Raw genomic sequence first — 262,819 nt, forward strand, 5'->3', positions numbered from 1 at the left:
CAACAATAGGATTTTGGAGCCTGGATGCAAGATTGTAATTCCTATTCTGCCACAAGAGCATCAGTGAGGTCTGCCACTGATGTTGGACGATAAGGTCCAGCTCGCAGTCAACATTCCAGTTTATCCAAAAGGTGTTGGATAGGGTTGAGGCCAGGGCTCTGTGCAGGCCAGTCAAGTTCTTCCACAGCAAACTGGGAAAATAGTTTCTTTAAAAGGATAATGTCACAATTTAACAAGTCTGTCTTAAAATAACAGTCAGTCATATGAACGCTGAAAGAGGTTTTCCTCACTGTAATCATTCCTCCTGCTCATACTGGCTATTAAAAGATCCCCTTCAAATGCGGTTTTGTGTAAGTGATGGAGGCAAAAACTCCAATGTGCCCACACAGTCACATTGTGCAAAAATGCATTTAAAAGTTTATCTGAAGCTTATATGAGGCTTCAGCAGTCTGAGATAGTCAAATCAGGTAGATATCTGCCACATTTAAAGTCTTTTTAGCATCAAATTCCCTCAAGATATCTCATTGATTTGACTTATTTGGACAGCTGGAGCTTCACATTAGCTAAATACATTTTTGCACAGAAGAAAGTTTGTGGATTTTGCCCCCCATCACTGGCACTTGTAAGTGCATTATGAACTGATCTTCTAATGGCCAGTATGAACAGTAGGAATGGTTATGGCTCAATGGCTCTCAATGTTCATATGGGCACCTGACTATTGTTTTAATGAAGATTTGATAAATTGTGAACCCTTCCTTTAAGGCCCATATCTCAGTTTAGTAGTAGTTTTGCACTTTGACGTCATAATCCTCTTACACAGCCTGAAAAATGGATGAGATTGATGCAGCTGCACAGGTTGTTGTAAAGCGTGTTTTTACAACTGAGGAGAAACGTCAACTGCCTAAAGCAACTGCTATTGCAGCATTTTTGTTGACTGGAAATCACACTGTTGGGACATCACTAACATAACATAACAACATAACAACTCCTTGCAACACTTGAACACAACTTCAAACTAAATAATGACGTAAAAGAAAATGCCAGTTCCATGTAAAGATCAGGTTACTGGCTTTGTGCTTGGGGACATTGTCATGTTGAAACAGGAAAGGGCCTTCCCCAAACTGTCCCCACAAAGCCGGAAGCACGCTATTGTCTACAATGTCATATTACGGTGAAGCATTAAAATTTTTCTTCATTGGAACTAAAGGGGGAAAACCATAACTTACATAACATAACAAGAACTGCCTCAGGTGGTGAAGTGGTGTTTTCCTTATTTCCTTAACTTAAGAATTTAATGCTGTGATTGGTCAAGCAGATGCGTCATCACATCGAAACTACAACAGACACAACAACATAGCAGTAACCTCAATTTTACCTCTGTGTGTACATTGGCAAAGATCAAAGAAAACTTTTTTATAATAAAGAAACTTTTTAATGTCACCTTTTTAATGACATACATTTGATGACATTGACATTTTGAACCTTCCTGGTTTGTAAAATACAGTGGAAAAACAAGGCACAAGTCTCCACAAGCAGTGTCTACAAACTCCTACAAGTTCTCAAAGGTCCAGGTTATGGGAAGCTTGAAGTCATGGTATGGTAATGGAAAAACACCACAAGAGTACACAAAAGTGCGTCAGCAGAGGTGTCTACATACTTTTGGCCATATACTGTGTTTTGTAGCTGTCAAGTGGGACCTTTTTGAATGGCAGTTGTTGACTTGTCTTCATATTCATGTGACAGCTCGGTCAAATCTAAACCTTTGTGTGTTTTTCTTCCTTTCCATCCCTCTCTCATTCTTGCCATCTCATTCTCTCTTCGCTCCAAATCTCTGTCTTGTGTCTTCATCGCTCGACCTCTTCACTGTATCGCCTGTCCAAACGTCTCTCATCAATTTCTCTCTAATTTTCTCTTCTCTCATTTCTGCTCCAAGTCCTTGGCTTCCCTTTTCTCTTTTTGATTTTTGAAGTCTCTCACTCGTCTTTTAAATAAAAAAATTCTACTCCTATAGAGCGGGACTGCCAGTTCGAGGTGTTGAAGACATCCTGGAACTTGTTGGAGGCCAACAAACATGAACCCAAATCATGGCTTGAATGTGTGTTTCTCAGTGCACATTTTACTTCTTGCATAATTCTATGCTTGTGTGTGTATGTGTGTGTGTGTGTGTGTGTGTGTGTGTATGTGTGTTTTGCGGCACGCCGTTCAGCATTTGAGCCAGAGGTTTAAGAGAGACAAGGAGGGCGGGAATTATGGGAAATGAAACCAAGTCGAACATGAAAAAACGTGCACACGCACGCACACATAAATAAAAAGAAGACAGAAGTTTCAAAAGTCAAACGTGCCTGAGAAGTTCACAAGGGACAAACTGCTTATGTGATTTCATTATTTTCATTTTTTGATATGTAATTATCCTCTCTTTCCTCTCTCTCTCTCCCTCTACTCCTGTCTTTGTCTATGTCTCTCTATCCCACAGTCTGCTGAATTATATTAATTGGCAGGAAGCAGAATTGAGTGTATATGGCCAACGTTTCTGTAAAGAGCCAGTTATTGCTTTAATTATCCGTCAATGGATTCAGCATCTGTCTGCACTAAAGACATGGCTCACTGCGCTGGAACACTAAACTCAAATGCGCGCACATATACACACACACACACACACACACACACAGGTTTCCTACAAGTTCATCGTCCCTTAATGCTCAAGCTTGCCAGTATTTTAGATTTTTGACCTGCAAATATGTGCACACACACATACACATACTCTTAGCGTATAACCCTCCAATAACATATTTCATTCATGTATATAGATGATGGTGAACACACACACACTTAGATCCAGACTCAGTATTTCAGTCATAAACACATCATAAAGGCCTGTCTTTACTAATGACTCGGCTAAAGAGAGAAACAGATCTTCTGTACAGTGTGACTGAGTGGGTCTTTACAGCCTGGCTTCTTCTTCCTCCATATTTTTTGGATGAAGAGCTGCAAAGGGTTCCCGATGGCACTCAGAGTTTGGCGGGTTTTCATCGCAGAGTTCTGTTTATTAGAGCGAATTAAAGATTTTCAACTTGCAGGTTCACTATGTACAGACATAAGGAGTCATTGCAGGAGCTTCCAAACTGCATCTGTTATGAAGTGTGAGCGAAAAAAAAAGGACCAAGAGATGGATAGGGTGCCAAACAGAATACCCTGTTTGAAAGAGATGGTTACAGAATACAGAAGACACTGTTTGAAAGAGTTGTTTTGGGTTAAGCATTCACTCTGTTGTACCTGAGCAAGACACCATACCTGCTAATTTCAGGGAACGAAACTGCAATATGTCCCCAACAACCTTTAAAGGATTTTTAAAACATCAATCAATCCTAGTTTTGCACACTGTTTTTTGGTATATAGTTACCCGATTGAGTAACAGCTGGGTAATAACTTAAAGTTATTATCCTTAGGATTTTCACAAGATCAAACCCAATTTTTGATACTATTTATGGTCTACGTTTGTTATGCAATAACTATTCAATTTGCATTCAGTATTCATTTCTCTTTATAGTAGTTTTTATTAGTAATGAGTCCACGTTGGATTCAGATTGCCTATAATAACAAGAGATTCACAGGAAAATTATGTATGCATGTAATCCATCACAATTTTATTTAATTTACAACAGCCACAGTTTTTACTGTTTTGCTCTCTTTATACCGTGTCAGAGCTGTATTCATTTACTGGTAATGAAAACAGAGCATCCTACTGCTGCTTCCTCACATTAAAAGCATTCAACTGGTGAATCCCAGTGTCAGTTTTAGCGAGGGAGTAATGGAACAAGAAGAAAGAGCAGCCACATTGAACTGTTAGATGAAGAGCAGCAGACCATAGCCCGCACACCTCCAACTCTTCAGCAATGTGCCCTGCTGGTGTGTGGAAAACTACTCCCGCTGTGCCCAGGATGAAATCAGATTGCAGTTTCATTTATTACTGACTGACTTCTTTATTAAAACAGCTTGAGATTGTTTGGCTGCACTGTAAACAGATATGTTGTGTTTCTGATAAAGTAGCTGCTGACGGGGTGTTTGCTGTCTCCAGAACCCAAGGATCTATAATATGAAACTGCACTTGCGGTTACCACAGTAAATACAGTTTTCACTACATCGACCAAAACTGAAATCTTAAGGATTCTTAAGGATCTTAAGGAAGTTTGAACACGTATAAATACAGGGGGGAAAAACAGAAACCTTGGCAGTAAGGAAAGTGAATCTAAGTGAAGAAAGAATTCCAACTGGAGAAAAAGTTACGATGAGTTTAACTGAAGTATATTAACAAAATAACTTTCCTGGTACTGTAAAACATTTAAAAATATAGAACACTCAATTTTAATCACAATTTCTCTTCGTTTATGGCTAAACTTTGCATGTTTTGAGTATCAAAAACACTATTTTCGCCAGAGGCGGTAGGACAAGAAGTCTTCTTGGATGGGTGAGCCTTGAAAAACTAATTACTCCTCTTCTTCTACTGATTTATTCCACAAAGTGGCCAACTCCAAGGCAGATTTAAAGTAATAATCATGACTACTAAATTATAGAGATAAATTTAAGAAAAAATTACAGTAATTACACATCACATTAAAATTATTACAGTCTGTAGTGCTTTAGCCCGCTTTGGTTTGGCAGACATTACAGCTATTTTTTATGTCATTAGTGCAGTGCCCGTTCAAAACATGCCTGTTCAGAATAGGCAGATTTCTCAACACCAAGAGAGAACAGTGCCTGGGCTATCTATTGGTAGACGTTACAATTTACCCATGGTCCCTTAAACGCCTCACATGCAGACTATTGGTAGATGCTACAAATTATAGATGCTCCCTAAATGCCTCACATGCAAGCTATGGGTAGACGCTATGATATACCGATGCTCCCTAAACGCCTCACATGCAGAATATCTGGAGACCACGATGTTGAGCTGAGTTGAAGTTGATCAGATGAACTGTATTGCCCGTTCAAAATGTGCCTCAGACGTCCTGTACTATGTCTTGAACAGACACACCAAGTTCCTGTGTGTGAGGAACGGAAATATTAGAGTTCATTCTTTATGGTAGTTCTTATCACTGCGGGTGTAATCCCCCCTTTGACCACAATGTGGGTTGCAATGGCAGAGTGGCGCTGTCTGTATTTCCGCTTGGCTCCACAGGCAGAAGAAAAAGAGGCAACATTGTTTTTGAGGATTTTTTTTATATATATTTCTCAAAAACCCCTCATCCAAACGACTTCACACTCAACACTGCACTTCCTTGTGTCTTCAGGAAAACATCTGCCAAGTGTGAAGTCGATCGGATGAACGGTTGTCGAGATACATAAAGGACACACATACAGAGATCCCTTCCTTTACAGTTAGATGGCATGGTGAGGGAGTCACATGATAAACATGTGTCTTTTTAAGCCTTAGACAAATAATAAAGATCACCAAGTATAAGCAGACATTGTTTCTCGGTTCTGGATTTTGATAGTGAAGAGAAAATACAAGATTGTTTTGACAGCATTACATAACCACTCAATCTCAGAGCCAAATGCATTTTACAAGTTTGTTGATTTCATTCAGCATCACGTCGTATAAGAGAGAAGTATTAAGTGGACAAAGAGTCAAAAAAAGGCCTCGCTTGTCATCACTTCCCGGCAATTCTCACTTTCTACCCATCCTTCTAGCTATTTCTGCCTCCATCATTTGCTTTTTGTCTCTTTTATTCCACTCTGTTTATTAGGGAGCAAATTCTCCCCTCCATGCCAGGCTGAGAGCTACCGCTGCCAACCAAAATAATATTGTAGGACAGGACAGACACACACACACACACACACACACTGGGAGACAGAAGAGCATATAAATACTTCCACATTACTGGAATAGTTAAGGAGAGAGAAATGGATGGCTGAAGACAAAGGACAGACGGGTCGAGGTGTTCCAGAGGGCAAAGTGTAGATGGATGACAGGAAAATAAAAGAGAAAAATAGACTCCTGGAGAACTTCTTCTTTTCATCATATCACAATAAAACTTTATACGTGATTAAAACGATCAGGACCTTTAAAAATGTATTGACATGTTCAAACAGGCAAATACCAAAATACCAGAATAATTCTGCACACCACCAGTATGTTATTTTGAAAAAACGTCCATTAAACCTTGTATATTAAGTGATATAATTTGTGGAAATATTTGCAGCTGCTCCTGATGATAATTTGAGGTACTTTATAAAACAAATGTTATACTGTATAAGCAAAATACCGCATTGGCCCGAATAAGACTATATTTTATTCTACAAATTACATTTGAAAAAGCGGGGGACGTCTTATATTTGAGGATGAAACAATTACACATTCACAAAATCAGAGATCCGTCATTCATTGGTTTCTGAAGAGCAGTTCTGAAGTGGTTTTGGCAGTGCCTGACTCCGCCTAACTCCTGGCTGATCCAAAATGGGCAAAGAGATAGAGCTGAATGAAGCCTTGTTGCTGAAACAAGCCACCTAGCGGCTAGCAACCTGTCACTCAAAGTGGCCATGTCCTTAATTATGCATAATTCATGGCTTGATAAAATTTAAATGGGTGACTTATAAAAAAAATCCACCCCCATACAGTTGTCATGAAAGGGGAAATTAGCTATAGAGACAAGTACCAGGCTGTAAACATGTTTATTTGTGCTGTAAAGTTGGGCATTTTAACATGAGTGTCTATGGGGATTGACTCGCTGTTGGAGCCTAGTGGCCATTGGAGGAACTGCAATTTTTGGCACTTCTGCATTGGCTTCATTTTCCAGCCCCGGAGGTTGCCGCTTGTTTAACACCGGCTCCTACAGAGAGTGTTGCATTATAGGTTGATTTAAGGAACACGGCACTCAACAGCATGGCTCATTGACGTGTTGTGTATAGTTTTTGGACAACAATGGAGGTCTACAGCACAGAGGAACAAGATACATCAGACTTTGGATACACACACAATACTTTGAAGTAGATCAATTTATTGTTGGTTTGGCTCTGCACATGAGATTTGGTAACAATAAGAAAAATATAGAAAAGTGATACCCTTTAAGATGCTTGATTCAACAAACTGGCAGTCCTGCTAACTGCACAACCCGTTAGCATTAAATATGTTCATGCCTGTTAGATGTTCAAACTTGACTCTGCTTAAAATACCTACTTAGAAAACAGAGTTCATAAACGTGTCGTTTCTAAATTATGCTTAAGAGCCCCCCATTGGCCTCCACAGTGTGATTATGATTCAACACCTTGGCCCCTCCAGTAAATTAGTTTGGGCATATTTCTAATGGTGAGTGAAGATATGTGAGTAAAAATAAAAATAAATGTATGATGTATGTAGAATCAAAGTTGCATGCCCAAAGATATATCAATAAAACAAGTTTATATGCCACCTTGTTGCCAATTTTTAACTTGCATTGAAGTAAGTGTGTGTGTGTGTGAGTGTATGCACAGAGGAGGTCAAACAGTAGGGGAGCATTTTATATCAAAGTCTAAGAGCCCAGGCTGGCTCTGCTAGGCACAATCACTCCCGTATGACCCTGTATGTATGTGTGTGTGTGTAAAAGTGCTTAAATCGTTCCAGTATGATCATAACAATGTCATCAGAAACTTGGGAGAGCTGCAGTACAGGCGAACACAATGTTCCATAAGTGTGTGCGTCCAACTGTCTGTCCATCTGCAGGCGTACGTGCCTGTACGCCTATGTTTGTAATTGGGTGTGTTTGATGGATGTCTGAATGTATGTTTGTGTAAATGCATGTGTTAGCATCTTTCCATGTATCCATGTGTGTAGGTGTATGTGTGCCTGAGAGAAAGAAAATGTGTGTGTATGTGTGAGAGCGTGCATCCAAAATGAACAACCCCGCTGTTTCCGAGGTCAGAGCGCAAAACAGCTAAAGTCAGAAAATATGGAAATTTCAGAAGCCGGAATTCCTCGGTTTGCTTCCAAAGATCATTCACTCTTAGCGAGGTCAAGTCCATAAAACACACACACACATAAACACACGCACACACAGACAAAAGGGTAGTCAGTGTAACGTTGGTGAACCGTGTCAGTATAAATCTGATAGTCCCAACATAATACAACGATGGCCACAAAAATGTCAACAGTCTACTTAACCCCCTGGAACGGATGTGAGGGGGAACAGCAGAGAGAGAGAAAAGAAAATGGAGCGATGGATAAACAGAGAGAAAGAAAGAATGATGGCAAGGTGGCCAGAGCTAACGGAGAGCTGCAGTGAAGCAGAATGGAGGAGAAAAAATAACAATCTCAGATAGCTGAATGGACCAGGATATCCACTGACACATGTTCACCCTCAGGATTTGGTATTGGCTCGTTGCCACCTCATTTGAAGCTAATGCATATCCTGAACAGTGCTAATTAAGAAAAAAACAGTTTTTGCTAGACCTCAATTGCACCCAAGTAGTTCATTTGACAGTAGTTAATATTCTGATGAAGATTTATCAGTTTTATGGGACAGCATAATGTCAGTGTGAATACTTCTTTCCACCATTATAATACTGTTACTGTTTTCACATTAGCTACTTGAAATTATATAATATAATAACCATAAATAATTTTTGAAAAATGAACCATGTGGTTTTAATGGAGGATGTTCTGCAGTTAGCATGGCCGATTTAACCTTCTATGGGGCCCTAGGGCAAAAGTTTGTTGCTGGGCCCCATTTGACTCCTATTATACATGATAGTAATCTAGAGCTGAAATGATTAAATGATTCATTGATTTGCAATTGGTTGGCAACAAGTTTTCATGACTGGTTATTCGTTTAAGCAATTTTTCTAATACAAAAACGTTCAGATTTACTGGCTCAGAATCAGCTTCTAAAATGTGGAAATTTGCTAGTTTTCCCAGTTTTCTATGATATTTAACTCATCATCCTTAGGTTTTTGACTGTTGGTCAGACAAAACAAGTAATTTGAATGTTAGTTTGGCTTCAGGGAATAGTGATCTGCATTGTTCCACTATTTTCTGACATTTTCTACACTGATAAATCAATAATTAAAATAATTTTTGGCTGTGGCCTTACAGTACTCCTATGATGGAATAAAACTACCGTCCTCAGCTTTGTGCGTGCCTTTTGATGAAACACATTCATACTCTATGTATAAAATATACTCTACATATATATATATATATATATATATATATATATATATATATATGTAAACTAAAATAATTAAGGTCTTAAAACTAGATTTTGACTATTTTTGTAGCTCTTCAAGACCAGAACCATAAGTTGGAGGATGGAGGACCTGTCATAGCTGATACTGTACTTAAAGGGGACCTGTTATGCTTTTCCTTATTTTCAGTCATATATATATATATATATATATATATAATGTTACAATGTCGGATGTTCATATTAAACATGGCCAAAGTGTCAAATAATGAGACGTATGTATAAGTTATCCCTGTGAGCAAAAAGCACCAGCTTCAGACTGCTGTGAGCGCTTGGCTTCAAACTGTTTTTTCTACTTTCAGCTTGAGCAGACATCAACTGATGATGGATTTCTTTATATGGACATCGGCTCCACACACAGTGCACTACTGTTTCACTGCCCTAACATTATGGCATTTTTCCATTGTTTCAGCAGTAGTCACATTGAGCCATGACTCGAGTGAAGCTGGTACACTGTGAGTGTTTTTCCATTTAACAGCAGTACTAGTAAAATAAGTAGTTTACCTGTTGGAGGAATGCTTGTCATCTGCAGCTCTTCATCAAACATCATCATAACTGTGGCTGTTTCTGCTTGTACTTTTCCTCCCTGCATTATTTCTAACTGATGCGCTGAAATATCTCCATATCTTGCTGTGTTCTGTAAATTTTTCACAATAAAAGTTCCAATATTTAGTCATTTAAAAGCTTTTAATATGAAGCAGTAAAGCAGGAAATGTTGGGTTTGCATCAGCGGTAACTTAACACGACTCTGATACAGCTGCCCCTAAGCAGGTTTCCGGAAAGCTGGCCAATCAGAACAGAGTTAGCTCACTGAGATAGGGGTGTTAAAGAGACAGGAGCAAAGACTGCCTGTTAAGATACAGAGGCGGAACTAGGAGGCTACATAAGCTAAACGAGGAGTTTTCTGAACTGTGAATCATGCAAAGCTACTCCAGTGGAGTCCCAGAGTGAAAATATAGAGCTGGAAATGAGCACAATAGGTCACCTTTAAGTGGTGCAAATTTCTAAAAACTGCCCAGTTGATAATCCAGCCTTGGCAGGCAGTTACTGTTTTGACTGAACTTTGATTAGCTTAAACACCGCTGAAGAGGGTTTGTTTGTTGGGTAGTTTTTACCAACTTAAAAATTATGAAAAATATGTTGCGTAGTCATGTTTCTTTTTGACTGTTAGAACTAAACCATGTTGTTGATTCTCCAAAGCAGCTAATTTATTTTCCATTAAACAGAAAACGGATTTAATTCACTTACATTAACTGCAGCTTTGCTAGCTAGCAAGGCTAAACCAGGACGTCTGAAAAAACAGCTTTCCACCACTGACTGCTGAAACAAATATGCTAACATTTTGAAAAACTTTACATAAAATGAATTGAAAATGTCAGAGTTTGTGTTATTTAGTTTAGTTAGTATTTAGTTTTAGGAAAACTATATCTCTAAGCTTCTATTAGCCAACAATTTTATGTAAAGTTAGAAAAGTTTCATAGCAGTCTCAGGGTGAACTATGGTTTAAGGTCACTCGCAGTAACAGTCTAGCGAAAAAATAAAACAAAACCAAGGTGTTTCCATCCCATCCATACCCCCAACCTGCTTGGCTTTCTTCTCACCAACTAACCTTTCTTCTCTGCTTCCACCTACACCTTTTGACCCGAAACTCGACTCTTTAGCTCTGCTCCTCCAATAACTTCTCACTCTGCTCCCCAATCTCACGCCCTTCCCTCAGTCCCGCTCCGTCCTATCCCGTGAACCAAACTTTACCTCCTCCTCCTGCCCTCCTAACATTGAACTCACCTCATTCCCTCTCTCCAACCCCAAATTTCTCACCCTACCTCCCCCCCACCCCCCTCTCCCGCCAGCTGTAACCCTAAACTTACCTTTAAACATTGTTAGGCCCCCTCTTTCTCCACGCACACACACCTCAGCTCACCCTGAGCCAGCTCAGTGGCCTGACCTTGCCTCCTCTCCATTTTAACTCTCCCATAACTTCACACAGGGCTGAACTTGTGACCTGAACGCCTTTCTCACACACACACACACACAGATGTGCACACTTGTACATGCACATACCCATAAAGCATGACACATAAATGCTTCCGTTCTTGTCTTCTTGCTCTAAATCTGTGCTTTTCCACATTTGCGTGTGTGAGTAAATCGATCTGTCATCATAAAAACATCTTGAGAACGGGCTGTTACACAACATCTTACCTAAGAATAAAGACAAAGGCTGTGTCTGAAATCAATCACCCATTCCCTGTGTAGGTAAATCAGTGGAAAACAGTGAGTCAGTTGGAAAAATCACAAACCAACATGACACCCTATCCAGGTTATCCCTCTACACTGTAAAGTCATGCATGAACTGTTTGCATAACAGAAACCTTTCATACTTAGTTTAATTTCAAGAGGGATTATATAACAAAATGCAACCTTGAAGCTGCAGTGATTTGTTTCCCTTATGAAAGGCACAGAGAAAAAATAGTAGAGGACAGTGAGAATTTCAAGAGCCGATACTGGAGCTGCAGCACATATCAGAAAGAAACATAACAAGGACTGTTTTATTCTTTTTATTATGAATTCTTGAAACGTTAGGTTATAACAACTTGATCACCTTAAAGGATCAGCCATTAATCTTCTCATATTTTTCTTTTTTTTGAGTGATTTCCGTACCCTATTTATAGGCCCATGCCCACTGGTTTCTACTGAAGATGTAAACCTGTAAAGAGCTGACAAATGCATAGTTTCAGTTTTTTATAGGCTCAGTAATTTTCTAAAACTGCAGGACACTGCAGTTTTTAGATACAAAATCCCTCCTTAAGATATTTTTTATATGCTCATGTCTCTTCTACAACTAAAGTTCATTCATAAAAGTTGATCTCTTTTAAGCATTTTGCAAAAAATGTCTGTAAAATTCTTCTTTTCTTCCACTTTTTCTCTACATTTCCATCCTCTATACCTAACAATATTCTCAGAAACAAGCCATATTTAAAAAGGATGCATATTTTGGCTCATAGCTCACATCAGCTCACTTTCATTGTGACTTTTTTTTTTTCTTTCTTCTTTTCATGGTCACTGGAAGGTCATACACCCATGAAACATCCGTCGGGTTTCTCCCAATTCACAACCGTCCGCTGTCCAATATATTCTCACATTCTCCGCAGTTATCACATTCTCAGATGTTAGTCAAGAGGGCAAAAGGTCTTATGGATTCGGAGAATGCCGAAATGTAATGCACACGCACACAGCCAGCCTTTGGCCAACCCTTGTTCTTTGGTTGACCCTTGCCTCTCTCTTCCGTACTCTCGCTCCGTAACTTAATGCTTATTTTCATATTGCACGCAAAAAGCATACACGCAAGTAGATAAACACAAATTCTCTCTTAGCTAACACACAAAAATAGATATCCAGGCAGTCTGTCTTAACCTTAACAGGTTCTCTCTCTCTCTCTTTTATCCACACACACTAATGAACACCCACACACACACACACACACACACACACACACACACACACACAGCCCCAGTGTGTGCTGACCTAGGAGTAACTCAGTGAAGTCAGCCAATAAAACACAGAGGAATCGTCGGCACGTAACTTGACATTCTAGTGGTTTGTTTGGATAACCTCTCGCTGCGCCGGACCAACACACACACATACGCGCACACACACACACTCGTGCTACAGCACAGTATTTTACATTTACGACTCTCTAGATCCTGCGAGACCCCACCGCCCTGCTCGCCCCCCAGCGCTGCCCTCTCGTCCACCCCGCCACACACACACACATTCAGTCTACCAACCCTCTGTTTTCCCAGCAATTATCTCCAAACTAAACAATTACCCAAACTCTGTAACTACAGACCAGAGTTATTGTGAAAGACAGACTTTTTTTTTTTTTTTTTTTTTTTTTTAGACATGTTAGTGGCGTCGCTCTAGGGATAGCGACGTCGGTCAGGTTATGAAATATCTCAACAACTACTGGATGGATTGCCATGAAATTTGGTACAGACATTCATAGTCCCCAGAGGATGAATTGTATTGACTTTCATCTAGTGCCACTAGCAGGTCAAATTTTCCACTTGTCCAATACTTCAGTTCATGGCAGGACACTAGGGATGTAAAGATTAACCAATATGTGTCAGAAAAAATGATCTGAGAGTCATAGATTCAGCTACATCAATAAAAAAAAACACAGATCTGACCCTTGATTCTGCACAAAATTCATAAAAAATTGATATGGCTGTCAAAAACCCTCTCTGTCTCTCACACACCTGCTTCAAACCATCCACAACATTCCCACACTGAAAGAAATGTTGATGCTCCATGCTCACTGTCGCCTGACGTTTACGCACAGCAGTATCATAGAACATGCTGGGGGAACGACACATCGAGACACTAATTATGAAGGTGACAGAAAAGTTACCGAACAGAGCTTCACTAGTGCTACCTGCTGATGCCACTTCGATGGCCAAAAAGCAAAACCTCCTATCTGAAAAATGCACTTTTTTGAGAAAACTTGTTTAAAAAAAACTTGTTTTCTTGCAGAATGCTATTTGTTAAGGATACCCAATACATAACACACTGTTTTTGGACTATATTACTATATTATGTGGTGTTGTTTACGGTTTGTATGGTTACACTGCACTGTTACTTTTATTCTCTTGTTTTATCTATCTTATTCCCTTTTTAGCTTCTTTTTATTTCCAAATTTAACACTTTTTAATTGTTTTTATATGTGTTTTTACTTGTGTTGCTTTTATATTCTGTTTTAATGCCTTTTATGCTCTATGTAAAACACTTTGAATTGCCTTGTTGTTGAAATGTGCTATACAAATAAACTTGCCTTATTACAGTATTGTTAACACATAATATAGTAATATAGTCCAAAAACAGTGTATTATATATTGGGTATTTGTAACAAATTGCATCCTGCAAGAAAACAACAAGTTTTTCTTTAGATTTCTCAAAAAAGTGCATTTTTCAGACAGGGGGTTTTGCTCTTTGGCCATCAACTTACAAGTGACCCCTAGGTAGCTCCTCCCGGTTTAAGGCAGAACTGTTAATGAAGCCGTGAGCTGTTTTATTTATAGGGACATGACTCCATACAGTGTTATTGAAAATACCAAATTCAGAGGGATGACTCTGACCCAGAGACTGAGGTAAACAATACATAGTCGGCAGCATTTTTGTGACTATGAAGTTATCCAGTGTATCACTGCCTGTGTTTACTGCTGCTTGTGTGGCAGAAGATGTACTTTTCTGGAGTGTTTATGATTTAGTATTTGAAATAGGATATGAAGAAATAATGTAGTGTTTATTTTGCTCACACCTATTAAAAAAGTTGAATCTTATGGTATGGAATTGGCTCTGTATCACAGTGTATCATGTCTTTACAAATGTATCTGTATCATTTTTGTATCACATCATGGACGATTTGTCTAGAAACGCATCGAATCATCAGAGAGGGAGAGATACACGACACCCAACCTGTCACCTGACATGGGGGACCGAAATCCCTGTTAGCATCAGCTGTAACTTTAAAATGAATGCTAATGTGAGCATGCTTAAATGCTAACCCAGAGGTTCCCAATCTCGGGGTCGGGGTCCGCAAGATAAATGATGGTAAATCACATAAACCTGAGGTCGTCACAAATTGACAAGATAGAAAATATGAACAAATAAGAATATTTTGAAGTTGCTGCTATTTTTTGAATGAATTACTGGATAGTAGAGCTGAAACAATTAGTCGATTAGTTGACTAGCAGAACGTTAATTAACTATTTTGATAATAGATTAATAGTAAGCAAGCAAAAAAGGCAAACATTCTCTGACTTCAGCTTCTAAAATGTGTGGATTTGCTGTCTTTCTCTGTCATATGTGGTAGTAAATTGAATATATTTGGGATTTGGACTGTTGGTCAGATAAAAACACCACCTCTGAAAAGTATATAATAGAAATTTTTCACTATTTTCATACATTTTCTAAACAAAAACAAATCAAATCAGGAGCGTACTTGGCAGATTATTTGATAATGAAGATGATGGCTAATTTCAGCCCGACTGCATAGTTTTATCTCTTTAGGTCTTGAAAACTATTCTGGTAAAACAATCTGAGAAGGAGACATCATCATCATCATCACAACTGCTCACAATCAGAACATCTGCATCCTGTGACAAGGTGGGCGAGAAGCTTTAAAGCATCACAAGCCGCAAAAGGTCAAGAATCACTGAAATAACCAGTTTAGGGTTGAATTTCTCATTGATTTATATTAAAAACTACCCTGAAAAATCATTATAATTTTTCTAAAGGTCTGGTGGGTCTCCAGATTTGGCTTCAGACCTGTTTCTGGTGTCTCTGCGTGTTGATACAAATATGTTTCTATAATTTAACGCTCGGCTGAATTTCTCACAAAATCTTGCATTTCAAAGTGTCGTGTTCGACTTCTACTTCACAAGTTTGATGTGGTTTCATTTTGAGATTTACAGTTGGGTTGTTGGTATGTGTGTGTGTACGTGTGTTGGCATGTGTGTATATGGGTGTGTGTGTGCGTGTGTGTGTGTGTGTGTGTGTGTGTGAACTCCTGTTCCCCCTGCTGTGTGTTCCAGGTCTGTATTTATGAGTCTCTGGGCTCCCACTGAAAACCAAATCTTCTTTAACTTTTACCTCAACATGACCCTCGACTCAGTGTGTGTGTGAACATTGTGCCGACAGTGTCATCATTACCTCACCCCGACCTCTGTGTGTGTGTGTGTGAGAACAGCGTAAAGCAGAATCGTTTTCACCTCTTTACCTCACAGACTCTCTGCAGAACTCACTTTCAGTTTATGTGTGTGTGTGTGTGTTTATGTAAGGACAGCATATCAGGATTACCTTTACCTCTCACCTAATCCTGACCTTGACCTCTCGACAAAAACTCTCTTTCACAATATAAAACATTGTAATGGTGGCGTTTTTCACTCTGTGCTTCAAAGGAACACACTGAGGGTTTGGGTGGGGGGGGAGGAAACCGGCACATTAGTCATCTTACCTGTTAAGTTATGAGAACGCAGACACCAAAAGCATCCATGTGCACCTCATAGATCACCCACCGAACTGCAACATACACCGGGATTACTCTAAATTTTTTGGGCCATGACTGTCATTTTTAGGTACCGAAAGTTTCATGACCCCGGATTGGATGTGAAAATTGTGTGAATCTGATACCTTTGGGTCCGTTTTCAAGAGCGTGGAGGGCGGCTCCAAATTTATTAGGAAAAACGATGATATATTTCAATCATATGCTGATTCTCTTTGTAAACCCGATGAAAAGATTTGGATCTATCTTTCAGATTTATTGGATTTATTTATAGATTTGCATATGTTAAATGATATTATGTGACTTAAAGGTTGGAGAATATACAACCGCCCCCAGAATTTTATGGTTTTGTGTATTTTTTAATACTTTGTGTCTGTTTTTTTGTTGTTGTTTTTTTTGGTTTTCCTGCATCTGTCACAATATGCTATGACAAACAAAAGCTACAGGACATTAGAGAGATGTTTCATTTAAACAGAACTACAATAACAGACTTTCCATCGTGCAGTTTGACTGGATTAACATCCGGCCACTTCTCCCAAGTCAAGTCAAGTCAAGTTTATTTATAAAGCGCATTTCATACGCCAGGTGTAGACTCATTGTGCTTCAAGATAAAAAAGCAAAAAAACAGGCAATACATGACAAAAACAAAGATAAGAACATATAAGATAAGAAGGTATTACTCATAAAAACATATGAGATAAGATAAGAACATATTACGGTAAAAAGGAATAATAATAATAATAATATCAAAATAAGTTTTAGCTGTTAAACACATACTTTAAATCTAACTGAAAGCTTGCAAAAAATAGATTTCCAGCTTGCAGGATCATAATGACTAAAGGCACCATAAGGGATCTGTCTGGTGTGTATTCAGTGAGCATGACAACAACATGGGACGGTGCCATTCAGAGATTTAAAAACAATAAGAAAGTGTTTTCAAATCAATTCTTTGTTTTACTGGGAGCTAGTGAAGAGAAGATAAAATAGAAGGATTGTGTTCAAACCTTTTGGTTTTAGTTAACACTCTGGCTGCTGCGCCGTCTCCCGAGTCCTCTTCTAGCTCATGTTCAGTCACTGGATAATAAGCTGGATGAACTCTGGGGCAAACTGGCATTACAGCGTGAAAGCAAGAACTGTAACATGATGGTTTTCACAGAGACCTGGCAGGACCCGGTGACCCCTTGACTACGCTGTTACACCTGTGGGACGTCGTTCCATCTACCCGCAGGATTGGATGCTCTATGGTAGGTGGAGGATCAGAGGTTTGTGCTTAACTTATGGTGCACGGATGTGGAAGTTGTTTCTTCGGGCTGCTCTTCTAATCTGGAGCACCTAATTATTATGTCCCTTCTACCTTCCGATTGGCTCACGGCTGTATACATCTCGCCGTAAGCCGACACCGTCACAGGCACTTGACCAGCTGCATGTGGTCATCAGCGGGCAGGAGACCCAGCACCCAGATGGAGACTTTAACGGTGCCAATGTGAGGAAAATCCTGCCGCACTATCACTAACACATCAGCTGTGTGACATGTGGTGCAGCCATGCTTGACCGTGTTTACACTCCGTACCAGGAAGCATACAAAGTCCTCCCCCGTACCGCCATCCAGCAAATCGGACCATGTGTCAATCCTGCTTCTCCCTGCCTACAGGCAGAGACTGAAACAGGAGAGAGCAATCACCAAAAATATACAAAGATGGACAGATGAAGCAGTTTCCTCCATGTGTGACTGCTTCAGTGCAACACACCGGGATATTTTCAAGGAGGTGGCACGTGATGATTAACCTGACGCGCCAGATGGTTTGATACACAGAAACAGCTGAGAAGTCGTCCTTGGAAACTGTTTGGAAAAGGGCAGGTGCTTTCAAAATAAAAAAAAAAATACTTGGCAGGTGATTGAATAAACCATCTATCTATCACCATCTTACCTTGTGAGGCAGCTGGATTTGGATATCACATGAGAATCCTTCAAGGACGCCGATTGGTCTGAACCACTGGTGGTTCGTGATCTTGCAAATCCAGCTGCCTCGCAAGGTAACACGATGATATGTCGCCAAACACACGGAGGCGGTCACAGGATACATCAATAAGTGCATTGATGATGTGGTGCCTTGGATTACTGTGCACAAGTTCCCACATAAAAACCTCGGATGGACGCACAACTGCTCACAAAGGTGGTGATTTGGTGAAATACAAGAGTACAATTGCTATATTTATGCAGATAAAGCTACTAACCAACATTTATTTGACTTTTTAAAACTTTTTTTGGTCTGTGCTGTCTTCTTATTACGCTCCTGAATAGCTGATGTATCTCTCATGTGGATAAAATCATCATACAGTCATATCAACATGGCTGCTATCACAAAATAAAGCTATTGGAATAAAAAAAAAAGGAAGGGAAAAAAAAAGCCATAACATGATAATTCAAACTTTAAATATCTAAAAAACACTAACATCTGTGAGGAGAGAATCATCTATAATTTTAAAAATTCATGGTAATGCACGCCAGGCGACGTTTACTAAAATACCCTTTTGGGGTAATAATAAAGAAATATACCTTTTCTCACAGTGTAAAATATCCTGCTCAACCTTGACTGAGGCTCCTTTGGTGCCGTGGTTAATGTTACTGTCTCCACCCTGGTCCTGTGCTGGCTTCAGTTGTAGTTTAATAACGGACAGTCTGACCACAGAGATTGCACAGATATCCGAACGTTGTCAACTGCTACCTTCACAGTCGTACGTGTGAGTGTGATTGTGTGTGTTTTGGACTTCATTCACTTTTTTTTGTCTATATAGGTACTTGAATGACTGCATAGATACCAGTTTTCCTGCTTGTTTTTGAAAAATGCAGCATATGCTAATGTGGTTGAGTGACTCTTGTGCATCTATGTGCCAGTGTGAGTGTGTAAAATCTCTGTAACATCTATAATACAGTCTGACCATGGATGCTCCACAGATCAGCCCGCGGTGTCATCTTCTTTCTCCGGTGGTAAAAAGCAGACAATCCTTCGCACACGATGAGCACATATTAAACCCTAAAACTCATCTCATTTTGGCAGCGCTTTTATTTCAGGAATGTGGAGCACTTAGATGAACTTTCATAACTGTCTGGTGAAGACCGTATTTTATCAGAGTCAAAGAGCAGCCAGGAGAGTGTTTATTGTCCTGTTCAAGGATACAATGATAGGTAGGGTGGGTGGTTTCGGGGGTCAGACAGCATCTCATCTCAAATATGAACCGTCGCTCATTAAAAATACAACATTTCCTGTGTAATTTACCACCTTGTTCTCCTTGAAGATTCATTTTAATGCTTAAAAAGTGTTAAAAAAAAGTCTTTTGACAATAATGACGGCAAAGATCTTTCAGTATTTCAGGCAAGGTGACGCTACTCTGCTATAAAGCAGTGCAGGAAGCTCTGTGAACATATATTTAATGGTATTTTTGCCTTTATTTGACAGTTGAAAGGGTAGAGGGAGGTGGAAAACATAATAGAGAGATGGGTATGACATACAACAAAGGTTCGTTGCATGAAACGGTCCGCCGAGGCTGCTGCACCTAAAGAAGTTCTACATTTATCCTGTGCAGAGTTGCAGGGAGCTGAGGTCTATCCGAGCATAGTGCTCTGAATGAGGCACTGCACATATAATACGACGAAAGGCCTAATATGAGGCAAATTTAGTTGGAAACAGTTTAGGTTTTGAGGAATTTTTTTCCTGGCTTTTCTGCATGCAACAATGGTCCAAAGCCAGATGTAAATTGAGAAAGTGGTTCTTGGTCGACGCCTTAACCCCTAGACAACCAGGGTGTTCTGGAAAGCATTTTTTTTTATTCTTCTAATCAACATTTTTCCTTGTAGCTTCAGATAGATTCAAATAGTTGAACTTCCACTTATAAACTATCTATTTGTTGTTCTACCCACTGCTAAAGTTCTGTTTGTAGCAATGAGAGGAACAATTATTACATCCTTTTCTTAAAAGGAGCAAAAAAGTACAGCATTCTAGCCAGAATATTACAATACGACATTATAGTAAAATTTGGAGGTTGGACACACTCATATGTTTTTTTTCCAGTCATGATGATGTCTAATGAGCATTAAGCAGTCAGTGAGAGGAGCAATTATTGCATCTTTTCCTTAAAATGAGCAAAAAAAGTACAGCATTCTAGCCACAATATGACAATATGAAGTTATAGTAAAGGTTGGAGGTTGAACACACTCATATCTCAACGCACCTGACTTCCTGGATGTCCAGTCAGGCCAGTTTACTTCCACTGAGCAGCTACACAACTTTTTCTTCCAGTCATGATGATGTCTAATGAGGATTTAGTCCTCAAATATATCTTCTCAGCTATTTAAACTCACATCTCATCTCATGTGGAACAAATTATTAGTTGTAATTTACGGTCTGATATGTCGCTCCCCGCAAGGGTCTTAGTAGAGCAGAGATTGGGGTGTGACAACATTAACTTCCTGCTGGGGGAAGTTGGACTACATTATGTGGAGAATATATAAATAGCATGCTTGAATTGTCTGCTTGAACTAGTCTCACTTTATTTATTTGCGAAACTTTACAAGGAACTCAATTTCAAAAAAGTTTGAGCGATTTAACCAATGTGAAACAATATTTAAAAAGTAAATTATATATGAGCCTCAACTTATTCAACAGTGCTGCTGAACATCAGCAGTATGATTTTGAAGGGAGGGAGAACTCACACCTCTCACCTACCATCCGTCTCCGCTCTGTTAAACCCAATTGGTCAATGTGGCGTCCAGCTGAAATTAAAAAGCCCTGCACTGACCGTTCTCTTACCTCGCAATAACGACTGTTATTGTTCCTCAACTGGCAAAACTCACCGCTTACATATTCGGAGAAGGCATTTGAGAAATTTCACCCACCTGTGTTTCCTTAAGAAGTGATGTCTTGGCGAGGCGAGGCGTCTTTTGAAACCGTGACATGAAAGCTCTCCACTGAACACGGTGCAGATACACAGGCTGGCAGCTGTGCTTATGGGTACGTGTGTGTGTGTATATATATATATGTGTGTGTGTGTGGGTGCACAATCTGTTAATATGTAGGCTCATGTTATCAACAGCAATGTTTTACAAGCACATGGACATGATCACCGATAGGTAAATAAAAAAAAAAAAAAAAGGAATTGCACTATAAACACTGGCAGGAGTGTGTATGCGTTCATGTGTTTTGTGTGTGCGCAACAACGCTATAAAGCGATAGAGGAATGTGCTTTCACTCTTTAATGAGGTTCATCAAAACAGTGAGGCGTCAAGAAACGAGCCTCTTCACACGCAAGGCGAGGAAACGAGAACGGGGGGCCGAGGAGGGTCTGGATTTTATATACAGAAAGCAATTCTATAGACAGATGGATAGCTTTTTTATCTTTCTTTAGCTGAAAATTGGTGGGAAAGTGCTGCATTAACTGATTTTCTGTCCATTTTGGGGCAGCGGAAACAAGTTGTGAACGCGACACTGACGTATCATTACCTTTTAAGTTGATATGTTAGCAAACAGTTGCTAATTTTCACATCCAGCAGTTATGGAGCAACATTTTATTCATTTGGAGTCAAGTTTCTGTCCACCTGGTGAATGTAAGTCCAATATTCACTCTCTTTTAGCTCTTTTTACTCTCTACCAACTCCTGAGGGAAATATCTGTCTCTTTAGCTGCTAAATGCTCCACTATGTTCACCAGCTAGTTGCTAACTTTGTTGGTCCACCGTTTGGTGCTGAGCAGGTGTACAGTGGCTTTATTAGAGATTTTTCATTGAAAATATCTGCCTGCTGTGTCTGGAAATGATGAGAACACTATGAGAGACCCCCTTTGACATCATGTATACATAATGACCCACTGTTACTATAAAAGCATTGAGTAGTGCAGCTTTAAAGAAGAAACCACTTACCTGTAGCCTATTAGCATGAGGACGTCTGCACTTGCAAACCTGAAATGAGAGCATGAAAGGAAATGCAATGTAACTTAGTTTGGATTAATGGTGCAAATCTAAGACATGCATTTTCTCCTCTTTATACAGTAGTTGCATCTGAAAACACTTCATGCTTTTTGATGTACAGTATCAAAATGCTTTGTCATGCTAGTTTTTTCTGGTGTTCAGCTGCAGATTAACTGCAGTTTAAAGCAAAAATTTGACATCTTGGGAAATGTTTCATCTTTAATCTTCATTTGCTTTCTGGTGGAGAGTTAGATGAGAAGATTGATAACACACATACTGTAAGTCTACATTTGGCAGCTGGTTAGCTAGTTTAGCTCAAAGACTGTCTCTGTTCAAGGGTGACACAATCTGCCTAAAGCTCATTAATGAACATGTTATATCTTGTTTGTTTAATCCATACAAAAACCAAAATGTAAGAACAACCATTTGCTGTTTTACTGGTGTAATTTAAGAGTACCCCAGTAAGAGAGCTAGCTGTTTACCCCGTTCCCAGCGCTAAGAACAAAGGACTGAGATAGTAATGTTTATAAGGCAACAAAGAGCAAAAGAACAGACACAATTCTTATTAAGATTTACGTTTTGTGAATTTAAATTCATTAAAATAATCCTTAAACAATGTAATAAGGGCAGCATGGGGTGGAGTAGCATACTCAGACATTCTGCAAGATGGTTTTTCATACCAGACAAGTAAACTGGAAAGACAAGAAAAGGTTTATAGAGAACAGACAGGCAGTAGAGGCCAGAAAAAGAAATAACACCGATATCAAGTTGATGGTAAGTTCATGGTAGCTAACACGATGAAAGGAAAGAAAAACAGTACGATTTACAGGAATACAGGGCACGGAGAAAGAGAAAAAAAATGAGATTAAGGAGAAAGGAGACAGTTTAGATTTAGTGATGGAGGTAAAAACTGAGGTTTTCTTTCCAAATCTGAAAAGTTTCTTCTTCTTGATTCCCCGTGATGATGGTAAATCTTATATTCTACATTATACTGCCTGGAGAGTGTGTTTGTCCGTGTGCATGCGTGTAGTCTATATAAATCTACAGCATGTTTTCTTTTGCTTTGCTCGAGTGGAATATTTTTCTAATGAGTGTTTTATTTCGGACTACGACCCGTCAGATGAACGAACGTGCGCATACACACACACGCACACCGTCAGAGACAAGCATATGGAAATGAAATTAAGAGGGAGAAAGAGGCTTTGCAGAGGCCAAGGACATGCATATACACAGACATACACAAACACTCATATACAAAGTTCACTTGTAGTGAAATGTGAAACTTGTAGTTCAGTTTTAACACATGCACTACCTAAATTCATGCACGATGAGCACACATAAACACATGAAATGCAATACAGCACGGTCTTTTTTTCTCTTTTTGGCTTGATGCCGCCCACCTTGCAAAACCAAAAAACAACCAAAAAACACACATTCCCCCCGTCAGACCGTAGCGTGGAGGACGTCAAAACAAAATCGCCAAAACTGCACAAACATCTGCGTGTCACACTTCTCCCCTTGGGTTCATGCATGTTTACATAATCGACGTGTGTGCTACAGTTCAGAAGTATAGAAAAACATGCATGTTTCGGCTTGTATGTGAGGAGTGTGTGTGTGTGCATGTGTGTGTTGAGGGGGGTTGTGGGTGTTCTTCTGAGCATCAGCACCCAGAAACGCCACAACCAAAACATCCAAGTTTCGTAACAGTTCCAGGAAGACATCAAAGGTTGTGACCTCCATCACCTTCTTCTATCTCTGGCCTGTATGTATGTGTGTGTGTGTTGTGTGTGTGTGTGTGTTGTGCGTGTGTTGTGTATAGTTACCAGATATTATCTCTGGCTTTTTATCGCTCTGGTTTTATTGTCAACGGCTGCACATTCACCTGCCAGACAACATGCTCATTCAGTCTCCGCAACCTTTTGGCCTTTACATCACTCAGACAATTCCAGAGTCTCAGCCAAGAGAAGATAAAGTGTGAATGCCATGCTTTTCAAAAGCACGCTATCTTTAGCTCAGACAAAGAACTAGTCCTGCATCTTTGACATTTTTGGCAAACTTGGTGGATTTCTTTTTTTTTTTTTTTACCTAAAACATAAACAAACTTATAAAACTATCAGGGCAGACATGTTTAGCACAGCAAGAGTGAGACAGCTCTCGACTACAGAGATCTTGAGGTAAAAAAACATCCCAGAAAACAAACTTTTAAAAGCAAAAACTGATAAAAATCAAACAATATGCTGTCTGATCTTTCTGGGCACCTCACCGACAACGTGCCACTGTTCCATTTATTCAAAATAGCAACAAAAAAAACTGCTGAAAATTCAATTTTAACATCACAATTTTAGCAACACATTTTTAGCCACATTGCTAGCATGGCTCTGGTGCATAAAAACTCAGTAGACTGAATAATAATTTAGTACGGACCGGAATAAAATTTTACCGCAACCTGACCTGGATGCTGTTGAGTGACACATCACCATCATCTTAGCTTTCATCATTCTGCCGCCCACTAGTCGCCAGTTTGTAAGATTGTTGTGGAATGTTGGCGCTCTAGTTGATAAAGTAAAATGGCTTGTTCAAAAATAGCCAATACAAAAAAGAGAAAGGTTGACTGTGGGAAATATGGATTTAATGATGACTGAGGTGAGAAATATGTGTTCATTTTTCAGTACCAAAACAGTGGACATAATGAAAAGTCAGAACGCAAAACGCCACTACGACACCAAAAATGCCTGTTTTGGACAAAATTATCCAAAAAACATGGAAGAACCACAAAACTGAACTAGTTGAAGTCATCACAGACTCCAGCAGAATAAGCGTAAAATCAAACATTTTCAACAGTGAAGAACTCACTAATGAACACTTGAACCAGTGTCTCCGTCTGGCCCATCGCACCTTTTTACGCCAAAGTTTAAGGACTTGGTTACACAACGAAGGCGTCACATCTCCCATTAATACAGAAATGCTGTTAATGTAGAGAGCTCTGGAGATTTTGTACTGAAATATCATGTAATGGACCTTTGATGCAGTGGAAATGTATTGGTGGACATCTAAGACTTGTATTTGCGTATACGATCTAGTGGGTGGTATTATTGATCTATCAGTTGATCCACTACTTTGGTAATGGCTGATATATCTCAACAAACATTGGACGGATTGCCTAGAAATTATGTACAGACATTTATGATCTCTAAACAATGAATCCCAATGAGTTTTGTGATCCCCTGACCTTTACCTCTAGCGCCACCATGACGTTGATATTTGTTGTTTTGAGTGAGATGTCTCAACATCTATTGGATGGATTGCCATAACATTTGCTACCAACATTCATGGTGATCACTTTTCATCTTGTGCCATCATTTGGTCAATGACCACATTCCCAAGAGGCTAAATGACATTCCCATCAGTCTCAGCTCTTTGTGTTTAGTGCTACGTATAAGATGTTAGAAGAACATGGTAAACATTATACCTGCTAAACATCAGCATTGTAGCATTGTTATTGTGAATACGTTAGCATTCAGTTAAAGTACAGCCTTACAGAGATGCTAATGTGGTAGTTAACAATTTAAAAATAATTTGATTTTTCAGAAAACATATTTTATTACTTTCAGAGTTATGTAGTTATATTCCTTATGTTCCATTTTAATAACACATAATTTCATAGTTATTTCAGCTGTGTTGCTAAAGTTATTACTGTGGAGAATGTGCAGCCAGAATGTAGATAGTACAAATAGGTAATGTAGGTTCTTTTTCTGGGTTAATTGTGTGTCGATCTATTGGTAATGCCTCCGGGCTCCAGTAGGGGGAATCATGCTCCTCTCCCTCACTCAATACAGACAAGTGAAGAAGAGAGCAGTGTGCTAGTTTCTTCATCCCTTTCCCTTCACTATTTTCCCTGTTTTAAGGTAATTACTGTACACAAAGTACTATAAACTTAGCGACACATGGTTGATAATTTTTATTTTGTCATTGTTGTTCATTGTGAGAGAAAGATGCAAATTTTGTACTTTTATGTTGTTAAAGAGTTTCTGGCTAACTCACCGTGTAAGCTAGCTATTGCTATTGTCTCGCTCTAGCGTCCAACTGTTGTTCCGCCATTTTTTTGCATTTAAGCTCATCACAGTGATACTTTCTGTAGGGTGCTTAAAAACATTATTTTATTACTGTAAGAATTTAGTTCATGTGTCAGTTAAAACACATAAATTAAAAATGTATTTCATGTAAGTTACAGTCTGTGTTATACACTGGTTAAAAATATAATTTACATTATTTAGAAAAAGAAGAGGAGGAGGATAATTTTGTTGTGGAAACTGTGGTCCTGAGACTGAGTGTATTCATATGGGAAAAATGTGTGAATTTGGTTGAACTGTATATAATTAAGACTCAATACAGACGAGTGAAGACGAGAGCAATGTGCTGGTTTCTTCATCCCTCTCCCCTCTCTGTTTTCCCTGCTTTAAAGGAACAACACTAGCATGGCTGTGAACTCTCGTCTTGTCAATTTAATTGTTTTCTTTAATGACTGGAAACAACAAATGAAAGAGGAGCACATTAGATTTTATGTCTCAGACTCGTGCTCCAGCTTTGGTTCAGGCTCTCACCCATAATCAAATGATGCGTAACGACGATGTTGTCTCTCATGAGGTCATTTTCAGGTCACGAAGGCACAAAAACATATTCACATGTTGCATCTTTTGTGGGCTCGGTCACGAGTTGTTATGCACAAGGGTACCAGTCATAAATGCCAGTTAGGATTTCAACACTGCTTTGTGTTCTTCACTGATTTTATCTGCCTGTTGCTGCAGATTTCACTGACTGATACAAGTAGGCACAAACTGTTTTATATACAATAAAGATTATTTTTATTTAGTCTACCAGCTTGTTGTTGTTTTGTTAATGTGAGGTTTCAGTTAGAAGTCATCACCAGTGCTGGAAGTTTATTTTAGGGTTGTACTTCTGTCTGTTTTCTAATCTGAATCAGATCACTACGGCATTCTTAGTACGTGTGTATTAACTCGTGTGCGTGTGTGCGCGCATGTATTGTCTTCATCACATCAACAACAAGAAGAAAAAGGTGGATTAATAAGTTGCAAGAACTGGCAAAGTGACAAAGAAGTTGCGGCTAAGAAACTTGATCACTTTGAGAAAATGCCACATGCTGGTTCAAACTCTTTTGCAACTTGATGAAAGCTTAATTGTAGCTGAGGGAGCAACAGAGGCAGCGATTCCTGTGTTCAGCTACAACTGCAGTACTGACTACAACTTTTCTCTGGGATTTTTGCCATTTTTGGATAACTTACAGTAGATTTAAGGCAGGTTAAAAAAAGGATATGTTTTATTTTTTACTTTGGTCTCATATTGATAGTTTCAGCTACCATTCCCATCAGTTCTGGTAACATAAGATCTAGGGACGTGCGGACATTGCTACAAAGTCCATCAGAGACGTGAGGTGTGACTTCCAGGTCAGCAAGACTCATCTTGGGGAAGGTCACGTTATATTGCCATAGGTCTCTGTGTGTCGACTGTATATGTTTATTGATTCTGAATGAATCACATTCTGTCTGAATACAGAGTTTGAAGTTGCAGCGTCCTGAGATCACAGCAGTTTGGGGCATTTTCAAACCTATAGTGTGTTGGCTCTGGTTTGAATCAATGGATGAGTTGGTAAATTTGTGTTTTCTCCTTGGTTCTGTTTCTTTTCACACAGAGAGAACCACAATGCATCACTAAAAGCCAGGTAAGACTGTTCATTCATTGGTCAAATGTGAACATAAACACAGGAAGAGGGTCCTGAAGAAGCTCTTATCTGCCCTGATATCAAAAGTGCAACGTACTTTGTTGTGCTAGTCCAGGACGGATCTCGATTAACTCTCCAGTTAGCTGCTAACTACTGTTAGTTATTGTCATTCATTTGTGTCCTAGCATTCAAATACTGCTCATACTGCTCAAACTCACAGTATGTGTAGTAGTTAGGTCAGTTCGAGGTTGGATCATGTTCCCACCACAACGAAACCACTCCAGAGTTTATTTGGGACCAGACTGAGACCACCTCACCAAAGGGTCTCTGTACTGTTGTTTTGGTCTGCACACCAGTATGGTTGCTGTGTTCAGATCTGCCCAAACGAATCGCACCAAAAGGGCAAACCAAACCAGTTTGATTCAACCACACTAAACAATGCAAGTTTGACCAGAACTACACCAAAAGATTGTTTAAAAAAATCCCTTTAAAAACAGAAATATGTTGTTTTGACAATGGAGCATATTGTCTAGGAACATCTTCCCATTCTTCCCTGAAACCTCACCTCAGATAGCAGCCGAAAGTACGGCAGCAGCTCAGATAAGATGGCCGACGTTGTTAAGCACAATCTTAATGATCTGACCTTCAGTGGCAGGAGTTCATGAACCGGTGCGTCTTATCAGTGCAGCTTCCTGTTCCAGCTCCTTCAGATAACTTAGAGTCACTTTGTTACCCAGATAACAGTTTCAGCCACTTCAGGTCAATTTGAATGTTTCACCCCTTCCTTTAGTTTTCTCTCCTTTCTTTATTAATCCCATATATTTCCATCGTTTCATATATTCTGCACATATATCATTCACATGTGTCTCCAGTGTGTTTGTGTGCAACCTTACAGTCCTGTTTGTTTGCAGGAGGAGTGTGGGAATGTGTGTGTGTGTGTGTGTGTGTGTGTGCGAGTAAGAGAGAGAGTCAGGTGTCAAGTTTACCCCCGGATCGACCCAACCTGGGAATGATCTAGTCTCAGCGGGGGAAGCCAAAACTGCTCCTCTACGTGTGTGTGTGTATATGTGTGTGAAGGTGTGTTATGTGTGTGTGTGTGTGTGTGTGTGTGTGTGTGCGTCTAACCCGCGGATGACTCACAAACCCATCTGGAGGCCAGATGCAGGTTAGAAAAGTACTCTCTCTCTCCTCTCACACTCTCTCTCTCTCTCCCTTCCTCCAGTTGCTGTAAGTTCCCTTAGTTAACCCATGAACTTTGACCTTTCTGCTCTGGCATGGGTACATGTGTGCATACGTGTGGGTGTGTGTGTGTGTGTGTGTGTGTGTGTGTTTCGATAACACCAGTCTGTGTGAGTTCGGGGTTCGTGTGTGTGTGTGTCTTCCTGGTTGAGTAAACGGCGAGGTTGTGACCTTTCTCAGAGATCATGAACTCTCCCTCGGTGACCTCCGGAGTTCAAGTTCACTAATTGGCCTTGTTCCCACTCAAACAGCCTCCATCTCTCCATCTTTTTTTTCCTTCTCTTTCTTTTTCAGCTCCACCTTCCTGCCACCTTGTATACGGTGATTAACTCTGGGAAACTAGACCCTGAAATGTGTCACAGGCTTGTTTTTTGGGAGGGGGGACTTCACAAGAGTAACAAAAAACAAAGATTAAATTTTACATAAGTGACTAAAAAGTTTCTGATTTTCATCTTATTCTCCATGTTTTCTACAATTTCTTCCAACATTATTTTTTTTTTTTGAGCTTCAAAAAGAGAAAGCACCACAGAAGACACAACAGGAGAATAAATCTATCTTTCAGGACAGGATTAGGGTAAAAAAAAGTTAGAAATTCTAAGCTTTGATGTCTTTTTCCTCTAAGTTCCCCCTCTTGTTAGCTCTATGACTGCCATGTAATATCTGCAGAAATGCAGCAGACAGAAATCTTAATTGTATATAGTGTTTGTAGATATAATAAACTATTGTGCATTAACCTTTTTGCAATTACAGGAAATTCAAAACATGGGCCAATAAAAGACAGCTACTGCTAATATAACTTATCAAGGAGAAAGCTGAATGTTTTTCCTAAAATATGTAACTTGTAGTAGTAGATGAACCAATGTTGTCTCATAGAAATTATATTAATATATGACTAATTTGGAACAGGAAATACATTTTAAAAGAAACAAAATGTCATGCATATTACGTTTAAGATCAACATAATGAAGAATGAACATATCCGCAAAATACTAAAAAAAGAAAAATCTGTTAAGCATTCACTGACATGTATTTCATCGGTTTTCCCAAGAGTATCCACTTTTGGCTACTATTTTGATGACTAGTGCTTTTATGGTTATGTTTAGGCAACTCGAAACACATGGATATGGTTAAGGATAACCATAACCATGTCTTGGTTAAATATTGGAAAAGTCTCACAAAGTGACACTTGACAAGATGTGTTTGCTTATTCTATGAAAAGCATAATACTCACTGATGGTGGAAAATGCAGTGTCAGCGAACAAGATCCAAGCAGCAGTTATACGTTTTCTTCAACTCATACTGGGAAAAAGCGTTTAGTAGTATACACTGTAAACATAATGGTTGCAAGACACCAATGTCTTCGCCACTGATTAAGCCATCAAATGATTAAAGCTTCAGCCCACAGAATCTCTGAGCAGTTGATGGGAAACATCAGTAAAAGCTGTTTTAGGAGACAGAGGTGGCAGCAATGGTGAAATACTCAGACAAGAAAAGCCATATTATTTGCATTTGCGTGTACTGATGAAAGCAGGGGCATGATAAAAACTCAGCCCAGTATTCCCACGATTCTGCACCTCACGATTTACATCCAATGCCGACATCCGGGCCAACACAGGAAGTAGTTTTCCATTTACATAGCGACGTGTAAAGTAAGAATTTGGAGGACACGGCGTTGGATGGACTTGTAGCATGTCTGATTTTAATGGAGGAGCCTGGAGTTTAGATCTGCAATCAACGTTCTTCATTTTAAATCAACCATAACTGGGATATTTCCCTTACCAACACCATACTAATGCTGAAACAATTCATCAAAAGGGGATCAACAGAGAATTATTTCACAATTTTGATAACCGATTAATCATGTAGGTCACTTCCAAGCTAAATTTGCCAAAATTCATAATTACAGATTCTGGAAAGTGAGGATTTGCTGCTATTCTGAGTTTTATATGATTGCAAACAGAATATCTTTGGATTTTAGACATTTGAAGACATCAACTTGGATTCTTTTTCTCTATTTCATAAAAACTGATCAAAGGACAAAAAAGATTCTTGATCGTTCACTCACATCACTTCACTCTTAACATGTATTTAAAGTGCCATCCTCATGACAATAAAATCTTCTGATGAAGCCCAGAAAGAAACTCGCAGGGCCTGGAGCCCATCCCAGCTTACTTTGGGTGAGTAAAAAAAAAAAAAAAAAAAAAAAAAAAGAGAATAAGATAATTATAAGATAATTGTATCTATCTGACTGCCTTTGGTAGACACATTGTGGAAACTTAATGAGGATAATGTCCTAAGTGCAGCCACAATGTTTCCGCAACATCAGAACAAAGAGGATCTTTCACAGTGGTAACACACAGGCTGCTGCAGGCCATTCTTTGTAGATGAAACAAGTGTTTATTTGCTGTCAAATATTTCTCCAACACCAACCCAAAGCCTTACCAGTAAATCATCAAAATAATTGTGTGTTTGTGTATATGTGTGTTGTAGCCCTACCAGTAAACCAGTAAAACATCATTGTAACAAGACAACAGAGCTGGAATTCTGTCTATTGTTCAGCCAAATGTTCTGATTTCACCCCCGGAGAGGCTTAGTGTGTGCATGGGCTTGAAAGCGTATGAACACATAGATTCGAACATCATTTTTGGACGGTTGTTGTGTGTGATGCTTTTTTTGTGTATGTGTATATGTGTGTTCTTACTAGTAATGAGGTTTGACAGGAGGCGACTGGATCTCGGTTCCTTACTGGAACTGCAGGTTGCTCAGCATTGACAGAGAGATTATTAAGAGGTAATTAGGGTACAGTTGACTGGCCAATAAAGCCAATCAGTGCTGCTCAGCAGGAGCCAATGATTCATTTGTTAAAGAAAGAATAAATACTGTCTGTTTCCTTTCTAACAAGCGGCAAATACCATGGCTTGAGGCTGACGCCAATGTTGAAGTACCTTTAAGTGCAATGCCACCAACGGCCGCTAGATGCTGACTCCAATTGACTCCCATTCGAAAAGCATCAACTTCTCTTTAGAAATACTCAGTCAATCATTTTTTTCAATTATTCAAGAGTCATTATTGGCTCAATTACTAAATTCAGGCCCTCTAATAAGGGTGCTGGTGGTCATTTTGGAAATTATTGCTCCATTAATAAAATTTGAAGACTTATAGTAGGTTTGTTGTCTGCTATGTGGGTGTTGATTGACAGCTGTGACTATTATCTCAATATTTCAGATTTAATGTTACTTGATTACGATATGGGCGCCACAGTGGTGTAGTGGTTGGCACTGTTGCCACACAGCAAGAGGGTTCTGGTTTTGAACCTTATTCCTCCCAAAAAACTTGAAGGTTAGGTTAATTGGTTGCCCATTGGTCACCCGTAGGTGTGAATATGGGTGTAAATGGTTGTATGTCTCTATACTTTGTGTTAGCCCTGTGATTGACTGGCGAACTGTCCAGGGTGTAAACACCCTCTCGCCCAATATCAGCTGAGATTGGCTCCACAGCTCCCCCACAAAGAATAAGCAGTAAAGAAAATAGATGGATGGATGGATGATCACGGTACCTGCCCTGTTAGCACAATTTAGCTGAAGTAGCTAAGTGTGGTGTTCCCAGAAAGTTAGCTTTGGTCTGATATAGCAGGGCGTGTTTCCAGAGCATGAAAGGCACACCCCGTACTTCTTATTTAGAAGGTCCTGGCTCCAAACAGAAAAGACGGCGCTAACCATAAGCTGCAACTCTGGGCTTCAGACCAGCTCCAATGCACACCAATGGGTGACGTCACACCTCGCTACGTCCATCTTTATATACGGTCTATGCTTCCCCAATTGTCACGTCAAGTCAATTTTATTTGTATAGCTCAATATCAAAAATCACAAATTTGCCTGAGGGCTTTACCGTCTGTACAGCAACACAACATCCTCTGTCTCTAGACTCTTGATTTGAATAAGGAAAAACTCCCTGAAAAAACCCTTTAGCAGGGAAAAAAAGGAAGAAACCTCAGCCAGAGCAACAGAGGAGGGATCCCTCTCCCAGGACGGACAGATGTGCAATAGATGTGTGTACAGAATATAACAAAAATTACAGACTACAGCATTGAACAAGATAACACAGTTATATCTATATGAAGAATGTGATGAAGTGGACACCAAGGACTTTCAAGGTGCTGCCAGAACAGAATAGGACCTGAGCCATGCGACCTCCATTACCATGGAGACCTGGCAGGACAGACTACACATGCACACAGGGGAGACTCTCATCATACCATTCAGATACATAGCAGAAGAGACAAGAAAAGACATTATTCACAGAGAGAGAAGGATGACGAAATCATTCAGAGAGAGAGAGTGAGAGAGACATGAGGTGAGCCTGAAATCTTGCAGGAAGGGGAACCAGATCTAAAACCTCTGGAAATGGTACCGACAGCAAGGGAAGCAGAGCGGTTCCAGGTTGGGTGCTGGTCCAGCAAGAGATGCCTGAGAGACAAAAGAGGACAGGAAGAGAAAATAGGGAGAGAGAGGGAGAGAGGAAAGGTGGGGTACACAGCTCAGACGCTCATGTGCTTGTGGAACAAACAAACAGAAGGTTAGAGAGATGCAACGGTAATCAGAACAGAATAATCAATCATCTCGTTGGCAGGACAGCGCCTAGCAGATTCATTTAGACAGAAACCGACCCACCATGCGGTACAAAGTCATGAAGTACTCAATTAAAGGCAATTAATTGTAGGTTAAGGCAAAAAGATGAGTTTTAAATTTTAGATTTGAAGAACTCAACTGACATCAGCAGGGAGGTTATTCCATAAGAATAGGGGCCCGATATGAAAAGGCCCTGCCGCCTGCTGACTTCTTTTTAACTTTGGGTACACACAGGAGACCTGAATTTTGAGAAAAGAGAGCTTGAGATGGTATATAAGGTTTAAGGAGATCAGACAGGTATGGTGGGGCCCATTTAGGATTATAAATCAGCAGAGACACCTTAAAGTCTGATCCAACATGGATAGAAAGCCAATGACGGGAGGCTAGAATTGGTGTAATATGGTCAAATTTTCTTGTTTTGGTTAAGATTCTAGCTGCATCATTTTGAACCATCTGAAGACGTTTAGCACTGGCACTTTAACAAGACAGGCCAGCGATGCTTCAAATTTAATGAGAAAATGATCTGAAACAGTGGATTTGGCTGACAAGACAGTCAGATCAGAAACAGCTATCCCTTTAAATGAAACCAAATCAAAGGTGTTACCATTGCAATGAGTTGACTCATGAACAAACTGAGTGAACCCAAAGCCTCTTTCACACATAGTTCCCGGTAAATTACTGGAATAACCTTTCAGGTGTCGCTAGTGAATTACACTATTCACACATGCAGCTACATTCAGGAACATTTCCGTCTTGAATGTGCAAAACGGGCTTAAAAGTATCAACGTGCACCAGAAAGGCTTTACTTAAGCCCTTTTCACACATGCAGTCTATCCCTGAAATGTTCAGAAACATTTCCTGCAATGAGGTCATGTGTGAATGTGAGCAGGGATCAATATTCAGGGAAATCTGTACCAATTTCTCAACATTTTAGGGAAAATACCGGTACAGCTTTGTTGTGAATGAAAGCAGTAACATTGCAGGGACAAGCACGTAAAGGTTTACGTCCATCTGATGAAAGACGCTTTTACATGGAGCGAGCAAACCAATCAGAAGACTCTGCTGATGACGTATCTGAATCTGTGACTTGTTTACAGTTGCCTTACCAATGCTTTCATGGGTGATTTGATAACTAACAAGCAATACAAGTTCTTTTGTTTGCAAAGAAGCTCCTTTTTCCAAGAATGGTTGGAAACCAGACAGATTCCAAAATAAGGGAGCTCCTCAGTCCGCATTGAACTGGACTGTCCCTTGCCCCATCTACTTTGGCATTACAATGGCATGTGTGAAAAGGCGCAAGATGGAAATGTTCCTGAATGTAGCTGCATGTGTGAACAGTGAAAATCACTAGTGGTGCTTGAAAGGTTACCCCAGTAATGGGAACTGGGAACTATGTGTGAAAGAGGCTTTAGAGGATCACCTTATTCACATGAACACTGAAATCACCAGGAATTAGAATCTCATCAGAATAAGTAACAAGATCTGAGATAAATTCTTCTAAAAATTGTGAATAAAGGCCAGGTGGTCGATAGAATATCACAATGTGGAATGAACAGAGTCTTTGTCTCTGGGGGAGATGGACTCAGAATAAGAACCTGAAATGAGTTGAATTTAGTGTCAAGTTTGGAAGTTAACTGAAAATAGACACATATTAAGGTGACACCCTCACCTTGTTTATGTGTCAGAGCTACAGGAGCATAAGTATAGTCAGGTGAAAAAGCTTCATTTAAGGGAAGGAAACCATTTGGTTTAAGCCATCTTTATTTTAACACAATCATATCAAAACTATGTCCAAGAATCAGATCATTTATTAGTAAGGCTTCGGTAGAAAGTGATCTGATATTTATAAAACTGTAAACAAATTTAAGCCTCTTTTTGCAGAACTGTCACAAGAAGAAAGACAAATAAGGACAATTTTCCTAAATTATCCACTTAATGCTCTGATGCTCTTCATTTCTTTCTTTACTTTCACTCTTCAGTAAACACTTTGGATTCTGTTGTCATCGCCATCCCGAGGTGCTCCACAGGGTGCTTTTATTCTGAAGGAGCTTCAGAGGGGGGGAAACAGCAGCAGATGGATTGCATTCATCAATATGCATGAAGTTTTCTTCTCGCTATGTGCACATATACAAACAAAAACTGAGCTGAAACAAATCACAGTGTGGCCACAAACTACAGCCAGACTCTAGTTTAGTGGGTTACAGTTACCTGCTGCTTTGGAGGATTTTTGTCTCTCTGGACAGTGTTCCTGTTTAGGTCTAGTGGTTTAATGTATGGGAAGAGTTTACTTTTTAAATGACAGGTAAGAATAGAGAGACACACAGACTATGATTCAAACCAGGGGATTCATATTATATGTATATTATATTTATTATAGTTTATTATATTACTAAAGCACTTTGAACTGCATTAACCTGTATGACAAGGTGGTATACACATCAAATTTGACCAGTTGACTGATGAGCAATACAACTGCAATACAACATGAACAAGTCCTCCAAATTAAACTAGAAAATATCAAGTGCCTTCCAGAACATGTAAGCACACAAAGAAGAAGCATTTTCTGATCTGATGCCCCTCTGCCTTCCAAAACCATTACAACTCACTGCTGAAAAATAAATACGTTTTATGATCTAACACTTGGGACTATTATCAATTACGTATAATAGCAATGTATGAAAGTATAATGTGTAATATGAGAGGCGTGGCTCATAGTGATGAAGCTACAGAGAATTATTAGCAACACTGCAGCTCCCCTCAGCTTTATGGAGCTTTATAGCGAGTTCCAGCTCATTGTTTAGCTGTCCGACTGCAACTTTATTGTTTTGGTTCACTCTCAGTGCTCTCATAGCGTGGTTTCCAGCCGCAGCAGGCAGTGGTTTTCAGAGAAAAAAGCTCTAAAAACCCCACTGTACACTAGCTGCTCAACACCAAATGGCAAACAGACACAGTTAGCTGTAGACTAGCTGGTGAACATAGTGGAGCATTTAGCGGCTAAAGAGCCAGATATTTCCCTCAGGAGTCGGTAGAGAGCAAAAACAGAGCTAAAAGAGAGAGTCAATATTGGACTTACATTCACCAGTTGGACAGAAACACATCTGAATGGAACCGGTTCGACTCTGCGGCTTTGCCCGAACCCAGTTCAGCCGAGCGTGAACCGAGCTTCCCATGCAAGACACGAGGAATGCTGTTGTTTTTCGTTTTTGTTTGTTTCTCACTCCGGACTGAACTGAGTGCAGACAAAGCCGCAAACAAACAAAAAAACAATAGAGGTAAAATCAGTCCATATGTAGAGATAAAACAGCTGAGACAGAACAGCTGACGCAGAAATGTAGAAAAGCTTAAACAGCTGATATAGTAACGTAAAGACAGAACAGTAGTTGTTCAGGGGCCGGGGGTCTTGAAAGGGCCCCCCACCATAGTGCGCAGCTTGGCTTCAAAAATACCTGCAAAGTGTGTGAGACACCAAAATTACTAACTGTTAACTACACCTGCATTAGAAGTAATGCAAACTCATGTATATATATACCAAATAGAGCGAAAGTGCAGCTTCCCAGCAGCAAAACTGCAGCTAAATCACCATCACAGCTGAAACCAAACAGAAAAAGTTACGTTTAGCTGGAGGCCAGATAGAAGCAGCCTAAAGTTAGAAAAATAAAATTAAGCCAGCAGACTTTAGCACATAAATGATGCTGCGTTGGGTGTTAAGACGAGCAGACAACACTGCAAAGCAAAAGAGCAGAGGCAGATATATGGCACACGCAATGAATATGCAGTACAGGGAAATGGTAGAAATACACAACTGTCAATTGCTAGCCAGACAAGCCAGTAATGCCAAACTCCAGCCACATGGAAACCAGAGTCCAAAAGAGGCAGAAATGTCCATCTGAGGAGCGGTCACCTATGTAGATATAGCGCTGAATGGCACCGCCCCGTCACCAGTCAATGCAAAGCTGATTCACTAAATTTAGTGGACTGGAAGATAGAAAAAAAAACTAATCTGCCACAGTGTTATGGATTTGTGGCTCCATAAAAACATTATCCGAGTTCCTCCTCCACTCCTGACTGATAGGAGTTATAATTCTCTCAGCAGCTAGAGGGTTTTGTCACATGAATGTAAACAAATGTCGTTTTGGGGGTGTTTGCTGAGTTGACTGATGCCATTGTTTTTCTAGCGAGGACAAGTTTCATTATGAACTACTAGTAGTATTAACATAATTCAATATGAATGCACCAACTGTGCACATTTGATCACCATCAACATATTCCTCACAGTAACAAGAACAAAACTGATGTTTCTACTTTACAGCAGCGTCGGAATCATGACGTTAGCTTACAGCTAAACGATCACCGCTGTGTGTTTGACACTCTTTACGGTAATTTTATGTGTAAATCAGTGAAACAGTCATCAGTAGTTCTGTTGCTTAACGCTGGGATCTCTCTCTCTCCCTCTCTGACATTTCCATGAACCAGCTCTTGATGTTCTTCAGATGAACAGAGGAGAGGACGAGGGGAAGGATGAAAGACAAATTCGTAAAAGAAACAACAGAAATCTGCCAGGCAGATGTCTCTCTCTCTCTCTCTCTCTCTCTCTCTCTCTTTCTTTCCCCTCTTTCCCAATCCGCATGTTGAAACTGAGGGAAATCTCTCCAGTGTGTGTGTAGTATTTTCCCACAAAGAGACAAGGATGCTCCAATAAGTCCAAGCTAGTCGTAACCTCATATCCGTTAAACACGCTTTGTGGTGTTAATATTTGGTTGTGACATTCTGGGCGAGTTTCTTTTCATTCACACACACACATCTCTTTTGCGGTGTGATGTCATTGACGGTAAAGTCGTGTTGACAGCGATGACTTATGAGTGTGTGTCTGTTTTATGAGGAATACCAGTGCAACTGGCCGCTACCGTCCGCTGTGCGTGAGTGTACTGACGGTGGAAAATTTACTCATTGGTTGCAACACTACAAGCCTATTTTGGTCAAAATGAAGGTGGATGTTTCAGAGAAAACAGGATGTACTGAAGGCGAGAGGAGAAGAAATTAAAGTGGTATTGTAAGTGACGTGGGTGTGTGTGAGGCAATAAATCAGCCTGACACATTCTGGGTTTTCCTCATAACTTTTTTTATCGAGGTCCGAAACACAGTTCAGCATGCCGCCATTACACTTCTCTTGATTCCCCGTCAACTCCCCTCTTTCTCTCTCTCCTCCTCTCTCTATACTCAATTCCCAACTCCCCCCCCAAAATACCACCCGCTGTCTGAACAGCGCCACCAAGCGACTGATACTACAATATCACCCAAATACTGCAATCACCAAACATATGCAGACAAGATGACAGGGCAACGTTCAATAAGAACACAGTAAAACCATGTTTAAACTTTAAACATTTACACAACTTTTACTCATAAAACACAACTTCACTCTTCACACAACTTTACATCTTACAAAAGTAGCGTCCTCGTGCTTCAAAATAGCTGTAATGTAAGTGTAACACCAATATAATCAGAAGACGTTGGTAAAACAACATAATTAACAGTATTTTTTGTCTGTAACAGTCCATTCCACACATTTCTTGGGTTTCTTACCAATTTTACTGGTACTTACTCCAAACTTTTGGCGGGTTATTCCCTGATTTTCAAGTGTTATCCTTAAAATATTTTACTTTTTAACTAATATTCCATATTTTCGGGGGGAATATTCCATTTTGGGCAGCTATGACGGTGGCTCAGCAGGTAGAGCTCGTCATCTTTTGCGTCTATTACATCTCTTCTTAAAACATTTTATAGGAAAACGTTTATAAATATTTAATATGTTGCTGTGTTTAATCATTCCCACTCTTGCCATTTTATATTTGTATGTAACTTCATTTTAATCTCTTGTGTTTTATGAGCACTTTGTAACTTTATTGAGAAAAGTGCTATATAAATAAAGTTTATTATTATTATTATTATTCAAAAATCACAGTCCTTGAGCAAGACTCTGAACCATTGCTCCAGTCCATTTATTCTTAATGCCAATATCCATTTTTTAGGGATTATTCTGGATAATTCCTTTTACAGGTGTTGCAGAAATTATGGTTATATCTGACTTGGCTTTTACAAATTTTCCATAATTTTCAGGCCTATTAACTTTTAAAGGTACTTTTAGTTGAAATACCTGAGTTGAAGACCTGTTTTTCTGACTGTTTTCTGAGTGTTTTCCACCATTCAAGAGGAGAGAGAGCAGAATAAGGTGATATGGCGAGACATTAGGGTTGTATGGCGGAGAGAAGGCAGATGAGACGGTGCAACATCAGTAATTTCCGGAAGAAAGGAAACTGGAGCCACACAGAAGAAAAACCTCAGCATGACTCAGGAAAAACACACACACAAACTCACACACCCCCCATCGGGAGAAAGATGTGTGACGGTAACTGTCCTAATGTTCTGAACTCCGGCTAATTGGGACAATTTGTAGTTCCTGCTTAGATCCTAGAAACACACACACACACACACACACAAACACACACATTCAAAGGAAGGCTTCTAGATGGAAATTAGTGGTGTCAGCCTCTCTTCCTGCCTGCTGTTACCTCCTATCTGAAAAGTAGAGAGCCAGGAAATAGACTGTAATTATACTGTTCCCTGAATGAAACACACACAGCTGATGATGTGACTGAGTGCAAGAGAGATACAGAGACAGTGGGAGACAGACAGACAGACAGAGAGAGAGTGCAACTGGTCATTATGAGTTCACACAGACATCAAGTTGACCAGACAATCACTGACGATTCACTCGTTTCCTACACAGATGAGTTACCACTTGACGTTTTCAGTCATGCTTGCCGCGTGGCTTCATGGATGTCAGTGTCGGTCTAATTGGTCGGTTGGTCCACCGCTCTGGTCCAGACTGAAATATCTTAACAAAAACAAAGACGTATTGCCATGGAAATTTGTTAAAAAAAATCAGGGGATGAATCCTACTGACTGTTGATTCCCTGAACTTTCCTTTAGTGCCACTAGAAGGTTGACGTTTATGGTTTTCAGTGACATGTCTCGACAATTATTGGATCGACTACTATGAAATTTGGTACATATATATATATAGGTGCACAGGTTATTTATTCCAATGACTTTGGTGATCTCCTGACTTCTCCTCTAGCACCACCATGAGGTTCATTTGTGGTTTGCAGCATAATGTCTGGACAACTATTGGATGGATTGCCATGAAATTTGGTGCAAACATTCATGTCCCCCTCAGGATGAATTGTAATAACTTTGATTATCCCTTCTCTTTCCATATAGCGCCAATCATTGGGTCAAAATTTCATTTTGTCCAATGCTTTGGTTTGTGACCAAATACCATAGACCATGTAAAAAATATCTATGTAGCCACCAGGACGTCACCCGTTGGTTTCTGAAGAGTGGTTTTGAAGCTCAGACTTGGTAGCGCCTGACTTTTCCTCACTCCCAGTTAATCCAAAATGGACAAAGAGTTGGAGCTGAGGTGGGCTGAATGAAGCCTGGTTGTTGAAACATGCCACCTGGTGGCTAGCGACCTGTCACTCAAAGCGGCCACGTCCTTGATTATGCATAACTTTGTGGCTTGATAAAATTAAAACGGGTGAGTTATAAAAAAAATTCACCCTGTACAGTTGTCCTGAGAGGGGAAATTAGCTATAGAGACCAAAACCATTTTTTGTACCAGGCTGTAAACATGTTTATTTCTACTGTAAAGTTGGTCATTTTAACATGGGGGTCTATGAGGATTGACTCGCGTTCGGAGCCAAGTAGCCGTTCGAGGAACTGCAGTTTTTGGCACTTTCGCATTGGCTTCATTTTTCAGTCTCGGAGGTTGACGCTTGCCAACTACAAACTAATGACATTTGCTTTGGCCTCAGCTGTACTTTGTGTTTAGCGCTAATTAGCAAATGTTAGCATCCTAACACGCTAAACTACACAGTAAATTTTAGACCTGCTAAACATCATTATTGTGAGCATGTTAGCATGCTTACATTAGTATAAAATAGCTTCATTCACTTCTTTGAGCACAATTTTTCAGTCCAATACAACAAAGCAAGATATTACATCAGTTCACATCCAGCTGCATAACAACAGTTGCACTAAACTAAGATGATAAACAGCATGGCTTTAGACTTTTATTCTTCTTTTAACAAGTGACTGACTCATTGCCATTTAATACTCATACAAAAGGTGGCCTTTTTTTAAATTTCACATCTCATCAGCAGCAACCATATTGTTGTGCATGTCGATATACTCCTAATTTTGTTCAGCTGTGCAATTTCTCTTTGAAAAAAATAAATAAAACTAGTCAAATTAGTTTCGAGTTTTACGAGTTCAGACGAGCTGATGACCGAGCTGAGCTGTTTAATGAAAGATTAATGACACACACACACACTACATTTAAAGACAGGGATATAAAGTGCTCATGGTGATATTTTATCCCCTTAAAATGATTGAAATTAGTATGCAAAGAAATGTCTGAATTGAAACAGCCTGTTGTGATGGAAATTGGTCCATTTTCCACATACAAATATAGAGGGAACACATCACAAAGAGAATATTCTCCAATACTTATTGCTTGTTAAATGATGCATATTTATATTTTCAGATCATGCATCATGTGCATTTATTACTTTCAGTTAGATGTACAATATTTTTTTGGCTAACTACTATTCCCAAAATCAGAAATGAAGCGTAAAATCTCACAAAATATGATCTGGTGTTGCAATTTGTCATCATAGCTTTTTTACTGTTTGACCTATTTGCAAGATGCTATTATTTATTTGTTTTTCTGCATCCTGTTCATATTTGTCAAAGCAATAAACATAATTAAAGTTGCATTTCTCTTCAGCTAACGACTGTACAATAAGCACAAATACAGTATTTCTGCAGTTACTGTAAAACCTCATTTCATCTGAAGGTTTACACGGTTCTTGATAGGTAGGGCGAGTTCCAGCCCTCAAAACCCATTCAAAGAAAAAAAAATACAAAACCAGAGCAGACATTTTATGTTTGGTCACACAAGCGAGACACAACAACCAGATGCTGACACTGTTTCCCCTTTTGTCCCTTTAACCAAACGAGCAAGAAGACAGACAACGGTTTATTTCTCTCTGCCACGTTGTTTATTTGGTTGTTGTGAGACACTAAACAAGCGATCTGTCGCTGGAGACGTTTTGTCCAACCATGTGCCTCTGCGTGGTTAACTGAAGCTAAACAAGCTCAGAACATGATCCGGGCAGCTCTGGCGCTCCCAGTAGGTGGTTTGGGACTTGATACTGTTCATTTGAAGCCAGACAGGAAGTTTTGGAGAAGGACATGTTGGAGAATTGAAAGATACTTTGGTTTGACTCGGTGTTACAGCTTCCATCTGTGTCTACTTTCCTGCTTTATTAAATCCTTTTACATTTTTGACATTTAAGTGAGTGTATTGCAATGAGTCAACAGATTCAGCTTTTGATGATAACAGCATTGGACATTTGATTAAAATGGTTATAAAATAAATGCAGCAAAGATGGAGACACAAAGATAGGGTATTACAAAGTTATTGTGTCATTATGTATAAGAACAGAGTAACTTTTACTTTTGCTTCTGTCACCAGCAGAAACATACGGAGCCCGAGAGGCGCCATAGAGAAAAAAAAATAACTTATCTGTGCTCTCCATTTAATAAATTTGGCTTTCAATTTAATAATTCATGCTCTTGATTTAGTGATTTGTGCTCTCAGTTTAATAATTTTCTGCTTTCAATTTATCATGCCTTTCTTTCATCCTGCGTACAACCTCGTTATAGATCGCTTGGCTTTAATGAGGTTTTTAGACTAAGATATATGGATATACTTTAGGTTTTCAAATGTCTTTTTTGTTGCTTTTTTCAAAACGAACAAACAGGCAAAATAAATCAATCGAAAGCGCTGATTAAGTAATCTGTATGCACAAATTATTAAATCAAGACCACAAATTAGGTTTTTTTTTCTTCTTGGCTCCTTCTGGCCTCCATACAAACATGCCTGAAAGGGCTGATTATTCAGAAATATAAAGTCCAACACTTAAACTTTGAAGACACACTAGCACTCTACTGAAACATCCTATTATATAAAAAACAGCTGATATCTCCATAGAATGGTCACCTATTTGGAAACGTAACCAGAAATCACAAAACAACTGCAAAATCAAGTCACAAAATTCCTAGAAATATCCAAAAATATCCAATATATACAAACACATTGTATCAGGAGGTCTTTGCTGATTCCTGTCCGGCAGACTTGTGATGCAACTGCAGTCTGTGTTGTTTTCTTTCCATGAATGAGCACAATGAAGTGTGTGCAGAAGAGAAACACAAAAAGAAGAGGTGTTTAATTTAAAGTCAAGAGGAAGGTAGAGGGGGGGGAAAAGGAAATGAGAGGTGTTTCCCGGTCACAATTTCTATCTCTGAGTAAGACTTTGATTCACCAACGGGACATTAAACACGAGAGGCTTGTGGCAAAAACATGAAGTAAAACAGCCTTGTGCTTTAGACGCAAGGCATTGAACTGATTAGGTCTTCGTGTTGATAAAAGCGCTGCAACATAAAGTTTCAATAAACGTATATGTCGTAGTAATAATGTGCAGCCACGTCCGATCAGTTTGATCTCAAGATGTTTCAGCCGCGGACTCGGAAGTGAAGTGTACTTATGTGCATCTTTTTTCCTCGAGATCATCCAACATATTAAAATTTGATCAACATGAAGATCAGAATTTGAACCGGAAACTCTTTTTTTTTTGTCCAGATGAGATACTCTCACGCTCTTTAAAAAGCCAAGGTCAGGACTTTAGGGGAGCTTTTTCTCTCACCTATCAATGACACACACTTTCCACTTAGCCAAAAAAAAAAAAAAAAAGGGTTTTTCATTTTTGTGTCGCAGTCTTTGAGAGCCTGGCTGCAGCCTTGTGAAAAAAAACTCCAGAGGCCATATCATTTCTGTTAAAATGAAACACAAATCCATCCAAACTGCTCTGTTACTTATTCTTACTCTTAAAATCTTACTACAGCTTATGGAGCTGAGTGGAACGGCTTGCATGTAATTTTGAGAGAATTGGTTTAGTTCCCCATTGGCTCGCACTAGCATTGCTAACAAATGTTAACACCGGGCGGCTGCCAAATTCTCATAGAGGACCTTTTTGGACATCCTGTAAGGAATCTTGGTAAGTCATCAGGAAGAAAATACTTCTTAAACCTCTTAACCTTTAAACTGTAGATCTGGCTGAACTTCATTTTCCCTTAATATACACTTTAATAGCTTCAGGGGTAAGAAAAAGGTTGACCTGGTTTTTAAACAAACCAACCTACGCACCTACATCAAAAAAAAAGGTGGCGTTGTAAATTTATTTATCCCGTAAAAGCTGACTGAACGTAGGCATTCACGTACTTTTTCACCACTCTGATTCCAAGATATAATTCACACCTACAAGCAGCCCCAGCAGAGACTATAGTGGTCTGCTGTTATAAATACCAACACTGGAAATATTAAACACCTCGCGTAAGGGCACCTTGACAGAGATTGTTTGCGAAGGTGTTTCTGTTCACTTCCTCTGTTCACTCGCTCTTAATTGGGGTTTTATGTCCACTTTTTTTTTCTTTACTTTGCTTCCATTTTAATTATATCCATACATGCATGGATGGATTGGATGTACTTTTAAACAGATGATGAAACAGCCAACTTTTTTGCTGTGCAGCAAAACTTTATTTTGAAGTCTAGTGGAGACTCTAAAGTTTTCAAAGATGCCAAATATGTCATCTCAATTTGGGGGACATGAATATTTATAAAATGATGCACATACATCTGTAATATCTCCATTAAACTGAATGGTGCCACCATTTAAAAAAACATACTGCTGAATATATTGATGCTGTCAGATGAAAAAGTTGAATTTTTAACGTTGTGTTGTGGTATTTGCAGCTTGTTTTCTAATTGCTGTGCATGTGTTGTCATATTAATGAAGATGTCCTTTTAATTTGCTTGTGTTTTGTCTATTTGCATGTGTTTTCTTCAGCTGCAGCGCGTTTGCCCTTCTTAGTCACCGTACTGATCTCTGTTCAGAAAAAAAAAGCAATGACTTTATAATTAAAAGTTTGGTCTATGATTCATACAAACAGTCATTTAATTTATTTATATGAGTATCAAACACTCTACACCACTAGAAAGTTTGAAATATGGCTCAACAGTTTGTAGACTGATTGTAGATCATTCACGAGGAATAGCGACAGTGGTCAGTTTGGCTACGTGTACGCTACAATCAACTCTTCAAAAGTTTTACAGTGTTTGATACTCCAAAAGATTTTGTCAGAGTATCAATTTGTTGTAATAATTCCTAAATAGAAAATCATTTCAGTAACTTGTTGGCTCTCAATCCTGCTCTTTGAGATGCAGAGTGCTGCTGATTTATGATGCTTTACAGCACCTGATAAGACAGAAACCAGCGTGAAAACTGTGAACATGAGGACAAAAAGTAGAAACTGCTGAAACTCCAGAGTCATAGAGTTGAGGAGGTAAAAGAAGCCGTAACTGATCCTGATACAGATGTGCCGTGTCACACATCCCAAAATTTTGGATCAGATCGGAAACGAGCCCATGGAAGACCTCCTTGAACCTGATATACATAAACTAATTTTCAAAGACAAGAGACAGAGCAGCCATGTTTTTCTTGAGCTTCATTCTCTCATTTTCCCTCCCTTTGATAATGCGACACATGATCAGGGCTGATAGAAAGTCCGCCTGGATCCACTCGTGGGTATCACGCACCACACCGAAATCCGTTTAATTTAGACCTGTTTAATTTGGGTCAGGTCTCAGTTTCCGCGTCCCAAGTGGACCCTCTTGTGTGAAGAACAGCTCAACATCCTCAAAAATGGTAGATTAGTGGTCAAACTGTAATCGCCTGATTGGTTACTTGCCCTGATTTAAATACAATCAAAACACGAGTTTAAAAAGATGAAAACTGTTATTTTTTTTACAGCCTTTATAGATACTCTTCTTACAATGTTGGGACTCATACAAATTTGATGTCAACATTGGTCAATTAATCACCTTCACCATCAACTTTTGGCAATTACCCTTTTTTCTTAATGACATGACAACAACGAGCTAAATTAAGACCTGAAGTCCTGATATAAATACACCCATGTGGACACTTTGAAGTATAATCAGTTTCACGTGTTGTTGCATTTGGAAAATGTGTCAATTGAAACTTTAAACCTTGTACTTGGCACGCTCGGTGTGTAAACAAAATATGAATAAACGGAGTCTTAACATGATACTTGAAGCTCATCGTGATGTTTCAGGCTCTTGCCCAAAATACCTGACGATGAGAAGCTAAATCAAGTTTAATACGGGATCAAAACTACCGATTGTGAAGTTATCGTGTTGGTGTTTTCATTCATTTCTTCCTTTAATCTAGTTTGTTATCCGAACCAAAGCTCTGTTTCAGCAAGAAAAACCGATGGCCAAAACCCCAAAACCGCTACATCATTGGTAAGATCTACAATTCTGCTAAAGTGTTGAACCATCAGCTTCACACTGAACACAGTGCGAACATACAATTTCTTCCAGTAAATTCTGAGTGTATTTTGCAGCTCATGCATGGCTGTCTATGGAGAAACTTCCAATTCTTTAGGGGGATCCAGGCTCTTGCCCCTTTCATTAGAGGGTAGTTTCACCGAACGGTGGGCCCAAAACTCTGCAACTGCACGTCTCTGGTTTCTAGGATTTGCCGACGCCGAGGAAAAGGTCGACTTACGAGTATATGAACCTCTCCCTGACCCCCCACCTCCCCTTTCCCCCTAAAACACACACACACACACACACATATTCTGTTCTCCCCCATTATATAAAGTCCTGGATTGGTCCAAATCGACATTTTTCTCGGCCAATGAACTAGCCTCAGAAATGCGTATAAAATTCACATCAGCGTGAATTACTGGCTGATGGGATTCACGGCAGCACTCTTCAAAAAAGTCTCTCATGTTCAAAAGGGGTTTTGCCCTCTTGCTAACCTTTCTAACCCTTTCTTTCTTTCTTCTCTTCCCTTTCTTTTCTCCCCATTTTCAGCTCTCTCTTACCTCCCTAAACCCTCCAAATTTCCTTCTCCCTCCTCCCCCCTTCCCTTTATACCTTTCCTTATTCTCTTCTCCTTTTTTTCATACTCTTTATCCCCCCCCATTTCATCTTCTCTTTCATAATTCAGGCCAGTCTGTCATCGACCCGTCCATGTGACTCTCCTTTAATGCTCCCATCCTTCTTTTCTTGATCTCCCCGTGTTTCTTTTCCAGCCGGCGATTCCCTTTTAACAGCGAGCCAGTGGCCTTTCTTTCACAATCTGTTTCACAGAGACGATAGAGAGACCCCGAGACTGGGCTGAGGGAGAGGAAGACAGAGAGAGAGAGAGAGAGAGAGAGGGATTTCAAAGTCTAAAAAGGAAAGATTGAAAGATACTAAATAGATATTAAGAGGAACAGATGATGCAAAGTGAGAGAAGCTGGAGTGTGAAAAGGAGAGATGTGGCTCTAAGAGTGGACAAGAGTGGAAGCTATTCCCATTTTCTGCTACTTTCTACTTCATTATATTCATTTGACAGCTGTAGTAAATAGTTACTAGGTAGATTCAACATTATATATACAAAACATGGTCAGTTTATGTAAATACAATGCATTGATTTTGAATAAACAACCCAACAATACAGTAGTGGTTAGAATTAGCTCCACTTCTACCAGCTAGAACAGTAAAACGCTGTTTAAATGTTGCATCAACAATAATAATATAGATTCAGAAAGAGGCTTTTTATACACAATGGATAAGGCTAGAATTATTCTTAACTTTTGTTATTCTCAACAAATCCCATAAAAAGATAAAAACCAACAATCCGTCTCCCAATACTTTCCCAACTTCCCCTTATTGTCTGCGGCTCTCAGACCCAAACCCACTGGTTCCTACCGATGACGTAAATCTTTAAAAACAGGTCTCAAATATATAGTTTCATTTAAAAAAAAAAAAAAAAAAAGGCTTGGGCAGCTGGGCACCGTAGCAAACATTGTTCAAACAGGAATAAATAGTGCATTTCTCGGGGGGGACTATTTCCAGCTGTGGATTAATACACATTTCGTGCACTGGTGGTATTTACCGCAGCAGGATGTGGGATGTGGGATCGACTCAGAATAAACTAGATTGCCCGTGTTCATGGTAATGACGGCACATGTCATCCAGTGCAAAAGTAGGTGCGTTTCCATTCCACTTGTTTTTATTTGCATTTTCAAGTTGCGTATAAAAAAAAAAAAATGCAATAAAGTGCGACTGACTTAACAAATCATGATGTATATGAAGCATGTAAATGTCCACTCAAGAGTTGAAAAGTTGCAGCATGTTGTTCTTCTGCAATGGTTCAATGGTCTCCAACTGGAAAATTAGCACTAGCTGTTCATCTTGATGATGAAAACAAGGATTAAATTGAATTTCTTTTGCAGATTTTCTGGAAATTTGGTTCAAATCTGTCCTACGTTTGGATGGAAACCTAGTTAGTGGAGGTCTTTGATGGGTTTTTAATAAAATGGAGCTTTATCAGGCCTTGAACACACAGACAATACTTGTTCTTTTAATGTTTTATGAGATTTGTTGACTGTAAGAACAATATGGAACTTATAACTCAAGCACACTTTAATGTCATTAAGTCTAATTTCAAATGCAGAACATTTCCTTTTAGAGTATTTTTACATCGTGTTACTTCTCCTCTTACTTAAGTGAAGGAATTGAATACTTCTTCCTCCACTGAATGAGGAAGCTAAAGTACAAACTCATGTATCTATAATGTTTGTTCACGTTTTAGGGTTAGGGTTAGGGTTATGGCTAGGGCCAGGGTTAGGGTTAGGGTTATGGCCAGGGCCAGGGCTAGGGCCAGGGTTAGGGTTAGGGTTAGGGTTATGGTTATGGTCAGGACCAGGGTTAGGGTTAGGGGTTAGGGTTAATGCATAGACCTTGAATGGGAAATAGAAAAATATACAGTAAAAGAAACGAAAGACAGACATGTATTAGCACATTGTTACTGCTGTGGCCAGTCAGTCTGGGAACTCATAATAACCCTTCAACACTAATGACAAAACCACACACACACACTTGCTCTCTAGCTCTAGGTCTGTCATTCACCCCTGTATCTCTTTTCTCTCTATCAATTCCTCCCCCCCCCCCCCTTCTCTCTCTCTCTCTCTTTCTTTCTGTCTTATAGACATACGCACATACATACAACCCCAGTGTTGCAGTGTTGATGGTAAAACCATTCCATATCAGGGTTATTCGGAGGGGAAAAAGTCATTCCTCCTGACAGCCCCCTTAAGAGAAGAAATACCTCCACCACTAAAACTGGACTTGGGTTTCACTCGTGACACCACACCAGACTACATATGATTTTCTGGGTTATTTAAAGTGCAATCTGAAGCGCAAAAATGCTGTAAAAATCAGTCAGTGAGACAGCGACGCACGATTGGTGTTTATCGTGTTTGGGATGCTCTTTGAGATGCCAAGAGTCTGATTCTTTGGCCTCATATTTCTCTGTTAGCATGAAATCTATATTATACTGGTTATTTTCACTCAGGTTTTTTGAATCGCATATAAATCCTGGATGAAGAACGGACCACCAGTTCTGTGTCGAAAATACGACGGACCTTAAAATACTGGCAGTCGACCTCGGAGAGTAACACAGGAGCAAGTGGACTTTGAATATTCATCAGCTGCCTTTATCATTTATCCAGAGATCTTTCAGAAAATAAAAATAATGAATTTGACACAGTTTGACTTTTGGCGGTGTTGGTTTTCAACCCTCGTTGCAACATAGAGAGCAATGTTTGTGGAGGTAGAAGGGATTTAGAGTCTCTTTGGGTTTCAGTTTCTTGCTCGAGGACATGTACGCAATGTTCAGACAGGCAGCTCCAGTTCAACTTTTTTTTTTTTTCTCATACGAGAAGGAACTTTTTCATGAAATCTGCACAAAAAAACATCAGGAATGTAAATCCTCTCAGATCACTTGTAAACCACGTTTTAGGGGTCCAGTGAAATTTGGATTCGTATTCCAAATGCAGCTCAAATTGCACTTTGTGTGTTTTATTTATTTATTTATTTATTTATTTGTCACCACTTACACCCACATCTTATTCAAGATATTAACCTCCAGCATATCAGCTCATGCTTCACTCAGGTTTTACACACATAGAACATGAATCAAAGTGTCTTTTTGAGCTTCACCTATTTTTATTTTTATTTTACTTTTTAATTGTGTGTTTAGTCGTCTAAACTACTCTATGTGTCCAGCAGTATTGTGGCTCAACACTGACCAAATGTGACTGAAATGCATTGGAGAAATTGGGTTGAGAAGAGAAATTTTTTGGTCGCTGTAAACACAACACTGACATATTATCACTTTATCGCGTCTTCTACCGACTGCTGAGAAAAATATCTTGTTCTTTAGCTGATAGATGCTTCACTTGTCTCTCAATCTACGTACATGTAGGGTCATAGGTTTGGTTTTAACTTTGGTTGGGATGTTTTTTGTCAGCTTAGATAATTGTGTACGTGCACTCGCTCTCTATCACTGTTTTCTCTTTCATAGACACGTGTCTGCACACAAACACACATAAAGAGCCTGAGTCTGCAAAATGTTACTTTACTGAATTTGCATTTGCTGACTTTCCTGACTTGTCATGACTTTTTCTCTGATTTCTACATATTAGTTTATTGATAGACAACATAATTCTAAATCTGAGACCAAAATTAATATTTAAAAATAACATATCATAGACTGTTACAATAAATGTTACAATAAAATAAATGTGTAAACACCTGTAGTTAACGTGCTGCTCTGTAACTCGCTGCTGGAAGGTTTTCAAACCTCATCTGAGATTCTGTCCTTTCAGTTTGTGGATTTGTAGATTTGATTTATTATTTGGGATATTGTGCAGTTTTAAACATTACAGATGCACTGCACCAGAGTTAGCTCAAAGCTAATTTGCATCTGTAGTCCCCCCAATCAAAACATACAACAGCACAACAACAAACAGTACAAAGCAAAAAAAAACCCAAAACATACAGAACAATCCATTTTGGGCAACACAGTGATGCTCAAACCTTCTTTAAATCATCTTAAAAAAGCTTCTATTTGTATGATTTTTCATTCAACTCCTCAACCTATCTTTCATTATGACATCAGACCTCACCTGTCTGTGTGTCTCTGTGCTGCTGACAGATTTTCATAATAAAATGATGCCCGACAGTCATAAACAGATCAATTAGACAAGCTGTAGCTAATGTAGCTTATGAATAACGTTCATGTCTTAATGACACATATTCAGTAATAACTCTGCTCTTGAGCCACTCATGTAAAAGTGGAGTGATGGCACTCACATAAATAGAAAATATTAGCTCAACTGTTACTGACACTTGGGTTCTTTAGAAAGGACCAGATGTTTAATTAAACAACATGTCTGAGCAACAATCACAAATCACCTAACGCCTGAAATTAAATATAATATCTAATGATATGAGTTTTGTCCAGTTAAGTCATTTTCAATTCTGTGACGTCTAGAACATTTAAACCATAAATGCTAACCAAGATTAAGATTCTCCACCTCACCGACTCCACTACTGCTTCTGCTAGTCAACAATGCGTACAGCTTGAAGTTGTGGGTTGCCAGATCATCAGGTCGAGTATCCTCCATATCCTGCTCTTTCACTCTTTATCATAATAGCAGAATTTGCAGAAAACCCACATCTCTGCAGAGATCTTACCGTTAACATAACATGGAATTAAAGCAGCTAGACTGTTTGAGATTTGTAAAACTATCAGTAGGGACAATCCAGCAACACCTTAATATTGGTAAGAACATGTCTTTACCGTCCAAACACAAAGCAGCATGAATGAAAATGGCAACCTACTGCAGCTGGAAACAAGAGCAGTGAAGCTGAATTTTATGTATAACACTAAAATGCTTCACATGGAGCTGAAGGGAACTGCAAAATCAGGTGATAACTGCGGCTCCGTCACTGTGTTGGACCCTTTTTTTAGATTACGCATATTTAAACCATTGTTAATATGAAAATATTGATGAATTAGAAACTGAAAGAACTAGAACTGGTTGCCCATCCTCACACAAAATGCTGCTGTTGCTGTTTTCATTTTCATGACCAGTGTGTACCAAAGCTCCTAGTAAAGTTGTGGGGCTATGAAGCCAATTTGACATAGTGGCCAAACCTTGTAATTACAGTTTCTGGGTCGGTCACGTGATGCACACCGAGCCAAAATGCATTTTTTCCGCACACAATGATTGGAAAAGGAGCGGCTGTAAAACGGTTAATAAATTTTTCTGAGCGTCACAAACCCCCTCCGTTCAGTCCAATAACATTTGGAAAGTCTAAAAGAGCTGGATGATTAAATTATTTTATCCCATTAAAGTGAACGAGGCACCAACCGGAGGTCAGACAGCGGAAGTCTTGGACGAGCCGGAGAGAGGGGGGACTCTACTGAGCATGCTCTATTGGTCCAAAAACGCGGAAGCGTGATGAAACCCACGCACACATTGCATACTGGGTAGTACGCATGTAGACAGTCTTAAAAGTGACATTTTTAAGTTTGAACTCATCACATCTGTCTGTCTCAACTTGATGCTCGGAAAAATACAGATTTCCAACACAGGAAATAACTCCATGTTCCAAATTCAACACAGTCTTTTATTGTCTGATTGGCTCAAGATCTTTACTGAGACAAAACTAGATTCCAGAAAAACTAGAGTTCAGCCAACTTTGCCTTCCATTGGAAATATAAAAACGTAGAAAAAGTGATAAAAACAAGTTTTTTTTTGTATAGGAATCCTCAATTGTTTTCCAGGGATTTATAAACAGTAGTCAGGTCAGTCTGGTTGGGGAAACAGTAGGTTTTCATGGTCTTTTTTTTTTTTAAAAAAACAAAACAAGATTTAACGTGACAGGAAAGTTGAATTCCCTCGTGATCACGAACTAGCAAGAAAAAAAAGTCAAGTTCCGAGAACCACCTTTCCATAGTAGAGTGCACTCTTTGATATATTTCTTTTTTTTTTTTTCTCCATGAAAAAAAAAAAGGGGGAGATCACAGTTCTGGAAAGGTGAGCTGAAATGATCCTAATAGTATTTTTATTGATCGTTTAACAGCGTACGCCAGGGCTCAGTGATAGCCCCGCAGTGCTCGATCCAAGTTCCAGGAGTTTGATATTAAAGATTTTCCGCCTTGAAACTGAAACACCGGACATCTGTGAAATTAATAGGGTTAATATCTGTAGTATCTGTAAGAAAAGTTTAAAAAAAAAAAATTAAAATGATGTTACAGATATGCTGCTCGGGTTCAAAGCAAAAAAGAGCGATATGTTCTTAAATTGTTTATAATCGTTGTTAAGAGTTTTATATCTCACGCAAGGTTCAGGCCATCGTTTTGTTGCAGGTTCCAGGGTTTTGATTTAAAATACAAAAAGAAACCAGAACCGCCACCACATCTGCTCGAAACATAGAGATTCACTATATTCTTTTCCATTCCCCCCCCCCCCCTTCAAGAGCTCACAGCGTCTCATCCAGAGGAGACACTTTACTGTACTGTACAGCGCGACTGAGTGAGGAGACACCGTAGGGGGTTCGGAAAGTTGCTCGTGGGAACGACGGTGATGACGGCGACACCGACGCCGACGGCGATGCTCGATCCGCTCTAATTATCTTCTAGGTTTTGGCGGCTGTTTTATTCAGCCGGTAGTCGAGAGTTTTAAGATTTATAGCAGATAAAAATGTAGCAGTTGATGATGATGTAATAGTTGCTGGAAAGTGTAATAAAATGGTTTGTAATGTGGGTTAAAAATGCAATGAAACCTTTATGTTATATATATATATATATATATAAGAGTGTAATGGTAATGTAGTAGTAATAACCTCACTTTTATGCATTTGTTACCACATTTTTAACCAATGCTGACATACATTTTATTATACTTTGACCAAATATTGCAGTTTAGACAGCTGATAGTTGAGTTTGATGTGAATTAGAGGAAATAAATTGAATACAATGACATCATAATGATAAATTACACAAAAATTTGATTAAAAAATGATTTTGTGCGCAATTTTCTACATTTAAACGCTTTAATTTCACAATCAAACACAATTTACATTATGAATTGTGTCCAAAAACATTGTAATTTTGTAATAGTGAAGTAATACGTCCACGAATAACAAAATATCTCGGTGGTGTGGACAGTCTTCAGTGGTGCGTTTGTGCATTTGTGATTGTATATGTGTGTGTGTGTGTGTGTGTGTTTGACTGCGTGTGTGTGTACATTTCCCGCCACTTTCCATAATAAACAGACCAATGAAGCAGAAAGTCTATTAAAAAAGAAAAAGAGAATCATAAAAGCGGCTCCATGAGCAGCATTATGAATCATTTTATTGATCACACTGGGGATATTACAACATCTTCCAGAGCTTTGATAATCCAATGCAGTGCCTCTTTTTGTAATTCTATACAGCAGCTGTGTTCGTGGTACTTTTAGTCTCTTTCAGCCTCTTCAGACCATATTTTTTTTGTATTTCAGCTCTATATTTGGCTCGTTTTGACTGTTTGAAACCGTTTTTAATATGTCAAATTAACAGTGGAAATGGCGGTCTTCCACTGTTGGTCAATGACCAGTCTGAGAATCAGCGTCTTTGATAAAGAACATGTTTTCAGGGCTAGCAGACATTTTTATTCATTTACCTTTCCTGTCTAGCCATGTGGGATTTGAACTGGCAACCCTCTGGTCAAAAAGGAAATATCATCAAAAGAAGGATATAATTTGGAGTTTAAGTCCATTTCCCTCTGTTTCCATCATGTTTTCGCCCTTTTTCTTTTAGCAAAAAAAAATACAGCTGTGAAGGTGCTTTCACACAGCGAGCCGTTGCCATTACGGCCCCCACCTGCCAACATCGATGTTCTGTAATTTGAATCGGCAGCACCTGGTCACTCCGATCCTACCAGCCTGTACGCCGTACGCTACGGGCTGCTATCAACCCAGTACAGTCTCATCACACTGCTAAATAGAGCAGGTTGTGAAAGAGTGAGCAACACATACTGAGCAGATTTTGCTGTTCTCTGCTAGTAAAAAGGTTCATCATTCAGGATACAGATTCCTAAATGTGTTTCCCTCGCTATAGTTTCTGCGGTTGCCATGGTCACAAGGTGAAAAAGTTGAACCATTACGAACTCCGACGATGTTTATTGTCTCAAACCTGATAATCTGACTGTCTGTTCTCTGCTGGTGAAGAAGTTCATCATTCAGGAAACTCAGGTACAGATTCCTAAATGTGTTTCCCTCGCTGTATTTCCTGCGGTTGCCATGGTCACAAGGTGAAAAAGTTGAATCATTACGCACTCTGACGGCAGCAGCAGTTTGATGTGGATTAGAGGAAATAAATTGAATAAAATTACATTATAATGATAAATTAAATAAAAATTTGATTAAAAATGATTTTTTTCTACATTTAAACGCTTTAATTTCACAATCAGACACAATTTACATTATAAATTGTGTCCAAAAACATTGTAACTTTATGTTGTAATTTGTAATAGTGAAGTAATTCAGGAAACTCCTGTGGTTGCCATGGTCACAAGGTGAAAAAGTTGAACCATGATGAGCTCTGACGGCAGCAGCAAAGATCTGTGTGCACTCACGGATGGATTTGACAATAAAGTTTGTCAGTCGGCGTGTTTTTGAGGGACTATTTTATGAAGGAGACTTCATTTCTTCCTGCAGGTGTCGGCTAGTTGACAGGAAGCAGACTGTAAATACCAACAGTGCACCCAATATCAATGTGGTGTTTTAGCATAAATGTGTGAGTTTGCAGCCAAGAAAGGTTTGTATGTCATCCAAAACCCTTACAATACCTGCAGCTGGTTGACAATGAAGTGACTGGATCGAGGTTGTGTATATTTTTCATGTGATTTTCAAGCTCCGTCTGATATGGTTACCATTAAAAGACTTTCCTCGCAAGAAACGATCCAGCATCTGTCAGTGACAAAGGCAGAAGTAGTGTCACATTACGGAGCAACAAAACCTTACAGATAAGACGTCTGTGACAAGTTCAACCTTTTTTTTTTTTAGCCAGAAACCAGCAGGAGGGAAAGGAAAAGAGGAGTAAAAACCTCACTTTTAAAAACACGGGTATGATCCTTTAGCCTTGTCCGGAGCTGCTGCTGCTGCTGCTGCTGCTGCTGCCGCCGCCGGCTCCTTGTTTTCCTCGAGCTCAGAGGAAGCGGCGGAGCGATTTTTTCCATGGCATCGCACGGCGGCGCGGCGCGGCAGCCACCGGATTTGGCCCGCGGGTCTGTTCTGTGACGGTAAAGCCATGGGAACAGAACTGTAAAACACTGGCCTGGACACACTACTGACAACACACACTGCTATTAAAAAAAAAAAAAAAGACCTTACAGGTATGTGTGTGTGTGTCTGAATGTGTGTGTGTGTGTGTGTGTGTGTGTGTGTGGAGTGAGAGCAAGAACAGTAGAGGAAAATAAAGGAAATGAAAGAGCTGAAAGGGGGAAATATATAGAAGTGAGAGATTAAGAAGGTAAAAAGTGTCAGTTTCTGTGTGTGTGTGTTGGTGTGTGTGTGTCTGTGTGTGTGTGTGTGTGTGTGTGGTTGTAAAACCCTATACAAGGTGCCAACGGCTGTGACCTTTGACCTGTTTTGAATGTTGCTGTATGTTGGAATGTGTATTAGCAGGATTTGGTGTTCCGGTGCCCCTGAGGGCGTGCAGTGTGTGTGTGTGTGTTAGTGTGTGCGTGTGTGTGTGTGACCTCAGACATGTGTTCGTGTTAACTGGCACCATTAAGCCTTGAGGGGATCATTAGTGGGCTCTGGGAGCTGCCTTTACTGTACATGGCAGGGGACCTTTTGCACACACACACACACACCAAAAAACACACACATGAATGGACTTAAACACGCACACAAACACACACATTTCTCTAAGTCTGAAGCATGAAAAATATTAGCTAAATTCTTGAAATATAAAGCTACACGCAGACGGACACACATACTGTAACGAACACGGAGACTCCAGCATGGCGGCTCGAGCGTTTCACCATGCACAGCCAATTTAAGGTCCATATAAGAAGCCATAAACATGCTTCTACAACATTGATTGTTCAGATTTATATGGCAGGCAACTTTTAGCTCTGCGCCCTGATTGGTCAAAAACACCAAAATTTCCCTTAAAGTTTGGCAAGCTGAGCTCTTTCTGGCTTTCTCGCCAGCTGCTGTGGTAAGCAAAGAGCTAGTTAACCATGGTTACTTTTTTTGGTTCCTTGCGGGCGTCTCAGCCACAATGGCTTAAGAAAGTTCCATCCAGCGTTCCTGCTGCAAACACATGGAAGATTTAGTAGTCTAGCATTAAAAAGGTCGCATTTTTCATTCCTATAAGGGAGCCAAAGTGAAACTGAAACGTCCAGAAGTAATGAAAACCTACTGAAGCTACTGAAAATCCCAATGAAATGTAACTATGCGAATAACTAATAATCCAGCCTTGAAACAGACAGTATGTCATGTGGACAGTAGTTCTTTGACAAACCATCTAATATCATTGTTTAGTTGATATTAATGGTTTTAGCAGCCTTTAACAAACAGTTTCCCAGAAGCTCTAGATGTTTGCAGGCTAAACATCACGGCTTGACAAAAGAGGCTACTTCAGACATGAGAAGCAAACAATGTACAAATGTTTAGACGGTTGTAATTACAACTGGAGAGTTAAAGAATGACTGTAGAAGAAGTCGTTGGGTAGTTTTATGGACGAAATCAAGTTACAATGACGAAAGACGACGAAAGCTTGTAGTTTTTTCTGTGCTCACAAAGTAATCTGCTGTAGTGGAGCTGAGTTGTCTTAGAATATGGAAAGTAAACTCTAGGAACATGCTTTATTTTTTCAGAAAGACAGACGCTGAATGAGAGATTGCGTTGAGTAACAGAAGCTAGAGGAACAGAGGCTAATCTGGACGTCATGACTTTGGATCTCTATAGTTCGCTTCAACACTCCTGAAGGTTAAATTTTGATGAAAAGCTACAAATAATTGGTGTATAATACCATTAAAGACTCCACCAGAGCTACACTCTTACTTTATCTCCCAAAGTGATATAGTTAATGTCTGTATCCAATGACTCTGAATGAATGTTGCTCTGTGTCTGCAAGAACACATTCACCATTCACACATTCAACTTCATGAGGTGATTAGAGCTGCAACTAACAACTATTTTTCTATTACAGATTAATCTGTTGATTATTTTCTCAATCAATTAGTCGTTTGGTTTATAAATTGTCAGATTACAGTGCAAAATGTCGACCACTGTTTCCCAAATCCCAAAGATGCAACCTAGAATGTCTTGTTTTGCTTCAACCAACAGTCCACAACCCAAAATATTCAGTTTACGACTGTGAAAGACTGAAGAAACCAGAAAATATTCACATTTGAGAAGCTGGCAGAAGAGAATCTGTGCATTTCTTCTTAAAAAAAAATTAGCAAAACAGTTGGCAATGAATGTTCTGTTGATCAACTAATCGATTAATCGACTAATCGTTGCAGCTTTAGAGGTGTTAATATGTCAATGATGTGTTTACTGCTTGTTTCTGCTGCCCCCTGGTGGCTAAAAATAAACAAATGCAGCTTTAAAGTTTGAAAAAGTGATCTAAAAAGTTTCCCTCAGAAATAATCCACAGTATCATTTTGCACCAACATTCAACAATCACACAGCAAGAATCTGTCAGAACTTTTTTCGAGGCTCATCCAATCGCGTTGATTGATTTCGGTCAACGCCCTTTAACGACGCAGCGAGCTCAGTCTTTTTCAGATGGCGGGCCAGCGATGACGAGACCCCTCGAAAGGTCACTTTTGTCTTTAAATGAGACGTTCAGCTGTTGTTTGACTTTTAAAACAATCAGCGATTCCAGGAAGAAATCAACAAGCACAAAGACGAGAGGCGAGAAGAGAAGCGCTGAAAAGAGGAAGATGGGCTGAGGGTGAGTGTCGGGGGGGGGCGGGAGAGGAGGGGAGGAGGAGGAGGGAGGAGGGAAGGGAGGGGAGGGGGGTAAACACGCTTACACACAGGACCTCCTTTTGGGCATTTTAAGTGGTCTCATTGTCCTCCTTCATGGTTCCCTTCCCTCCCTTTCTCTCTGCCCTTTCTTTCGCCCTTTTAACAGTAACCAGAGAGGCCAAGAACAACGCTGGGAGAAAGAGAGAGAGAGCGATAGAGAGAGATAGAGGGAGAGACAGGAGAGAGAGAGAGAGAGAGAGAGAGAGAGAGAGAGGGGCTTAAAGAGGGGTGGTTAGGAGATAAAAACTGTCTCCTCGCTGTAAGAGAATCCCCTCTTCTTTTTCCTCTTCTTTTTTTTTTTTTTCCAGATAAGGGAAAGAGCAGGTTTATCTCTCGGTGCTCAATTGAGGGCTGGAGGACCAGTGTGTGTGTGTGTGTGTGTGTGTGTGTGTGTGTAAATGTGTGTGTGTGTGTGTCCGAGACAGACAAGTTTCTCAGACCCCTGACGCCTATCATCCCCCTCTTCTTCTGCTCTGTTTTCCACCCATCCATTCATTCACAGTTTCACAAGACGAGGTGACTCAGGCTCTTTTGGCATAACGTCCACACCAACACACACACACACACACATATATACACACACACACATACACAGGGTCGTCCCTCAGGTAGCGCTGTGTGTATGGGAAACAGACTGCTCAGGGTTCAGCGGAAGGTTGGCCCGCCTGATGCAACATGGACAGGAGTGAGAGAAAAAGGAAAAAAGAGGAAGAGAGAGAAAGACACTGGAAGACAGAGAGAGAAAAAAAAACGGAAAAATAATGTCGAAACTACCCCGAGGTCGTGCTCATCCCTCGAGTGTACACAGGAGAATCTAAAGATGTGTGAATTTTCCTCTCCCCCCCCTCCTCTTCCTCCTCTTCCTCCTCCTCCTCCTCCTCCTCCTCCTCCTGATTTCCATTTTTCATTTGCCCCTGCTTTTCATTTTCCAAAAGCCGTTTTTACTGGCTTTTTCTTCGCTTCTTTCACTTCATTTAGGTCTGAACTGCGACCCTGTTTTTCCCCTTCATTTGTTGTCTTGATTCTTTTATTCGTTGCGGTTTGTACTCTTTGCTTCAGCTGCACATGGTATTTATTTGCATTCTTGGTGTTAATCGAAAAATATGCCGGGCACCAGAAACAAATTGCTGCTTTTCATCGCAAGTCTATTTAGTCCATTAATTTATCTTTCATTTGTTTTTTTATGACTTCCTTTCTTATTTCTAAATTGATTTTTTTTTTAAATTTGCATATATATATATAAAAAACAGCAGATAATAGAAATAAAACAGATGTGACAGAAGAGGTCAAGAGGCTTATACTGATGACCTCTGCTCTATTTAAGAAGAAAATACAACAAAAAAGAAAAGGAAAAAACTGAAAAAAGGTGTTTATCTTGTCCTAAAACGATGCTTTATGTAACATCTAAATGAAAAACAACATGTAATTAACCATATTAGTGTCTGTCTTATATCAAAAATGTACATATGCTCGTTTACGCCCATATTTGACATCGTTTAAACCCTCAACTTTACATTTATAACATCAACATTCAATAAAACCAACCTGAAAAGTACAATATTGTCTTTGTTATATTACACGTTTGATCTAATAGAACAAAAAAACCAAGATATCAGACAGAAAAGAAGACATAATGCACATATAAACTAACCTTAATTGATTTTTAGCTGCATTGATTGATTGATTTAGGGACTTTGGAGGCGGTGGAACAAGCTGAAAACACATAATATCACCACGGGACTCATATTTAACGTTTCCCGCACAAGTCAGCACTGAATTAGGTAAAAAGAACTTTTATGTATGCTGCACCTTTCAGCTTGCAACTTGATCTAAAATTACCAAATTTGGTTTCCTTTCATGAATTTATAGTCACTGCTGCACAATCTGTCTGCTCTGTCATCTGGTTGCTGATGTTTTTTGGGGCATTTTAAAATGTGTTAGTGTCATTGAGTAATTGTTTTGGATTGGTCCGTTTAGTTTTATTCCACTTTTGGGGATTTAGACAGCTATTGGGTTGTTTTAAGATTTATAACTGCAGTGTTTCATTCTGATATTGTGATGTACTTTGGCAAACGTACTATGTACTCTTTGTTGTAGTCTATCTTGGCCGGGACACTCTTGAAAAAGATATTTTTAATCTCACTGAGGATTTACCGCTTAAATAAAAAGTTGTTATGGTGAACGTGTTAGCAAACGTGAAGGAACATTAGCATCCCATTGGAGTTTCTCTCCGCCATCGATTGTTCTGGTAGCTGTTTGGATCTCTAACAACTCCGGAGGGAAAAAAAAAAAAAAAAGTCACTTTAAGTTCTACGAATTACACTTTATTCACCAGCTTGTCGTTAACTTTATCCACCCTCTGTTTGGCGCTAGACAGTTACTGGATTGTGGGTTTGTCTGAGCGTTTTTACCGAAAACTGCAGCTGCAGCTGGAAATAGGGTTGATGAGAGCCAGGAGACTCAACCAAAACAGTAAATTTGTCATTGAACAAACAAATCAATGAATAAAAAAGTCTAAAAAGCTTTGCACAGCTGAAGAGTTGATGATGATTGTCTGCAGATGCTGAGTGACACAGTTCATATAGTCGTTTGATCCATTGTTAAAATAACAATATCGATAAGTGCAGTTAATTAATATCACACTAATTGATTATAATACAGCGGTAGTTCATCCTACATTATATTTAAGGGTTTATATAGATGTGTGTTGCTCATCATTCCTTGTTTACAGACGAAACAACAAATATTTGTTTAGTATTAATACAAGAAAGTGAAAGAAATATGCTAAATCACTGTTTATATTGATAGTCAGGCCTTATATTTAATGCTAAACTGCAAAAAATACTAATAAAGGTCATTTGAATTAAAAAATAAGGGACAAATTAGAGGTGAAGTCTTTGTAATCTGTTCACCATGCCCTCCTTTTCACCTTCCTCTCCTATTCTTTCTGCTGAGTGGGAAGCTCCAGGCCGACTCCCTCCCTCCCTCCTCCTCCTCCTCCTCCCCCTCCTACCCGTCCACACACACACACACACACACACACACACACACACACCCACACCTACTGTGCCCCTCTCCCTTTGCCCCGGTCAGAGCGCCTCTCCTGGGACGCGCCAGGCAGTGAGGTGGGCCTCTCTGGCGGTCTGGACCGGGGATCTGGTTAGTGAGGAGGAATGTGTGGAGTGTAAATGAACACACACACACACACACACACACACACACACAGTAAAAAAATACATACCTGCACACACCTAAAGCGAGCAAACAAACTCACACACACACACACACACACACACACACACACAGGCTGATGAGGAGGAATGACACAGCTTCTCTTGTCTGTCACCGTTCCCCCTCTCATCCCCATTCACTCCCTCCGTCTCCGGGGACGACGGCGGGATGGACTTTCACTGATAGCGCACAAATGAGAAGGTTTTGTTTACCTCAGAGGGGGGGAAGAAAAGGAGAAAGAGAGAGTAAAAAGAGGAGTGCAGGTATTTTGTATGTATTCAAATGACGTTAAAGACGTTTTAACGAAGAAATCGGGGAAAAAATATGTATTTCACCTGTGAAAACCTTCAATATCAGGGAGGAAAAAGTGGTTCATTTGATGTCAAACTGCACAGAAATGTTATTCTGCAACGGTCGGTTGATTGTTTGATTGCGAGTGTGTGTATATAAGCACGTGTGTGGCCTTACAATCAGGTGTGCGAACGGGAGATTGACTCACTTCTCTCATTAGCCAGTCTACTACATTTTTCGCCATTTCCTCCTCAAATTAACCCTGTGAAAACACTCCGTCGTATGTGTGTGTGTGTGTGTGTGTGTGTGTGTGTGTGTGTGCGTCACCCTCGGTGTCAGCAGCCACGCCCCGCTTGATCGATTGCCAACCCTTTCAATACAAACATTCTGGTGAAAATTCTTTGTTGTTTTTATAAGTGTGTGCAGACACCTGTTACACATGGGTTTTTTTTTTTCCTCGTCTGCGTGTGTGTGTGTGTGTGTGTGTTAATGTGTATGTGTGTGTGTGTCTGTGTGAGTTTGCAGATTCCTCACAGAGGGGTTTGTCTGGCTTAACGGTTTGCGGGTGTGAAAAAGAAAAACAAAAGAGAGAGAGAGACAGAGAGAGAAGGAGAGAGAGAGAGAGAGGGATGGAGTAAGATAGATGGATGTTGGAAAAGAGTGAGGGTTCAGCGGGAGGACAGGAGGGGAAAAAAGCGAGAGAATTAATGGTTATAAAGTATTTTTCACTACTTTGGCTGCAGCTAATAATTATTTTCAATATGGATTCATCTCTTTATGACTCTTTTTTTTTTTTTTTTGGTTTTTGATTGAATGTTTAATCCGGTTGTTTTGTCCCAACAAGAGTCTAAAATCTATTTAATTTAGTTTTTCCCTCCATAAACGATGCGAGACGTTTAACTGATCGTCAAAACTGTTGTTGATTAATCGTCTGTCGACCCGCTGATTGATTAATCAGCTCGTTTCAGCTCGATAACATGTAAACGATACAACAAAACTTTCATTTTTCCCCCCGAAATATCCATTTAGTGAAAGCGCTTCCTTATGCTTCCCTGATTATAATTTAAACATATTTATTTTTTCTCCGCTCGCACAAATATTTTCATTTTGACGAAGACACAGCATGTTTCAAACAAAATCACTTTCTCTTTCCTCTAGATTTGTTTTAAAAAAAAAAACCTTGACAGACTCCACTTCACCCGTTCCTGACCTTTCTTCCTCCTCTTATCCTTCCAATCACTCCCCTCCTCCTCCTCCTCCTCCTCCTCCTCCTTCGTCCTCCTCCTCCCTATTAGCACTTGTCAATGCTATCAGCAGTCTGTAATGCCCCGTCATTACGTTCAGACTCTGTCAGCCTTATCGGGGCTGTAACCCTGTAACGCTGGCTCCACTACAGCTCAGGTCTCTCTCTCTCTCTCTCTCTCTCTCTCTCTCTCTCTCTCTCTCTCTCTCTCTGCCTGTAAACGAACAGACGATGGGAAATCTTTCTCATTGAAACTCCGGAGTTTCGCTTTTATGCGTTTGTTTAGAGCAACGACTTACAGCAGTGAGTCGGAAGTTTCAGTTTGACAGTTAGAGTAACAGATAAAGTGGAGGTCAAAGGTCAAGAGTCTGTTATTCCAAAAGTTGGTGGGAAATCCCGCTATGAATCATTCTGCTGCAGTTTTTGGGTGTTTTGGCTGCAGGCTGGACGTCAGGATCGGGCCAAAGTCAGGATTTAGGTGGAAATATTGCAAATAAGAATATGTTACTGTAATGGAAGGACGTTTATATGATAAAGCAGTGATTCTCAACCAGATGTGAAGCTGGAAGTGACGGATAAATGGATCAGCTTCTGTCACTCCAAGAGGTCGTAGTACGAACGCTAACGAGACCAAACCTGCTGAAAAAAAAACGGCAAGTTTAAACACGACAGTTTCAGAATCACTTAAAGCAAATTTAGTGCAAATTTTAGCAGAATTTGCAGAATATCAGCAAAAGAAAATTTAAATAAATGTCTGTTTTGTGAAGATTTGAAGTTGGTTCATCATAATAAACAGCTGGTGGGACCATTAAATCATTTCAGAAGACGTTTCTGTTTGTTTCATGTATGAATTTAAGGAGCGTTACAGTCTCCTCGTCACTGCACACACATCTGATGCGACTCTTTTTTTGTCTCCTCACTGGACGTTTCAGTCACATGATGCATGAACGCCATGATTTAATCACTAAATCTGTTTCCTGTCGTATTTTGCTTTTATCGACACGCCGACTTTTTCCATCTCAACCAAATGTAAAAACTTTTGTGATTTTGCAAGATTTCTCAAATATGAGGTGTTTTTTGTGCACAAATTGAAAATACTAATAAAGACAAGTGGATTGAAATGCACCTTATATCAATTATTGTAACTATATTTGCTTTTATAGGATTAATAGTAATAAATAACATCAAGTTTCTGAACATGTGATAGGACTATGGGGTCAGACAATAAAAGGTGGCAAACATCAGACTAAACACTCAACTAACAGAAAATTTCACTTAAAAAATCAACTGTACCTCCAGGAGATCAGGATGTCAGGGAAATATCAGTAATAGTATCTTTTTAAAGAGAATTTTACAGCTTTTTTTGTTTTGCACACAGTCAAAACTCCCGTCCAGCGACTTGGATTCAACTTTTGCCGACAAGTGACGACATCCAACAAAAGTCCACAGCTGCTGTCACACACAGTCTGTCTTATATAAACCACCAGAAACATTGATATCTAGTGTTTCTGACACCTACAAGACAACATGCTGCATGCAGATACGACAGCTTTTCAAAGCTTTTACTCCTTGAGATCATTATTTGCATCATGTCTTTCAAAATAAAAGGACTTTTTGCCTTTATGTGACTACAGGAAATCACTATATTAGTATACAGAGCAATACACACATCATAACAGGTATATTAAATCTCTTACCCACATTTTAACAAGCTTCCTTTCCTCTCTGCAGTCAGACCTCCAGCTCCCTCTAGTGGAGAAACCAGGAACAAAGGTGAGTCGCTCCTACAGGTGCAGAACTCACATTCGGTTCATCTCACTGTGTCTGAAAGTCGTCTGAGAGTCGAGGTTCTCATCCAAATATGAAATAAAGTTCATAAAAGGTGTCTTTTGAGTGTTTTTTGACTCTCCATGACATTTTTTTTTCTTCTCACTGCTGCACAATAACTGTCTGTAACAACAACACGGTTAAAATAAGAGTTAATATTTGCGGGTGAGAGACGGAGAGCAGCGAGTGTGTGTGTGTTATGTTTGTGTATAATATATATATAGACTAATAGTGTGTAATTAACATAATTCCCTGTAATTATAGCAGAGCTGTAAACATTACAGAGGAACGGACAAACCAGCTACTGTATGCAGAGCGCACACACACACACACACATACACACACAGTCTTATAAAACAAACACACAACAGTATGGTATTTAAGAGACTGATTCACCACCACGTCTGTGTGTGTGTGTGTGTGTGTGTGTGTGTGTGTGTGTGTGTGTTTTCATGTTTTATGGTCCCACCTTGAAGCAGACCAACATTGTGCTCCGAGCTCAAAGCCATTTTAATGTGTGTGTCTTAAAACAGGCCACAGTATAACACACACACACACACACACACATCAAATAATCACATTTTTATATATTAATGACTGTCTTATGTCTTCATATTTACAGTAAGTTTACTATTTATATTGTTGTTATCATAGGAGGGTTTCTGGTCAGGTTCAATTTGAATTATTTCAGGCTACATGTGCAGTTATTCTGATTCAATCCAGAAACAATCCAGTTCGATTTCAATCCTTTAAACCTGCAATAAAATGTCTTTTTGGCTATTTTTCGGGGGGGCAACAGAAACAAGCTGTGAACTTGTTATCATGCAGTTGTCATTCACACATCCTGCACAGACGGAGTAACACTCATAAGTGTTTGTGGCGCCTTAAAGTCCAATATTCACTTCTTTTTTTTTTTTTTTAGCTTCCAGCTTCTTTGTCTCCACCAACTCCTGCAAAAAAAAAAAAAAAATCTGGCTAAATTGCTCCACTGTGTTCACCAGCTAGTCATTATCTTTGTCTGTCTACCATTTGGTGCTGGACAGGTAGCGTGTAATAAGTTTTAAAGAGCTTTTAGGCTGAAAACATCTGCCTGCTGTGGAACAACATGGACGACAGAGAGCTGCGAAGCTGTGAAGCAAAACAATAAAGTTGAAAGCCTGAAAAATTAAAACTCTTCAGTAAAATACGCTATAAAGCGATAATTATGATAATCGCTACGAGTAACACCTCTCACTCCGCTACACTTGCAGCTTTAAGAAGCTCAGATTTCAAATATTACAACCTGACGACAACTTAATTATATAATCCACAGTTCTCTCATCGTCATACTTGAATATATTACGGCGTTTGTTGTAACGTCTTCTCAAAATCCTGCCCATCTGGCGTCCCAGCAGGTTAAAACAAACCATTAAACGTCTGTGTATTTATTTAACAATTTGGTCTGGGTAAAAAATAAAGAGAAAGGAAGGACGGCGTGTTAATGAAGGATGGAAGAAGACATGAGCGAACTCGTTAAGACCGACCCTGGTGCTCCTCACACATTGAAACCAGCTGGTACCCACAACATGCCCATACTGCAGTTACCTGCATGTTAAGGGGGCCCAGTAGCTTCAGGGCAAGAAGCCTTTTGCAGACATGGTATGTGTGCATTTGTGTGTGTGCATTTATGTGAGGGTGCATGTTTGAGCTCCAGGGGTAGAGGAGAGGAGGAGGAGGAGGGGGGGGGTCCTGGCGTGGTGCTGAGGCCCAGACGAGAGGCCTCCCTGCCTGTCACAGCAGCGCCGCGGTCCTGCCTCTCTCCTCCAAACCTCCAGGCTGTCACAGAGGTCCTGCAGCGCTGCACTGTTTACCAGAACGAGGAGGAAACACAGATGTAGCCGCTGCAGAAGTTACCAACACATCCCAACACAGATGTGGCTTGTAATATTTCGTGCTTTGGCTGATTTATTAAAAATGTCATGCAGGCTGGGTTGCCCATTATTTTGGCTACCATGACTTCGAAGAGGAGCTTCTGGTGAATTCCTACGCAGGGAGGGCGGAATGCTGGTTTTGGTGGGGGCGCTGGTGTTTTATGAGAAACAGTCTCTGAGGTGGCGTTGGCGAGGAAATCTGATCCTGTTAGCAGTGCGAGAAACACAATTGACAAGTCAGCAGAAGTCTGTTCGTTTCCTTCAGAGCTCAGTGAGCGGGAAAATTCGGCCCATATGTGGGCACCGAGCAAGCATGTCAAAGTTGGCAGCATCTGAGCATTATTCGCAGCCATCGGCCGTCATCGGCTAATCAGATTTCTGTGCTTACTTTCCTCCTGGACCAATGGGATTCACAGCAGAGTCTCAAAAGCTCAAATCCCAATCTGTCTCTGTTTCTCCGGTGGCTTGATCTCAAATCACACCAATTTATCAATAAATCAGAATAGCACAGAAGGTATTCTGCTGGAGAGTAGCATGCTTAAAGGACTAATGCAATGTTTTTCTTACACATTTAGCTAATAATGTTCAACAGTAGAAGCTCTTGATTAAAGTAATGCTGCAAAAAACCTTTTTCAGGTGTTCACTTCCTGCAACTCTGGGCTTGACGTCGCTGTGTTTCCTTTATATACAGTCTGTGGTTCAGCTGCTTTTTCTCTTTGCAAATCATTCATACTTCACCAGTCATCATATTGTTTTGTTTGACCATAACTGATCCGTAGTGAGTGACATATCCGTCCCACTAATATAATTTGTAGTTGGCATGGATTTATATTTTTCTGAGTTGACTTGCAACTATCAGGGCTTGTCACTGTTTCTCTGTTGCTGTTTTTTTCATGAGTGTAGCTACAGTTAATGGACAGTTAGCTATTCAGGACAATGATGTCAGCTTTTACCCTGCCTGCTAAGCTCTGATTGGTCGCTTGATCCCAAATCACACCAATTTATCAATAAATCAGAATAGTACAGAAGGTCTTCTGCTGGTGAGTAGCATGCTTAAAGTTTTTTTACACATTTAGCTAATAATGTTCAACAGTAGATTAAAGTTATGCTGCCAAAACCTTTCTCAGGTGTTCGCTTCCTGCAACTCTGGGCTTCAAACCGGCTCCAATGAAAACCAATGTGTGATGTCACACCTTCCTCGCTGCGTTCCTTATATACAGTCTGTGGTTCAGCTGCTTTTTCTCTTTGCAATCATTCATACATCACCAGTCATCATATTGTTTTGTTTGACCATAACTGATCCGTAGTGAGTGACACATCCGTCCCACTAATATAATTTGTAGTTGGCATGGATTTGTATTTTTGTGAGTTGACTTACAACTATCAGGGCTTGTCACTGTTTCTCTGTTGCTGTTTTTTTTTTCATGAGTGTAGCTACAGTCAGTAGCAAGCTAGCTATTCAGGACAATGATGTCAGCTTTTACCCTGCCTACTAAACTCTGATTGGTCGCTTGATCTCAAATCACACCAATTTATCAATAAATCAGAATAGTACAGAAGGTTTTCTGCTGGAAAGTAGCATGCTTAAAGTTTTTTTTGCACATTTAGCTAATAATGTTCAACAGTAGAAGCTCTTGATTAAAGTTATGCTGCCAAAACCTTTTTCAGGTGTTCACTTCCTGCAACGCTGGGCTTCAAACCGGCTCCAATGAAAACCAATGTGTGATGTCACACCTTCCTCACTGCTTCCTTTATATACAGTCAGTGGTTCAGCTGCTTTTTCTTTTTGCAAATCTGTACTGCAAATCATTCATACTTCACCAGTCATCATATTGTTTTGTTTGACCGTAACTGATCCGTAGTGAGTGACATATCTGTCCCACTAATATAATTTGTAGTTGGCATGGATTTGTATTTTTGTGAGTTGACTTATAACTATCAGGGCTTGTCACTGTTTCTCTGTTGCTGTTTTTTCATAAGTGTAGCTACATTAAGTGGACAGCTAGCTATTCAGGACAATGATGTCAGCTTTTACCCTGCCTGCTAAGCTCTGATTGGTCACTTGTTTCTCTAGATGGAGAAAAAGCCTTTAAGCTTTGATTTCTTCACTTTTATTGCTTTTCCAAACTTACATGCTCATCACCGAGGGGACCACACTGAAAATAAGAAATGAGAATACTTTTTTGAGGTTTGAGAGTTGGCTCCGCAGAGCTTTGCATCGATGAGCAGTTTGACAAACAAATGAACATTTCAATAAAACAGAAAATTATGTGCAGTTCTGTCAGTTTGTCCTCGTTTGATAAAATGTCGTTTGACAGCCAAAATCTCAAATGTATCAGGTCGTCGGGAGGCAAAAAACAAAAGTGAAAATGACAAATGCTCACCATGATGGATCAATTTTCTCAAGTAATGTCTCCACAAACTGAATTTTCAAGTTAGACAGCAGTCTGGAAGGTAAGGAAAAATTTCTTTTGGCTGAACAGTTATATAAAAGCTGAGATTCACCTCAGAAAAAAGGACAATTTTACACTAAACTCTACCATCTGCAAAGCCTGGGAAAAACAATGTCCTCTGACTCCAGAGCTGGCATAACATTATGTTATACAATACATCATCAGCAGCACCATTTATGAAATCAGAGGAGCAGCTTTTATTTCCATAAAACCCCACTCACTCTCTCTCATCTGTGTGATACCTGAGCTCGTCTCCTTCTTTTTAAAACATCTTTTGGATCGCCACCAATCTTTTGCGGTTCTTCATGCGTGCCCTTTCGAAACCCCCCCCCCCTCCCCCCCCCCCACCGGTATGTTTGGGATTATGTTTGTCATAAGCAAAAGTGGGATCGGATGCATGGATGTGTGTCTCATAAAAAAAAAAAAAGCAGGGCAGCCGCGGGGCACGGCGGCGACGGAGTCCAATGAAACGGCTCGGATGGAGCCAGAGCGAGGCTGCTTCGAGCTCCGGGGCTTCTTGATGTGGATGAATGCATGTGGAACGCTGCAAAAGTCCCCATGCATAAACAAACAGATATGTTAGCAATAATCTGTGGGATTCTACATCAAAACCTTTGGCTTTGACCACCACTAAGATGTGTGTGTGTGTGTGTGTGTGCATTTTTCTCTAGGATGTGTGGATTCATACATGCACGTCTTTGCATTTCTATCGGTTTGTGCATATAAGTTCATATGTGTGTGTGTGTGTACGGCAATGGAGAAATATCTTAACACTTGTTTGCATGTTGGTATGTTTACAGTCGTGTGTGTGTGTGTGTGTGTATGTGTGTGTGTGTGTGTGTTTGTATGTGTGTGTGATGCAGACCAGATTGTGATTTTCTCCAGCAGCGAATTGGCGAGTTTGTTAAAACAGCTTTTTCTATCTCTCATCCAAGACCACAGTGACCAGCCAAGTGCATTTGACCTTAACACACAGATACAAACACACACACACACACATACACACACACACACACACACACACACACACGAGGGAGTTGTGTAACAGAGTGAACAGAAGTGCATCTCTGTTTCCAGACGCAGAGATGGAAAAAAAATAAAGGAAGATACGACGAAATAGAGGGATCAAGAAAGACATCATGCCTCTTTTTTTTGTTTTTTTTTTCCTGATTTGCCATTTCTGGAGTTTCTCAAATGCAGTAAAGGTGAGAGTTTGTAGCTTTTTTTTTGTTTTTAGTGACCTTTACTGCCCCAACATGCTGATTCAATATATTTCATTCATTCACTCTTGGATGCAACAGCTGCATTTGTATCCAAACGCAGTAAAGGATCATATATGTTCAACACAGCAGTAAAGTTCTTGTATCATCAGATTATTGTTCCTCTAAATCTATAGAAGCAAATATTGTGTTTTCTGGTGATTCAAGTTCCTGTTTTGTTTAGGATATCAAAGAAATGATAATCAGAAAAACACAGTCTTTGTACTTTTAACGGTTTTCTACTTCAGAATAAAAGGTGGATAATAAAAGCAAATAAAGATATTATTGGGCAGAAATTGACAATATTTCCTTTACGAGAGGACATTTGGACGTCTGCACGTCTCTGTCCGCACAGACCTCCAGAAATGCGTCACACACGACCTTTCCATGTTTCCATGCTTCTCCCTCGTGACGGCAGTGTGAACAACAAGTGTCGTTCTTGTGTTTTTTTTCATGCCTGAATAAGATTACTGAACACTAGCTGATACAACTATGACTACGTCTGATTATCTTACGGCTTCAGGTCCGTATTTGAGATTCGGGTTTCAGATTGAAGACTATTGAATTTGCTTTTTTTGGGGGGATAGATCTTACTGATCATTTAATTAATGACAGTAGCAGTTATCAGTATTGTAAAGGGCTACTAGAGGCACTAATAATTAAGTATTGTGGATAAGTTTTATACTTGCGATCAGGTTCGGACACACTTTTCTCAGGCGAAGTTAAACATTTCTCAACAGGATGAAGCTGTAGCTGACACTGAGATACAGATGTAACGTGTCACTCAGGGAAGATCATGAATTATTGTTTCTTTTTTACATCCAACAAGGTTTTTTTTGTTTTTTTTTTATTCACTGGCAGCTCGTTTATTTCTCGACAAAGTTTAAGAGCTTTTTAATATGTCAAATTCAGGCATAACCTTTATCTATTTTTCTCATCCTTTTTCTGGTTTCTCCATCCCTCCCTCCCTCTACGGACCAGACATCCCAGTTTATCCTTCTCTCGCTCCTCATCTATCTGTTTTTTGGGGATTTTTTTTTTTTATATTTCCAATCTTTCACTCTCTACCCACGTCACCTCTCACACTCTGGATGTTCTTTTCATTTGTTTTTTTTTTTTCCTGTTTCTTCCCCTCCCTCTTTTCTTCACCTCTACCATCCTAACCAACTTTTTGGATCAAACCAGCTTCGTTTCTGGCTCCTTTTTTTTTTTTATTCTCTCCCTTCGTCACTGATACATCATCTTTCCCGCCCTTTGTCTCTCACGCTCATCCCTCATTTTTTCCTCTTGTTCGTTCACATCTTTCTTCTCATCTCACTTATCTCTCCTTTAGTTTCTCATCTTTTCAGCTCTTCTTTCTCTCTCTGACAGAAAAACTAGACTTGACAGATAAAAAAAAAAAAAAGAGAGAAAAGTAAATATCTGAAAGTGAGAGGTGGGGGGGGAAGTGGGAGTTTGACAGCAATTTGCTTCCCTTCTCACATCCAGTCATCCTGGCCAGACACTGACGGGTGGCTTTCATACCTACTAATAAACTTGTTTCCATCACACACACACACACACACACACACACACACACACACATATGCACAGAAACACACACACACATCAGGAACATAATGTTGGCTTGTTTCAAGTTGAGACCATAAAACTCAAACACACACACACCAAAACACACACTTCAAGGCGGCTGCGATGAGACTCAGCCAACCTTGTTCTTTGGCGAGAGCTGGGCACCCTTCTGTGTGTGTGTGTGTGTGTGTGTGTGTGTGTGTGTGTGTGTGTGATTGATACTCCAACAGTCTTTGCGATATATCCCCGAGATCAGTTTCTATGTCAACGACAGTCAACAAACATGCGACTGGGCATTATCCTCTCAGTCTTGTGTCTCGCTGCCTGCGTCGGCGGTGTCGATAAAGTTTTTACAAAGATTAAAAGGGTGAGAGAGGAGAAGCATCTTTCAGTCTCTCTCTCTCTCTCTCTTTCTCTCTTTCTATCCAAAGTTGTAAAAATAAACCGAACGCTGCCTTTCATCATTTTTATTCGCGCGAGGACATGAAGAGGCTTCGCTCCAAAGCAAAAAAAAAAAAAAAAAAAAAAGACGTCCAACTCTGAGAAAAAACAAAAAAAAAAAAAAAAAATCACACCTACTCTCACAAAACGACTGCTGGCATGAAGAGAAGCACATTGTGGGATATTATGAAGGTTGTGAGTCATCTCTGGGCCTTGGCTCGACGGATCCTGATGATTTTCGAATGGAATCATCTGAGTTTTTGAAATATCGGTGGATAAATCTGAGGTACCAGCACCCAGGAGCGAAAGAGGTTGTAGTCTGCTGCTGCTGCTGCGGAGACTCGTCAAAGTCTGTGTGAATGCTCTTCCAAACCAAACTCTTAAGAAGAAGAAGAAGAAGAAGAAGAAGAAAGAATTTGTGCAAAAGCAGTAGGATGAGCCCTGCGAGCAGAAAGAAGAAGAAGCTTCATTTATGTGAAAACTATATTTTTCATTCCTTAAATCAATTAACCCGCTGGCTCTCTCAGACATTTTTCTGGGCTCTAGTTTCTAGTTTCGTTTTGACAGTCGATGATTGAGACTCTGCATGTTTATACGTTATCGTGCAAAGTCGTGTTGCGATCAGACTTCTCTTTACCCTCAGTGAAGGGAGAAAAAAAAAAAAACATGGCAGCGTCCCTTACAGAACAAAAAAGCCACTGTTTAAAATAAAACCGCCTTGTTTTGTTTGTCGTCGTCTTCTTCTTCTTATTTTTTTTTTTTTTAATGTGCACTGACGCTGACTGCGGAGGGTGAGAGCCAATCACAACACGGGTTGCAGACGAAGGGGGTGGGACTTTACAGTAATCAGTGAAATTCATAGACACAATGGGCCCCGTCTGTCAAAACCAAATGAAACTTGAGTGCAGATAAAAGACTTGGAGTCTGTGCTGTGTAATTTTCTCTGGGCAATAAATGATCTTATTCAGGTTTGTGTGTAAATGCTCCAGAATTATTTTAGCTCATACGCTGGAAGCTTTTGCAGCAAAGATGGCGTTCTTTCTTTCTTTCTTTCTTTCTTTGTTGAGTGAGTGAGTTGTTACTTTATTTGGTATTCTCTGGGAGATCTGCTTCCCCAACCACACTCATAACGTACTGCCTCTTTCTTTCCTTTATCAATTAATCTGTTGATTACTTTCTGATTGTTTAGTCCATTTAAAAAAAGTCATAAGTCTGTTTTTGTGTTAAGTTTAAGTCCATTTATTGATTAGGGTTGATTATTTCACTTAAATCAAGGTTTTGTGGATGATTTTCCTGCTTATTTGAGGGCACATGGTGGTAATATTTCACAAATATCTTACAAACTATTAATTTTTGTGCAAATAAACAGAATTTTTCCTGAGATGAAGCTGGAAAATGTAACTAGTGTGAAAAGTAAAGCTTTAACCTGCAACCCTCAATCAATAAAAAGGAAAATATTCTTCTTAGTATCTTAGTATTTATTTATTGAAACCAAACTGTAACTTGACACCCTGATGTCAAACTAGTGGACAGAGGTTAAAACAGTGCTGTCTATCGGAGGCCTCGTGAAATGACCTGTACGCAGAGGATCACATATTGTTCACACATTTTACAGGGTGCATTTATTACTTACATTATCAGGCTGATGTTATGTCAAGTTGTTTTGAAACCTCAGAATCCAGATTTTTCCCAAAGGCACAATGTTTTCTTGGCATCGAACCCACACAGCAGAATTGTAGAACTGACACAACCATCACAAAAACCCGCACGGGACAAACAAAAGAGCTGTAATTTTTATATTTTAATACCCTACAAAATTCGCACAATTCTTCAAATGGCTTGTTTTGTTCGACCAAACAGTCCAAAATGCAAAGAAAAGAAACAAATCCTCACATTAGAAAAGCTGATCTGAGAATGTTTGTTTGTTTTGTTGCTTGATAAACGATTTATTAAAAGAATTTATGAAATAATTTCGATTGTTTGGTTTCGTTTTGGTTCTGTGTTCATAACGACCAGACGACACACACATACACATGCATCCATCTTCAGTGTTTCCTTGACAACACTCCCTACTCATCATCATCCTCCTCCTCCTCCTCCGCTTGGTTCTGGGACCCTCCTGGGAGGTTACCGCAGTAACCGACGAGGTCGTGACCCCGGCGTGTGCCATGGCTGTCCGGCCGTTCGGCCCATGCGGCGTGATAAAGTGTGATGGCGTGTGGGTGTGTAGCGTTGTTCACACACACACACACACACACACACACACACACACACACACACACAGAAGCCCCTTTATGCTGCTCGCAGAGTGGAAGTAGTTGTCAGACAGCTGTGTCTACGCACACACACACACACACACACACACACACACACACACACACACACACACAGATGATCTCTCCCAGTGAACCTGGTTCCCATTGCCTTGGGTGGAGATGGAGACTGCCAGTTGGACATTGCCCAAGTGAAACAGTGAGAGACATATACTGTGTGTGTGTGTGTGTGTGTGTGTGTGTGTGTGTGTGCGCTCTGCAGGAAAGTGAAAGGATAGTTAAACAGTAGCTGAACCTGATCGTCAGAGCTGGTCGATATATTTCACATGGCTGGATACATAGTTTGAAAACCAAAAGTACAGATTAAGTTCAACCACAGACTCGTGACAAGTTATGTTTTGTGAACTCTTGACTTCATCACTGACAGGACGGAGACTTTAAGTTTCTCTCCCTCGTGTTGTAACGCAGATGATTTCTCTCCTTGCTTATAGATAAGTAAGAAGAATGAATCATCTCACATCTGAGAACTTACTTTCTTTAACATGACTAATTCGCTTGAATCAGGATGTGACACATTTAGACGATGTGTTACTAATCAACTTGTTTTCTCTCGTTATTCCTGTAACTTATTCTGAGTCCTTTAAGCTGAGAACTGTGTTTAAAGCTGCTGTGTTGGTGGAGACGACGAGATCCGATCCAGTACACACCCGACACACACACACACACACACGATGACTGTCTCCACCAGCATACACGAGTCTTTCTAGTTTTTTTAATAGAACATTTTGAACAACTGAGTAATTAAAGACAACACGCTGAACGACAGGTGATTAAAGTCACGTCGCTAGGCAACCTCTGCAATCCTGCAAGAACACACACACACACATTTTCATTTGCTTTTTTTGCTGCACCAAAAAGACATCAATTGAAGACTAATCCTGCACAGAAAAGGCGAAAAAAGCAGAGTTAAATGCTTTATTTGAATTTTTAGAAACATGTAAAGGGGAAGAGTGAGGGATTGTAAACTTTAAAGAGACAGCTGGAGGAGAGCTAACGAATAATAAAAGCCTCAGTCATTTGTTTAAACGCTTAAAATGACCTATATTTACCTGATAAGGACCTCTAGCGGTCATGTGAACTGGCTGTTGACAGTCAGAAACAAAGTCGGGAGTAGAAAGATGTTATTAAAGCAATAAAAATCTCTTACCAAGCAGGCAGATGGATGGTTGGCAAACATCAGTCTCGTGTGTCAAAGTTGCACACTTTGGTCAACAAAGTGTGCAACTTTGACACACGAGACTGATGTTTGCCGTCCCGTCTCCAACCAACAGTCAACATTTGGTTTCTTTCAACCGAGTAAGTTTTTGTCTAAACCTAACCGAACCGTAACCATAGTGACGCCACATCAGAAAACTGTCAAAGCATACTGCGGCATTTCTGAATTTGCTATTTCTCTCGCTCGCATACATCATGTCCTCAGATGGACCGAACTTGGTCCAACACTTGAGACGCCTAAAATCATGACTGAAATAGACCCAAAAAAACCAGAATATGTGTGTCTGACTGTTCAGTTTTCTGTAAATCAGGCACTTAAACGCATCTTATGTGTGTTTTTACGTCTTGACTTTATGTTTCAGATCAAATTTAAATGATAAATGACAGACCACCCTGATATAAAAGTGTTATTCTGTGCATTAAGGGACACGTACATATACATAAAGTGATGTGGATAGTAAATTACTATCTTATCTCATCATCTCATGTGGTCGTGGTGGTTCACAGTCTGGGTGTATTTATCTTCTAGCATTCACGCTGAAGGAAGGAAGAAGAAGAAAAAAAACGAGAGGATGAATTGGAAAATAACAGGGTGAGATAGAGGTTGGAAAAATATACATGAGAAAATGTCTGTTTGACCCAGTTTGATGGACAGATAAAGGAAAGATTACATGACTGAGTTTAAAGAGGGATCCTATATATATATATATAAAACAGCATTAAAGAAAATCAGGCTGAAGCTCTCATATCAAAGGGAGAACATCTATCAAAGCAGAGGATGAAAGACGACAGGTTGGATGGTTGGAAAAAGTAAAGAGAAACCTTTGTCTCAACCCCCCCAAAAAAACTCTTCATCTCTCCTGTGTTGGGAAGACAATAGTATTTATGTGATTAATTAAACTGAGAAACAACATTTCAAAGTTAATCTGCTGACCAGCCGGAGGAACGAACCAGGGGAGCGAGTCTTTAGAGGAAGTCTCAGAGTTGAACGAGTTTGCTGTAGAAAATAGTTGAGTCAATGTTAAGTACTGACGGAGCTGCATCAGTGATGAACTGGGTACAAAACTCTAGTTACACGTCGCTTTCTGCCTCATAAATAAGTTTCTGGTTGCTAAGAAGCTGTCAGATGCACCAAGTCCTCATATTTCAATGACACAGCAGACTGTTAGTGCCTTCTAAACTTTTTTTTGCTGAGGATGGTCTTATTATAATCATTATTATTATTATTAGTTCTCAGGTATGATAATTTTCCTTAAAATACAATAATTTTAATCCTCTGGTGTGATATTATAACATTTCATCATTGCTCACCACAATAATGTAAGTAACAGATGCTTATTTGAAGAAGTAACGAGGTAACTTATTACTTGAATTGCAAAACTAACTTGTTTGTTACAACAAAAAAGTAATCTGACTACTCTAACACTGGTTTCAGGGTTTGTATCAGTGTCAAAGAATGAAGTTTTTTATAAATAATTATACGTATTATCTCATATATTTCACATCTAAATTATGACTGCAAACCTAGACCAGAGACAATGAAACATCAGGAGTCCTATCATGAGAGTTGTGAAATGATACATTATTATTATTATTATTAAATCATTTTGACTAGTTACAGGTCACTTGTGTGCAATTACAGCCGATGGCTCGACTCATGCAAACGTTTTGGAGCTCGTTTAAGAACTGAGAGGGGAATCAGAGAGCTTTAAATCTACTCAGATCTATTCGTATGCAGGCAGATTTGCGATAAGAGCAAATAATTCTCGATCGAAGGCGACTAAAACAGCTTAAAGAGGCGTTGTGCATGTGACAGACATTTACTGTGCATCTGTGCATAGAGTTTAACAACCAAACCTCTTCTGGGTCATTTCATCCATTTGGGGACATTGGGAGTGTTTCATATATTATACATATAGAAAGAGAATCACAGAGAGAGAGACGTAGAGTCAAAGATGGAGGGAGAAAGCGAGAAAGATCATCCAAGGGACAAGCGGACAACCAGAGATGGAGGAAGAGGGTGAGGAGAGAGTGATGAAATGGTGTGCAACCATCGGACTGTCCCAGCAGAGACACCGAACTGCATGCCAAGAGATGTGTGTGTCTGTGTGTGTGTGTGTGTGTGTGTAAGAAAAGAGAGACAGGCTTATGTTTAATGTGAGAGTTTGTGTGAGAAAGAACACAGGAGTCCTTTCGAAATATGTGTGCACACTTTGCAGTGGGCGTGCACATGTGTGTGTGTGTGTGTGTGTGTGTGTGTGTGTGTGTGTGTGTGAGGATGCTCCAGGCTTACATATGAAACCAATCGTCTTCCCAGTGAAGGTTAGATGGACTCCACCATATTATATTAACATGAAAATAAATGGGACAATTATCAAGCTTCACAACACACTAACAGGCTGCTGCTACTTGTCCCGTGTGTGTGTGTGTGTGTGTGTGTGTGTGTGAGTGAGTGTGTGTGTGTGCATGTGTGTCGGTGCCATCCACATCTGTGGATGTTTATCACATCGTTGAGGAGAAACAGAAAGAGAGAGAGAGAGAGAGAGAGAGAGAGAGAGAGAAGGGAAAATTAGGATGGAGAGGGAGGGATAGAGAGAGAGAGAGGAGTTAATGAGAATGATTGTGTTCTTCCAGCCGACCGTGTCTGTCTTGGCTACTAGTGAGGATGTTTGACTCATCTTCAGAAACCAAACCAGAGAAAGAAGTAGAGAGGGAGAGAGAGAGAGAGAGAGAGAGAAAGAGAGAAAGGTGAAATGGGAACACAAGAGAAGAAGAAGAGAGAGATGTTGACAATGGCAGGCAGAGATGGAGAATAAAGTCCTTCTGAAGTTATTAGTAACTACTAGCTGGTTTCAAACTGTGATTTACTAAATCAGGTTTTGCCATTAAACATTAAGAAATGTGTTAACTAGCAAACACTTAAGTCATGTGTAAATTGGTTGCTAGGAAACAACAGTAGCGCCCCGCCCCAATAAGAAGCAACAAACTATGTAAACAGGAAGTGCCTGTAGCATCGCAAGCTGTGACTTCAAAAAAAATAACAGTTTCAGGGGCTAAAAGATTAAAAAAAACTTAACTGCCAATTCTTTGTTAATGTAGGATTATGTTTTATTTATATCTGCACATCTGGAGAAATGTGTGTTTTAGAATTAGTAGTATTCAGGCGGGAAATATCCAATTATGCTAAGTTAACTGTTGTTATCTGGTCATTTAGTCTCATATTATTGACATACAGCTTTATAATTTGAGGTTTAGTGTTTTTTTTTATGTGAAATGTAAGGTGTCAGGTCAGATATATCAACCGTATTAAATATTAACTTCCTCTTTTACTCTTCAATCTACACGGCTCAGATATTAGCATGCTAACGTAAAGTTTGTCAGTTGGTTCATTCAGAGTTCAGAGTTTATACAGTAGTTCCAGCTGCTAGTTAGTAAGAACTGGTTTGAGTTTGCAGTGTTTTAAAATAGGAAAATAGGGAATTCTGTATTGAAAAGTTGAGTTAGCTTCAGATAAACTTTTAAATACATTTTTGCACAAAATGAGGACTTTTGTCCCCGATCACTTACATTGACACATCGTGTTAGGAGGGAAACTTTTAATGGTCATTATTAGCAGGAAGGATGATTACAACAAGCAAAACGTCTTTCAATGTTTAAATGGGCAACTGAATATTGTTTTTCAAGATTGCCCCTCATGAGTGACTTTCTCCTTTTTTCGATTTTTTTTTCGTTTTTTTGTTTTTGAGACATTTGATAATAAGTGAGCTTTAGACATTCTGATAAGCAGATATTATTATGCTAAAGAATTAACTGTCTTCTGACTCTAGTTTCATATTTAACAGACATTAGAGTATCAATCTTATCTAACTATGTGCAAGAAAAAGAATGAGCATCTTCTCCAAAACGGAGAACTACTTCTTAAAGTTTGGACTCTTATTTAATTCTTGTTTGCTCAGATCTTAAAACGTTTTGCTGGATATTAATGAATTCATCAGTAGAGCTGGCATGAATAACAGTTTACAATATAGAGAGCGAGTGATGGTTTGATTATTACCGCTTCTGACATTTTGATGAATTGATCTGAATTTCTTTGTACATAACAAATAATTAGATGCAAAAAAAAAAAAAGTATTAATGTTTTCCTACGAAGGCGAACAAGACATGTGTTTAGTCTCTCTCTGTGTAGTCTTGTAGCTAATTTGACGGCATTTAATTCAGACTTGCGCCTTCATCTCGCTCTCTTTCATCCTCCTCTGGTTTGTTGTGTTTACTCAACACAGCGGAACAACAACTTGAGTAGGATGGATGGATGTGGCCGACGGAGAGAGAGACAGAGATCCTGCAGCCTTTACATCTGTGTGCGTGGGAGAAAACACTGAAAAGAGATGAAAAGATGAAACACCCAAAAAAAAAAACCCGACCCAAATGATTTTTTTTTTCTCTCTCTCTCTCTCTCTGGCTTTCAAAGCGAGAGCTGTGACGTCTGATTGGGAGGCTGTGAAGACGGGGAGACACAAATGTGGCTTTGGGGTTACACTCTGCGAGCTTATTTGTCTATACTTTATAATTACCATGTGATTATTTCTCCAAAAAGTATTTAATCGTTAGATAAAACATCAGACTGAAAATCAAAACCAGAACTTTGGTACTTAACAGAGATTTTAGAGAATTACATAAGATCAAAAACAAACTGGAGTCATCATTCGCCAACAAGTTTAAATAAGGATTTTAACTTGTGACCTTTTGGAAGTTTAAGCTCCAAACATTTGGCAAAAATATGGGAAGTCAAATTAAAACAAACACAAGACAAAGAACTTCACCAAAAGCTGCTGCTCGTAAAAAAAAAAAAAAAGAGCAAGTACATAAAAACTAAAAAATCCTGATTTGAACTGTTGACCCTTTCGGAGGTTTGTGAAGATGTGGGAAGAGACAGGGATTAAAACATGCAAAGCCGTCACTCGTAAACAAGTTTACATCAGGACTCGAACCCATGACCCCGTGCATCTGACCATGCGGGGGAAAAAAAAAAAGTTTACGGGTTTGAATCCCAGTGGCTAAACAGAGCCGCTGAGGCTCATATGGATCCAGTTGGCCATCAAAGGCCAGAAAGGGAAAAATAAACACTTTTTATATGATTTCTCTCTCTCTGAATGTCTCCTAGCTGGTGTTACTGGCTCAAAACTAGATTTGTGTTTTTTTTTTGTTTTTTTTTTTGCGAGTCGCTCACAATGTTCTTTTCTGCATGTGTGTTTGTGCGCTGAAGTGTGATTATATGTGTAAATTTGTATTTGTGTGTGTGTGTGTGTGTGTGTGTGTCTCTTCCTGTGTATCGATCCCTGAATGATGTGGCCTGACCAAGTGATGTTTATTTTTCTGCTGTAATTACACAGAGAGCTAGAACAGAGAGAAAGATGAAGGACCGACGGAGAAACATACGATGGAAAAGAAATAAAAATTGAGTAAATGAAAAACATGAGATAGAAGAGAGAGAGAGAGAGAGGGAGAACATGAGAGAGACAGATGAAGAGGGGAGGAGGAGGAGGAGAAAGAGGAGCAGATTATTTTGGTTTTCCTGTTTGAGGTCAGGGAGAGCTGGGAAACACTGAGTTTGTAAATCTGATTCTGAAGGTCAGGTTTTATTACATTACACGACTTTACGCTGGAGTCCATTACGCCCACATGATTTCAGCGGTGAACCTTTACCGACGAGTAATAGGATTCATCAAAAATGAATACGGGATAAGAAAGGTGATATACGGCACTGTAGTGTAGGAGAAATAAAACAATAAAAGGGAATTTTATACAAGATGTGATGACAAGATGTGAGGAATAGTGTTGAAAAATCAGGCGCTACTGCTGCTTTCGGACACATTTTTTAAAGATTTTGATCAATAAAGGAGCCGAAGAGTTTAGCATTTCCATAAATTTCATTGCTATCATAATGCTCAGCACAAGGTTGCAGTCAGGTGATCTGTTTATAAGTAAAAATATGAAATAAAAATATTATTTATATGGCGCATTTCATACAAAAAGATGCATTAAAATGTCACAAAACATGAAAAACAACTGAAAAAGACAGATGCAAGAACTGGAAACACTAAAAAACATAAAGGATTTTTTAAAAAGGGATAAAATCAAAGAGAGATTAAAAGCAAATAAAATTAATAGTTAATAAGACCTGTATCAATATTGTATCAGATTGATCAGATTGGACTGAATTTACTCGACTCACTGATGGTGTTTACAACGTCGCAAATGGATTTTTTTGAGTTTTTAATTAAACCAGAGCCCATTTACGTTGATGTTGAGTAAAATTGTAATTGTTTTTTTCATTTTATCAGCTAATGAACAAACCCGTGTCCACTTTTGTTGTTGGTTGCTAAGCAACAGTGTTCAACCACAACTTAAACCACTTAAATGCCGAGCGTGTGGTGCAATTGACTTCCAATTTCAGAAATACAACATTACGAGTTTCACTTGAAGGCAGCATCAAGTCCAAGTTTTGAGTGTAACAGGCATACCTGACATATGATGTAACCAACAAAACAAGTGAATATTAAAATGCTTTCTATCAGTGCTCACTTGAATGAAAAAATCACAGACTAACAAACATTTTCTCTCACTCACAGCATGTAAAGAACAGGTGTAATTCAATCTGGTGCCACAAGTTTTATAAAGAATTCTGATAAATTGAAGCAACGAGAGGCTCGAGCGGGTAGACGAGAGGTCACAGATGTTAAAAAAAAAAAAACGAGATTTTTTCGAGCAGAGCGGAGCACCGTGACCCCGCCTGAAGAATTCTTTAAGTCATGTCCTTTATGAAAACTGCCCTATATCCCCCCGTCCTCCCCACCAAACCAAACAAGCAGCCAGCCATCACAAACACCAAATGCAGGAAATTTAAAAAAGACGGAGGGCAAAAGGACAACGTGGACCGCGTGTGTACAAATACAGGAAATGCCAGCTTTCTCCTACAAGTGCTGTTCATGCATAAAAGATTTCATGGCCACAACTGTCTTGCAAGTTGCCCTCTGCATGACAACTAGTAAACACACATACACATACACACATACAGTACACCTTCAATGGAGTCAACAAGCTCTGATACGTAAAGACACAAACCAGCAACGCAAAGCAACTGAATTTTAATATTTATCTGAAAAATCAAAAAGCAAAATGAAAATACGTCACTGATATTAGCTGAAAATCCTAAATTGTCCAAAAAATACTGAGAAAAAGTGACAAAATGCTTCTGTAATTGTAGCTGATTCCAACCTTTGACCTCTATGTAGGGAGCAAGTGAAAGGAAAATGATTTTTCTAAGTGGATCAAGAAAACATGACATTACCAGGATGGCTTAGGGGTTGAGAATCTGATCATGAACTGCAATGGTTTTAACTATTCCTTCGACAAGTAGCAAGTAGATATTTAAATCTAAGAAAGTTATCATTTTAGAACAACTGAGTTCAACATTTTGGGAAATCCGCCATTGTTAGAAAGATTTTGCATGTCCAAGCATGTCTGTACAATAAATATAAAGCTAGAGCCAGGAGACTATTAGCTTAGCCTAGCATAAAGTCTGGATACAGAGGGAAACTAGCTAGCTAGTCTGTTCAACAAAATCTTACTACTAGCACCTTTAAAGCTCACAAATTAATGATATTTTCTTTAATCCATACAAAAACAAGACAAAAAAGTGTAAAAAAAAAAAAAAAAGCAAACATCACTTTTTTAGAGGTTGGTTATACGGGGGTGCAGAAAATAGCTTTTAAGCTAAGCTAAGCTAATCGGCCGCTGGCTGTAGCTTCATATTTAGCGTACAGACATGAGAGTGGTATCAATCTTCTCATCTAACTCTAACTACGGTGATTTTGTAGAGCAAAAATAAAAAAATATATGCAATAAATTAAATCATTATCCAGCAGTATGAGCAGTTCACAGATATTTAAAGAAAAATTAGACCAAATGATGTGTGAAACTTGTGCAGCGAGGGGAACCCTTACCAGCATGGAAATAAAAACTCATGATTACTTGCATCATTTTGGAGTTCTGTGTGTTCATAGATATTTTGAGTTGACGTGGTGTGTTTGGGCCTCAGATCTTTCTTATACGAGCTTTGTCGCACCTCTTTAGCCTCCGCAGTCAACGCTGCGTTCTCCCTAATGATAAACAAAAACGCCATAAAAATAATCCTCATGAAAAACAGCGACATCAAACTGGGCTTAAACAAGCACCGCTGTGTTCTGCCCCGGGTTTGGAATTCTGTCCACATGTTCCCATTTGATCCCTGTTATTGCAGTCACTGAAACACAAATCCCAGCGACATTCCCACAACCACATGACTGGGACAGCCTCGGGGGTCAGAGAGAGAGAGAGAGATTGTTTGCCAGTTTGCGTGCATGCATTAGTGTACGCCCGTGTTTTTCCTGTGTGTTTGTGTGTGTTCGTTCTGCCAGGAGCCTCGAATATGATTTGTTCAGTAGCGGTAGGACGCTTTTCAGCCCGTAAGCACACTCTCTCCTGGTGGAGGTGAGCCCTGCGGACGAGCAGCAGTGGGCCCTCTGGATGAGATGGGCCTCCTGGATGAGGTGATCTATACCTCAGTTCTAGCTCTGCACTGATTTGAACATTAAGTTCACAAAAGTCAATTAACAAATATAAAAAATGAAGATTTAAGTGGCTGCGTATTGATTGATGTTTTCCCAATACTACTGCCCATAAGGTAAGTTTCAATTAACACTTAAACATGTTTTTCTTGCAATAAGATCAACTTTTAAATACAATTTTGCACAAAACGAGGACTGTGGATTTTGGCCTCCATCACTTACATTGAAAGCACATTTAAAGGGGATCTTTTAATGGCCGGTATGAACAGGAGGAACGATGACAGCGAGGAAAACCTTGCTCAGTGTTCATTTGGGCTCCTGACTGTTGTTTTAAGAAAGACTTGTAAAAAATACGAACCTGTCCTTTAACATGTTTTTTCTGCAAGACACAAAATTGAAATGTTGTCAGATATTAACACAAATAGCCATGCAAGGACTTTGAATGATATAATATTAATCTAAAACAGGCAAAACTTTGATTTAAGTCAGAAACTACTTGAAGGAAGACTAAGTGAAGAAGCATATGAGTCTGACCAAGTATTCAAAGCCAGTTTTTCGGCACATGGCGCACCAAAAAAGTCTTGCGGTTCACTGCACAGCCATTACCGTAAGTCACAAAAATGAGAACTTGACTCTTGACTTGGAACTTTCTCAACTGACTTCTGAGTTGCCCCGAAAACCTTACAAAATTTTTACAAAAACAGCATCACAAAATGCAGTGAAGTTGAAGGTGAACTTTCATTCGCCAAGCAGAACCGAGGAGCGATGACCAGACCGCAGCCAACACACAAACCCTGGCTCAGGACCAGGCCTTCCCGGACCCTGCTGGGCAAGTATATGTGTGTGTGTGTGTGTGTGTCTGTGTGTGTGTGAGTGTGTAGAGCGGACCTATCCAGCCGTTTTGCGTAGGCTGTGGTAAAAAAATCCCAGTCCAGGTTACCGTACAGGCTGTGACGCAGATAACCACCATATGAGTGTGCCTGTGAGTGTGTGTGGGGGGAGATTACATGTTAATTAATGTTCAAAACATGACAACAATGTTTATGCACCTTTATACCTTTACGCTACGTCTCTCTCTTGCTCTCTATAGTTATTTCGTCCCACGTTGATCTCTTGTTCTCACCCTGACGCCCACGACAGAAAGTCACCATGCTCCATTACATTGACATGAATGGACCAACCACTGCGAACAGTCACACACACACGTCTTCCAAGGATATTACAGAATACAAAGGCTTTCACAAGAGGAATACAGTGCTCATTGTGAACACTCTCTCCTGTGTACTGTACTACTTCACACTCATTTACAACTTGCCTCGCTTTCTCTCTCACATACACACACACACACATGTACAAACACTTGCCCGGTCAGTTTACACATGCTGCTGTAATAATTTGAGGGTGAATAAAGGCTTTTTTATTGAGGTTTAATGATGTGTTCACTCTGAGCTGTTCTCTAATAGTGACACAGAACAGAGAGCTGGCACAGGAATCGGCCTTTAGCTGGGTGACTCACACCTACACACACATACACACACACACACACACGTGTTACAGTAAGTCGCTGACCCTCGCCTGACAGTCTGTCAGTATACGAGTGGGAAAAGTCGTGTCTCCCACACTGTTAACTTGGACTTCACATCCTCTTTTCTTGCTTTCACACCCTCTTCATGTGTTTGTAAAAAGAACATGCATGTAAAAGGCTCTCAGGGCGTATTAAACAGGAATGGGAGCCAAAGGAGCCGGCGACGTGTTCTGTGTCAGTCTAATTAGCCTGTAACATGGAAAATCAGTAGTTTAGTCGAGGAGCAGAGGACACCAATAAGAGCTTAGCGGTAGAAATGACATCTGGCGCCATCATGGAGGTCCAGTGGTAGAGCCAAACTGTCTCTGTAAATACAGGGCTGCAGTAACGCTCATTGTCACTTACAATTCAGTTTTCAAGTTATTGTTTAGTCTATAAAATGTCAGAAAAAGGGTGTTAAACGCCCATCACAGTCAACAAGATTCCATGGTGATTTCTTCAAACTGCTTTTTTTGGAAAAGATCAGCTATTTATAATTAAAACAAAGAAAAGCAGTAAATCTTCAAATATGAAAAGCTAGAACCCACTAATGTTTAGCATTTTTGCTTCATGAATGTGTTAAACGATGCATATGTTTTGTTTCAATCAACTTATCATCAATTGGCAAATTGTTTCAGCAATAGTTAAATGGTAAACAGACCAGCGTTAGCCACTAGCTGGTGAAGAAAGTGGAAAATGTAGCAGCTAGAAAGCCAGATTCATTCATTCATTCATCAGGTGGACTCATGTACACCTCCAAATGAATGCTAATGTAGCTCAATGTCTGCTGGATGTGTAAATAGGCAATTGTTTGCTAACATGTTAGCCATAGTAACTTTATAAGATGATCAGGGATGGTGATTGTCAGCTTTTTTTGGAGTAATTCTGCTTCCTAATTGCCAAAAATTCATAAATGTAGCTTTAAATTCTGCCACTGAGACTTCTGTCATCAGCCTGATACAGTGCAGGTAGACATCAAGCATCAAGAAAATTCTCTTTCTGGAAAAAATGTCAAGAAGAAAAGAAAAAAACGTTTTTCTCCACATACTGTAGAATGATTTGTCTCTCATACATGGAAATGTCAGCAGGTTATCACTAAAATGTGCTAATCACTTATCAGATCTAAAACATTGTAATCAATTAACGAATGGTTGTACTGTAGACTTCAAATATGTTCATATTAGGTTGACATATCATAGAAAGGTTTCTGATTTATGCTTTTGAACTGGATTTAAAAGGAAGACACATGGAAATCAGTTTGAAATGCTAACATGGTCAAAGAATTTGAGGTAAGTAAAGGAGAGAGCTACGTTCAAACACATTTCAACAGTCCAACCTCAATAATGTTGTTACTCAAAAAGCTATCTATCTCTATAAGCTACCTATAAGCCCTGACCAGTGCTAATGCGTCTGTCTTGTTGAATAAGTCCACCGTGTTGGGGGTTTAAGAGCCTCTGTGTTGTTTACTTTGAGGTGCCTGAGAAAAGACCCAGGGTTCACGAGCAGTTCATAAGGCCCTCGTAAGATGCTGCTAAGGGGCCCGTAAGGTATTCATAACATGCTACCATAGAGCCCCCCCACTGCTAAAACAAATCATTAGCATCCTGCAAAAACCATATATGACTCTGAAGAGTCAATTTTTGAGGAAATGAGAAAACCGGGCTTATTTTCTCATCGATTCGGCAGCATTTTTGACATTTTAGAAGGTCAGACTGCAGCTCAAGAGTCAGGAGCTTTAAAGGTATCCATAAGAAATGACTTTATGCTCTTTTGTAATATGCTTTTCATTCAGGTTTTTGTTCCTCTGGTCTTACTTAATCTGTTTTCTTTGTCAAGTCTGTTGAGCTTCCTTAAATATCCATATTTTGAGTAGTTGTACTAATGTCCTCATCAATAAATTAGTTTAAACAACACTGACAACAATGCCATTACATTATTATTTTGATATTTTCTTGCATTATCTGCTTCTTATTACATTACAGGCTCCATTGCATTTTGTTTTATTGCATTATTGGCATTTGCAATGGGAAGTTATTTAGTTAAGGGCCTCCAAAGGGGTCAGACAGAGGGTAGTGTCTTATTGACTGACCATTGCGAAGATTGAACAGATGACCGTGCAATTATAGCACAGCTTCCAAAACCACAAGGCTGCTCCTCCATGTGTAGCTGAAGGATTGGAGAGGTTTTGGTGTCAGTTTGGGTGACAGGAGGGCCTTTGTGCAGCGTCGAGGGCCTGCCTGGGAAATTGTAGGTTAAATAGCGCTCGGGGGCTCGTAAGAGCGTCCTTGATGGGCTCATAGGGAGTTCGTAGCGTGGTGGAGAAGGTCTGTAATGTAGTGATGAAGGTTCATAAGGCTGGTGTTACAGGCACAGGAAGGTCAGGAACTCTGCAAGACGCTAATGGCGGGTTCCAACTTGTTGCTTCTTTTTGATCTGACAGAAGAATTAGTTTTATTCTTTTCTTCCGTCTTGTCCTCCCACTTCATTTGTCTTCCTCTCTTTCTTTTGATTCGCTTCGTTTCCATTCCTTTATGTCAAAAAACAACTGCTTGTGTTGGCGTACTTTGGCTAAAGAATGGCATTATATGAATACAGAACGCCTTATTATTTTCAGATTCTGACTGATTCATTCACTCAATCGCTTATATGTTTATTTCATCTTGTCATCTCTTATTCCCAGTCGCTCTACTCTCCACTCTTCCCCTCATCACCCTCTACTCTCGATGGGAAACTTAGGGTCAATGTGTTTAACACACCCACAAATATACAGTCTCTCTCTCTCTCTCTCTCTCTAAAGAGGGCCCCCTGTTTCTGCTGAGACCTCAACATGCTCGTTAAAGCACTCCCATAACCTTTCAAACACTCCTCTCCTCCTTCCCTTTCCCTTCACCTCCATTTTTTCTTCTTTAATTCCCTTCAACCTTCCCCCTTTTTGTCTGTCTTCTCTCTCGCTCCATAACTTCATATTTTCTTCTTCATCCCCTCTTTATCACTTGTCTGCCGTCCCTTCATCCCTTCTCCCCTCTCCTGCTGCCCTTTTCACCTCCTTCATCCTGGAGGTGAAGAGTGCAGAGGAAAAATGCCACTGACGTTCTCTTGGTCCTGCACTTTCCTTTTCTCATTTCCTTCCACATACTTTCCTCCCATCATGGCCCACTTCGCAATTTCTCTTCGTTCTCTTTTTCCGCCTAAAATCCCAGGGGTGAAGAGTGCAGAGGAGAGTGTTTTTGCTACGGAGTTCATGGTCATTACTGAACTATGGACGATCACCAGAGGGAAAGGGGGGGATGGAGACGGACGAGGACTGGACCCTTAAGCTGTAAACCGTATGTCCATCCAAATGTGAGGCAAACGTTTGAGTGTTTATGAGCGTTCGTTACAAAAAAAAAATGGTTTCCATCAACCTGGTTGAATCCAAGTGAGCGACATGAATCCAACACATGTCAACTGAATTTAATGGTGCAGAAATTATCTAATTGGTTAAGTGAAATCTTAGCAGATGGTGCCAAACTGGTAACTGGCAAAGAAGACATTTGGTCAAAATACAAAAAATATAAATTAGCGTTCCTGTGTTTCTTGCTAAGACTGGTGTGGCTAGTTTGAACCTGGAAGGTTCAGGTAGGCTTACAAGCTCATCTTCTGTACATTTTAGGCTTGTAAAACTTAATTGCACATCTTTGAGCTGTGAGCAGAATAACCAATTGTGATGTTTCATAGTAAAACTCTGCAGTGTTTGGTAATAAAAAAAAAGCAAAGAGTTGAGAACAGTCAGAAAAATGCAGGTTGGTTCAGTCAACCACTTTGTTCCAGACTGAAATATCTCAACAACTATTGGATGGATTAACTTGACATTTTGTACAGACATTTATGGTCCCTAGAGGTAGAAGCCTAATGACTTTGGTAATCTTCTGACTTTTCCCTCAAGCACCACCATAAGGTTGACACGTGTGTTTCAGATTGAAACAACTGATGGATGAATTACCATGTAATTTGGTAATTCATGGTCTTTGTGAACTTTGGTGATCCCCTCACTTTCTTTATGTCTTTATTAGGATCCCCATTACCACCAGAATAAGCATTGGCTGCTTTTCCTGGCGTCCACCACACAAATACAGTCAAACAAACACTTAAATATACAAACTGTAACCACACAAGCAACCAAACCAGCTCATCTGGGATAGAATAGCAGTCAATACAGAAGAGAAACATAAGAGAAAGAGAAACTTTTCATCATACAGTAAGATCAAAATTAAAATTTTTTACCCAATACTTTGGTTAAATATCATACAGTTTGGTTTTCTTTACTTTCCTTCTTACTTTGAGAATCATCTTGCGAGTCCTGATGATTGACCTAGACTATACACTCCTCAAATAAATCTTTTTGTCATCAAATACATCGTCATCTTTTTCCAAATACATTTTTTCAATCCAAATCAAGAGCACTATATCTTAGCCATATAGCACTGTTGTTCCTCAGCTCTGCCTTTGAGGTTTGAATCAAGATGATGCTTTCATCTTTGAGCAATACAAAGGATTACTTTTCTTGGCGATATTCTCATGTACAGTTCAAACTAATGACCATAAATCCATTTCTGAAAGGTCATGGAAATGCAATCACTATTTTGTCATATAAAGGAATTCAGTAACTTTACTCACTTTCCTTCCTTTTTATAAATTGGTTTTCTTCTCTTTTAATCCCTTTGTTTTTTTTCTAAGGTCCTTTCTTTTTTTACATTGCATCTTCCCTCTTTCTTTTACGGTTTCTACCCATCCTCACTGATGGCTTAAGCAGGCCTCGTCAAATGTTTCCACATACACACACACAAGAGAAAGAGAAAGAGGACTCTGAGGGGTGATCATGGTTCAGAGGCCAAACAAATGTTCTATCAGATTTACTGGCTGAGCGAGGTTGGTGGCGCTCACACACACACACACACACACACACACACAAATTTGCACAAACAAATTATGTCATATCGTACACACACTTCGTTCCCTCACCTCATGACCTCACCACTACATGACCTACCTTAACCTTTACCCAGGTCTTTAACTCTAGCAATCACCTTAACATTCACCACCGCATGGCTGACCTTTACCATTACCCTGACCTGAACCTGACCTTAACTCCACCCCTGACCACTAACTTTGAAAATACTCTAAAACAGCGACCGTATACTGACCGGTTTACCCTGTTTTTTCTACTCATGTGGTGACATTTGGCCTTAAAGATACAGTGAAGTACAAAATACCTTTCCAAGTTCTTATCCTGTGTCACTGTGTTAGTTGATAAATCTTTTCGCACATGTCAAGAAAAGCATCATTTACATCTTCCTGTAATAAAAACACATTTTAACTAATCCTGCATTGGAAGTGTTTACCTAAACTGCAGTTTGTAGGATCTACATGCTAGTGTTACATCAGCAAGTGTGTCCAAAACGTTCAGTGACAACAATTATTTTTTAAAGCCTAGTGCCAACGTTTTTTTAAAATTCCCACTCTCATGGTAATTACTGTATGGTTATGGTTATGGTAAGACAAAACTGCAGGTCTGTGATGTTACCTCCATTACTTAAACTCAGACACCTGCATGACAGTTAGACGTGCCACACAACATCCATTAAGGGCACTTGGATTGGCTTTTTCATAAGGGCTGCTAAATTCTGGCTTCTGTGAGCACATTCAGGTAAAGTTTCTTTTTCCTCGATAGGTTCCTAGATACTTGGCTTTGTCTGATCTTATAGAAACTCTTGAGATTTCTTTCAGTTCCAGAAAAAATAAGAAAAAAAAATAGTATCAGTTCACCTCTAATTATTTTGTCAGTTTTGTTCCCTGATGAATCTAAAATTCAATCATATAAAATTGTAGAGAGACAAAAATTTTAGAAGTCTTGTGTTTCAAAACATCAGCATGTTACAGAGTCCAGGCTCTAGAGCGCAATAGCATAGTTAGCGAGCAGCTAACTCCTTCCATCATATAAACCTTCCCTTGACCTCATTAGCTTGTGGGTTGTAGTTGCTTGTGGAGGTGTGTGTTGGTTATTATTTGGCAAAAAAACTCATACATTTCAAAAAGTGCAAATCAAAACTTAGATAATAGTATGTAATATGATATGAAAATCTATGCTACCTCCTGCCTGACCTGACAATGAGGCTGCATTTAGACTGATATAAGCACTGAAAAAATGCAGCAGATGGCAAAAAAGATACAGAATGCAAAATCACCTGAAAACTACCTTTGAGTTGTTTGCATTTGTATAAAGGCCCTTCTAGTGATGGACAGCGCAGACTATCTCAGGCTATAATATAAGGGGTATGTGGCATTGGTTCATGCTATGTACCTATAAAACCAACATTAAATAAATATAAAACTTTCCAGAGTTGTAAAACCCTGTCTCACATTACTTTAACCATGCAGTGTTTTGGCATCTAATAAGTCTCAATAAAAGATCTATATTGATCTTATTACATAAAAGTTGCTAGTTCATGTCATTCCCATAGCAAACATGGGCAAAGTGTGCCTGAGTGGTACTTCAATCAACCCTAACCTGGATAAATAAAAGCACACACACACACGGCGATGACCATACAGTAACATGAACGCTACCTTCTGAACGCTCCGAGAACTCCGTTTTTTTTCAAGAGCAGAGAATCCAAATGGAGCCCCAGAGACCAACACTTTGAGGATCACGTTACCTGCTCACCAACCTGGTAAGATTCTTACATTTTTACATTTCCCAGTGAGTGAAATAGCAGAACAAGCTTCAACTCCTGCAGCACCGTCATAACATAAACCAACAGGAAGTAGGTGAAAGGTCAGAGGCGAAGCAATTCAATAACATTTGAACATAACCTAGCAATGTTTACATTTTAAAGGATATGTTCCCAATTTTTATTGTCAGGTGCCCATATGAATGTTGTCATTCCTCCTGTTCATAGTGAGCATTAGAAGATCCCTTCCTAATGAGTTTTCAGTGTAAGTGTTTGGGGACAAAATCCAATGTCCTCGTTTTGTGCAATAGGATATTCAAACATTTATCTAAATATGCTAATATGAGGCCTCAGTCATCCAAATTAAGTGGATATCTTTAAAAGTTAAAGTCTTTTTAGTACAAAATTCCCTGTTGAGAAACAGTGGAAGGATATTAACAAAAAGAGAAGTTTGTACTAGCATTAAACACAAAGTACAGCTGACACAGATGGGAATGTCATTAGTTTTGCAGGTTTGGTCGTAAACCAAAGTCCAATTTCATGGCAAGTTGTTGCAAATTTCAGACATTTGTTGAAACATTTCACATTTCCAAACATTTTAAGTCTAGACCAAAACAGTGGACTGACCGACCAACCAAAATTACCATCTCCAGAGCCCTGCCACTGGCATAGCAAATAAAAACAGGTGGATGGAAAGAGTCTGTATTTTTTTTAGCTAGCTGATGTTGGCTATCCAGTTGGGCTGGATATGGTTATGATCATTTATTTACAATTCAGTACAAGTCAAGCGTTATATGTTACATTGGCTAATCTAGTTTAATTTGTATGTCATAAAACATAGACTTGTCACTAGTTCAAGACCACAAACTGTAAACAAATATGGACGTAGTCACCGTGACGTCACCCACTGGTTTGTGGACTACTGTTTTGAAGGAGTTCAACGATTTGACCATCACCATCTTCTATTTTTGGAGCCAGAAGTGACCATTTTTGGACTGGAGGTTGGAGCTGACCCTAGTGTTAGCTACTAGCTTGGTTAGCATGGTGCATTTACAATCTGAGGTTAACTGTGATAATGCTAATGCTTATTTTTGTTAGTGAAAAACAGGCCTAAAACCATTAAAACAAAATGTACTTACCAAACTCCTTAGAGGGTCTTTTAGTACAACCAAACACTGAACAAGACTTTTTTTAAGTGACCAAAATGTTACAATTAACTTTCATGAACTGAAACACACTGTGAAATAGCAGCGGCTACACCTATACTCTGGGGTTACACCATGGTTACGTCACTTAATCAACGTTGTCGTTTTTGTAGGGACTTGTCAGTCACAATGTAACCACACCCTAAAGCATACGCTGCTTGATCGTCTGTTTTTCTTTAAATGGGACCACAATCTACAAAATGAACATCATGCTGCATTAAAGAAGACTTGAAACTAACGATTGAGACTATAAACTCATTGGGAAACTGTTAACTGTGGTTATAAATCAAGTGAGAAGTAGGGTCATTTTCTCATAGACTTCTATACAATTGGACTTTTTTTTTTTTGCAACCAGTGGAGTCGCCCCCTGCTGGCCGTTAGAGAGAATGCAGGTTTAAGGCACTTCTACATTGGCTTCACTTTTCAAACCCGGAGCTACCTGCTTGTTTGAGACTCATTTCTTTCCATATATACAGTCAGAGTGTGTGTGTGTGTGTGTGTGTGTGGACATACATGCCATGAATGTATTTTGTGTGTTTAAAAAGAATGTGGTGGGCATATTTGTGTATGTGTGGATGGATGCATGCTTTGTGTGTGTGTGTGTGTGTGTGTGTGTGTGTGTGTGTCCAGGGACGGCTTGGTAAAATGCTGATTTTTGGGTCAGTGGTTAAGGTTAGGTTAAGGTCAGGGTAAGGGTTAGGTTTAGGAAAGTAGTGGTTATGGTTAGGGTTAGGGTAAGTCTCCAGGAAATTAATGTAATGTCCCCAAAAGTGACCTAGGACAAGTGTGTGCGTGTGTGTGTGTTTGGGTGTGTGTAGATGTGATGTGACCCTGGTACCTCAGCTGGTATTGTTTAGCACGAGAGGGTGCAGTCGGACCCTGTGACTGATCTTTCAACACCTTTACAACACACACACACAGACACACACACATAAGAAAGTCACAAATGAACTCTCAGCACCTCAGCTACAAGGCATTCCTTTGACATGTACATGCTAAGGGCACGAGGTCACACACAGGACTGGTTGAACAAGTGTGTGTGTGTGTGTGTCTTCATTAAAAAAGGCCACAGTGGGTGGAGTTTGCCCCATATAATGATACTTCACACCAGGCCAAAGTCATCCACTTAGAAAATACTGACTGAAATTGGGGAAAGAAAAAAAAAAAGTCTGTGAAGCATTATTTTTTTCTCTCTCAAGTTTCATGTGTACTTTTTAAAAATGTCTTTTGGGTAAGAAAGCAGAAAAATGGAAGCGTGTAATCCATTTCTGCAGGGCTGAGGTGGAATTCAGCATCACAATAAACATATTTGAAAAAGAGAAGCATCTCGAATTTTTATTTGTGTGAGCCCTAAAACACATTTGCATGACTCCCATTAAACAATTGAACCCCTATAACAACAGCAGAGAGCAACTGATTACAAGATGGCAAACTGAATAATCAATAAAACAGAAGCTGCTGGAGACCTTCTGAAAATATCTCTGAAATTTATCAGACCCAGTTTAGGGAGCCTTGTATTCAGTTTTTTGTTCTGAATTCCAAACTGGCTCAAGAATTCGACGAGCTCCTATTTCTTACAAACCGGCTGTGACAATGTGACAAAAGCATCCACACAAAATATATATTTCAACCAATTTTAATGTATTAAAACTAAATTCAATCTCCAAGTAGGGGTGGGCGAAAAAAACTGATTCACATAAGAGTCTTGATTCTTATCTCCTACGATTCTAAATCAATCCACAAATGTCAAAAATCGATTATCTTAATGTTAATTGATAACATGATGTTGATGGAATGAAAAGGTGGAAGTTATCTTGTAGTTCATCTTCAAAAAAGGCAGCGGTTGCAAACATGTTTTGATTTAATGACTAAATAATCACATTTGCGAGACAAACGTGAAGTATATTTTGAACTTTCTGCGCTGCCACTCAGAGACTAACGTTAGTGCAGCAGAGCAGCAAAATCCAGCAGTAACAAACAAGACCAGCTGACCAACACACACTGCAGCGTTAAACAACTTAAACCAGCTCTGAGGTGAAGAAAATAACTCAGTGCTCAGTCTGTTTAACCTCAAAAACCTGCTCAGCGTGTTGGACAACAACGTCTTTCCCCGGAGCTAACGGTGCAGCAGAGAGGCTGCTCTCCACAGCTGGAAACATGATGTTAATACTAACACAGCGGAGCAGTCCACCTCCCGTTCAGTTTGTTATTCTCATACAGGCAGGAGACTGGAAGATGCTTTCAAATGAATGAATGAATGCAGTTAACTTTTTAAAATAAAAAGGCTGTGGATCATTTATCTTATCTGTCACTGATGTTTCATATTCTGTTTCAGTGGACTAAGGACACCAGTTAATGGTTTGGCACACAGTTTACTGGAGCAAGAGACTGAAAATAGTGCCCCCTTTTCTTGTCCCCTAATTTCATGGGGAAGAAAAACCTCATTCAAAGACACATTGACATTTGTAACAATGCAATTTTAATTAAATTTGCTTGGAAAGGGTCTTAGCAGCCTGTAATGAACACCAATACCAGCAACCTATAGGCCATTATAGGTTACTTGTCACCAGCTGTGGACGGTTTTAGACACTATAGATTAGAAGAACACATTGGTGGATATGGAAGAAACTAAGTCACGATGAAGTGAGTAGAAGCTCTGCTGGGCTGGTAAATGTTCATGCAAGCTGTAGCTTTTTTGCATGCTAACAAATGAATCCAAATGTCCATCACTTTTTTATACTCATGTTTAAGGACTTGGTTACACAACACAGGTGTCACGTCTCCTGTTAATACAGAAATGCTGTTCATGTACAGAGTTCTGGAGCTTTTGCACTGAAATATCATCATGTAATGTAAAGTCCTTACTGGAACTTGGATGCAGAGGAAGTTTATAAAGTGGACCTCTAAGATCTGTATTCATGCATTCATTCATTTATTCCCTTGATCTACAGAAACTTGGATTGACAAGTGATTTCTGGAGATATGCACCAGAAATCTTCAAATGGGGATAAAATTCTTGATGGTTTGACAAAACCCTATACTGTAGTAAGTGAGGAGATATGCGGAAAAAGTAAAATCAGTCATCCGGTGGTCATTATAAAGTCATATGGCTGAAACCTCAGAATGCTACATTGACTGTTACCAACTGCTGAAGGTAAGCAGTTCACACTCTCCTTCCCTGCACTAGAGTAACCCCTCTCTCTCGCTCTCTCTCTGTCACACACATATGACCCCTCAGCTTTAGGGGGGCGAGGCGAAAAGAGAGGGAACTCTTTTCCATAGACGTCAGAGAGCAAACACAGTACCCACAATCACACACACAATCACACACAAACACACATGTACGAGCACACACTCTGAACAGGGGGAAGAGCATGTTTGTGGTTAGCGCTGAGGAATTACCATGAGCTTATTCCGTCATTTGCCAAAGCTCGGGGGGTAAGGAGGAATAACTCCACCAAAACACCAAAAACCACAATAAAGCATTTCTGCTGAGCGAGTGAGAGAAAAAGAATGGAATGGAAAAGAGGGGCGGAGAGGCAGCGAGAGGCCGAAAAAATGACAAAAACACAACCAGCATCTGACCCTGGAGGGTGGATGGATGGATGGATGGATACAGCGCGGCCAGAAAGGAAGGGAGGATGCAAGTAGTGGTAACTTAGAGGGTGACTACACGACCTCCAGTGGCCGATCAAGGTAAACATCCACCAATATAAATCGAGAACATTTCATTACTTATTTCCCTTTTCAAGGATCTATCTTTCTGTTACATTAGTTTAAATGTGGGCGCACGTGTGGGTGTTGCTTTTCCACTTGGGCCTTTTTCGTCTTCTCTACATAAAAGGGATACTCTGAATTTACATGAAAAAGAACAGGGAGTATTACACAGCCTGTGAAACCATTTGTAAAAATGTCTTCTGTGGCTTTGAAGAAGCTTTCAAAAATCTGAGAAAATTACTCAAGTGGGATCACTCAGGTATCTTGGCGTGAGCTTGGAGACTACAGATTTATAATAGAAAGGCTGCGTTACAAACTAGAGCCGTGGTTATGGTATAATAATCAAGAATCTACAACAAGTCCAGTTGCTCTTTTCTCAACACTTACGCTTTTGCGTACGTAGCATTATGGGAAGTGTAGGATCCGGTTTTTGGAGCTTGACCTGACATCTTGAGGCAAGTCATTGCTGTTTTTTTGCAGCAACTCTCCAGAAAAGCAGCAATTCTATCACATCCCCAGATCAGCACTTCCTAGTTACTGTACCTTGACAACTTGTGGTGCAAATGTACTTAAAATGTATGCAAGTGCTGAATCACTGTATGTCAGTGTGTCTTGAATAAGGGGCATTGAGTGCCCTTACAAAGAGTGCAACTGTAAAGATAAGGATGTCTTGTGCTCTTAATGTGTTTTGGGGAAACTGGCTCAAACCAGAACTGAATAACTAATATACGCAATTTTAATGACCTTGTTGTTTTCTTTGTTGTGGTATGAAGCAAGTGTTTTAGTGCAGAGCGTGACGCAAAGCTGTGTGCAGAATAAAAGAAAACATTCAATAAAGCAACAGAGACTGGCGAGTTATCGCTTTATTCATCACTTCTTCTTCTGTCTGTCTGTATGACGCCGCCCAAGTTTGCTACATGCGTCCAATGATGCAACGCTATGCAATCGTTGTGTGTTGGGAGATCAAAGTCAGGATATCTTGGCCTATGCTGCTTTAAATTTGACCATTGTTATTTTAATCTGTGTCTCACAAGCACCCCAACTTTAAGGAAGTATATTACTTATACATTTATCAATACATGGAGTCTGATTGGTTTATTCACCTGCTGTTTCTCCCATTCTCCAGTTGATCCAGTCCAATAGTGCCCCAAATTGCCTTAGCAACCCCTTTATGAACTGGAATCATGAGGTCACGTTGCTAATGTCGCATGACTAGCAGCGGGATAAAAATGCATCATATCATCATCAAACAACCTCATCAAGAGGAACCAGAAAGCCGGCTGTTAGCGATTTTAGCCGAAAGTTAAACGTCGCCAAACATACATATTTGACCAAATAATGGCCACAAATAGGATTTGAGGGACAAATTTGATTTTCCTGGAGAAGTTCTGCTTAAATTAGACCTGTTTGTACTTTTCGCTGCCACCTCCTTGCATATCGTCTACAAACATTTTGCAGAAAGATTCATGTCAGCCTTATAGAAACTGATGTCTTTGTTTGTGGGTTTACCCGGTTCTGTCATCCTGGGTGGACAACAAAAGGGAAAACTAGATGCAGATAACATAGAGGGATAAGAGAGGGTGAGCACTGGAGAGAAAAGGCATTCACTGAGCCTTCCATTGTACTGAGAAAACCAGAAATAACAGTTTGACACATGCGCCGAAAAGCAAGAGAAAGTTCAAGCCGCTGAAAGAAATTCTGGTAAGAGTTCAACTGCTCTGACAAGGAAGGCAATTACTGCTCCTGCCTTGTCTGTGTGTCGCCGCTGAGTGCTGGATAATAAAGCGGCGAGATCATAAGAACAAATTACTTCTCTGACAGGACAATTGATTAGAAAATGTTAAAACAAAAGTGCAGAGAGATGGATGACACCACGATGAAAGACTGAATGGAGAGAAAAAAACAAGAGAGTAAATTAAGAGAGTCAACTAAAAAGATGAAGCTTGCACACAAGTTTGTCTCTAAAACAATAGTTAACATCATGTTTCTGTCATTTGGATGCTATAACTAACTGTACATGTTCCTTTTCAGTCTCACCTGCTCATTCCTACTCATTCTTTTTCTTCAAGTTTTACAGTAACTGATATAAATCCTGAAACAAAAACTCACGTTGTGCAGATTTCACCCAGCCGAATAATTCGTCCCCTTTTCCCCCCCAACGAGGTGTAGAGAGAAAAATGAAACAGAGATGAGAGAACGAAAAGGATGAGTGCCAGGGATGAGTGACGACGTGATTATAGAGAGAGGAAAGGTAGAGGATTGTGATGATAATGAAGCATCTGTACCGCTGCACCTGACCGTAATACCTGCAAACAGCCTCCTGGACATCTATCAGTGATTTCATCTGTCTTTGAATATCTATAACAGCCTTCATCCCTCGAGGAATCTGTCATGTCTTTCAGCATCTTCCCATTTTAGACACCTGGGGAAGACAATAACAGACGGACCACCTGCAGGAAGATATTTAAGGATGGGCTGAGGAGGGCAAACAGAATGCTGAAAGAGTGATGGACAGTGAAGTATCTCTGGTAGAAGAAGAAAAGATGATAATGTTGGAGAGGTTTGGGACAAAGTTGCACTAAAAAGTCAAGAGTGTGAGAGGAAATAAACTCAAAATTGTTCAGATCAGATGGTCCTCAGATGCTCTGAGGCTCATTAGTGAAGGGGTTTTGCTGATTTTAATCATTTCAGCCTGCCATGTGCATCTTTTACCTCTTTTGAGCCACAGGAACTGTTGCAGGAATCTTTTTGGAAACTCAGTTTTGGTTCATTTCATCCAAAAAGTCTTATCTCCTAAGTAAGGACTTTCTGGAGGAGTTACAGCACATTACTAACTGATCAAACACAAATCTCGAGACTGAGAAAAAAAACTCGACTATCCTTCTGACTGCAAGCAAGCAGCTGTTTTCAGTGGTCAATATTAAGGATGAGGATGGGAGTTTTGTTTTATTTTAAACAAGAGTTGTAGCCAAAATCCTCAAATCAACCAAAATAAAGATAGAAATAGCATGTGAAAGACAACACAGCATTGCATAAATCACCTCGTGTCTCCTTAGTTAAACTATTAAAGTCGCACAGCTGTAAGTCGTAAAAAACAATGCAATGACAATACAGGTTTGTCTGATCATATACAAAAATTGGCAGTTTTTTTTTTTTTTTGGCTTAAATCTTCGCAACTCTTTAAATACAGTGAAAATGCAAACATGAATGCACTGAAGTTCCTTTACATACCTGAACATGCCGACCACAGAAACATAAGGATCTCTATAAAATGTCCAATCCATTAATTACTGGAGGGACAAGTCAAACTCGAGGGGACAAACGCTGTTGCAGATATTGTGGAGGGGCAGTTTGTTGAGGCTAAAGGCTTACATTTATGAATTTATTACAGATTATGATGCATGAAATAATTGTTTCCTACCACGTTTCTCTTGTTCTCAAGACCTGAGAGTTCTATTTACGTCACAATTTAGCAACTGCTGGATCAAAAACAACCTCTTGACGTTAATTTGTACAGCTCGTAGGATTAAAACAAATTTGTACCTGACATAACACGACCACAGTATATTGAAAATTGTCCCCGTATCCTGACTTGTCACGACGTGTGCCAATTTATTAAAAGAAAGGCAATAAATGAAGGTTGTTCCATTAATTTTCTCTAAAACCCTTATTTGAAAATCATGCCTGCACATCATGATTTCCATTATTAAGTATGACGCCGTCTCTTCTCATGTCCTTGGTAATGGCAGCCGAGATAATCCCGGGTAATTCTCCATTTAACAGCCCTCCAGGCAGAGTTCACCACTAGTAATTGCACATGTGGCATCAGGTCTCATCTTTAGGGTGAAAAATTGAGACAACGAAAAGAAAATGGGGGGGGAGATTTACTGTAAAGCTGAGGTCAGTCTGGTTTTATAACTTTCAAACAAGCGCACACACACACACACACACAGACACACACTATCAAACCAGACAGATATGACATCATCGTGGTCTGTGATTCAATCGTCACCGGCGGCAACCGCGAGTCAAGCACATGACCGCAACCTCATATATCAAGACCCCTGCAGTGTGTGCGTGTGTGTGTGTGTGTGTGTGTGTGTGTGTGTGTGTGGAGACGCTGTGTGTTGTGTCTGATGATGAAGTGGAGGAGGGGGATCTGTCTGTTTGGAAAAGCTGACAGCTCTATCCGTTTTTCTGTCCGCACGCTCCTCCGATGCAGCCCGTCCTCACAAGAAAAACGACAGTATAGCTCTAAAAATTCAAGCCGGCGAAAAAAAACAACCGTTTTATGCCATCTAGCAGCCGAAGTAATTACGATCCAGGAAGTGACGCAGTTCACATGACGTCTATATAAAGTGACTTGATAAGATGATTGTGCCTGATTTAGTAGGAGGCGGGTTGGGTGGATGACAGATGGCATAATGCGGACTTTGCTGCAGGAGACCATTGTTTGCTTCCCAATTGCGGAGTCAGGACATTTTTTGATGGTGTTGTTGCCATGATGACGAAGGTTGCGTAGCTTTAAGGCAGTATAAACCGAGTATTAAGTGATGATTTTAACCCAAACAATGATCTTTTCCTACCAGACTTTAACCACAGTGTTGTCACAACATAATTATTTGTGAGTGATTTGTAATGTTTTTGAAAAGCAGCATATTATGATCCTGTGGGTCGTTCTAGAGTGCATTACTACGGCCACTAGATGGCGTAAACGTAGGTTGTTTTTTTTGGCAGGTGAAATTTTAGATTTATACTGTTGTTTAATTATGAGGACGTGTCGTCTGATGAATCTGTTTCTCTCTCAGCTTCTCTTGGTTTGATTGTGAGTGTTAGTTTTACATACAGTGTGACTCATCTGTCTTTCATATTTAGCTTTTATTCATTGACAAACTAATATTTCTGTCATAGTTTTCATTTATTTAATTTTAATCTTGTTTTTGTTGTGAAAAAATGGTTGTTAATTAATATATACCATCAGTTTCCATTGACAAAATTAACACTGCATTATGGAATAGGGAGACATTACACGCCCATTCATTCCCTGACCATCACACTTTACCACTATGCTTCATAAAGGACACACCACTTCCTGCATGGCATTGCACATAAACACTGCACCACAGAATCGTCTAGTAATTTTAATTTCAAGGGATAATGGACTGTTGAACTGTGCCGAGGAGTTAAAAACCGCTATTGACCTCACTATTAATTCAGTTCAGTTTAATCTCCTGCACTCTTTGCTCTCTCTCTCTAACATAAAAACAAGGTTTATATCTATTATAAGTAGGTACAAGCTACTGCTCACTGTCATTGCTAGACATTATTTGTATGATGTCATCACTTCCTCGTGGCTCCGGTGACCTCTGATGAGCTGTAAATCACTCCAACGAGCTCCTGCTCTTTCTGCCTCAAGAACGGCGCGATCAATCTATCTCATAAATATCAAATACTGAATAATAAAAGCAGATTGTCAGACTTTGAAGCTCACCCCGACCCTCCACTTAGTCCTCATATTGTGCCGGGTTGATAAATTCAGTCTCTTTAGGTGATTACTGCCCTGCGGCGCCTCGGGTGACAGATGTTCTTCCTGACTCTTAGCACATGGCGTCATCAGATATTAACTCAGAGGGATCTTAAAACACATTTTAGGAGACAGGCTGTTTATGAGGTGCAATTTCTAATAATGCAATAAAAAATATTTAATTGTCCGGATGAATGCACATATTGGCGAAATGATAAATGTCAGTCATATTTATAGATTATTAGTCTTAATGACTGTGATGTTATGTTCTCCTCTTAAGATTTTAGTGGTTCCTAAGTGAAGCAACAACATAATAAGATGTGTGTGCCCAACTAATTTTCATTTAAAGGATCATGCTGGTGATTTTCTATATTTTTCTTATTGTCAACAAATCTCATGTACAGAGCCAAACAAGTATTGTGTGTGTGTATCCAAAGCCTGATACATCTTATTCCTCTGTGAATAGAGTAGAGTCCAACCTTTGTTGTCCAAAAACTCTAAAAACACGTCAATAACAACAGAAATCATGTTTTCAGTCTCCAGAGAGTAGTCCTGTGTAATGCAGCTCTTTGCGCTACATATCACATATATATAGTACTGACGTTCTTTGAGAAATTTACAGTGTAGTATAAAGTCAAGAGCTTGTGATATGTAGCACAACAAGCTAGTGAAGCTCTCTAAACAGAACAGCGTTCCCACACATGCTCGGTTGCGTCTTCCTTACACAGAACTACTCTCCAGAGACTGAAACATGACCACCGTTATTAGTCTTTGGAGCCGTTGGAGCCAACAAACTACTGTGCCCAAACTCTTTGTGATGAAGGAACATGTCATCCAGTGCAGCAGTGTGGCTCACTGATGTGTTTTTAATAGTTTTTGGACAACAACGGAGGTCTACGGCACAGAGGAATAAGCTATATCAGGCTTTGGATAGACACATGATACTTGTAAGTAGGATCAGTTTATTGTTGGTTTAGGAAGTACATCAGTGTTGTGCTTAAAGCTCCAATAATCAAATTTTGGCCACTTAAAGGCAGAAAAACTCCAAAACAAGCAAATAGACACACAACCCTGAAATGATATCAGCTTAAACAGATGCTAATGCTAACATCTTAGCAAAACAAATGCCTACTTCTGCATCTAGCAAACATGCAGCGACATTAACATTAATTTGGAGTCGAGTGTCCACTTGATTTTAGTCTTTGTAGCTGCTCGATGGTCAACTTTCTTCACCTGGTTCCAGGTTGCATACAGTTTATTAGTTTCTTAGACCTTTATTTTGAAAAAAACTGCTGCTCTAACAAAGGTTGAAGAGAGCAGAGAGACTGAAAAAGCAGTAAATGTGTCATAAAACCAAACCAACGAGCGAAAAAGAGGCTAAAAAGCTCAGCAGAGCCGCAGAGTGTAGCAATATTACACTTAAGTCGTGTGATTTAGTGCTAATATAAAAAATATTGATTAGTGAAGCATTAGTGAGCAAGTGAGTAAGTCACTAAATCCCTTCCAGCTCCAGAGTTGCAGCTCCGTAGCTCACCTCTGACCTTTGACCTCTGCTGGATCAGTAAAGTATCACCTTATTATCAAAAGTTGGACGATCCCCTCTGCTGGGCCGATGCTTTAGTCTCTTCAGCTTTTATCAGGTTTCACACCCCGACAGCTGTTGAGTTTGAAACCAGCAGGGCGTCCATCTCAAAGATGGTGTATGTATGTGTGTATAAGTGTGTGTGTATGTGTGTGTGTGTGTGTACAGCACCAGAATGTGTTTTACAGCCTGGGAAGGTACCGTCCTCGGGGCTCGTGTTGTTAGTGAAACACATTCTTCTCTCTTCTCATAATCACGCACAGACCTACAGTTCAACACCGGGGCAAGGCTCAACACAGAAACACACTGCTTTCATCACAGAAAAAAAAATCTCTTATTGATATCTTTTTCTCATTACTTTAAAATCTTTTTCTTATTAGCATCTTATACTATCCGATATTTTGCTGGAGCATTTGTACACACGATAGCAGTATAATTTTCAAAGCGTGTCATGGTTTATATGCTTTGAAAACTATATTGTTATCTTGTGTGCCAATATTTTAATAACATAATCTTGTTCCTTATTTGAAGGAGGTTCACCTTTTGTTCCCACGATCTTTGTGAGCTGTGTTTATAGATTCATTTTTTTATTCAATCAGGATGAAAGCAGTATTTATGATGAAGCTGCAGTCATAAAATGTGCAGTTTGGCATTTTTCGGGACTGATAAAACCGAGATCGGGCCTGGGAGCTCAAAGATGCAACTTTATTTCAACGTTTCATTTAAATGTAAAAGTGCAGGGATATGAGAGCATAAATCCTGCAGTTATATGAGAGTGTTTTAGCAAATAGTTGCCTATTAACACATATACACAAATCTAATATTCACTCTCCTTTTAGCTTTGTTTTCTACGATGACAAGTATTAGAGGCCTGTTGAAGAAAAAGTTGTAATTTTACAAGAAAAAGGCGTAATATTAAGAAGAAGAACAGTTAAATATTTGGAAAGAAACACATAATATTTGAGAAATAGTCACAGAATTACAAGAAAAATGGTGCTATGAGAACAAAATATCATGTTCTTCATAGATTAGGTTGACTGGATTACATGTATGTGTTTTGTACCCCACATCTCAGAACGCTTCCCACTGAAAGTTTAGGAAAGTGGGTGTTAATGTTTGTTTGAAGGTGAGATTTATGCTTTAACACAAGTGTTGTGAAACGGTTTTGGTTTTACAAGAGAAGAGGCTTCGAGGATGAGCAGTTTAAAGGCTGGTTTGGCGAACGTACACCTTTTTCCATCTCTGATAAGCTGCACAGCTGCTTTCCTAAACTCTGTCTCATCCAGAGAAAGTCCCAAAATGAGGTCAAACAGTGTGCTGGTCCGAATGGGAAACCATCATCTTACCAGCAGAGCAATAACGCTGACTTAATGCACAGCATACTGTTGCTTGTAATATCATTTCCACAGTGGCTCAGGAGTTTACCAAAATTCCTGCTGTGCTCCAGACGCTGCTTCAAGAACATGTCCAGTTATTGACTCATACATCATGTAACTGGTTACGTCTCAGTATCCTAAAATATCTGATAATAACACAGGTGAAAACAGCTGTCTGCTCTGTCTAGAAACTGGGTTGATGAGAGCAATGAGAGTGAACCAAAATAGTAAAGTTTTGAGGCTATAAAACCAAAACAATGAGCTGAAAGATGCTAAAAAAAAAGCTCTGGAGAACTGAAGCGTTCACAGTTGCTTTGTGGGTACAACACTTCCTGTATTATATGTTATTTAATCCATTATTGATGTAAAAATGTCAATTAGTGTATTAGTTAGGAGTCCATTCATTCATACCATCACTGATCTTCTGCACATGCTTATCTAGTTCAGGTTAAACCCTTACATACCTGATGTAAGATATATTTAATTTATAAATAAAGATTTTTTTAGGGCTTTTCTCTCAGTGAACCTTGCTAGAACCTTTCTATCTCTACACAGCCATAAACGTCTCGCAGGATCGCCTGCATGTGTTCTTTAAACAAAAGCAGAGAGGAAGAGGAAGAAAAAGAGTTGTTCGGACTTCTCACCTCTCCCTCGTCTCCCTAGCCTGTCGTCTTCTCCGAGGCCGTGAACCTGACAGGTGTGAAATTATACCTCTATATCCCACATTTCTCTCCTTCGCCTCTTCCCTCCATCATGCTCTCCTGACCTCCAAACACACACACACACATCTGGCAGATGGTTAGTAAGAGTGAAGCGAGACTAGTGAGAGTCTCACTCGCATTTAAAATCTGGACAGTTTGTGCCTCGTTCGCTTGTAAAGTTTTCATCTTTAAAAAAAAAAAAGCTCCAGACATCAAACTCTGTGACTGTGACCCTGAGATGATGATGATAATAAAACATATTCAAGCGTAGATTTAATATCAAAACATCTTCTCATAAATCTGCACTGTGAAACTCATAAATAAGCAGGAACGAACCATCAGAGCCTCTGTTTGTTTCAATCTGTCTGAACGTTCCTCTCATTTGTGCCAACTCATCTCTTGCTAGCCTATAAAGCTAATGAGATTAGCTTGGTCAGCGCTATCCAGAGTCTCTGCTTGACAGCAGCCACATACTGTAGCCTCACTCACTGATGTTGTATATTGATGATTTGTATTAGTAGATAAGGAATAAAACTCTCAGTAAGTGGACTAGATGTTCCTTTCTTGCTGCTTAGAAGATGAAGAGGCTCAGTGAACTCTGTACGAACTCTATCAACAGTTCAGATGTGGAGCTAAATTAGCTTTGAAGGACAAAGTTGATCTAGAGGAAAATGTTGAAAGGAATGGATGGAATTTCTTAAAATAAATAAATATGCTTTGGTACACTTTTTCAAGCCTGGACAGTGCAACTCCATCCGTCATCAATTAATGCATTTACATTAGAAAAACAACTTAAATTGTAACGAGCTAATAAATCTAAAGAATTTGGTTGCAAACAGCTGAAGAATATAGCAGAAAGAATCAAATGGATCACTGGAAATCTGGGAGATAATGAGGATCCTGGTGCAGAAACTTAAATTTATCTTTATTTATTTTTTAGTACATTTATTTGTCAGTGACTGTGTTGCAAAAACATTAAACTTGATTAAAGAGAACAGATGCTGTAATTGATTAATTAAATCTGGAATACTTTTCACATTTTCTGTCAGGTATAGTTTTACATTTTTGAGGAAACTAAACCTTTGTTCTTCTTGTTTTTTTTGCTCGGACTCCATCTTGGTCACCTTCAAACTCTTCCTGTATGACCGTTAATCATTATATATGACAGGAGCACATTTTCGTTCACATTTCAACTTATACAAACCGCTGACTGTCCACTTTAACATTCACTGCCCTACTGTACGCATTCAAAGCATCCACCATGGATTTATTTTGCCCATCTGTTGTGATGAGGCGGCATTTTTCCACATGAAAAAGCGACGTCAACATACAGTACACCCTCCATAACGATTTTGTCAACATAAATCAATCACACAGTCCACACTTGAAGCGAAGGATTTCATGTTTGAAACAGAAATCCTTTGCTTCGCTCAAGAGCCGTCACTCTTTTCTCAACTTTCCCTAATCTGATTGACAGATAAAGACCGACAAGTGGACGCCGCAGGTCTGCTAACATTACCGGATCACCGGCATAAATACATGAGCTTACAAAGTGCATGTGTGTGTGTGTGTGTGTGTGTATCCAAACTGCCAGCATGTTTCAGTGAGTGCCAATCAAGTGTGTGTGTGTGCATTTGCATTAGGAAATATTTATGCAGGCATGCGTCACTGCATGTGATTATGTGTATATGCGATCTATGTGTGTCACTGTGTGCGTCATTGCGTACAGTGTGCATGCGTGTGTTCCCATTTTTTTGTCTTCCTGTTTTCTGGAAAGCAATGTGGGAGCTTTATGGGGGTATTTTAGAAAGTTTGTGTGCGTTCTCCTGTCCAACCGTGCGTCAGCCTCCGTTTAGTAATCCCCCTAATCGATGCAGAGTCAGAGTTCTTCGCCGTTCTTACGTCTTTCCTCTGAATAAATGGCGCCGCAGAGTTCCACCCCAGGACTCTTTCACCTTCTTTCTTCTCCTCCCTTTTCCCCCATTTCTTCCAGTTTCTTGCTTCTCTCGTTTCTCCGTGGTGTATGTGTGTGTGTGTGTGTGTGTGTTTTAATTTATTCATGGTCTGGACTCCATGTGTCGCACAGCTGCGCCACAACTTCACCAAATCCTTGGCCTCCCTCGCCTTGAATCTGCAGGCGTGGATGTGGACTGGCTGCTGCAGCCACAGTCCTTTCCCCCCCGTGTGTTGAAGCTTTGATCCCGCGGTCATTAAGACTTCGGGTCACATGCGCCGACGGTGAGAGAAAAGCATGTGTCACATCTGTGAGAGGAGACATGACAGGTAACAGGCAGCAGCAGTGCAGGTCGAGCAGGTGGACGTTTTCCTTTAGCTTCGAAAGTGCAGGTTCAATTCCCAACTGGTGATGTAGTTTTTTCCTATTTTCCTTGTTCAGTTCAAGTTATGACTAAAATATTAACCCGATGCTTCACTGCTGGGCCTCCAGTTATTTGCAGTTTTGTCTAAGTGTCTTATTTTTGCCTTTGCTTTTATTGTTTTGTACACACGGCACCCAAACAAATAAAGAACTGCTCTCATTGGATCATTCTGTATAAATTAAAGGTTTAATTAATGATTTCAATCATTGGCAAAGGTGTCACATGACTTGTCTGACTCCTGTGAGGGTCAACGGATTCTTTTGTGGCCAAGAAATGAAATCTGTCTTTCAGGTGTTTGTGTTTGTTTCACAACTTATGGAGGCCACGTTAAAATCCTTCTACATGCATTAAGAACCCTGTATTTCACTTTAATGCTGCTGCTATTACTTGGTACTTTTCATACTTAAGTACTTTTTTATTTGTATACTTTATTTTTATTAAATACTACTATTTATTATTTTGTTACATTTGGTATTTCCAGTATTTTATTCCCATATTTTGTATGATTTTAATGTGTGTTGGATTTTTTTCAATATATTATTGTACCGTGGCCGACTAATGCTAATTTAGTTCCTTTACATGTACAAATATGTTGGAATGACAATAAAAGCTTAAACCCTAATAGCACTGTTCACAGGTAATTAGTCCATTAAGTGATTAGATTGTCAATAGTAAATTAATTGACCACTATTTTGATAAATTTTTTATCTTTTAAGTAATTTATCAAGTAAAATGCCAATCATTTTAATACGATTTAGTCTCTGGCTTTTGTTTGATATCAAGTGTTGGCAAAAAATGTTGCTGACACTAGATATTACCTGCTAACGACATAGCGTAGTTAGCACACATTAGCTTTCATCCCAATCAACCAATCGATTGATTGAAGGATAGGCAGAATTTCAGTCAACCAACATTTTCTTTGGACGACAACAACCCTGATCATTATAAAAATAAGTAGTTATTCACTCAGGACAGCACTTCTAATTTAACTGTTATGATGATGTGAATAAATAACTGTTGTATCTTTTCACATCTTTTCATGTCATGTCTTTATTTTTTGCGCCAAACTCTGGAGAGAAGTATCAATAAGAGTATCGATAAGTGTCGGTATCCATAAGCAGTATCAGTATCAATATTGCTGTTGATAAAATGATGAATGATACCAATCCCCATTAAATACTGAATCGCAACCTTCTTGGAAAACCAGTAAAACTAAACGAAGTAACTGGTTGAAGTGTCTTCCTGTTAGAAGCTTAAGAGTGTCTGAAGCTGTTTTTTAATCAATATATATCAATAAAGTTATGTGTTCATTTCATAATTGTAACCAAATAGACTCCAAGAGGTTTTATATTGTTTTTAAACATCTTTTCTTCTCTTGCACACCTTTCATCGCTCCTCTGCATCTCAATTTCCTCCTTTCCCTTCTCAACTTCCCTTTTCTTTCTTCATTTCATCCTCTATATTGTTATTTCTTTGACATCATTGGTTTTGTCCACTCATCCTCCCCGCTTTACTTCATTCCCTCTTTCTGCACCTTATTCTTTTCTTTTTGCTCCATGTTCCTTTATTTAATCTTCACCGTCATCTTCCCTCCTTCTTTCCTTACTCATCATTCTCTGTTTTTGTATCTTAGCCAAACCTCAATGTTGTAATGTCGCTCTACTAAGTGGATTTTAGCGTGTATTACCGCTCTGGGTTCACACATCAGAAGTGTCATCTTCCTCTTTTTTTTCCTCCCCCATCTCACTACTTTCCTCCTCTACATCCACCTTCATCCTTTTCTTTTTACCTCCTCTTTCTTTCTTTCTGTCTCTCCATCCTTACAGTACAATACCCTGTCTGTGTGACTGAAGTAGCAGCTCAGGTACAGTACTGTGTTTTCCATATGGCTCCCATTCACTCACTGTGGAGAAAGACTATATTGTAGCAAACTGGGCTGTAAAAACATAACAGGGGCGACTCTTAAAATATAATGAAAACCCCGCTCCTACGTTTACATCGCCTGAAGGAGTAGTTTCCCCTGGCTGCTATAGAGACATCGTCTTGTAACTGAGAGCTCATTCAGGAGGGTTGATCGTGCTGAACATGAACATGAACTTCTGCGTCTCACACAGTGTCCTTTACCCCGGTAGATGTCAAGTGTACTGGTCAAAACTGGTTGATTGGTTGGTTGATATGCTCGTCTGACCAGATTCTCATTGGTCGGACACTTAGACCCTGGGAGCTGCGTCCGGGGCTTCCAACCCCTGAAAGTTTAATGAAAAGACAGTGCTGTGTTTGTTTCTGCGGTTAGATAACTCTGGTTAACACTCCAACATGATAGGTGTCTGAAATGCACCTTAACGCTGGTTGCCACCTGCCATGAAACGGGAAAAAGTAGAAGAAGATAGCGCTGCACAACCAGCGGCAGGCAGAAGAGACAGCGCTGACCAGGGTGAATCTGAGACAGAGGCAGGAGCTGGAGAGCCGCCTGGAGGAAGAGAGGCCTTCCCCGGGCTTGTCAGGCTCCGAGATAACGTTATCTTCTGCCTTCTGCTTGGAAGTGGAACATCTACAGCTCACAGTAACTTAATATGATACAGTCTCTGGCTTTTGTTTGATATTTAGTGTCTGCAAAAAATGTTGCTGACACTAGATATCACCATGATATCACCTGATTACAACGTAGCCTGCTAACTACGCTACAAAATTAGCATAGTTAGTAGGTATTAGCTTGGAGGGCTAACTTGACTTGTTTACTATATTATGTGAACATTGCTTTTTTCTTCCCCATTGACCAATTGATTGGTTGAAGAGTAGGTATAAGTTCAATCAACCAAAACTTTCTTTGGTTGACTACAGTCTTTTTACTGTTATGATGTCAGATGTCTGTGTTAAACATGTCAAAGGTCCAAAACTTGAGGTGAACGTTTGTAAAAATGGCACCCTCAAGTCAAAAGCCAGGGCTTCAATGTGCTCTGAATGCTTCATTTGCAAAGTTACCACTAATTCCTCCTTCAATCTGATGTTCGCACATACTCACAAATGGCAGTCCTTTGTCTTTAAGGTTGTCCACTTGTATATTTTGTATCAGATTCAGGCTCAAACATGTACGTATGCATTTGAGAAGTAGAAGAAGTGAAATCCTACTTGTCTGTTTATGTAGCAGCCGAAGCCCGTAAAGGTCTGCCGAGGGGCAACTTCTGGAAACTAATCAATCGGAGCAGAGTGGGCTCAGCCTTAAAGAGACAGGAGCTAAAACGGCCTGTTTCAGACAGAGGCTGAACTGAGGGGCTGCATAAACAGCCAGTATAAGTTAAATAAGAAGTTTTTTTAACTGTAAATCATGCAAAAGATATTCCAGCAGAGACCCAGTAGAAATGTACATAATATGTCCTCTTTAAATAAACCTGAAAGCTGTTAGCAATGAGATAAATGTATACACAGGTACTTCTTTCTGTCTGTATTCATCTTTTGATCTGCATTTGTTTCATTTTAATTTCTGACAAACCAAATTTATCGTATCCTGATTTAAACTGGCATGGAAGCTTCATTTTTACCAACAACAAACAAAGAAGAAATCAAAGAAGACAAAAGGCAAACATCCAGAATCAAACGTGTGAAGTCATGACATGAAAACAATCCTTCTCTAACTTGTGGTTTTGATTCAGACACATTCACATCGATTATTTTTTAAAAAATACTAAAAGTACTTTGAATATCGACTCAATTTCCAGAAACAAGTGCCAGCCACACAGACACAGTCATGAGCCATATCCTGTTAAATACACACACATTTACTGGTGCAGAGAAACAGTGTTCAGTTTGTGCGATCACAAAACAAAACGAAGTTGGAAAAATACAAAAAAAAAAACACACACACACGAGCATTCACAAAAATAATGAACTGCACTTTTCAGACAAATTATATTAGTAAAAACACATGGCTCAGACACACACACACACACACACACACACACACACACACACAGTGTAATATTCTCGGCTCATAGACATTAATATCAGGGGTGATATAATGACTCCCGAGGGCTTTGACCTTTATAAGTGGGATGGAAAACAAAGGCAGCGCTTAGACAGCCGCCCACGAACACACATGCAGACACACCAGTCCAACTTTTTGGGTGGATTTATTGTGATAAAAAGGGAGGACCGTGGCCTTGGCAGTCTGCTCTACATTTTTACCAAGAGGATTTTTTTTGGCGCTGTTATTTGTGTTGGTACTGCAAGACTTGCTGTGCGTGTGTATGTGTCTATGTGTGCAGCCCCTCCAATAAGGACTTGATATCTTTCCAGCTACTGCAAACATTTATTTATTCTTTCCTCCCTTTTTTATACAAATGGTCTTTAGCAGTCAATGGGAGCGTGTATCGGTATGTGTGTAGTAGGTCAGTGAGTATTTTCTATTTCAATTTTATTTTAAATGTTCTTAGATTTTTTTATTTGTATGTTCTCTCAAAAAAAAATGTGTTTTTCTTCTTTTTTTCCTACAGTTGGATGTTTTTCTCTTTTCTCTGTGCAGAATGATTTGTTTTCACATTCATCTGCTGAAGGAAGGAAAGTTTCTCTGCGCTCATTGAAAATCCAATTTTAAGAGGTGGGCTTACGAGTAGGATTTGTGACATTACAACGAGTTTGGGAGTCAGTCCTGGTCCAATATTCAATTTACACAAGTCTGATGTGGAAACTTTGAAGCCTGCAAACACTGAGAATGAACTTCACAGTGAAGTCAGAGACATCTTGTGTCCAACAGTTCAACTTTTGAAGTGAAATATATTTACATATTCATAGATTCTGAATTTTTAGATTGATAGATAGAAAGAGGAGATTTTAAGGATTTTTACTTGGTAATTACACTGGGTTTTTTGGTGAAAACCACATCAGACACACATTATTGTTCCAAATAGAGTATTTTTATATTAGATTCTGAATTTTTAGATTGATAAATAGAAAGTAGGGATGCCAGTTGGACGCCATATTGGCAGAATTTGCCAATGCCAATATTTCATTTTACAGCTTTATCGATTGATACCGATGAGGCGCAGATAATTTCGTGCATCCCTAATAGAAAGAGAAGATGTCATTTTAAGGATTTTAATTTGGTAATTACACTGGTTTTTTTTGGTGAAAACCACATCAGACACACATTATTGTTCCAAATAGAGTATTTTTATGTCTGGAGGGGTCTTTAACATTGAAAAAGGGATAATTTATCATTTATTTATCATCCTTAAATTGCCATTTGGACCAAATGTAATGGGTGGTCACAACTTTAAAGAATATGCAAGAGTCAGAAAACAGCAGACGGTCCACTGACAGACAACAAGCGGTAACCACTTCGTCTGCTACCTGGCAACAGCAGCAACTACAATCTACATCCAAATATACCAGTAACATGAACCATATTCACAAGCTGCTGCTATACACCAACTCTAATGTCATCGCATATACAAATAGAGCGGCTTGAACCTTAAAATAAAAGGAAATGGTGACACAATTGATATAGTAGGGAACTCGGATACCAGTACAATCAGCCTCTGTATTGTTTTCCTCAGTGTGGTTTCTGTGGTTGCCGTGGTGTCACAGTGAGCTGCAGTGACAAGTTGAAAAGAGTTTAATCTCCATCAAGAGGAGCAGCGGCTGCAGCTCATTCTATAAACTACAAATCTGAAACAGCAAATACATCACAAAACATAATGGCAGAATCGTTACAGGGAACATAACAGGGGAAACGTTAATTAACGTATCTGCCAAGTCACAATATGTTGATATGGAACAAATTAGCAAATCATTAGTTCACTGTCGATGTGTTTCATCTGTTTTCCTACATTATCCGGTTGTAGCAACTAAAAGAATGATTGAACCTTTTTCTCGGTTTTGTTTGGGCACTTGCTGTTCTGGTGAGATGGATAAACAGCGAGAAAGTCAGATGTGGCTCAAAGCACGAGACACACACAAACATGTTTACTCGACTAACATTAACGAAAGCACGATCTTTCTCTAACCTTCAACCAAAAGTGCTTTTTGTTGTTGTTGTGTAAAAACCAGATGTGGGACTCAGGATGTGAATGCTGATCTCCGCTGTCTGAGACCTGCACAGCTGCCATCGCTCACTATCTGAAAGTACCTTAAAAATCACAGTAAACGAATCAAATTATGATAAAAAGGCAACTGGTCTTGATTGCCATGATGTGTACGGACCTGTCACTCTAACTTTATGAAGATTTGCTCAACTCATCACCTGTAGTTGGTCCAAAATGTCACTTGAACAACAAGGATATAATCCCTCACTGGCTTCCCACAGACGATGATGGATTATTGTGTTTATTGTAGCACAAAGATGCCAAATGTAATCGTGTACTGCCACTAAATAACAACAAAGACGATGAAACATGATTTCATACAAGTGGGAGCTAAAGATGGGAATTTAGAGCTGATTACTCCTAATATGCTGAGGTTTGAAGTCTAGACAGCCCACACACACACACACACACACACATATACACACACACGAACCAGAATCCCCTTATTAGTCAGCTAATCTCTGTACTCCTACAGTAGGGCTGCTTTAAAAACACACACCTCCAGGGGGGTAGCACTAAGTCAGATGGCGGAACCGTGATAAAGGCCATGAGTACAACACACACACACACACACACACACACACACACACACAAAGAAGAACTGTACTGACTAATAGTCTTAAAGTCGTACTTGGCAGAGCTACAGTGCTGTTATCTTAATGGGTAAATGTGCGGTTACACACACACGCAAATGTACGTACGTGCACGGGCTCGCATAAAAATTTCAGTTACATGACGACAAACAACCTCCGCGTACACACACACACACACACACACGCTTAATAACATGTATGATGGTAAAAACATACAGTACGCCCGCAGACCGGCCTGTAAAAGTCATGTTCTGCTGCTCCCTATACCTTCGGCTCTGGCTCTCTAATTGGCGGAGGCTTGTGATTGGCTGCTGGACATCTGCCAACAACCAGTGAGAGGCCTCGGTCTGCTCGATCAAAACCATGGCTCCTAAAACAGCAGGAGAGCAGTGTGTGTGTATGTGTGTGTGTGGTCACCTTAGTCAAGAGTACAAACAGTAACAACATTGACCGACACACACACACACACACACATACAATTGCACTGTACCACAAGCTGCATGATTACAGTCTACATTTACCATAAAACCTTAAATTAATAAAGTATGTGAAACATCCTGTGTGTGCGTGTGTGTGTGTGTGTGTGTCGGCCACATGTGTCAGAGTCATAACACTCACAGTAGGAGGTTTCAGAGCCACAATGGTCCTTGTAATCTCACCGCTGCGCTGCATACATGAAGCGTTCGACACACCTTCGTACTATACACACTATAGCAGAGTCACACCAACAAATCCTTCAAAATTAATAAAAACGTCGCCCTTTAAAAACATGAAAAAATGATCTAAAAGCCCTTATTGGCAGGAGCAAAAACAAATCACTGCTGGAAAATAAATCAGTTTTATGATGTACTGTAACAACGCTAAGGTCTGGTTAAGTTAAGGCACCAAAAACAACCTGGTTGAGTTTACAAAAAAAGATGGTTTGGGTTTCAGTTAATACTTCGTTAAAGGATAAGAGCTCGTGTGCGGAGCCAAACCACTTACAAGTATTCTGTGTGTATCCAAAACCTGATATATCATATTCCTCTGTGCCATAGACCTCCATTGTTTGGTACAAAGTCAAGAGGTTGTGATATCACAACAAGCTAGCGAAGCTCTTTAAACAAACCACATTCCCACACATGCTCAGTTGCGTCTACAGTACACAGAACTACTCTCCGGAGACTGAAAACATGATCGCCGTTATTAGTCTTTTTAGACGTTTCCAAACAAACTATCGTGACCATAATCTCCATGATGAAGGAACATGTGACCCGGGTGCAGCGGTGTGGCTCACTAACGTGTTTTTAATAGTTTTTTGGAAAATAACGGAGGTCTACAGTACAGAGGAGTAAGATATACAGCTTTGGATACACACACACACATAATACTTGTAAGTAGATCAATTCATTATTGGTTTGGCTCCGCGTATGAGATTTGTTGACAAAAAGAAAAGTACAGATAATCGCCAGCCTTATCGTTTAAGGCTTGAGGAGCTTTGTCATCATGGTTATAATAATAAGCACGTGGTTAAGGTTAGAGAATGATCCTGTTTTCAATCTAGTTTTTATTTAATTGCTTAGTCACCCTTCTCTCGTCTGTCTTTTATCTTTCAGTTAGAAATAGTACACACACACACACACACACACACACACACACACATTCATACACACACCCCGAACCACCGCTCTCAGCAGCGATAACTGGCTTGCATTATCATCATTTTCTCATTTTTTTTTTATTTCATTTAGTTTTTTTTTGTTTGTTTCGTTGGCTTTTGTCTACTTCTGTCTGTGTTTATGTGCAGTACTGTCACTTTGCAGCCATTTAAAAAATATTGGTTATGGTTAAAAGACCAAATTTGGACTATTGGTAGGAAATGAACAGCAGCTTCACGTGTTAAAGTCTGACATTTTGTTAACCCATCTATCCAACCTGACCTTCTCTCCCTCTGCAGACAATGAAAGCTACAATAAAGAAGGGTAATTATTGAATGTTAAAACACTGAACGGCTAATGCTGAAAAAATGCTGACCATAAATGGTATCAAAAATGGGGTTCGATATCATTAAAAATCTTAAGGATTAAAACTTTAAAGTTATTCTTGTAAAAGCATGAAAGCAATAAGTGCAGCTTAATGGGATAAAGACAACTCATAGACAACACAGACGTTAAAACACCGCTTGGACGTGCAATTAAAAAAATGAAAGCATGACGGAAACCACACTTGCATGTGGAAAATACATGCTAATACCCTCCCATCACACACACACACACACACACACACAGAGTGGGTCAGCAGATTAAAGTAGACTAGGCTCATGCTGAGGTAAGGGAAATAGTTTTACTGTTAAGTGGCCGCCGATGGAAACTGAGCCGAGCTCAATTAGCACCAATGTGTAGCTCTATTATAGCAGACGCCTTTGAACATGCAAACATGTCACAATACCATTAAAACGGTGAAGAAATAGGCACAGATGCGAAAAAGATTAGGGGTTTAAGGGTTAAAGTTTGTGAGCGATCACACAGATACACATAAAACAGGCTTAAATCCTGCAACAGGCAGAGAAAACAAGCGGTAAACTCGGTTAAAATGGATTTATTTTATGAAATCTAATAATCGCGGCAATAAAAACATATTGGAATAATGTTTTTGGCCGTTTCCTCTCTGACGTCAAGGACCCCCCTTTTTTTTTTTTTTTTTCCTGCTCGCATTTACAGAGGTGAGTTTCACGAAGCAGTGTGTGTTTAGCATTAAGTCAAGAATGCAAAAAGAAAGAATGAAAGAAAAGAGTCCAAATTACATTCAAATAAAAGGATTTAGCGCAACAGGATGTTACATCATGAAGCTGGCCTGCATCCCGGTCGTTTGATTGGTCGTTTATCATCCTGAGCCGCTATGAATCCAAACATTTAGTCTATACCGATTTAACTTTTATTACACCGCTATAAGCCCCGGCTTTAGGAATTACATATAAACTGAACATTTAATTAAAAGAAATACAACGCTGAAGGACGGAAGGAAAGGAAAGAAAGACCTATAAAATTAGCGAGGAGTATGGTGAGAGGGGCTTAGAGCAGGGAAGTAAAACCAAAAAATAAAAAAAAAGAATAAAAAGGAGAGCATGAGTTATTCCACTTTAATAAGAAATAAAGCCATGAAAATGAAGGAAACGGAGTCGGTTGAGGAGAAAGGGAGCGAGTGAAGAAAAAAAAAGGAGGAATAAAGAAATGAAGTAAATGGATTTAGAAAACTTTTTGGCTGGAAAGTGTTTTCCACAAGTCCACATTCTGCAGACTTCTAATGTTTCAGGATAAGGTAGGAGATGATACACACACACACCCACACACACATATACACAAAGCAGGGAAGCTAACCACATCATGAGTGGATGAAAATATTAAGCCGAGGCTCGTCTCTCCTTGTTGGCACCGACTCTCCCCAGACAGAAACCACTTAGAGAGTTATAGACCCCCCGAACCTGGACGCACAAAAGCTACAATCTCACTACGATCGTGCTCACTGGGTATTAACTCACATGTAAAATACACGCAGACAGGTTCAGTACGATAGGAGAAACCTCCTTCACTAAAACAGACACGGTGGTCCTGGGGCTGCTGGCATCGAGTGGTATCAATAAAGGTTGTGACATTGAAGAGTCTGGAAAGGTTTAATAATGTGTGAGGTATAAAAAAAAGGTAAATGAGGGGAATATTGAAGGCAGGGTGGCCCAACGTCTGCAGAGACCCAGAACGCCCTCACAAAATCTTGTGAAAAAAGGAGGAAATACCGTGCACGAGATGCTAGAGGAACGGGTTTGTTTGGTTTAGGGATCACATGTAGAACAGACAGAAAGGTAACTCAAAGTTGAAGAGTTTGGATATATTTCTCAGCCATGAGATATTTGGTCCCAGTTTTTTTTTGCATATTTGTTATTTATCTGGATATCTAAAAAAATATGATAAAGTCCCCCTTCACTCAAAAATGTTTTTCTTCTTGTTCCTTCACTTGGATGTTTTTCTCCCTCGTCTCCGTGCAGAATGATGTATGTTCACTTTGTTTTCACATTCATCTGCTGAAAGTGGAAAAGTTTTTCTCGGTGCCCTCCCTAAATCTGAGTTAAAAGGCGTGAGCGTGATTTGTGACTTCACAACTAGTTTGCAGCCAATCGTGGGTTCAGTATACAACTTAGACGAGTGTGATGTGGAAGCTTCTGAGATGAAAAATGTTTGCATATTAGTATATTTAGGATGAGGGAGAAGGAGGAGATGCAATTATAAGAATTTTTAATGAGCTAATTGAACTTTTTTTGAACTATAAACCTTAAAAGACACAAATTATACGTCTTAAAACAAGTCTGGAGGCGATCTTTCAACAATTTCAATTGAATTTGATGAAAAGTTTGTATGAGTGGTAAACGTTCTAAGATATTATCCTTAAAAGTTCAATCATGGTTGATTTGTCAACACCTGTGGTTACTGGTGGTTACTGGTGCTGTAATAGTACACATCTATCAACCACTGTGGGCAGCAAACAGGTCTGGAGCAGCTACTCTGAAGTGCAACAAAAGAGCAACTTTTGTGTGTCTGTTTATGGCGCAACCAAAGAAACCGTGAGCTTAGAGGATTCAGGATGCTACGTTTAATATTTATAATCATTTTGATGAAGAAGACTGAAGAAGAACTCATGCTAAACACATGATAGGTGTTTTTAAAATTAAAGATCCCCTTCAGACATGTTTTAAGATATAAAATACTGAAATGTTTGTTTTTTTTACACAATTACCAATTAATTACCTGGTTAAAATCCTTAAAAATTACATCCAATCACTTTACATTCACTGTAAAGTTCATTCTCACCATGAGCTTAGAGGATTCAGGACGCCACGTTTAATATTTATAATCATTTTGATAAAGAAGACTGAAGAAGAACTCATGATAGGCCTTGACCAGAAAGTATAATTACCTGGGTAAAATCCTTAAGAATTACAAAATTTACACTGTAAAGTCTCAGTGTTTGAGTGCTGGAGGGCTTCAAGTTTCCACATCACACACGTGTGTGTATGTTGCATACTGGACCACGATTGGCTTCAAACTAGTTGTGATGTCACAGATCAGGCTCGTAGGTACACGTCTTAAACACTCCTCCTTCAGCAGATGGATGTGAAACTCTGCACATACATCAGTCTGCACAATGAAGCTCAAACATCCAAGAACAAGAAGAAAAACATATTTTTTTGAATTCCAGCAGTGAAAAAAGGGGAAACACTTGTAACTCTGATGCACTCCTCTTATTCTACATTACATATATCAATGTTTCTGCACATTTCAGACTCTCAAGAGGTGCCAAAAAAGTGAATCTATGGATTTTTTAAAGAAATACAGCATCTGAGTTATGAGTGTGTTTATTAATATGATGAAAAAAAATCATTTTTCTTTCATTGTACCTTTGAGGAATGTAGTCCAATGCCTTTTATGGTCTTGAATATGATTAAATTATTGAAATTTCTGTCTTGATTTGGCCTCTAGGACCCAGTTTTGACCTGAACTTGACTTGAACTTGTCTTGGAAGCGAGCTGAACTGGAATAAGGTGGTCTGGACTGCAGCTACGAGCTATTTATGACAAGTTAGCATTCCCTCAGATGTGTCACCAAAACAAACTCGGCTTTGCCAAACAGCACAAGTGGGCTTGTTAGGTATTTTAAAAGGACGTAACGATGATAAAGAGTTCAGCGACCGAACAGCGCTGCTCGCATACGAGACAATGAACAATGAGCTGCTCTAAAAAATACTGTGTGCACTTTAGATTTATAGAGCAATCATCACAGTACGAAACTAACTTTACTATCTATTGTTGCTCCAACAACACAGAGGGATATTGTGTAACTGTGACCACCAGAAAGCACTGGAAGTACACACTTTAAAACAAAAACACACACATACGGCGGGCACAGACACACCAGAAAGCACACACACACAAACATATTAGAAAGAAACAAAAAGTAAGAGTGTAAACTCTGCATGCACATAAACAAATACAGACGTTTTAAAAAATACACAAAAAGCTATTCAGGCACCATTGCGAGAAGGGACACACACATATTCAACATAACCTCGTTGTAGACAGTGGAGGGAGAAATATTCAGATCCTTTACTCAAGTAAAAGTACCAACACAGCAATTAAAAATACTCTATTACAAGTAAAAGTACTACATGAAAAATCCTGTAAGTATTATGAGCTTGATGTAGTTAAAGTATTGCAGTAAAAGTAGTGGTTTGTGGTCTGACTGATATATTATTATATATGACATCATTACATTATTAATAGTGAATCATCAGTGTTAGAGCAGCATGTTACTGTTGTAGCTGCTGGAGGTGGAGCTAGTTTCAACTACTTTATATACAGTTAGCTAGTTTAGTCCAGTGGTTCCCAACCTAGGGGTCGGGCCCCTCCAAAGGGTCAGCGGATAAATCTGAGGGGTCGTGAGATGGTTGATGGGAGAATCTTTGATTTTTGGTGAAATATTGGATCATTTGAACATTTATTGAAATGAAAGCATGTGAGAAGTTTAGAGGGAAAAATCACTATTTGGTGGAGCTGTTAACAACTCACAGACATGTGAAATGTGACCCCGACTACACACTGCTTTTTGTAAGACGTCAAAAGCCAAAAAGGTTGAAAATCACTGGTTTCATCTTTAACAATGTGTTGTATTTTAAAAGCTTGTTATATTATCCATTGTGTCAAATCTTCATCTGAAAAGTAACTAAAGCTGTCAAATAAATGTAGTGGAGTAGAAAGTACAATATTTCCCTCTGAAATGTAGTGGAGTGGAAGAATAAAGTAGCATCACATGGAAATACTCAAGTGAAGTACAAGTACCTCAAAATTGTGCTTAAGTAAATGTACTTAGTTACTTTCCACCGCTGGTTGTTGATGCAGAAAACAAAACACTTTTTGATATTCTAGCTTTGTCCTCCATCGCAAAAGGATCTCAACATCTCCAGCAAGCTGCCACATTAAAGCAATAACACACATACACACACACACACATACACACACTTCATTTCACTTCATCATTGTTTTTACTGTCAGCCTCAAAGGTCGTTAAGGGCTGCCTTTAACGAGCCAGCAAAATAAAAGCCCCCCCATCCTCCTTAACGAGACAAAATAAAAGTTCCTCTTTTAACAGCCTGAAATCTTATTAGCATTGATGCTAATTTGTAATCATAACGTTCCCACTGTTTCAGTAAAATCTCACCCTGCGTGTGTGTAAAGTGTGATAAAGGCCACACACTGCAACACACACACACACACACACACGCAGCAAAACACAACAACAGAAGTCAAACATTACCAGGCTGAACAAAGACAGGCATTGTTTTTTTTTTTTGGCGACTTTGAGGGGGGGGAAACTGTGAGACAGGACAAAGTTACAGCTCCCACACTGCACACACACACACACACACACACACACATACAGTAATGGTGTTGCTCACTCCTCATATGTTCAGAAAAACATGGGCGTTTTTTTTTTTTGGTTACCTTTTGTTTCCTTGACCTGTTTAACTTCCTGTCCCGCGCAGGAAATGGACGAGCAGTTTGAGTGTGTTTGTTAGATGTCAGGAGCCCCTCCTTGACATTTAGGGACCGTTTTTAAGTGTGTGTGTGTGTGTGTGTGTGTGTGGGTGACATCCTTCGAAGACGACCTTGAAGATGTGTGAGGGTGCCTGTGACTTCACACTTACTGTTCTTCACAATGTCCGAGCCGTTTCCTTTAAAAGTCCCTTCAGGATAAGTCTGGACGTCCCGTTCTTTACTCTCACGCTCCTCTTCCTCCTTCCAGCTCAGTCCCGCTCACTCGTAACTTTTTTTTTTTTTGTTGGTTGTTTGAACTCCCCGGCGAAGGTCAAGAGATCTAAAGCACAGTGTGTGGAGAACATTTTAGAGCAAGGTATCTTGGGAAAATTGAGGAATGTGTTGTGACATTTTACCTTTTTTTTATTTTTAGAATGAAATCCTTTGAAGCAGGTTTTGGGCAAAAATCAAAAATGTGCCCAGCAAACAAAACGCAATTCAGTAGAAATAGTCAAAACAGGAAAACTCTTGAGACGTATCATGTCGTTTTCAAAACATACAACAGGAAATACATCTATGAAGGTCGGATATATTTGCTATAAACTCTAAAGACACATGTTCAACTCTCAAGTCAGAGTTTGTGACCAATCTTTTACTTATTCTTGTGGTGGAAAACTGCCTTCCCGTGACGAATGTGCCGGTGAGAGTGCAAAGATAGCGTTATGCCAATAAGAGACAGTTCCCAGGGAGTTAGCAAGACGGCTAATATGTGATATAGCATTTTGGTTTTCTGTGTGAAATGATTAAAGGCTGCCAGGTCCATTTTTAGTGTGAGAAAAAGGTGGAAGATGCTGAGACAGTCATTTCTAAGATAAGTCATACTTGTATTATCACCAAAGCGTCAAGGTCACTTATGAACCTGAGAAATAACGACCAGATGGCTGAATTTAATTAAAAATGAGGTGGAGACTAGAAACTAAGCCCCAGAATAGGAGGGGTTATGAAAAGTATATAATATGAGGTTTTATGATGGTTTTTTCTTTTGTCTCGGTTTGCTCTGTATCTTTTTATATGCACAGTAAACCTGTTCACATTGAACTCTACCAGCTTCCAGTGTATTTTTTGAGTCTCTTTCTTATGAATTTTTGAGTTTTGTGATGAGTCGTGAGTAATCTGAAGAGTTATCTGAGGCCCATCTGAGGATTTTCCACGACAATCTAACCTAATATTTTGACCTGAATGCTTAAATATGTAACCCACACATATAAAGGAGAATTAGTTAACGTATGATTTTTACAACCTTTACATGATCAATAGAAACTGCAACAACATCAGCAGGTTTCTGCTACAGCCTGTATTTGACTTTGAATCGGCCTAAATTGATTATTTAACATTAAATCAGCCCAGTTCAAACCCTGCAGTTAGACCGTGTTTTGTCACTATTGTGCATCAAAACAGTAACTGCAAATAAATCTTCACATTATAATGCAGAACTGCATTCAAAAATCAGCTGGTTTAACAGAAGCAGAAGCTTGATACAGTCAGGTAAATGACTAACAAGTCAATATTGTCACAAAACCACAAACTTTACACATTTTTCCAAAAGAGAGAGAATAAAAACTTACATCTGACACAGAGATGTTTGCAGATGGAAGCACAAAACTTCTCTGAAGGGGAGGCAGAGGATTGACTTCCTGGTTTGAAGACACATGACTGGACATGTGTCATGTGACAGGGAAGTGATGAAAAATATTTGTTAGTTTAAATAGAATTATAATTCAAATCCTCAATGTAGCTGCTCCAGTGACTGAGTGACCAACTGTGGTTGTGGTAAAAAGATTAAAAAATCAAATAATAATAATAATAACATCTTTAAGAACAAAACCAGTGTGCATGTTTTTCTGTGTGGTGAAAATGAAAAACATGCTGTGATGCAGGGATCTGGAGTTAATCTCCGTTCATTCTGATGGGGATAATAACAAATCAGAACTTCCAAATAAATAAATGTGCTCACTTCAGCCGCTAAGAAATGTAACAGTGTGAGTGTAACCTCAGTTTTCTGGGGAATAACACTCAGAACCCTACAAATACATTTTTAACACATACCAACTTTTGAAACAGACTTTTGAATACTTTTGATGGATTTACAACAGATTATTGTATCACTTTACAGATTAAAGTGATATAAACAGCAGACTGATAAGGGATCAAACCTCAGAGTAATTATTGGATGGGTGATTTGTGAGGTGAAAAGATGTCAACCTTGCTAAATTTTCTCATAATAGTAATAATTTAAAGTTTGTTTACATAGCACTAGTCAAAATTAGCAGTTACAAAGTGCTATTCAAACAGGAAATCAAATAATGCAAGAGAAAACTGAAAAATTTAGATGAAATTTTGAGGATAAGGGAGCAATAAAACAATAAAACCATAAGAACAAACAAATAGATCAAATAGTAAAAACAAAGGGCAACATTAAATATGCACACATACATTACATTCCCATATATAAAAACATATACAGTACATGCATGTACAGAGATATACATGAGAAGTACTTTTATTGATCCCCATGGGCAAATTGATCCTCTGCATTTGATCCATCCTACATCACACTCGCTCAGTGTCTTGGTCAGTGACAGGAGTATTAACCTTAACATACAAGTCTTTGACGGTGGGAGGAAACCACACGTGTACATACATTCAGGTTCAGGTTTACTTTATTTGTACCTTTAGGTAGGTTTGGTTTGCAGTAGACGAGGCATCCTCCATCTTGACACACATTTTACAAACAACACAGACAATAGACAGACGAGATAAAAGTGCTCAAGGCTCCAAAAATCAAGACTTAAAAGAAAAAAATAACAACAAAAACCAATAACCACTAGAATAAATAAAGTAAAAAGCAGGTAAAAATAAATAAATAAATGTTGCTTCTATAGTATCTGTGCAATGTTGTTACGCTGATGGAACAAAGTTATTTTTATATTTTTTGGTACATACATACATATATTGTTAGCCAGATTAAATAAGATTACAATAACGTAGAAATACAGTAAAAGTGAGTTTTCAAGAGCGACTTAAAACCTGCATTAACTGATTTTTTGACCTTTTGGGGGCAGCAGAAACAAGCTTTGAACACAACACTGATATATCTTTACCTTTTAAGTTGATGTGTTGAACAATTGCTTATTTCCACATCCAGCAGCAACATTTACATTCATTTGGAGTCGTGTTTCTGTCCATCTGATTAATATAAGTCCAATATTCACTCTCTTTTAGCTCTGTTTTTACTCTCTACCAACTCCTGAGGGAAATATCTGGCTCTTAATCTGCTAAATGATCCACTATGTTCAAAAGCTAGCCTAAAGCTAACTGTGTCTGTTTGCCATTTGGTGCTGAGCAGGTAGTGAACAGAGATTTTTCTCTGGAAACAGCTGCCTGCTGCGGCCAAAAATGACGCTATGAGAGCACTGAGAGTGAACCAAAACAGTAAAGTTGCAGTCGGACCGCTAAACAATGAGCTGGAACTCGCTATAAAGCTCCATAAAGCCAAGGGGAGCTGCAGAGTCGCTGATTATTCTCAGTAGGTTTATCACTACAAGCCATGACGTCATGCATTGTTATAAAAAATATCGATTATAGCCGCTTTAAAGAAGATACTGATATTTTTAGACATTTAAAGTCACATATAACCACTGTTTCAACAGATATTTAATAACAATATTTCTATGTGGTGTAGCTCCTAAGTACATGTTGACATATAGTCACTGAAAAAGTTCAATTAGATGTCTTTTGACCTGCAAATCACCAATAAATTGGTGCTTACTGGGTTACAATCATGACTCATTTTTATCTTCAGTGACTTATTTTCTTACTCAGGGTCTCTTCAATACAGTACACGTCTACCATGGTGTCAAACCTCCGATCTTACCTTTTTTGACATTCTCTAACCATCACATCACTCTGCCAGCTGTTCAGATCATAAGAGTTTGAGATGAACCAATGGATGAGGTAAAGAGTAGATCGCCCTCTCCTACCTGAGCCCTGGAAGACGTCACAGCATGCAGCTACACGATGACTAAACACCCCAACAATTTGATGATTAGCATCTTGTTAAATTATACTGCTTTTTCCACTGAGCTGTTCAACTGCATTCCTCACCGCTAGTTAACGCAAAGACTAATGAGAGAGGCATGGTGTGTAAAATGAGTTTACAACCGCGTGTTGGTGGTGTACTGTACGGACAACAGAAAACAAAACAACAGCAAAGACACACTGATGCTGACAGTCACTCACTTACACAAAGAGAAATGGTCCATTTATTAAAAGGTATGCTGGACAGTCAGTCCACAATCATGCTAGAGGACACAATGGACTCTGATGCCACTTAACAGATTTTAGATTTACACAAAGTTTTATGATAGTTTATTAAGGATTGATGAATTAAGAGATCTTGATACATTATGACCCTGTTTACATTTGGTTTTAAAATGCGTCTTGGATCGGATCACAAGTGGACAGCACTAAATACAAGTGTAAACGATCACCAAGCATTGTGATCCAATTATTCAAACCACTTGCCGAGGTGGTCTGGGACACATTTGACCACATATCTTTTGTAGTGTAAACGCTAATGCATCCTGATGTGTCCCCAACAGGGACGGTTGGAATAGCCTGCACATGTATATTAGTTCTTGAAGCATTTTTGTTATCTTAGCTAGCCCGTACTTAACAAATCTGGCGCTTGTCTGGCAACAGTGTGGGGCACAGGAGAAGACTTTTTAACGGAAGTGTCACAGGCAGTAACGAAATCCGAACACAAGTGGTCAGCTGGACACCTTGGAGACGCATGATAGACACAGGTGTGAATGGCGATGTGTCTCGGTGGTCCACTTGTTCGGATCACCAAAACACATTTTAAAACCAAGTGTAAACAGCCTCTATCCATGGCTAAGCACGGTATTGGGGTACTGGGTATTGCAATATTGGGGTTCATTGGCTCTACCCACTGAAGTTCATTTCTATCAATGACAATATTGCTACCTCAGACAAACGTTTTAGTAATAAAGTTAGCTTGTAATGATTATGATTTAAACATTTTAATTCCACTATTGCACTCACAAGATCAGCTATATGCTACGCACCTTTACTTTCTGAGTAAAACAGTCATAAAAGATTATGCTGGAGTCTTAGCAGAAACCGGCGTAAGTGTCTTGAGATGCAGTTCCGCTGATGGCCACTAGATGCTGACTCTAAATTAAATAATGAAAAGTAATGGGAAATCCTCAATTCTTTTCTCTTTTAGGACAAAATCATCATTTTTTTTCAAATATAAATAAAAAAAGAAAAGGCCATGTGCTTACTCAGTTTCACATGCAAGAAGTCCAGGAAATCTTAAGGTTCTCTTGAAGATGAAAAAACTGATAACAGGGATGAATACGTTCAGTGCAAAAAGTGGAAAGACTGACAAAGACCCTGTTCGGTGTTTTAACCAGTATGCCCGAGTAAATAAGGCTTTTAATATGACTCCTCTGCTTGCCCTTCCTAAGAGTGCCTTAAAAATGTTTTCTTTCCTGTCACCTTAATATTTTTCCTCAAGAAGTTAAGCTCTGGTAAATGATTTTTCATCTTTTAAAGTGTCTCTTTGTGGTAAGATAAATAATTGTTCATTTAAATTTAACAAATAAGCCTTAAAAAGGCGACTAAATGGTGACGTGTTGGTTGGACTAACAGCTGTCTAAGCATTTCACATTCAGACTTGATGATTGACTCAGCTTGCTTGACTCAGCTAATATTCCCCAATTTGAAAGATCTTTCTCCAAAAACTAACAATGCATTCATGTGTTTCCCCTCCCTCCCAAGGAACCTGGAAGACATCTATCTTTTATATCTGTCATTTTATATCTTTATAAATCTGTCTTTATATCTGTCTTACCAAATATCACTGGCTGACTAAGCTGTTGCATCTTCTTTTAATATCGTTTGCAGCTGGATCTAATAATGGAATAAACTATTTTCCTAAAATTTCTTCCAAAATTCATGTAAACTCAAGTCAGAAGCCAAAAGGTGAACCTTAGCATTCTCTGACAGACGGCTTCATCAAGTCAAACCTGAGGCAGGGATTTGCACTCTGGATGGCCTCAGAGGTGTCAGTGCAAGCTGTTAACGCACATCTGTACACATGTGTGTATTTGTGTGTGTGCGCTGAGTGTTTGCAAGCTGATCTCATATGTCTGCGTATGTGTGTGTGAGAGTTTGTAAGCTGATATCACCGGTCTGAACTTTGGCAGTGTGAAGGATAGACTCACAGGTACAGATGGGGCTACTGCGGTTTTACTAGCTGCAAGTGTTTGATGTTATAGGCCTCCTTGCCGCTACACGAGTGTGTGTGTGTGTATGTGTGTTTGAGGTGATAATGAAACAACTCGAATCCTGTTTGCCAGCCTCTCCTCCCAGTCATTTTCCATCATGTCTGGCGAATATGGTGCACTTTGACCCCTCCATGTTCAAAGCTGCTCTAAACACACATACACACACACAGTTAGGCAAAGCACCTATGTATGTTGGCTGTAAACAAAACATTTCTTGAATAAAACATGTTTATTTCATCAGTGAGTCTGATTAACATAGCAGTGAGATGAGGCAACAGGATGAGGAGAAGGAAGAAAAAAAGAAGTTAGGAGGAGGGAGGGAAAGGCTGATGATGGAGAGGTGGATAAACCTAAGGATACAGAAGGAACTGGGTGGAAGATGGAGAGAAGAAAGAAAAAGAAGAAAGGGGTGGAACTGGTGCTGGCGGTGGATTTTTTTCCATTTTGGAAATGGAGCTGATTCTACTGATGTCACTTTAAGTCAATGACAACATGAGGTCAGCAATTAAAACTAAAGTAGAAAAGAAGAAAAAACACAAGAAAATCTTTGTTTTTATTTAGTCATAAAACAACACAAAATGATAATTAATGTTTTACTTTTCTCAACTAATCATGTTTTTAATACCATGAACCATTATTAAAGTGATCAGATGGAATCATCAGAATATAAAAAATGCTCAAGGATTTTATGTAATTTACATGTATTAGGAGGATTAAGTGTCCTAAAATTGATCCCTGTGGAACACCACAACTAATTACTATTAAATCTAATATGATACTGTAATTATCTACATTTTGAACATTATCAGTCATTTGAACTTATCATTTTCTATGTTATAACACCCAAACAATACACTTTCAAGTATTTAGATTTGGAAGTTACCCAAGCATGATTCTGTTCAAACCTGTTATTAATACCAGTAGCTTTGCATATTTTGTTTAACTACAAAGTATTGTAAAAGATTAACTTCCAACCTTACAGGCATCTACAGTTTTTAGTTCATGTCAGGATCTACTTGGAAAGGCATAAACATTTTTTTTCTTTTTGACAAAAGACACAAATAATCTCACTTCTTACCTACTTATGTACTCGGTTTTGGCTTTCAGATAACATGGCTGTCTGAGATTGTCTGTGAATATAAACAAATAGGAATTTGCAGTATTTCTGTATCACCACATGATGAAAACTCTGAATAGAACAGAAAGAGAGGTCACTAGGGGCCATGGAGGACAAAAAACAGCCCACAAATTTGTGCACAATTAGTTTTTTTTTACTCAAACTACATAATTGTGTGCATGAAATACTAATTTGTGCTCTTGAATGGTTTATTAATCACTGCCTTCTCATTTGTGTTGTTAAAGTAGTTAATTCTTGGTCTTTAATGAATAATTTGAATGTCCAAAACATAACATTTGTTAGTTATCAATATACATGGTTAAATGAGCAAAAATTTGGATGAGCATTCCCATAAAAGCCTTGTACTCACGTTAAATGATGACGGCTTGACCCGACCATGGCATCACTGAATCAAGTCTGATGCAATGCAGCTTTTCAGATTAGACACCACCCTTGTAAAAAAAATCAGTGTGAATGCAGCCAATGCATACCAAAAAAGAACACATAATTCGTATGACAGAGGAAGTGATAAGGAGCAAAAATACTGGAGGAGCTGAAATGGAACGAGGAGGACATGGAGGTCAGAGCAGGGTGAGGAGATGGAGGAGGAGAGGTGTATTTTGGAGAGGAGGAGGAAGATGAGAAAGACAGTGAAGGTCAAAGAAAATGAAAGAGAGATGGAAGAGTGAAGACAGACCACCACCACAGCCCACCCACACTGCATATACACTCACATACACACACACACACACAGTCGCACTGTGGTCAGCAGTTCACCTGCAGTTCACGTTGACCATAACAACGCCCCTGAGAAAGAGAGCAAAAGAGAGATGTGGTATCAAGAGGGATTGGACGAGTGAAAAGAGGGATGAGAAGAGGAGGAAAGAAGGGAGAGGTGGGAAGGCAAAAGTAATAATTTAGGCTTGTGGGAGCTCAGGAGAGGAAACGGTCAAAGAGAGTTTTCAGTCCAACTTCTGCCGATGCTGCGGGTTCGCACAAAGGTCAGTGAATTAAACACAGACATATGCATTATTTATTTATTTATTAACTTTACATAGTTATTCTCTCTTACATACACACAAACCAGCACACTTCCAGGTCTGATTTTGTCAGAAATGTATACTTGTTCATAAATACATGCTGTTTTTTTATTACTATAAGTATATTAAACTGTGTTCTAGGTGGGCTTCGTACTGCTTTTTACAACTTGACGTGGAACCCGACCAAACCAATGCAATTAAATGGAACCTTAACCAAAATTACTAATCATAACGCCAACTATAATGTAACCTTGAAGAAAATAATTTACCTCCAAACAAAATAGTTCAACTTCATCTTATCCAGTTGTTATTGAGAATACCCGATTCTCATTGGCTGAGGACTGTGTGTTATTCTCAGATAACTGCACAGCTTTGACACACTCTGTAAATTTGAGCTTATACTGTAACACTGTGTGGGTTTTAAGCTTTTTGAGTGTGTGGCGAGAAGTGAATTAACTATTTTAACACTGATAAAACTCGCTGTTTCCACTTAAAGTGCATTTTTCCAAAAGAATATGAGTAAACAATACGTAAATTTTAATTGCAACTATGTATAAATTACAGAAACAACATAGGAATGGAAAATTGTATCTTATTTAAAAGAAAAGGCTTAAAAGAAAAAGCTGGTGTTATTTTATATTTGAAGTTATTTTCAGCAATGCCTCCGAAGTGCCTGAAACCATAATATTGTCTGTGTAGCTACAGCCTGAAATCACTTCTGCCTCCATGCTGTTTCAACTCCATTGATATCCAAAAACTATTAAAAATACATAAAAAATAATAACATATTATTTCCCCATGATAAACACAGCAGGAGAAATTTGGTAAGATAAAAAAAGTAAATAGCTTTAGCGTTGTCCTTTGAAGTCAAACTGAAATCACCTTTAGTCATCCATTTTGGCAGCCAAAAATAATGTCAATGTGTTTTAAGTTTATTGTTAATGGTTTTTTTTTATTATTAGAATAATTAAACTAAAGGTCTTTGGAGAAATGCCCCTTCTCATCTCCGCCGGCTAATGTGGGTTGTTGTTTAAAGTCTGCGGCTCTTGTATTGTGTAGCAGGAGGCAATCAGGCTCAGTGTGACCTGCTCTGAAAACTTTACTTTACTGCTTATGCAATTATGGTTAAAATAAAGCCGTTTGGATGATTGTATGGAAATAAGTTCGTGATCTACGTAGATGGAGAACTAACAGAATAATCCAAAGATTATGGGCACCATCGTGAAACCAAAACATATAAACGTCTCCTTTGTGGTTTCTGATTTGTTCTTAAAGGCGAACACGGTGTAGACTGAATCCTGACACAATAACATTATTTTCTTGAAATATTTACAATTATTAACATGATCAAGAATATAAAACAAAGCATTTTCTGACAATGAAAAACCTGACAATGAACAAAAGTGGAGATATACCAACAAAAGCCAAAAAAGAGGAATAACTAATACTAAAATTGAAAGTCTAAACAGTGTAATATTCAATATATTCTAGTTGTAGTCTCACTAATACACAATAATTTTAAATAATACACTACACACTCTGATCTGAAATGCAGTTTTATTGATAATACTGATAATGATAATGCAGTGCACACAATATTGCTCTTTGTGGATATGAACTCATATTTAGAATACATTCAGTCTGTGTCTCCCAGAAAACAAAAAAACATCATCTATACTGTCAGTTATGATCAACCATCATTTACAATAGCAACAAAGAGATTTGTTCACGGTGCTGTTGACGCAAAAACACAAACTGGGTTTAGAACTAGATTTGGTTTCCAGTTTCACCAAGAAAGAGTCTGTGCATGTTGTTGTTCAGTGCAGTTTTTTTGGGGTTTTTTTGCATCAGGAGTTTATTACAGTCAAAAGCATAAAGCAGCTCATGTTTAAAACTGAGGCGTAATGCAGCATATTTCCAGAGCGTAAATCATTCTGCTTTAGCGACAAGAATAATGGAGAAAAAAAAAATCTTTTCAACTTTTAAGTGGTTTAAAAAACAAAACTAAATTTTAGATTAGCAAACCATGCTATATGCCACATATAAAACAGTTTTAATACCTGAAAAAAGCAAATTTTTTGGTCCCTAGAGGACCATGAAATTAAAAAAAAAATCAGACAAAAAAAAGGTACACAAATAAGAAAAACTTTAACTTTCAAGCATGTTTCAGTTCAGTGATGTTACAGCACATTTTTGGCAACTGATGAAAAAACATCACTGATTAGAGTGTGGTCAGAAGTCAGAGTGTTTTAAGTTGTCCGCCTATTAAAAGCAGTGCATTAGTATTAGTATTTTTTTTCTTCATTTAATTCATAGCTGAATTACAACATAAAAACTTTTACAACCGCAATATGTAAATGTTTGCTTTTGTTTCGAGGACAAGAAGAGTTTTAAGCTCCATAAAGACCACAGCAAGTCGAATAAATAACATTTTGAGGAAAATCTTGGTGTTTTTCACTTAGTGTTGTTTTAGTTCATGCTGTAGCACAAGCCAACACCTCAGAGGCAGCAAGTATTAATGTACGTCAAGGCATCAAAGCTAATACGTAAAGGCATGTGGCGTTTACTGACAGAGATAACACAAGGCAACTTTGCAGTACGAAGGCATCTTGAGGCTTCTTGAAAAATATAACAAAAATGAATTACAAGTGACAGCAGGATTGTCTAAATAAACAGTGTTTCCATTTTAAGGCGTCTAGATTTATATCAGCAGGATGTTTGAAGCTCTCTGAAATATATAAAGCTACAATATATAAAGACACTAACTCAATACAGTGTATTAAAAAGTAGATTTTATCTAATCCAGCTGGCACAGGCATCTGCTGTGAATACAGGGCATTAACTCCGTCTTTTGGCTCCTCTCTCTAAACATTAGAGTCATTGGAAAAGTGGAATCACACAATAACGAACAAGAGTCTACAGTCATGCTAGCAGCACTGTGAGACTGTGCGTTCAGCTAGATGCTAATGTCGGCATGCTAACATGCTCAAAATGACAATGCTAACATATTGATGTCAAGCGGGTATAATGTTTACCTTGTTCACTATCTTATTTAGCATGTTAGCATGCTAGCATTTGTCCCACCATTGGAAAGATGGTGAATTCTGTACATTTCTGGATCAAGCTGAAACATTTTCAAGTCAAACTGACACCTGTTGGTCTCAGTTTGTCACCTCCAGTGAATATGATATAAATTTGGCTCAGCCTTGTGTCCGAACACATCTTAGCTGTGTGTTCAGACAGGACGCAAAGCAAATTTTTAGCGTGGCGCGACTTCATACAAAGTCAATGCAAAGACGTGAGAAGACACAAACTCGGAAGACCAAAACCACATTTAGTGTCATATAACCAACCATCTTTGGCGTATTTAAAGTTCTCAGTGTGCACCTGAAACAATTTTACACTCAAATATGGATGCCAAATGATGCATAAACAATGTAGTGATGGTGTACAGATTATAAATCCCTGAAAAAATAATTTTGATTACTATTTTTTTTTCTTTTAATTCTCAAAAACATTCTGTCTTATGGCTTTTTGAACTCCAAGCAAAATTGCAGAGTGGTTTCTTAGGAAACACCCTAAAATGCAAGAGTCAAATGCTCACATCTGATAACCAGCAAGTTCCTCGTGTTTGAAAAAAAGTAAACTTGAGAAGGTCAATTAGTGCGACATGCAGCTGCGGTTACAGAAATCTGTCTTCTGTTGCTAAACCCACTCTGACCTGGCAGGACAACAGATTTACCAAAACTCAGTCCAACGAATAAGCTGCTTGAGAGTCAATGTGACGTTTTATTAACGAGGCCTGGTTGGCTCATAATTGGCTGGCGTGAAACCTAAAAAATGAACCAAACAGGACAAAGTCAACTTTTCCACTCTGGTCATGTTCAAAGCAAACTGAAGGTAAAAAAAAAAAAAAAAAAAAAGACTCTCCAGACTTGTGAGGTAACTACAGCGCAGAAAGAGATGTGAAATTAAATTAAAAAATATTGGAAGCTCTTTTTCATCACATCTGTTCAATTATGACTCAGTTCATCTTCCTTCTTCCTTCTTCATCTAGCGGAACGGACTTCCTACATTCTTCATTTGTTTCCATTTGACCCGTGTTCGCTAACTCAGGGACTATTTAAAGATGAAAAGACTTTGATAGACACAGACCCCTGCTCACACACACACACACACATATACGCACGATAACAAACATGTACTTCAGGAAATCCCGTAGAATCTGGGTGGATTAGTCCGTCTCATCTAACCCTTCCTGTTCGGACTGTGTGTGTGTATATGTGTGTGTGTGTCACATACAAGCTGTAATTGACCCCAAGCACACGATGAAAGGCCAGGACCATAAGCCTGTCTTGACCCACACACACACACACACACACACACATAAAGTAATGTAAATGTGAACATGCTGAAACAGACACACTAACCCACATCACAGCACTTTTTTTTTACCACAGTGTTTGTGTGTGTGTGTCCTTATCTGCCTACATCCATCTATCTGAAAACATGCTTTGTACTAATAAAGCTTAAACTCCCAGAGCAGCAAGAAAACAAATCCCTGACTTAACCTGCTGAACCCTCAGAGTGCTGAAAGACTGGAGGAGGAGGAGGAGGAAGAAAAGAATTTTAAGTAGGAGGACAAGGAAGTTGAGGAGAAGAAGAAATGAGGAGATGGAGCAAGGAAGAAGTGGAGGAAAAACAAGATTAAGAAGGAGGAGGAAGAAGATGGGATTAAGGGAGAAGAGGAGGGAAAGCAGAAGATTAAGAAGAAAGTTAGATGCAGGAGGGAGCAAAGGAGGAGCAGAGGGAAGAAGAAGAGGAGAAAAAGGAGGATTAAGAAGAGGAGAATGAGACGAGGAGGAAAGGGAGGAAAAGAAGGAGGAGGAAGATGAGGTAGTAGGAGAAGGAAACCGATGAGGAAAAGGTGGAGGAAGAGGGGGAAACACAAAATGAGACGCAGCAGGAAAAGAAGGTATAGGATGAGAAATAGAAGGAGAAAAGGAGGAGGAAGAAGTCTGAGGAGGAAGAGGAATGGGGAGGAGGAGGAGATGCAGAAGGAGAGGAAAGTAGAGGGGAAGAAGAGGAGGAAGAACAGAATGATATGTGGGGGGAAAAAAGAAGTGTAGGAAGAGAATCAAGAGGAAATACGAAAGGATGAAGGGGAGGAAAAGGAGGGACAAAGCTGAGGAGGAAGAGGAAGGAGAGTGGAAAGAAGAGGAGGAAGAGAAGGAGGAGAAGTAAACAAATAAATAAGATGGAGGTTAAAATTCACAACTGAGGTGTGAAGATTTGTAAAACTGAATTGTTCAAACAACTTTTTTTAACACTGTTCTTAACTGCTAAGAAATAAACAGACAATAATTTTCCCCACAGCACCTGAAGGCATCATATGTTCTGCAATTTTAACTTTTTTGATACTGACATTTCTTTTTCTGATTGTACTTGAAGGCAGCACACGTAGCAATGACATACAAAGATGATTAAAAACAATTAATAATGAGTGAAAATTCCCAGTTTGAATTTTTAGGATGATAAAGTTTGACTGTTTGAAGCCGCTGAGTCGCCGCCGTCTGACCTGACTTCAACTCACAGCGGGCGGTAAGATCATGTTTCTACTTTTTAAACATGGCGGCGTTCTGCGACTGGTTTTTATTCTCCTTCTAAACAGAAAGAGAGATTAAAGACGTGACGGAGGAGTGACGAGGACGCAGACAACACATGCTGTTGATAGACGATGAAGCGCAGATCTAACAGGAAAGGCACAAACGGACACACACACACACACACACGTAATGTTAGAGGAATCGCCAAAGCTCGAGCGTCGTCGTTAATCTGTACAAAAGAGTGTAAACTCATCGGATCAAGTTCACTGCTGCTGTTATCGTTCAACTTTAGGAAGATGACAGAATAATAACATGAAAATCAGTTCAGTTCAGCCTCATTTCACTTTCAGAAACATGACGTCGTTCTTCATCGTGTCAGCTCATTCGTGTTCGTCTTTCCTCGCCCTCCGTCATCACTGTGTTCCCTTGGCTGGTCCAAAAGGTCCCACCATCTTCATGGCAGCGTAGTTCTGCAAGATTAAAAACAACAGTAAAGAGAGAAAAAGAAGAGAAGATTGAAAAGGTTATAAAAATAATCTTTCATAATCTCTCTTCAGGGTTTTTTTACATCATTTATTCTAACGTAAAAGACACATAAAGATGGATTCCATTGTCTCTCCATCTTAAAGGGGACATAACATGCTTTTTGTGATTTATATACTGTTATAATGTATGTATGAAAAAATGCAGCCTTCAAGTCAAAAGTCAGGGCGTCAGCCTGCTCTGAACGCTCTGTTTGCAAAGTTACTTCTACTTCCTCTTCGTGATGACATCAGATTGGCGTATACCCTCAAACTGTTCTGCAGTCTTTGTTGCTAAGGTTGTTCCTCTCATATTTCAGATCGGATTTGGGCTTGAACATGTATGGATGTATTTGAGAAGTCTGTATTTCGAGTAAAGAACAAGAAAAAGACGTGAAATCTGACTACTGCTGTTTGTTTATGTAGCTTTTGGAAGTTAACCAATCGGAACAGAGTGTGCTCATCAGGAGGCGGGTCTTAAAGAGACAGGAGCTAAAACAGCCTGTTTCAGACAGAGGCTGAACTGAGGGGCTGCATAAAGGGCCAGTATAAGATAAATAAAGAGTTTTTAAATGTAAATCATGCAAAGATATTCCAGTAGACACATATAGACCTGAAAATGTCCATGATATGTCCCCTTTAATTTCTTTCTGATTTGTTATCCTTTCAACATTTCTTATATAAATTTATTTTGCCTGCTTTGATCGTTCTTTTTTGTCTGTTTTTTTTGTCGAGGACCCTGTCTTGACTCCCTTCTTCCCTGCATATGTCCATTTAGATCTGTTACAGTATGTTTCTTTGACATGCCATTTGCCATGATTTGGAGGATAATTTCAGTTTATTCCAACTTCAATCTAACTTTTATAAGTTTTGCAATGTGGGATTATTAATGAAAACTGTGCTTCTTTTTGGATTTTCTTCCAAATAAAGTGGATTAGATATTCTGTCTAAACTGTTGGCTTGTTTACAACTATCAGACGTTTAATGAGGGGGAAGTAAATGCCCAAATAAATCTTTTAAAAAAGAAATGATGAGCTAAACACTTAAGCTCAACAACACTGTTGTCACTTATAATAAGCAGACTTAAACTTGCCGGGAAGGAGTAGAGGAAGACGCCAAGGAAGAGGAGGATGAAGAAGAGGATGATGAAGAGGATGATTAACCACTTGAAGCGCCTCCACAGGATGAACTTGAGAGTCTTATAGGGGGAGGAGAACCACAGGAAGGAGGTCTCTGGACGCCTGGGAGGATGAGGAGGAGGAGAGAATTAGAGACCATGTTTACTGTCAGTGTGTATTTTTAGGTTTATGTGTGTGTGTGTGTGTGTGTGTGTGTGTGTGTGTGTGTGTGTGTGTGTGACTCACTGGGGTTCCTCCAGGTGAGGGTTCATGTTGGGTTCGTCTCTGCCGAGGCCAGCCGGTCGCTCCTCTTGCTCCTGTTCCGTCACGATCTCCAGAGACATCTCCACCTTCCCCTGAAACAAAGACAACAAACACGCAGCGTCTAAACTACTGTATCTAATCATCTGTAAGGACCAGACAATGCAGAAAGAAGCAAAACTAAACTCATTTGTTTGTATTTTCATGAAATAATTGTCTCTTAAAAGCTTGGCAAAGTGACTACTTGCAGGGACAGTTGGTAAGCCACTGTCGCTGGTGAGCTAACGGCTAACAAGCTAGCCATTCGGAAACATGCTAGCACTAATGAGTCACACAGTAGCTTCCTTCTAATTTCTCTGGACTGTTCAGTTGACTCCACCCTGGCATTTTGTCGTCAACATTGTACATCCTTTAATTCAATAAAGAGTTATTGAAGAAAGGGGAAAAAGCTCCCTGAGCCTGCTAACAGTTAGCAAGCTTGTTAGCTCTGTCGCTAACAGAACAATAAGTTGTTTATTTCTGTTTATTCAAAAGACGTATTTGTTCCACTGACTCATAAATGTCTGCAAACAACTCCTATGTTGTTGAGCACTTTATTAACTGACAGAGGAGGTTAATAAAACCGGATGACGCTACAGTACGTTAGCTTCCTCCATTTTAGACTCTCCAGCTCCCCGTTCCCCCAAAGTACAGTCAATAAGATGGGTTGCTATCAATCAGTTGCACAAATTTGCACGTCAGGCTTCACTAAAGTTTAAGTGGACTCGCATATGGTAAAGATTCTGTTGAATTGATTACGATGTATAATTTCAGTTTTAAATGCTGGTGTGGTCCAACATTTACAGTGTATATCTTGACAATTAATACACCAAAATAATCTAATGTTATTGCACAAAGTGGAAATGAAAAAAAGCATGATTGGATATCACATCAGGCAGCAACCTCAAACTGTTTTCCCATTTAAAATTTGTCTTCCTGGAAATTTTTATATATATTTTTCTTTTCTGACACTAGGTGAGATGGCTGAATCCAATTCCATAAAGAAAAAAAGAAGAAGAAAAAGAATAGTGGACCTTTTCGGGCAAAAATTCATCCATTGTTCAGTTTGTTATGAAATTCACAAAGAATTATTCAAGGTTAGAGCATGAAAACAGAATAGAGGTTTCTTTTGTATATTTATGAGCGTCTCTGTGTGTGTTTACTGATGAAAGAACAAGTCTGAGTGAGTGTTTCTGTGCTCACAGCTATGATCTTCTCTCCGTTCTGGTTGCAGGTGCAGGGCCACCATCCTTTGACGGTCTTCTGTTCAAACAGAGACACCAGTCTGTCCGCCGGCTGGTCCAGCAGCTGCAGGTTACACTTCTCTGGAGACTTGGCCGGACGCAGCATGTGGTTCAGGTCCATCACCAGGTGACCTAAAGAAATATTAACATTTCTTTCAAGGGCTGGACCATAAGGACCACATAAATCATAAAAACCAGGACGACATTTGACATCGATAAACATTAAAATATTGTTTTATGCATTTAAAAACAGTCTTGTCTGGTTCAATTGTTCCCAACTTTTGTCAAAAGCGACTTACTTTTTCCCCAAGCGTACATACATATTGACAACAATTTCGGGTTCAGAGTATTGCTAAAGGACACTTGCACAAGAGGAGAAAGGCATCAAACCACAGTCAAACATACACCTTTAAATCTGAGAGGTTGTAGAGGGAGGATGGGAAAGCTGGGGGGAAAAAATCTGTCACACAAAACCAGACTATCCACTAATATTTTCTGTCTGAATATCTAGACAATTTATTCTTCTTCAGAAATTATTAAAATAAAACACTCCTTGCTTGATTACGCAACTAGCGAGGAGGGGTTGCGAGTACAGAAGACTTGTCTGTCTTTCTACAGTATCTGTGCATGGAAACTACAGCGCAATAAATCCTGGCGCTGAACTTTGAAATTATAAATACATCGTGATGTGCAAAAATCATCCGACAGTCTTGTTGCTGTCTTGTTGACGTCCGTCACGTAGGTCTGAACTGTTAAAACTGTTAACATGTGCTCAGACTGAATGCAAATGTAAGAGTCAGTGCACATTAAATTGCCTATAAACTAAAGTGCAAAGAACGGGCATAAATGTGCCCTGGGTGGTGTTGAGTGAGTGAAGAGAATTTACATCTGTGAGACTTGAAAATTATTTCAGTCTGCGGCAAAAAAAATTTCAGTTTAATCTGAACGCAACTTGGGAGAAATCTGCTGCTTTGTAGTGTCAATTTATAGAGCCAAATTGGATATAATGAGTCCCAATTTACATAAATAGTGTGTCTCTCTTATTCATAGTGAGTGATATTAGTTTTATAATATAGAGTTTGTGTTGCAAGTGGTCTTTTTTTTATCTATTTCTATATTTCAGCAAGGTACCAAGTTCTTCTTCTTCTTCTATTTAATCAGGAAATACATCTGGTCTTGAAAGAGAAAGATCCACCAGACACAAAGTGTTCAGAATAGCAAATGTGAAAGCTTGTGTGAATTTCTATTGCCTGAAACTGGACATGGATTTCTATAAAAATGTCAAAAACTGTTACTTGAAGATGAAAAAACGATCATTTTGTACATTTATGAAGATGAAAAGACACAAAATTAGACAACAGATCTGTAAAAGTCATCAGTACCAGCCATCCGTCTAACCTGTTTTTCCGCCACTAATAACTGACTCATGAGTGAGGCGGTGATGAAGGGCAGTTAGTGTAGTTTTGATCAGTGTTGGCCTTTAGTTTAGAGGGATTGTGGGTTGACAAATGGCAGAAGGGAGACTAGACGTCCACTGGAAGTGTTTTTCCAGAGTTAGCTGCAGTTTGACAGTGTGACCGTCGGAAAAATGGCTCGTGTCTGACCCTCACACCGTGCAGGAAGATTAACAGTCAGCGGTCCGCGCTGACGAGCTGAAGACAAGTAGGAATGGAAAAAATGCTTTGAGGTGGCCACACACCCGCAGACCGTATGAGGTGAATAAACTCGAGCGAGAAGAGAAAGCGCTGCAGCGGCGGAGAGGGAGATGGTGACAGACAGGAACAGATCAGAATCTGGATTCCTCATCTTCCTCCTCTCACACCGCAGGCGAGCGCTCGAGTCTACAGAGAGCGTCGTCCTCCCCTTTCTGTGGCAAAAGAGAAAAATGATGAAACGAGGCAGGAGGAGTGAAAGAGGAGAGGCAGGGCAGGGTGAGTTATTTTCGAGGGGACGGGGCTGGGGCCGGGGCAGCGTCAGGGGTGAAGGAAAGGCAGAATTTTGACAGCTTGAGTCTCGAGAAAAAAAAATAAGATCAGCCCTTCCTCCCTGTGAAAGTTGCCGACACAGTGGAAATGGAAGAGCGTTAATTCGAAAGATAAATGTTATCACAGTAGTTTGTACATCGCACATATGGTTCCCTGGGCGGATTTACCACCTAAGCCGTAGCCAGAAATTAGGGAAAAACTGTCTAAATGTCATGCCCGAAATGAATTAAGTGTATTGCTACAACCTAAAGGCATGTATGTGTGTTTAAATAGGTAGGAACATGGGGAATAAGGGCCCATTTCCAGTAAAACTTTTAAGTATTTACTGAGCCGGCTGTGGCTCAGGAGGTGGAGCGAGTCGTCCACTAATTGCAGGGTTGTCGGTTCAATCCCTGGCTCCTCTTGTCAGAGTGTCCTTGGGCAAGAAACTGACCTTCAAATTGCCTTGTGTGAATAAAAGGCGAATTGTAAATAAATATATTCCATTTCAAATATTTTTGAATGAATTAAAATGGAAGAAAAGGGAAAAAAAAGTTTCACAGAGGTTTTAGAAAGAGATTTAACTGGGTAGTTCCACATTTGTTTGGACAAAATTGTGTTTATAATACATCTTAAAAACACTTATTAGACAATTTGTTCATGTTCATGTATCATCAGTGTCATAGTAGTGATGTGATTGTGTTAATTTTCTCTGCAGGGTTACAAGGACTAAGACTGCATCTACATTAAGTTATTTTTGTGTAATCACGTGTGTCTCTAATGTGTTTTAATGTAGCCGAAATTACACTTAAGTTGTTCTCATTTACATATTTTTCTGTTTCTGTTGTCAGACAACAGAGAAAATATGACATAGTTATTAATCGCAGCCAATAAACACGACATGTTAACCAGGAGTCATTCCCAATTACTTTATAACTGTGAAATCCAGGTGAATTACAGCTGTTGTGTATTTGGCTACACTGATATTTAAAATGAACGATCACAGAGAAAGTTTGAGGCGACATGAAGCGGCCTACTTAACTTTACTTGCGCTCTGCCAACGACCCTCTTTGGTAGCTTACGTTATCATTTCGCAAAAGCTCTGTTCACCCCGTAAACACTGAAAAAGCAAAACGACGCTTTAAGATACACACTCTGGTGCCGTTTTGAGGGGAGAAACAAGCTGTTTTAGTCTGAACTAAACGCTGAAACGGAGAAAAAAAAAGATGTTTTACAAATTTAACCAACTACGTGTGGAGATAATCTGAATATGAAGAAACGGATGCATGGAAAGGTAAAAAGACACACACAAACTGAGAGCAGTGTGTTTTACCGAGGTAGTCATCAAAGGAGAACTTGTCATTGTCCCAGATCTGGATGGTCAGTCTAGGAGCCAGTTTGGTCTCGGCTTTATCCATACTCCAGAAATGTTCCTGCAGAAAGACCAGAGAGAGAGAGAAATAGAGAACTGGTTTAACAACAGTATCTAAAATAACTTCTATGTTCTTGTACTTGAGGACCCAAAGGAGACGACTCTAAAGCCAGTAGATCAGCAGTAACAGTGCAGTTTAATCTCAAAATATTCTTATAAAATGAATTCAGAGACACAACAGAAAACAGTAATTAGTCTTTGAAGCCGTCTTGTCGGAAACAATGACGTGAGGAGATGAAAACAGGATCACTTCCCCCAATCAGGGCGAGTTTACAACCTAGAGTGACATTTAATCAATTAACCTTAACAACATAAATTAAATGAATGTCACTGTTACTTAAAACAGTCCAGTCAGTGCATTTTTACACATTTATCAACATCATTTAAAAAAACCAAACAAGTTGGACTAAATTTAATGTGCAGTTTCCTGCCAGAATATTAACTTTTACATACTAGTTACACAAACACAACACAGTGATGTAGTAAAAGAGGAAAAAAAGAAAATGAATTACATATGTTAGCAGTCTAAACATCCAATAAAACCCATGTTGGTCACTCAGATCACCTTCCAAACATGATTTAGCTGCTGTAGGTGAAATTATAGATTTTTATTGGTATCATTATTATTATTAAATTGCCTATTTTGTTTTTTTGGGCAAGTATTTCATTGTGTTCCAGTCTCTTAATCATCAAATCTCACACTAACATGAGCCTAAACCTCACCTTTTAAACAAATGTTTTAGCTTCTATCTCTTTATGTAATGTTTACTTTAAAATGCAACGTACCAGTTGTGAGATATATCGTGCTATAACTGGAACGCTGTCATTGACACTGTTGCTGTTTATTAAAAAAAAAAAAAAAAAAACCCTTAGAAACGTTGATGAATGATGGGACAGCAGAGAGAGAGACGCTCTGGGAAACATGTTGGGAGGCTCCTCTCAGAGTTTGGAGCGGCACTCCATCGACACATCTCTCACTACATCACCACTTCCACACTGGAGCTGTGTGTGTGTGTGTGTGCGTGTCTGAACACACACACACACACACATATCTGCACAGGTGTACCTATTATCACCTCTGGTAAATTCACACTAAACTGCCAGACACTATCTGATCCTGTCTCACCTTCCTGCTAATGGGCTTCACTCCGCAGCTGGTGCACACTCCTCAGCTTTCCATTCCCTCATTTTTTTTATTTTTTTTTATATCTGCGCGTGAGACTCTTTCGCCTCTTGTTATGCTGATAAAAAATATGGCTTTTCGCACCTGAAACAAAATAGGTCCCCCGTGACTTGCAGCGAATGTCAATACATCACCGTAATGTTCCTAAAAATACTCGAGAGTGAGGAGATTTTCCGCAAAAACTAAAAGCTGCACTTAGCAACTTGACTTAATGGCAGCCTGAATTCCCTTTTTTTCCCTGAATTTGTGGATTTTACTATAAACCAGTACTGGCGATGATCGATTTATAGCAAAGTGAGGAGAGATAAACTTTTGGCTAAACTGTAAAACAGTTTTTCTCTTTCTTTTCACAGTCTGTCGATTTAAGAAACAGTTGTGTGTTTTGTATCGTCTGTTCCCACATGCTGATATCCTGCCAGAGTCCACTGAGGGAATCCACTATGTCTCAATTAGTAGATACAAGAAGCTCCGTCATGTTGGTCTGTCCATTCGTTTCCTGACACTCGGTTGCCGTGGTAGCAGCCAAATCAGACGCCCAAAAATCACTTCAACTGGCCTCTGTTTAATGCTAAAGAGCAGTGTTTCTACTCTGAGCTCCTTCCAGATGTCTGAGGTTCAAATTTAAGGATATGATGCGAACCAAAGGTGCGAAAAACCTGAAAGTCCCATCAAGGTCACTCAGGTCCACTGACCAGTTGTTTCTGGTTGTGGGGAGATTCGTAGCACCTAAACTCTGGAAGGAGTTGCCTCTGCATGTTAAGACTGGCTCCTGCACTGCCTGCTTTTAAAGCCCCTCTTAAAACACAGTTTTATTCCTTGGCTTTTAACTCAGTATGAGAGTTGCACTGCTTTGTTTTTTTTTTGTTTTTTTTGTATTTTTTATTGTGTTGTTTATGGCTTTTTGTTATTTTGATCGTACAGCACTTTGGTCAACTGGTGTTTTTAAATGTGCTTTATAAATAAATCTGAGTTGAGTTGAGTTGAGATGTAAAACGCGGCCAAACCGAACAGAAAAGAACAATGAGCTGCTCCACCTGTTAATGAGCAGCCATAGATATGATATGATTTATGATGACAGACACAAGAACTATCCAAGGGATAACATGTTAGAATGAAAACACTTATTTCTAAAATGGTCCCAAGATGTTACAAGTTATTCAATATAAAACTAAACACTAAAATCCTGAAATCTAAAAACGCATCACCACAATTTAAATATAAAACAATAACACCCACAACAAAATACAAGGACAATTTGATAGCTTAAGTACAAAATGTGACTGAGGATTTCATTATAAATAAGTCCTAACCTGACTTCAATAAGCCCCTTTAGTTTTTAACTGGATGTGTAGAGGAAGACTTGTTGAACTTCTGGCTTTATTACTGACTTAAAGGACTTTATATGAGCAAACACTGACCCATGAGGAGGAGCGTACGCATTGATAATATTGTACATATGATGCAGTGTCTGCTGTTCTACTCTGAGCAGCAGTCGTACCTCTCTGAATTCATCACTACCAAGTTCAAGGAGATGCATTTCATAAATACTATTATATTATTATGCAGAATTTGCAGTTTGTTCCTAAATCTGGCTGTGAAACCACTTTACCAAGCAGAACAAGTATAATCAGAGTGACACTGCATCAATGATGATTTGTTAAAGGGAACATAACATGCTTTTAGTGATTTTCTTTAATTTATTTGCTGTTATAATGTCAGTTGTCTACTGTATGTTAAACATAGTCAGTTATACTGTAACTGTCACATGGGAAAGGCTTTGTACGTGGAAAACAGCTGCCGGGCGACAACTGATAAGTCAAAATCAAGTGAAATAACACAAAAATCTCTTATAGGGGACATCACTATGTATTACTATACTATATGTATATTCTTTGACATGCTTTCTATTATGCTTCATTCACAGCAGCGTCCTTTTGTTATACTTCATGTGTGTTTTCAGAATTTAACCTCACAAGGTTTACGACTCATTTTTTCCTGATATCTCTCTGAATATCCTGCTCAAAACGTCAGTGACCTTAGATTTGAATTTGCCGAGAAACGTGCTGTAATTTTACTCTCGATCGCAGGAATCATAAAAGTACAAATAAAACTTTAAGTAGGGCAAACTGAGCGTTGTGTTGTTTTTTTTTTTTCTCAACAATACATCTGATTTGTGCAAATATGCACAAATGACGAATGGACTCCTCTCTGGAGTCTGTGTAATGGCTTCACACTGACTCTCTAAATCAGCGTCTAAATCCACATCATGCTCTCACACTTCATAACAACACACACAAACAGTGAGAGTAAACACACTACACCCTGTCTGCCTTTGTGAGTGTGTGTGTGTGTGTGCTAAAGCATGTACGCATGTCAGTGTCAACGTATGTGTGTGTGTGTGTGTGTTCGTTCACCGCTTGGCTCACTTTATCCACAAACTCTTTCCAAGTACATTAAGTTATCACTCCAGCTGTCACAAGCAGGGGTGGGACGCTGCGAATGAGTGTGTGTTTGCGTGTGTGTGTGTGTGTGTGTGTGTGTGTAAAACTGCTCTCTGCAATATCTAACAGTATCAATCAACTTCTATTCTGTAGCCAGACTTCTAAGTACAGAGTCTTGTTCAGTCTTCTCCCTCATTTCCTCCATCTATCTTTCTCTCTCGGCTATTTCTCTCTCAAATCAAATACGCTCTATTGGCGTCAACGTCGAGTCACGCTGTTGCCAAAGCTCGACTGCATATTGTTAAATTTAATGAATATGTACATTTTAATAAGAAATAAAAGCTAATCAGTAGATTATTTTAGACCATGTCTCTCACTCCTTATTCAGTGCTGTTGTTTGACGGTTGTGCAGTAAAGTATCCAATGTGTCCGCCACTCAATCCAAGCAGCTACTTCACATATTTAAACATTCCTGATGATGTGAAAAAATAAGAAATGTGACTAAAAACAAGCTTTAAAAGCGAGGATCTTTCCTGAAATTATTTGCCTGCTAAAATCGAGTCTAGTCCAAGCACAGTTTCATCTTTTTATTTGTTATTTATTTGTTTGTATAGTGATATAAGGCCTCTTTAAGAACTGCTTTTATGTGTTTCATTTGGATAATTATGGATGTTTCTTTTTCATATGGACTTTAACTATGATTGATATATTAATATTAACAACAGATGAAATGTTCTCAGTTCAGTTCTACTGTTTAGAGTCTTTCCCATCACCAAACAGTTAGCAACTAGCTGGTGAAAATAGTTATCGGCTAAAGAGACAGATATTCTTCTTAGGGGTTGGGGAAGACCAAAACAGGACTTCAGATATGTTTATGTGTGAATAAGAAACTGTTAGCCAATGTTATATTAATTATATATCAATTATATTAATTTTATGAGGTGATAAAACTATGTCCGTGTTGTGTTTTTAGCTTGTTGCGCTGCCCCCTAGTGGCCAAAAATCAGTTAATGCAGGTTTAAAGACTGACATAAATAAGACTTTTCAGTTATAGTTAAATACATTAGCTGCCATTTCATGATGTAAATAAACGTTATAGTGTAGATAAAACATTTTTAGATACATTTGACTTTGAGGTTTTCAGGGAGTCCAAGATGTTAAATTTGGGGTCCAAAAACTCTCTGAGACACCTTATATTTTGCACATTGTATTTATTGTATATAAATATGTATGAATATATATACAGTTTGTATCAGAATTTTGATCTAATTAAAGCCAGAATTCAGAGGAAAAAGTCTGAATTTGAAGGTTAAAGTCAGACTTCTTAGAAAAACACTCACTACAGATGGTTACTGAGCTGAACTAACAGAGTTGAAAAGACAACAAGTGCAGCTTTTCCCTCCGCGTCACAGTTTGCACAACATACTGTATATCAGCAGAGTGTTGATAGCGTTGTTGATCAGTCCCTGTGACTCAGTGATTATATCACCAAGTGCTGAGGTTTCTGGCTTCATAAACTCGGTCTCTGGCTCCAGGCTCTGTTTTGGAGTAAAAGCTCTCCACCCAGCAGCGTTTTATTTAAAACTCCCTCTCGTCTTTTTCGGCTGCTCTCTGATTGAGGATGCTGCTACGAGCGAGTGAACACCATCGTAAAACATGTGGGCCGCAAACGGCTAAAGAGGCTGGTTCTCGGGCCAAAAAAAGCAAATGACAGCCGTGTTGTTATATCGGATTTCAGTGTGATGTTATTTTAGCTCTTCACTACATGTTTCTGTTGGGTCTCAGAGATTCAACAACATCTAACTCACTCCTCTTTTTTTTGGTGAAAATGTCACTGAATTTTTTTTGTTAATTGCAGGCGACTGTAGATTATCGAGGAGGGCTGCAGGGCGGACCTCCCCTCTGAAATCTCTCCTGAACCGACCGACACCAGGTCCTCAGGTCCAAACTTTGAGGTCTGGACTCCTGTTGGGTCTGTTATTATCGCCACATTATAAATGACACAGATGGAGTTTTTGCTTTGGTTTGACTGGATCCTTATGAGACACAAGAGCAACTCAAGCTGTGTTGAAATTCAGCAAAATACTTTGTTCAAAGGACATTTGCATTATCATTTCACTAACTTCTCTCAACATGGTCAGAACCAGTAACATCTGGCTTGCTTTTGGTTGCATCAAGGTCCTTTGGATTGAGATTGGACAAGTACAAAACAACACCAGTTGCAGTTATGTAGCTTGTCTTATATAACAAAAAAACGTCTGAGTTTTGGATGGATTTGGGTCAGACAGTCGAGAGTACTTTCCAGTTCCAGTAAACTTGTTGGAGCCTTGAAGGATAAGAATATTGGCGAAATACCATCAATGAATTCAATGAAAAGACCAAACCCAACCATGTTTTAATCTGTCCCTCAATACATTTTGACGTCTCTACCGTGTCTGCAGCACTCAGCCCCACCAACTTTGGTTTCTACTGACAACATAAATCTGTCAAAACCGGTCGTAAATAAAAGGTTTATTTTAGAAAAAAAAGACTCAGTAACTTCTTTATTCCAACAGCTACTTGTTGGAGACTTGTTGGAGATGATACAGGCTTTGACTACAAAGACAACACTTGTTCGTTAGATCAGTCGTCATTGTTGGTTTTGGTCTTTTCGTGGTATTTGTTGTCAGTCCCTTCCTCCCTCCTTCTTACCTTCCTGTCGACGACACACAGTTGCTCTGCTGGTAAGTAGTGGAAGGGAAACAGGAATCTGTAGTTGAAGTTTCCCTCTCCGCCCAGAGAGCGGTAGTGGACGTCGGTCTTCAGCTTGTTGTTTTCGTGTCCGTCGAGCCAGCTGAGAAACATTTGACGCATCGTGTTATTGTTCATGTAATCAATACACTCATGAGAGAAGAAAGATTTATTTTAAAATCTGAGAGAAGGACAACAACTAGTGTAAAAGTGAAATAAATAAATGATGGCAGATGGTTTTTACCCTTTTACATAAATGTCGCTCATCTTCTCCCCGCTGATGCTGACATCATCCAGGATGACATCACTGGTGTTCCAGATGATGCAACGCAGGAAGAACCTGAACAAGAACCAGAACACATTAAAACTGATTACCGCAAAATATTGATGGGTTTATTGGTGTATCGATTACTGTTTGCTTACTGACAATGTGACTGAGAAAATGATTGAATGTCTGGCTGGCCAACTGATTGATCGATTGATTGTAAGACTGAGTAAAAGATTGATTAATTGACCAACTGATCACAGCTTAATTAATTGATAGATGTACTGATTGACTAATCAATTGATATACTGACTGATTCATTGACTAACCAATTGATTGATTGAAATCTTAATTGACTGACGGATTGACTGACATATTGGTTAATTGGCTGAGTGATTGACTGATTGATTGGACATGTATTTCTGATCAGATCTCAAACCAGTGTGTCTCCAGTACATTTGATACGTGTGTGTGTTTTCGTACTTCTTAGCCTTGCGTGGTGTGACGTTGAATGGGGGTCCCGGCGGTCCAAGAGACTTGGGGAACAGGTCCACCCACATCATCAGACGACCCTGATGGACAGTAACGACAACCAATCAGAAGGCAGAAATGGACACAGAGAAAAAAAACAAGAAAAAAGGAGCTAAAAAGTCAAGAAAAGGTTAACAACAGAAAGAAATAAACACATATGTGATCATATTAAGTGTATATTGTATTGAGAGTGTGTGTGTGTGTGTGTGTGTGTGTGTGTGTGTTACCTGCTCTATGTCGGGTTGCAGCGGGTTGTACAGCGGTCTCATCTCCACATGTTCAGGTACCAATTCCAGTTTCCTCAAGATGTGAAGGGACAGGCGCTCCTCAATAGGGCCGAGATGATGTTTAGGCACCTGTTTGTCCTCTGAAAACACACACACACACACACACACACACACACACACACACAGGCATATAAAGCAGCAAATCAAGGTTTAAGTGTAGGTCATGGTGCTCTTTAAATGACGTTTAAATCTCTCAGAGTGGAAAGTGGAAATACAGAATACTGGTTGGACTGGGAGGAGAGTGGTTCTCAGGAATTATTCATTATTCACACACACACACACACACACACACACACACACACACACACAACAATAACTAACACACATATAAGCTGTTCATTGGTCTCTCCATCACTGTTGCAACTGATTGAGGAAAATCTGCGTTGCTTCCAAGGAAAATGAAAATATCAAGCAAATGTCAAAAGTTTATGACTGTAAACTTAGAGTCACCTCGACTGTTAGAGGAGGAGAGAGGAGACAAAAGGAGAAGAGAGGAGATGGGAGGAGACAATAGGAGGAGGAGGAAAGACAAAAGAAGAAAGGAGGACGGTAGAGGAGGAAGGAAAAACAGAGGAGAGGAGAAATAAAGTAATAAAGAAGAGGGAAAAGGAGATGAAGATGGAAAGTTGAAGAAAAGTAAGAGAAAGAGGAGGAGGAAAGAGAAAGAGAAAGAGAACATGAACTAATAAAGAATAAGAAAAAGGAGAGATGAAGGAATGAAAGATAAGGGAAAAGGAAAGGAGAGTAGAAAAGATGAGATAAGGATCGATGGGAACAGATGAGAGTAAAGAGGAGAAGCGAGGAAGGTGAGTGAAAGAAGGACGAAAAGAAAACTTGGGGGAGAGAAGAGAAACAAAAAAAAGTGAGGTAGAGAGAGAGAGAGAGAGAGAGAGAGATAGAGGAGGGGAGAAAAAAAAAAAACCCCAGAAAACTCGAGGAGCGCGGCCTCTCAGCCAGTTAGCGACCGCCTTTGACGGACAGCAAGCTGACGCACGGTAACCGCGGCAACTGTGGAAAGAGAACGCAGCGGCGCTCCTCGCTAACCGGGAGACAACCACGATGTTGACGTTGGCTTGTCCCCACACACACACACACACACACACACACGTGTACACACACACAGACACACACACACACACAGTTGTACCATAAATCACCAAAACGACAACCATGACCTTGCATCGCACCAGCCATGGAACATATACGTGTGGGTTCAATGTGTGTGTGTGTGTGTGTGGAGGTGAAAATGAATCTTGAATATTTATCTCATCGCTCCACTCTTCAGGTGGTCCTGTGGTTTAACTCCCCCCTCCCCTCCCCTTCTCCCCCTCCATCCTCCTCCTTTCCTCCCCTTATCCTCCCTCCCTCCTCCCCAAGTTCTGCAGTTTTAGTAGATGTGAGGCTGCAGAGGAGGAGGAGGAGGTGGAGGAGGAGGAAAGGAAGGCTGAAAGGAGGTAAAGTGATGGGGTAAAGAAACGGAGTGAAAGAGGAAGAGAAGGAGGAAGGAGTAGGGTAAAGGGGAGGACGGGAGGAGCGAGGAAACGAGGGAGAAAAGGAGGGAAGAAAGCAAAGGAGAAAACAGGTAGGAGAAATGCAGAAAGAAAGGAGGAAATTAAGGAGAAAATGAGAGATAGAGGGTGAAGGTTGAAGGGGAGAAGGAGGAGTAAAAGGATGGGAAGATAGAGGAGAGAGGGAAAAGAGTAAAGGTGATAGGAGGAGGAATGAAGGAGAAGGAAAGAAGACAGAGAGAAAAAAGTGAAGACAGAAAGAAAGGATAAAGGAGATGACAGGAAGGAGAATTATGGAAGGAGAGACAGGGATTTAGATGAGGAAAGGGAGGGATGAAGGGTTAGGAAGACTAGAAGAGGACAGAGAAAGGAATGAAAGAGAAAGAGAGTTAAGAGACAGAACAACCAGAAACTGAAAGGGGGGAGAAATGAAAGGTAAGGAGAAGGAAGGAGGGATGCAGGAAGGGATGAGGAGGAGGAGACAAAAAGGGGGGAGACAGGACAGAGATTGTGAGAAGACAGGATTGAAGAGAGGAAAGAAGAGGACAGGAAAAGAGGGCTTCTAATATGACTGGAAAGAAAAAGAAAGAAAGAAAGGATTGCAGAAGGAGAAATGGACTGAGGGAGGCTGCGGGGTTAAAATGTAGAGAGCGAGACAGAGAGAAAGTGTAGAAGGAGGGAAAAGGGGGAGCGAAAGAGGCAGAAGTGAGATAGAAGACGGAGTAAAGAAGAGGAGGGGTCTTAAGAGGTCGGTTTAAGGGAAAGAGAGAGAAGGATTGAGAATTGATTGCAAGAGGAAAGAAGATAAGAAGAAGGGAAAAGGAAGAAGAAAATAAAGGAATAAAAAGAGCAGAGAGAGAGAGAGAGAGGGAGGGATGGGTGGGGTGGGAGTTCGGTGCAGAGTGATTTATTTGCTGTGAATTTACTGAACGTGTAAGAACCACTTATACACACACACACACACTTATACACACACACACACACACACTTATACACACACACACACTTATACACACACACTTATACACACACACACACACTTATACACACACACACAATTATACACACACACTTATACACACACACACACACACACAAAGTCGCGGATGATATAAGTCTGTACAGTTTGTGTTTTCATTAAACTAAGTCTTTTTTAATGGTGGAAGGTCTGATGGAGTCTGAGTCAATCAGCGATGTACTGAAGGGCGTGTGTGTGTATATGTGTGTGTGTGTGTGTGTGTGTGTCCAGTGGCGCCAATGACGCCCTAATCGAACTACCCTGCACTTGCCGCTTCCCAGCCTCCCTGACTCTCTCTCTCTCTCTCTCTCTCTCTCACTCTCGCTAGTTTTGTTTTCAGTTTTGGCTTCAGTGGTACAACACACACACACACACACACACACACACACACACACACACACACACACACACACACACACGCACACACTGCTAATGCATTAAACAAGTTTAAGTGGATAAGTAGCATAAAATGGACGGATTACTCAACAAAATATGATTAATTCACTGAAGTTTTTGCTAAAATCAGCACTCGCCCATTATGAGTGAATGAGCTTCCTACTTGCTGTAGCTACAGTAGTGACAGTGTTTACCACAGGTCTGATGGTGTTGACTGAAACTCCACAAAAAAAGGACTGAATAGCTTATTGCAACACAATCCACTGTCGAAACAATCTGACTTTATGTTTATAAGTGTATAACGTCTCCCCGCAGCCAGCAATCAGATACAAAAACATCTTCTAATAACTTCTAGGGCCTTTTCTTGAGGATGCTTTAATGCTTTTAAAGACTTTTCAAGACAATTGAACACTTCAAACTTCAATCCAAATGTTTAAAAATGAAGAAAACAGAGAAAAAGAACACTTTAAACAGGAGTGCCTGCCATAAATAACCACATAATAAATACGTTTTTCCTTCATCTGTCTTATGTGCACTTGAGAATGAGATAGAAACTATGATATATTTGCTTTTCACTATCCCGTTCTCATGAGCATCATGGCTGCCCCACATATCCTGCTATCCTATGAAGAGTTTCATTGTGCACGTCCTCAGAAATCAATGTTACATGTCTGCAAGCATTAGACTTTGCAGAAAGCGTTGAAAAGAAACTACTCTATGATGATTTCTGCTGTGCAATCAACATAAACACTATAGTAGATCTGTGTGTGCAAGGATGATTTGTCTGTCTTTACCGTCTAGTGACGCCTTCATTCCTCCAGGTGCACACAAAGTATGTGAACAATTCCTCCTCATTCAGAGCCCTTCATAATGCAAGTAATGTAATGTAAGTGATGGGGGCCAAAATCCACAGCCCTCCGTCTGTGCAAAAATGTATTTAAACATTTATGTGAAGCTAATCTCGTCCAAATGAGTCAAATCAAGTAGATATCTTTCAACGTTACAGTCTTTTTAGTGCCAAAGTCCCTCTTTTTGTTATTATTATTCCACCGCAGCTCAACAGGGAAACACTGTCCGAGGAAACACAAAGAGGAGAATTTAATGCTAAAAAGACTGTAAATGTGGCAGATATGCACTTGATATGACTAACTCAGACTGCTGAAGTCTCATATGAGCTTCAGATTAACTTTTAAATGCATTTTTGAGAAAGCAAGCGGGGCACGCTGGGAGGTCGCCTTTTTTTTATAAGGCAGAGGCTTCAATTTCAGGTCACATCTACAAAAGTTAGAATTCAGGTGGAGGTGCTTTCAGTCCTCACATTTCTCTCTCTGCACACAAATTTCTTTAGTGCCTGTTCGTTATTTATTCATCACTCACCAAGGTCTGCAGCGGAGTAATCGTCTCCTCTGAAGTAGACGACCTCGTTTCTGTAGACAGGCTTTTGCAGGTTTTGTCGCTCACACACTCTGGCCAGTAGCTGCCTGGGTGTCAGCTGGTCTCGCCACTGGTTTACCCCCGATCTAATGGGCGAGAGACAGAGAAAGTGAGTGTGTGACATAAAGGCGTGGGGGGGGGGGGGGGCAGGGAAGGGGACTGAGTTTAACCTGTTGACTCTAAAAGTAGAGAAATGATTCAATTTATTTATATTTCTATCTAATTTTATCTTGGGAATACATGAACCATAAAAGAAAACAGTGAATAATGGAAACACACAGTCACTCATCAGGCGGTTGTCTACTCACACACAGTAGGACTGCGGCAGGCCACACATGGCTCCATATTTGGACAGGAAGCGATTCTCCAGGTCGATCACTGTCTCTCCGATCTTCTCGTCTTTGCTCAGCATGTCGTGGTCATACAGTATCACCCGAAGGTCCTTCTCCACCGGGAGTGAGCAGGTTAACTCGAACAACCTGGAAGAAAAAGAGGGAGAACAGTCAGAGCTTTGATGAAGGCTTCGCAGCGGCATCCCAAACCAGAACATACGGTATCTGGCATCTGGACATCTGTCAATCATATTTAAATACCCCAAAACAGACAAACTTATCATGTCTATCATGTGACTTGCATGACATTTCTAGGGACATGACATTTTGTGATGTGATGATGTGTGGCATGGCGTGACACATGAAAGAACCTGCTCAGTGTATCCATTCTAGTTTACAAAAGGTGTAAAAAATGTTGTGTCATGTCAAGAGTTTTCAGTAGGACTCTCTTGATAGAGTGGGCCTGAGAGCTGTTCAAAGTGTGCAGTCTGAGCTCAGATATGCACTGTGTCTGTGATCTCCTCTCTGTCCTGACGCTGTGATTGGTGTGTGTGTAGCGACCCCTACTGGTGTGAAAATGAAAAAAGACTCAGAGGGAATGAGGAGAATGAAGAGAATGAGATGAAAGAAAATGATCAGATAACAATTAACTTATCAAATAGTGGAAGATGAATACAACAACCTGTTTGATTCAGGCATGAAGCTGCTGGTAGTTTGACTTTACACTCTGTGACGTCTTCATGGAAAACATTGCTTTAGTTTCAATCTGAGTAATGTGTTTGGGCTGAAAGGAAGCAAATCCACCCATCATTTAACATGTTAAATGAGGATGGCAATAGCCTTACGTTTTGGAGAAGGTACAGTGTAGCTGCCTCATTAATATTTTATTGCATGTTTTGAAAGTCTCCAATTAAAACCGCAATTACATGTGACATAAAAAAATAAAATAAAATGACCTCACATAAGTGAGAACCCAAAACACTGCATGGCAACAGGTGGTAACTGATAAAACAATAACTGATATTAAATTATCTGTTATTTTAAAAGTGATTTTTAGTTGCAAAGTGAAGGCAAAAAACGCCTAAACGTTTATTCATTTACAAAACGTTATAGATGTCCATTTTCAAGTACTTTAAACCATCAGTTTGAGAGAAATACTATAGATGTACATAACAAAACCCAACAACTTGACTAATAACTGAAGCTGGCATGGTTATTTTTATTGAGGAAAAGAAGAAAAGTGGGACAGAAAATCAGAAAGGCAGACAGATTTTACAGTAAAGGACTTTACGTACTTTCCAAAGACGGGCTCCAGAGTACAGGGGATGTAGTTTTCATGGTCATTGATTGTCTTTTTCCCCAACGTGATCTTCACATAGGGATCACACTAAAAACACACAGCAAGATATAAATAATACATACATACACATTGTTGTTTCCTTCATATTCATCAGTGTGTTTGTGAACCAACTAATTCATTAATCTGTTCATTAATCAAACACTTTCCTACCTTCCCGTTGGTGTCTTTGGGCTGCAGTCCTTCCGCCTGGATGATGTAGACTCGGACCAAACATTCCTCGATGCCGTTGGGAGGAAGCTTTCTGAACTGTCTAGGGGGAATGGGGACGGAGGGGTCGTCTGGCAGGGGGTAGATCTTAAACATACCCTGGTTGATGAGGGCGGGGGGCGTTTTGTGTGGTCAGAGTGGACAAGACGAAGTTAAAGAGCGGAAATAAAACATTTAAATACAGTTGAAATGAGGAAGATGAATGGAGCTGAACTGAGCCAAATATTACATAGTGAATTGTAGCATTATGTTATGTAGCATGTGATGTGACATGATGTAATGTGTTATTTGTTATTCATTATTTCCTTAACTTGAATTATGATCATGTTTTTATAGTGCATGTAAATGTGATCAGATACTAATTTAAATGTTTTCTGTCATATTCAGTCCTAACTGTATGCAAAGTGAGATATGATTTCCCAGAGAAAGAGAATAAGAAGAATTATGTTCTATTTCTCTCAATACTGAAGCTGTATTGTATTGTAATTTATAGTGAGGAACAGAGACAGACCACTTTGAATTGAACCATCTCCAATATGACATGTTGTGATAGAACATTTTTGACTTCTGCAGTTTTTAACTTTTATTGGCATTTTTATGCCACTTTGTGATGTGATGAAGCATTTTGTGATCAAACTTGATGTGACATGATGTAGCATAGTGTGACATGGCGTGATGTGACACTTACTGGTGTAATTTTGTGACATAATGTGACGTTTTGTAATGTGACGGAGCATTTAGTAACGCGACTTGATGTGACATGACGTTTTGGGTCGTGAGTTCAAGTGATTTGACGTTTTGTGACATGATGTGACGCTATGAGATCATATATGTGAAACACAATGGAAACAAAACAGAGCTAAAGAGAACTGACCAAACTAAAGCCTACTATACCAAACAAAAATGATATGACGGAACAGAAAAAAGAGCAGATGTGATGTAATATAATAGAAAAGAAACTTGTACCTTGAACTCTCCCACCACTGACGGATCTTCTCCTTCATCCTGAGTCTTTCCTCTGTACAGTTTGAATGTTTGACAGAAATCGGAGAGACCTTCAAAGCTCTCGACCTTCTCTAACTCCCGGTCGTACACCTGAGGAAGAGGAGAGGAGGAGAGGAGTTTATTCCATCTTATTCAGTTTAATATAGATGTTTTGGTGTTCATGGATAAGAAGAAACTTGTTTCTGTGTTTTGAGAGCTACTAATTTAATCATTAAACTCGCACATGCACACACACACACACTGTATTTTTAACAATCTTCATCAATGTGCCAACAGAACACACACAAATTACTCTATATGGCATCGTAGCTGAGTATTGGCCAGTGTAATTCCACTGGTATTGGATTAAAAATGCAGCCAAAAGCTACTCAACATTACATTACACTCACACTGCAGGGGCGCTGGCATGAGGCGAGAGTGTGTGTGTGTTCTTGTGTGTGTGTGTGTGTAGTGTGTGTAAATGCATATATATATCTGGGCAGGGACTTCTATGTGTCAAAAGCACAAAAAGATTCATTTGTTTTCATTAGTGGTGTTTGTTTACATCAGTCACACACACACATAAGTACACGGGCTTGTACTGTATATGCAGCCACAGAAGGACACACTGAACACACACATTCCCTCATTCTTATCCAATCATGGAAGAATGACAGCTCTGCGGCGAGACGCTGAAAAGGCAAATGCTTTGAGAGGGAGCTGGAAACAGTGGTTCACTTCAGCATCAGACTAACAAAACTACACTGTCCACTGGGAGGAGGAGGAGGAGGAGGAGGAGGAGGAGGCATATAAAGAGAAGGAGAAAGGAGGGGGTAAAGATGGAAAGGGAGAAGAGGAGGAGGATGATGACAAAAACCAAAAAAAAAAAGTCCAAATAGTAGCTCAACAAGCAGTTCTTAGACAGAAATCTACCTAAGATGGTTGAGGTTGAAATGGAGCTCAAGTTGAAAAGAAATTAAGCATAAAGAATAAAAAATAAAAGACAACGGATGTTCATTCTTGACATTTGGAAACAATGTTTGATGGAGAGAATCTAAGCACAAAGTTTCACTTACTAGCTTCGAAGCTTTCAAACATATCTCACGGTCTTCATTCAGCAAATATAGCTGGCTCAGGTAAGTGATATTTGATGTGAACTCAACTCTGTCACATGACAACAAGTGGTCATAAACGGGAGGCAGACTGTGAGACAAGCTTCGATGCTAGTTAGTGCGCCTTTGTGCTTAGAATCTCTCCATCGAATAAAACTACTATATTTAAGATAAATGTTGGACTGTATGTAGTCAAACAGGGTTTTATACTGCAGTAAAACCCCGACCAAAAACTTTTCTAACTTACAGCTTAAGGCTGGCAATATTTTATGTCTTTTATCGTCAACAAATCCCATGAAAAGACCGACAATAAATTGATCCTACCAGAGCCTGATATATCTTTCCTCTGTGCCACAGAGTAGTCGTTGTCCAAAAACTATTAAAAATACATTATAAACACACTGTAAAAACACTGTAGTTTATTTTGACTCAATCACACACACACATACCATCCCGCTGTCCAAAAAAAACTCACTAGAGAACCAAATGTGTATTAATCCGCAGCTGAAAATAGTCCCCAACAAACGCATTATTTCCTTCGGTTTGAGTAACGTTCTAAAAACCATAGTGCCCAGCTGCTTTAGGGAATTACTGAGCCGTTTTTAAAAAAGTTATTTGTGTAGCATTGTTTAGAGACACCAGTCTTATCCTTTAACTGTGATAAAAATGTAGTTTGATGGAAGCTGATGGTTTTGGAAGTAGCCAATGCTTGTTTGCTGGTGTACCCATGAGTCTGAAGTCTTTTAATCTGAAGATCATCTTTGTGCAGTACAGAGACTGGTCCAAAATTACTATTTATATTAATATAAAATAATACAAATAAATAATAAACATATAATTTCATATTTTTTTCATTTTTTTCCATTCATATCAGAATCTGAATCATCTTTATTGGCCAAGTATGTTTACACATACAAGGAATTTGACTATATACAGGTTCAAGGTTTCTGTGATATTTGGTAAATGAAAAAATATATAACATGTAAATTGTATGAAAGAATAATATACAAGTTTCAGAGTTGTTAGAAGGCAGCTTTGACAAAGCTAAGCTAGCTCTTTCACCTTGCTTTCAGTTTTTGTGCTAAGCTAGGCTAAACATGTCCAAGACTGAACTCTATACTCAACACACAGAGATGAAACTGATATGAATCTTCTCATCTGACTCACAGCAAGTAAACAAACCAACATATTTCCAAAATATTCCAAAATTAGTTTTCAATTTATCCCTCCAATATTAGCCAGTGGGTGTAGCAGCAATCTCATTATTCAACAACACAAGATTTCACAGCGTTTGGATCACTGTGGTAGCCGAATGGTTACCACACTTCCACATAACCGCAACGTCCGTGGTTCAACTCCGCCTGGGGACCCTTGTTGCTTGTCATCCCCCCCTCCCTTGTTTCCTGTCTACTTCTCCACTATCAGCTGTTTATTAAAGGCAACAATTCCCCAAAAAACATTTAAAAAATGCAGTGTTGTTAAAAAAAAAAACGAGCTTTCATCTCCTGTATGATGTACAATTAGTGTTTTTTATAATATATGTACAAACAAGATATACTGGTCTGGAAAGTTAGCTCATTAAAATGAGTCTAAGTGGGTGGAGAAAGGTTATGAAAGTTATGAGATGCTTTCCATCTACTGTAACTTCTTTGTTATTAAAAAACAAAAGGGAACAAAGAGGTTAGTTTGGAAAGAGCGATGCGGGAGATGAAGAGAGAGGGAGGGAGGGAGGGAGGAGGAGGACGAGAGGAATGAAGGGTCCGTGGTCTTAAGATTTTGGGTGGAGAGGGGTGAAAGAGTTGGAAAAGCAGGGTGAGGATTGGAGGGGGGGAGGAACAGGAGAAAGAGAGAGTGATGAAGGGGATGATGTAAACTAAAGAGAGGTCTGGAAACAGCCGTTCATTGCACTGCTCGAACACCAAACCCAGTACCAAGGGAGAGGGGGTACGAAGAGAGAGGGGGGAAGGTTTAGACACGAGCACCAGGGTTGCAGAGTTAAAATATGATACATGCACGTACTAGAAACCATGTTGATTATTGGGCAGAAAAGTATAAGAGCAATTGAACTGCATCCTTCATAGAAAACATCATCTTTTCTTTAAGTATAGTAGTAATTTAGGGACTCCTTAGATATTCTCCAATACTTCTACCCACATAGCAGACGAAGATATGCAATGTTGATTTAATGTATATCTGGCACATCAAAATAACAGCTCTAACCTTCTGACCTTGGCACACATTTTAATGAGCTACCATCTCCAAATACAGAAAGTTCCGGTTAAGATTATAAGATTAAATTATTGATCTGATAGGAATTAAAGTTAAACTGGAGAATGAGACTCCTGAAACTGACGTGGCACGATATATCAGACTCGGATGGAGTTACCGGAACTCCAGAAACACTCACTCGCATCTCACAAGTGATCTTTGGTCGAGTACAGACACACGAACCCGATAACAGTTTAATTTTGGTCTGCCATGAAGTTATTCATAGAATCACCTTTAATTACTGACAGCTGATATGACCAGTTTATCATATTAAAGGGTGAAAGTGACAATTGCCACCGGTTAAAAATAAGAGGCTGCTGGCTGAATGTTTTCTACACTGCTACTCTTTGCCAACGAGACAGAAAGAGTCAGAGTTTAGCAAATCCATCTATGTTGACCAGGACGTCACTTGCCCCGGTGTGCCCAAATCATTTTTTACATTCACACAATCTAATTTTTATGGAGCCCAGGAGGGGCCACGAAGACATAATTTAATAATTTGTGTGCACGGATTACTTAATTAGTGCTCTTGATTTAACTATTTTGCCTGTTCCCCTTTTGTAGAGAGCAACAAACAGATTCAGTCAGCTGGAAGTTTGAAGAAAGCAACAGAGACATCCAACATCATATTGAATGAAGGATTGGTAAAACTTCTTTGATTTACTTCAGGTTTGCTAGCAGGAGCAAAGGTTTTACACCAAAAAAGTCTGTAATCCCTTAAGAGTACATTTACGGCTATACTTACAGACCAAAACTCAAAGTATATCCACATATCTTAGTCCAAGATCAAAATAAAACCTTATAAGATTCAGGCGATCCATAGAGAGGGTATACGCAGGACAAGATATTAGGATGAGGGTGAAGCACAAATTAGTTTGTTTTTTTTTCCCATGGCCCATCCAAGGCTCCGTAAATTTTCACTTGCATATACAAGCCAAATGCTCAGATAGGTTGCTGTAAAGGAAACTATTGCTGCAACACTAGCAGGCTGAGATGGACAAAACACAATAAAGAAAGGATCGGCTTTATTTTAGCCGGTATCCTATAAATCAGAAACTCTTTCAAGGATGACATCCCAGGCCTTATAATGACTAGTCAAGATGCCACCGGTTTATGGGCTTACACAGGAGACATTAGGTGCGGGTGTTTTGAACAGTTTCACCAATCTTCAAGTAAAACAGATGAATGTAGTTTTGTACAGGGAAAAGACACAGACGTTCGTAGTCTTGCATCAGTTCTTTGAGCTTAAATTTATACTTTCGTTCCAACTACGTTTGAGTTGAAAAGGAAGGATCACAGAATAATCTAAACTAATCTTGGAGAAACTAACTATAACTGACCTTTTTTACCCTCTGAGGTCCTCAGGTCTTTTCTTTCCCTTCAAGATTAGCAAAATCAATCACAGATAATAGCTGATATATCAAAATGATTGCTGCACTTCTTTAAATGTGAATAGCGAGGGGTATAACAGAAAACAAGAGACGTGATTGCTTTTTAAAATCGGTGTAAAGGTGAAGCAGAGGTTGAGGAAGTTAGAGGTGTAAAAGCTTTTAAGAAAGCTGGGATGATGCAAATGAAAGACAAGTCTGGAAACACTGGCTCACTGGAGTACAGCAAACCACAATCCTCCTGCAGCAAACCCAGTACCAGGGGATAAAGGTGAGGAGGAGGTGAGAAGGGGGGAGGAGAGAGGTGAAGGTGAAGTCATAACAAGGATGGAAACAGCAGCGTCTTTGTGACGGAAGTAAAAATAACCAATTTTACTGTCAAGAAGAAGAAAGTAAGGAGAGAGGTGAAGAGGGGGTGAGAGTGTGGCAAGTAAGGGATGATCCAAGGATTGAAAAGGTCAAAGAAAGTGAAGAGGAGGAAGAAAGAGAAGAGGTGAAACTGAACAGGTTGGTGCAAGAAAACAGGAAAGAGTGATGTGACATATTGGAGGAACTCAATTCAATGAATCTAATCAATTGTAGAAAGCCTCATTGTAGTGTTTAGATAAGAGCCACAGTCTAGCTAATGCTAGCTATGTAGCAGCAACTAGTGTTAGCCGACTCCATTACCTAAAATTCACATTTGTATACAACCAATATGTAGTAGCAGGTATATTTTGTAGACGACATGATGTCTTCTTATGCTATCAACATACCAAGGGAATGTTTTTAGTTGTGTTTACCAGTCGACACTTCAGTTATACTCGCTACAGCTATCAAAAAAACCTGCATAGCGGCTCGTGTGTCACTCGTGGCTGCAACCTGAAGCATTTTTTTTTACCTGACATGAACGTGATATGAACATGAACTACTGCTACTGGTCTCAGCTGCACAATTTCAATCTGTGCAACTCCGAACCAAACGCTGATTTTCCATTTTTCTACTTCTTAACGGGCAGCCTTGCCCAGATTAGAGTGAACATGACGTTTCCTTGTACTTCGGGGTGCAGAACAAACTGCAACATCACAGAAAAAAAATGTAATTATAGTCTAGAGGCAAGGCAAGTTTATTTCTACTGTAAAGCACCTTTCAGCAACAACAAGGCAAGTCAAAGTGCAGGGGAGAAAAATGGTTATTTTTCTCTGGAAAAAAATCAAAGAACGTCCATTGTAATTATCCCTACTGTATTCACTTTGACCAGAAACAGTAGTGTATGTATGTGTTTATTTATGTATTTATGTATGTGCTCACTCAAAAAATGGATTTAGTGGATTAAGTTACTCTTTAAATTCCAGGTTTAAAGAGTTAACTGTGTCACAGTAACTACTTTATGGCACAATTTGCTTAGATTATTACTGAAATAAGTTACGGTCATTGTCTTTGCTGAATCCTTAGTTAGGTCTTTTCAGCTGGTTTTGATGAACGTAGAGGTTTCCTTAGTTCATTTTTCTAGTGGACCTCCATGGTGTCGCCAAACAAGAGTGCAAAACCGGTGATGCAACTGCAAAGCTTCTGCAGGGGTGGGAGGAGATGGAAACAGAAACAGAAAGGTGACAGAAAGGGAGGCGACAGCAGAGCCGAGGCTGTGAGTAAAGGTGAAGGTATTAAGGGAGAGAGTTTCCCTCGGGTCAAAGCAAGGCTGGAAACTGCGTCTCAGCTGACAGCGGGCAACCCAAAGACTGTCAAAGGGCAGTAGGAACAGAGGAGGAAGGAGGGCGAAGAGAGAGGAGGTGGCGGCACGGGGTGAAAGGAAGGTAAAACAAGTTGGAAAGGTTGGAAACAGTGGCTCATTTCCCTGTGACAGTAGCAGATCTGGGTTTGTCAAAGGAAAGAAAGGAGCAGCAGAGGAGAGAGGAGAGGGAAGGAGGGAGGGGATAAATAAAAAGTAGGCACAGTGTAGGTGGAGGGGAGAGCAGAGGAGGAGAGGGTGGCAGCGAAGCAAAGCGACGATGGAATCAGCGGCTCATTGGTCATTTCATTAGTTTCCATCCAACTGTCAAGTGAATTTTAGAGCAACATTTTGAAATGTCGCAAAAAGTGAAAGGCGACTTGGATGTGTTTCCATTGGCCGGGGGTGAAACGATTTAATGGGCTTCCTGAATGAAAAAAATACACCCACTAGAAAAATGGAAAGAGCCCTTTCAAGGGTCAAATCACTATTGGGCAAGCTGTTATTGTTCTCTATTGTGCCATTTAGTTTTAGGTACATCTTAATGTTTTCATCTAAAGAAAAAGAGACCTTTAGGTAGGAGCACGCATGGAACATTTCGGGTAGCTGGAGGGTAATTTTTAAATAATTTTCCATGACTTGGATCTTGGAAATTGGCCATTTATTTTACTGATGCTTCCAAAATTGATCCGATCTTCCATAAATCTTTTTTGTAAAACCTTTTTTTCGCACCAAACAACTCATCAAAATATTACATTCAATCCCTTTTTCAGCCTTCATGTTACATGTCTTCATGGATGTTGGACGATACATGCAGAAAACTGGTTTTTACAGTTTTTAGAAAGGACAGAGTTAAGGCTGCTGCACTGATGAAATGGCTTTCAAGGGAGATGTTAGAGGTCTAATTTAAGAGTAATATAAAAAGGCCAAATTCTGACATGATTAGTCATTTGTTTGGGCATCAGACAAGAAGACTGACGTGTGTTTTGAGTCCCGGTGGATGAAAAGGTCGGGGTTTGGGCCGAGAGAATCGGGATAAGGGTTGAACAGAGCGTGGGCGATGGCGGAGGGGCTCCTGGGGACGGCGGCTGAACCGTGTCGTGACTCTAAAAGAACGAGACCACAGACAGACGTTGACGACGGCTGACGTGATCGCTCGTTTTCAGACTCGCCTGCATCGGAGAGAGCAACCTTTCGCCTGAATCCGTCCCCCATGCGGCGAATTCACCACGGATGAGTCATCGTTCGTAAAGCGGGTCGGAATGTCACGGCAACCGGGTACTGCGAGGACGGAGCATGAGAAGAGAAGGGGAAAAAGGGGGGCAAGGATGGAGGGACGGAGAGGGATGACGGTAGCTGGCAGGAGGGCAAAAATGTGATTTAAATGGTGAAGTTTGGGGCAACGAGCAAAACATTTTATGAAAGTGGAACAAAGGGCTGCACTGTCTCCGTCTTCTTTGGGTTTTTCTCTTACACTTTCTTTTCTTCTTCATGCTTTCTTCATCCTCTTTACCTTTTACCATCGTTTCTTCTCCTTTCTCTTTGACTTTCTTGCGAACAGACATTTACACAAACTTTAATCTGACCTGGATTTGCATCTAGCAACCTACTGACACAAACATGCATACATAGAAACCTGTTAAAGCTGTTTGTCAGTGAAGTGGACGAACACACAATCAATTTTTTTGCTTAAACAATTAATAATTTAGTTAATAATAACAGCTTGTTTTGTCAAAAAAGTGTCAAAAGTACACCTTTTATAACAATATAGATGTTTCCAAGTAGCGTCATCAAGAGATGTAGGGGTAGAAAACATATTATTGTTAATTAATAATCAATAAATTAATGGATAACTATTTATTTTACAGGTTCAACAGTAATCCAATCATTTCTTTAAAAAGAACTGATATGTAACTATAATTTCTCAGGAATTTTTCTATGTAATTTGGTATTAATTATAGGCAAAATGGTGAAAGTGTTCAATTGGCATGTGTCTGAATCATTGATTCAAATTTATTTCTAATATAACCTAAAGAGTCTTTTACAGAAAAGATCAACTAAACATGTAGTTATGTCAAAGGAATTCCTCCAGAAATCAATATAAACTTCATCCAACTCTATCAACTCCTTTATTAACAATATTAGTTCCTGGTTCTTAGACACTATTTTCCATATAATTACAGTAGTGCCAAAATACACAGTTATTTCCAAGAAACTTACTATGAAATTACACAGAAATGACGTTACCGGTAAAATAAAGCGTCTAATAAATGAAGAAGTTATGGGGGTTGATTTTGGGGATTAACATGAAGAGTCGTTTTAGTGCCACACAGTAAACTGCATGAATCATAATGAGTGGAAATTAGTCAGTATCCAAAGAAGGAAACCTCCCTTTCAGCTCAGAGTGCATAATTAGCAATTAGCATATAGTGTTTTTTTGATTTTAATAAAATGAACAGAGTTTTGTGCTCTTAATCGGTGCTGTACACTGCCTGTAAGTGCTAGCTAGAGCTGAGAGACGTCTATCGATGTGTGCTGTGTAGTAAAGCATTTTGGGAAATGCGATGAGTGCTCCACATACAAATTTACCTCTAAAATATAACTTTACTGCTTTCCAGCCAGTTGCTTTATTTCAAAATACTGAAAATGTCCATATATAAGCTAACATTGATGTTTTCTACCTCCCTGCTGTGCCAACATCACTGATTATTACTTGTAAATATAAAACTTGTGTAGTATACAAGCAAAATTCTGTTAAAGCTGTATAAACAGCAAATATCTGGTGTTTTACCTGATAATTTATTGAAAACACAGATTATTTTAAATGTACTTGATGATTTTCTGTCCACTGACTAATCATCTACTCGTGTGTGCTGACGAGTAGCTAAAAAATGCTAAATGCCCAAAAGCAATAAATCCATTTTAGCACATAAACATGCATAAAAAAACGTCTATGCTCACATAGTACAGTCATTTCTACATGGAGAGAACGTTTAACTGAGCTCTTACCTTCAGCGTGTCGAAGCCTCTCTCCAGGTACGTCCCGCACTTGTTTTTCTCTCCAATCGAGGCGTAAAACTTACTCCACCAGTCCATGAACTCTTCTGCCTGTTGGTCACATATTCAGACGTTGACAAGAGTACTGTGTCATGTGATTTTTTTTGAAAACTGAAAACTGGGGTGACGTAGTTTGGTAAAAAACATTGAAACATTAAGAAAAAAATAACAAAAGTGTAACTGTGTTTACAGTTTTTTTTAAGCCAATGTTGTAAAAACCAGTGTTTTTCTATAATATTCATGGGTCCAAACTGTATATTTTTATCTTTTACACTTCAAATTCTTGTTCTTCTTTAAATGTTTGCATTGAATTTAATCTCAACATCTTTTTATTTTCATACAGACTGACCTATAATGCCAAGAAATTACTTAAAAGTTCATTTCCTGTCTCACCAAAACTGCTGTGGCGACTGCACATCATGGATTTATATGATTTTTTTCTAAACATTTGATTTCCTGTAATGACCTTTGACCGTTAAAACACATTAAAGCCCTGGTATAGAGTGTTGCTTGCCTTTGTAGAGCAAGCGCAGGCTCAGGAATAACCTGCTTTTCATGATTTTTTCCAATGATCGCATAGTAACGTGGAGTTAGCCAACTCACGTCAACACAAGTAAAAATTGCCTCTGGTGGCTCCACGGCATTAAGGTCATGGTATATGGGCGCTCTGAGGCAATGGAAACGGGCAACGTTGACATGAGAACAGGCACAAAGTAGACAACATCATAAGTAATATGTAATAGTAAAAAAAAAAAAAAAAAAGTTGCAAAATGTATGTTTATGTATGCATGAGAAGAATCCCTGTTTTTCATCACTTCTGTGTTACACATACATTTTCTTCATCAGACCAAGGCAGATGTCTTCCTCACCAGAGAGACTTCAAATTAAGCTATTGTGTTTGTTCTTGTTGTTGGACTCTTATACTTATTTTGTTGTCTGGGTGCATGACGTGTGTGTTCACCATCATATTATTTATTGCATGTCTGTCTGTCATGGAAAAGAGTTCTGTATTCTGTTGCTCTTCCCAAACTTTTCCCTTTATTTTCCCATTAAAGAGTTTTATTGTGGAGTTGTTGATCATTAGAATTGAGGGTCTACGGATGGATTGTGTTGTATGTTGTACAGATTGGACTATATAAATAAAGGCACCGGATACGGCTATGGAACCGTTAGACTGGCATTTTTATCAGACATTTTGACTGTATTTCGGGCATTTAAGTGCTATTAAATGGGGCATTTTTACCAGACGTTTTTTACCATCATGTCTGGCATTTTAGTGCCGTTAGACAGGGCATTTTTAAAAGGATGTTTTGACCGTCATGTCAGGCATTTTTGCGCTATTAGATGGGGCGTTTTTAGCAGACATTTTGACCATCACATCTGGCATTTTAAAACCATGTGGGTTTTGTGCCTAAACCTAACCATTGTAACCCAAACCATGGGAAGCATTGGTGTATCACCTGCAAGTAAAAACGTTCCCCCATTTTGAAACAATTTGAATTCGATCACGTGATCTTGTGCAATCAATACCAATGCACATGCATATGAATTCCGTACCAACAATAAACGGACTATTGACACGGAGGAATCCATACCAATTGGCACTTCGATAAATAAAACTGACTTGACTTGAAAACAGGACTCTACGGGAGTGACTGAGGTAAAAAAAAAAAAACAGACACACTGATAATGATAGATAGATAGATACACTGATATCTCATTCAAAACTTCCTGCAGAAAATGTCTCAAATATATTAGGATAACTGCTGAAATTTATTCAGTTTTTACAGAAAAATTAACAATACTGTATAATTGATGAAAGTAATGATATGAAACCCTGTATTATGACATTTTTAATGATACTTTTATTGCATAGCTGTTTGTAAATTATTCATATTTTGTGCTGTTTTGTATGCATTTTCTTATTTTGTGCTTTAATTTAATTTAATGTACTGTATTTCAGAAAAAGGCATTGCAAACTAGCTTAGGCTATAAATGTTATGGTATTATATGTGTCATTAGTTCATAATATATACTTGTCCCTATACAAATAAACATTAAATAAATAAATGAACATATTTATAGTAACAGTTATTCACAGACCAAACATCCACATGCATAGAAAGTTTGCCAAAAAGACACCAGCATGTAATTTTACACACATTCTCCACTACTGCACCATTTAAAAACAGTCTTTGCTATTTTCCTATGAAGTCAAACTTACCCACTGTAACATCTAGTGTCCGCGTCAACAGTAAAAGAAAAGTCAGACAAGAATTTAGTTTCATCATATACTGTGCAGTCACTCAATGCAGAGGCACACATCGCTGACAAAACGTAACCGCACACTAAAATAACAAGATTAAACACATTATAAGTAGCTTTTCAACACATTTCTTAATACCTTTTCCCCTCATAAGACATTAAGAGTTTCATTCCAATATGAAGCATACACCATTTAAGAAAAAAAAAAAAAAAAAAAAAGAAGAAGAAGAAATAAATCCCACTATTACAAAATGACTGCTGGCATGAAAGTAAAGGCCGTAAAGTCTTACTATTACTGCTATGAGTCATCCTGAGGTCGGCGCTTACAATGTCGTTCTGTTTCGCGGAATAAAATATCTTTGTTTTTGAAATTTTGACTGATGGCTTTTTGAGGTTTGGATACAAGTCATTTTGATTTATATAATATGATTTTTGGGGGGAAGAATATACATAACATCTTTGAATGAAACCCCTGTTTTTTGTTTTTTTTTTTCAAATCAAGGCTTACTTTTACTTTTCTCAAGTATGAAACATCGTCATCCATCAAATCTAGTAAAAGTCTGTTCACATTGGCAACGTCAAGCAGCCCTTTTTAAGCATTTTTGAGTATTTTCTCACAGAAACTAAAAATTGTGCATGTCTGAATGTCTGTGTGTGTGTGTGTGTGTGTGTGTGTGTGTTGACGGCAGACCCGTTGGCCCTGATGCAACAAGGAAACAACGACTACAAAGATGGGGAATACCGAGGGGACAGATCAAACTACCAGACTGCCCCTTCACACACATACACACACACACACACACACATATAAAACACACATTTCAACTCGGCCCGTCCCCACCCTGCAACCTTCAACCCTCCGAGGAACACTCGAGCTTAAAACACACTCGTGACGCATGCACCACTTTTTCCTTTTGTGTGTGTGTGTGTGTGTGTGTGTGTGTAGGCATAAATGTAGAACAAAAGTGCTCTTATAGCACCGGGTTGGTGTAGAATCCCCTTTCTCCTACTTCCCACAGACTCAGGGACACACTTATAAACACACACACACATATCGAGGGCGGAAAACTATGGAATTCCTTATTTTTCCAAAGTGGCAGCATGGCATGGAAAAGGGCAGCACGTGGCGTTTAACTAGGACATGACACACACACACACATACACAGGCATGGCTCTTTGTGTCTTGAGGCTTGAAGTGTCTGGTGTGTGTTAATGTGCCCGCTGTGTGCAACCGGTGCCAAGCATTGATGACAGGGGCGCCAGAAATTATGTGTGTGTGTGTGTGCCCACTAGTGTGTGTCGGGGTGTGTTCGCCTCAAGTCCTCGCGACTCCTGATTCAGACAGATTAAGGCCCACGTCGGTGGAGTGTTCCAGACTGTATTAAAGGACACGCTTAAGGGATCGAACACACACACACACACATATATATAAACACACACACATGCAGTGGTCTGTTCAGGGTGTCAGTGTGGTTTGCAGCCTATCATTACGCCCTGCAGGGAAAGCCAGGCTAACCAAAGGCAGACTGGCACTGCCAAGAACTCTGCTAGCAGAGTGGCTGGATTTACATAAGAGCTTTGAGCTGCTTTATAAATGTAGGGAAACCCCTTTCCACAGTGGGAGGTCAGAGGTCAAAGCAGCACCACTGGAGCTGGGAGAGGCTGCGTATTTCAAAAGTTAAGACAGTCCAGACTGATAGAGATCGAAACTGATGGGTTTCAGGAGCTTTTCTTTGGCTCTTAAAGTCAAAAAATTCCCAAATTTATCACCAGGAAGTTGCGCTCAAGCAGCCAACAAAGTGTAAATACCAGTGAAAATCTGTGGTAGTGTTTACAGTTTGAGCTTACGCTTACATTTTTCACAGATTTCTTCATTGGCAGACGTATTCGTCCAAAGCGGCGTACAAATGAGGTAAAAATCCAAGCCGCTATCGATCAAGACTAAGTGTCACGACATTCAATTTGAACGACTGAAGGAAAACCAATATAAATCTTATAAATGTGTTTTTCCACTACGAGGCTCCAGAACATCTTTGATGCTCTTTGCGAGACACCGTCCAAGTTTGCGGATCTCTAATGGATGGATGAACAGCATTCTTCCTGAAGATATTCCCTCATTTGGTGTTTTATTTATGGTGCGGAGCGCTGTCGAACATGTCGCTCAAAAATCGCCCCATAATTGTTGAACTTGGTGGAGGTCTGGCCACCGTGAATCGGTTTCTCATTTCTCAAGAAGGCAACATGCTCAAAAAATGGAGTTTATGCTTCCTGTGGTGGTTTTTTCATCAGTCCACTTCGTGTGATGGATTTACAAGTAACTGATGACCAACTGAACGCAAATACCTGGTGAAAACAGTGCGGTTATGATATATTTCCCCAACTTAACAACTCAACAAGGATTGCTTGAACGCTCCAAACAAAACAACTAACCGGTGCACGAGATATTACGGCAGGAACGTCCAATCATGTGCAAAGAATCTGCTAACTTTAATTACAACCAAAGACTCCACCTGTGGAGGTCATCAGCTGGAATAAAATCCTGCAGCCTGGAATAACGAGGGCTGCAAAAGACACAAAGCCATGTTAGGGCACAAAAAAAAAAAACTGCTTTTCAATCACAGCTGGAGACTTAGAAGCCAAATGTCCTCCTGTTATGACATTCAGTCTAGAAATGTGGATTTTGGAGGATCCAGCACCTGAATTGAGACACTTAAGTGGCTTGCTCAGCAGGAAGGTTGGGTGCTTTGAGAAGAAGAAGGAGCCTAAAACCTGCACAGATTTTCTTTGGCCCCGATTCTGTATCTCCGAAATAAACTGGTTAATGTGAAGAATGTGGAAAGACTGGGATAGATGTTTCAGCAGAGCTGTTTGTGTGTTTTGTCATTCCCTCCACTGTGGTTTCAAGGCAGAGTACCAAAACCTCAAGTAAAAATCTGTGGCATTTTCACATAAATAAATGTCTTCTTTGCTATCACTGATTGACATTACACAGTAGTGACTCAATCTATATCCAGTTCCTGAAAGCTTTTCCATTTGCTGTTCTAAGCTCACGCTGCCTGGCAGCTCTTTTCTTTGAAAATCATTCTGACGTGCAGGAAATGATGCGTAGCAGATTTCTGGCAGTTTTGAATAACCTTAGGAAGAACCGGGTAGTTAGCGTTAGCAGTGATAGCCACCGCTGCATCATGGAAGGGTTACCACTTTAAAAGATTCGCTGAGTAGCAGTTTACTCTTAAAAAAATCATATGTTTAGCTTCCCTAAGATTGCTCACTCTGACTGGAAGTTTGTTTTTTTTCCCCCCGAATAAACACTTTTCATTTGCAGGTCAAAACACATTTAAACATCTTGGTTAAAATTGGGCTAAATGTGGGTGAAAAGTGACTGTTTTTGTAGGTTATATCAAGCCAAAAGCATAAAAAACAATTTTTGTATCTTTCTAGAACTGAAGATCCAACGCAGCATTTAGCCACGTATGTAGAGGTGAGCAAGTTTGCAGGATTTTAACTTCTCTCTTAAGTTATGTCTTCTGTCTCTTTATCTGTATCTGTAGTTTTAGGAGCTTTAGGTGCTTTATCGATCTGTAAAATTGAATGAAACATCATAAACGCCTTAAAGGAGCGAGAAAGATTATCACGACTCATCCTCCACAGAGACATACAGACAATAAAATATCATAATATGAACTAATTTGTTTCAAGACTACTGAACACTTAAATGTGCATAGATGATTTTTTTGGCCACTTGGAGACACATTATTGCCTTTTAATTTGATATTGTGAACTCTTTAGCAAACAGTTGTGTATTCACACATCCAACAGACACGGAGCAACACTGGCATTAATTTAAAATCCTGTTTCTGGCCAACTGATAAATCAATATTCAGTCTTCTTTCAGCTCTCTGGTCTGGTCTCCGCCAACTCCTGAAGGAAATATCTGGATCTTTAGCTGCTACATTATGTTCACCATATTGTTGCTAACTTTGTCTGCCGTATCATGCCGGGCAGGTATTGCTTACAGTGGGTTTTAGAGCAGGAAACTACACTGAAAATGACACTGATTTTTCTTTTAAACCTTTATTTAACAGGGGAGTTTCTCTGAGAGAGATGATCTCTTTTTCAGGAACACCCTGATCACATTCATACCAAGCAGCTGCCCAGTGCAACCACAGTCTGATCTCCCGCTGGACCCAGATTTATCCTGTCGGTCCGGGGGACTGAACCAGCGACCCTTCGGTCGAAAGCTCACTTCTCTAACCTTTAGGTCACCACTGCTCCACACTGATGAGAGCAGCAGAAGTGGAAAGATTTCAAAATTTCTTTGTGGGTTCACCACTACGAGTGACACCTGTCATATTACACGCAGTCATATGATCCATTATAAACATAAAAATAATGATAATAGCAGCTTTAAAACTTTTCAACTAAATTTAGCCCAGATTCAAACTCAACATCTAGACATATTTCAACCCGCAAATCACCAAATGATTATTAGATAGACTGAAACAGGACATAACCAACCACAGATGACGGTTTGTTAATTCTCAAGTATCTAGTACGCTAAAGTCCGACTCGCGTGGCTAACGTTGGACATATAAAAGCAATACAGCCGTGTCATCCAGAAGGGCACGGACACATTTTGGATTCTGGGCAGCGAAAAATATGTGCAACGTTGAGATTCTGGAGGTGAACGGCAGCTTACATCAGTCTGAGGCTGAAAATTAGCAGAACAAGAAAAACAATAATGATTTAGTAAGCCGTTTTGACATCTTGTTTCTGGTCACGGTGTCATTATAGATCCATAAATGTGTGTTTCATAAACCCCCCCCCCCCCACCCTCCAAAAAAAAAAAAATGCCGCAAAGTCAGCTGGTATGAAGCCATTTCAGTTAGTTATTCTGCTTCTAAAGCAGCCAGGAAGGATTTATGAAACTACAACGTTTCATCAGAGTGAGGATTTTAACGTAACTCGACTGGTTTTTGGCGACGAACCGGAATAGTGTTGATGAGAATTAATGGAAGAGGAGAGGCGCGGTACAACCACAGTTTTTGAAGGGGCGCAAATTTATACAAAACACGTCAACGATAGTAAACGTAGACGTAAAAGCCGCATTGTAGGGAAGTGACTTGACAGCTTTTTCAAATGCAACTATCTTATTGAAGGAGTAAGTTTGGTTTGATCCATGACAAACAGTATCTTCGAGACTGGATGCTGCGGATGAAACGCGACACAAAATGTTCATTTTCCATCTGAGCGATGTTAGATCTCGAATATCTCGAAGGGGGGTCGGTGGTCTCCGAGGTCTGAGGGAGCCCATGACGCTACTGACAGCCGATCTTCTTAAACTTTTCCAACTCTGAAACTAAATCTGACTGATCCGCCTTGGAAATGGTTCTAGTGAGCACACACACACACACACAAACACACACACTCTTGCTCCAGTAATCTGGTAATCATCAGACATACGCCCATGACCCATTTTTTTGGTCGCGACCCAGAGATTAAGAAGCCAGGATTTACATCACATGAGGGTTTTCTTTTTCTTGTGCCATGAGATATTAGTCCTCCGTCGTTTTCCCCCCTCATTTTTACAAAAAAAAAAAAAAACTGAATCTTTTCTTTCCTTCTGCTTCTGTTTTAGTCACGTTCTCCCTCCTTAACCCCTCTCTCATTTATCTATCCCTCCCTCAGTCTTTACTAAACGTCTGCTTACAGAGAGTTGTGGTATAGAGGATCTATACTGCAGCAGCTCTGTTGACTTTGGCTCCAGCCAGACAGAAAGCCGAGCCTTTAATTTGACTGGTTTCAATATCTGACCCTTAATAAAACAAATATCTTTGTTTGGAGAGAAAGAAATCACCCCCAATTACTGTCGGGCGGCGGAACGGGAGAGCACTACTGGATGTGTGTGGGTACATACGATGTGTGTGTGTGTGTGTGTGTGTGTGTGTGTGTTTGTGTGTGCAGTCTGGTCCGGGTCAAGCTAAGTCTTCAAATTGACCTGGCTTAGATAAATAAAAAGGAAGAATGTAACAAGGAGCGTGGTCTCCTGTTCAGACTTAGGATCAGATTTCTGCTGTAACCACACGTCCCGGTGTGTGTCGCTCTGTAAAAACCCTGATTTTTTTTTTTTGAAACTATTTTCCTGACCAAAAAAAAGGGGGAAAATGTTAAAAAAAAGTTTCTTGTTTCATTCCGGGGTGAAAGCACAATTTTCTTCTTCTTTATCTCATTCCTTTCCGATCGACCTCCGTCTCCCTGCAGCCAGTGTTATCCATCAGTGTCTCGCTTAGAATAAACTTCATCAATAAAAGCGCTTTCACTCCAGAAGTCAAGCACATCCTGGGCATGAACCTGAGGAGTCAGTTTACTGTAAAGCATCGAATCCTAAACGAAGAATCGTCTACTTGTGGCTGAGCTGCGCCCGCAATCGCTCCCTCATTCACTCTTTCACTACTCAGAGACTCTGAGTTTACTCTATCGTGAGCAGTAAACTGAAATTTTGGACACTTATTAATCATTTTGTGTCATTGCTGACAGGTGTAGAGTCCCTCCAGTCAAGAAACTACTTTAAAAAAACTACTTTTATCTGCTGAAGGTGGAAAGTTTCTCCGCGTTCACCTTAAATCTGAGTTTCAGGCGTCTACGTACGAGTATGTCTACATATCTCAGTGGGCTTTTCAGTGCATGTGTCAACCTGTCCCTTTATTTCATGACGAAATATACCAAAATAATAAAGGAAAAGGAGGGAACGACACCACACAAATACTTTGAATATAAAGGGGAAAAGAGTGCTGGGTGTAAGGGATCGATGGATCGTCCGAATGGAGTCGGTCTCGGATCTGGACATGGCCTTGTCGCAGTTTGTCCGGGTTTTTATGCCTTGGCATCGATGATCTCAATGAACTCTGGCTTCAGGGAGGCTCCGCCAACAAGGAAACCATCAACACCAGCCTGGGAGCCGAGGAGCCGTCTACGTACGAGTAGGATTTGTGACATCACGACTAGTTTAGAGCCACATATGCCGAGAACGGACTGCATATTCATAGATTTTGGATGTTTAATGAGGTAGAAGGAGTAGATGTCATTATAAAAATTTTTATTGAGGTAACTGAACTTTTTTTGTGGAAAAAAAAACACAAATTATCATTCAAAGCTGCGTTTTTATTCGTCTTCAAAAATGTCTGGAGGGGATCCTTAAAATAGCAACATTCTTGAGGAGTTGCAACATGTCTTAGTCGGTCGCAACTAAAATAACAACTCTGTAAAATGTAATCTAAGCAACTCAGATTTTGTTTATTACAAGGAAAACATTCTGTTGCTAAGTTTTTGGGAAATCAGCTAAGTCTACAACAACTGGCTCGTCTTCTGCTCTTTGCTCTCTTGTTCTTGGATGACTCATGTTCATGATTAAGAGAAAAAAATTCTACCTTTGAGAGGATCGTTTGTTGAGTTTCTTGAGGGGGGAGAAATCTGTTTTAAAACATTATAATTTATGCACATTCTTCTGATGATTTGCTTATATTTTCATGTTTTATTTTATGTGTCATTTCTCTAATTTAACTAGTAAAATTTTGTTGTTTTACTCTGTCAAATGGAGTGTAATTAGATGAGCCTTAATGTGAATATATGTGCACCTTACTTATTTGTTTATTTGTCTGTATTTGTTAAGTAAATAGATTTGTTTAAACAGATACCAACTCTACACTAAAAAATATTAAAGAAAACAAGATTTGAATCAAATAAACACGTCACCTGAAATTGTTCTTTACATAAACCTGACAGCTGTTTCCTCTTTTTTATTACCATTTATGAGGATTTATTAAAGAAGTAAACTGTATCTGACTGCTGGATGTTTCTTTATAAAAACTCTCAGATGCAATGAAACCCCTCAAATGTGATGTAAATGCTTTAAATGTGAGGTAACCGAGGTGAGGAGAGAATCAGTACATATCTATTAGGGATGTGTAGAGATCCCAGTATTTGTATTTGTATCTGTATTTGTTGAGGCAGCAAAATTATTTGTATCTGTATTTGTGTTCGAATAAAAGTGGAAAGAGGCTTAAAAATCCTGTTTTTTTGTTTTTATGACACTTTTAATTTTAGAAAATTATTATGATTACTGAGCTAAAACTTTACTCATCGCCTCATTGCAGCCAGACCTATCTATTTATACACCCATAACACAGAGACAGCACACCGTGTAACATGTAGAAGAACTTCAAAGGTGATTATTACTTTTCATTTATTGCCTATTTTTTACACCCTAACTTTGTGGAAAGGAGAAGGGGAACAACAGGTGATGGAGAGAGAATCCCTTGGGAACTGGTATTTGACATGTTTTTTTTTTCTTCCCAAAAACAAATAATTTTTAAAATATTCGTATGAAACAAATATTCTTATAAAACCCACTATTTGTGCTTTGCCGAATAATGTATTTGTATTCGGGTACACCCCTAATATCTATGTTTTAAAAAATCTATGCTGCTCGTTGCCAATGTGAACCAAGTGTTAAGTAACGGTGAGTGATGGAGAAGAACGACAGAAATCTCTGTAAATTTGATGGATGGTAACAGAAGGAGGAATTAAACAGCTATAATGAAGGAAAAAAAGCATTTATGATATTCTGGTTAATGTTGACACATAAATGAATGAAATGAGTTAAAGGATGAGTTTGTTACCTACATGAAGGCTGGAACTAGAGGTGGAAAGGTTAATGATAGCTGAACCGGCTCCGTCTGCAAGCTACATACACATAAAAACACACAGACTGTCAGGTTAGCTGGTTAGCAACAATATTAGCATCACATCTCATGAATTATTGTAGTAGGTTGGTTACAAAAAGACAGATAATCAGTCAAAAAGTAGGTGTATAATGTTAGAAATACACTCAAAACACACTGTATTTTGGTACGTTACCAGACATATTAGTGACTCAAACACACAGGATCTCGTCATCATCATGTGTTCACTCAAGCAGCGACAATTAATCAAAAACCTTTAGTCCAAACATGTTTTGTAAGGGAGGAAAAAATGACTTTTACTTAAACATTTAGCTTCCTTGGGAGGTCCCCCTGCTCCGTGAGGTGCGGACAGCAGCGCTCAGTTAACGCTGATCGGCCGCGACAGAGCCCAAAAGACAAAGTGTTTACATGAGGTCACGGAGCAGCTGAGCGTATGGAGGAACAGAAGAAGAAGAAGAAGAAGAAGAAGAAGACATGGAAGGGTGGGACGAGGACGCGTCCACATGTGGGCTGAACAACCAAAGGACAAAGATGGGACCAGATGTTGCACTTCTTTAAATTGCAACGTCTATATATGAAAATCTGCAAACGTTTCAGGCGTGCAGAACTTTACCTCACTGTTATTGTATCCACACACAGTTATTTTGATGTCAAAGCGCTTTAATTGGATGTTTGTTTCAGGGGTGTGGGCATTAATTTCGACACCAGACTCGGTTTCATCACACACAGCTGTTAGCTCATGCTTTTTTTTTTAATCTTCCCATGTCACCAAACATTTAAAGTAAAGCTTCTCCCCTTCAAACGCAGCGAGACAATTGAGTTTTCGCATCAGTGCAAAAGAAGAGGAGAAAAGTACGAGGTAACAGCTGTATATTCGAGACGGCCCTGTGACGTTTATGCAATGCATGCGTGCGTGTGTGTCTATGATTGTGGCGCCTGTGGGTTAAGGGATAACAAAGAGCGACACGAAGAAATTAAAAGAAAAAGAGAAAGAACAGAGAGGATTTAGACATGATGGAAGGATCACAGAGGGGATGAGTGGTTAATGAGCCACAACAATGAAGAGAGAAAGAGAAGTAGAGGAGGGGGTAATACGAGGATGCCCTTTAATGAGCTACCACATTAAAACAACTGTCAGCGTGATAGATAGAGAAAGAAAAGAAGGAATGAGAAAATGAATTTAAAGGGATAAATGGAATTAAAGGGCGGGATGGAGGGATGAGGAGGAAGAAAAAAAATAAGACAAAAACAGTAAAAGAAAAAATAAACAGAGACAGCTCAGGGAAAACCAGAAAATGTAGAAAAAAAAGACAAAAACGGAGGGATGAAAGGAGGGAGACGGTGAATAAAAGTAGGGAAGGAGTGAAGAGAAACAGATTACAAAAGAGATGGAAGCAGTGCAAGAAAAAGGGAGGGATGGAAAGAAGAATGGAAAAGAGGTAGAGGAGGAGGAAGAGAGGAATGCAAGAAGATGATAGAAGAAACAAAAGTTAAGGAAGGGATGAAGGAAGGAAAGGAATTGAGTTGCGTAAAGAGGAAGATTTGATAGAAAAAACAAAGCAAGCAGTGAAACAATTGAGACAATTCAGTAGGAAAAGGAAAGTGGTGAAAAACAAGAGAGGAAGACAGGAAGGGAAGAAGGGAACAAATAAAAGGAAGGAGTTGAATTGAGAGAAAAAGGAAGGAAAAGAGGAAGCGAGGGAGTTGTTCAAGGAAGAAAGACTAGAAGGAAAGAATAAAGGAAGAAGGATGTCGAGAATCGTGCAGGAAAAGAAGCAAGTAGTGAGGACAAGGAAGGAGTTGGGTAGAGAGGAGAAGAAAGGACGGATGGATAAAGAAAAGCAGTGTGAGGAAGGAAAGAAGCAAGAAATGAAGGGAGCAAAGAAGGAAAGGAAAGAGAGTGGAGACAAGCGAAGGAGTTTGCAGCAGGGGAAAAGGATGGGAAGAAGTAAAATACAGAGTCGTGCAAGTAAAAGGGTGACATGGAAGGATGATGAAAATCAAGGAAAAAGGAGGCAGATGAGCTGTGTGAGAAAACAGAAAGAAAACAAAAGGAAGGAGGGAAAGAGGGATGAAAAGAGTTACAGACAAAAAAAAGAGTGTGAAGAAGGAAAGGAATGAGATGACAGATGAGCAAGGCAGCAAGGAAAGAGGAAAAATAAGGAAAGGAGGAAGACACAAAGGAGAATGGAAGGAAAGAAGAAAGCAATTAGCGAAAGAAGGAATTGTGCAGCAAAAGGAAGGAAAGAGCTGAGCGGTTGTGAGGTGAGGAAGAATAAGAAGAAGGAAAGATGGAAGGAGGAAGAAGAAAAAAGAAAAGGAGAGGGAAGAAAAGAGTGATAGGGAAGGGAAAGGAGGATGAAATCAAGGAAAGGTGGAAGGAATGAAGAAGGAAGGAAGTTGCACAAGGAGGAAAGAAGCAACGAGTAAAACAGGGATGAAGAAGGAAGACAGGACGTTCAGTAGAACGGAGCGAGAGAGTTGTACAGGGAGGAGAGTGTAGAAAGAAGGAAAGAAGAAGAAGAGAAGAGGTGAAAGAGAGAGGAAGGAACGAAGAAAGGAAGGAAAGAAGGAAGAGGGAAAAAAGAGTAGAAAGAAAAGAAGCAAAGGAAGGAAGGATTTTAGTATAATGGAGCAAAAGTTGTGCAGGGATGAAAGAGGAGAAGGAAGGATGAAAAAGAGAGAGAAGGATCTGAAAGAGAGAGAGAGACAGTCAAAAAGGACAGAAGGGAGAGGAAAAGCAGCTGTGTGAAAGAATAGAAAGAAGGAGCATGAAGGAAGGATGACGAGAGATGCGCAGCGGAAAGAGGAAAGGTGGAAGGAAAGAAGGAAAAGTTAAGAATGAGAAAGGAAGTAAAAGGAAGTAAAAGGAGGAAGGACATATCTAAGGTGGAGGGAAAAGTTGAGGGAAGGCGGCAAGGAAAGGAAGGGAGGAGATGAGGAAGGAGGAGTAAAGATGGAGGGAGCGTTCCCGTGAGAATAATGAGACAGAAGACGACTAACGAGGACCAGACTGAACATGTTTGTTTATGCAACACACAAACCACACGTCTGTCTTGTAGCAGCATCGACAGTAGCAGAGAGACGGGGTCAGATTTTCCCCTTCAGTGATCACCAGGAGGAAGATTTCACTGAGACAAAGGAGAGACGGAGGAGAAGAGGAGGAGGAGGAGGAGGAGGAGGAGGAGGAGAGGACAAAAATGGAAGGAGAAGAAGAGAATGAATAGAAAAGGGTGAAAAAGAGATGAGAGAAGAAGTAGCTGAGAGAGGAGGACCGCAATGAGAGACTAAGAAAAGGGAGAAGACAGGTGGAGAGGAGGACAGAAGAGGGAGGGGAAGGAGAAGAGGAGGATGACGAGAAAGGGAGAGGGGTGAGAGGAGAGAAAGAGGAGTTGGAGACAAGATGAGGAGGAGAGAGAGGAAATGAGAGGAGAGAGTAGTGAGAGGAGTGAAAGAGGAGAGGAGAATAAACAATGAGATGAAAGAGGAGGAGAGGAAACAGGTGGGGAGAGGAGGATGGATGGATGGAGGAGACTAAAAGAAGAAGCGATGAGAGGCGATATGACAAGGAGAAAAGAGGAGAAGAAAAGGGGACGAGGACAGGAGAGAATGAGGAGGACGAGAGGCGACGGAGAGAGAAAGGGAGAGAGGAGACGAGACAAGGAGGAGAAAGAAAGAGAGAAAAGGAGGAGAAAAGAGGAAAGGAAAACGACAAGAAAGGAAAGGAGTAGAGACAATAAGAAAAGAGCAGAGGAGAAAGGAGGAGGAGGTGGGGGGAGGAGAAGGAGATGAGGAGAGAAGACGGATGGGCGAGGAAAGTGAGAGAGGATGAAGAAGAAAAAAAAAAGGAGGAATGACAACAGATGACAGAAGAGAGGAAAAAGTGAGGAGGAGGAGGAGGAGGAGGAGGAGGAGGAGGAGGAGGAAAGGGAAGGATAGAAAAGAAAAGACGGCAAGCTGCAGGAATCCAGAACAGAAGTCTTGAATCGTTTTAACCTTTATTCAAAACGGAGGAGGTTGACAGACATCACGAGCTTGGAATTCTTTCCTGAAAAATCACCCGTCCTCCGCAAATTCACTGTCTCTGAACGTTACTCCAACGACCTTAAAGGGCCAGTCCAGCGGTTTTCCACGTTGTAGCCAATTAACTTCAAATCCTGTACAATTAAACACTACTGCAGAACATTTTCCAAAGACCTGCCACACTGTCTTTATTGATTTATTACCAGGGCAGCCATTGGTTTTTACATAATTACAGTTCAGGATGAATATTAAATAGCAGAGTTTAATTTATTTATATATGTGTTTATGTTGAAGGAATAGTTTGGGGGGGGGGTGGCTTATTTGCTTTCTTAGAGAGAGTTAGATGAGAGGATTGATAACCACACTCACATCTGTAGAGTAAATATGAGACTACCATGTGCTTAGCGGTTAGCTTAGCCTAGCATAAAGACTGGAAACAAAGGGAAACAGCTAGCCTGCCTCTGTCTAAAGCTAAAACTGAGCTAAACAAACATTTTGCTTGTTTAATCCGTACAAAAACCACGGTGTAAAAATGACAAATTGCTGTTTTGAGGAGGGGGTTTATGTGCTGGACTGGTTCTTGGTTGGGACCTTGAATCTCCATTGATTGCAGTGTAACTGGCGACCAGTATTGGTAGGTGGATTTAACCCATAAGAACCCAGACCCATTTCTCCTTAAAGGAAAATTATGGGGAATATAAAACAGACCAAATGGACCACAAGGAACACATTTCTGAATTTTTTTCAGTGTCAAAGATCTGTAATGTAACATATATGTCATAACGATATTTATAACTTGTTTTATATCAATTTGTTCAAGAAATGTGGTCAGAACAGGTTAAATGTAATACAGGACGTCTTATTAAAGCATCAGAATTGTTAAATGGGTTGAAATCTACCTTTAGTAACAAAAAACAAGCTTTTTAAAATTAGCTTGACCAGGCACACTGCCATTTTGGAAGTGATGTCATGGGTACACAGATTCACACATTGTCACATGACTGCACCAGGATGTTCAGTAGATGTCACTTCAAGGATAAAGCTGTATAAGGAATTTTCCAGAACATTGAAAGGGTTGGTGACACCTGTGTCATCATGGGTTCTTATGGGTTAAACCAGTTGTTGTAGCTGCCGAACCTTAACCTAATTGGCATTGAATGTAATCTTGGATTCAGCAGAACTGGTGGTGGTAACAGGTTGGTGTCCCTGCTGTAATGGTTTCTGTTAGGCCTTTAGTTTGGGTTTTTGTTTCCAGAGATGGTGAGCAGTTAAGCCAAGACTCTGTCCAGCCCTCCCCCATGTTTTGATAACCTTTCTATAAAAGTAAATACTGTGGATAGTTATTAATAAATTGTATATTCTTTAACTCTTCTCCTTTGACTGTTTCAGTTGCGGTTGCTGTGTTACCGTGTCTCCACTTCCCCCCTAGTCCACCAATGGGACGTAACAATACCTTAACCGCATTTATGTTCCAGATCATTTACTAACCTTCCCATGTGCCGATATTGTAGGAAAAAAAAATCATTTTTAAAATGTTGGTATTGAAAGCAATCCAAAGCTCTGCCGATTTGTCCGATATTGATGTTCTTTACTAATAATAGGGACAGTTGTTGTTAAGAGAGAGACCTGGAAACTGGACCCACTGGGCAGCAAAACATAAATCCATCAGGCTGAAATTTCAGGACTCATAGCAACTTTGCCCAAACATAGAAAAACAAACACTGTTCACTGTGATGGACTAGTTTCAAGTCTCTGAAAGTTAAAAGTTTTCCGTTAAGAAGTGAAGGTAGATGACGAATATAAAGTCGTATATATTCTTAAATTTGCAGCTGTGATGTCACGTGTAAATGAATTGTAGATGATTGTGTGAAAACCCACAATTATGACCCTTTAAGATCAAGTTAAACCTCCTAAAAGAGGAAAGAACATCAACTTTCTGTTATTATCTCTCAGTTCATCTCTTTCATTTCCTTTTTTTTTTTCTCTCTCCATCTTTCACTCCCGACACATTAGCACAAACATGACTTACACAAGGATAGCTGCGGTCTGTCTGTGTGTATATTTAGTATTTATAGGGCTGCAATATTTATATCTGACCCCTCTAAAAGAGCGCATATGACAGCCTCATGTAGTCTGCCAAACCAATAAGACCGAATTATGTTGTCTCCTCATTCTACACAATCCTCTATTCACTAATACAAACAAAGAAACCATTTCATAGACCGCAGCAGTGTGTGAGGGGGGATTTTAAGGTTGTTTCGTATGTTTACAGACTTCTCCGTTCTGTCCGTTTTGAGAGTAACTGATAGTTTTTGGTGTAAAGGATTGTTGTTTTATGCAAAGTTGAAACTCAAACTTTTTCACTGGTGTTCGGTTGGAAGTCGCCTACAAAATGCAACTCATGAGACTGTCCAGTAAACAATATGCTTGGTATTCAAGTAGTTTATATGATATGACTGCTGATTTTCTATATTTGGCTCTGCAGATGAAATCTGTTGACAAATATATGCAAAGCCAAACCAACAATGTGTATCCAAAGCTTCATGTATCTTATTTTTCTGTGCTGTACACTTCTATTGTCGCCCGAAAATGATTAAAAACACGTCAATGAGTCACACAGCTGCGCCGGGTGATATGAATGCTCTTTTTTTATGACTGTGTAGTTAAAAATCACATATTTTTACATCATTAAACCTCTAAAAATTATGAATTTTTTGAGGTTTGATGTCTCTAAAAAGGCAGTTTGAACAGCTGTGACGAGGAGTTAAAAGTTCACTCGGGTTTAGTATGAAAACAGTGAAATACTCATGTATGTCTTTATGTGTCCTCATGAATATGTGGTTGTCTGTGTTATCTTTGCACGTGTGTTTTTTATAGGTTTGTGTGTTCCTCTGTGTGTGTGTGTGTGTGTGTGTGATAAAAATGTAAATTGTGTGTGCATGTGTGTGTGTGAAACTAGAGAAATTTGAACAGGGATTAGGTCGACTGGAAAATAGTTTCCATGTTCCTCCTTTACCAAACCTACCAGTCCTCCACCAGAGACTGAAAGAAAGAAGGAAAAACAAAAAGAAAAAGACAGAAATGTTGAAAGTTGGAGTGAAAGAAAAGAAAGAAAGAGCTGGAGAAAACTAAATGTTTGAAAGTTGGAGAAAAAAGAGACAAGAGGGAGAGAGAATGTTAATGATTGGTGACAAGCGTGGGTCTCGCGGTCACCGCGGCAACCACCGACCACAGACACGGTTGCCATGTCATCATGTCAGAACATGTTTATTTATGCTGCTGGTACCACTAAATACACACACACAGAAACACACACACACACACACACACACATTTAGACTCCCCTTTTAATCAGTCCAGCCATAACACACACACACACACACACACACACACCCAGATGTTCCCTGTGGAAAGATGTCTGCTCCATACTTGACCTTTTACACTTATTGGTCTTTACACGCCACATGCAAAAAAAAAGCATGTACGTACACAGTTAAACAGTGTTAAACAGCAGAAACATCATGATACACACACACAGATTCATCATACATATGTACGGATCAGTCGTTATTAAGACATTTACAGTAGATGCAGCTGGAATGAAGAACAACTGGAGAACAAAAGTTCAGCTGCAGATTAAACGTTTCTTTTACTAAGCGAATGCAAACAAGAGCATCTTTTTGTAAATCTAATAGTTTGATTCATCCACTGAACATGATACCTGTGACAGTTCAATGTTTCCTGTCTTTCAGAGGATCTTTGATTGTTTGGTTTCTCTTTCTCTGCACAGAAATCTTGCATTATTCACACTGACAACTCCTCGTAATACTTCACTAATTGCATTAATTGAACAAATCTGAAACATATGCTTCAGTGTGGCACCTCCTTGCATAATTAATCCAATTTATTTAGAACTATTATATCATCTGATGTCTATTTCAATCAAACCACTACTAAACTAAACAACCTCCATGTATGTAACACTTAAACTGAAAGGGTCTTTCTTGCCCTGATCTTTGTCTTTCAGGTAACGTACACTTCCAGATTAAAGTGATTATCATAAAGGTTTTTATTATTTCAAACCCCATTTTTGATACTAATCACATTTAACATGGTTTCTGCAATTCAAAATATTTACATTCAGTAATTATCTCTTTGTATAGAAGGTTTTATTCTTGGTGGTAGAGTCCCCCCATTCCTGTGATTAACAAGTAATTCACAGGAAAACAGTTCATGCATGTACTCCACTTGTGTAAGTGTTTGTAATTTTATCTCATTGACAGAAGCCTCCCTGTTCACCAGTCGCTACGGACAAATTAGAACAGTGTTACTGAACATTTCCTTCTGCTGCTGCTTCAAATTAAAAACGCATCACAGTGAGGCTTTTATGTGTTTGCCAGAACTTTTCCAAAAAGGAGCTAAAAGTTCAATAAATTTGCTCAGTTTTACTATAAACTCTGGAAGCTTTTAGCTCAGTTTGTGCCTTATACTCCTTTTTCTACATATAAAATAGATTTTCTTCTAAGTGATAGATTATACTAACAAGTATTGTGTTTATCAAAAGCCTGATATATCTTGTTCCTCTGTGCCTTAGAGTTCCACCTCAATTTATTACTATAAACACTCAATCCCACATACACTGATCAATCCCACATACACTGTCCTGTTGCCAGAAATACTCACTAGCACAGCAAATGTGTATTAATCCACCGCTGAAAATAGTCCCTACCATACGTGCTATTCACTCCTATTCAAGTACTGTTTGCTAAAAACTACAGTGCCCTGCTGTTTTAGGATATTACTCAGCCTTTTTGTTGAATAAAACCAAATTTGTGGACTTTTTCAAGAGCTTTACATCTTCAGAAACAATAGGTTCAGGACTGAGAGCGAAGTAAAGTCAGAGAGTGTTGAGAGATGGACTGATACATTGTTGGTTTTGGGCTTTTCATGGGACATAAGAAAAGTCACATTCAGTGTAAAGGCAGTAATTTTTCTTCATTTATGGTAACTGTACTTATTATTAAACCAGCTAACTGACAGGATGGTTTTACCTGTTCAGGTATGAGCAGCTCCCGATCATCGATGTCAATCAGAACGTCCCCGCTAACGAAGTGGGGCATTTCACCTAAACAAACACAAAGCAGAGAGATGTTTTTAATATTAATTATTAGTCTGCCTGTTCGCTACAGATCAACCCATCTCTCTGTGTCGTACCTCTCCCTTCCTCCACCTCCTCCACTCGCTCCTCCTCTGGGTGGCACCGGAAATCCTCCAGCGACCGGATGGTGCACTGACCGACCACCGGCTTCCTGCCAAACTGACGGTTGTCGATGACTTTGATTACGATGGGCGGCATGTAGAGCTCCTCACAGGGAAGTCTCTGTGGAGAGGACGAAAGAGAAAGAAAGACTATAAAAAAGAAAGAAACGGGACAGAAAAAGACACCACAAGCTATGACCTACGGCTGCTCTTGGGCTCCCTGACTCTAATTGGTTATGCCACCTGCCTGCCTGATGCTGATTGGCTATGGCTGCTGACTGTCTGAAGTTGATTGGTCACGGCTTGGTGACCGTCCAATCAGGGCACCGTTACACCTTTGCTGACCCCTCCCATCTAAAGGAAGAAATGATGTAGAGATTTAATCTTCGTGCGGGGAATCAGAGCACAAACATCGCTTTATTTTGAAATCTGAGTTCAGCATTTTAAATAAATGTTTACATGTAAAAGTGAAACCATGAACATCAACATTTACTTTAAATGACAACATGGCTCAGTCTGTTCTTTTCCATCCCGTGATAATTTTAGAAAGAAGGCACCATGAAACTAATGACTGTCATCTAATGTCAGCATGACTTGTGTTACACTTGTCAATTAGAATTATTGCTTTTCAAAATAAAGTGCCAGTGCCAAGCTGCACCTCAGTAGCATGAAGTATAGGCAAGTATTTTACAAATCCAGCAATATATTTATGCAGTTTAACTTCTTTTTCATGCAAACTTCATCACAAATGTTGTGTTTACCTCATGGCATCCTTCCATCCAATAGCCCCTTTTATATTAGGTTTTATCGTTTTATTTTGAAATAAATATTTAAATTGACAAAGCTAAGCAACATAAATACAGTAAGTGAGGAAAGGAGGAAAAGTTCATAGTGTGAGATCAGCATCATCAGCCCCATGAAAACTTATATTTAAATTAAAAATCAATTACATTTACCAACTTTAGCACAACATCTGTGTGTTTGTTAATGACGTTTCTTTCAAAGATCATTTGCTGACAATTACTCCGAGTGGTTACAAGTAATAAGTAGCTATACCCTCCATTATCATCGCCAACGTTAAAAGGATTCAAAGGATCCATGTGTGCGCCATGTTGGAAATACAACAAGATGTGGCCACAAATGAGCAGCCATAAACCAGACAATAATCGCTCAGATGCTGCACGTGTGCGACAAGGCCTCAGTTAGAGAAAGCAACACGAGGGACAGACGTACAATAATCCAGAGGAGGAATCAAGAAGACCCTGAACTAAGTGGAAGATATGATATGACACTCTTCCCTCAAATCTACATGAAACTTCTTGACTAGCACTGCAATAATCATCCTCCAATCATCATTATTAGTAATGAGCAGGATTTGTGAACGGCATGTTTTTCTGACTTTGATTATTTTGACGAGAAGGAAAACTTGCACAACCCCTTCTGAAGCTCAGTGCTACAGAAAGTTCAATCTGTCATTTTCAATCCCAGTAACTGCCAATCAAGTTGCACATCTTATATTTCCTACATCTCAGCTCGTGTGTGAGCGGCGACCGGCTTCAGAACACAAGCAGACCATCACTTGAAATCTCTCGGTCGCTGCTGATAATATACGTTAAGCGTCAGCAGAAGAAGCTCATGCGGCATCTTTATGTGGATTGGGGGTTTTCAAGAATCCCTCGGCGCTGTCATAACAAGACATTAATGTGATCAGCTTGACTTCACTTAACCTTTCCTGGGTTTTTTTTTTTTACAGAGAGCTGAGATGCGGCTGATGTTGCAAAAAAAAAAAACGCACGACAAGCTTGAGAGAGACAAACTGCTGGAGTCGATTTCAAAGCTGCTGCTGCTGCTTGAACTCAATTTTAAACTTTTCAAGATTTTTACAGCAGCAACATTTAAAGACAATATCCCTTTAATACTCTCTTGTAGCCAGGCGGGCTCAAGGAAGAAAAAGACTTGTAATCCATTTGACCTCTCTGGCTTTAAAAAAGGCTTAAGTAGAGCTGATGATGCTAAACTCACACAATAAACTTAGAGCTAACATTAGGTGGTTAGACCCTTCAAAGAGCTGTATTTAAGGAAACTATGCACATGACATTTTCTTATGCCCCCGTGGCATATGAAAACACTTACTCATTCAACTTAAGACCTTAATATTGTTAACATTAAATGCTTGGACCTGGTTCAGGAGCTGAATTTGAGGGAAAAATATGTGCATATTTCCACAGTCCAGTTGAGGCTGTCATACTTCTGCGGTGGTCAACACAAGACCTTAATCTTGTTAGCATTAAACTGCCGCAGCCAAAGTAAGGATCTGTATTTAAAGGAAAAATATGTGAACATTTCCATACTCCAGTTAAAGCTGTCATAATAAAACACTGAGGTGATCAACTTCAGGCCTTAATATTATTAACATAAAACTCTAACAGCCCATTCTGGAGCTGCTGTTTGGAAAAAATGTGCATAACATTTCCATATTTCAGCTTAGCTTTTCATAAGAAAAACACTTTTGTGGAATGTGATGGCACCGATGTAAATTCAGTGGAAATATATTCTCGGAGGACGGCGTTAGATCTGAATAACAAACAAACGACCTTGCTCTGGCAGATGTTTCTGTATCATATCCACTAACAGGGTAACGGTGAAGCTGAGGTTAACGGTAGATTAGATTCGTCATAATCAAAAGCAGCTTCAAGTCTTCTGGGAGGCACTTGTGCAGCTTCAAGGAGCAACAAGTAGGGGATATCTGATAAACTGTTCCCTCAAATTACTTGTTTGTGGACTCATTGTACTTATTTACTCCCCTGAATTAATCCATTTATACCCCTTAAGTAAAGATTTGTGTCTTTATATTGCTAAAACATAAAAAACTACACTGTGAGATGTGGTTGAAAGCTCTCTAAATAGATAGTAGTAAGGACTAAACTCTCTTCTCAAAGTATTAACTTACTCCTTATGCTCTATGTTGTGAAAGGCAGCAATACGCCAAGAAACAAATTGAAATATTAGGGAATTATTCAAGATGAGATTAGATATTAAGGGAATTAAATAATAATAATAAGCATGTAAATTTGTAATTTAAGGACACAAATCGTTATTCCAATGGAAAGATTTATCAGAAATGTTCCTCTGGCCTCTGCAGATCTCTGCTGACACACAGTGCTGCAGAGATGAATCATTATGAATCAGACTTGTTGACTATGACTATCACCAATAACTTATTGATTAATTAAGTGGTGAGTTGACAGCTGAAAACCTCAATAGATCTGATTCCCAGAATCCAGAACAGCCATGTCAGCAAATGATTCTGGGATACATTTTTAACCGGTGATGATCCCTGACCACAAAATGATTAACTAGTTAAGAGGAATGCCGAATGCCTGATTGTTTATTAGCTGTAACAATGAAGCAAATAAACAACACTGTAGCTGCATAAAAGCAACAGAAGAAAGCAGCTGTTGTTGCGGTAACTAGTTTGCATGAGTAAGGTTTGATCTATTCCTTCTTGAAAGAGTTTCGACAGCTTTAGCCTTTTGGGTGCCACATAAAACTGCAGTCTTAATCGTCGCTCCCTGTGGTTCAAACTGCAGTACAAGTAAAGATGCCAAATGTTGCCAGTAACACAGTGAGAACTGGTAACGGCACCAAAACATTTAAAAGAGAATCACTACTGCAGCCAAATTGGGTCAGAAACTAGCTCATATCAACTTCCTAAACTTGGAATTTCAAGACTATTCAACAAGGTTCACCCGGCCGCTCCTCCTGGGCGAGCTAATGGCATCGTGAAACATGTCAGCGCTGAACACCCTTGTTAATTTTAAAAGCCTCGGCAAAGCGGTTTTATTTTTCCTTCGTCAGCGCGAAGGCTGAAATGTGCTGAATTACACATTTTAGCCATAAAATCTTTTGAGAAATATTCTTGTTGAGGGGATTTTTTCACTCTAGATGTCATAAATAAAAAAGCTTTTTCAGGGTCAATAGTAAGTCTCAGTGTTTTGGAGACATACGTACTCGTTTTTCAGTGACTTGCAGTTTAAAAGCATCCAGTCAGCATTTGTTCCAGAGTCATATATATACAGTATTTACTGGTAGTCATGGTAGAAATCCACCACCCTGCATCTTTACAACTCTGAACCGCACAAAGGTTGAAATAATTTCTCCTTGTGATCAAACTGGAACCGAGCTGGAAGCGTCTAAAATATGTGACTTCTTACAGCAGAATTACTAACAGAAGATTTCTACTTTTTTGGGAAGGAAAGGAACAGTAAAGTCCAGTAGTTTTGCTCCACTGACATTATTGTGGCTCCGCTGATGAAGATAAATGACTGATGCAAACCACATCACAGCGGAACTCATTAGCCATGAAAGCAGCAGGGCCTCTCCGCTGATTACATCTGTATAATGTGTGTGTGTGTATGTACAGTACAGCATGGGTCTTCCATGTTCTCACCACATCAAGCATGAGAATGTTGTCGTCAAAGTTTGGCTTCTTCTTCATGCTGCGGATGACGCAGCTCAGGATCGTGACGCCGCCGCACTCCACCTGCAGGCTCGGGGTGGAAACGCTGGCCAGCTGGAAACTCTTCAGGTTACGAACGCCCCACGCTAAGATCTGCAGGTCAGGAGAGAAACAGAAGTATTGTTATTATCTCTTTATTTTTTCCCATTAATGAACCAATTCTTTAGTCTATAAAATGTCATAATTGCGTGTTTTGTCAGACTAATATGGAAGATTTAAAACGCCTAAATAAAAGCAAATTAAATTGTTATATGTTTTTCCTCTTTAAGCATGCATTTACTGTGTTATAATGACATTAAAAACATGGTAAAAGGATTTTTTAAAAAATATTTTTGTCTTTAATAACTGAATTAAATGTTTTTTTCCAATGCCACATTAAAATCAAATCACAACACAACAAACAAAGAAGTGAGGAAGTGTTTTGCATTTCAGTGTTGTCCAGCAGAGAGCAGCATAGACCCACCAATACTAAATATAAAGCACTGTCGTTCGTTTTCAAGAGGTGGTGCAGGGGGGCTTTTTCTTTATTGGGATGGAGACGCCAAATGGAAAACAATCGACAAGCTACCAATTTTTCAGAGCTACCGTTGAAGCCTACAGGAGGTTAGTACTCGATACTCCAAACATTTTCGGTGGAATATTCCTTTAAGTTGAGAAGGAGTTTCCATCAAAGTGCTGCAACTGAGAGGAAGTTTGTTGAGCACGTATCATGGTACCTCAATGGCGGTTCTCTGAAGAACAGGTTTGATGCCCTGAGGAACCACGAAGACGTTGGGCTCTCTCTGAGGTGGCGGGTACGGAAGGTCCGACTCCTCCGGCTACCAATGGGAAAGCGGGACAGCGATGAGTCAGAGACAGGTCATCCACAAGAGACAAACGAGATAACACGAGACATGGAGCCATGATGTTTGCAGCCAGGCAAGTTTTGATTTTCAAGGCGACATAAAACAATGTAAGCAACTGTTAGATGACATCGTATTTAGTTTCAACAAGTCAGATGAGTTTTAGAGTGTTAAAACTACACAATTATCACATTTAAGACAAGGAAAAACTGTTTTTTTCTGCATTTGTGTCTTCAACAAAAGGAACTCATTAAAAATAACAACAGGCATAATTAAAAATCTACAGAAGGCTTGAGAAGACATGCATTTAATTATCTGTCATATTACTATTTTATCTAAGAAATGATGATTGAATGAACATTGTTTTCATTAAAAAAGGACCATAATTAATAATTATTCTGAGATCATAAAGAAACAGCTTGTAGAAATTGTAGAAGATCACAAAACAATTATACAAAACTTTTCTCTGGATTAAAAAAAAAAAAAAAAAAAAAAAAAGTGATCATGAGAAAACTTTAAGTAGAAAAGTCATCTCAGGCCTTCTGTACAAAAACAAAAATACCGCATACAACTGAAACTAAAATGCTGTTAGTGGGGGATTTCGGGTTGTGAAAGACAATGACGATGAAGAAATGGCAAACAGTAAGTGTCCACTTTGTACCCATTGCTGCAGGCTTTCAGAGAGGAATCCTGGAAGAATTAACTGAGGAAGTAACAAAGACAGAGAAGAAAAAAACAGACGACAAAGACAAAGAGCAGAGAAATGAAAATACTGTAGAAGTACCTCAGGTGGAAAATCTCATTATTATAATCAGCATTATGTATAAAATGTTCTGCACACATTATCAGCAAAATATAAAATCATTCATTCATCAGGACTCAAATGTGTTTTAGTTACTTTACATTTCTCAACGATTTGTTGTCACCAGAGACATTAAATCCAATTAAGTATTCCCAATTCTGCAGATTTCCAAGCTCTTGACTGTATGTGCTTCTATTGTATAATGTTGCAGTTGAACTCTCTTTTTCTGTCATTTTAATCTAATTAATATTTCAACTTACACGTATGTATTCAGATCAATCAGTCAAAGTGTTGACAAGATGAACAACGTTAAATAAAAGTGTGACCTGTAGTCAGTGTCAGTGCAGCGTTACCTCATCTAGAACATGGGAGGAAGTCAAGATGTCTCCCTGTGTGTGAAAGAGGAACAGAGAAGTTTGATTTTAGAGGCTGAAAATGTACAACAACAAACAGAAAAAAGGGGAAATAAAGAGAAATAAATCAAATAAAAAAGGAAAAGGAAAAAATGAAAAAGAGAAACTGACCTCTTGACCTGGAATATGGTGAACTGCTGGCTGTAGACAGAAAATGGAAAGATTAATTATTTTTTAATTAAGATTATTCACTTATTTCATTTTTAAGTTACTGGATTAAAGGTCAGACATCATACCATCACCTCCCATTTACACCAAATGTATTACATAAACACTCATTTACATTTTTGTCATTGTCATTAGAAGACTGTGAACCAGTACGAATTCTCAAGTAGCTCAGTAGGGACAAATGCAATGAGATATGGCATTTATATTTTAAGTAGACAAACTGGAAGTAGGCAAGTGTATAATACCAAAAACAGCAACAAAGAGGTGCAACAATCAATAAAGTGCTAAAAGGTTAAAGGGACTCAAGCGTTGAGGTGTTCAGTGCGTTTCTTTGATGCACCAAAGACGTCAGCAGAGCTCAGTCGCTCAATTCCACCATCACAAAACCACAATCTAGAAGAGTCTGGATTGTGACTTTGTACCAGTCATTGATGGTGTTACCAGACGTCATTCATGACACAAGGAGGGCGCATTTACATCGGTCGCCTTGAAGGGAAGCATCAAAGCTTTGAAGTTTTTGCGAGCCGACACCGGGAAAACCAGCGGAGGTGGACGAACAGAGGTGTGACATGAGCTCGTTTAGGTTGGTTGGTTAAACACCAGATGTGCCGCTGTGTTCTGAATCCTCTGCAGAGGTTTAACAATGCATGCTGGTAGTCCAACCAGGAGCGAGTTGCAGCAGTCCGGTCATGATGACCTGAGCTTGGACTCACTTACACCCACACACATATCTAAAATTGTTCTCTAAACCTCAAAAACTGATGCACCCGGATAAAGTATCCGTATTCCCGAAACCCTTAAACACAACATGCATTTTTCGAAATATAAATATGATGAAGAGGAAAAAGAGAACAACAGACGTTGGAGGAAGACGAGCAAAACAGATTCACAAAGCGGTGATGATGCTAAGAATGGAGGCTTGACCCTCTGACCTTTTCTCTGCGTATGAGCTCGAAGGCGGCCAACAGTTCGCCGGCGTTTTTCTCCCCTAGATGAATCGGGAACCAGGCCAAGTGAGGGGAAGGAGAGAAGGAGGGCTGGCACACACAGCGGCCCATGAACTCATCCGCTCCCTAGACACATATTTAATCAGAAACATTTATTTGTTTGGCAAGAAAGTTAGAAGCTACTGCAAAAAGAGCGACAGTCCAGCCTCAGCAAGGACAAAATAGACACACACAAAGCCTTCACAAACACTCACGTAGGTATCCTGGTCGTAAAGTTCCACCACAATGTTTGGCGGATTGGCCATCACGACCTCCGGGTCGCCAAAAATCTCCACCTCATAGAAGATGAGCGTCTGGTCCCAGGTGGGATTGAGGGTGTTGCGCACCGTCACCGTCTTCAGGGACTGATGGAGGAAGGACACAATGGCGTAGGGGTCTGGAGGGAGTCAAACAACCAAACACAACCTTAATAAACATAAATAAATCCATTTTGCTGCTCTAAAATACTTGGTGACTGGTAGGTCTAATAACGATAATGATCAATAACGATCAATCTTAAAAGTTAAGAGTGTTTTCTACAAACATTCTTAAACTTGTGCACAATTTCTACAAGAATTAACTTGCGTGTGTGTTGGATTAGTTTTACTTTCTGATTTAAACATCAACATCACTCATTTTACATCACTTAACAAAAAAACTTAGGTGTTCATGGTAAAATTACAGACTTAAAAATGCACAAAAACAATAAAAACTTAAATAAAACGTGCGTAGGAATGAAGTGGAGACAAAATGAAAATAGCTATTGAGAGCTAAGAGATTACAGATTTGAATAGAACAAGTTTGTATTCTCAAGATTTTTTAATATATATATTTATTTATCTACAAATCATGAAGTGGGCCAATTTGGAACACCCATTAAGTTAGGTACCCATTAAGCCCATGTCAGAATTTTGACATATTTTGACAAATTAAACAATAAAAACATTAGAAATTGGTATAAATTAATTATTGACATTTCAAATGAGAGATTAGGCTTTCATTTTAACAAAAATGTTCTCACTTAAAGTGGGGCATTATATATGAAAAATGTCTGAAAAGTGGATTTGGTGGGCTTAATAGGGATGTTTACCCTAGTTCTCGGTTCCTCCTGCAACTTGCGTTGCTTCTTAAGATGCTTTTATCCTCCTAAAAAGTGTTTAGGAGTCACTTCTTAATCTGCAATCATTTCTAACAGTCTTAAGATGCTTTTGGGAAACACCACTTAAGTTTAAGAGGGTTTGTAAGATAGATTTTAGTCTTAAAATGCTTTTGGGAAATGAGGCCCTGAGCTAAAAGGTGACAATGTACCTATTTTTCCTTGTGCATGGTCAAATGAACAGAACTACAGGTGCAAAAGTGACCCAACTTTATGGCACCATTCATGCAAGAAAGTGCTTCACATTTAGAGAAATCAGCTGAAAACAATTTTAGAAAGTTAAAATGAAAATACATGTAAACTGAGCCTGAATAAAACAGCAGAGAAGCAGTAACAACAGGTTTCCAGCAGCCGTTTATGAGCCTCAGCTGAAGTTCCTGTCCTACGATGTCAGTAAAGGATGAGGTTAGCGTTGGAGCTCGGGAATGCATTCTTAATCAGGGTCCTCGCAAGTATAGCGGTCCAAACTTAAATATGTGTGTCTAAACTATCCTGGCGTCCCACTCGGTGACATCAGCAGCTTGGGAATGCCGAGCTCGAGACGGAGGGCTGGGAACGCCGCTCGGAGAGGTTTGTTATTCCAGGTCACAACCACTCTCCTCCATGTTAACACAGCCACACACACACACACACACACACACACACACACACACATATGACTTTCAATGTGGACACATGCATAAAAACACACACACACACATACATGTACAGTGACACACATACAGAGCGAGTAGTTTGTTATTCCAGGCCAGGAAAAGAGTCTCTATGGAGCCGTTAGCATCAGGGTAAACAGAAGCTAAGTTGCATTTTCCCACCAGCCCTCAATTAACCCTGCAACTGACACACACACACACACACACACACACACACACACACACACACACGCACACACACAAACACACAAACTTACATAACCCCCCTGGGCTGTTTGTATTGCTGTTTATATGAGCTAATGGGCTGTTGGGAATGGACGGTAATTGAATGGGTCACCATGGGTGGTGCGTCTGTACAGTGTGTGTGTGTGTGTGTGTGTGTGTGTGTGTGTGTGTGTGTGTGGAGGGGAAGCAGCGGTAGTCAGGGTCCCAGTGGGAGCCACAGGGGTACATAAACACAATGAACACTGAGGAGAGAGAGGGAGAAAGAAAGAAAGGGAGGGAGGGGAAAGACGGAGAGATGGAGGGAAGAAAGGGTGAAGGATGGAGAGAGAGAGAGAGAAGAATGAAGGAGGGATGGAAGAGAGGGAGGACTGGAGGAAAAGAGAGATTTCTAGATGGAATGAGACTTTATCATCACTAAAAATAAAAATAAAAGAAAGAAAGTGTGACAGAAAGAAAGAAAGATGGAAATAGAGATTTAGACACATAGGTAGAAAGAAGGACAAAAACAAAGAAAGGAGGGAGGGGAAGATGGGGGAAAGAAAGAATGAGGGACAACAAGAGGGAGAGAGAGAAGAATGAAAGAGGGAAGGAGAAATTTCTAGATGTGGGAATTTGGATCATCACTTAAGATGAGACAAGACGAGAAAGACAAAAGATGAGAAAGACAGAAGGAAAGGAAGACAAAATGACATGATGATGACAATGATGGAGAGAGAGAAGGATGAAGGAGGGATGGAGGAGAGGGAAGACTGGAGGAAAAGAGAGATTTCTGGATGTGAGACTTTATCATCACTAAAAAATACAAGAGAAAGAAATACAGAGACAGAAAGACAGAAATAAAGAGATTTAGACATGTAGGTAGAAAGAAAGAAAGACAGAACAGAAATAAAGAAAGGAGGAGAAAGATGGAGGAAAGAAAGGGTGAGGGACAATGAGAGAGAGAGAAGAATGAAGGAGGGACGGAGAAAAAGAGATTTCTAGATGTTGAAATTTGGATCATCACTGAAAATGAGACAAGAAAGACAAAGAAAGAAAGACAGATAGAAGGAAAGGAAGACAAAATGAAAGCATAGAAGACAGAATGACTAGAAAGACAGAAAGAGAGAGAGAGAGACAGACAGACAGAGAGATTTAGCCCGGTAGGTAGAAACAGACAGAAGGAAGTCAGTGTTTGATAGTTGAGTCAGTCTTTAATCATGGCCGCCCAGACGCCATGTAATACCAGATTAACACACAACTGAAAGCCATCCATCAACTCTACTCATCCGTTACACTGTGTGTGTGTGTGTGTGTGTGTGTGTGTGTGTGTGTGCGCTAACAAGGGGCGAGAGTGATACTAATTTATCATTTCAGTCAGGGGCCAGGATGCTCTTTCTTTCTTTCTTTCCCTCTTTTTTTTAACCAAACCTCCCTCCTTCCATCTGTATCTCCATCATCTATCATTTCTTCTCTTTTCTCCGTCTACTCATCCCTCCCCGTCTTTTAAAGCTCCGTCTCTGTTTTTACATCTGCGGTGGGGTTTCTGATTATCACACACACACACACACACACACACACACACACACACACACACACACACACACACAGTAGCCGTAGTTTCCATGACCTCTTTGAATAAAAGAAAAGCATTTTCTCTTTTCTTCTTTTTTTTTTTTTTTGCTCTCCCCCTTCCTGTGTCAGTCTTTCTTTCAGTAACTATCCAGTCTCTCCCTGATGCAGCAGTGCAGAAACATCAAACTAATAATAATAATAATGAGCTTTTAACAGTTAAATCATTATTGTTTTAATGCTCTTATTGTTTAAAGCTTTAATTTGCATAATATTAAAGCTCTAAACTTCTTTAGTTTCAATACAGAGCTGCTGCAGAAGTAGGAAAACCTCATTAAAAATCTTATTTCCCTTTATAATAACACAAAAAACTAAAAAAAAAAGAGGCGAGACGAGGTGCTGCAGTTCATTTGGACAAGTTTTTAGACGACGGAGATTACAGCTAAAGAGCTCGAAAAGAGGTTTTTTTTGGATAAAGACGAAACCAAGCTGCAGTGACGCCAAGCACCCGAATAGCTTCTCATGCACCTCAATCGCCAAAATAAAACACTGGCGTCGTACGTTTCTCTACGCTTTAAATGTCGGATCGCATTTTAAGCTTTTCTAGTGTCATTTAATGACACATTAAACAGCCGTTATTAGCTGTATAATGATGTTTTATGATGTGACAAGGCTGAGGTTAAGATCTGGTTAGGTTTGGGCACTGAAACCACTTGGTTAAGGAAAGATGGTTTGGGTTATAGAATACACCATTTTGTCGCCAGAGAGACGTCTCGCTAAAAATACACATCCACGTTTGTCGGTCGAAGCGGGAAGCGAGCGGTAGCCTCGAACAGTGAGTGGTCTCTGCTGCTTTGATGCTTTTTCAACTTTCTTTCAACATGGAAGTGAGCTCACACACATGTCATCTGAGCTACATTACTTTTCCCTGAGATACGGAGTGTAGAGATGTCGATACGCTGCTACGTGTTACATGTAGAGATTCGATGCATCTGTGGTTTTTGCAGAAATGTACGATGCCAACATGTTATTCTGGTGACTGAGCTGTTTCGTGGGTGTTGTAGTTGTTTTGTGCATGTAGAAAAAAGTATCATTCAACTTCTAAAAGCGAGTGTTGTAGAAGAGTTTTGGACAAATGAAAGAAATACCGACTGAGAGATTGAAATGAGTTTCAGAAGCTGGTGGAACAATTCGATCTGAAAGTTGTTTGGAGCTGTTCCTGGTGGGTTGAGTGTGTGATTGCATGTTTAAGTTCACTTTCTACCAAGCAAATAAGACTTTCCAGCCACCAGATGGCGCAATTTACCAGCATTGACACTGATACGTGACAGATGCATGATGGGAAACATGTCAAAGATTTTAAATAAGTCGCTGTACGTCACCTGAGAAGCTGTCTTTGTCCATAGCCAGCAGGTCTCTGGCTTGGTACAGGTAGCAGCGCAAGTGGTAGCGGGTTCCACCTACACACACACACACACACACATACGTCATTATACTGGGAAAAAAGAAGTAGAAGAAGAAGGTGGAGGAGATAAAGAAGAGATAAAGTAAAGAGTGTACGCTGTCTTACGGTCAAAGAAACAGGATATGGTCGGTCGGTTGACTCCGAACGTGGTTGTGACTGACTTGTCGTCGTTCTTGTCCTCTATGCTGCTCTGTGAGAGGAAGAGGAGGAAGAGGATTGACAGGAAGAAGGCCAAAAAAGGAGGAAAATGACATTCAGAATAAAGAAGAATAGAAAACTCTGACTTGAAGCTGCTATAAAATACAATATTCATGAATAATTGCTGCATGTTTTCCTTCTGCAGGGCCTTTAAAAGTCTTAATATACACAACGTAGCCAAAAATGAGCGACTTCACTCATTCTTTTGTGGCTAAATGGAAGCAAACTTCAGCTTTTGGTCTTGTAGTTTATCTTAAATGCAGTTATTTGACGTTTTATGAATGTGAAAAGTCCAGAAATCGCATCAGTAAACATGTTTTTTTCTTCTTCGGTGTGTTTAACTTGTGTCTCTCTCACCAGAGAGCACTCCAGAGCAAAGATGGCGGCCGGTCCCGTCTTCTCCAGCGGCTCCATGCGGCACCTCCACCTGCGCCTCCTGAAGCTGTCCGTCTTCCTCGGCTTCAGGTGGAACCTCCAGCCGAACAGCGAGGCGTACTCCCAGCCTTCCCTCTCCGCCTCGTCCGGACGTTGCTGTAAACACAGACACACATTCATGATTCATTCCATTATTTTTTATCTCTGAACAAAGATATAAACTCAGATTATATGATGTAACACAAGTTTAAAGTGACATGTTTTGAACCCAGAAGCTGTTGTTACATCTCAGCTCTTCTTTTGCTCATTTGTGCGACTAGACCGCCATCTAGTGGTTCATACAGGAAACTACGCACATTAGAGGATGACATGATGAAGACTGAGGACTGTTGTGAAAATCCAGCTGATGAGAATTAAATGTTTATTGGCTGAACTGGATGTAAAAGAGATTATTGATCCATATTAATATTAATTAACAGCTGCATATTCTCTACTTCTATCCATCATCTCTTGACTCAATTCAATGCAGTGAAACTTTACTAGCATTTAGACATTTTGGTTTAAAAAGATGTTGTCAAAGCATTTACATACTTGAGAGACAACATGATGTAAGTACATGACTATAATGAACACATAAACAGGTAAACACAGCGTATGGAATAAGGGAGAAATAATTATGTAAACATGTATTGTTTTTAAGACAATAAAAATAGCAAATGGGGAAGAAAATGAGTCTTTGTCTCCTCAGAAATCTTCCTCTTCATCAAACCCACAACCGGAGTTCAGCAGCATTATTCTGAATCTATATCCAGCAGCTTAACAAATTTAGTCCTTTCATATACTTGATCAAATCTATTTTGAGTTTAGCTTTCAACCACTATAAGCTACTTAACTCATATGAAAAAAGACATTTAAGTGTGTCAAAACGTTAATTGTTATTCTTGTTTATTGTAATTCAGTTTATGTTGTCTTGAGTTTTTAGGAGGTCTTTGTATAAGCTTTCTTTTTAATAAGCGTTTGTTCGCTTTAAATCCATGTACAGCTGATTATATGACGGTAAAAGTTTGTTTTTATCATATGTGGATGTCAAAAACAAATCATTTTTTTCTTGAAAAACAAAAAAATAATAGTAATGTAAAAAGTAATAAAGTGTTTGTGGTAGTGAACACAGACTCAGCACATAAAAATCTATGATCGTGGATCTTTTATCAGCCAGTGTTTCTTATATATTTTCATGGGCGTTCAGTAGTTTAAACACTTCATCTGACAACATTTTCATCTTGCAGTTGCTGAATTATTCTTTGCTGTAAAAAAAACTGGATAGAAAGCGATTAAACTCTGAGTTTAAAGCTGCACTAATCAATATCTTTACATGAACAAAGGGCCAAATGTCTGTCTGTAAGGTTAAATTGCCTTGAACCCTCAGATATTCATCCCCCGACTCCGCAGTTCTCCTCAGATCTACAAAGCTTTTCATCATCTTTCACCTCTTTAACCAGAACAGTTTCACCTGTTTAAAAACTCTCTCGTTACCTTTCGGAGCGCTTCCATCTTCTGCTGGTCTCGTCGTCTCAACCGTATCCAACGCCTCCGTCGGTTGGTGTGATACATCTTCTCGGCCGGTACCCAGGACTTGGGACGGCGGTCTGGAGGGATGGTGATGCCGTACTCCCAGCCTGAACACACACACATAAACACACACACAGAGGTTGGGATTATGTGGCTGTAGATAATGAAGAAGAAGCTTTCTTGTTTAATCAACGGTACCTTGATCATCCACAGCTCTGTTGAGGTCTTCGCTCCACTCCACCTCGTCCCACACCCAGCCGGGAGGACACTCCACCTCGTCCTTCGGCACGGCTTTCTCCCCGTTCTGACACACACGTTCGGTTTTTAGATTTACAGAGATGTGAGTGAAGTCGTGACATGTACAGAAACACACACACACACACATATAAACACACACACGTACCACATCAGTGTAACCCTCCGGCATGCCGATCCACTGTCCGCCCGGTAACCTCATCTGGTTTTCAAACACTTCCTCTGTGAAGATCATGTGACCGGCGTCCACGTCGAACAGCAGTCTGAAAGATTATTAAAGATTCAAGATTTAGTTTATTGTCATTTTCTTACTGTGTGTACTTGAATACACACAAAAACTGAAATGCTGCCTCCCAGTACAACAACAGAACAGGATTTTATAAAGATATACATCTAAAAATCCCTTAAAAAACGATAAAAACATGTAAATCCTAAAGAGAAAAAAAACAGAAAAAGATCAAACCATTGCCAGCACAGTGCATTAAAGAGCATTCAGACACATGAATACACACAATCAGATACTTTTACAAAAATTACCTTTACTAATAACTTGAAACATTCTTCATGAACATATAAAATCATCAAGAAGAAGTCAAATGATAAATAAATTACAATATGACTGATATGACCTGATGATTCTGTTCTTTTCTTTTTTCTACTTTGTCTTTTTCCAATTTTTTAAATGCCCCCAAAAAACTAATTCACACATATATATATATATATATATATATATATTTAAAAATTAAAAACATAAAGAAATCATATGAAGCAACTTGGGTATCAGTTAAAATACAAAGATAAATATATCAACAACAGTTTTACAGTTTGGTATAAGGTCTAAAATATGTTTAAATTTCTGTCTGGCTTTCAAAATAATTAATCAATAATGATGGTTGGGGTTAAATATACTAAATTCACACCTCTATCATACACACACACACACACAGACTCACGTCTTCTCCGGGCTGATGAACCAGTCTCCGGCCCAGGTCCAGCCAGGCGAGGGTTTGAAACTCTCTTTGGGTAGTTTCACTCTTCCGGTGACGTCGCTGAACTTGGGGTACGTCAGACCAGTAGTCCCCCAGCTGCCCACCAGGGCGAGCCGGGTCTGGTTCTCATACTACAGAAAGACACGATTTGACAGATCTGGGTCACGGGATGACATCATAGCACGGCATCTTGAAGTTTTTGTACAATGTTAGATAAATAAAACATGAAGAATGTATATAAAACACATAAAACCTGTAATATGAAGGAATAACTGCAAGTGTGTTGACTTGTGCTTAATTTACAGACCGTCACTGTCAATAAAGAGGTTTCCATTCAAAAACAGCATAAATTGACGGAGGAATGACGTAATTAAAAGAGCGCCAGACAAATCTCAAATGTAGGAAAAGAAAATGTGATAGAAATATGACAAAATGTTGGTTTAAGGCTTTAATTTGAAGAACGTTACAATTTCCTCATCACTGCACACAGATATGTTTTCGTCTGTTCAGTGGAGCAAAAAAGTTATAAGTCATATAATTGATGATTTGTTGAGTCAGTCTAACTTTTCACTTCGGCCAAATGTAAAAACTTTTCCATAGTGTTTCAACTTTTTGTTTAAATTTCCGGCGTGTCTGCAGCTTTTTTATGCACAAATGAAAACTGATGGAAATGCACTTAGAGCTGTAGAACTGTTTGTGCTGAAGGCTGTTGTAAGTTGCTGTTAAAGTTCACATTGGAAAGAGGTTTTGCTTGCTGTAATCTTTCCTCCTGTTCGTTCTGACCGTTAGAAGATCCTCTGTGATCCTCACCACCGCCGGCAGCAGTTTGAATCTTACCGTTTCAGCAAAGACGGACAGTTTTCCTTCAGCGTATTGGTTGAAGTGTTTCACATCAGCGGCCAATCCAAACCAGACTTTGACCCTCAGCTGACCAGGAAGTTTGGCTTCTCCGCCGCTGCCCTGTGGGTACTGTACACACACACACACACACACACACACACACACACACACACACACAGGTTAGCCACACTTTATTTCAGGAAAGATAAATGTGTTTGTGTGTGTTTCTATGTGTGTATAAAGTACCTTGAGGAAGACAGTCTGCAGTTGTCCGCAGTGTTTCCCACAATGCTCCTGGGAGAAGAGCACCGTGTGCGCTGGGATCCGGTGGTACGCCACCCTGCGGTCACCCTGCAGCATCCAGATCACTATGTCTGGAAGACTGTTCTGGGGCTGGGCGAGAGACATAGACAGGCACACACAGAGGGAGAGAGAGAGAGAGAGAGAGAGAGAGAGAGAGAGAGAGAGAGAGAGAGAGTTTATTAATAGTGTTTCATCTTCTTATTAAAATGTAAATGTTCCTCTTTTAATAAAACCAAATTAATTTAATAACAGTGATCATTATATTCTTCCTTCTCCACTGCCTCCTACTCTTCCTCTTCCTCCTCATCACCATCATCATCATCATCAGCAAAATCAGTTGCAAGAATAACATTCAGTTAAAAATATAGACATCAAAAACAAAAAAAGGGCTTTTTGTAAAGATGTTTTTAAAGAATAACACTGATGTTGTTTCCTTTAAAGTATTATATGTACATTATTACATCACACGTCACGTTCAAAATCTGCTGGGAAACTGCAAAACTCAGTAAATATTGATCAAGATCACAACATTTTTTACTCTTGCTTTAGATGTTTTCTGTTTTTGTTAGTAAAGTGTCCAAAAAAGGACATTACAGACATGAAAAATGTGTCAGGAAATTTGGCAAAAAACAATTTCTTGCAAACCTAAATCTAATTTTTCCTTCTGTAGATGTACAACTTCTTTTTTGACATTTATCTGGGTTGTTGGCATTAGAGCTGCAACGATTAGTTGATTAACAGAGAATGATTCGGCAACTATTTTAATAATCGATTAATCGTTTTGAGTATTTTTTTTAAAGAAAAAACACCCAAATTCTCTGGTTCCAGCTTCTTAAATGTGAATATTTTCTGGTTTCTTTAGTCTTTTATGACAGTAAACTGAATATCTTTGGGTTGTGGACTGTTGCATCTTGGGCTTTGGGAAACAATAATCAACATTTTCTGATATTTATAGATCAAACAACTTATCGATTAATCAAGAAAATTGACAGGATCAGCAGGCAGGATCACACTGCTCACACACCTCCTCGGCTATGGTTCTCAGCCTGCTGGCCCAGTCCTCAGCCTGCTCCATCACAGTGGAGAGCTCAGTAGCCGGCCCGTGTTTGAGAGCCTGCGCCGCCTTCACAATCTGTTCCAGGTGCAGAGTACGAATGTGCCTCAACGAGCGGTCCAGAGGGGTCGCGCACTGCCAGTGGTCGAGAGAGGGCAGCTTCTCACTGGAGACACGAAGAGAGAGGATAGTGAAGAGAGGTGCAGGATCAGAGATCAGAACGGGATCCACACTTTAAGAGCGTTTACCTGCAGTCTGTGATGACCTGATCCAACAGCTCGACCACTCGGAGCTCCACCTCCTCCAGATCACTGCCCGCCTTCACTTCCAGCTGCACACGCCGCAGGTTCTCCTCCTGCACACACACACACACACGTTCAGATGGTGAATGAATGTGAAAGTCGACAACTCAAATAACTCCCAATAAAGACAGATGCACATGAGCACACAGATGAAGAACCAACCAGTCTGTCGATGATGACCAGCAGCATGTTGAGAGCCTCGATCCTCGGTTTGATATCTTCCCATTCAGAGGACAGAACCACTACTGGCTTAACGTTTCCCCAAGGGAGGTAGTAGTACTGGCAACCTAAAACACACACACACACACACACACACACACACACGATCAACAACACAATCATTGTTCTTAAACCATCATCAGCAAATCAATCAACATTATTCTACAATCAAAGCTCATTATAAGATAAGAGAATATATAAATATATGTATAATATACCCAGAGACTTGGGCTCAAGTGTTGCTTACAGCTGCATATAGAAAAATATGATGTACACATAATATAAGTACATAATCTCCATATGTACAGACATGTGCAAAATATACTACATGCAAGAGTTTACACTATCGCTGAAATATTAGAACACAATGAACAGTGGTGAGTAAAGTGTCAGAGCATATTTAAAAGAATAAAAACATTAAAAATACTAAAAAAAACAGATGTGCAAATGAGGCAAAGTGTGTAAATTAAATATACAATTAAATAAAACAAGTTAAGTAGTATTGCACTCACTAACTAATCAGTGTTAGTGAACGGATAACTAACTTGGATTAACAAAAACCTACTAAGGGAAACACTGTAAAAAACTACAAATAAAGTAAAATTAAAAAAAAACTTGCTGCTGTTTTTGTTTCCAGCTACAACGCAGTAAAATCCTCTAAATCGGCGGTTCATGAGCTGAATAAATGCCATTATCAATCGTAAAAAGCCAAAAACATGAACTGATGTTTGTTTGTTTGCATGTCTCATCAGCTTCTGTTGTGCAAATGCAAAATGCAAGTTAAATTCTTCCCAAAGTTCAACTCTTACTGTGAACATACTTTAATTTATTACATCTTTATCGGTTAACTGTGCATGCATGCCACTTTGCTGCACATGTATTTTAATTTAATGCATATTTATATTGCTTTACTGCACATACACATCTATCTGCTGCACATCTATAACAGTTTATTTCTATGTATATTGATACATGAATCTCCACTTATTGCACATTTACACCAGTATTGCAGATTTACTGCACACATAAAGACGTTTGGATGCTTTACTGCACATTTAAATATTTATAGATTTCACCTGGACTTCAGTGGCAGTAAATACAACCTCACCTTTGACCTCTGGCTCGACAGCTTTGACCTACCATCGAACACAGCCCTGCTGAACTGTGTGGTGGACGCCAGAGGGAGGCAGGTGTAGTCGAACTTGTTGCCGTAGTTGCCGATGCTGACTTCGAACTGGATGGCGTCGTCGACGTCCTGGAGGAGCGTGGCCGAGTAAAACGCGACGAAGAGAGAGAACTTCCTCTTCCTGAGAAACTTCTGTTAGATGAAGAGAGATTTTAAAAAAGAATGGATGAGTGATATCTATCTTTCTGTGTTGAAGCGTTTACAACCTTCTTTCCATCTCACCTCAACCACCAGCAAATCATCTGATGGTATGTCTTCGATTTTTTGCTCCGGTTTGTCCACCAGTTTTGTGGTTAGTTCAAGTAAAACTCGACCTCGGTACGCCACGCCCTCCCCCTGGGAGACAGAAGGAAGAGGAAGAGAGGCACGAATGGTTTACACTTTGTGACATTATCACATTTTTAAAGGTGCGACATGGATCATTAAAACAGCAAAATACTGTTCAAAGAACTTTATTTTAAAATTTGTTTCAAAGACACTTAATATTTCTGGCTGAATTTTAGGGATATTTAACTATTTTTGGAATGGAGCAGCCATAAAAATATCACTACACATTTAGTGTAAACATCATCAAAATGAGCATTTAACAAGATGAGCTTTTAATTGAATTCAGACAAGTTATCTTAATGATACCAACCAGCCACAATTAAAGATTTAACAGAATTAAGTGATACATAGTCCATTATTTTCTATTTTTAAAGGGACTCTGTGAAGTTTTCTTGTACACAACAATAACAAAGTTATGTTTACATTTTGTGTTTATCTTTTAGGCCTAACAAATGTTATGAATTCCTTTGTCATAAAACATTTTTAAAGCCAATTTTTTTTGCAAATTTTGATGCATGTTTTGCATCCACATTTGCAAGCTATCAGTCTCCTTCTTCCTGCATTTTGCTGGCACTTGCTAATGTTTCTTAATGCGACTGTCAATCAGTTAAATAGCATAAAACCATCAACAGGACTGTGTGAGGATAGTAAAGCTGATTTTTTAATTCAAATAAAGCAATGCTACGAAATGCACAAAATACAAATAACTGCTCACAGAAACGTTGCTTCAAATTGCTACTTGTGGCCAAAAACTCCATAGAGTACCTTTAAGTCTGAGGTGACTGGTTTATTTTGTTCAAAAAGAAAAACATGTAGATTATTAGATTAGAGTCTATTAGATTAATAGAGTTACTTTTCCGAGGTTTAGAGTTTCATGAGGGTCATTGAAGGCGGTGAACTCTCTTGGGCTGCCGTACAGGTTGACGAAACACGGGCCGAACGTCGGCAAGAAACCAAGACTGTCGTCCACTGCAATGAGACGAAATGGACAATTAGTTTTATTGTTAACATGGCAGGATGTTGGAACATCGATAGAAATGAAGAAAAGATTGATTAAACAAGATGAAATGATTGAATTGATTGACACAGAGTGCAAAATTTCAGCAGAATTTGGAAAGTTGGAAACAAATATGAGTTGAGAAGAAGAAGAGAATAACAAAACACAAGAATTATTAAGAGTTTTCCTTCAAGTGCTTTTGTTTATGATTTATATTTTCAATATAAAAGTTGTGTAGAGAGGATGGTGGACGTACTGCCAGGGTGGACGGTCCGTGGAGACAAGTCATCTGAGTGCGTAGAGAGGAAGGATGGTTCAGAATCACAGACAAATGAGTCAGACAGAAAGGAAACAGATGTCTTTGAACGCCACTCAAACCCAAACAGATGCACTGGACCACAAACTCAAACAGTACACACGACGCCAAGAAACCAAATGCGAAGATCATTTGGTTTGTTTCAAGTAAATGACTTGAAACATTACTGAGAAGTGAGTGAAATTACTGATAATTTCAACCACTGGAGAAGAAGTAGGAAACAAGTTCAGTAAGTTTATAAGGTTAGAGTAATATATTTTAAAATGATGCAAATAATGAGACCATTGCTGCCAAAAGCATTTTTTGATCTCCTGCACAATTTAGGGAGAAATCTGCTTGACTCTGGTCTTCATTCACAGTTATTGATGACAGAGGATAGAGGAAGAAGGGAAAGACTGATGGAAAATACAAGCGCTAACGGTGCCTCTGTGAAATCCAGGGCTCTAGTTTTGTCAGCCATGGTCTCATTTGTTTAAAGGACCATACCAGTGGTTTTTTTAACCCATACAAATCACATATAATATAAACATATCAATCACAGATTACCATTTTGGAAACCATCCGATTTTAATTAATTTCCTCCTCTATTTATGTGTTGTTCAGTTCCATCCAACATTGAATTGGCTTGAGTAATGCATCACTGTGAACATCAAGGCTGTACATAATTTTTGTCAAAGCTGCATTATCGTTGCAGATTTATTTTTAAACCTTACACAAATTAATGGAAACCAATGACTGCCTGAAGAGCAAGGAAAGTACATCAGAAAATGTAAAACTCAATATGATAGATTGTAGTTGAGGAGCTGTAACTGGTGTGGTCCTTTAAGATATTCCAAACAAGGTATTTCAATTATTTAGACCATTATTAATTGATTTTTGAGTGTGACTGCAAACAAACACAGTGAGCCAATCAGCTAAATTCTGGTTAAGGTCTTTTTTTTTTTCAAGAAATATGACTCAGAAACCTTTTCTAAAACTAAGATAAGTTTATTATTTGACTATTTAGACTATTTATGACTTATATTATATTAGTGTCTCAATTCAAAGAGTGTACTGGGACATTTTTTAAGTTCTGTTTGTAGAAAAATTATAATCACTTAAACAAACAAAAATATATTCTGTCTCTGCTTTCTCAGTAGCCAATAATCCTACTAGAGATTTTATTAGAGTCAAAACAGCAATAAGTAAAACTGAGACAGATTATTATTGAGTATTTTATATAGATAAAAGCAATAATAAAAATTAATTTATTGGCATCCTGAGTGATAAGAATCTCTCTGAAATCTTTTTTTTATGCTCAAAATGTCCCAACTTGAACTCAGAATTGAGACACAAATAAAATTCTAAAGTTTTCTATCAGCAGATTCTTTTGGGAGACTGATAACAGTAATTCAATATAAAAAGTTAATGTTATTCATTCTTTCTGGTTTGTCTGAGCCACAGTTTGGTGGCATTGAGCTGTCACTTGCTGATGACTCATCATTATTCACATGGTGTTTTCCAGGAAAAAGACAAAGAAGAAATCTGTCACACACACAGGGTGAGCAAAACTCATGCATGTCGTCTCTGTCGGGGACAACGATGAGACATCTGTGAGGCACTCCCAAGGACCGAAAACTCAATGTCAGTGTTCAGCACACGAACATTGTCAAGTTAGTCTTCATGCATGTCACTGAGCAAACATACATGCTTTGTTATATTCACAAAACCACAAATCAAATCCAAGTTTCAGTTCTCACACAGGACTTCAGAGCCAACTCTTAAATGCCAGACAGATGCAAACTGAGTTCTGCACGAGTAGAAATGTATGTGAAGTGGCTAAAATCCTTGATATGTTTATGTATAAAATAAGTCATTCATTCAAGAACAAGTTGTACCACACAAAACCGATAGATTCAGATCAATTCAGAGCAGACCAGGCAACTTGTCACAACCACACCAAATCAGTGAATTAGTGTCCAGATTGCATCAGTTAGGTATAAACCAGTCTGGTACTGTCATGTTCAGACCTAAACCAGTCTGATCTGGATCATAAACCACAGTAGATCAGCTGAAATGTTCCAGACTAGACACATTAGTCACAAAATTTAATCCAGTCTAGATTCACATTCAGATATAATTAAACTTTCAAACGTAAACTCATCAATTTAAAGCAGCATTAATTGATTTTTGGCTTCTTCAGGACGGTTGAACAAGATGTAAACACAACACTGACATATTATCACCTTAGAGGTTTTTTTAGGGGAACATGTTAGCAAACAGTTGCCTTTTTAAACATCCAGCAGACACTCAGAAACAGTAGCATTCATTTGGAGTCGTGTCTCTGGCCACCTGATGAATTTAAGTTGAATATTTACAACTCCACTCAGCTCCTGAGGGATTTGAACTGAACATTTCTTCCCTTCCTGGAACAGGTGATAATGCAACTGCCACGCAAACTTAAGTGCACACAATAACTGAAGACATCAAGTTGCTCTCCTATGTGAACTGCTAGTGATCCACTTGCAATGAGAATAAACAATGGATCAACTTTGTTTCTATTTGCTTGACTGGTAAGACACACAAGAGAAATTGTAGAAAACTTAGGAAGACAGTTAATTGCAACAACTAAAGGTTAACTGAGTCCATTCATGGCTTCATAGCTTGGAAATACAAGGCAGTTTGGTCAAAACATCTATTTTTGAGATCCGCTAAAATATCTCTGAAAAGTATTTTGACGGAAGAAACAGGTCCTGCGTTAAGAGAATACAACAGCTAGTTATCTAGTAAAAGTTTGTTCATAATATTAAGGCTGCAACAAACCACCAGTTATTCGGTCTATAAAATGGTGAAAAATGTCAATCACTGTCTCGACCAACAGTCCACAACCCAAAGATGTTCAGTTTACTGTCATCAAAGACTAAAGAAACCAGAAAATATTCATATTTGAGAGGTTGGAACAAGAGAATTTTGACATATTTCTTAAAAATGGACTCAATTAAACCATTAATTGAATATCAAACACGTTGGCAATTAATTTGCTGTTGATTGACTAATCGGTTAACTGACTAACTGTTGCAGCTCTACATAATATATAAGATGGGAAGACCAACATAGCAAACATAAGTGACACATACCTTTCTATATATAATAATGTGTCATTTTGAGGCAAACAAATATAATTATACACTTTAAAAAGAGTAACTATGAAACAAACCAGACAAGACAAGTTAGAGATAAACACTCAAATTCAGCCCATTCCACTCTAAACTAGTCCAAACCAAACTGGTCGGGTCCAGTCCACTTCAGACCAGTTACAGCCAATAACTTACCATCTATCTCTCCTCCTGGGGCGGAGATCTTAGACATACAGAGGTGGGCAGTGCCGATGACATCATTGTGACTGGCTCTGTCCCTGTAATGAAAAATATAGAAAGAAGCTCCCAAATATGTTTTTCAAGCAAAATTGTGACAAATTAAAATGTATTACTCCAAACTAAAAACATTCTCTAAGTTTTATGTAAAAGCTTTTATATTCTGGTGAAAATTATATATCAGCAGGGATTCACCAGTCCAGGATTCTGATCCTCATCTTCTCACACATGGAGGGAAACTGGGGAGGAAGAACAAAACATGTACTGTATAATGATGAGCAGACTGTCTTGAGAGCACAATGAAGTTGCATAATGATATATACAGTAGATAATAGATACTTGTTCATTTAAAAGGCACTAAATGTTTGCACTCTTTGTCTCACCCTAATTGGCAAGGACAGACTTTGGTGCCATTGTGGATTGGCGTTCTTCTCCAGAATCTTAGTGCAGACCTGAAAAAGATAGAAAATGCAAACCACCTTACAATGACTAGCTTCTTTAGCCGACTGGAAGATTTGTTCAGATATAATTTTCCCCTTAGACTTAAGTTAGCTCTCAAAGTCGTTTAAATGGTAATGCATATGTTCATTATTGTTATTTTCAAGTGTTATTCCGTTTTGTTAACTGTAGGCTACCAGATTTTCCAGTTCTACTATCTGTGGTTACCAGGTGGCAGTGTTGAGTAAGATTTCAGTTAAGTGCATCCTCTTCTTTTTTTTATTTATTTTTTTGTGCGGGCCAACGTGGAGATTTGATGATTTAGATGCTACTGATGTAAATGTCCTGTATTTTTAAATGTGTAGCAAGGTAATGTTATGTGCATGAAGTCTCAACCATGCTACTGTAGTTTGGTACGAGTGAGGTGGTACAGGGTTAGATTTAATTTTAACACTGGTTCAGTGTAAACGGAAGACTGTAAAGAAAGTGAAAGCAGATTCACTGCATTTAAAGTCAAGATGAATTGAAAAATGCCTTTTTAACCCTTTTAGATCACATCCCCGGTCATATTGTGCACCTATTTTACAACATATGCTAAAAAAAATCAATTTCTTTGTGCTCTCATATCAAAATCCAATCATGTTTTCTTCCTGTAGAACAAAATATGACGTGTGCTTACGTAGGCTTGAACCAACCAATTTCAACCAATAATATCATGACATCCACCCATCAATCAGTCTTCAACTTTTGGCGACACAGAGCTCGACACTCGAAAATACGTCATGATACGGAAGTTAGATACTCTCGAAATACCATCAGGATTTTAAGGGTTCAATACCTTCTGTCCTTTTGGTCAACAACCACAACATTAAAGCTTACAAGTAATTCCATGAGCTACACTTCTATAACTGTTATCAGGTTTGGGATAAAATGATTCTTGGCTCATATGACCTCGATGTTAGCTCTATCAAGTCATACGCACTGTTTTGCCAGCAAAGTGGATCTCCACCAGAGGATCCACCAAGTTCTTCCTGTTACTGTCAAACCCAAGAATCTGCCTCATCCCATCCATGAAGGCATCATCCACTGCAGAAAGAAAAGAGAAAGAAATCTCTCAATCTCTATTTTGAAAGCAGATTAAATAAATTATAACCACACAAAGACTCAAACTCACTCTGTGGCAGGTCTTCAGCTCTGAAAATCCTCAAGGTGAAGGTGGCTCCTCTCAGAGACAGACCAGCCGGCCTCAGCAGATTTCCTTCTATATCCTCTTTCTCCTCCACACACTCACGCCTATCAGCCTGGAAAACACGTACAGACACACACAAAGTCACATATATTAAAGCATAAATAAACATCTGCTTACAGTATATTACAAACAAAATACATAGCGAAAGATACAATTAGAAGTCCACAAGAAACACCTTTGCTAAAATCTGAAACCCAGTTAGCGGTCAGTGTACAAACATGTTAGCATAACTTTACTGTTCTGTCCACTAGCCAGTATGACAAACAGGTAGTTTTTGAGCAGTGGGCTCATATTAGTCTACGCTACATTTTTTCCAGCCTCAGTTGTACACAGTTTCATCTCTGAGAGTTTGGGTTTGAATGCTAACGTGACAATGCTAACAGGCTAACATTACAACTGACTGATTAGCTGGCAGTTAATAAGTTAACTACCAGTTAATATGTTAATGTATAGCATGTAATGTTCAACATCTTACGTTAACATGGATACAATTAGCAAGGCAACATGCTGACTAATGTAAAAACTAGCATGTTAGTGTAAAATGCTATAGTTTATTAGTATGCTTGCATTGATTTCAAAGCCAAAAATCTGAAACCCAGTCAGTGTTAAATGTATAAACATGTCAACAAACATGTTAACATAACTTATTGTTCTTAGAGGAATGGAAATGTTGTTACCTACATCAAAACTTATGGTGGGCTCAGCTTTTATTAGTCTAAATTGTATTTTTCCCAGCCTCGGCTGTGTGTAGCATATTAAACGATAGTTAATATGCTATTAACTGATAGTTAATATGCTAATGTTTAGCATGTAATGTCCAGAATGCACACAATGAGCCAGGAAACATGCTAACGTTAAAAGCTAGCATGTTAGTGTAAAATGCTGGCTTATATAACTTATTGTTCTTAGAGGAATGGAAATGTTGTTACCTACATCAAAACTTATGGTGGGCTCAGCTTTTATTAGTCTAAACTGTATTTTTTCCAGCCTCAGCTGTGTGTAGCATATTAAACAATAGTTAATATGCTATTAACTGATAGTTAATATACTAATGTTTAGAATGTAATGTTCAGAATGCACACAATGAGCCAGGAAACATGCTAAGGTTAAAAGCTAGCATGTTGGTGTAAAATGCTGGTTTATATACTAGCACTAATTTCAAAGTACAGCTAAGGTTGACAGGAATTTGGTACTTTGCTTATTGTGTCATAAACTTGAGTTTTGAACAAATGGATATTTTTTAAAGCATTAAATTTGAATCTTTTGCAGAATTAGAATTTGATATTCAAGTTACCCTGTGGAGTTTTGTTTGTCATGAGGATGAGCACGCTTGCAATATTTTTGTCTCACGCTATTTTAAATTATGTACAGGTGACTGTAATGCACCAAGAAATGCAAGGAAGAAGTAGGCTGCAAGCTAGAGACATGGAAGTAAATGACGCAGGATTAAAAATTAAAAATCTCATTTGCAAAAGTTTTATGAGGAAGGAAATGCACACACACAATGTGTTTTGGTGATTAACACTGAATGTAAACATAACTTTTGTTTGTTTATGAGAAAACTCCACAGAGCACCTTATTTTCCCTCTGCAGGACTGAGGTGAGAAATAGTATCATCATAATGCTAATTCGCTAATCTTCATCTATCCAATCAGACTCACCGGGGGCTCATCTCCAGCGGCCAAGACGAACAAGCTGACCTTCAGGTAACCTTTAACTCCAGCAGAGAGGTCGTCAGGGTCAGACAGCAGCAGCCATTTCCTCAAGAAGCAGTGTCCTAAAAGTAGAGGGGCAGGCTTAAACTCAGAGCTCTGAATTTGGAACTAAAAAATTAAAACTAGACACAACGACTCACATCCCAGAACTTGAAAATCTATATTTTAAAACAGTTAATTAATTATACTCACTGTGCTCATTGTAGACAGTGCCAACATCTAACTGTGAAAACAATCAAAAGATTATAGATTTCTTTTACTTTTCACTTAAAATTATGATTACAGAACAAACACACAGTGCACTTTATGTACTGTATACCTTGAATTCACCGATCACAGCATCAGTTCTGAGTGAGCGAGAGTCACACACCTGTCAGGTAAGGAGAGAGACTTTATATTATATCCAGAGCAATTTACAGAAAAAATACCTTACAGTCAAACCAAGATTTCCATTGTTACACAATACATACAAGTTATTCTGAATGGAATAAAATGGAGGTAAAACGTCCGACTCACAGTAATGAAGATTGGTTCGTCAAACAAGTCTGACGGAGTCTCAAAGAAGTTCATGAAAAATGTCTGTTAAGAGAAAAATACACTCAAGTTGCAGTTTGAGAGAATAAGATATTTAACATTTGAACTTTTGTGAATCCTTCAATACCACAAAATATAAGTTGGACAATTCATGAAGGAAATCAGATAGTGATGAAGATTTGTGTACCTCATCAAAGACAGGGTTGTTTCCTTTTCTGATGCGAGTCCTCTTGGTCTGCCCAGCTACCGTTATCTTGACAACGGGCTTGATGTTGACGCCGGGCAACTGTCGCCCCTCAATGACTCGCACACGAACCTGGACAGGAATACGTATGGACAGAAACGTGTACTGTTACGTAACCTTTCCATGAGATTCAGTAGATAAAGCCTCTTAAGCATCTACAGTTTTTATGACTTACGTGACTGGTTTTATTTGACACTAAACCTTATGATCATCTAATTTAATTCAATTCTGCCCTGCTCGTTATTGGATTTTGCCAAGTTTATACTCTGGCAACTCCAGCCAAACTTATTACCTATGAAAGCATTACGTTCGTCAATCTCATCAATTACACTTAATCCTCCTCTTTTCTTGTAAAAGTGAAACATAATGTTTGAAAATGCAAACAATAAAGCATAATCTCTGTGTTGCTTGTCCAAGTATGTTTTTCTTTAGTAATTAAAATTCATTTTCTATTCATTAAACTGCACCATTATATAAGCACTGAGTAGCTATGCTGCAAAACAACAACAAACATCATTAACATTTTTTAGCCTCAGTCTTTTAGCATTATATCATTAATGTAGCTAGCAAGTACATACTGAATACCCTCTTAAATGGTTTTAGAACAAGCTGGAAACATTAAAAAGTCAGCTGGAGGCAGAGTTTAAAGCAACTCACTGAGTTATTAATTAACTATTTGGCTAGCTACAGCTGATAAAATCTGCCAGCAACAACTGTAGCTAAGCCTGTTTTGGTTTTCTTTTGTATGAAATAAAAGGCCATGTTTTTCCTAAAATTAACACAAATTCGGAGTGGTAAATTTAACCACATACGTGCTGTGCTAGAAGATGAAGCTTGACAAATAGCAACACTAATTAATGAGGGCATGGCGTAGCATGTGGTCAATTGATAAATGACGCTCATCAGCTTCAAGCATCCTCATTATAATATACAGTGTGTAACCAAAGTCCCGTGTCTTGCCTGCTCTGTGGAGCCTTTCTTACTGTGTTAAGGGCTGATGGAGAAGCAGAAAATTTGGACATATTGAATTAAATCACTCCTACATACCTGTATGTCCTGTGGTTTGTTGGGCAGAGGTTTAGGCTGACTGCTGGCTCCTCTCCTCCTCCTCCTCAGCCCTCCTTGGGTGTTGTGGGACGGTGGCGTGCGTTTAGGTGTCTGGGCGGTGGGGGACTCCTGGCCCTGCGTCCCCTGGGTGCCGACGATCACCATGGAGCGTCCGTCGTCGGGGCCCTGGTCTTCTGTTTGCTCCAGCATCATCATACTCTCTGTATCCTCCTCTCCCAAAGTGTCCAGAGAAATCACTGCACAGAGACACACAGATTGATAGAAACTAGTCCCGGAAGCAAAATATGGAACAAGTCGATGCAAATATCACATTTTTAGATTCTACATTCGGTATTTAAGTCAGAATTGTTCTTTCCAGGGTGGATATAGACAGCAGAAGAGACACCAGATCATATTACTTGTGACAGTGTCCAGTTCCACGGTGGGGTTGTTATGGGGCAGGGCCTCAGGCTGCGGGGGAGGCTGGAAGATCGGAGCTGCTCCTGGAGGAGGGATGTAGGAAACCTGCAGGGTCAGCGTAGCCTGGTGGAGACAGAAAAGAAAATAATTTGACATCATCAGTGGAAGAACACAGTTTAAAAGTCCACTCCTCTAATTTTACACATGAAAATCAATTTCCTAGTCATGTGGAGGAGCACTCAGCCCATGAAAACAGTTGTGTTATGTCTTCTGTGGCTCTGGAGGAGATATTTGCTATTTCAAGGCTGAGAAAATAACCATGGGCTATAAAAATGATCTCTGAGACCACATATTTTTAATGGGAAGCCTGCATAACAAACAGGAGTGTAGAATTTGACAGACCTGGACATTTACGGAGACGCTATTGACCTGTATTATCGGAATTGTAGGATCCTGCATTTTTGGAAGTTGACCCATATTATGGACTATTCCTCTGGGTGACATGTTCCCTCACCATGAAGATTATAGTCATTTGTTTGTTTAGAAACAGCTCCAAATTCTAATAGCAATCACAATCACATACATACCACAACTTCTTGACTTTGTACTGAAGTTCTTTGAGAAATTGACAATGTAGTACAAAGTTAAGATGTTGTGATATGTAGCGCAACAAGCTAGCAAAGCCAAGCTAGCTCTGTAAACTACTACTCTCTAGAGGCTGATATTCGCTGTTATTAGTCTTTGGAGCCATTTTTAAACAAACTAACCATGACCGTAACCTTCATGGTGAAGGAACATGTCACCCAGTTCAACGGTGTGACTCACTGATGTGTTTTTAATGGTTTTTGGACAGCAACTGAGGTTTCGGCACAGAGGAATGAGATATATCAGACTTTGGATACACAGATTTAATGTTGGTTTGGCTCTGCACATGTGATTTGCTGATAATAAGAAAACTACAGAAAAATCACCAGCCATTTCCTTCAAATCTCCACGTTTGTATCACACACTTGCAGGCTTAAATCAACAGACAACTCAAGAGTTTATTTTATCACAAGAGTCCAGTTAGTCCAGAGTGGCAGACGGAGTTTCCTTCACATTATTATGATTATAGGCGGATTCATTCCAGATAAGTTGTGTGGACCAAGCAAGGTGTAGTCTTCTGCAGTTTCCTTTAACAGGAAAAAGCAGCTAAAGTAATAAGCTGTGATGTTTCTGTAAACAACAGGTTTATAATGATATGCAGGTGCTGCTTATTGTGCCTTTCCTTTGTAATGAAAACGCACAAATGTAAAGATGTTGGCATGTTCGCTTGTTAATTAATCAATACTTTCCCAAAAAGTTATTATACAAATTATATTTAACCTATGAAGTGAAATTAAAGTAAAAAACTTGTTACTCAGTTTGAATGAAATCTTTCCTAGTGTAATATTCAGTTGCATGGATGAATAGAGTCAAGATTATAGACAGATTATAGTATATTTAGTGTTTTAATTACAGCTTTGTCTTTTTGGTATGTTGGTTTACATTTGTGTACATCACACACACTTTGTAACGGCCATAAGATAAACACAGGCTTCTTCTGTCACATCCTCGTCACCTTGGACTGACCGTGTGTGTGAGTTTGTGTGTGAGACACTAAGAGGAAGACTTTGTTTAAAGTTCAGGAAATGAGGATGGGAAACAGAACGCTGTTTCATCTGCTGCTAAAAAAGCAGAGGACGACAGTAAGTGTGGCCGACCAAGATGTATGTGTTTCTGGTCTTTTACCTCTACGACTTTCAGCTCTTGTGAAGACATTTTGAGCTACCTGACTACTTTTATTTTGGTGGTTTCAGTTTTTTGAAGGCTGCTGCTGGCCGATCTGTCTTACAATCAGTCAGTCAGTCAGTCAGCAAAGCTTTTAGTTGCTTATTGGTTATTCAAATAACAATAAAACAACAATAACACAATGAGAAACTAATCTGAAGTCTCAATCACAGTAGTGATAACATCCCAAGCGCTCTGATTTTTCATAAACGCTAAACTTTTCAGTCTGTATAATCATACAGACCGTTGAATTCAATTAAGTTTTAGGGCTTTGAAACAAAAACACAATATGATCCACCCATTACCATCAAATCACACAGTAAATAATCTAATAATATGACTACTCTGCTTACTTTTTTGTTAGCGTAAAATAGACTTTCAATGTTGAATTTAACACGTTTAGTAACGTATTTGACTTTATTATTTTCTTTTATTGAAGCATCTGAGGGAAAACAACCCAGAAAGGTCACTGTCTCTGCTCAAAGAGCTTCAGTGTCAGGTAGAGAAGGAAGAGAAGATGTAGAGATGTAGATTAAAGGTGCATTTACATTAACAATAGATTGAAACACAACCGCTCAGGACTTTTTCTCCACAACTGTCACTGCCACCGGTGGTTTAAAATCTGCCCTGGCTACAATCCTGACCACAGGACAAAGAGAAAGAGATTCTTTATAGCAAAAAAGGTTTACTGCCTACAAAGATAGTAGGTTTAGAGTAGATCTGTGCAGCAATACAGTACGTATTGAAAATATATATGAAATGAAATTTGCTTTATTTCTGTTAAACTCAAAAGTAAAAACCTCTCCGGCAACAGTAAACACTTTGTTTACTGTTGATCTTTTGGGTCAACTTTCACAAACAAAACAGCATGTGAATACAACGTTGTTTAGCAGCTGACTCTGAAGACCCCAGTTATGGATTTTCCCAGGAGCACATGAACACAGCATGATAGTACAATTTTGTTTTCTTAAAACTGACACTAAACTTGCATTTGGGGGTGATATTTTTTTTTCACCGGTTTCCAACAAATCAACTGATTTCAAGCAAAAAGTGTTGAAGAGTCAGTGTGAGGCTGAATGACTTGAGAGAAACAAAGAGAGAGAGAGAGAGAGAGGGCGTGGTATGGCTGTTATTCCGCTCTGATTCAGGAATCTCTTCCTCTATTTTAAGATCCAAACAGGAAACTCAAAATGATTTATGATTAGTCATTGGTTCATGATACAATGAGACTGTAAATTAGTCTGTCAGTGTGTCAGTGAGTGTTCATGTGCTCACCCCTGTGTTGTTTCTCTTGGTGTCCAGCAGGGACACAGTGAAGGAGGCAGCCAGGTTGGGAGAGTTGAGCACGTCTCTGAGAGCCAGGCGGCTTTCCCCCAGGAACCTAAAAACACACAAACATTCAAAATGTCTCATGTACTGTATTTGGGACACAGGAAAAATGATTTCACTTCATTTTTTTTGGAGGGTTGGGCTCTTCTGATAATGTATCAATCAAAAAAACTGATCATCCCCACACGCACTACCAAGATATACCGTAGACGATATATAAAGACAGATGTAGAGAGGTGTAACAACATGCATTGGAGCCCAGAGTTGGAGCTTATGGTCAGCGTTTGAAGCCAAGATCTTACAAATAAGGGGTGCAGGTTGCTTTTCACGCTCTGGAAACACGCTTTGCTACTTCGGAGTGAAGGGAATACTGAATTAACACTGAAAACATTACAACAGTAGTTTGACTCACTGTCAGTTCAAGAGCCGCAGGTGAGTCACTGTCAATCAATACTGACACGGCAGACATCAAAGCTACTAATAAGACTTCAACTCTTATTAAATGCACAATATGTAATTTCAGCCACTAGAAGTCTCTCAGTCAAAACAATGACAAAAGACGGAGTGTGATGACGTTGTGAAGTAGTGTGGGATCACGGGAGTTGTTGTCTTCATTAACCCTTTGAAAACGGACATCCTGCGGGCGGCCCTAGACTGGCCACGGGGGGTTGCTGTTTACGTGGTCCAATTCAAATAGATCTAATATAAAAACCATAACAGCTAGAGCTTTCATTCTTTTTTCAGCGGAAAGCTAAGGCTCTCATCTTTTATACAATCACGTTGTACGCTTGTGTCGGAAGAATGATGATGCAATTATATTACGTAACGTGCTGGTAATAAAACCGGGTGAAACGTAACGACGACGTGGGGTGGCACGGTGGAGCAGAGAGGGGCAGAGCGGAGAAGCAGTTCGAAGTCAGAGAGATTGAGAGAAAGTTGAGAGATTCAGATTCAGATATTGAGAGAGTAAGTGTATTTTTGGAGCATATACGTGTCTTTTTTTTTGTCGTGATGGCGAAGAAAAGAAGGCTTTGGGGGTTTTGTTCGCGGGCGGTGACCAAACAGAAGAGGCGCTTTCTTCTGATCCGGACTCCTTCAGTGAGGATGAAGACCATTTTGTTTAAGGCATCGATCCATATCAGGATATGTAAGCACATTTTTAGGGATTATTATTTATTCATTTGTTTGTTTTTTACATTTTAGAGAGTTGTTTTTTGTGCTGTGTGCGTGTGTGTATGGCCGGTGTGTGTGATTTTCGTGGGTGTGGGAAGTTTCAGACTTTCTGCACAAAGCAGAACGTTTCTGCTTGTCAAAGGATTATATTTTCAAGTTCATCATTATTTTTAATGATGTTTTTTCTAATGTCATTTTCATTTATCTTTGTTTTAGCCCCACTGGAGATGAAGGAGCAACAGAGGACCACCCAGAGGCAAAGCTTCCCAACGCACATTTTGTATTTTGTAATTTATGACACAATTTCAATACTTAGGCCTATATCAATCATTATGGTTTATTGGCTTGCATAACCTTTTAACTTAGTTTGTACAGATTTTAGGGATATGAAGCATTTTAAGATATTCTGGGAAATGACATTACAATAAGCAAAAATACCAATGTAGGCACTTGGGAAATATGTCTATTGCAGATGAAACTAATAAAACGCCTTTGCACTCTGCTCATAAAAATGAGCATATCTCAAAAACTAAAAAATGTACATTGTTCAAATATCTTATGGAATGTCAAGAAATATTTTGTTCATGTTTCTACATTCAGAAATGTTTTGGATCAATGTGTTTGTGTGTTTATTCAGTAAAATTTGATGAAAAAACATGTCCGATTTTTGTATTTTTTAAATATATGACACAATTTGAAAACCTATATCAATTATTATGGTTTATTGACCTACATAACCTTTTAGCTTAGGTTGTACAGATTCTAGGGATATGAAGCATTTGAAGATACTCCAAAAAATGACATCACAATAAGCAAAAATACAAATGTAGGCGCTGGCGGACACATCTAGCCTCTCCTGGTCAGGTATACTCCAGTATTCATCGTTCAGGATGTTTCTACCGGGAGCCGAATTATCCGCAGAGGTCTCCTCCTCTCCAGAACAAACAGACCTGGTGATTAAAACACTTAATTAAAACAGTTTCACGTAAAAAAAAATCAGTGTTTGTCTGACGCTGTTCAGCAAGCACCAGACTTCTGGGAGGGACTGCTAGCCGAACTGTTGCTAACGTTTGCTTAGCTTGTTTCTCCGATAACTTAAGATCCAGATGTTCGATGACTAAAATCCTTCATCCAGTTAAAAGATATAGTTAAAAACAACCAAGATCTAAAAGGTTTATCTTAAAAATGTGGCTTAAAACTGAATAAAAGTCTACATACAACATACATACATTTATACAATGCTGAGGTGTTATCTTGTAGGTGAGTGATCTTTGGTAGACGCCATTGTGGCAAACAGCTGCAACGCCAATGTATTATCTTGTATATGTATACTCTTTGGTAGACGCACCTGTAGTGGACAAACACAATGGTGATGCATGTATCTTATGTGTGTTTACTCTTTGGAAGAGGAGGTATGTCGCCATTGACAGGCGACCAAATGAAACGGACCGTTACCTTGATTAAAATTACGGATTTCTCTAGGTTTGAAAATTGTTGGAAACATCTAATAGCCCTCTAATATGTTTACTGGTGGTAAACATATTAGAGGGCCTGAATTAGAGTTGTAAAAGTTGTAAGTAAAAAGAGTTGTCAAGACAAAGGATACTGAAGCGTGCACAGCTATTTTTCTAGAGGTGTCAACACCAGAAACTATGTATGTTACTTATAGAAAGGGTGCTTGTATGAACTGTTGTATACTTATTTGAGATCCGGGAGGTGTAGTACTGTGTAAGGTCCCCGTCAGATTTAGCAGCCCAGCTTTGTGTAATTGTTTTCAATGAGTGAAGCTTTTTGCTTGCTGCTTTTGCGTTGCTGAGCAACTCGCATTTTTGCAGGAGTGCCTTGAATGCCTCGAGTTGAATAAACTTCAACTCAGAGCAGAAAAGCGCCCGACATCCGTAGCCTTTTTTTCCCATTGTCCGATCAGATGAATTGAGAGGTGGCCTTCTGTGGTGGTGACAACAATCATGGAGGACAAACTAATTGTGACTATGGCTGGATACTGGGAGCTATATGACTTTTCTGAAGTTACCATGATATGAACATGAGCAGGCTTGGAGTAATTGTGGGCTTCAACAAAAAAGGCAGTGTAGTGCGCCTCGTGTTTTGCATTCTGCTAGCTGTTTTACAGCCGGGTCTCTAAAACCCCAAGCAGAGGTAATTTTTTGTAATGGGCGTCTGAAACCGTTGAAAATCATATTTATAGCCCATTCTCATAACATTAGGAAACTTCATAAAGTATCAAGGTGAAAAAATGATGTTAAGTGGGGTTTTTAGCCGTTTTAGCCGTCTGACATCAAATGATAAACAGTGATATCAAAATGAACACTAAATACATTCTAGATGTGGAAGGAAACTCAGACTCCACAAAGAAAGATCAGAACAAGGAATCGAACCCTTTGTGTGTGGAGTCTGAGTTTTAACCATTAAAATACTGTGTGGCCCTTGTAAAAAACTGAAATATATGTAAACATATATCTTCTTAAAACCCTTTAGGATACGTTCATCTCTTGCATTTCTTGTCTTAGGTCCAAGTATTGTCTGCTCATGCTCTCCCTCGCCGCCGTCGTCGCTGTCTGATCCGCCTCGAAAACGACTCTCCTTCCACTTTTTTTGTTCAGCTTCTGAACCTTTTCTCAAAGGGCGTTGTTTTGCTGGATCATGGCGTCTTTCTCCACCTTAAGCGACTTATACATGATGTCGAAAAACTTTTTCTCATTGGAGGTGGTCGGAGAGTTCCTGAACCCTCTGTTGCAGAGTTAGATTTTCTTGGCTCAGAGTGATGTTCTCTCCTTTTATCATATTAATCTTTTGCTCCAAGTCTTGTTCCTTTGAGAGCTGTTTATCCAGCTCGTGGATTTTTTTCTCGAGCTTGTTGTTTTGGCTGGTTAGAGCTTTTTTCTCCGCCTTCATTGATTTATAATTCGCCTTTAGGACGCTTAGATTTTCCAGCTGCTCGTTGAAAATCCGAATTTCTTGATTCATTATGTTGTTGTTTTCCCTCAAGGCTTCCGTCTCCTCTCTCAACGCGTCATGCTTGTTACTCCATTCTTCTTCCTTTAGAAACTTTGCGTGGAGTTCGTTATGTGTTTTAGTTAGGACTCTACTTTGTGCCTGCAGGACTTTCTTCGCAGCTTTCAGCTCTTCATATTTGTCTTTCTCGGTTTTTCTGATCTGGAGAAGTCTGCTGACGACCTCGATTTGCTGTTTCAAACCGTCATTTTCTCTGCTCAGATCTTCTATGTGGCTCATCTTTTCCCTGCACATGACACCCCAAATATTAGCTTGTTTGTACTCACTGTTAAGCTTTTGGAGTTCCTGATACAGGATCTCATTTTGATGGGTTATGGCTTGTAGTGACACATTAATTGCGTCTTCCATTTCATGCAAAGCATTTTCACTCTGGATGTACGTGTATACCTCCTCGATGCGCTGTCGCAGAGTGTCGTTCTGTTGGCTGATTGCCTCTTTCTCTGCTTTCTCTGCATTAAAGGATTCTTCCAAAGCTTTCACACTTTCATGCTTCTCTCTGAGCCCCAGGATTTCTTTCTGCATGGCGTCATTTTGCTGTTTCATTATCTCTGTCTCCTCTTTCATTGCAGCACACCTTTCCTCCGAAGGTCTTTCTTTTCGGAGTTTTTCCTGCAGGCACTGAAATTCTTTTTGAAGCGCCTCATATTGTTCTCTCTTGGCTTCGCTCTCTGCTTTCAGCTCTTCCTCGGCTTTGTCACACAGCGTGTGCTCAAGGTCTCGAATTTGTTGCCGCAGAGTATCGCTGTAACGCTCATACATCTCCTTTGATACTTTCTTAGCATTACACATCATGTGTATAGTGCTATTTCTTGTGGCCCTCTCGCAGATCTCCTGTAATTTTTGTTGCATGGCGCAATATTCTTCCATTGCAGCCTTTTCTTCTGCTTTCATAGTTTCCCTTACTTCCTCCAAACTTTCAGTGCTCTCAAGCTGGCTCTCGAGCACGTGCATTTGGAGTTTCAGGGCATCAAGTTGTTGATTTGACTCTACCTTTGACCAATCAGATTCAGCTGTCAAAACAGGGTCAAAATTCATAACATCAGTGTTACACACAGTGTGGGAACTTTCAGCGACGTGTTTCACATAGGTTTTTTTCATTTACATATTTTTATTTATTTATTTTTTTACAAATCCAAATCTTTTCTACAGATTCACAAACTTGAATTTTTCATGCAGATTTTTTCTTTCATAGGTTAACAAAGGTTGATTTACAACTACAAACACTGGAATTATTTGTGAGCATCACTTTACAAGCTCAAAAGCTTAATAACAACTATCAAAATAAACCATGCAATAAAATATGATAAAACAAAACTGTTATCTCGTACTTGTGAGATCTTTTCTCCTCAAGGAGAATATAAAAGTGAATTAAATCAGGTGGCGTCATCATTCCTCTGTCTTCTCAAATGATGATTGAGGGGTTTTTTTTTCCATTTGCACAGCATTCATAATAACTTAGAAGGCAAACAACTCAAAATGCAAATGAGCCAAAATAAAAACAAGTCAAAAAGAAACAGACAAGAGAGGAAACAAAATAAGATAAATGTAATAAATAAATTAAAAAAAAATAATTAATTAATTAATAAATAGTTTAAAGCAATTCTGTAGTTTTTCATGTACTAGAGATACTTGCACACATGTAGACACACTTATATATGCGCCTACATATACTGTACATTAAAGTCAAAGTTAATGAGGGGGTTACACACAACCATCTGATATGTCGTCCTTGGAAACTGATTGGAAAAGGGCAGGCACTGGATTCACGAGATCATGCGAGAATCCTCATAGGACGCTATGCTGCCTCACAAGCTAAGTGTGAGGCAGCTACATGTTTTATGTAGGATATGGCTTTTGACCAGTAAAAACCACAAAACGCATCATCTGGCTGGATGAAGAGGGATATTCTATTACAGGGAAGAGAGAGAACAGTCTTAGCTATTGATATTAATAACTATTTTATCATGTTCAAACAGCTGGAGCCACTTAGGTATTTTTTAATGTTGGGTATTTCCAATTTTTTGTCATGAACTCTGCATCTGCCATTCTTGGATGGAGTGGTGCCAAAACCAAACCTGCTATGGACACTGCTACACTCAAGAGGCTGCTCAATATTTCAGTCTATATTAAACCACTAAATTCTCATATATATATATAAAAGTGTATAACCAACAGTACTAAGTCACATTCTGGTCTGCATGTACAATGAAGGGCTAATGAATGAATCAATGAATCAATCAACACATCAGTGGGTGAATGGGTGGAAATATGAGTGAATAAATACCGGACGACAACAATGAGAGGATGACCTGATTCTTTCAAGCCTGCCCCTTCCCCTCTGAACGAACTCTAGCGAGACTTGTCATCTTGATGGAGCGCAGCAATCCCAAAATAACCATCTGAAGGGGTGTTTTCCCCCTCTCTTTTCATAAAACAAACAACTCTGGACCTCGAGCCACAACCCCCGTCCGTGCCCAGAGGTTGGTCTGATCCGATCAGTTCACCCCCCATCTCAATCTGACAATAACTGGAATATGATGTTGATACAGGTGGTTTTTTCAACAGCATGCAGATAAATTCCTTTTCTGTGGCACTAAACACACACATGGGCCTGCTGGTAACTAACTGTGCTGTGAGCCTCTCGTAGTAGAGCCGCTAGCTCAGCCACAACACAGAAACTTTTACAAAGGGCCATGAATGTGCTTCTAGTGACTGTCTCCTGTGCTCCAGTGGACTCTCTGTGTTTCCAGGGTGGACACAGAGAGTCTGACAGCAGCTGTTCATTCATTCATTCATTCCTGTAATTATGAGAATATTTTTGTTTTAAACTACAATACCCTAGAGCTGCGCCATGCAGCTTAATACAAATCAGCACCACAGTTGTAGTTCTTCTGGTTCGCAAAATAGGGATCTAAATAGGGTTGCAAAAAGATAAATCGACTGAATATATCAAGTATCTACTACAGCTGAACAAGTAATTACACTGCACAAAGATGATCTATGTTAAGAAAAAGAAAGATGTTGGTTTATTTCAGATATTTTAGCCAAAACACGAGTCAAATGCAACAAGTCTGCCCACAACACAATGGCCTTCAGTGAGCCACGTCATCCAACGTTGTGTGTGTGTGTGTGTGTGTGTGTGTGTGTGAGTGAGTGAAGGGGGGGGGGGGGGGGGGGGGGGACTCAATGAACCGGCTGCACACAAAAATTTTAATCAGTTTGGAATAAATTCAGTAATTAAAAGTCAGTAGCAGATAGTAGTAGTAGTAGTAGTAACACAAAGAGAACGGTCTTCATCTCCACAGTGATGTTTGATGAGGCTCATGGGTAATCTAGCTGCTTCCACAATTGAAAACTGACAAATAAAAAAACTCTATTCCTCAAAATCGTAGGAGAAATCATTAAAACTGATGACCTTAACATTAACCTATCATATTGTTGAGTTATCAAGGACACATTTATGTTTTTGTGTTGAGAAAGACATTAGAAGAAAACCTTAACGCGACGACAGTGAGGAAAATACTTCAAGCAGTGGGCCGAACGCTTCATATTTCTTCACAATTCGTCAGAGAAAACATGGATTTTTTTTCTCTGTGAGATTTGAGCGTAAAGGGACACACCACCTCCGCACAAAATAAGTCAGTACAGACTAAGTGGCATGAAATGACACAAAACATGTAGTGATAACATACAGGAATAATACAGATATTGTAACTGATACTCTAATATTCTGATATTGTAATGTTCTGAGAAGACAATTTGATGAAAGGTCGGCCTGATATTACGTCAATGTTGACATTGATAAGAGGCACAAAGTATGCTGAACTTAACAGAACAGTGTTGTACAAACATCAGAGGGTTTGTTAGTGCAATCGCCCTGACAGGCACGTGGACAGTGGCCTGTTAGGTGTTTTCCAAGGAAGAGCTGTGCAACATATCTGTCTGTTTAATGATACAACTTGTCATAACCAATCAGAATGTCCCAACAAATGGGCGGATTTGCCTGCTGAGTGTATAAAATTTGCTAAGACTGCCAAACTGTAACTGTTGAAGGTTTTTGTGCCCGCTTGCAAGCATAAGAATAAAGAAATTGGCATGTTATTCATAGGTGATGCCATGCTGGGATGAGAGGCACAAATTGAAAGTGTTTTGATATTTATACTTTGAGTGTAGCTAATGCGAAATATGTCACAATTAGAGAATTCAAATCCAAGCAGATAGAAAAAAGCTGATTTTGAACATTGTTGGAAAAATCACCTGTATTAACATCATACAGACCTGTATGTGTACAGTGCAAAAAAACCCCACTGTAAATCTGTATTCAAGCATTTCAGTTACTTCTAGTTTACATTACTTGGACTTGGACTTGAGACACGACTCAGACATCAATTTGGGGACTTGTACAAAAGTTCATCATAATTTATATAAATTCAGATTTAACATTGTGGACTTTCAGCTCAATTTAAGCAAAAGATCCTTCAAGTGCCAAATGAACGTCTAAATTATCCATATTGATGCAGTTCACCAGTCACATTGGAGGTAATTCTTAAAAATAATACTTTTCAACAATGTTTGTCTTTCTGTAGAGTGTGTGGGTCGGGACTATGCTTCCCTATTCTTGTATAACTGAGAGAACAGGTGTATGATTATCATTAAGTGCTTGATGTGGAGTACCTTATTGGAACTTGAGCTAAGATTGTTGTGTTAAAATTGAATGCTCAATAATCAAACGTCAGTCAAATATGTTAAAATGTCAGTCAAGAAAATAATGTATCTTGCTGCTGGGTTTACTGTCAGTGTAGTGGGAAACCCACTTGTGTCCGTTATGGCTAAACACACAGCTCAGGTCAGTTTAACTTTCATCATAACAATGTTACTTTGAAGAAATTATGTTATATTTGCCTAAATTTGCAGCTAATTTCCTCAATGTTGTTGGGGAGATGATATTTTTCTCTTCTTCCACAACAGAAAAAGTTTGAGAATCACTGCTAAACATAAAATACAAAATCACTAAGAGTGGGAACACATTTCTGAATTATAAATCCACAATATATGAACTGTTTTGGCCTATTCTGGGCACATAATTACTATATTTTTGTTGTCAGAAGAGCCATAATGCTGAGATACTCGTGTACCAGCACACATTCACACAGTGACACACAACAGTCCGTTACCTGTTCCTCCCCATCTTCTCATGGTCTTTGACAACACAGTGCAGCTCTGCTCCGGAGTCCAGAGGAATCCCCTTAAGATCCCATTCAAAACCCTGACACAGAGACAAGGAATATTATCTCATATACTCTAAAAGAATAAATTAAGTGTGTTTAAAATATTTAATAAGTTCTATATAATTCATATGTAGCTCCGTCTTTACAAAAGTACACAATACTTAATTGAGGTTACACTTCATTGTTCTATATTTGTTTGAGATTTGACATTTTTGAGACGGAAAAACAAGTTTAAAAAAGGTTGAGACACCCTGATCTACTTTATCATGCAGTATATTGATGGTTTGGATGTGTAAGCTGCTGTTGCTGAAATGCTTTGGATCAATTTTAGGAAAACAGATGACCTCTGTTGCAGCTCCGTTTTATGAATTAGATGGATAAGATGTGTGACTTTTCATATTAGGACATTACAATAATCTGTGTTCATAAAGGAACAAATTCTTAAGGCGGCATCTGTTTATTGAAATTACTTGGTAGTTACTTGTAGTTGTCTAAATAGCAAATAATTAAGAGGCGGTCAAGAGAACTTACCTCATTCCAAACAGGGTTCGGGTTGTTCTTGATGACTTTTGTCTTCTTCTTAGACCCTGAAGAAAATGTAGAAAGAGGGACATAAAGGGGTTAGCTTATAAAACAAACAACAAACTGTGCTGTCTTTGGTCTTAAGTTGAAAACAGTTAGCTAGTTAGCAACAAGGCAACAAACTCTGTAGTACTGTAGCACTTAACTCACTTTTAGTTTTTTGTTTTGTAGGAAACCAGTTTTTGTTCCTATGAAGATTAAATGTACTTATTGTCAGTCGTTTTAACCCAAATTTCTGTCACATGATTGAAATTTCATGCAATATAATGTAACACCCCAATATTTCTCTTTTTTTGCTAGCTAATAGCCTGTTGGCTAGCTAGATAGCAAAACCTTACATGTTAATAAGTCAAGTCAAGTTTATTTGACAAACACATATTCCATTACATATATCAAACATATACGATAAAAACTTATAAAATAAGGAGATGTTGCATATATAAAAACATATAAGACAACATATAAAATTAAAAGGTAAGAAGGTATTAAAATAAAGAGAGTAGGATATAAAGGTATTATTATTAAAAAGGAATAACAACAATTATACTGATTCTAAAATGAAGGTTTTACCCGTTAACCACACACTTTAAACCAACTAAAAGCTTGCGAATAAAGATACGTTTTTAAAGGAAGACACTGTTGTAGCGGACCTGAGTTAATAAGAAAAATTTAATTAATTACTCCTTACATATCGTTAATTGAAAAAGTAATTATGTTACTATACTAGTTACTCACTTATTCTTTACATTACATTCGTTACTCAGCCAAATTCCAGCAAAGGTGTCTTTAAAAAATCTTTAAAGCCTCTAAACCCACACATCAAATATTCTGTATTTACACATGCAAAAATGAAACAGACAATACAACATTGTGGTTTGACAATCAACTAACCTACTGAGCTTAATGTTCCCTTACACTACTCATTACTGAGTTACTAAATATGAAAAATGCATTATGTTACTAAATAATGCGTTACGGCCCGAGAGTACAGCAGTTTTAAAGACAGTGATTGTTGTCTGACATGCTAACAAAATGTTTGATCAATATTTAGGCTAAAGCTGATCAGTTGAAGACATATAAAGTGTAGGAAAATGCATTTTTCTCTTTTGAAATTTGTCCCAACCGCCACAGTTCCTCAGGCTAAAACTATTAAAACTTACTTTGCAAGACCTTTCACACAAACACACATTCAGTGGCCAAAATCTGGTGTTCCCAATTGACATTAGTATGAAAGTGTTTGTGTGTGTGTTATCTTTTCTGTGGCTTCCTGTAACATGAAGTTCTGAGCTCTGATTTCCTGTCTGTCGGGCACTCCGGCAGGAAGTGAGAGGTAAGATGGAGCAATAAACTGCCAGGATTCATCTTCGGCTACTGAAGAGCACACACACACACACACAAAACACCTGAGAATATGAATTATCCAACTGTAAACAACTTTCATCATTTCCATTTAGTTTTAGTTAAACAGAGGAATAGATGCAGGCACACACACACAGATTGAGATGTTCTTTCCATATGAAAGGAAACCGAGACAATGACTATTGTTGTATTTCTGATTTTAGACGCTACTTATTAATTTCCATGAAATGACCACTTGACAATAGCTGTTAATAGATAAATAAATCTCCTAGTTTTGTTGAAGGATCAAATGCTTCATAATGAGTTGACAGATATTTTCCTGCCTTTATCTTTAAGGGAAATAAGGCGTTTTTAAAACCCATCCGGTTATTTAAAATCAGGCTTGTTTCTTGGAAAGCTGACATTTTGGAAGTGCATGGTTTTCCCTAAAAATCGGGGATTATCAGTTTGAAGATGAGAGAGTGATAGTGGTTTTAGCAGTTATTTTAAAAAACGAAAACAACGCTGAAAACAAACCCTGACTCTTGGAAAGTACATTTATACGCTACTATATTGTTTTCCCAATCATGTTACATTGGCAAATGTTATCTAGATGATGTTAGTAGTCAAGGTTTTCTTCCAATTATTTAAGTGTTACATTTATGTACCACACTGAAGTCAGAGGGAGGTGGTCGGGGTGGATGGTGACCGTACAAAACGCAGAACTCTGACTGAGGTTTGCATCCTGAGTCCCCTTTTGGGATTAGATTTAGGCAACAAAAGCACTTTGGTCAAGGTTAGTGAAAGACTGTTTTCGGTTAAATGTTAATGAACACATTGTGCTTCAAGTCACCTTTCTATAATAAACCAAGAACATGATATTTTCCTAATCTTAACCAAGTGCTGCCAGTGCGTAAACATAACCATACAAGAGGTTAATAATGCTGTCGTTACTACCAGCAGATATTGTGCCGCAAGATCGGATATTTTAGCGGGAAAAAAAATTAAATAATAACAACATTTTTTCGACTTGCCAGACACGGCAGATGATTACCAACATTTTCAAAGTATGTTGACAGAAAAATGTAATTCATACGTCATTACATTTCCCTCAATATTTAATTATTGTTTCAGTTTAGTTGTATCTAAATGTAATTTTTTGATGACAGGGTTGCTAAAAACACAACCAAGAACCTTCACTGATTACACTCATTGCAAACCAAAAGTAATCTGTTGCAAGTCTTTGCATTTGGATGAAATATTAAGACTGTCCTCACAAGAAAAATTACCCCCTAGCGCCCATCGTAATTATGACGAGATCAAAGGAATAAATCAGATGACGTTATTATACCATCAAAGTCAGCGTACGGAGGAGTTCAAGGTGAACAGATGGGTCAACGAACATCTGACTTTAACATCGCTTTTTGTTTCCCGTTTCCAACAGTGAGTCAACATTGTTTTTAAAAAAATCCTTGACCACAATCGTCCCCTAATCTTAACCACGTAGTTATTACTGTAATCATGATGACGCAGGGCTCGTAAAACCATAAGGAAGTAGTTATTTTAGCCAAAACCACAATGTTTCCTTAACCACAGCAAAGTAGTTTTTTTTAAACCCAGACCATGATGTTTCCCTAAAACTAACCAAGTCACTTTTGTGTCTAAATCTAACCAGACCAGGTTACAGTGATTTTACCAGACAAATGATGTCATCCTACTGATTACTGTTGTAATCAGAGCAGAAAACACAACAACCAAAAAATTGCTGGAAATATCACGTTTGACGACTTTTGGTTACACAACTGATGGCCTCAAGTTCAGATCAGGTTTACACTGTATTCTTAATGTGCTTGTACACACACACACACACACACACACACACATTCTTTCCCTCCTTGCACACCCAGAGAAAGGTTGTTTGCTTTCCTGTTTTCCTCACAGTCATCATCCAATGTGAGAGCACACACACAAATACCTACGTAAGTGTACCTCCGTTCTTGGAAGATATCTTAAAAAACACCTCCACCCTTCCACAGAGGGGTCGAGAGGGTACGTTATATTTGTGTAATATGTGTGTGTCTTTTTGTGTGTGTGTGTTAACTGTGTAAATCTCCTAAGAGCTCACATCTAAGTTAGCATCTCAGAGACAGGAAGTGGCACAGCGTCAACTTCCTGGTTGGTTCAGCTTGGCACAGTTTCTGTCATTAGCCAAGAATAGAACAGACTGTGACCTACAGTGTGGATAAATACGTATGGGAAAGCTAAGTTTAGACATGAGCAGTGTGTGTGTTGCTATATCCGTGGCCTGCTTGAGTTTAGGAACTAAGATATGAAGAGTTTTTTCTTCTTAATCTAGATTTAAAGTTTTGGGTGTGGATTAGCTTTAGCAAAACATAATATGCTAGCCTGGTTCCAGAAGTGTAATCACAACCACATCTCAAATATAAGCAAGCAATCAGTGGTCATCCCAAGAAAAACTACAGCAACAGACATTTGTTTAAATGCCTTAAAATAGTATGTTTACATTTTACAAGAACCTTTTTGTGGCCGTGAGAATCATGACTCGCCTCAACAGTCAAGGTTGGTTTCTTTGACCACAATATTTCCATATTTCTATGTTTTAGTCAAGTCTCATCAGGCTCATCCTCATGGTTTTCAGCCACAGCAGGCAGCTGTTTTCCTAAAAATCTCTGATAAACTACTGCCTGTCAGCACCAAATGACCCCTCAAGTAAGGGTCCAGCTAGTAAGTAACACAGTGGAACATTTAGCAGCTAAAGAGCCTGGTATTTCCCTACATGGTGGAGAGCAAAACAGAGCTAAAAGAGAGTGAATATTAATATTAAACTGCTGTGTGTGTGTGTGTGTGCGTGTGTGTGCCCAGGCTATGATTAGCACAGGGCATAGTTGAAGTTAGTAGGGTTGCCAGATTTTATTTCTGTTTTTGACAGAGAACAACGCTTATCGTTCCAACAACAACACTTGGGCCGGAAATCCTCCTTGCAGGACACAAACATTCAAACGCATGCACACATGCTTCATTACCTACACCTGCAAAAACACACGTGTGCTCACAATCATGGAAGTGCATGAAAAAGAGGGTAAATTAACTACAGTACAGGCTAATCTGGGGAAAGTAGGCAGAAAACAATCTCAATTGTAAACCAGTGCAGTAACATTACATTACATTACAGTGCATGTAAAGGATTTCACTTTTTAGCCACTTTTGTGAAGTTTCTGCCAAGAAATATGTTCAGGAGATCCAACCTGCTACATGTTCAATATGATACATTTAAATACCAGTGATCAACCAAATCAAACATGAACTTTTCAATCAAAATTAGTCAAATTTAAGTTGCCATTCTGTCACCTGAAAATCACCAAAACCAAAACCTTTCAGTCCATAAACCTCTATGAACTCTTCATGTGTTTCATTTTATCTCAATGACATCTTCCATGCTTACGGTAACAAATTAGCCTAAATATTTTAATCAATAGCAAGTCCCGGTGAGCTCTATCTTACAGATTTACACAATATTTTTGCAAAACTACCATGATAAAAGTCTCAAAGTGCATTGCATTTTGTGTTACAAACAAAACTTACAAATGTCTTCCAAATAATTACAATAAAACTTACAAATGTCTACTACCTGCGTTCACTTTCTGTATCATCTGTGTTTCTTTTACACATAGATTTTGTATTTTAGTTTTAATAGAACTGCTTTTTTTGCATATTTGAAAAGTTTGCACAGATTTTCCAAAACTTGTACATCTCTTTCTCTCTTACCATGTAAACTTAGTTGTGTATATTACTGTAATGTATTTGTAACTTATTGTATATGTTATTATTATTTATTAAGTATTTACACTTGTTTTACTACACTTTTTTATCTCTTATCTTCAGGTGTCTCATCTTATTTTTCTATATTTTACTGCAATCTTATTTCCACACACACTGACCAGTACACACACACACACACACACCTATATTCTTTCTCCTCCCACAGCTTCCTTGCTCCTCAGACCAGTTTTTTCCCCTTTCATTATGGTCCCTAATTTCTATAAATGGACATGGTATCTGTTTCTAGAGGGGAGGAAATTCTCTCTCTCTCTCTCTCTCTGCTCTAAATTCCTTGTTACAACACAGAAATACTTATTGAGACCAACAACCTCCTGAGCAGCTTCCTGAAAAATGCCACTAAGTCATCTCTTTATTTCAGCACTTCTTGCAGAATAAACTGTAGTTACAAGTTTAAGGTTTTAATTGAAATGTAAAGAAAATCACCTATTGGCTTCTCTTCTACTGGTAGCCTACATATCATGTCTATGATGTTGATTGTTGTTCAGGGAGTTGTTTAGTGGTAATGATTACTTTTCTGTTAACCTACCTCGTCTGTTTCTACTTAGAAGTGCAGTTAGTGGTTTTCTACATTGCCTGCAGAGCCCACTGACAACCTTAAGAGAGAGAGCATGAACCTTTTACCTCCATCTGTAAATAATACTGTAGTATATAGATGGAAAGAGATATAACAGAACCGTTATTCCAGTCTCAATCTGCTACATTTGTCTTTATTGACAAGAAATGCACAGATGTGGCTCCAAAAAGAAGACCATTTTATTTTGGACTGACACCAAAACTCTGACATTTATTGTTTGTTTAAAGTCACTACCTACCATCAAATTCCAGTGGAGCCACTAGAAAAGGACAGATAATTTAAAAAAGAACTAAGCCAAAGTCACATTTATCTGTCATATGCATCTGCTGCATTACAGCAACTGCACTTAACTAGTTGGTTGTTAATACAGTAGGTATTGGGCAGGCGTAATGACCACCTGTGAAATCAAATGCTGTAATAGGGCTTTTATTGTAAGTATCTAAACACAAAAAAAACAAGTGAAAATGTTGCCAAAGGCAGGAGGTAGTGACAAACATGCAGTGACATTACATAATTTAGAGAACATAGACACACCCACTCACATATATTTATATCTCTGTTCCATCTGTCTTTGTAAGGTCCAATTTAAGTCTTAGAACTGTCATATCCCCACTTAAGACTTGATTTTTATGAGGTTTGCATTTGGTTTACATTAAGGTTGAGGTAAGAGGGTCCTCACAAATGTGTAGTACAAGTGTGTGTCTGATGGCACCAGGAAACAGTGCTCAGACAAAGGCAGGATGTTAAGAGCAGAGCTCACCTCATTAAGAAGGCAGACACTGACTTGTGGAAAGTACAACAACAAACTGATGGAAAAACAGACGGCCGCTGAGGCCAGGTAGCCAAGTCCCTTTCACATTGTGCCATTTGGCATCTTCAGTTGATGTTTACTCAGAGGTCACTTTCAGCCAGCTTTGCTCTCCAACACTGGTGTGACGTTAATCTAGGACTCAAGTCACAAGTCGAACTGAATTTAAAATACATTTTTTTCTAAGAATTTTTATATTATAATATTATATGTCAATACATATTTATATGACAGCGGCTTGGAGTTCTCCAGGGGACGTGAACAATTTCAATGTCAGCACAATATCTGTGAAATAGTTTAAATTCAATTCAAATGGCCTGACAGGCAGTTAACCTGTTGAGGGCCGATGTTGTTAGCTGTTGCTTCGTCAGCGTATGCTTAAGGGCGTGGCTACATTATGATGGACATTAGTTAGATAACGTAAACATGGCGTAACTCCAGATTCACTGAGTATAAATGTCGCCTATTTCAGTGTGTTTTCAGTTCATGAAAGTTAATTGTAACATTTTGATCACCTAAAAAAGTCTTGTTCAGCATTTGGTTGTACTGAAAAACCCTCTAAGGAGATGGATGTTCAGTTTTTCCAGCAACTACATTTTGTTTGAATGGTTTTAAGCCCATTTTTTGCTAGCAAAAATTAGCGTAAGCATTAGCATTATCACAGTTGACCATAGACTGTAAATGCACCATGCTAACCAAGCTAGCAGTTAGTGCTAGGGTCAGCTCCACCCTCTTGTCCAAATATGGTCACTTCTCATCACTTCTGGCTCCAAAAATCTAAGATGGCGATAGTCAAAATGCCAGACTCAAGGCTTCAAAATGCAAGTCCACAAACCAATCCATTATTTTTATACAGTTTATAGTACCTTGTTTTGTTTAAAAAAAAAAAAAAAAAAGCTAGCAGAAAATGTGTCACAGTCGGCCATTTAGCTAGCAGCCTGCGCTTGTGCACATTGACGAATACCTTGGGGGATTTTGGAAGACAAAACAAATTTTTTCATCTGCGAAGTGCTGTCCATGGTGTTGAAGGGTGTCCTTGGTAGATGTGCCAAGCGCTGAAATAACTGTCCCCCATCCTCATGAAAACGCCTATGGTGCATGCATAAGCGCATACGTGTGCGCGTACACTTAAGGGTCCCAGTTTGGGGGTTTGAAAATATGGTCAACCTAGACTGAAGGGACTGAAGGCCTGAAGCTGTCCAAATACAGTTTTATCCTCTTTTGCAAGATATGCACAATATGCAGTATGAATATAGTTTATGATTTCTTACATAAAAAAGTGAGGAGAATTCGAATTTCAATTAGACGTTAAGTCACAAAAATAAGGACTTGACTTGGACATGAGTGCCGCTAGACTTGACTACTTAGGACTCCTAAACCCGGGACTTGAAAGCAAGTCCCGGGTTTTTACCTGGTAAAATACCAGAACAACTTGCATCCTGACTTGCAAATGTCCCACGAAGGTGTGTGATTTGACTTTCCTTCAAGTGCCTGAAACTTGACTTTGACATGAACACTATTTTCGACAACAATGGCTGACTTTTATGTACATTGCAGTGCAGCGTCTTATTACAGATGCCCTGAATCTCCCATGATCCTCTTACCTCTGAAGGTGACACTTGCCAGGGGGTCAGAGTGTCTCAGGTTGTTGGCTCGCTGAAGAACACAACGTAACATGGCTGAAACCTAAGCAGAGTCCCGAAACCTGCCAGGCTAAGAGAACTTGCTCAGAGAGGGAGGAATCAGGTCCGAGTGATTGGCAGGTGATTCGGTTCACCACGTCTGAAGGAACGGTTGGTTACATGACAAGAGGAGCTTTGATAATGATAACTAGTGTAACCAACCACTAGAATGAACAAACCAAAGACAAGTCGCAAAAAAATTTAAATAAATGTGAAAGAAAGGTTTCTAGTGGTATTCTCAGTGAGTAACAATAGGATCACTATGTCCACTGCTTGAAAAAACTGAAACCAACTCTTTCACAAAGCAAATTCTGAGGCTTTGTTAAAGGATTTTCCTTGTTTGGCAGAAGGCAAGCCCCAGCATCCCAAAAACAAAAAGGTAAAAAACAATTATCCACAGATTGTTTCAGCATCTGTCTGTATCTGAAACTACAAAATGAAAGCTCTCTCTTCACAAAACCGGCTCCTTTCTCTTCTGACTCTCTCCAACACATTCATAGTGAAAGAGGGCAACAACCGAGCATGTCAGGAACACACACACACACACACACACACACCTCACATCCAGAGGAAATCTCAACATTTCCTGTGCTCTTTTCCTCTCTTGTCTCCTGGTTGTTTCCCTATCTTTCCCACATCTTTGCCTCTCTACTTGGCTGTGCATTCACGACTTGCCTCCGCCTCTTTCTCTTTTAATCCCTTTATCTTACTTGGTCCATTTCATGGCTTTTTACCTTATCAGGTGTTTTCAGTAAACTGTCTCTTAAACCCAATGCTGCCAAAATTTTCCCAAATATTTGGCACCATTCTTGGTGAAAAAATGTGCCTTAGAAATCGTAGAAAACATATTTACTGATAAATCAATGGTGTTGTATACCTATCTTTGCTGGATCTGGCTCTTACCTGGTTAAAGTTCAGGGACTCAAAATAGCGTATTTTATGGTAAGACATGACATTGGTCAAAACTGTCATTGAAGCCTGATGTGTCATTCAAGTTCAGGTCAGGTCAATAACTCCCATGGTTTTCCTCAGACTAAGAAAGCTAAATTTTACTACTAATCTTCTACTCTAAAGGCCTGGTTTTGTTTTTTCTCAAATCATCCAATTTTTAAGGATTTGTAAAATCCGTCATTGATTGTCTCTTGGGTTTTCAAACTTATGTTAAGATTTTAAAAAAGCCGGGTCAACCTTTAGAAGCCAACGGGGAGGGGGCAATGAGGTCACATAACACTGTGCACAGACACATAAACATCAACCCACAGTGAGAGAGCGCCACCTGCAGACATGGAGCAGGGCACACACACTCATATTATTCTGTTTGTGTAAAGTCAGACCTTTGCTCAGTGACTAAAGAGTAAATTGTTTCAAGAAATGCTTCAAAATACTTCATGTCATGCCTTTTTATTGTATCTTGACAACTCTGCATACACCTCAACCAGTGTTTAGGTACAAGAAACTCACAATTGTGGATTTGAAGCTAAATTGGTGGTATGTTTGTGTCGGTGGTCTTGAATTCAGCTCTCAGAAATTTCTTTGATGTTGTTTATTGCTGCCATATTGCTTTTTTATGTGAATAGTATCATCTTTATTTCCTGGTTCTAAACACTCAGTTTCACCTGAACTGGATACGAAACGACTCCATTGTTGAAATTTCGTGAAGCTCTGCGACAGGCTCCTAATTAAATCAAAATTGGCAGCGATGGTGTTGTTATCTACTCATATCTACTGTTACAGTTGTAGCTTAATGCTGGCATTATTTCATTAATGCAATCCCAGAATACAGATTTTATTTTGTTGTCTACAGAACTGTTAACCATCCTGGCATCTGGACTTTTATTCTGGTTTTAGCTTTGCTTTAGCTTATCATGTGTATCTACATATAGATATGGGGGGGGGAAACATAGCTGTAAATCAAGTTTCCCATATTTACAAATCTCATATTTACTAAACTGGCAAAAACCAATGAGATTGTAACATGGGATAAGATCTAATTTTGAATCCCACCCCCAAATGTCTGTCAAGCTTTGGGTTTCTCCACAAGCTGAATCTGTCTGCATGCGGCCATGAGAGAGATATCCAGTAACTAAAAGTTGGGAGGATGATGTTGTTGTTTTTAGCCATTAAAAAACCAAAAACATCAGGGCACGTAAGGCGTGTTCATCAGTTGGAGCAGTTGGTGTTGGAGTAAGCTACAAATGTTAGCATGCCCGGCTAACAACCTAAAGATTATAGTGGTAACCTAGCAGCAATATTTCCAAAGTCAAGGGGTGTTCATTGCTAACTACATTATTTTGTGCAGTTAGAAAAATACCTGCAGAGCATGAATATCCATTCCACCAACCATCCATGAGTTTGTCTGTCCTGTATTTGGTTTGGGGAGGTTTACACTCCAGTGACTCCAGCCAAACTTGCAATAGATAGCTTTACATTTGCGAAACCCAATGGATACACCTCATCATCAAATCCTTTTCTCTTGTAAAAGTGAAACATATTATTTGAAAATCAAAATATTAAAGGGTTATATTAGAGCAAATAGCATTTTAATTACATTTTTATTTGTGATGTAGTACTACATATCGGGCTAACTAGCTCTACCCTGCAATACATGAACAACGTTGCTCCTTAACGGATGCTAACTCTTTGCTTGGGATATTTGTAGCTTTAGCCTTCGTCTTTTAGCATTACATCATGTATGCAGCCATCATGTGCATGTGTGACCCTTTTATAGGTGTGTCATTTTAAAACAAGTCAGATGGAAACATTAAAAAGTTAGCTGCAGGTGAGTTTAGCGTTAGCACAAGTTCATGCTAACTAGCTACAGCTGGTAAAATCTGCTGGCTACAGTCATCATTTCAGTTGACAAATTCCACAGTTGTAGGCTAGAAATTAGTAATTGAATTGCATTTTCTCTTAGGCAACTTAATTTTTTTACTCAACAACATTATATGTGATGTCTGTATCTGCTTGTTCCCACATTTGCACATTTATACAGTATATCAAATTAAATCCATTTGTCATGGTTGTACCTTACTTCTGATTAAAACCATCAGATATCTTGTGTCTCATATCATAAAAATTATACTGTAATACAGCCTGACATGTGTGGATCATATATTTGGAAACCTTGTGATCTTAACTAGAGTTTAAAATAAAAAGTTCAGTGGGATTGTATTCTGCATGACGGCATGAAAGTAGTTTGAAGAAAATTGATTTTCACAAGGATTTTACTTAAGTCTCATCTATGTTTCAGGCTTTATAATCAATTAGCTCTGCTGTATGCATATATCATGACCTTATTAACCCAGCTGGCAGCACATGACAGCCAGTGTGTTTTCCCAACTGTCAGCGTTACATGAACATACTTCTTACAATCTGCTACACTGATGCTTCATATCATCTATCGCTCTGTTCATTTGATGTTTCTCACTGTTAAAAACTGTTAAACTGTTAAAACTAAGAAATAACATAGTTGAGTGCTATTTACAGTTGCATATAGTTAGCTTATAGGCTAAAGGCAATTTACAGAGAAGGAATGTAAGCATAAAATGTCTCTGAAAAGATGAAAAGTTTTGTATTTCACAAGTTGTCTGATATGAGTTGGATTTTGGCTGCTTATCGGCCTTTAAAGAACCAATAAATTAATTTATAAGAATCGAATGTCTCTTGTGGTTGTGCGATCTGTCTTATCACACTGACTGGCTGATGTCACCCTCAATACACAAAATCTTGAACTGTAGCTGGGGCAAAAAGGATTGTTTTAGATTAAAGGAAGAATGTAGCTTATTTGAAGACAGCAAGAGCACGATGAGGCAATTTCAGGATTGATGTTCAAGTCAGAGCAAAGGCAGCAAACTAATTTAAGTGACAAAAAATATAGAGACAAAACAAAATTAATAATAAACATTTAAATTGTCTACCATGTTTCCTTTTTTGATTTGAGAGATTCAGATCTCCGAGCTTCCTACCAGCTCACGAACATGAAAAAAATCAAAAATAACATGAAGACAGAAATCATCAAAATAATCTAATGATCATATATTTTGTCTAAAAGTAATCTGTCTAATCTGTGTGTCTGCCAGCCTCTCTTCTGTAACATCCTCTAAATGTAATGAACTCTGATTGAATGAAATGATGCAGCAGTTTCTAAGAGCAGACACAGCAGAGACAGAGGCATTCAGCTTTAAGGAGGAGCACGCGAGTTAAAACAGATTGGATATCAGATATCAGCCACTTAGGAGAAGCGGGAAAAAAACCTCAGAGAATATTCAGCTGTTCAGTGATGTTTTCATGATGTATCACAGAGGTTTTTGACCCACTGGACAACAGCAGTGGAGGTCTTTCCACTCTGACGACAACAATGCATACTCATCTTTTAAGCCTGAGATTGTCTTGAAAATTCTCTCTGATATTTTGCTTTTATTTTAGTCGGAGTTAGAAAATAAAGAGTGAAAGGAAACATGGGAAGAAAAAGAAGGGATGACATGTAATGAAGCTGGACCCTGGTTGGACTTGAACACAGGTTGTCACTGTTACATGGTTCAGTCAACCACCAGGACAACATGAAGTCTTTCAGATTTAAGCAAATTTCAAACTAGTATCATGTAAACGCTTTAGTTTTAACCAGGTGTTGTGAAGGTTGGAGTTCTTAATCCAGGACAAGCTTTGCAGTTACTGAAATATAATATGCAGCTGGTAATGCAAGTGTGTTATTGCTTATAATCACCCAGGTTGGAGAATATTATTCCACTTATACGTGCCCACAAGTCAGCTATTATTGGGACAAAATATGCTCCTTAAATTTGACGTCGAACTTAACTTCATTTGGTGGACAACACAACACAAATGTATCACAACTAACTCAGTTTCTGTATTTAGGTTCATCCAAAATGTTGTATTACATGTTCAAGAGCAATACTGTACTCTAAAGACATAAGTGCCAATATTTCATATTAGACCACAGCCACAGAAAATACTCAATTCTGATTGGCTGGCAGTTGTCTGTTAAAACTGTATAACAGGACACCTCAAACAAAAATCTCATTGAAAAGTTTAAATGCTGTTCTTGATCATTGCACAAGTTTGTCTATGTTCTAAAACTAGATAAAGGGAACCCAATTAAACAAAGGAGACAAAAACATTAAACTTGTTCATTTATTTATTGAGGAAAATTATACACTGCCACATAATTGTGTGACGCAAAAGTATGTGAACCCTTGCTTTCAGTAATTAGTGAAGCAATAACAGCAACCAAACATTTCCAGTAACTTTTTATCAGTCCTGCTCATCAGCCTGGAGGAATTTTAGCCCGTTCCTCTTTACAGAACAGTCTCATCTCAGGGATCTTTGGTGGGCTTCCTCCATGAACAGCATTTCTATAGGATTAAGATCATTTCTATTGGATTAAGGTCAGGACTTGGACTTGGCCTTTCCAAAACATTAACTTTCTTCTGCTCTAAGCATTCTTTGGTAGAGCGACTTGGGTGTTTAGGGTCATTGATAAGATAAGATAAGATATACTTTATTGTCCCACATGTGTCACAATGCATATGTACACACTGAACATAGATCCTACATACATACATTCAAAATTAAGCGTGCTTAATGTGTTTAAACTTGCTTCGATTCACATGTTGAGTGAGACAGTATATTTTTAGGGATAATAAAAAGGAATAGAGAAGACAGGGGAATAAAAACAATTATTTAAAAAAGCCAAATATGGCCAAACCAGATAATAAATAATCAAATCATTGTATCCTGTTCCATAAATAGAATCATACAGTACCACTACTGTATATAGCCACAATAAATAGGCAATAGCTTCAATAAAAAAGCTAGAGAAATTTAACCAGGTAGTAAACAGTCAAATCACAATAACTTAGTTTCAAAATAAAATCCACTACTTATAGCTATTTAATATCTTGATGGAAGATGGAATTAATGAGTTCTTGTACCGGTTCAGTTTGCGTTAACATTAACTTCAAATTCAGAGTTCAGGATGTGTGTTGGATTGTGTAGAATTTTCTGTGACTCTTTGAGTACAAATTTTTCATATAAAGACTGAAGATAATGTTCTTTTTTACCTCTAATCGTCACGGCTGTTTGGATAAGACATACAAGCTTAGACTTAAAAAGTGCTGACAGGTTACGATACTTGTACGCCATAACGAAGTACGCTTTCTAAGATCATTTGGTAAAATAAAAACAGTTTGCTGTTCACACCACAGAGTCTAACCCTTCTACAAAAGTACATTTACAGTGTAGTTTTGGGGAGTTTCGCTCACACACCCGTTCGTGTATGGTGTGAAGAGAAATGGGGAGCGGACACGTCCTTGTGGGGCTGTGGTAATGTGTTTAGGGTCAGATATTGCCTCATTTATCTTTACATATTGAACTCTGTCAGTTAAAAAAGAAAAATACAATTTAATAATAAAAGGATTGACATTCAAGAGTTTCAGCTTATCTAATAATAAATAACAAGTGTTCAAAGCTGAGCTAAAAATCAATAAAAAGTAAATGTGCATATGCCTTAGCCTCCTCCAGATGTCTAAGGACTAAGTGGGTGATGCTGCTGACTGCATCATCGGTGCTCCTTCCTTGTTCTTTTTGGAGAGAAGTGACCTTTTTCCGTGCAACTCTGCCATGCACACCATTGATATTCAATGTTCTCCTGATGGTGGAGTCTGTAGCCACTGCGAGCGAGGCCTTTAGTTTCCTAGATGTTACCCAAGTGTCCCTTGTGGCCTCTCAGACTATTACATGCCTGCTCTTGGTGTGATCTTTGTTGTTCGACCACTCCTGCGGAGGGTAACAATGGTGTTGGATGTCTTCAATTTGTACGACATCTGCCTGAGAAGACGACCGATGGAGTCCAAACTCTTTAGAAATGGTTTTGCAACCCTTTCCAGCCTGGTGAGCATCAACAACTCTTCTTCTAAAGGTCCTCAGAAATCTCCTTGGTTGGAGCCATGACACACTTCCACAAACTTGTGTTGTGAAGCTCAGACTTTAATAGTGAAGACCCAGATTTCTCTTCTTTAAATAAGGCAGAACCTCCCAGACTCAGACCTGATTGTCATCCCATTGGTTGAAACACTTGACTCTACTTTCCCCTTCAAATGAACTGATAATCCTAGAGATTCACATACTTTTGCCACACACAAATCTGTAAAATTGAATCAATTTCCTCAATAAATAAATGAGCAAGTGTAAGGGTTTGTCTCATTTGTTTAACTGATGTGTCTTAATCTAGTTTTAGGACTTATATGGAAATCTGATCACGTTTTAGGTCATCTATTTATGCAGAAATAGAGCAAATCCTAAAGGGTTCACAAACTTTCAAGCAGCACTGTATATTAAACTGCAGGTAACCATGGCGACATATGTCCTACCATTGGTAACTGATTGGTGAAACAAATCTAACCAATCTTAAATTGGCTACAAACCAACTTGCAAAAAATGGATGATAATTTGAAGACAACTTCTCTTTTTGCTTGTAGTAAGCAGCCATGATATAAGCACAATAACATACTCTGGTTTGTCCTAATAAAGGCGAGTGTATATCTGTTATTTTAATGGATCAGGACAGCTCAGAGTATATTATTAACGACTTATAGAGCTACTTCTCATTCATTATTTATTATTAATATGAGTGATGGTGTGATTATAAAACCACTGGTATCTATAAACAACCTTAATCATGAATTATAGCATCTAGCATTACTGATTACGTTATTCCGGCCCAGATTTTAAACCTGCTGGTCACAAGCACAAGTCTGTGTATGTGTGTGTTTGTGGAAACATACTGCAGGCGCTGTTCTATATTACACAGGGAAACTTTTATGCAGCACATGTCATGAGTTCATGACACACTAACTGTAAGATAGAAAACTCCACTCTGTTACGTCTGTTCTTCCTCTTCTACTGCTGTACTCTACTGTACTTAACTGTGGTCTGTTGTTGTCTAACAGAAATAATACAAGAGTAAAAAAAGAGATGGAAAAAGTGAAAGAAAGGGAGATGAACATATAGACCAAGAGACTAAAAGATATATAGATTCATTTGTTAGAATTTTTGTTTTTGCATGATGTGTAAAATGTCTAAATAGTGAAAAGTGAGTTATTAAAATATGCACAAAAAGATTATTTTTCATCAAAGAGTAACATAAACGGTAGCTGCTACATTACCCACTTGAGTCATGGCAGTTTACGGGACTGTCGTAACTACAGGCCGTTAGCTGTCGTAGTGAATTTAATGGTCGAATCTATGAGAGTCATTCAGTTTTTTGTCTATATCACCCAGCCCTAGCTCCAGAGTTAGCATAGAAGCTATTTTTCACCTGTAATCCCTGGACAGATATTACAAAGTCATCCTAAAGAAGAATATAAGGAACATATGTACTCAATCTAATGGCTTAATCAGCATTTTTGCAGACTTGAGATTGTATTCCCTGCTGTCAGATGTGTTTTTAGAAGCACATGATAGACATGCATGATCCATGAGTACCAAATTTCATGGCAATCAAAGACAAAAACAGGTGTTACATCATCTGGGAACCATGGAAGTCTGTACATGTCTTGTTTTGTGCCAATCAAAGTAGATGTTGAAATATTTCACAGGAGAAGTGACGTGTTTGTGGCGCTAGACGAAAAGTTAGGAAGAATTCATTGCCTACCAGACTGAACTCGGCTATTAATATTCACATCTATAATTGTAGCCGTTTAATTGCACTGTAGTGAAGTGAAGGCCCGCTGAGAGAGAGGGAGGCAGAGAGATGGACGCCCCAAAGGATAAACTCTGCTGAAAGACTGGTGGTAACTATAAACACATCCATGCTTTACTGGAGACACACACACACGCACACGTTGCTGTCACTGCATCATCTGTTTTAGCTCCCATGTTCCCCCTCCCCACCCCATCCCATCACCACCTCCTCTCCTCTTTCCTTTCCTCCCTTTATCTCACCATCTCTCTCTCTGTCTCCCTATTTCTCTCTCTCTCTCTCTCCGCCCCACCCCAAACAGACGGGAAGCCATGAAAGACGACTGGCGGAGACTTTCCAATAATAACCTCTCAGCTGTTAGAGAAATGAGGAGGGGGGGGTTCAGTGTTTAGATCAATATTGTGCCATCGCTTGTTTTCTCTTTGCACATGAACTTTATCACTCATTCCCAATTTTTTTTTTCTTTTTTCTCTACCTCTTACCCAAATCTCTCTTCTCTTTCTCCCTTTAACTTCTCTCACACACACACACAAACACACATAAACACACACCCACCATCCCTACCTTCATAGGTGACGGTGCAGTAGGAATCGCTGACGTCATCGTCTGGCGTTTGCAGACGCTCTGCGCATAGAATAAACACACGCAGCATGGTTCACACACACATACACACACACACACACACCGCAGAGCTCTGTCAAATAACACCAGCAGACACTGTGTGGTCCATATATGAGTGTCAGTATATCCAAAAAATATCCCTAAAATCAGGAGAGATCCATAACAGATATATAGAGAGAAAGTGGACGAGAGACATAAAGATTGAATAGCTTCAGAGAGAGACTGGTAGAGCTGCTGTTCTCAGCTGTCTCCTCACCGCCCCTTCTCTCTCTCTCTCTCTCTCTCTCTCTCTCTCTCTCTCTCTCTCTCTCTCTCTCTCTCTCTCTTTCTACCTCACACACACACACACACACACAGAGCAAGCATGGTGCACAGGCTGACTCATGCAGACACACACTGTCCCTTCAATCACAACTGGTTTAAAGGGCCAGCAACACACACACACACACACACACATATACACACACAGTGTCCTTTATTTTTGGGTCACACATGCCTGCACACAATCAACAATCCAAACTCTGCCAACTTAAACCAACACGCGTGGGGAGCTCGCACACACACACACACGCACGCACCGAGAGAGAGACAAAGGGTAAGAGTGTGTCTGGGAAAATGTGCTAGTTGATGCAGATTTGTGCAGAGAGAGAGAAAAAGAAAGAATAATATAAGACAAGACGGTGTAGTATATTCTGTAGACCAATCCGGGTTGTAGATGGAAGTAGACACCATCACTTAATTGATTAGGCCTGAATAAAATTACCTTTTTAGCTGTTTTATTGAAAAGAGAAAGATAAAGAGTAAAGAATAAAGGTACTTTCAGACGGCAAGTGGATGACGGCAACTATACCGCCTCAGACGCTAAATCATCTGGTATTTTTCTGATGCAACTCCTTAAATTTACCTCAAACATGTTGTGTAATTAATTCTTCTTTTATTGGTTTCAATTTAACAACAGATGTTAAACAGATTGTGGGGGTTATATGAAATAGCACCAAAAAAAAAAAAAAAAGTATAAATAAAGGTTGGAGTCTGCATGGCTGCGATGGTTATGTTGAATAAAAATGCAAACACAGAAGAAGACAAAGTATCTAGTTTGGAAAGGATTAAGGATGAATCAGATAGAAAAATTTAAAATCTTTTAAAATTTGACCAAACATAAATCATGTCAATCAACAAGTCAGAGTTTGACACGGAAACTCTTAAGAAAGAGCAAACACAATGAATCAGGAATTTAAGACGTTTCATGTGACTGACTGTTAAAACCAATCTGTGCTTCCCAGGAATAAAAGGTCTTAACAAAGTGTTTTGACAGGAAAAAGAGAGAAAAAAACACTGAAGGAATTTAAATGGTCAAACTCATGTGACTTTTGGGTTTGACTGCAAAATCTCTCTCATCTTCTTCTCGTCTTTTTTTCCACAAAAAGGAGGGATAAAATGATGTTGATGTGTAGATAAGATATGTTGTACATGTTCAGTGTTGGGGGCAGGCTGTTAGCTGACATGGGGAGATTTCTGTCACTCCTCTATTTATAGTCTGACCCACTGGGCTTCAGTCATGTCATCCACATATTTAGCGAGATTGAGAGTGTGTGTATGTGTGCACTTATGGGAAGTATGCTAACTTCAGGAGTCACCGGGAAGGCAGTCCAAATCAGGCAAACGGGTCCAAAGGGGCGAGGCAGGCCAGGGAGAAGGTCAGAACCAAAGGAACGGCAGGAACAGGTAACAGACAGGATCGGGATGGTTTGAACGCAAGTGTACAATGAAGCAACCTTGATGAACTGGCAGGGAATGGATGACAGAGACCGGTATATGTAGTACTGGGACTGATGGGGTAATGAGCAGCAGGTGCAGACAGTTGGGGAGTGGCAACAGGTGGGTGTGGGAACCAGGCAGGGAAGTCTGGGGGCATTTGGTGGACAGGTAGAGAACGGCAAACACTAGAGAAGAGAGTACAGGGCTGAAGGCAGGGACAGAGACACAAAGGACAAGGGAAACACAAACAGGACCAGTTCCTCCAGTGCCTGACTGATTGACTGATCTATTGGATCGATTGTCACCAAATTTGGTTCAGATATTCAAGGTTCTCAGATAATGAATCCTGAAGACTTTGGTGACTTTACCTGCGCAAAAGTTTTAGACACTTTAGGGAGGCATCTGATCATTCTCAAATTCATTCTGCAACATGTAACAACCCCAAACATACAGCTAGAGTCATAAAGAACTATCTTCAGCAACAAGAAGAGTAAGGAGTCTTGCAACAGGTGGTTTGGCCCCCAACGAGCCCTGATCTCAATATCATGGAGTCAGTCTGGGATTACATGAATAGACAGAAGACAATGAGATGTCTCAATCCACAGAAGAACTGTGGCAGCTTCTCCAAGATGGTTGGGACAACCTACCTGCCAAATACCGAGGAGGACTGCTGCTGTTTTAAAGGCAGAGTGTGCTCACAACAAATAATGATTTCATTTAAGGTTTTTCTGTTGAACTTTGTATGAAGTTAATTGATAAATAAAAACTATTCACGGCATTATTTTTAAAAGCTGTCTCATTTTACTTTTAGTGCCTAAAACTTTTGCACTGTACTGTATATCGGATGGATTGCCATGAAATTTGTTACAGACATTCATGTTTTAGAGTACTCTTCTTGTGAAATCTCCTCATAAATCCCATGACTTTGGCCAAATCTTACATTAAAAATCACATTTTAGTAGGAAATTTCGTGATGAATCCATTGATACAGGTTTGGAAGTGGTCAGACTTATACTTAAGATGTCAGAAGCCGCTGTTTGACACAAAGTTTATGTCTCCCCATTGTACATTGCAAGGTGTGATGTGGCACTGCAACTTTGAGAGCTTTTAAAATCCAATTTGAGTTATTACAGTTTTTAACAACTTTTTTTTCAGCATAGTGTCATAAGTCATCTATTAAAGTTTGAAGCCAATACCATTAACGCCCTCAAAGGAGATAGCGTTTGTTCAGGGGCCAAAGTTGGGGCAAAGTCTTATTTTGAAAGGCTGATTGGGGACTTCCTGTTGGATTTAGGTCAGGGTTGTCAGCGTATGGTTTGCAGGTCTTGATGAGACAAATAATTGAGTTTTGGTTTGATCTCTCTACGACATTCCTACGGGCCGTGGCGGCCATTTTAGTTACATAGGTGGCGCTAGAGAGCACATTTTGACACTTTGGGGGTTAATTTTTACATTTTGTCATGTGCGTGCCAAATTTGGTGAGTTTTTTGGGCATGTTTAGGGGGTCAAATTTAGGTCTGAAGTGGCGTAATAATAAAGAAAGAAAGAAAGAAAGACAGAAACAAACAAACAAACACACGAAAAACGATAGGGTCCTCACCCTTAGGTATTTGCTATTATATTATGGTATTTGTATTTACTGAGCACACAGGAATTTGTGCTACATTGCTGTAGACAACTTCCTAAAAATGAAAGTTAGATGTTTTTTTTAATTAATGTTGTATTGCCATATTCTTTGTGCAATTTCAAACTCACTTCATAATTGTATATATACTAATTTCCTGGAAATATTTGAAGTAATTTGCTGGTATGTAACTTTTTAGGTATGTATGTAATTTTTTGACATTTTACAGAAAGGGTGGTGCAGATTTTACAGGTTTTTTATATTGGGGTTCATACGTAGTTGTTAATTTGCAAAAAATTATAATGAATAAATAACAATTACACTGCAGCTACTTTTAAGAGTGTGTTGTTTTGTGTGTCAAACAATATATTAGCATAATAGGTTTTTTCAATAATTTCTTAAAAGTAGCTGTAGTAAGTATTAATTCTAAGGACATTTCTTTGAAAGGGTTATGTAATTTGGTAGTATACGTGAAATGTGCCCAATCTAACATGCTAATATGTAGTTTGAAACAATAACTACACACTGAAAACTTTTCTGTCAGTCAAAGAATTGTTGAGAATCTAATTTATTAGGAATTTTTCTAATTAACAACTACATATGAACCTGCATATAATGAATTAGCACTTCCCAATTAAATCAACATGACACTTTTTTTCTGTTCTTTCTTAAAATTTGTACCAAATTGCACCATCCTCTCTGTAAAATATTGTAAAAATTAACTGCTAAATACCAGAAATTACTCCAGTAATATTAAAGAACCTGTAAAATAATGCTACAATTTATGCACCATTTAAGTTTGCATAGCTTGCAAAATGTTGTAGTGACTTTTAACTAACTAGTAAATAATTTCAGCTGAGGACAAGAAAGTGACACTGAAATGTCACAGTTATTACCTCCCTGAAGCAAGTAGCAACACATTTCAACATTATAGTATATTTCATGCACAGATTTAATTGACAAAACAAGCTATATATTAGCCAATATAAATCAAGTCCCTAAAATATTCAAATTGCACCACATGGCAACAAACTCAGCTCAGCTGCAGGAAATATGTTTCTGTAAAAGCTAAATTACAAAAAAATATAATGATTTAAGTAGATTTGTTTTAATGTGGACACATATACAACAGCATAAAATCCAGATAATAGAAATAAAACAGATTTGTCAGGATAGGTCAAGAAGCCATAGGCTTATACAACAGACCTCCCCTCAACATACGAAAACCCAAATAAACAAACAAACAACATAAAACAACAAATATAACAAAGTGATGCACATAAATACCAAAGTGAAAGTTACAGAGAAATATCAAAATATTAAAGTATGTGTTAAAAGAAGTTTAAAAAATTAAGGTCACTGCAAAGTCATTAAAGCCTCCATTTAGAGTCCATTTTACTCAGAATGTTTCCCATAATGCTATTTTCTAACACATAACCATGACTGTTCCATGATTAGTGAAGAACCCACATTTAAGCTGCCCAGCTGTTTGAAATTATAGCTGATTTTATATCTGTAATGTTTCTATATCCATCTAACATATTGTATTGTAAAACACAGACACTGGTACGGTTTGGAGAGTTCTTCATACACTGATATTGTGCCCTAACAGGACAAAGAAAGCCTTCAAGGATCATTTAGCATTAAATGATATGTTCCCTTATCACTCTTGATGCCACAGTGGAAATTAATGCAGCAACTCTGATGAAATAGTCTCTCAACTTCTCTTTTGAATCTGTGGGAAAAATGTATTGTGGCGATAACATATCAGGGTTATTGGTGGTTGATAGTTTCTCATGAGTATGAGAGTATATATATATATATATATATATATATATATATATACTCTAAGACACGCGGCTTATATATATATATATATATATATATGTAAGCCGTGTGTCTTTAATTAGCAGAGGTGCACACTCACAGAGTCACAAACCACCTCCAGGCAGGTCTGAAACGTGTTAGATGTGTCTGAATTTTACATTAATGTCATTCAGGTGTCACTGAATGTATCCTAAATCCACAGAAGAACTGTGGCAACTTCTCCAAGGAACAACCTACCTGCCAAGTACCTTGAAAAACTGTGCACAGGTGTTGAACTTTGTCTGAAGTCAATTGATAAATAAAAACTATTCATGGCATTATTTTTGAAAGCAGTCTCACTTTAAGTTTTAGTGCCTAAAACTTTTGCACTGTACTGTATATTGGATGGATTGCCATGAAATTTTTTACAGACGTTCATGTTCCTATGGAGCCCCCAAGGGGTGATGTGGTCGACAAAGAACATTGACGTGGGAATCCATGTAAACGGATTAATAAACGTAGTGGGAAGGATTGGTAAAATGAGAGCACATTTTGCCAATCTGTGCGCACAGCAACTGTTACTAAGGGTGACGGGGCTTAGCAAACACTCAGTTTGGTTCTCCAATATATATTTTTTGTTTGTTCTTTGATTTTATGTCCTTTTCCCTTTTGTGTCTTTATGTGATATTTTATGCATCTCCAGTAAATGGTTGAAAGTTGAAACTCAATGACATTATCTGCTTTACAACACAGCATCTTCCATCAGTTATTATTGATCCTGTTAGTGTTCCTCTCTGGAGAGGCAAGGTGTAATCAAATTTCCTTTTAAATGACTCCAAGCTGATGCAGGATGCTTTAAGAAAAGCAACCTGCTGCTCTGGAAACACTGAACGCTGATTCTCTACAAGATTATCTGCAGATCGTTGTTCGGTTCAAAATGTTTTTCAGTTTGTCTTTACTGGATGTGCCTCTTAATTTGATTTAAGACGACCTCTGAAAACTCTGAATGAGGTATTGCCCATTTTGAAAAGAAATATTGTAAAAATGTAGAAATTAACATTTTAATGTTAAGTAAATGCACAGATAGAGGTCTGGTTTGTTCATTCTTCAAAGTATGAGGTTTATAAAGGCAATCAAGCGCCTGGAGAGACAATGTCAGGGTCTGTCTCTGCTGACATTGGCCTCAGCGCCACCTTGTGGACAAATTACTGTACAGCTACCTTCTTCTTCTGTCTCTCTTTCATTGCTGACAAAACTTCTCCTCTATCCTTCAGTATTGCATTTAATGTTATACTTAAAATGTAAGTACACCTTCAAATTCTGCAAGCTAAATTTTAAAGTCTCCCTCCACTCAATGTGTTACTTCACCTTCACTCTCCAGAATGATGAATGTACAGTGTTTGCAAGTAGACTTATTATTCAAAGCAGAGTATTTTTATATGACTTATAATGTGTGGAGGGGATCTTTACAGATCACAGAGGCACATTTCTGAAACACATTTATGTATATGTTATGTGCCATTACACAGTTTTAGCCCTGGTGTTTGTTAACATTACTGTTCGTAAACCTAGCAGCTTCTAGTGAAGCATTTATCCACTGACCTATGTGTTGCGTTTACTGCCCTAGAGGAGAAATAAATCTCTTGTTAATGTCCACCATGTCCATGAAGGGTTGCTAACATTACTGGCTACATTACAACCAGGAGGCAGGATAAATTAGCTTTGAAACAGAGGTCTACAACCACAGTTTACAACTGCAGTTCTGGCAAAGTAAAAGTACAAAAGCCATTCAAAACTAATAATTAATAATAATTGTTATTAAGATTAAAAGATATAAGTCTCCTACTCTAAAGTTGATCCCAGTCACTGTGATATTTGAACATGAGAATAGTATTTGGCCAAAGCTTCACCAATTTGCTTTTATATCAAGCTTTGTTGTTCTCTGATGATGTTTCTTAGTACAGTCATCCTTGTGCACACACATGCATTTCAAAATTAACTGCTTCTGCTCATTTCATCCTTTAGATGGCGCATCAAGCACATCTTTTTGAAAGTAAATACTTCAACCAGCACAACATACATACAACTGTTGGTAAAGTAACAAGCATTGTTTTTTCCTATCTTAGACAAGTAATACATAAAGGTTTACAAGTCAATAAACATTTTCTGTGGTGTAGTAGTGGAGACATAATGAAAGCATTAAACATTGTTACTTGTTGAAGCAGTTGTAAACACTGTACAATCCATCACATCATCAGTAACAATTATACAAATGTCCAAACACAAACAAAAATACAATCTTCTTGTATTTTTGGAGAGAAAGCATGTTGTTCAGCTGGCCCTTTCCCTAAAGCCAGCCCTTTCTCTAAAGATTGTGAACTCAAACTAGACAGCTTTATACCTCTCCAGAAGCAAAGCTAAAAACAGTCTGGTCCCTAAATGGACACTTCCACAAACCATTACACCTTCTTACAAACAAGTATGGTCTCTAAAACAGTAGGCTTAAGACAAAGATATCTCTAGCTAACCCCAGAGGTCAGCAAGCAACCCTCAGATAGAAACAGGTTCAAGAGTTCAACTAGCCTAGGAGTAGGATTTCTTCACCAACATGTGTCCCCAAAATGACGATGACATTACATCACATTCAGTTGATGACAAACATTGACTCCTTAGTTTGAAAACATTTGTAACATATATATAAAAGATTTATAAAATGATAACCTACTATTCAATTTTCTTTCACATTCCCTCCTTTTATCATTTGATAATCCTTTGTGCACATCAGAACTCAAGAGATCCCAAACTCAATACATTTTCCTTGAAACCTAAACACCTAAACACTTAATCATCATTACATTGCAACAAAAACACTACATCTGATGTAAAATTAAACCTCTTGCAACACATTCCAAAAAGGTAAACATGACATGCCCTTTTGACAACCCACAAATCCTTGACTCTTCTTACATTAAGACATTCTCAAACATGAAACTGCATGTATTATACAACACTCAGTGTACAATAACTAGATGAAAAGTGTCCCATGATGATGAACAATGTCCCTTGCTCTGATGTTTCTCCTTGTCCCAGAGTCATATACCTGGGTTCGATAGTGACGATCTTACCAAACCTCTCAACACTGTCCCAGAAACTTGATTTTGCTCGTCCCAGCCTTGTGAGAACAACTCTTGCAGTCAGAGTTCAAGCAGGCTCTTCTCAGAACCAGTCTTGCTCAGACCCTTGCAGCCACTAGCTTATAGCAAGTGTTGAATCGAGTCCTTTTGTCCTTGTATTACACCAGGCTTATCCACATGACCCTCCTGGTCCTTTCTGTGGCTTTCTCACAGCCCTGGTGCCCCGAAGCAGCTTCAGTTTTGCTGTCCAAACTCAGTTCAGTGTCGTTCATGACCACATGCCTTCATGTGAAGGAGTTGGGGGAACTGCTGCACAGGGTTATTTTAGACCCTGCCTGTGTGTAGGCCTCTCTGCTTACTCTGTCCCACAAAACCTTTCAAAATGACTTGACACTCGATGACATCTTCAACCGTCCCATTTCGTCCAACCAAACTGTCCAAAGCTCAAACACAGTCAATTAATAACAACATCACAGTTGAAACACGACTTAAAGACAGTTGAAACGGGTGTGGGCCGAAGCTACAGCATGTAATGTCTACCCTTTTAACACACATCATGTTTAACCGTGCAATGCAACAACAAAACAGTCATACACAAATTCTATATCAGAGTTGTAGGTCTCTTCAGTTCCTCACTGATTCCCTCCTGTGTTCCATAATCTAAGCACATCTCCATCATCAGAAAGAGCCTAATCATGTGATGCATCAATAAAACAAACCCTTGTACAACCACTTAAACACAAACAATATTCAATAACTTTGGTTTCTTACTTAAGACCTATTTTTTATCTCAGATTCCTAAGAGAAGCATGTTGTAGACTCCCATATTGAGGAAATCCTGAATTCTTATGCCACTTTGGCAACAGAGCCATCATAACTCACTTTTCTTTTCTTTTTTTCTTTTTTTTAAATGTTTTTTCCACTTTTCCATTACTCTCCCGAGTTTAACAACTTATTGCTAACATTTGCTTTGGAAAGTTAAATCTTTCTGAACTCTCCTCTCATTAACTTCTTTGCAGGTAGGAGCTGCAGACACATACCCGCACAGCAAAATGCAGTAACTCAAACAAAGAAAAACAGTACTGTACAGCACGGACTCAAACCGTACTAAGCGCTTCTTAACAATTTACGCAGGCTCACATATTGATAGAACTCTGATCTCACCTCGTATTTTAGGCCTTTTTGGGGACTCTAACCCCTTTTATTTATATGGCTTTTAGTTACGCAGGCTCACATATTGATGGAACTCTGATCTCACCTCGTATTGTACGCAGGCTCACGTTTGTTGTTCCCGATCTTACCTCGCACTTTTAGCCCAGGGGACTCTAACCCCTATTAGCTTTTATCAAGGACTCTAACCTTGAAAGGGACCCTGGCAGCGGACTCTAACCCTGCCTCTTTTCTGTGCACTTTTTAGGCAAGAGAACACTTTTCTCTCACTTTAGGCAAATTCCCTAGGAATTCCCTCTCTAAGCTTAGAGTATCTATGACGCCATTAAAACTTCAACAACCACCAATGCATGCCTTCGAACTAAACTCCCTTCCTTTCCCTAAGAATTTTGGAGGCAAATAACAAATGCAATTTCCACAGAATTAATCACAATTACCAACAAACCAAAGATTGCTCACCACTGTCCCCATTTCCTGGAAGGTGACCCCAGCCTTCTCGCAAAAAGACCCTAACTTACATAGGTCCCCGAGGTTTCTGCAATCTCCTAGGATCGGTCCTGGCCACTGGACAGGTCAACTCTTCCAGGAAAAAGGCCAGTGGGTTAGCATCCCGGACTAGCCCCCAAATGTTGTGGAAATTTTCTCTCGAGAAAGAAGGCACGTGGAGACATAAAGAAAGCATTAAACATTGTTACTTGTTGAAGCAGTTGTAAACACTGTACAATCCATCACATCATCAGTAACAATTATACAAATGTCCAAACACAAACAAAAATACAATCTTCTTGTATTTTTGGAGAGAAAGCATGTTGTTCAGCTGGCCCTTTCCCTAAAGCCAGCCCTTTCTCTAAAGATTGTGAACTCAAACTAGACAGCTTTATACCTCTCCAGAAGCAAAGCTAAAAACAGTCTGGTCCCTAAATGGACACTTCCACAAACCATTACACCTTCTTAGTAACAAGTATGGTCTCTAAAACAGTAGGCTTAAGACAAAGATATCTCTAGCTAACCCAAGAGGTCAGCAAGCAACCCTCAGATAGAAACAGGTTCAAGAGTTCAACTAGCCTAGGAGTAGGATTTCTTCACCAACATGTGTCCCCAAAATGACGATGACATTACATCACATTCAGTTGATGACAAACATTGACTCCTTAGTTTGAAAACATTTGTAACATATATATAAAAGATTTATAAAATGATAACCTACTATTCAATTTTCTTTCTTTCACAACACAAAGATAGTTAAGTATGCAAACACATACTTAACTATTGGAACATAGAGGAAACAGCGAC

At 39.2% G+C, this 262,819-nt stretch overlaps 2 protein-coding genes and 3 long non-coding RNA genes across 16 annotated transcripts; 2 read left to right on the forward strand and 3 right to left on the reverse strand.

Annotated features, from left to right (window-relative positions):
* Positions 1–59,641: 59,641 nt before the first annotated feature.
* On the forward strand, positions 59,642–72,457 carry LOC121889151. The gene is made up of 3 exons (XR_006093450.1): positions 59,642–59,911; positions 66,485–66,526; positions 72,021–72,457. It is a non-coding gene; the product is annotated as an uncharacterized LOC121889151 (long non-coding RNA).
* A 1,261-nt stretch (positions 72,458–73,718) lies between these two features.
* Positions 73,719–127,065, reverse strand: LOC121889150. The gene is made up of 3 exons (XR_006093449.1): positions 126,983–127,065; positions 125,528–125,697; positions 73,719–74,594 (listed from the first exon to the last, which is right to left on the reverse strand). It is a non-coding gene; the product is annotated as an uncharacterized LOC121889150 (long non-coding RNA).
* Positions 127,066–133,590: 6,525 nt separating this feature from the next.
* On the forward strand, positions 133,591–145,443 carry LOC121889222. Its single transcript, XR_006093469.1, has 4 exons — positions 133,591–133,849; positions 142,409–142,530; positions 142,668–142,804; positions 145,360–145,443. It is a non-coding gene; the product is annotated as an uncharacterized LOC121889222 (long non-coding RNA).
* Positions 138,936–243,554, reverse strand: dysf (dysferlin, limb girdle muscular dystrophy 2B (autosomal recessive)). 12 transcript variants are annotated; one of them, XM_042401012.1, is made up of 58 exons: positions 242,617–243,554; positions 234,381–234,436; positions 233,796–233,887; positions 224,362–224,467; positions 221,277–221,400; positions 220,858–221,114; positions 219,754–219,882; positions 219,549–219,611; positions 219,352–219,402; positions 219,225–219,255; positions 218,979–219,094; positions 217,243–217,369; positions 217,051–217,154; positions 216,014–216,082; positions 215,826–215,869; positions 215,589–215,671; positions 212,218–212,250; positions 211,818–211,933; positions 210,860–210,973; positions 210,592–210,769; positions 209,395–209,519; positions 209,179–209,285; positions 208,901–209,096; positions 207,820–207,966; positions 207,571–207,702; positions 206,698–206,864; positions 205,893–206,007; positions 205,688–205,793; positions 205,454–205,596; positions 203,903–204,076; positions 203,453–203,537; positions 203,265–203,342; positions 198,516–198,697; positions 198,247–198,387; positions 197,258–197,287; positions 197,087–197,122; positions 196,593–196,634; positions 195,806–195,907; positions 195,021–195,182; positions 190,526–190,691; positions 190,363–190,436; positions 181,230–181,289; positions 172,507–172,518; positions 170,235–170,333; positions 160,732–160,860; positions 159,709–159,864; positions 159,494–159,585; positions 158,175–158,345; positions 157,810–157,952; positions 153,451–153,590; positions 153,176–153,264; positions 152,672–152,767; positions 152,389–152,530; positions 145,975–146,074; positions 142,637–142,809; positions 141,380–141,489; positions 141,109–141,256; positions 138,936–139,964 (listed from the first exon to the last, which is right to left on the reverse strand). In XM_042401012.1, exons 1-58 carry the CDS (start codon positions 242,687–242,689, stop codon positions 139,908–139,910), a joined length of 6,393 nt encoding a protein of 2,130 aa, XP_042256946.1. In that variant the 5' UTR covers positions 242,690–243,554; the 3' UTR covers positions 138,936–139,907. The 12 variants fall into 12 exon arrangements, with proteins under 12 accessions (XP_042256946.1, XP_042256947.1, XP_042256949.1 ...); XM_042401013.1 differs by lacking the exon at positions 172,507–172,518 and having other exon boundaries at positions 242,617–243,440; XM_042401015.1 differs by lacking the exon at positions 196,593–196,634 and having other exon boundaries at positions 242,617–243,438.
* On the reverse strand, positions 227,044–230,108 carry LOC121889221 (interaptin-like). The gene has a single exon (XM_042401024.1). It carries the CDS (start codon positions 229,717–229,719, stop codon positions 228,304–228,306), a length of 1,416 nt encoding a protein of 471 aa, XP_042256958.1. The 5' UTR covers positions 229,720–230,108; the 3' UTR covers positions 227,044–228,303.
* Positions 243,555–262,819: the final 19,265 nt, after the last annotated feature.

Source organism: Thunnus maccoyii, chromosome 22 (genome assembly GCF_910596095.1).
Source record: "Thunnus maccoyii chromosome 22, fThuMac1.1, whole genome shotgun sequence".
NCBI classification, from domain to species: Eukaryota; Metazoa; Chordata; class Actinopteri; order Scombriformes; family Scombridae; genus Thunnus; species Thunnus maccoyii.

Bases quoted from the DNA above. Each gene is read 5' to 3' on its own strand.
- LOC121889221 (XM_042401024.1), bottom strand. From the start codon at position 229,719: ATGAAAAAAACCTATGTGAAACACGTCGCTGAAAGTTCCCACACTGTG.
- dysf (XM_042401012.1), bottom strand. From the start codon at position 242,689: ATGTTACGTTGTGTTCTTCAGCGAGCCAACAACCTGAGACACTCTGAC. The intron at 181,290-190,362 runs GTAAAACCATCC...ATGTGTATGTAG, and splicing joins AGCTGCTCATACCTGAACAG to CTTGCAGACGGAGCCGGTTC. The intron at 141,257-141,379 runs GTGAGTCACACA...TCATCCTCCCAG, and splicing joins CCTCACCTGGAGGAACCCCA to GCGTCCAGAGACCTCCTTCC.